General features: G+C 39.5%; 4 protein-coding genes across 9 annotated transcripts; 2 read left to right on the top strand and 2 right to left on the bottom strand.

Moving 5' to 3' along the window:
* Window positions 1-25,054: 25,054 nt before the first annotated feature.
* On the bottom strand, window positions 25,055-28,071 carry LOC120736622 (somatostatin receptor type 2). The gene has a single exon (XM_040036870.1). The coding sequence runs from the start codon at window positions 27,311-27,313 to the stop codon at window positions 26,300-26,302; it is 1,014 nt and encodes a 337-aa protein (XP_039892804.1). The 5' UTR covers window positions 27,314-28,071; the 3' UTR covers window positions 25,055-26,299.
* Window positions 28,072-39,897: 11,826 nt separating this feature from the next.
* Window positions 39,898-197,678, top strand: LOC120736450 (zinc transporter ZIP11-like). 3 transcript variants are annotated; one of them, XM_040036534.1, is made up of 10 exons: window positions 39,898-39,947; window positions 42,726-42,843; window positions 44,485-44,523; window positions 71,393-71,551; window positions 135,842-135,983; window positions 176,025-176,192; window positions 194,519-194,588; window positions 196,654-196,752; window positions 196,836-196,994; window positions 197,100-197,678. In XM_040036534.1, the coding sequence occupies exons 2-10, from the start codon at window positions 42,736-42,738 to the stop codon at window positions 197,176-197,178; spliced, it is 1,023 nt and encodes a 340-aa protein (XP_039892468.1). In that variant the 5' UTR covers window positions 39,898-39,947; window positions 42,726-42,735; the 3' UTR covers window positions 197,179-197,678. The 3 variants fall into 3 exon arrangements, with proteins under 3 accessions (XP_039892468.1, XP_039892467.1, XP_039892469.1); XM_040036533.1 differs by lacking the exon at window positions 39,898-39,947 and having other exon boundaries at window positions 41,382-42,843; XM_040036535.1 differs by lacking the exon at window positions 39,898-39,947 and having other exon boundaries at window positions 41,386-42,843; window positions 135,842-135,962.
* A 4,722-nt stretch (window positions 197,679-202,400) lies between these two features.
* On the bottom strand, window positions 202,401-209,698 carry LOC120736564 (ankyrin repeat and SOCS box protein 12-like). 3 transcript variants are annotated; one of them, XM_040036790.1, is made up of 8 exons: window positions 209,614-209,653; window positions 209,254-209,289; window positions 207,978-208,748; window positions 206,049-207,348; window positions 205,168-205,282; window positions 204,169-204,442; window positions 203,901-204,023; window positions 202,401-203,774 (listed from the first exon to the last, which is right to left on the bottom strand). In XM_040036790.1, the coding sequence occupies exons 3-4, from the start codon at window positions 208,738-208,740 to the stop codon at window positions 207,197-207,199; spliced, it is 915 nt and encodes a 304-aa protein (XP_039892724.1). In that variant the 5' UTR covers window positions 208,741-208,748; window positions 209,254-209,289; window positions 209,614-209,653; the 3' UTR covers window positions 202,401-203,774; window positions 203,901-204,023; window positions 204,169-204,442; window positions 205,168-205,282; window positions 206,049-207,196. The 3 variants fall into 3 exon arrangements, with proteins under 3 accessions (XP_039892724.1, XP_039892722.1, XP_039892723.1); XM_040036788.1 differs by lacking the exon at window positions 209,254-209,289 and having other exon boundaries at window positions 209,614-209,698; XM_040036789.1 differs by lacking the exon at window positions 209,614-209,653 and having other exon boundaries at window positions 209,254-209,602.
* On the top strand, window positions 206,666-244,388 carry pkd1b (polycystic kidney disease 1b). Of its 2 annotated transcripts, none has more exons than XM_040036787.1 (42): window positions 206,666-206,774; window positions 214,169-214,349; window positions 214,530-214,723; window positions 215,503-215,621; window positions 215,773-215,920; window positions 216,441-216,706; window positions 216,804-217,565; window positions 218,626-218,757; window positions 218,901-219,076; window positions 219,202-219,338; window positions 220,080-223,747; window positions 223,823-223,975; window positions 224,114-224,254; window positions 224,426-224,705; window positions 224,913-225,015; window positions 225,141-225,269; window positions 225,390-225,540; window positions 226,055-226,192; window positions 227,022-227,166; window positions 227,245-227,931; window positions 230,485-230,638; window positions 230,734-230,989; window positions 231,091-231,286; window positions 231,418-231,585; window positions 233,057-233,197; window positions 233,361-233,571; window positions 233,671-233,794; window positions 235,312-235,455; window positions 235,545-235,866; window positions 236,042-236,153; window positions 236,241-236,398; window positions 236,857-237,059; window positions 237,484-237,681; window positions 237,767-237,921; window positions 239,861-240,061; window positions 240,496-240,670; window positions 240,784-240,966; window positions 241,060-241,164; window positions 241,252-241,386; window positions 241,466-241,668; window positions 242,663-242,774; window positions 242,875-244,388. In XM_040036787.1, exons 2-42 carry the CDS (start codon window positions 214,237-214,239, stop codon window positions 243,751-243,753), a joined length of 12,177 nt encoding a protein of 4,058 aa, XP_039892721.1. In that variant the 5' UTR covers window positions 206,666-206,774; window positions 214,169-214,236; the 3' UTR covers window positions 243,754-244,388. The 2 variants fall into 2 exon arrangements, with proteins under 2 accessions (XP_039892721.1, XP_039892720.1); XM_040036786.1 differs by lacking the exon at window positions 206,666-206,774 and adding an exon at window positions 211,475-212,259.
* The last annotated feature ends 19,049 nt before the right edge of the window (window positions 244,389-263,437 follow it).

Genomic DNA, 263,437 nt, shown 5'->3' with positions numbered 1-263,437 from the left:
TCACATGACAGCAATTCAACACATTTAGATGTGTAGACATGGTCAAAGTGACCTGCTGAAGTTCAAAGTGAGCATCAGAATGGGGAAGGAAGGCAATTTAAGTGACTTTGAAGTGGGCCAGCTGGGCTGGTGCAAGCTCTTCACAAACTAACAATGTACTGGGATTTTTTTTACACAAATATCTCTCAGGTTTACAGAGAATGGTGTGAGAAAGAGAAAATATCTAGCGAGTGGTAGTTTTCTTGGTGAACATACGTCACTGTTATCACAGGTTGTAGGAAAAAAATGCCCAGGCGACATTGAGCTGATAGGAAGGTAAAGGCAAGTCAAATAAACACTTGTTACAACCAACAAGAACAAACTCAGTCTGCAGTTGACATGACTCATTAGAGCTGGACTACAGAAGATTGGAAAAAACGTTCCCTGGTTTGATGAGTCCAATCAAACCAATCCAGTACTAAGAAGGTCATAAGGAATCGAGTGAGGGTATGTCCATATCTTAGCTATAAGCTAAGCTAGCAAATGAGTGCACATCCATAGCTTAGGTAAACCTTCTTTGGTTAAAAATTCACATTTTGTTTGATCTATCTTGTCAACAGTTTTACAGATATGGATGACCCCTGCGGAAAATGCTTTTCTGGGGTTTTAGGGGATATTTTTCCACTTTTGTTTTTGTTTGTTTTGTTTTCTGCTAAGGTTAGCTAACAAGCTCCTAGATGTGGCCTTACTGAAGAAACAGATAAGCGTGATTGTGGGGGGTTTTCTCTCTCTTAAACTTGTGACATTATAATCTCAGAATATCTCAGAATATTATTTATTTTCTCCCTAAATCCAGACTTTATTCCAAGGATTCCTTTTCTTTATAAGAATATTTCCACATTCTGTCGTAAGCAACACTTTTAGAGCTATTGGTAGCTTTTTTCCTCTTCTTCTTTTTTCTTCTCCTTCTGTTGAGTGAGTGAATACTGTTATATTTTTGTGTACAGCATATAAATAGAAGAGTAGAAACAGTTGACATTTTGGTGGCAGACAGTGAGATCCTAACGGGAATATAACTTTCTCTGCATCTTTGTCAACAGCGAATGGTGCCAGGCACAAGAGTGACGAGCTGGAGTCATTCCCTCTACAGCTTGAATCAAGAGGGTGGTTCTGAGACACAGCATCACTCAGAGCAACGCAATTATTTCCATTTCTGAGCTCTGTGTTACGACACTTTATTTAACGCTGTGCAAATTAATCTAGCTATTGTTACCGATTTCCACTGCACGGCAAAAGCTAATTAGTCTGTTTGCTGTGTGTGTGATCTGCAAAGCAATGCTTCTTAAAAAAAGAAGAAGAAGTTTGTTTTTAAAATTGATTGTCAGCTGCTCAATAACGCCGCCCCGAGAGGATCCTGCTGTCAGAAAATGATCAAAAGGAGTGAAAATAGTCGAAGCTGAAACTTTATTGAATGCTGTGCTGTTTGTTGAGCCATGATCTTATCTGCTAACGTCACTCACACACAAACACACGTATGGCCTTGAACGTTCATTGGTTAGCCCCTCTCTGCTCGGCCTCAAGCCCCCCGTCTAACACACATTTGAGTCAACACGAAGCTTCGTTTGAAGTCCACTCATGATAAGGCCTAGAGATCAAATGCTGAGATCAGCTGACTTGCACAGACAGGAGAATCCACTTCTGTTCACAAAGCAGTTGCAGACAGTTTGGACTAAAATCTGTGTTTTTTCATTAGAGTCCAGGATCGTCTACTTTTGGGCTGTGAGAGAATCTGAACAGATTCCAGGGCAGACACTGATGGAGGACTGCAGCTGCTGTTGTTGTGTTGCTGATGCTTTGTTTTTGCTGTTCGTACAAGGTGTTGCTGGATACACTGACGCAGCTAAATAAAAGTATCAAAACCATATACACCTCTTTTTTTCCTTCTGCAGCCCAGCAGCTCACGCCTGTCACCCTGCCATAAGATATTCTTTCACCTTCATCCCAGGCTCGTCGAGCACACGAACACGTGTTCAAAGTGAACGAGCGACATATACGTCTTGACGCCCTCGTGAAACTCAGCCAGAGAGAACGCGAGCATTCCCTGTGACACATTTTATCTGCTGTTCATCACCTTGACTCCTGGTGACATCTCAGGGCTCTGGCGCGTAATAGCACGTCGTTCATTTGACGTCACTGGTGCCAAGAGCAAGTGCCAAGGTGCTGAACATCGACCGGATCACGCGGCAGGGGCAAACAAAAAAACATGCTGGTTTCAAAGAGTTTTGATGATTCTGTGAAAATGTTTCTGCATGAATGAGTGAGTTTCTTTTCATCTATCATAACAGCAAAAAAACAAACAAAAAAAAGATACAGAAAAAAGACTGCTTTAATTTGGCATTCATGCTAAAACCACTCCAGACCTTTTTTTTGCCCCACATGAATCTTTAAACGTTATCAATATTTTGGTGCTTTAGCACTCTGCAGAGCAGATTGTCAGTGTCACCTGAGGTCAGGGGAAGTTTTTGCATCATTTCCTTTTTTTAATATGTCTTTGTGGTTTTGTTTTTTGACATATTTTCTTTTTTTTTAAAATAGAACATTTATAAGACAGGATGATGCTATTTATCTTTTTCAACAACCCATCCATGGCTCCTCTTGAGATAGTCCCGAGAGGCCTGTTCAAGAGATTCTAAAGCTGATTTCTCAGTGCAGACATTTTATTGTCTGAGGAGTTGGAAGTTGGATGTTCAGACTTAAGATCCTATTCATTATTAAATGGAAGGCTGAGAGCAAGGCCTTGTATAGATGTGTTTTTCAGAAGTTTCCCAGGCCAGACAAAAGTGGAGAGAAATGGAGAGATGCAAGGCCCTTACATGCTACAGTGTGCTTTTTTCTGAATTGCAGGACCCCTCCCCCTGCCTTCAGTTCCCTGGAAATAAGCATGGTGGAGGACCATGGTGGTCCGCCCCAGTATCAGTTTGAGCTGCTGGCTCTACCCCAATATTGCCTGAAGCCAGAGCTTTCAAAGCAAAGGCAGTTGAGAAGCTGTCCAACCATCTGCAGCCATTCCTGAGCCATATGAGGGCCTGAAGGGTTTGGTGGTGCTTTTACAGCTGTTAAATGTAAAATACGATAACCATTGTGCCCAAATTAAAAAAAAGTATGTTAAAGACTAGCAAAATTTAAATAAAATACTATGAAAATGGTTTCATAAACACACAATCAAGGCTCCATGTCTATCTCTTATTATGCATTAACATGGGGGGAAAAGTAAGAGGTGTGGATGAAAGGAACAAAACCCCCCAGCAAACAACAAAGCAGCCAGATACGTTAAAAAGACAAACACAGCTCAAAAGGACGAGCTGGTGTGGAGGTGGGTTGCAAAGTGGCCTGCAGATTTCAGCAGTGGCTTTGGCATCTTAAACTGGGTTTTGGTATTTAAAAAAAGTACTGCGCATTTACAAAGTGAGTGTAATGGCAAGATTGTGTTTAAGAGATGGAAGTTCAGCGAGTAAGTAAGTAAGTAAGTAAGTAAGTAAGTAAAATTTTATTTATATAGCACCTTTCAAGATAAAAATCACAAAGTGCTTCACAGAAGCTAAAACCTAAAAATAACAATCAACCAAAAGCAAGGATACAGGCTTTTCCAGCGGAACATTGCCCAAAGCATCACACTGCCTCCGCCAGCTTGCTGTCTTCCCATATTGCATCATGGTGCCAGGCGTACCCCAGGTAACCAAATAACACCCACCCACCCATCAAGGTGATGTAAAAGAAAAATGATTAATCAAACCTTCTTAAATTACTTTGTAGTCCAGCTCTGATGCTGGCACATTGACCAGTCCGCAACTATGCAGCCCTGTACACAACAAACTGTGATCCACGGCACATTTTAACACCTTTCAATCAGAACTAGAATGAACTTTTTCATCAATTTGAGCTACAGTATCTCATCTGTTGTATCGGACAACAGGCCAGCCTTTGCTCATCACATGCATCAGTGAGCCTTGGCTCCTGAGATGCTCTGATTGAGTGGTCTAGAAATCACAATTTGGTCTTTGTTAAACTCACTCATCCTCACATTTGCCCATTTTTCCTTTGAACGCACCAACTTTGAAAGTAAATATTCACTTGCTTCCTAATACACCCATCCACTAACACGTGCTACGATGAAGATATAATCATTGTTATTCACTTAACTGGTCAGTGGTCAGAATGTTATCCCTGATTGGTGTGACTTAAATCTGGAACAGCATTTTTTACTAAAAAAAATCCAGTAGAGAAAATGTTGGTGGTACTGTAAACACCATGAGTCACAGAGCACAGAAATAAACTGTCCATCAGGCATTTCTGGTTCATTTTATCCCTTGAAGTCATGTAAATTGCCTTTATACAAGAATGCTACACAATACAATTTCAAAATTCTATTGCACGGCTTACAGTCCTACATTGGAAGCTTGTTTCCATTATAATGACTGTTTGCCAGACTGCCACTGTAGGCCTACATTTAACGTACACATGTATGACCTACAGTGTGTTTACATGCTTTTCTGATTACAAGCTGCGCCCTGTCCTGTGAGTAAATTACCTGCAGCTAAATATCATCACTTAGCCAATCTGCCAAGAGCTTGCTGTGCAGCTCTTGGCAGATTGGCTATGTCATACTGAAATGAACAGACTTCACTTGTGTTTACAAAACTGTGCTTTTTTGACAATCACCTGCAGAAATATCCACACCTATCAGCGCTATTTGGCGATTGCGCTCATCATTATTTTGCACCCATTTAGTAAATCTGGCCGTAAAGTGTTAAAAGGTATCAGCTGAATGATTAGCTCATGTGGATCAGTGGTGCAAATGGCTGTTGGGTACAGCATGTGGAGCCATCAAATTATGACTTTTTAGAAAGAATCTAAACATAACACGTTTCATCTCAGTGCCGTTATATCGTTTAAAAGTTTGGGGTTTAAAAGAAGCTATCCAGGATTTCAAAATGTCTCTTTTGCTCTTTGTATTTCTGATTTCTCACTAAACATTCCCTTTTATTTCTGTTTTTGTTTAAAGTTCTAAAGCACTTTGCAATCACTGGATTTGCTTCAGAAATAGCGTTTCCTTTTGTTGTTATCAGCCCTGAAAATTGGCTGTTGTACAGGTGAGTGCACACACAGATGAAATTTTAAATGCTTATCTTCCAGGTAAATGCCATGTGTCAGGTCAACGCTATCATGTGCCGATTTTTTTTTCTTTTTTGAGGTGCACTGAGCCACTCTTTTGTGTGAGTGTACTTCTAACAATGGCACACTGTGTCTGTTACCTGATGAAGAAGTGTGGGCAGAGTGGGGCTGGAAATTTAATAGTGAATGTCATGACACTGTCTGCCCTTTTATAGCTGAAGGTTTGAGTGCAGGTTCGGCTATTGTTCAGGTCCTACTATTTTTGGAGCTCGGACAATGCGATGGCTGAATAATGGGGTAGAATAAAACAGTTGAGAGACTCACGCAAGCAGATCGAAAAAATACAGATGACTGATGCGAGAGAGTTTGCACAGTGATGTTTACATGGCTCCCGCTTCTTTTTGTGATTAGAAGAATGTATTCCGTATCATGCTGTGTGAGTATACCCGAGGAGGAAGAAAAAAAAAAGGCTACAAATGTGAGTTTTCAGCATGCGGTGCGTAATTGGCAGTCACTCTGCTATCTCCTTTACTGGAGTGTGCTGATTCTACCTCTGTGTGCAGAATAGCGAAAGCCTTGATCAAGATCAGTGACCAGGGTTTGTGGCGTAACGGAGAAGCTGAAGCCATTGTGATGGAGTGTAGGGTTTGAATTTGGTGGCAAGTTTTTAGGAGATAAAGGAGCTTAAAAAAGACTGGCTAAAAATGGACACTATAGCACTTCCACCACCTGAAAGTGAAACACTGAAATCCACCTGCACATCCTTGCAAAATAAATATTGCTAGACGTTAATGGCTAACACTTTTATAGTGTTCAATAAAAAAAGCTCCAAAAAATGGCAAGACCAAACTTACTCCAATAATGGAAATGATTGTGTTTGAAATAGTTTCTTTAAAGACGGGGACCTGGTCCATGACCGCTCGCAGTCATTTGCAGTCTTTGGCTGTCATTGACATGCACAAAAATTACATTAAACAGCCAAACTATGAGTTTGGCCACAAATCATGACATAATTGCTTCAAGGTGGCAGTTTAAATGACAAACACAACCTTGCTTTGCGAGTTTGCTCTACATTGTGCAGCTTTTGGCAGAGTCCCCTGTTCCAAACAGACTCAGGTACTCTGGATTACCTTACATGAAGAATGTTTTAACTGGCAAGGTGAAGAAATTCTTTAAAGCTGAGAAACAATTTAAATTTTGTTGTTGTTTTTTTTTCCACATTCTGATTCCAAGGTTGGCAACAGCATTTTATCCCTCCTGTTGTGTGCACCCCACCCCCTTACTTTAGTGTTCCCGCCCACAACTGACCAGTCAGTTTTAACAGCTATTAACATGAAATAACATAAGAAACATTTTTCACAACCAAATTCAGTTCAGTGGGCCATTCAGGGGGTCAGAGGCCAAAGGGGCTGGGGGGGTTGGATTCCCATTAATTTTTCACTTCACTTTTGACCTGGAACACCACAGATATAACAAAGTTGATTAAAGCACTCAAAATTCACTTTTATATGTTCAAGTGTATAGTGTGGATGCCATTAGGCCTTGAGGCAATCAGATGTAAAACAAAAATTTTATGAGTTTTTAAATTTGTAAATCGGTCAGATTTGACCCGAACACCACAGGAAGGTTTTATAGAAGCTTAAGTCGAGATTGGAAAGACTAAAATTAGCCGGTGTTGTCAAGACAACATGTGGTGAACGCACTTAATACAATTTGCGTGTCACTGGTTTGTTATGGTTTATGCAAAGCATCATTCTTCTGCATGTGTTCAATCTAATTAGAAATCCACTTAGCAAAACCACATAGGAAAGCAGTTGAATGTGGCCAATAGGAATAAACAACTGAGCGTTATCTGCATAAAAATTAATGTTTAGTTTATGTAATGATGGTGGCATGTTGTCAGGATCCTGGGTCTGCTGACCCAGCGTTTTTAGTTCTTTGTGATTCTTGTATTTTGTACTCGTGTGATTTATTCTGTGGTTTCTAGTTTTGATCCCTTGCCCTTCATGTTTCTCTGTGCCCCCTCTGTTCTGTGTAAGTCTGTGTTTCTTGGTCAGTGTCTTTGCATGTTTTGAGTTTCTTGTGTTTTCTGTCTCTCTGTATTGTGAATTATGTTCTCATGGTTGGTCTTTTGTTACTCCCTCGAGTCTAGTTTCTTGTGTTCCATGCTTAGTATTTCCCTCTGTGTATTTTGGTTCTTAGAGTCCTCTGCTTTATGGTTTGTCTCTGTGTTTCTTAGTTGCTCTGTCTCCCCTAGTCAAGTCTGCGTCTGTGCGACTTCCTGTTTTACTTTGAAGGTCTGTGTCTCATGTGAGTGTATCCTACTTTGCTTCCTTGTCTCATCAGTTCTGATTTCTCCCAGCTGTGCCCTCCTTCTGTGTCTCATTCCCCTCGTTACTTCCCAGTGTATTTAAACCCTGTGTTTCTCTGAGTCAGTGTCGTGTTGTCCCTCATGCTGTGTGGGTTGCCCTTTGTGTTAGTTTGTTATTTCCCCAGTTTAGTTTAGTTTGTGTTGTATACTCATTTTCCCGTGCCAGCAATTAAAGCTGTGGTTTTGAGGTCATCCCTTGTGTCTGAGTCCTGCATTTTGGGTCCAACTCCTGCCTGCCACACAGCGCTTCATGACACATGTAGTGAGACAGCAGTAAAGTTCACATGATGAGTGTGACAACTTGACAATAAAAGTCCTTTTCTGTGCAGATATCAGGGTTAAATCTATGAGATACAGCAGAGATCAGACCCACTGTGGGAGTCAGACTCATGTTAAGTGTACACAGCCAGGAGGAACGCTCCCAGAACTTGAATTAAACTTTAAACACTCTTGTGCTCAGTGTCTCTATAAGCAATATTTTAGAGATGCTGTGCAGAAACATTTCTCAAAATGTGAGTCATCCCTCGATACCAACTATATCGTATGCTTCTGTGGTTTTGCAGTGGCCAGCCTCTGACCTGAGTGTGTCAGTGGACACGTTTCCAGGGCCGGCACGATGCACTCATGTGAAGTGCCACTTAAATCCCTTTTATAAAGGAGCTGATGTTTTCTGCACCTGAGAGTCCCTATAGTTTTCAGTTAATTTTCACACCACTGTTATAAGTACAAATTGGGTTTTGGAATTATTTGGAACACAACAAACACAGAAACCAAAGAAACACAAATCGCTAAACCTCAGCTGAAGCAGACTGACCTGGATTATGATCAACAACAGCCAAGCATCAAGCTCAGTTTATGTTTCCTGCCCCTCTCCCACATTCAACACACGTATCGCTGTATTATATTAAGTATCATATTACAACTTACTAAATGCAAAAGTTCATTTTACTATTATGTGAAAAACTTCAAAAGGATCTGTCAGTTTGATGACATGTTTGCTGGAAGGAGTAAATCAACTAGAAAATGTGATTTGATGGAGCATGTGGGCAGAGGCAGGACAACAGCTGATCCTGAAAGATACCACCATCACCTCAGGGAAATGGTGGTATTCCTGTCCTGAGCTGAAGCTCGAGAGGAAAACATTTGCTGCAAAGAGCGGGATTGTTTCATGGCAGGCTCAGAAAATGTGGAGCTAAAACTACAGCTGATCAATCAATGGTTCGGAGAAGAACTAGCATCCTGGAGATAGTGTTTGAGTTATGGCTGTTCGGCTCTACATAATGCAAGTTAAAGCTCTTTTGTTACAGCCATGAATCACTACTGTCCTCTCTCCTTTATAGTTGTTTTGATTGTTCGGAAGGTAGAACCATTCATGCATCGGTAGGAAAAAAGTCCAATACTTGTTTTTTTTAGGGGGGGTTAAAGATGGCTGCAGCAGATTCATGGATAGACCCTGTTAAATGGTCTGGGCCTAGATTATTCTGCAGGTCACAAATACAAAAAAGTAGTAGTAGAGATTCAGCTTACTGTTTACGTTCACTGCTGTCATCTTGGACTGTTAACTTTGGTTTGGAGGGGGTGCCCAGACTATCAGAAATCCTAGCTGGAAATTGTAATTAAGGGGACATTCCAGATAAAAATTCCAACTGGGAACTCAGAAGCTTGCATCTTAACCTGGAACACATTATAATTATAGCATCTGTTTTAAAAGGCTGTCAAACTGTCACATGTGAACAGTCTGTTGCATGACTCTTTATGTCATGTAACGGCTGTGTGGCAGATGGAGTGTGGAGCCAGATGGAGGACTCGGGAGGCAGGAATGAAGTTAGAAACTCAGCTTTGTTGCCGGTAACTCAGCAGCAGCAGCAGATCAATCTAGAAACACAGAAACAGGAAGCAGGGAGACGCATGAACATGAGGAAGGATGTGACAACTAATCACAAATCTAATCACATAAGATAACACAGGGGAAGTAGACCTAAATACAAGACCCGGTGAATAACGATCACCAAAATAAAACAGGAAGAGAGGCATGACTGAAAGGCGAGACAAGATTAACTTGGCACAACTGAACTTGGAAAGAAGAAAGACAAAGGGACAAATGCAGAGACAAGAGTAGAGGAACTGAACAGAATACATAGTCTAAGGAGCTTGGAAAGAAAAGCGTCTTGACTTCTTTGAGTTGCTTGAAGACGTTTCACCTCTCATTCGAGAAGCTTCTTCAGTTCCAGGGTCAAATGGTGGAGAGTCTCAAATTTAAGTCCTAGGGGACTTTCTCCCAATAGGGTCATGAACCCCCTGTTGATCCTCTACCTAATCACACGAGCCAAGGTGTGAAAATGGGTGTAGGTCACAATCAGCCAAGGGTTCGAGTGATCCCGCTGTGAAACCTATAGCCCCACCCTATCATGTGATTTCCTGAGGTCAAATGGCCCAGGATGTGAGTGGGCATTAAGGCGTCTGAGAAGGGATCTCAAAACTGGATTAAAGATTGCAGACAGTTGGTGTGGTAAGCCACCGCCTCTGTTCAAAGATGGCCGTTCACAGTGGACATAGATGGCTTGGTGATGAGAACCTTCACAGACAACAGAATACATAATCAAGATACAGAGACCCAATTTAAACACAACCTAATAAGTTAGATTTGAAGGCAAAATAGAAACAGAGACTGGTGTGAGGTATAATAAATACCATCAATGAAAACAGAAACATTATAGTTGATGATTCATAAATGAAGCCCAAATACACAGACATTTAAAACCCTCGGTCTAAGACCTAAGTCCCTGCTAGTTCTGGGCTACCTGTCGCTGGAGATTTTTATAAAAACATTAGCAATACCCAGAAAGTTGATTTTGTTCATCTGGACGTTGTGTTTTCAATGGAGAATTTTCACCCATCCAAGTGATTTCTTTAACTGGCTGCAGGTTCTTTACAGTGTGCGCTGTTGTAACTCACTCATCTTATTCATAAATTGTATAAAACCAGGGCAGTGGGCCGGTAAAGGTTCTTTTCATCTGCACTCAACTCACTGATAGGTGCAGTCTTTTTGTAGTATTGCAGGTATCAGTCTCTTGTTTCATTTTTATTTTGTTTCTGGCTAACTGAAGCTCCAAAGTTGGCGTTGTAATGATTTACACAATTCTCACTGGCGCTTGTGGCGACTAAACCCACTTAGTGCGAGGCAGGTATTCCTTGTAGAGTAGTAATGAAAGCACCGACGATTCTCCCTATGACAGCATTCACCTCAAAATGATTTCTGAAGTTGTAAAATTGTTTTTTTTTTCTTCCCTGATTCCATCTCAGCTGGGGAGTCGTTCAGTTTGGCATTGGTGCATGCACTGAAAATAATTTCACCTTTGTGGATTTAGGGAGTAATTACTGAACAGTTTTAATGCATTTTACATCTTTTCATCTTGAAGATGTGAAAGTGTAATGACTTGAGTGTCTTAATGGATTTAAATGGATGTTTGTCATTTTATGTTTTTTAACCCAGTGTTATTTATTTATCTGCAAGTTAATGCACACAGAAGAAAACAAAGTATAGCCAGCATGTAGAATTAAGCATCGACTTTGGAACAGCTGGGACTCCGTTGGATGTTCTAAGGTTTGTATGGGGCCAGCATTTGCACTATGTAGCTCGGGGCTATATTCACAGAAGTGATCATTAAAATCTTAAAATCAATTCTGAAACATACCGGGAGCCATTGGAGAGAAGCTAGTATTGGGGCTATGTGATGCTCTATGTTGAAACCAGCGAGAAGCCCAGCTGCTACATTCTGAGCTAAAGACGTTAGAGTCATTTTCCATTTATGCCCAAAAGCTGGAAGCCAGATCTCAAGAAAATAAAAGCATAAATGATTTTTTCTAGGTTAGGGTGAGACAGCATTGATTTAACCCTGCAGATGTGATTTATTTAAAGGAAAGAAGAATGGAAAACATTTTCTGTGTGTGTCCTGCAAAAATTAGAGCCAAATCAAACTCCTATATTTTCAGCAACAGGCTTTAAAGTAAGAGACAAGAGACTCATAATAATCTAAAGAACTGTGATGCATTTTAAGTGCTTGGAAGAAGTGCAAAGAAAAAGGCTCGGTCTGATAGATACGGTGATAGTTATTTTAGCAGGTATTTCATCTATGAGTATATTGTACAGTCTGACTAACGTTGGGATGAAGGACCTGCGATAGTGCAGTAACAGTCAGGGCTCCCACTGTCTCATGCAGGGGGTCCATAATGGACATCAGCCTTTTTTCACCCACGTCCTCTATAGAGCCCAGAGGAATGCACCAGACAAAGCTGGCTCTCTTCACCAGACTATTAAGAAATTTCCTGTCCCTCTCCATGCTGCCACCTCCACTGCAGACAATGGCATAAAAGATTGCAGAAGCCATCACAGTGTCATAAAAGCTCCCCAGTAATGTCCCGAACACCCCAAAAGACCTCAGCCTGCCCAGCAGATGGAGCCGACTTTAGCCCAAAGATGTCATTGGTTACCATGGGGCGTTTCTGTGCCGTATAAACTTCTGAAAATGGACTAAAGTCTCTTGAAGATGCACATGAGAGTTCACAGTGAAACTAGGAAAAATGGAAGTCTGAAATCAACCTGGAATCATTTTCAGTGGGCTTTTTTTTTTCTTTAACAGACTGAACTAAAGCACATTTGAATCTTTTAGGATATTAGCCGAGAGTGGAAAGGCTTCTCAGGTATCTTTTCACATCTGATAGATGAACTTGATTTCTCAGCTGTCTTAAGTCATAAATCTCATGAGTAAGACACAAGTTTTGATTAAAATGTGTGAGCAGGAGGGGTCATAGATCCCTTATACACATGTCACAGATTGTAATATTTGGTAATAAATGGAGTTTAGTTTAAAAGTTACATTTAGTTGAAAGACTCTCAATAAAATATTTGTTCACGCAAGAGATTTTCTTTAAGGTGAAGAATGTGAACCCCAAACACAAAACTATACAAACTGAATATCAAAAACAGCTACTGTCCATATACCAGTTATCCAATATTAAAAATTAAGTGAAATTAAGCTGATGACATTTGTGCCGGTCAGGCAATATTCCTTTATGACTGCAGATGACCTTTTTCAGTGGAGTCCATGCCGTGGTATGTGTCATTCTCAGGATGACGCCAGCAGCGTGACAGTGACTTTGATTCGCCCCCCATGCCCCAGAGAGCTTTTCAATGGGAGAGAAGAGCAAATATCTGCTTGAAGCGAGTGACATTATCAAGGCCAACATGAGATGTTAACAGTATGTCTTTATGTTCAATTCTCAGAGAAGTTTGACAATGCAGTGGAATTAGGGTCAAGGTCAGCACTGCTTGTAATATATAACAATGTTATAATAAAGAACGACGAGACACACGAAGATTTAGAATCACATAAAAAATTCATCGAAAAAATTCAAGTATTCTGAGAACTATGTTTCGCCTAAATTAAACTTATCTCTGTTTAAAAGCTGAGCTTGGACATTCATCAGCAGATGCTTTAGAAAAATATTTCAAAGGAAAATACATTTTAGCCGGATAAAGAGAGCCCAGGGAGGACAATAGAAAAATACACTGAAAATAGATATAAATTTATTGGGCTGGCGTAGGATTTTAAGGAAAGTAAAAAAGGTAAGTTGGAGCAAGTTTTGGAAATGAGGTATAAAATAGGTGAAACCTCATAATGGAAAGAAACAGCTGAGGTTCAACGTACCCTGTTTGACCCAGAAGTCCACCAGACACTGCTGACCTCAAAAGACAAGGAAATCATTGACAGCCTATTGATCACATGAATGGTACCCGCAGAGAGAGCAGAAAGGCCAGGCTTTGTTCAGTTTGAAATACTACCTCTGAGTGCACAGTTACAGATACAAAGAAAAGTAAGAGCAAATGATTTCGACAAAACAATTTTCTGCATCTTCAAAAAAATTCCCCTGCGGGAACAACTTAACCTTCGGTGGTGGTGGAGTCCTGTCATGTAACAATTGACAAACAACCCTCCAAATAGTCTGGCTGAGAGCTATTTTTCTTTGGTGAACATACGAGTCTTTGTCCTGCTATGCTGCATTTATGTCGCTGCAATTTCAAGTTAATGAAGCTGCCAAGCTGGACTGAGTTAACAGAGAGGGGCAGGTAGGAGTTTTGGTCTCTGTCAAATCCAACTAAAGATTAAAAGATCTTGTTATTTATTTATTTTTTAAATAAAATTGAGAATCAAACCTTAAAACCATTAAATTGGATGTTATAAGTAAGCATTAAGAAAATAGGTGGGTAACCATGAACTGTAAATAAAAGATGGACATTGGCAACATGCGTACCATTTTGAAGCCTTGAGTTTGGCATAAAGCAGAATTCCGTTGTAGGCATTATTTCAGTGTTTGGCACTGAGCATGCCTGACATTTACGGGTATTTTTGCTGATGTAATTATCATTACAGCAACCTGTAAGCTAGCAACGCCAAGCTTAGCAGTTATCATGACTGAGCTACCTTCTTTTTCATTTTGATCTCAAATGACAAGCTGTATGACGTGGATGTGCAGATCCTGATTACTGGCTGTTGTTACCTTGGATTTTGGAGCTCAGAGTGACCATATATGAAGAAGATGGTGGTGTAAAATAGCTAATGTAAGCTATCTCTCTTAGCAAGGTTCATTTATTATATGGGCGCATTGCACAGATACCTAACAAATAGTGTTTAGACGTGAAAAAAAAAATAACACCAGTGTTTTCCATAACATAAAATTACAAGAAAGGAGTTTAAAAAAAATCTTCCATGATTGTTATCAGAAGAGAAATTAAATTGAGAAACTGAAAGTGTTTTTCTAGTACCTTATAAACATGTAGTAACTCTAACATGAAAGCCTTTAGGGACTCATTGGCTTCTGAAACCAGCCTCAAGTGGCCATTTTTAGAACTGAGGAGGTTTTTGGCATTTTCACACTGACTTCACCTTGAGTTTTGTTAACTTGTAGTTGAATTAATTGGAATTATTACTCTGGTTGCCTATCAATCCTGTTTATCGGTTTTTGCGTATGCGCTACAATCAGCTGATTTTAGTTGCCGAAGCAGGGCATTTTACAGTGTGGATATGGGCATTACTTTTAATTTTATTGCATAAAAGGACAAGAGCACAATAGTAAAATGCAAACTGCATCCAGGACAGAAACAATTGTATTATGCTGCTAAGACAACTTCACCTCTTTGCAAGCACCTGCACAGACAGCAAGCTAATGCTAAGCTAGCCAAAGCCCAGAGTTACGCTAAATCTGAGTGAATGTTGAACCCAGCCCAGGACTGTGGCCAAGAGAGCCTTCATTTGTGAGCAGTGTTGAAGCCATCTGCTGCTGAACTTTATCAGGTAACAAACACATAAGCAGTCAGGCTGCAGCCTTCGTTTCTACAGAAGAATCACTGCTGCAGTGACTTTGAAGTGTCTTTGCGCTGGTTTTCATCTTTGACTTGTGCTTTTGGCTTTGTGTTCATACATAAATACTAAGAGAAAGATCATATGTGTGTCTTCATCAGGATAGGGATTTGTGTTGGCGTGTGAGATTGTAGCCTCGGGTTTATATTGTTATATTGTAATGGTAATTATGAGACAGTGTGTGTCAGGTCATTTTACACAGTACGGTGAAAACAATGTTATGAGGCGTATAATGAATTCTTTTCTCCCTGGAGTAATTAAGTAACATACTGCATTACTTTTAATAAATTAGCTTTTTGTAATTTGAATAAAATATTACTTTTTTGAGTAATGACCCAACACTGATTACAACAAAGAGGAAATACATCCTACATGCGCACAAATTTGACCACACAACATGCAGTTAATTTGCACAAATGTACTGTCTTTGATATGCTGCTTAATGATGGTGGTAACTGTCAAAGCAGAGAGTGTGAGACCCCAATGAGAATCGATAAGGGAATTGATAAGAAATTCAATCGATGAGTAATATTGCTAATGGAATCTGAATCGCTAAATTCTTAATGTATCCTGTCACATTTTTTTGCAACATTAATCTTTAAACCATCTCAAAAATGTCCCTCTGTCTGTATATTTTTATTCAGATCATGAACTTTCAGCAAGACAATCTGATTAAATAGCAACCTTTACTACTGGGAGCTTTAAAGCCAACACTTGCTTTTAGGATATAAAACACTTGTCTCGATGAGAAGGGTTCCCTGTGACAAATACAAGATGAGAGTTCTTATCAGTGATGCTTTCGCTTTCTCATAAGAATGAAGTAATAGGTGAAAAACTATATACTCAGTCAGACAATTAGCACTAGGACTTTCTTGGATGAATACCAGTAATTCTTGGCTGTCTGACAGATTTTCTCTCAGGTACACATAAGCAATAAAGATGTCAAGTGACATTATGTAATCATGAATATATTGCCTCCAATGAGCCCTCAATAACACTTGCGCAAAGCACTCTCTGAGCCAAATCACTATAAACACCTCTGCAGTTATGTAATGTCTAGTACTACAGCATAAAGTAAAACAACTCCCTGAACTGTTAGTGAAACTCTTGTCCCTAACTTTGATTTCTGGCAATTTATCACAAATAAAACCTGTCATCAGGTATCTTTTAAATATACTATTGTATTTTTATGTAATTGCAGACAGTGGTTTATTTTAAAGGTTGGGTAAAGACAGACAAATGTTTGTTTAATTTCTTCCAGTTGTTGGCTGGTAAAGAGCAAACCATTTAACCTGAAAACATTTAACAATAGTATCATTCACCAACAGTCAACATGCAGTCATTGTAAAAAGAAGGTAAACCTTCTGCCTGGTCGTTAGCAGGTCTTAAAATGAAATGTCGGTACTTATTTAGCAAAATGTTCAGGTGTGTGTTAATTAGGGATGGGTACCGGTGTCCGGTGCCATCATAACCAGACCGAAAAGCAGCGCACATTTCGGTGCTTTTTTGTTTTTCCTGAGCTGTGATACACTTCTAGCCAATCATTTTACGTTCCCGAGGATAGTAGGTGGGTCCAGGTACGTACGTTCTTTTAGAGCAGAGCTACAGATTAAAAATGCCCAAGGCGAAGAAAGTCAAAAGTCTGGCTGTACTTCACAGCAAAATATGCAAACTCAGCGGCCTGCAACAAGTGCTTTAAGCTGATACTGTGATACTGTCAAAGGAGGTAACACCTCGAATCCGATGAAACACCTGGCGACGCATAGCGGGGTTTTTAAAAGCCGAGAAATGCGCCGTATTTGATAGCTTGCTGCGAGACCTCACACCGAGCACATCTACTGCGGGTGGGTTGCCTGTTATCGGACCCGGAGTTAGCAACATCCCCCAAAAACCGGAGGAGTACAGTCCTGGCCCCTAGCCCTGCCAGTGTAGCAGAAATGATGACGGATGATGATGCAGCAGCAGCCGTTCTTCTCTGCGTGAGTAGCTTAATGTTGTTCGTGTGTAATTTACGTTGAGTAGGCTAACCACGTTATTACATTAATGCATGTAAGGTGAACTAGCAAACATCATCATAGCTACATGCGGCTGTCTTCTTGTTTGATGGCAGATACTCCCTTCACCCTGGCCAAAAAGGCTAAAATGACCAAAGAAAAAGAGGGAAACAGCTAAACATGAGAGGTTTTTGGACAAAGTTTGTGTTTTTTCCATTGTTTAAGCACTACTTCCAGCCAAGAGTGATACCATATATGCCCCATAGCTGCAGAAAAGGCTAACATTGTTATCTTTTTACAAAAAAACAGCTGAACATGAGAGGTTTTTGGACTAATTTTGTGTTCTCCATTCTTTAAGCACCGGTTTGAGCACCGTTTGAGCACCGTTTAAGCACCGGCACCGTTTCAAAAGTACCGGTTTGGCACCGGTATCGGATAAAACCTAAACGATACCCATCCCTAGTGTTAATACAATGCCAATCAGGAAAGACATCAGCAATGCCCACAGAGAAGCCATTATTGCTGCTTAGAGTTATGAAATCTTTTCCAAGCAATCTGAGGTCCATCATTATGCAGCAAGAAAGATCATTCACAAGTACACATTCAAGGGAGTTCCCAGTCTTCCCAGAAGTGGATGTCTAAGGTCAGAATGTGCAATCCTCAGAGAAAGTGCAAAAAAAACCAAGATCAACATTTCAGCTACAGGCCTCAGTTTGCATCTTAAATGTTAAAGTTACTACAGTGCACTTAGAAAAAGACTGAACAAGTATGGCTTGCTTGCAGATGTTGCCAGGATAGAGATTCTTGCCTCTAAAAGCAACATGGCAACACAGCTTCAGTTCATAAAATTGTATCTGTATCTGGTCTTATGAGATCTCTGACTGTAATGCACAGTGCCACATTTGGCAAAAACCAAACACGGCACATCAGCACAAACACCTCATTCAGTCAGTGATGATTCGGGCTTGTTTTGCAGCCACGAGAAGTGGGCACATTGTAATCATTGAGTCGACCACGAACTGATCTGTATTCTGAAATACTCTAGAATCAAATGTAAGTTCATCTATCCGACACGCCGAAATTGGGTAATGCAATAGGAGAATGATTCGAAGCACACCAGCAAACCAATCACCTTGAAAAGAATCAAGGTGTTGCAATGGCCCAGTCAAAGTCCAGACCTTGGTGGGACCTCAAGTGGTAAATGGACTGGTTCTGATACAGCATTTTCTAGTCAACTTGAGCACTCAAAGCACTTTACACAGAATGTGTCATTCACCGAATCACTTTTTTTTACAACAATTTTGCACTTTGATCAACACCTCACGATCAACTTGAGGTAAAGTGGACGACCCAGGGATCAAACCATCAACCTTCTGACAAAAACATGTCCTAGTCTACCTCCACAGCCACAGCCATCCCACATCAGCTAAAGAGTTAATGCACACAAACTTCAATGAACTGAAGCATAAAGTAGAGTGAACGAAATGCTTTATATTATGCCCAGATAGATAAAAAAATTTCAGCTGGATACATTATTTCTAATAATGATTACAGAAGGTAGAGTAAACGAGGCTAACCACAGCTGCTTTTTATTTTACCTTTATCAATATTTCACTTGATTTAAGAAAATAAAATATCTTATTAGTTGTGTTGCATCAACCGCCTAGAACATCATAGTGGTGCCTTAGCTTACTGGGAAGAGATAGTAACTTACTATATTTATCATATCTGGACATCCTTATACCTTATCACTGTGGGAGTCAGAGCATGATGGGATCCCCAGCACCTAAAAACAGCTCATTGATAAGGCTCATTTCTTCCTATGCACTGCCCTTTGCATGAGCCTGGGAGTCCTTCCAGTGGGAATGCAAATTATGTTGTTTCCCTCCTGACAAGCACAGGAGCCTAATTGAGATGGATGGTTCTAGATACAGAATAGCGTGGAAAACATGTTTTTTAGATTACTGAGATAGAAAACAAAAACATTCATGGAGGGGATGGAGAGCGGAGTACGTGCTTTCACGTAGATGCCACACACATTGTAAAATAAAAAACAGAGCCTCATTATTCTTTGAGTCTTTGTGCTGCTTTTGGGGGAAAAAAGCCGATTAGTTATTTTGCGAGCGTTTTACGCCAGAATATATAAAAATAATTTTAAGCCCAGGCTTTTACCTACTTTATACAGTCTCGTAGAAACGTGTTAAATCATTTGCTTGGTCGACGGTAAAATTCACTATGGAAATGTCTACAGTGGACTTGTTTTTGCTTTAAGAGATGAAAAACAAAAGTCAGGAGTAAATTGCAGCGAGCCTTTTTCTTTCAGTTACTACAACCCGTACACTCAAGCAAAATGTCTGTATTGTTTGCAGCCTTGCCTATACATGACAGGGCACTAATATATGCGTATTCTTTTAGGTGTACACACAGCACTGAATCTCTGTGACCTTGGACTGCTGCGAGCTTGAATGCATCTCTTGAGACAAGCCTCATTCATTGAAATCCATTCATTTGAATTATTATTCATATACAACTCAAGTTGAGGGACAAAACTGGCCTAGAGAGGAGATATGTGTGTGGCGAGTCCTGCTTATGGGTCTCTCTAGAGACGCGCTTCATTTTCAAGGTATATTCAACAACATTTTTTATGTATAAAAAAATAATCTCGGATCCTTTATATGATCTACGCTCATTCTGCCATGACCTTACACACGTGAAAAAATAACACTTTTCTTTTTGTCAGAATTAAAGGAGGCGCCTGTTCAGTATTCCCATTTAAACTTTAAATGTGAGGATCTTATCCTTTTTTCTTGTTGTTTTTTTTATCACAGTCGCACATATTTTCCCATGTAGGTCTTCACCTTTAACACTCACAAGCTTAACATTCATCCAAGACCGTGCAATGTTCTCAATCTGGTTCAAATGCATTAAAAATGTTAACTGAGAAACTAGAGACATCAGGATAATTTACGCATTTGTAAAAAGTGTTTTTGTAGCAGGAAATTGTTAAAGCACTTTTTACGTAAATCCCATTTTTGTGCTTTCCAAGAACACGGGAAAGTCATCATAATTCTGGGCAATATCTGTTCTCTGTCTGTTCCATGAAGTACTCAAACCCTGGATCAGCAGTGTCTTGTTAACATGCAAATTCTGGACAATTGTCAGTCCTGTTGCACAATCTGAATGGAATAAGAAAAAAAAAGCTAGAGGAGATTTAAAGAGATAAATCCATTGTTGAGAAATGAGATGAGGGATCAACAGGAAACGGGGGAGGTGGCCGAGGATAAAGAATAACGAGGAGGCGGCAATCAAGACAAAGACATAGGAAAGTGATGAGTAAATGCCTGACAGAAATGTAAATTGCCTGATGGAACCTCTCATCGTGTCATGGAAAAATGCACACACACACACACACACACACACACACACACACACACACACACATATATATATATTTAGTATCTCTCAGGGGTCCCATCAATATTCTTTATTGAGAAACCGCTCTGGCAGTTTGCATCTGGTCTTAATTACACTTACAGGGTGATGGCTGGATCAGGCAGAGTGAAGAGAGCCAGTGAAAATAACTGCGGTCTGCCACTGTCTTAATCAGGACCAACACGCACATGCCGAACATGCACAAACACACACCAAACACCGCAGACCTATTAATTAGCGTGACCTTTGGTTGTGGTGAACGATGCATTGTAAATCTTGTTTCCTTCAGCACATTCAGTTTGAATGATAGGCCGATTGAACATTTCATTACATTTTGTCTGACCAATAAAAGCGTCCGGTCCTTTGGTTTGGGTCCATTGTTTTTGTTCTTCTTGCTTTTCACCATGAATGGTAAATATGAAAGTTTCAGGTTTAGTCTTGCAGAAAAACAGGAGTCTGTCTTTGTCCATAATTTGAAGCTCCCTGATTAACACTTTAATTCTGGCTTGTTTTCTGTGTCAGCTGCCATTGTATAGGCTGCTGTGGGCCAGGCTGTTACTGGCTGTGAGCAATTGCTTGGTTTCATATTCAAGATTTACCATGTTAATTAGTCATATTTTAGAGTTCCAACATAACGGATGGATGTGTTGGTTTCCCCATATACATCTTCTGTTATAGTCCAGATTCCCCTCTGTTCTTTAGCAGGCTGTTTACACTGAGTCTGCATTATTCATGGCCAACTGCTCCAACTGGCTGGAAGAATGCCTCCGGGTTCACTGCCAGCCAATCAGACTACTACCTGGTAAATTTCCTTATGTCGTATCTTTACTTGGTGTAAGGGCAGCACCTGGAGATGTCAGCTTGTATATATGAACCAGACTCTGACTTGACTGGGAAGGCTACCTTCTGTTGCACTCCTGAGACTGAAGCAGGATGTTTGAGAACCGGAGGGTCATGAGTGCAGTCAAATAGTCACGTTTGGGCAGGGATGCTCCAAAGTAAGTGAACTGACCCAGAAGGATCTCTATGGCAACCAGTATAAGAGCTGTTTGAATTCTGTAAATACCAAGGAAAGGTGCATCAAGTGCTTCCTTTATCATCTTTACCTTTACGATTGGATACAGGCAAACAATGTGCTCCAGTAATTCATAGCAAAACACTATCCAATTATCATTTTAAACAATTAACATAACAGAAGCTGTTCCCATATAAAATATTGATAATTGCTAAAAAAGTGTTTTTAGACGGCGTCATGGTTCTGGGTCTAGGACCCAGGTTTCACATTTTGAGTCTTACAGTGAACACCAGTGAGTACTGGTTATTATTGTGTGTTCCAAGGTAAGGCAGTGATTTTGAAATTTAACATAATCTTAATAAACAAACAAATAAATTGTTATTAACAACAACAATAATAATGTTAATAATAATTCTCAAAATCCATGTCACAAAGTGCTTCCTTTTTTTCACCATCTGCAGCAATTCAGTTATTTTCTCTGCAATTTGGAGCCATGACAGCTTTCACAATAACAGGTTGACCAGAGGGAGAGATTTCTGGCACAGCTGAACTGTGTACTATAAGAATATAAAAAATGAGAATAAAATAAAAAGATAGCATATCATGCTGTGTTGTTAGAGAGGAAACCATTTTCAGGTTGCTTTTTTTGTCTTTCTTAACCAACGTTTGGCGAAGTCACAAAAAGATGAAGCTTTGCCTAAAAGTTGCTTTGCTACTGCAGCAAAACATACTGTATATTGTGTATATATATATATATATATAAGGCTGGGATTATATTCCCATTACAGGTGCAAAGAGATAGCTGCAGAGACCGTGGGCACAGTTATTCACATCATAGTACTTTGTTATCTGCTCGTAGGAAGCAGGTTAAATGGAAACCTCTGGAAAATTGTGGGTGAGCTTAAGTCTTCCTGGTCAGCACAAACTGGAGGATACACAGATACCCACATGGAGCCTTGCCTATACTGCGGGATGATGAAATGTACTCACTGACGTAGAAAACTTAATGCTGGCATAAGGAGGTTTTTGTAACATTTTTAGGAAACAATCACAAAATGACCCAGTGGAAAAGGAAGCAGACATTAAGAAGATCAGGAAAAAGAACGAGGGAAATAAAAACCCAAGAGCCACATGGAGAAGAGTGGAACAAAGATGGTGACATAGGCGGTGCAGAAACAGGAAATTCATTCAGAGACACAAAGGAAAAGAAACAATGTTTGTGTGATTAGAAGCTTTTGTGAAATTATTTGAGTAATATCAAAGCTTGCTGTGTTTTTACTTCGGTTTTGGCAAGTTAAAATATATTATTAGTTTCTTAGCGCTAAATTAGCCTGAGTGTTCATACAGTTTATGGAAGCAGCTTGTTAACCAAACTTGCCAGCTCCAGTTGATGACTTAGCATTCCACCTTCTAGAGTAATGCAGAAAAGCTATAATGCTCTTTTATATGACCATTATTTTAATTATTATTATTCCATAAGTAGTGTTTTTTTAACTGCCTTATTGTCATCTTATGTATAAAAGTTTATATTTTGATTTATTAAGAGACAGGATTGATTTCCTATCAAAAAAGTTCATCTTACATTAGATGAAGTACCTGCATCTAGTGGTTACTCGAAAGAACTGTAACTCAGTCTACATGGTCAGCTGTGTGACTGTTTGTGTTACAGAAATGTGTAGTGCAAACTTTTCCCCTTCATGAACTCCACCACCCCAACCCACTCCTGCCTCGGTGTTCAGTGACTCATATGACCGATCCCTCAGTGACCTCCTCAGGGCCAACCTGCAGCTACTTTCCCATCCAGCAAACCTAAAGGATACAATCCACAAGAGACAGACGTCTCATTTATTTAGAACTTTATTTATATTTAATAATGTTGACAGACAAAATTGACAGGAGAAAAATGTTCTTTATTTATTGACCTATTTATTGACTATGCTAGAAATCATGTTAGCACATTTGAATATTTTATTTAAACAACAAAACATCCATTTCAGAACAAAAAAGCCATCAGCTGTTTATAGTATTGCATTAAAACATTCTCTCTCTCTCTCTCTCTCTCTCTCTATATATATATATATATATATATATATATATATATATATATATATATATATATATATATACACACACATTTACTTTAGCCATGCCACCAAACTAATTAAGGACTTTTTTATGCCTTTAGGCCAACTCTGACACACCACTGCTGGTCAAGTCTTTCTTTGCCTTCAGCATTTCAAACATTTTGGCAGAGGTTCATTAGTTCTTAAAACTAAGCCGGCAGATACAAGTGGGTCTCAACAAGCAGGCCTGACATTTACAGGATGCCCTTCGAGGGACGGTTTCGGAGCAGACGGTCAAGTCAAGACGCTCCGTTTGCTTCACCTTAGAGGAGATGGATGAGGCAGAGATGGTGTTTTCGGAAGTGTTTGGAAAAAGATTAATGCTGCTTTTAAAATCAAACCTCGGCGGAGTTTGAAAAATGGTTACATTAACTGGTAAGATGATCGTTACAGAAAAATGTAACAAAACTTGGTGGTGATTATTTTCTTGGCACATAAATATAGTTAAGATACAGAGACTGAAATAAGCTTAGAATCAAGAAAGTTTCAGGCTAATTTTTTTTATTCATATAATTTATTCATTTATATAACATCAGAAACAGAATGTGTGATTTTCGTGTGGTGTAACTGACATATTAATCTCATTCATACATACTGTGTTTTTGTTAACTCATAAAATGCATTTCACTAAGTATTCTTGGGATTGCCCAGCGGGAGTGCTTATGGAAAGATGTAGGGAGACAGTTAGCAGCTGGACGGCTTGAAATCTCCTCAGCCTTTCGTGAGCTGATTTGAATCTTTCTGCGGTGTGTTGGTGGCCGCTCTAATCAAACCGCTCTGATGACACAGCCGAGCTGGATTCCTGCACTCGAGTGCCGGGGTAACACGTGTAAGCAATGTCTCAGTGTGTCACAGCTGGTGGAGGTTAATGTTAAGAATAGCTGTCAAAAAAATGAACGTTTAAAGACGCATGAAGTTTAAAAGCGGTCAAAGTGAAAGAGAGGTAAAGGGAGGGTGTGTGTGGTTAATCAAAGAATTACTGAGTGAAAGAAGCAATCAGGAAATATCACTGGTGTTCAAAGAAAATCCCCTGTTTTCATGTGTATGCATTTGCAGGATTGATTGGGATTGATAGATTATGCTGGTTTAAAAAATCCTGTTTTTGGATTACATCATAATTCAGACTGAGATGAAGAAACTCTGGAGGTTCCAGGTTTCCACCCAGGAGCGGGGTAAAGCATACATTTCCAGAATGACAAAACACAGAACAAACATTGGAAGTTTTCATATACCACACAGGCGTAATGTTGACTTTATGTAGTGATTTATGCATCTTTCACCTAGTTAAGGGTGTCTTTTTGTATGTCACCATCAAACAGAATAACATAGGTGCTTGCACACAAAAATGCAAGTGCGTGCTCGTGGCCAGCCGAGTAGAAATACATTCATCCGATGCCTTCCTGCATGCACAGCCACTGGGACATAATCCAGCTGTGGGAGATGTGGAGATGCTATTTGCTGAGTGTGTACGTGCGTGTATGAGTTGGTGCTGTCAAAAGCATGTGACCCGTGTTATTCTGTTTACACTCCACCTGTCCACACTTCATCCCTGTTGTGCTACATTTTATTAGCTCTGCTGAAAAGCGCTATAGCAGGATGTGCATTAGAGCATTTCGTCTGAATTTTCTGAGCTCTCGGCTGACAAATTATACAACAGGGCTGAGTCAGACGGACACGTGATATTTAAACCAAGAGAGTGGTATGGAAATCATCTACTCACATTTAGTGACAGTGTCTGGTGTTTTCTGTTTTATCTTTATGCTTTTTAAGAAGTGTTTAAGCCTGCATTTTATATAGTGATGAATAGAATTAACCCTTTAAAGTCGCAGCTCAATGCACAGTCAGAAAGGCATCAAATCCACACACCCAAGGCTACAAGCTTGAGCATAAAATGTACATTTCAAGTGGAGAAGATTGAACAAAAAAATAAAAAAGGGAAATTTGCCAAGCTAGGCCATGTTTGTGAAAAGTGTAACCCGGTGTATTTTTTGTAGCTACAATTTACATAAATGCGTCAGATGTAGGCAATCATAAAGCTCTTGTTTTCCAACAAAGTGATGCTATTATAAAGATACACTCTCTGCACGTGTCTGTGATTGCTCCAGTTCAAACTTGGCTGTCCAGAATGGGCACAATGGGTTGTTACAGCACATCCAAAAACATCAGAGTGCCTGAAAAAATTTGTCACAGAAAACCAAAGACGAGAAAAAACAGCGAAACTTGTCCAGTTGTCCTTGTGACGACTAACTTTTGAGTTTTGGGCCATCAGCTTAATGGAATGTTGGAAGAATTTTAACAGTTTGGATGACTTTAAAGCTGTTTCAGGGTTACAGTTGTTACAGTTAGAGATTAGTTCAGCCCAGGGTAGCTGCATTAATGTCAATGAATGCCCACACAAAGACAAACGATTAACATATCTGTGTGTGTATGTATGCCTATCCCCCCTACACACAGAGTGGAGCAGTCAGCAGTCCGTCTAGTGCAAACACTGGTAGCAGAGAACAACTTTTAGTCAAAATATGAGAATCGCTCATCCAAATGATCTGAAAGTCAGCACTTCACTTACTTCACTTACTCGAGTTGTCAGCAGAAAGCCAGCCAAGTTTAACTCGGATTAGGCAAACAATTGTGGAAATAAACAAAGAATATAGTGGCTGCACATACAGTGATTTCCTAAGTCATTGTAGGTACCTGCAATGCATTATTGGAGTAACTAAAAAGAAAGAAGTCCAAAAGTACCGTGCAGTGCATCATAATAGGAAGGGAATTAAAATGCAGCCAGTATTCGTTTGGCTTTATGGGGTACTGGTGCCATCACACACAACTGTGTCATTTAGGTTCTGCTGGTCAGTGATGCACTGCATGCTGGAAGAAGACTTGGTGATGGGGCAGAGTAGGGTGCGGAAGTGCCTCCTGAAGGTGTCAGAGAGGCAGGCGTAGAGGATGGGGTTCGCGCAGCTCCACGAGTAGGAAAGCAGGACCACAAACTCGAAAGCCCTGTAGAAGGTCACGGCGTAGCTGTTTTGGTATGGAGAACAGAAGTTGAAGGTGTAAAACGGCAGCCAGCACAAACCAAACACAACCACCACCGCGACCACCATTTTGGTGACCTGTTGCTCCAGCTGCTGGCTCTCCAGGGTCACCGCTGAGGTTCGGAGTTTCTGACCCCACAAGGCGAGCAGCATTGCCACGTAGAAACCTGTCATAACTGTAAATGGTAAAGCGAAACCCAAAATAAAGGTGTAAGAGAGGACGCCAAGCCACCGGGCGTCGGAGCCGAGATCCGGCGTACAAAAGCCATGATCGGTCGAGAAGTGAAGCGCCATCGGGAGGATGGTGAGGAGGGAGAACAGCCAGAGGAGGGATGAAACAATCTGGGCACAGCGCGGGGTCCTCCAATGGGCAAAGCGAAGCGGCTCCACCAGTGCCATGTAGCGGTCGATGCTCATCACCGTCAGGCAGAAGACGCTGGTGAACTGATTGATGCCGTCCAGCACCATGACAGCTTTGCACGCCACATCTCCAAAAATCCAGCGGTTCATGAAATTCTGACTCGCTATAAAGGGAAGACCAACCATGAATAGTCCATCGGCCAGCGCAAGGTTGAAAATGTACACTGTGGTTGAAGAGGACAGCTTGTCAAACTTTAAAATGGCGACGATAACGAGCGTGTTTCCAGCTAGCCCCATGACCCAAACCACCAGGTAGAGAAAGGCCATCGTGATGCCAAAACCATCTAGATTTCCCTCCCAGTAAAATTCCCAATCCACTAAGGACTGATTGTAGTCATATAAAAATGAGGCATTCATTGTGACTCCAAAGGCTGATCAGAAAAGGAACACAAGGGCACAAAAGTGACACTTCGAACAGTCACTGCGGAGGGTGGATGAAAATCTCAGCTTCTGTTTAAATTCCTCTGCACGCAGTTCAACAGTCACCTCTTGACTCTCTGCTGTGGAGGTTCTCAGAGGGCGATGAGTAAACAACTCAACCGAAAGAGAAAAAAAAAATCAAACTTTCAGACTTGAGAAGTGCCAGGCTTCAGAAACTCATCAACTCCCCTCTTCCAGTTAGTCGTTACTTCCTTTTATCCTCTGGCACAAATAACTGCAAAAGTTTATTCCTTTGTGGTGGAGACGGCACGCGGCTCCCTCACATCACACACACACTAGCATGAAACAGTGATGTGCAGCAGTGTGGAAACAAGCAGGACAGCAGCTCACACACTTGCCTGACCACTCTTTCTCCCTGGGAGCCCTTTTATATCTCTTCCACCCCTCACTGTGCTGGGAGTGTGCCACCTCCCCCCCTTCCTCCCCTGGTTCATCACTCTCCAAAGATTGTGATAAACTCCAGCTTGGCTCTGCCTCCCCCGGTTCCTCTGCTGTAATGCTATTTCCAAGGTAAACCCATGCTCCCATCTGCTACAATACTTTTGTTTTAATAACTTTTTTTTCTGTCTTCACTCCCTCTTCATTTCTATTTACCTCACCAACCCCTCCCCCCTCCCACCATCTATTTTATCCACCTCTCTTTTCTGCCTGCACAGTTCAGCGGGGGGGTCACACGAGTAAAACCTAAACAAGCAAAGATAATAACAACCAGCTCGTTGCCTGCGGCCATCCACCTCTGCAACCCAGACCGAGTAAATCTGCCGACAGGAAACAGAAATCAGGGCTTTTGTTTTTTGACATTTGACACGGGATGCTGCAACTTCTTTTTTCCCCTTTCTTTATCCTATTTCTATGCTCCTCCAACCCTTTTTCAAACTACGTAGAAGTGGGAAAAAGGTGACAATGAAAAAAAAGTAAGAAAAGGTGGTGAAGAGAAAGAGGTAGGAGGACAAGGCAGAGGTCGGCAGATGAGTACTGACCTTTGTTCTGTTGCGGTTCAGCCACGCATAGCTGAAATAACCCTTTGAAATTCCTCCAGCACGTTGCACCACCTACCATCAACACCAGAACCGGATTTCAATCAAAACTAGACAAGGACACTTATCAGCTCATCTAACAGCTCATTCGTCAGATTTCCCCTGAGATTTCTCCGAGACGTACCGCCTGTCTGTCGTTTAAACTGGTTCCAATTAACTGCAGAAAAAATGCTTTTGTTGTTTGAACTCATGATTAGGTTCTGGCTTAATGTCTCCCCAGAGACTGGCACTTCACAGAACAAAGCCTCCCTCTACGCCCCGACCAAAGCCTTCTGCCTTCTTAAAAAAACACCCCTTGTTTCAACGGTGCTAAATTTGGAGACGTTTGACAGGGTCGTATTTCACAAGCTGCGTTTCACTGACATGTTTAAGCGGACATGTTGACATCCGTGTCCACGTGCGACAGCGCTGTCTACAGCAAAAGGATAAGTCACGAGGAAACAGATGAATGTCAGCCCTCGCACGGGTAAACTCGAGGTTAAAGGCCACTTCACCATTTATCAGAAAAGCTTCGAAAACTCTGTTTCGTTTTATTTTCCTCCTAAATCTTTCTTTTTCCCATCTTACACAACTGTCATGCACTTACTGTAACACATGTTACTTCCACTCTCATGTCTCACATGAATCTTCCTTCTAGGACTTACCTTTTACTGTGATATTTCAAAAAAGGAACCCTTTTCCCAGTCTTGTTTGAAAATGTGTGTCATTAGCCCCATAGTGAAACTATTACTCACCCCCCACTATGACAGTGGCTCCTCACTGTGTCTTTGAGTGTAGCGTGGACCTGTAAACACTTTTGCCCTCCAACCAGGTTGAACAAAGCGCCCTGTTCTGCAACACGTTCTCATCAGAACGCATAACACACCGACCAATGTCACAAAATCGTCAGTGCGTTACGCATTCGGCAGCATGAGAGCCGGTTGGAATGAATCTCTAAATGTGTTTTATGTACAGATCTTGAATCGCTTTGGAAAACACTACGTGATAGGGTTAAGGTCAGGGTTGAGGTTGGAGTGGACGACTGGAGCCTCTGCTCTGGGAGTGTGTTATCACCGTGAACGCCTATCTTTTGGATTCAATTGAGAAGCCAGAGGGTTTTATAAGGACATGGAAGAGTACCCTTTGCGTTATTATTGCGCCTAGGGTCGTGACAAATCATCGGTGCGTTACGCGTTGGGAATGATAATGCTCTGTCTTCTGGACTTTCTTCATAGTTTTGCAGAGTATTTATCACTCCAGATGCCTGATGCATAAACTCTGTGCAGAGTCACAGCTGTGTGTGTAAGCACAAACGCACACAGACACACACACATTCTTTTCATCAAATTGATAAAAGCCTTGCATACTCATGCTCTTCATTTAAAAATCTCAGCCGCTGTAGAAAGGCACGCACTGGCAAAGACGTGATTTTTTTTTTTTTACATCCATCTTTAGCAGCAAATTAGTCTGGATCTCAGAGCAGTAAAAGACTACTGAAGCACAATTTTTTTTTTAAAATGAAAGTGAGGAAAAGAAAAAAATGTTAAATTTAGTCATCTCAGTTTAGGATGAGAGCAGAAGAAAAACTGCTGAATGGAGACAGAAAATCATTGTAGGATTACTAATGAGAAGCAAAGACAAAGCACCATCCATATGTGTGACTAATCAGACAGATTTACAAAATGAAGTGGAGGATTATAATTATTTATTAAGCAGTTTGTAGATTCTAATTTTTACCTTTTAATATAGGTGAGTAATAGCAAAAAAAGTGTTCACATAATCATAATAGGAGGAACAATGCGGTTTTCGTCCTGGTCGCGGAACACTGGACCAGCTCTTTATCCTCTCCAGGATACTTGAGGGTGCATGGGAGTTTGCCCAACCAGTCTACATGTGTTTTGTGGACCTGGAGAAGGCATTCGACCGTGTCCCTCGGGGTGTCCTGTGGGAGGTGTTGCGGGAGTATGGGGTGTCTGGCCCATTGCTACGGGCCATTCAATCCCTATACAACCGTTGCAAGAGCTTGGTTCGCATTGCCGGCGATAAGTCGGACTTGTTCCTGGTGGGTGATGGGCTCCGCCAGGGCTGCCCTTTGTCTCCGGTTCTGTTCATAATTTTTATGGACAGGATTTCTAGGCGCAGCCAAGTGGCGGAGGGCTTTCGCTTTGGTGGCCTCAGAATCTCATCTCTGATTTTTGCGGATGATGTGGTTCTGTTGGCTTCATCGGGTGAGGGCCTCCAGCTCGCACTGGAGCGGTTCGCAGCCGAGTGTGACGCAGCGGGAATGAGGATCAGCACCTCCAAATCTGAGGCCATGGTTCTCAGCCGGAAAAGGGTGGAGTGCCCACTCCGGGTCGGGGATGAGTTCCTGCCCCAAGCGGAGGAGTTCAAGTATCTCGGGGTCTTGTTCGCGAGTGATGGGAGAAGGGAGCCGGAGATCGACAGACGGATTGGGGCTGCGGCTGCAGTAATGCGGACGCTGCACCGGTCAGTCGTGGTGAAGAGGGAGCTGAGTGTAAAAGCGAAGCTCTCAATTTACCGGTCGATCTACGTCCCTACCCTCACCTATGGCCACGAGCTGTGGGTAGTGACCGAAAGAACGAGATCGCGGATACAAGCGGCGGAAATGAGCTTCCTCCGAAGGGTGGCTGGCCTCTCCCTTAGAGATAGGGTGAGAAGTTCGGCCATCCGGGAGGGGCTCAGAGTAGAGCAGCTGCTGCTCCACATCGAAAGGAGCCAGCTGAGGTGGTTCGGGCATCTGGCAAGGATGCCCCCTGGGCGCCTCCTGGGCGAGGTGTTCCAGGCATGTCCCACCGGGAGGAGGCCCCGGGGCAGACCCAGGACACGCTGGAGAGATTATATCTCTCGGCTGGCCTGGGAACGCCTTGGTATTCCCCCGGACAAGCTGGAGGAGGTGGCTGGGGAGAGGGAGGTCTGGACCTCTTTGCTTAGGCTGCTACCCCCGCGACCCGACCTCGGATAAGCGGATGAAGATGGATGGATGGATGGATAATCATAATAGGCCACAAGTGATTTAGCAAGAGTCTTATTTAGTAATTGAATAGTTATGATACTCACCCCAAATTTACTCCCATTGAGGGACGTCACCTTAAACAATACTTCTAATGCCTTTCAATACTAAACTTAAGATTATTTTTTTTAGTACCATAGGAATCATAAGCAGTGTATGTGCAGAGGTTGCAGTTCTGAACTTGATGACAACAGCATATCTCCTTACATGCTGAAGAAGAAGCATTTCTACAAGAACAGGAAAAACTACAAATGGCACACAAAACTACATGTGGAAGATAGCAGCTAGTTCAGTCACTCATTGATTAGAATGGCAGAAAGTGTTGAATAAATACTTTACGTTGTTATCCTGAAATGCACATTCACATTTTTGAGACATTTTTCTGGCGTTGCTGATGTGAAACTAAAGTCAGAATTCTGAGATTAAAGTCAGAATTCTAACGCAAATATTTTGACAGTGATATACTGATGATTAGCACATATTATCAGGATATAATGAGAAGTCTGTGAAGGTTCTGAGTCATCCAGGCCATCGTAGTCAAAGGAGCTTGCAAAGAAAAAAGCATCTGGACTTCTGAAGAAGAAGCTTCTCGGATGAGAGGTGAAACTTCTTCAAGCAACTTGAAGAAGTCCAGACGCTTTTCTTTGCAAGCTCCTTTGATATAATGAGAAGATAACTTTAGATTTTCAGAAATTTAATAATGAAGGAAACTGTTACACAAATCTAACTGTATGAAAGTTACCAAACTCATTCATATTTATCACATGAATCAGGACTATCTGTAGTGATCAGTCAGGCTAAAGAAGTCACTTGGATGAGTGATGAAATGCTTTTCCCAAGTCCAAATGAAAAGAATCAGCTTTCTGGGATCCATCGGGCAGTTTGCCAAAGTAAAAGGTGAAGGCTGAGTAGTCACGGGACTACCAGCAGCTGCAGGAGTTAGCACGTGTGAATAGTGAATATGTTGCGCTAATCTGGCAGACATCAAAACATTTTATGCAATCTATGAACAGCCTGACCTGCTGTTAGCACAAAAATACATCCTCTGTGGGCTTTGTATATCTTCAGCAAATCTGATGGTAGCTCTCAGTCAAATTGGTGGCATCCATACTCTGAGTATCGTGGCTCTTTGCTCAAAATTCCATGTGGGTTCATTTTCTGTGCGCAAGCAACAGGCGGACAAATGTTCCACGGAGCCGTGCTGCTAGAGTTACTAAAAAAGACTCAAATAAAGCACAGAGACCATCTGCAGCGTGCATGCAAAATCTAATTATTCCAGTAAACTATGAGTCAGACAGTGTTACTGCATTTTTTACATTGTTATTTCATAAGACAATAAGTAAAAACTCTTACAGATGGAATAGCATGCTGCACCAAATACTTTCAGCATGCTTGGAAAAGAGAGGAAGCCAACAGAAAAATCTGGAAACTCCACATGATTTATTTTCTTGTTTATTGTTTGTGAGTACCAGGATATGTTCATCCTGCTTTTGTTTCCCAGAAACAATGACTAAACATCTAGCATCATTGACGAGTTATGTAAATCTGTAGCTTTTGTAATTGCAACATAGAAATTTAAAATATTTGAGGGAATATTAGTCAGGGGCTTTATCTTGTCTAGGGCAGCATTTTGAGAGTTCTTTCCTAAAACGTGGTGATTTGAACTATTCCCGTTCCTGTTTCCACACGCAAAACTACCCTAGAAATACCTGGCATGCTGTCTCTGTGGCATGTTACCAATATGGAGTGTTTTGAAGTCATTTTAGCATAAAAACTGAAGAGATCAAACACCTCAGAAGGAAAACTGAGTATTTGATGTCAGTTCTTGAGAATCGAAGAACGAGGGCTGCTTTCTTTGACAGCCATCTTGCACAACAGATGTTTGATCATCCTGAAAGAACCGAAATTAGTGGACAAGGAGTAACAAGGCCTTTAAAAAGATAACAACCCATCCCTGAGACACAGGACATCATGCATTTGGTTGATGAAGAGCTCATGGCCTCGACTTTCCACTACAAACCTATTTGCAAATTAAATTATGATGTTTTCCCACATATATAGCTTTTGTAACTGGGTCTTTATTTTGTTTCTAATAGTAATGGATTATTTTTGCATTAACTAAATCATTCCACAATGCAACCACATGACAGTTAATAAGTAACAGCAGAACCCTAGACATGCACACACAGTACTAAATGTAATGTAACGTACTGAAGTGAACTTTATCAGCTGATGATTTCCAACATTGCAAAGTTACTGAGTTTTATCAACTACCAGCACTGAAAGAAAAAAATGCATCCCTCAAATAACAGGCTAATAAAACAAGATGGTTAAAGCTTTAAATGCCTGAACCCCCGCTGGGGTTGTTAAATACTGGAAAACAAAAAAAACACATAGGGTCCTCTTAACTGTCAACTTATGTGGTATGGTGGGTATGAAACATAAAAGAGCAAGACTGATGACTGATCCGTTAATAATTCACATCACAGTGAGAAGCGTTATATGGTCAGGGATTTGGCGTTCACGGAAGATTTTAAGAAATTCTGTACTAAAAAGCACAAAAACCCCAATCAAAGGTCAGCTTACCTGGGAATTCCCAGAGGTGAGAGTGGCAACTTAAAGGAAAAGCAACATCAACATAATCAGTTTCTTTTCAGAAAAGCAAAGATCCCAACATTAATTAAGGCAGAGGTAGCAAACGTGAAGCCGGGTGACCAGCATTGGCTCAACAAAGACTGCAATCACATCACAATGGACGGCATTGAAAAATGTGAGGGATGGCAAAAAGTATACGACTTTTAAATGTTTTTTCAGAAATCTTACACCTTTGTCCTACTGATTAAGATCTCCCCAAAGACATTCAAAGTACAATAATAAAGTAATAGAGAAACAATTAAATGACAGAAAAGCTCCTGTTTTTCACTATCTGCTTAGAAATGTCTGTTTTTTTCACATTAATCATAATAATAAATAAAACAAATGAATAAATAAAAAATATTTAAAAATAAAATAAGTGATTTTGTATGATATAAAAAATAACTTTCCGCTGAATACTTACAGGACAATTTGTGCGACTTTTATTTTGTAATTTTCCACATCTATTACTTACAATTTAAGCCCCAAGAGTCATGCTGGCAGATTTCTTTCAGTAACACCATTCCTTTATCATGCAGAAAAACTGAGGATACTGTTGAAATTGCACTTCTTTTTCTTACATTTAGATATCTCTGGGATTAAATGTGCAGTTAAACTACTCTGCTATGACAGAAATGGGAGTTTGGTCTGTCCCATTTAAAATGATGTGAAATTAGTTTGAAATTCATGAATTAAGACATTTGGAGCCTTCAGAAGTGACAGCACAGTACACAGTTAAAGAAAGTGTTTATTACCAGTAAACATCCTGCATCTGCAAACATTATTTTGCATATGATAGATTTTAACATTCCATTTGGTTGGGTTGTTTTTAAGTTGATTCATTAAAAATTGTATCCACTTTTTGTTCTGTTTACTGATGTTTTGTAGGTAGAAAGTTCATTTTTGACCCTTTTTTACAAAATATCGCTAAATACAGAATACATGAAGCCTTTAAATTAGACCACAAACTCACCGGGAAAATGTTTACCGAGGCGAGAACTTAAGCGAGAAGTTGATTTGTTGTCTCGTGACTTTCACTTGAGCCTCTTGCAGCTAGCTTGTTACACATCTCTGACCTTTTGAGAAAGTATCAATCGTGGTCAAGCCATGACTGATGAAGATTAGAATTGTGCCATTAAGATGGACAAAAAGACCTTAGTGTGCACCTGTGCATTCAGGTGCCAAACTTCAATTCCTGAGTCCTATTCAAACCCAGGCTACAGGGTTGACATTTGAACTCTATCCAGGAAATGTTAAATAAAACCTCGGACCAAAAAATAGATGTTCCTCAAGACTTACATCCAAGGTCATATATGAAGTTTTGTTACTGATATTGTCATCTCTTTAACTTAACTATATACGTGTATTTATACACACAAGCCTGCTTAATTCACTTTCTGAACATCTTTATCTTTTTTTTATACTAAAAAGACTAAATTGACGGCACGTCAACAAGAAAACCAACTAGACATAACTACTTGATTCTTCCACTTTATATTTGGGTGAATGCGACAGACTGCATATCAGTTTGACATAAATACCATGATCTCACCAGCAGGTTTGCTTTGACCTTGGCATTTTGGATAAAAAAATCTATTTTTCTGAAGCCTGACATGACAAGACACGCAGTGGATTTGACTAAGAAGCTGACAACAACATGCATTTTATCAATCATATGATTGTAATTCCTTCCTATAAATAGGACCGTGAGTTATGAGATGAACATAATGCTTGACTGAAACTTGTCATGGAGACATCAAACTCACTTTGAAAATGGTTCCTGTGGTTATAAATCACACAAGTTCTTTTCAAACTGTCCAACTTGCATTTGTGTAGCAACTTGTTATGCAAGTTTCACTTTTCAAGGGAGCATTAATCTAATTTTAGGGCATTTCTGAGTAAGATTAGACTCAGTTTTGAATTGCACCATTGGACTAAGACACACAAAAAGTCTTCAGTGGGCAGCAGTATATTGGCATGCCATCTTTGATTCCCTGACCAGTAATCAAACCCAAGCTGATGCACTGAGTGAGCTGCATTATAGCCATTAGCCCATCAGGGACCCACTACATCAGTGCTTTGAGTACCCTAAATTACTGACTTTTCAAAAGCACTGAATCACTTGAGGAAATGTTAAACAAAATTTGTGACCATCAAATAACTGGTTTTCAGGGTTAACAACAAGAACAATTTTAACAGATAGTTTTATCCTTGATATGTCTTTAACTTATAGTTGTTAACCTTTTGAAGAAAACATTGAATGTTGTGGAGCTGTCCAACTCACAGAAACACATGAATCCACTGTCTTACACATACTCAAGATATGAGGACTGAGGAATATTAGTCTCAGCATTAATTTCTGCCCACTCATGAGTGGGTATCAGTATAGTGCCAAGCATCAGTCTCTGACTGGGAATTGAGCCTGGGCAGCAGCAATGAGAGCACCAAATCCTATATTCAGTACAGCATCAGGGACCAACTAAATAAGTGTTTTGAATATCAGAAATTGCTGATGTTTTGAATGTACTCAATCGCTGGCTGATTCCTGGGTTCTGATGATGGTTCTGAATCCCCACTTTAGCACTTTTGCTGCAGCTTTCTCCTCATTCTTAAATTGGAAAAATGCACATGGACCCAGTAGCAGTAGACAGCCATGCCCTAAAGTATACCCTGCTTTATTATTCACTTTGCTTGAAGTAAGGCCATGGTTTAATAAATGGGCATAATTCTTTGTTCAATAAGGCTTGAAACTAAAGACTGAGCCCACAAATGCACTGGGAAACAAATCAAGTAAGAAGTTGATTCATTTCCCCAAAGACTTTTGTAATCCTATAATCTTTGGTCTTTTTGCAGCCATCCAAGCCAAAATGTCAGTGTTCTGCCAGATAAAAAGGTGCATGGAATGAAAATCAATTTAATTAACTGAAACCTCATTTGTGAAAAAGCTTTAAGAAAGAAAGAAATGATCAAAGAACTGAAGAAGGCTCCAACACTAGAAGTTAGCATGCTGCTGTCTAACTACTGCCTGTGTTCTGAATCCCCAGAAACTAAACATGTTGCACCTCTTTGACTTTACAAATGACACTTTTTGCTAAATTATTGAATCGGCCAATCACAAGGCAGAAATTTGGCTTGTTTAAGCATGTAGTCATGGATCAAGATGATTGAAGTGACTTTGAATGTGACATGGTTGTTGGTGCCAGACAGGCTAGTCTGAGTATTTGAGAAAATGACAGTGTCCACCAGTGTTGGTCAAGTTACTTGAAAAAAGTAATCAGTAACTAATTACTGATTACTTCCCCAAAAAAGTAATCCTGTTACTTTACTGATTACTTATTTTCAAAAGTAATTAATTACTTAGTTACTTAGTTACTTTTAAAAAACGTGATTTACAACCTGAATAGGTGATAAAGCGATAGATCTTTCAGCCCAATTCTACTTTTTCTACATAATCCATCATACAAAATGTAATCAAATGGAAAAGTCTCTTTTTAAAACTTGTTTTATTAGTTTTAATCTTTTAACTTTATGCATCAAGCAAAAATTAAATTATATGCAACATTCTCTGACTGGAAGAAATTTGTTTAACATTTAAACCTATTTTCTGCACATTCCAGCACATAAAATAAAATATTTTTTTGTGTTTACACTCAGTCTTTCAAATAAATGCAAGTGAAACACAGCAGAAAATAAATAAAATCAAAGACTCAGCGGTCCTGTTGCTCTATTTTCACCTGTATAGCAGGTGGAGGTTTGCCCTGGTGCAGGTGAGCCGCAGAGCTCAGTAGAAGAATCCGTGAGTTTGTCTGTGAATTTCACATTCCAGCGGCAGCGCACTCGGTGCTTGCTCGGAAGTTAAGGGTTTTTTTCACTGTAAAAAGAAGTTTTCTTCCCACGCAATGAACAGCGGACACTAATGTTTTTGTCACTTTTTACAGAATCAAACTCAAAGTAAGGTCAGTACTTCCACGCTTTAAACGCTGCACGCTCATACTCTCTCCCGCACTCGATATATTATCTTTTGTTGATCTGCACACAGCTGTTGTCACGAACGTCGCACTTGCTTACGTCATTGTCATGAGACACTCTGGCAAAAAAATCACGGTTTTAGTAACACAGTAACGCAGCGTGCTTACGGGAAAGTAACAGTAATCTAATTACCTTTTTTGCAATAGTAATCCCTTACTTTACTCGTTACTTGAAAAAAGTAAATGGATTACAGTAACGCATCACTTGTAACGCGTTACTGTAATATCTGGTGTCCACACAGCAATCTATAGAGTTTACATGGAATCTTCTGAAAAAGAGAAATTATCCAGTGAGTGGGAATTCTCTGAAGGAAAATGTCTTGTTGATGCCATAGGTCAGTGGACAATGGTCTTTGGTATCACGCCTTCCAATAAGCATTGAGCTATTAGGAACGCAAGTATACAGAACAGCATCTCACACAACAAACTAAACTTAGGCTACATCAGCAGAAGACCACACCTGGTTCCCTGAGTTTTTCCAGCAAGATGGTGCACCACCACATTATGGGTGCCAGGTCCGAGCATTCCTAGATGAACAGTTTCCTGGAAAGTGGATTGGTCGTCGTGGGCCAGTTGAATGGCCCCCAAGGTCTCCCGATCTGACCCCCTTAGACTTTTATCTTTGGGGTCATCTGAAGGCAATTGTCTGTGGTGTGAAGATACGAGATGTGCAGCACCTGAAACTACAGATACTGGATGCCTGTGCTGGCATTTCTCCTGCGGTGTTGCTATCAGTGTGTGAAGAGTGGAAGAAGAGGGTTGCATTGACAATCCAACATAATGGGCAGCACACTGAACACATTTTCTAAGTGGTCAGAAACTTGTAAATAACTCATGAAAGAATAAAGTTACCGTATGTTGAAACCAAGCACACCATTGTTTTCTTGTGACATTACCAATAAGTTTGATGTGTCACATGGCCCTCTTCCTATTGAAAAAACAAAAGTTGTATCCAAGATGGCCGACTTCTAAATGGCCACCATGGTCACCACCCATCTTGAGGAGTTTGCCCCCTCACATATACTAATGTGCCACAAACAGGACTTTAATATCACCAACCATTCCCATGTTATTACAGTGTATCCATATAAATGGCCCACCATGTACTATCGAGGTATTTTATGGCACATTCGGGGCTTTTTAGCACAAACCTAAATGCCACAGCCTACCTATTATTGCCATCTTTGAATGGTTGCTTCCAGCTGCATAATGTCGCAAAGCTCAAATCGTCTCTGTGTTTTCTTGAACACATACGAAAGTGAGTTCATTGCACTAAAAAAACCCTCCAATAGAGAGCGTCTTCATGATGTGGTGGAATGAGTTCTCAGCAAAATCTCAGAGGAATCCAACTTCAGTGTATGCCAGGCACACACAAGGCAGTTCTGAAAACAAAAGGGGGCCAAAAGAGCGAGTGTCTATCCCACCAGTGTGAGAAAACTCCTTGCCTATATGACCTACAAAAAAGCGGATAGTTTGAATCAGTCAATTACAAACAAAAAACAATGCACAGATTACATTTGGAAGGTTAAATTTAAAATATTCTCCTGAAATATTTATATTCGTATTTTCAGCACTTAAGTCAGTGGTTTATAAATAAAGTTGGCTTAAATTTTAAATAAATTAATAAATAAATACGTAATACTACTACTAATAATAACAAAAAAAAAATCATAATAAAAAAATAATAATAATATTGATGATAATGAACGCTGTCTTCGATTACGACTGTTAAAGTTGATGGCCAATAGCCTGCGAGCAGAGGCGGGGCTAATAGAGTCATAGACACGTGTACTAGGAAGTAGGAAGTAAATACAGAGCACTCGGAGTGCTGCTGGAAAGAAGTGAGTAAACCTGAAAGACTTATAAAGAAATTAGCGATACAATAGATTTAGGATAAAATTGAACTGTGCCGAATTCATTACTTTCGCTTCACAATACCAGAAACAGCGTGTTTTGGAACTATGACACTGATATTTTTAAAAACAAAGCGAATATTTTAAGTGAGCCGGCTTGTTTTCATTTACCTCTGTTTTCTGTAATCTGCACTTTGTGCTCCTCCCGTGTATTGGTATTTAAAACTCGATGTGCCAGAAGGTCTCCACGAAGACCGGTTATATCGCAGAACAGAGCAAAGGCAAAGGAAAAGACGAGAAAATGAAAAAAAAATAGTTAACAGCTGTTGACAAGAGTCAGCTGTCATTTAAAGCTGATTGTATACGCACACGAAAGGAATACGTTTAACTTTACGCTCCAAAATGAGTCCACGCGTACGAGGCGAATATTTTTCCTATGTGCTCCTCTCTTGTTCCTTGTAACACTACCAGGGTTTTACTGCTGCAGTCTCACATAGTCTGACAGTATTGTTGGCACACCTGCCAGTTACAGAGATCTGGGCACAAATGTTTAGGAGCTCTAGCCGACATGTTTTCATGATCAGGCTTTTTTTCTTTCTTTCATTCTTTCTTCAATAGTTAGACATGACAAAAAGCAACGTGTATAACACAGAGAATAGTTTTTATAGACAGCATCATACCTTTCTGGGGAAAATTTTTAAAGTAGCCATCCCAATCATTCTTTTCATTAACTCATGGGTGTCAAAAATAAGGTCCAGGGGCCAGAATCAGCCCACCAAAGACTCCAATCTACCCACTGGATGGGTTTGGAAAATATAATGGAGGGCATATGTGTTTGACTTTTAGCTGTACAGCTTTTTCTAATGATAAAGCCCTCCTCCATGACCAGTCACACTACACCAACGTAAACAACTAATAGGTAAACAATTGAATAACAGAAAGTTCCTGTTTTTTCACGATCTACTATAGGAATTTACGATTTCTGTAGTGGGTTCACCTTAAAAAGGAGCAAAGCAAAATAAAACAAAACACAAAAAGACATTCAATTACAAAAAATAAAGTTTTATAATCACAGGACAGTCTGTGCAGTGAAGTAAGAACTTTTTATCTAATTCAAATATTCATTAAAAGTTCAAAGTCAAAGTAAACTTTATTGTCATCTCTGCTATATACAGTACAGTATATAGAGAGACGAGATGACGAGGCTCCAGGTCCATTCAATGCAAAAAACCCCAACAATAAATATAGGAAGAGTAAGAAATAAATATACACTTTAAGACTGAGGTAAGGGGAGTAAATATACACTTTAAGCTAAAAAGGATCAATAACAATCTAACTTTACAATTTGAAATTGAGATTTAAAATGACCTTGAAGACCTTAAAGTGACCTCAATTTAAGCTCAAAGCAACATTTTTTTTATTGTTAAAATGACATATAATATTAAAATATCTCAGGTATTAAACGTTTGATTAAATGTGTGCTTAAACCTATTTGCAAGAGTTTAAATTGTGTGGTCCACTTACATCTAAAGTGGGCTATATGTGGCCCACGATGTAAAACGTGTCTTATATAAAATGGAAAATGAAGAACAATTTAAAAAAAATTAAGCTTTTTTTAAAAGGATAATGTGTATTATATAATTTAATTGTGTGTCCTTTCACATACACATGCACACACGGCTCCACCTGTGTGCACCCAAATTATCTTGCTTGTCATTTTGCTGAATGTTGTCTTAACAACTTTAAAGTGAACTGCAGTGTCTTCATCTTGAATTGCTTGAACAAAAAAAGAAGAAGAAAAAAAGAACAAAATAGGCAGTTTCCATAAAGGTTGCATATGCCTGTTTTTTTTTTTTTCTTTTTTTTAACCCTCTGTTGTTTGATATTTCCCCTTCTACTTGTTTCATTCATTTTGGAAGTAGTGCAAATACAGCAGTTAGCTGTAGACTAATTTCTTTAGCAGTGGAGGTGAGAAAGGAGCAGGTAAAAAAAAAAAACAGGAGGACTGCATTCTACAAATTATATTATTTTGTTATGATAAATATATATATACATGTCTTGATGATCTGAAAGTTTAAGAGATCTCTTTTTCATCTGTGCCTTGGATGGGTCCCCAAATGTGGTGGGCCCTGACTGCACATTGGATAATGTGGTTTAAATTGTATTGGAAGGTAGAGACAGAGCAAAGTGCCTTGAGAAGATAAAACTAAATTGAATTGAATAAGTTGAATTGACCACAAGGGGCTGAACTTTTCAGGCAGATATTGGGCTTACCAAAAGTTAACAGGCTTATTATCAGACAGAGCTTATAGGCACTCATATTTGAATAAAAGTTTTACTAACAACTACTACTAACGGATTTCACTGGAATTTAAAAAGTGAATATTGTATATTAACATGAAAATCATTTGGTGTGTTGATGATTGAACCCCTAGGACGGCAGTGATAATAATCATAGTGCAGCAATAGAAAAAAAATCCAGGATGTTAAAATGCAAAGCAAACAGGATTTGAAACATCTTTTTGTTCCAATGTGTGCTGAAAAAACAAGGTGTGAGGCGTGAGTCATTCACACTAGGGCTGTGCATTAGCATGTGTGTTGACTTAAGAGGAGTCTTGTAGCCTTGTAGGATTACCTGAAAGCAACATTTTTTTGTTTTACTCTAGTTTTCAAAGTCTTTCTGCAGTCTTTCTGTCGCCTATCTTTTTGAATATAACGTCGATGTGCCACGGGCTAACTTTTAGTGTGGCCGTGTTGTTTGTTTAGGTCTGTCACTATGCTAGAAGGCTACAGCCCTGTGACCCAGGCCCTGCTGGGGACTCTGTTCACATGGGGTCTGACTGCTGCCGGAGCTGCTCTGGTGTTCATCTTCTCCAGCCGACAGGTAATGAGTGTCACTCTGAGCTCCAGGAATCGCTCTTCTAAAGAAATACTAGCAAATTATTTGGTGAGCTAGAGTTTTCCACCCATGAACTTAGTGTGACCTGGTCAATTTACAGCTGCCTACATTTGGTGACAAATTTTAGAATTTATAATTTTTATATATTTTTTTTAATCTGAAAGAACGGTGCTATCTCAAATGAATCTACTACTTTTCTCTTATTTTGAAAGTTTGGTTGCTGCATTCATTAGAATTCAAATTTAACATGATAAACTAGCTGGTAGAAATAACCTTAAAAGTGACTTTTTATTTTTATACTTTCAGTACATTTCAAAGCCTGCACTTCAAATTTTTCTTTAACAAAAGGTTCCATACTTCTGTAGTTCTTAAGTTATGGACATGTGAAGTTTTGCTACTAGTCAGGCTTAACGTTTGCAGTGTTTCTAATGGGCAGCAATCACCTCAGCTAAATATGAGTCACTGCTGTCTCATCTATGCTTGTGCTGTTGGTGTCTTTTATAACATTTTCACTAAATTATCTTATTCAGTGTTGATTAGCGCTAATCAGCAGATATGTGTGTCTGTGGTTGGCGTCCATGCTGGATTTTAACTCAGCACGCCACTCTCCCATCCACGTGTAGTCATTTATGGTGGAAAATTCAATAATGTTAAGAGTTTAAAATGAATGCATTGCAGCTAGGTCAATTTTTAATTTATTAGCGGCAGATATTCGCTGTTTGCCGAGCTATCAGTGCCAGCATTTATAGTGGTCGTCAAATGAAATAAAAAAAAATTAAGACTAGATGGAGGAAGCAGTCTTAACCCATTAAATGAGTATCGATGTTGAATAGTTTGTCCATCAGAGAGAGGAAAAGCCACTCTGCTACTTCCCTGTTGACAGCACACATATTTGGAATCGCACAATTTCAAAAAACCAGCTGATCTAAGTAAAGTCAGGCAGAGCACAAGTGAGTAAATAAATAACCACAGGTAACACATTTTAGGAGAATCTGTTTATGTTTTGTATGTCAAAAAAAAAAATGTTGGTGGATATATTCCAAGATCACATTTTTAAATCACCAAATATCTGCATGTGTATTGGTCTTAAAAACCCGGTATCAGTCTTTTCTAACACACAGTCTCATACATGTGTGTTCTGCTTGGATATCAGCTGCATTCAATTACAGCACAGCTGGACTTTTTGTGACAAAATTATTTGTAGGTGTGGAACGGATACACACAGTTGAATAATTTATTTATGTGTTGGTGTGTTCACCATCACCCGACACCTAACCACATATAGAATTTAAGTCTATGTGGACACACAGTGAGAAAATCCAGAACACTTTAGCAGCTAGTGATGTCAATATTTGTTTCTGCAACCTTTAAGTGATATGATAAACCGTAAATTTATTCAGCTAAATCGCAGAGAAATGAATCAGAAAGCATGAAAACACTGTGCGAAACCTGCACACTGTTTGATGTATTTTTACCATTTCTGACTCCGGTAACACATGCCCGTTTTGCCGAGTTAAGTCGATGGTGAGGAATGCACTGAACTGCTGGCTCTTCCACTGTCAGAGTTACTACGATATCGATTTCCCTGCCTCACTCACAATCTCTCTTCTTGTCTGCCCTTTTCAGAAGCGCATCTTGGATGGAAGTTTAGGCTTTGCAGCTGGGGTGAGTAAGGTTTCATTTGAGCTGAACCACATACTCACACATACATTGCTATGAGGTGATTGGCTTTTAAACGTTCCACTGCAGCAAGGCAAGTTTCCTCCTCATAGAGGGAAACTCTGACACATCCAGCTGCCATGTTGTTTCATTAAAAATCTGAGAGAAGTGTTCCCCTGCAGGTATCACCCTACAACTGAAAATGCATCCCCTTAACAGCACTGTGTCACTCATTCAATAGCTCATGTCAACCAGGTGCGTCCGCCTCTCTGGCAGCCACACCACAGACCACGCCCTGCCACATACCCCCATCGCCCGACTGAGGCCGGGGAGCCATCTGGCTGAGCCTACTCCCATCTGCACCGACACAATGTACTTTTTAAATAAAAATATTAGCTCCTTTTGAATTTGATGCCATCACCACATCTTAAAAAATTGGATAGTCCCATTTTTGCTAATGTGTAGCTTCCCCACTTCTTTAACTACACTCCCTAAATGTCTGGGAACTGTGGAGACGAGTTTATGGTATTTATGGTATTGTTTATGCCATAAACTGTTATTTTTAGACCAGTGATTTTCAGTCAGTTATATAATGTCATATTAGTATGCTTTATTTAGTAACTATATTGTTCAACTGCAACTTCTGTCTAATCACTTATGTTTTGATTAGTAACTGGCTACAGTGAATAATTTTATACATTTATTTTGCAATTTAATTAAATGGCTCTATTACGCGCACCTAGTCATATTACACAGTTGTTATATATTGATGAGTGGAACTTTAAATAAATTAGAACCTCACTGCTTGTTTCCACAAATTCCTTCTTGCACAAAAAGTAATGATTATAAGCTGTTACTAATGGTGTCTGTGTAGACACACCACCGATGCTTTGAAAATCACTGCAGCTCCAGCTTGTTCTTTTTAACGCTGTGCACCGATGAACTTTTTAATTAAGTGCTCCAGCTTGAAAGTGTGAGGTAAAGTGCAGGATCAGATGGATGTGAGCCAAAAGAGCTGTAGTACTGGCTGCAAAAGATCTTTTATTCTTTTTTAAAATCTAACAAAACCAAAGTTAACCAAAACTAGTAACAACGTTTCTATTTTTCTTTGATTTACATGAATGCTGTGTTTCATCTCATAGTGTTTGGTCTCTTCTTTTCTTTTAAATATCTTTGTTTGAATTGTAGTCCGTCTGCTCCTCCTCTGCAAAAGTTACCTCATTACTCCACATTAAAAATTAAAAGCACATATACCATTTCAGTAGACAGGGAGCCTTCTTTTTTTTTTTTTTAGGCTTTTATTGTGAAACACGCAGGAAGATGTCATGGAAAACACAAACTGTATATAAGATTTACATTCGAATTCAGATTCATCTGCCATGACAACTGGTTACTATTTGGTGTCCTTTATTTTGCCACCATAGAGAGAGAGAGCAGCCATCCTGCATGTAAAGAGTGGAAAAAAGGGAAGCGTTAATTTTCAGGGAGAGCAGTGAGATGTGAGGAATATGTAGTGGACAAACAGGCATGAGACAGATGGATGTGAGGCTGGGAGACAGATGACTTTATGATCTATTCATAAAGTCATTCTAACATTTGAGCTTGTGCGCAGTAATAGTTGACTAATGCATGCAAACTAGCCACTGCGGTTACGTAACGAACAACAACTCATCTGTCATCAGTGTGGTCTGATACTATTTCACCCCAAACAAGGTGAAATGATAAATTTGAGTCAAGCATTGCAAATCGCCGACACATACTTGTGGAATCTCTGTTTCTTTCTCTTTTTGAATAAGACTGGGACCTTAATTGCAATCCCTCCAACTGGTTCAGAGCTTGTTGTTAATTACGAGCTCAGATGAGTGAGCTGATAAGATGAATGCCAAATGATGAGAGATTGTCCACGCTTCTTTGAGAAAGATAGATCCAATCTCGGCCCCCACCTCCTTTATCTTCATTTTGGTCTTAACAGCTTTTCAATTACTTCGCGGGCTTAGCTGTTGCTCTTATACATTCTAATGAAATGGCTCATAAGGAGAAAAGAACCGAGGGCTGCTTCAAACATTTGCTGAACTTCTTTGCAATTATGGGAGCTGAAATCTTTTTAAAATATGTTTTTCACAGCGTAACTTTTGGCTTATTGGTGAGATAGTGTTACAATCTATCCAGTCCCCTTATTTTTCTTTGCATAATTCACATTTTTTAATAATATAGTTTTGATAAGAAACACAATTTTATTTTGGATGTGCCACACTTAGCTTAGATTTGAGGCACTGTAGCTATCTGTTTGGTTCAAATGAATACATTAGACTTTGCAGTCAACAACTTACACAAGAAATATAAAAGTTTTTATCCCTGTTTGTATTATAAGATGAACGGATGGAGCAAGAAAGTATTTTTTTTTCACATCTTCGGATTTTGCCAAGTGTGAGGTTTAGAGCTGCATTTGGCTTTTATCAGAACAAATTAAACTCTTCAGCCATTTAGAAAAGCAAACTGAGTGGAGATGGAAGGCAGGATGGGACTCTTCTCTTATGATTTTCAAAGATGACAAGGCTTGGATTGCTTTTTGGCTGTGCAGAGAGTGAAGTAAGGTCAATCCATTTTAAAGTAGGGAAGCAGATACAGTGGGAGGGAATGTTACACAGCATTATGTGATGGCAGTTCAGTGGAAATGAATTGTTATCTGTCTTTAAAAGTTTTCACTGACCTTTTATCAACTTAAATGGCTTGTGCAAGCTTCTACTTTGGTATTAAACATGCTACCATGGATGCTAGTAAGGCTGACTCTTGCTAGATGCTAGAGTCTTCTTGAGTTCATGTTGTGTCTTTAGCACCCTGACGGTTTCCCTCTCTGTCTTGTTTCAATGTCAGTTCCTTTGCCCTCCTGTGTTTTCTTTTCTCTGTAGTATTTTCTTTTCTTGTCTCAGTGTTTAGCATTTGTCTTTTGGTTACTTCCTGTTTTACTTTGAAATGTACATTTCTCTCTTGTGTTAGTTTTACTTTCCTTGATTATGTTCATCCATCAAACCTCGAGACATTCGTTGATATGCTCCAATGATCCAGTGTTTATCCCAGCAAACATTTTGATGCTGAACACTGTTGTCTTTTCTTGACATCTGTTGGTGAGATGATGCTGGAGTTTCAGCCGTATTTGCTGGGATGCACTTGTGCCCCTTTAGATTTAGTATTTTTTTTTTTACACTTGTCATTTTTGCCAGGAACCCATAAATGCTCCAATTGTATTATTCCGACCTGCAGTTGGGTTATCTCTATACTGCAGTGTGACTATATTGAAAATACTGGCCAATATGGGAAAAACTAAACTCATCCTTTTATTTCACATTAGCTGCTGTTGTATTGGGTTCTGGAAAAACAGTGCATCTAACTAGAAGAAGTGTTTTTGCAGAGCCTTTTTTCCACTGCTGGAGACACAAACATTATTAACGGTGCAGTGTAGCACTTCACGTTTTTGTAAAATGTAACCCCGTTTTCTATTAACTGAAATGAATATTGGCCTGGAACTGAAAATTGATTCTGATTTGACCCTCGTGATTCAAAAAGCTTTGCGTCTCTTTAAAAAAAAAATCTATTTAAAAGCTAAGCACATTTTTCTTGTCATCTTTCAAAAAGCACCTAGGAAAAATATAATTTTGTTACTGCTGTCAGATGTTAAAATCCCTCTTTTATAATAAATTACTAAAACAGTTTGACATCCAGATGAATGTGCTGACGTTAAACTCAGAACATTTTAATTTGCAGTGAAAGTTTTATACCCAAAAAACTCAGTTCTTTCTGTCCTTTGATGAAGAGGCCCTAATAAAACAAATTCTATGACAGTTACACATCTTGAGGTGACTCGTGAACCCTCCATAAGCTGAGAGAGTGGAATGTATATAATTAATTGTAAATTGCTAATACTGATGCTGAATGACATGGTTAAGAATTGATGAGATGAAAGCAGCTAGTCATCACCACTGCAGTTACTCCACTCTCTAATAACACATAATCTCTGTGATATTTTTTCTTCCAATATCACAACACAAAAACACATTGTGTACTCATTTTTAAATAGAAAATACATTGCCCTGCAGAAAAGCCATGTTGAGTTGTGTGCGTCTGTCTGTGTGTGAGGCTCAGTGGGTGTTTGAAGAGCATGTGTCATGCTTTTTGTGTCTCATGATTCAGATGCCACCCTGTTTCCATGCCTAACATCTGCTGTCCTAACATGCACGCACACACACTTTGTGACAGTAGACTATCACGTCATGCTGTCTCAAAACAGCATCTTTCAGCTCTCATTGTTGGTGTAAAATCATGCAACCCTTTCCACTCAACGTCCGCCCCACAAACACATACAAATATACGTGCACAAACCCAAATCGAGTACTGTGCAAAATGCAACTTAAAGCATTATGCTTTTGTTTATAAGTACATCGCTAAAACCCTACATTTGTTTGAAACATATAAACTATAATGTGGGGGGGAGGCAATCTTGTTTTGATGTTAAAGCCAGCAACCCATCTATCTCTCCATTTTCTGCCACTTATCAAGGTCTGGGTCATGGGGAGAGCAGTCTTATGCAGATACTCCCAGGCCTCCCTTTCCCGAGCCCACTTCCTCGAGCTCTTCCAGGGCGGCACTGAGGCATTCCCAAGCCAGCTGAGAGGCATAATCTCTCCAGCGTGTCATGGGTCGGCCCTGGGCCCTCCTGCTTGTAGGACATGTCTGAACCAACTTACTGAGCGGGTGCCCTGGAGGCATCCCGATCAGATGCCCAAACCATTTGAACCGGCTTTTCAACGTGGGGCAGTCGTGGCGCTGTTCTTAGCCCCTGCTGAACTGAGTATGTCACCCTCGCTGTAAGTTGTAGGCCAGACACCTTATGGAGGAATGTTATTTCTGTTGCTTGTATCCACAGTCATTCTTTTGGTCACTACACCGAGCTTCTGGCTGGGAGCAAAGATTGATCTGTAAATCGACAGCTTCACGTCAAGGCTCAGCACTCTCTTTACCGCAACAGACTGGTACAGCATCTAGATCACTACTGACACAGCACCAGTTTGTTTAGGCATATGCCTCTCACCTTTGGATTCCTGCAATCTCCTGGATTGGGATTGGATATTGCCACTATCTTGTTTTTCAAAATTGGGACCAAGGAAAAGACCTGAACTTTGTCTTTGTGACTATAGTTTATTAAAAAGGCAAGATGTTTAGGAGCCAAGCTATGGAACATCTTGATTGCACCTGATTGTACCTTTAATCATTAGTTATTTTTAATCTCTGGCCCTTTGCTACACTGTATCTTTTGTCCTGTTTCCCTCCCTTCATCCCCAACCATTTGGGACCGATGGCTGTCCCTCCCCGAGCCTTGTTCTGCCGGAGGTTTCATCCTGTTAAAAAGTTTCCCTTTCAGAGTTTTTCCTTCCCACAATTGCTTGCTCATAGGGGGTCATGTTGGGGTTGGGTTTTTTTCTTTGTTATTGTAGGGTCTTTACCTATACCAGTATAAAGTGCCTTGAGGCGACTGCTGTTGTGATTTATTGCTATATAAATACCACTGAATTAAATTGCTGTCTGTTGGAGTTGCGCATACTGCCCTCCAGATGAAGACTCTTTGTGGGAGAACCTTGCTTATTTCAGCGAGACACTATCAAACCTCATTCTGAAACAACTGTAACATGGTAAATTGTTTAAGTTGAAACTGGCTGGTTTGTTAAGACATATCAGAAAAAAATGAACAAAATATACAGTTCCCCGTTGAACAGCTGAAGCAGGAATTTGAACTGAGTACCCCATTCGATGTTAACTGGTCTTTGCTTTTACCAAATGCTCACACAGTCTTGGTAAAAGAAGAGATGATGCAACACAGTGGTAAACCAATACCTTGTCCTGACCTCTCTGAAAAGTGTTCACAATGGGTGATGGCTGGATGGCTTGACATGTTTTCTTTGTATTATTTTCAATTAAAAATAGACTTTAAATGGTTGTTGCAAATCATTGCATCACATTTATGAGTGTTTAACACAACTGTCTTACGTTTTGGGAAGCTGGGTGGTACAAACTTTTTTCTTTTAACAAGTCCCTCTTATTTTGGTTATGGCATATGCAAAATGTTAGAAAATGCAGATACATTACATTAATGGCCTGCAATTTACACTGAGTCATCAGTTTCTCTAAGTTAATAACCGGAACAATTTAAATAATCATTTTCCTATTCAATGCCTCGCTGATATAACAGAACAGTAGGCCAGTCTAATTAGTTCATCATGGTCGAGTTTGTTCATATATTATTAATATTCATTGGATGGTGTGTAAAAAGGTCACAGCAACTATTCCAGTGGAACAAATTGCTGCCAGTGAACAAAATCTGAGTGGTATTACATTTCCCTCAAAAAGTAAAAGCTAGTGGCAACTCATCATACACTGGATAAACAACAATTGTGTAAGACAGGATTCTTTAGGTGTTTAATGTCCCAGTGACTGGAAGATAAAAGCAGCGCATTGCCTTTTATAGAGCTACAGAATGAAACAGCCCAGAAACATACCCACGGAAAAGTAATCTCCATTTTTAGGAAAAACAAGAGAAATGAGTTCCATTACTCGTGGTTCCTGTTTATTAAGTGTTTCAGAGAGTAAAATGGGCTTAAACAGGTCCCAAATGCCTTTGAAGATTGTCAAGCTGTTTCCCCTTGAATTTAGCCCAGCATTACTCTTCTTCACAAAAGCCCTGAAAAAGAGAATTTGTAATGACACCGAGTATACAGCAATTAAAACAGCAGAGTGTCATATAGCTTGTCTGTTGGTATTTGATATTATTATTTTTCATGTTGTAGCTATAAGGCCTGTTTGCACATGAGGCACAGGATTTTCCCAGATTTTTACAACATATCAACAGCAGTTTAAAAGAGTTGTATGTGATACAAACAAATATACATCAGGATAAAATGAATGTATCCAGTGTAAAACAGACAGTTATGTCAGTACATAGTATGTCTCTATGTGGAAAGTGGGGTGCACCAGTGGGACTTGCACTTAATTGATATATTATATTAGGTGAGGTCCATGGGATGTGTACATGTACATGATCACACTGGAGAAAAAAAGTTTATGCAAAAAAGCTGTGACCTTGTTACCTTTGATGTGGTTGCTTCAAAGATGTAGACCAGTCTCTGACCACTTGCAGTGAGTTATTGTCTTTGGTGCATGAAAATGGCAATAAAATGACAGTATGATGGAAGCAGTCTATCAACTAAATATCAAATATCAAAACTGGCAATTATATGCCATCTCTGTGATAATACAGTAATTAATTGTGATAAATTGGTGAAAATCACAAATCCATTGCCGTCAACATACAAAGAAATTAACATTAGCTACTTATAGACGTAGCCTAGTCAGTATCACATAGATTTGAAAATGAAATTCTTCAGCAAATAGCAACATAGTCACTGCAGGTCTGCAATTTAACTGGAAAGTGACACAAGCACTCAGCAACCCTGTTTTTATCTAAAAATATAAGCAGAATACAACCAGTTAGCAAAACAGTAGAGTCCCCTGTTGCAAAGAGATGTGTCACAGACAAGTTGCGCGCATTTGTGCAGACTGACTCTTTCTGTGCTTGTAAGTTAGCAGATCTTTGCTACTCTCTAAATGCAGTCAGTGCACATCAGGCCAAGATGCTTCGGACACAGGTGCAGGCTCTAGTTTCAAGCCCCCTGTTCAGTTTTATTGAAGCATCAAAGATGTTGCACCATATTCAAGAAGGAACAAAGGTGTGCAGCTCATTCTAATCCTTTGAGACTGAATGCTCAATAATTTGGTCAAAAAAAGAAAAAAAAAGAAAAGAAAAGCATGTTTTCATGACATTTGTTTAATTTTATGGCTGAATTGGTGAATGGAGCTACTCAGCTGTCATGTAGATTGTTTAGCTGGCAACTTAAGTGTGGAATTTCTTATCATATAACATTAATCTGCTACATAAACGACAATATAACAGTCAGAGTAAGTCAACTGCGAAACCAGGAACATCAGAAGATGTAGCTCAGAATTCCTAAGACACACTGATGTAGCTTTATCCTTTGTTTATGACCAGTTGATTTGCTGATAATATGTTACATCCACTTGGTTAATAAAATTCATTTTATATGAAAACTCGGCTGAGAACATCCAGTCTTTTTTGAGAGAGTTTGTAATAAGTTTTGAATAGAACTCATTTAATAGATAATGCGCATTTCCAACATGCATCACCTTACTTTCTGTGCATTATAGTACTTTGCATACATTTTTTGTCATGCATTGTCATATCAGTGTAACTATATTGTATATCAGCTGAAAAAGATCTTTGTTGGTTACTTTGACAGTTTGCACAGTTACTTGTGACTTCCAATGAAAACATTGGTGACTTTAGTCTGTCTGAGGAATTTGAATGTGGTACCTCATCCAAAGAAACTTTCTCCCTCTTCCTGCTGTCAGCAGTCACAGTCAGACTCCACCTGACTGCCCACACATTTGGATGACGCTGAGATATTTATTGATGTAATTCATGTGTGAAACACCGTTTGTTTTTTTGTTATCTACAAAGCCTCCTGATGGAGAGGGATTTGTTGCTAAAGAACATTTTATGTAATTACACCAAGTGGGGTTTCTTTGCGTGTTATGATACCCAGAAACCCCACAGTGCTTCTGAAAAGTCCTGGAGTGAAATTGTGTGTTTGCTGCGTGGAGGTTGAACATGGGCTTGAAGTCACTTTAGGAGAGGTTTGGGCATTTGTCCATATGAGGATTAGTTGTGTTGCCATGCCGCCGCCAGATTTATGTTGTGTGTGATGTGAATTAGCACTGACATGCTGAGAGGTAGACGGCACCTCCCAGGATGCTCAACAAGCGTGGCATGTGGTTTTTGTGTTGTCTGTTACGTAGACATGGACACACACGGGTGACAGATTTAGGAAGTACATTTTTAAATGTTTGAATGTGTTGCTGATAGCAAACATGATATATAGATAGAGAATATATCTGATAACCGATAACTGATTTCTAAATTTAGTGAAGGACTGAAGCACCTTAAAAGTTCTTACCTAACTATGAAGGTTCTGGTATTTCCTCTGGGTGCACGTATAGAAACTAAAAAGATTATACTCTTTCAGGATGTCCTTCCAGCTTTTTACTGCAAGAGACTCTCTCTCTCTGTCACTGCATCAAAATAATTAAATTCACTAATGTTGGTCCCTCACATGGAGTGACTATACGGCTGTTATTTAAATGAGGCGTTAAAGTAATGAAAAAGAAGAAATATGAGAAGGCGAAAAGGGGGTTGTTAAAGTGGGTTTAAAGACCGATGTAAGATCAGGCTTACAAGGTTACTGAGTGCAAATCTGCTGTTTTAACATCCTTCAGGGCAGTGTGGTCATGGGGTCAGTAGGATTAGTTATGTGGCTAGAGACTGGTCTAGGGTTGCATCATGATATTTATAAATCCCTACGGGTTGATTTTCAGTAATGTCAAAAACATGTGGCGCTGTTAACCTGACAGAGAAAAGCTTTACGTATGGAGCTCGACAGTGACCGCCCACTTTTTTAATGGCTCCGATTCTGGAAGTGAATTTCCTATTTATTTCCACTGACATTTCAGAAAATCTTTGTATAAACAGTTTGAAGCCTTGAACCAAGCCCACTAGCTATGAGGTGAGTCATGACTACAAAAAGATTTGATTTGGAATTAAAAAATAAATAAAGGAAAGTGAAAAAAAGACAAATGTACAAGACTTTGTACTTACTTTTAATAGTAAAGGAACTACTTGGACCTGGCTGATAAAAGCAATGAAGATAATTTTTGTGTAGGATGAACAGGCGGTAGCAGCACACGTGATAATGTCAGCAGGCACAGGCCAGGGCTCTTTTGAAAAGAAGGGCCAAAGAAATTTGGTTGAGGCAGAGCCACATGTACACATCATCATTATAGATTCAAAAAGTTTTAAGTGAACTCTCATAAAACTATGTAGGGTGTAGAGCAGGGCCATGTTAACAATCGAATTTTTGGCATATATACATCAAGGTCAACATAGTTAAGTATCGGTAAAAAATTGATAGAAAGAATTCCTACTTAAATTCTATGGTTCTTACAAGTGTCGAGTGTGTTGTCAAAATATTGAAAGTACTGTATAAACATGTAAAATATGTCACAATGACCTTTGACCTGTCCTTCAAATTTAATAGATTAGAATCATTTAAAAGCATAACAATTTGAAAATATGTAAAATGCTCATGAGTATAAATTGTTTTTAATATAAATTGTTTTGAAAAACAAAACAAGTTTGTGATCAAAACTTTTTTCACTTGGTATTTACTAACGATTTAAATGAATTTACTAAATGTCGAAATTACTGTTACACATGTACAATAGCCGCATAAATAAAAATAAAAAGTAACAAAATCCTGCACTTTACACTAGTTTTTACTGCACTGCAAACTACAAAAGCACATTTGGGAAAAAACCCCAAAGAAAACATAATGAATATATAGAAAATACAGTACTATTCCCTTAAAATCAAATACCGTCCAGAGATGTTTCATATCTAATTCATTTATTGGAGCTTACTGACAAATTTAGTGGTTTATTATAAATACCTTTGCTATTTATTTAAAATACAGTTGTATTATGCTATAATAATAATGTAATATGAACGTCTCACAGAAAAATAATTATATTTGAGCCAAAATTCACCTTTTATCTTCACTTAAGAGTAAAAAAATGACCTTTAAGCTTGAGAGACATAGTGATTTGATGTATATCTGATACAAATTTATGTTGATATTGACTGATGAAAAGAATCCCATTAAGATTTTTCAGTATATAATGCCCTAACTCTGTGCATATGCAACAGTGAACAACTTCCATACATACTTGAGGTTTCTGCAAGAGCACATTCTATCATTTCAGAACGTTGTGTTACGTTGCGATACTTTGGATGGGTATATTAGCATTATGGATCATGTTCAGAATTTCTATGGAGAATATGAATTGTGTTTTTACTGCTGTTGAGCTCCCAGTGACAGAACATGTCATCCAATATGGCAACAGGTTCAGAAATTATGACACAGATGAATTTACCAAAGTGAACAAAACGTGTGAGCTATTATAATAATAATAATGGATTGAATTTATATAGCGCTTTTCAAGGCAGCCAAAGTGCTTTACAATGCCACTATTCATTCACTCTCGCATTCACACACTGGTGGAGGCAAGCTACAGTTGTAGGCGCAGAAGTGAGGCTGCCATATCGCGCCATCGGCCCCTCTGGCCAACACCAGTAGGCAGGCGGTAGGTGAAGTGTCTTGCCCAAGGACACAACGACCAGGACAGAGAGCCCAGCGATCGAACCAGCGACCTTCCGGTTACAGATAAGCTTCCCAACCCCCTGAGCCACGGTCGCCCCCACTATTCAGTACAAGAAAGTGAAAAAGATGTCAAAACAATATTGTTCAGGGTAAAATGCAAACCTGCTGCTTCCAGCTGAAAATTTATAAAATAATTTTCTTGGCAGAAAAAAAAATGGCAAAGTTAGAGCTTTCCAAACTGTTTTAGTTACAGACAAACAGTGCAGCACAGTTGGCCAGGAGAAGAAATGAAGTAAAACATTATTTTTAGACATATTTTTTTGCAGCTTATTTCCAAGTCATTTAAACGGGAACAAAATGTTAGATTCATTTTCAAAATCAGGAGAAATTCAGCTCATGTTTTTGGACAAAATAAAGATTTCTGTAAATTTATGAGCCATTTAAAAAAAGATGAATTCATGATGATATCTTTTTGGATATATGGCACCCTTTAATGGATTACTTACCTGATGATCTGAGGGAAATTATACTAAGAGGGGCAGCCCCACTCCGATGGGAGGTTGGGTTTGTCAGGACAAATGTGTAAATGCACGGTAGACCCAATTATTTACTATCTACCACACTGTATTAGTTTGATGTCTCAGACTGCTTTTTGTGTTGTTTTTTTGTTTTGGGTTTTTTGTTTGTTTGTTTGGTTTTATTGTTGTTGTTCTTTTGTGTATCAAAAAATCCAAATAAAGAGATATTTAAAAAAAAGATTAATTCTGTGTTAGACTACCCTTTAAATGTGTGGCATCCGGTATCATAACATGGCACACAGACATCTACTTGTGAAGGTTAATGTCTACAGCGGACATCAATGCTCTGGTTCAGTGGTTATAATCCAGTTTGTATAGATACAGTCGACACGGAAACATGTTTTCATTTTTTGAGATGAAAATACTGCATTTTACTCCCACTTTCCACTTTGCTAAAATAATGTAGTCAAAGCAGTATAGTGCTTCCTCAACCTTTTTAACTCTGTTATCTTTCTAGAGTTTCATATTTATTCTTTATTTATGCTACTTTAGGTATATTTGAGGATATTTACTAAACAAGATATTTGCACCTTGCTTTGCCACTGTGCAGTAGTGTCTGTAGGCTGATGGGGGAATAAATGACTTGAATCCATTGTAAAATGATTTTCTATAAATCTATCAAAACTCTAAAAGGGTCGGCAAACTTCCCAAACACACTCTGTACATTCTGCATTTACTGATACGTTCTGAAATGGTTTCTTCAAGCGTTGTCACGGATGGGGATAAGTGGCAGGCTTTTCAAATACAGCGTGAATGGCACTTTCTGATTTCTCCCCCGACTCTCAATAGGAACTTGTAATGTTTAATCTTACCTCAAAAGCCAGATTGCTGCCAGGTTTTGTTGAACAGTGGGAAACTTTGGTATGTTTGTCAGATTGTTTAATGTGTTTGTTTCTTCAGTTTCTGTACTTTTTGCTCTTTTTTTGAGAAACTTTGTTGTCTGCTTGGTTTGATTGGTTTTATGAAAAATTTGCTTTCATGTTCTCTTCCAGGAATCAGCTGACATTAGCCGCTATAGTTATGATGCACTTGGTCAAAGCTGAATGCATGGAACCTTTTACTTTCTTTTTCACCACTTATATTATGTTTCTATCTGTATAGATATGATTGAAAGCCAAATTTCTTTATGGAAATGTTTTAAATGTAGTGGATACTGATTGTTGTTGCATATACGTAAGAGGAGTTTTGCTCCAACATTTGTCTTTTCCAAATGTTGGAGCAGGAATTAAGACTCAACAAATCAGGCAACATTTTTCCAACTTGGTGAGCCCATACGACCTGTTGCTTCAGTTTCCCATTCTTTGCTGACGTGAGTGACACTCAGTGTGTGATCTTCTGTTATTAACCGTGTACAGTAAACAAGCAGGATAAAGTACAATTTGTTTGCTTTTTAGACTTTGCATGTCTGGAAAGTTGTTTTTTTTAACAAGAAATTTACATTGAAAGGAACACTTTATTTGGACTGGTGTAATCAGTTCCCAAGATCAAGGCCATATGTTATGGAATATTATACAGTAGATGGCCCTGTAATGTCTGAATATCCAGCACATTGCATATAAAGCTGTGTAACGATGGTGTTGTCTGTCACATGAAATTCTAACGGCAGCCACAATAAATATGAGCGATCGTGGCTCAAGAGTTGGGAGTTTGCCTTGTAATAGGAAGGTTGCCGGTTCGAGCCCCGGCTTGGACAGTCTCGGTCGTTGTGTCCTTGGGCAAGACACTTCACCCGTTGCCTACTGGTGGTGGTCAGAGGGCCCGGTGGCGCCAGTGTTCGGCAGCCTCGCCTCTGTCATTGTGCCCCAGGGTGGCTGTGGCTACATGTTGCTTGCCATCTCCAGTGTGTGAATGTGTGTGTGAATGGGTGGATGACTGGATGTGTAAAGCGCTTTGGGGTCCTTAGGGACTAGTAAAGCGCTATACAAACACAGGCCATTTACCATTTAAAGTTTAAAGCTGTATATGTGTGATTTGTTTGTGTTTATTATCTCTCCCCCAGACTGCACTTGGTATTTCCAATAGTTTGGAGCCAAACTGGCAAAGCAGACTCCTTTCATGGTCACGTTGTTGGGGGAATGCACCAAGTGTGATGAGAGAAGGGAAGATTTGGGAGATGGGTTTATTTTAAGGATCATTTTAGGAATCACTACAGTTGTCTTTTGGATAAGAGGTAAAGCACTGCAATATGTTCATTTTGTATGCAATTGTTTATTTCCTGCAGTTGGATGAGTTACTGTTTATATGGGGTTCAGCTCCTCTCATTGAGTGAGGCAGTTTTGTTGAAAAGGCGACAAAGCTGGACTGCTGGGGCAAAGTGGGGATGGTTGAGTTAACACTGCAATTATTTTTCATTTTTGTTTATTTATTTATTTTTTGTTGCTTCAGTTTTTTCTCTATTTTAATCAGTGCACTGAAAATATACTGTACTAATCCACAAAAGCCTGGACTCTTGAACAGTTTAAAAGTCTGTCATTTCAGACTTTCACACAAATAAATAGTGATTGGATGATTTGTGAAAATAATGGAAGTTTACAGGTGAAACTTGCCTCTTATGACAGAATGTTAAAAACATTGTTATAAAATTGTGTAACAGGCTTATTTGGTTCATTCAGTTATTTGCACATGGCCTGGATCAAAACCATTAAACTACGAATATACAAATCATAGAAGTCCTTGGGGTGAAACAGAAAGGTAACACCACACATTAGAGTTTTTGTAATTTCCATGTTTTGATTTCCTTGGAATAATAGCCTGAAACTGATGACTTTCTATGCCTCTAACGCTTCTCTCTTTGTGCATCTCATTACAAAATGCAGCACATTTTACATCCTAGTGATATCTGTTTCCCTTCTCCCCTCACATATTTTGCACTTCTGAGAAGGAACACCCTAAAATACAGGGTGGGCCATTTAAATGGATACACCGTAATAACATGGGAATGGTTGGTGATATTAAAGTCCTGTTTGTGGCACATTAGTATATGTGAGGGGGCAAACTCTTCAAGATGGGTGGTGACCATGGTGGCCATTTAGAAGTCGGCCATCTTGGATACAACTTGCATTGAAATCTGCTGCAATGACCCAGTTACTGCATTCACCAGCTATCAACACAATTTCGATCCGCTCCTCATGTGTTAACCTCTTCGACATGTCAATGGCTGTGAACAAAGAGGAACTTGTAAATAACTCATGAAAGAATAAAGTTATGTTGAAACCAAGCACACCGTTGTTTTTCTTGTGACATTACCAATAAGTTTGATGTGTCACATGGCCCTCTTCCTATTGAAAAAACAAAAGTTGTATCCAAGATGGCCGACTTCTAAATGGCCACCATGGTCACCACCCATCTTGAGGAGTTTGCCCCCTCACATATACTAATGTGCCACAAACAGGACTTTAATATCACCAACCATTCCCATGTTATTACGGTGTATCCATATAAATGGCCCACCCCGTACATCCTCTAATCTCTCCATGTAGCCCTGTGCATGGCCTCTACTGTGTTCATAAAACAAAGCACCACAGTAGGAAGGGGAGCAAGGTTAAATGCTCATTTGATCAGTAGAGCAACTGGATGCTGATCTCGAGGGACGCACATGCACACACATTAATTTCTATAAATGCAGACCTGTTAAAGGCATTACACTAAATCAAGTAAGACTTTGAATTCTCTTTCATCTGTCAGATTGATACAGCTTATTTTTTCAAAAATGGGATCACCATTTCTCCATAGTGCAACTCATTTGATTGCAGACGAACCTTTTGAACTAATCAATACAGCACTGATTGTCTGTAGAAAGCACTCAGAGTGAATTGATTATATGGTGACATTGGGATTGACTTCTGCAGAATATGCATGGAAGTGCTTTTTAGCCATGCGCATGGTGAGGCTTAAAAGGAAGGCTAATGCTGGCCAATCACTTGGTCAATCAGTTTGTTCCAGAGAGCGGAGTGAAATGTCTCTGATAATTTCTACTGACTTCCCTGACGTTTTCGTTTTGCTTTTAATGTCTCCAAAAGGGTTTGACAGTTTCTGATAAATTTGGCATAGGAGTTGATTCCTAGAGGAAAAATCCTTTTGACTTTGGTGATCCCTTGACTTTTTCATCTAGCCCTACAAACATGCCAAACATTTACATATCCTTTTAAATATCAGATGGACTGCTGTGAAAACTAGGCTGCGTCAAAGTATAGCCTCAAAAAACAGCAAGCGTGGCTCAGTGCCCGTCAGTGCTGTTATCTTCTCTTTCATCTTCTTATTTTATTCCTCACTGACCTGGATTTCAATGCAACATTTAAATGTTTCATGTTTAGAACGTTTTATAACAGCTTTCCTGCTACTCCATGAAAACAGGAAAAAGGGGACCCATTGAATGCCTCTCAAGCTATACTATGAAATAGTAGAGTGAAATTGCCCCATTAATATCTTCTCATTTGTTTGTGGTAGTTTCATATGATTAAGCCTAGACACTGCAGTGGTTATTGCATCTGCCCAGATTCTTTTTTTCAAAACATACCAAACAAACAGAACGAGGGTAAAAAATAATTCACAAACCACAGTGGTGCTATATATACAGCAGTTGTTTTGTTTGCTCTCAATTTCGACAGCCCTATTAAAGATTAATATCAGTCTGTACATGCTCCAGATAGCTTTTCTTTACATTCTTTAATTCTCACTCGCTTTTGCAACTTTGTACTTTTGTGTTGCTCGAAGCAACAACTCCACCTCATTGTCAGTCCATTTCAAGACGGTCCTTTTCCTCGACATTTTGCCCCGACGTTTCCGGAAAGTAAATAAACAGCAGACAGAAATCACGCAGGTCGAATTGTCTTACGTTTCACGTGTGCGCAATACAGGAACGTAAGCGTTTTCTGTCTTTTCAGTGTGGATGAACAACTGTTCAGAAATGATTGAAAACAATAGTGTGGATGCAGAGGGCCCAGGGCCTTCTTATTGTGAGGTGACACCACCGTGCTGCCCATAACAGTGTACGGTTTATAGGATAATGCTAACGAGATCAGAACTTGTGTTTACAAGATTGTATTTGTAATATCTAATTAAGAATGCAATATTATTTGTCTCTCACTTTAAGACAAAGATGCAGTCTAATATAATGATGCGAATGGTTGAATGCTGTTCTAACGTGCCAGAACTAAAACCCCTTTCACTTGAGTATCATTCAGCCAGGTGTGGCATTTAACATTTTATGTCTTTTACCCACATCTCTGAAAATCTCTCGACACATCGGTGGCTCCCCCTGCCCCACTTACTAAGATGAACAAAACACTTTGGAAGGTTGTGAGTCAAGAAGTTTGGGAAAATGACTCACTGCTGTAACGGTTCAGATTTGTGAGTGATGCAATGACTGATGGTCAGCCTAGGGCTGATTTTTTTTTGTCAGAGATTTGTTTCATAGCAATGAGTTTCCAGCAGGATCTCATGGACAGCAGCCATAGTGCCTAATTGCAGTTCAACAAGAGGAAATAGGAAGCTGCAGAACAGTCTGATGTGGATGATCAGGCATGAGTTTGACATTTTATGCTTTATAAAATTCCAGTTCAAACACGCACGATTTCATAAAAATTGGATGAATAGTTTAGGGAGATTGGTCTCCTGAAAATGAGCATCTACCTCTTTTTTTCTGGGATTTTGGCCAGTATTAAGGTGTTGAAGTGGATTTTAACTCATTTGGTCTGTGACCTAGTAACAAATCAGGAAAACTAGAGGCAGCCAACATTTTTTTTAAATATCATTTCCAGTTTCAGTGACCCAACATTAACCAAATCTAGCTTAATTAGTGTCAGAAGCATTTTAGAAAAGCACATTCCTTTGGCTAAACCAGTACGGTGGAATGTTCCCATGACGACTGAGGGAGACCTAAAAATAATAAGCTGAGGACTCTTGAGGACAGTGCATTTAATGATGGTTGAAGTGCAGTATGAGGAAGATAAGGTGAGAGATGATGGCAAATCAACAGTTAGGCGTGGGTACCAAGGAACAAGGTCTATTATGATTTGAAGAGAGAAAATGAAGTGGGACAAAGTGGATGGCTTTGAACATTAATAGCTGTTGGATAGACGAAAGCAGGATGGATGTGGGATGGGTGGATTTTGCCTTGAAAGGGAGTACAGGCTATTAGAATGGAATGATGACATTAGGAACATACACATAATGAGAGGAAAATCTAAGGAGAACACCCTTGAGGCTCAATTTACTATAATCCTTATCCGTAAAGCTACAGGGCTGTAGATGGTAAAGGGGTATAGACAGTAAGATGAAAACATGCACAATTTAATCTAAATGGAGGGTCTCAGATGCCAAGTACTTAACAGTGCCAGTCAATGCTCATCTTATGTGTTTTATGCCTGTCTCCATGATAATAATCAGATCTGTTTGCCACTGGCTTTGGTTAAATGAGCCTCTAAACCTTACTGGCCAAAACAATTTTTTTATTTTAGAAACTGGGATTCAGAGGAATACATCACTGGATTTATGTTTTGCCAGATTGTGGGATGACAAGTGGAAAGTACTTACTTTGATGATGTGAATGAGCTCCATTTCCAGTTTCCATTGCACTTTTCAGTTTCACTACTGCTTGGAGATTATTCCATAAATTTTCCATGCAGACTATGGTCGACTTTTGAAATCTGCTAGTAACCAAAGCAACTGCATGGAAGTTTTCTGAGCAGGATATAGCTCTTTCCAGAGGTATACAGTGTATACAGTGCGACTGCTAGCAACCTCGAGAAAACACTGGCCAACCAGTCAAGGAATACACATTTTTCCCAAGCAAACTGAGCTATCAGCATCAACCTCAAGTAACCAGTCACCAAAAATGTGTAGGGGAATACACCTTTTTTTTTTTTTCAAGTGGCAGGTGGTTGTCATATTAACCAAGTGGTCTCTAGGTATGTGTGACTAGAGGCTTAGATAGACTTACCAATAACGTTACATTTTTTCAGTCCATGCTACAGAGCGACTCTCACAGTACTTGTCAGGACATTGTATCCCAAATCATTCTGATATTCATTGTTACTTTCTAAAATTTATGTTCACTGCGAACATGACTCAGCCCATCTCAGCAGGGTAAACTGTAATCACTGATTGCAGAATTGATTATGGTGCATCCACATAATTGCTTTCATATTATAAAGAGAGTCAAGCCCCTATTGTGTCTATAAAATAGACCTTAATGATGAGAGCACAGATTAAGCTACTTTGTGTTGTCTCCTTTTTTGTTTGTCATTGGTTAAATGGAAGAAAAAGTTATTAATGCTCTCCTTTGAAAGGTATTATAGCCCTTCAACACTTTAAAAAAGATTAACTCTTATGACAACTAAGACTTCAGGATAAACATTAACCTAAGATCAAAGCTTTTTAAATTCTCTTTTTCATGGATGCCTGGACATTGTGCTTCGTTGCTTCTATGCATGGAAGAATGGCTACATTGATCATTTTACTGGATTTACAATCATTTGCACTGCTGTTATTTCTTAATGGTTCCATGCTCAGTTCAAAAGTCTCCATCTGTTATGGTATGGGAGGGCATTACTGCTTATAGATTTGGCAGATTACACATCTGGAAAGTCACCAACAATAATGAAAGGTATGTATAAGTGTTATAGCAACATAAGCTGCCATCCAGACATCCTTTTCAGGGAAGACCTTGCATATTTCAACAAGACAGGGTCAAACACCATACCACTGCTAATTAAAAGAGTTTGGGCAAGATTCTGACCTCCTCGCAGTGTGAATGTATGTGGATATTAGACAGAAAGTACTTATGCGTAGAAAAAAGTGTTTGCATGAATTTGTGTGAGGCATGTTGTATAAAGAAATTTGAGTGGTTAAGCAGAATATAAAATACCTATATAAGAATCAGTCCATTTACCAAACAAAGATCAAAAAATGAAAAACATAACAAGGAGAACTGAGGCCTGTTGAGTAGCTGAATCCTATCAGACAAGAATAGGAAACATTGTTCTCCTGAAAGTCCAGCAACTGGTCTCCGCAGTTCCCAGAGATTTCTAGACTGTTGTTAAAAGAAAGGCGGATGCTACACTTTTTTTTTAGATGTGTTGCTGTCATCAAATTCAAAATGATCTTTTTCTTTTAATGGTACATTTTATCAGTTTAAACATTTGATATGCTTTTTTGACATATTGTCAAAATTGCACCTGGAGATAAAGACATTAGGGTCCAGAACAAGCAGACTACGAGTCACCAAAACCATTATGAAACATTCTCTGGAGACCATGAATGTCAGTCCAAATACTTCTGGAAAGTGATTGCTGTGTGTTACATAGATGTGTTGTGTAACATTATTAAGGCCTGAGGGAGTGAAGGTGAAAGTGGGCTTAACATACAGTTCACTCAGTTTCTTTAAAACAAGGTAAAAAGAGAAACCAAGAGAAAGTAAAGATAACATCATCTTGATTTTTAAGTAATAGTAAATGGACTGGTTCTTACATAGCACTTTTCCACACTGTCTGAGGATTTGAAGCTCTGTATACAACTTACCCATTCAGACTCATTCATACGTGCACTTTTTTACAGCCAACCTTCCGATTAGTAGAGAACTTATAACTTGCTCTACCTCCTGAGCTACGGCCAGAGCGTTGTAGTCTTTTCACAATTCTCCCTTGAACAAAGTGGTCTTGAGCAATAGTTCTCCAGGCTTTCTTAAGGTCCTTTTTCTTTGTACATTGGCTGCCATTTTCAGAGGATTGTTTCTTTTTGTTTGTTTATTAAGCCACTTAACTCTGACCTATGAGTCATGAGTCATAAAAAGGCACCAAACTCAAGGATGAACCAGTGTTACACAGAACTGGAAACGTAGCAAAGAAAAAACACAGTTTGTCTCCATTTATCAAAGATAAAACAGTTTGACAAGCATAACACATTGTTTTTGCTCCAACAAGATGATTCCAAGAAGTGCTATTAGCCAAAAACTTATCATATCCCAGCATGGTGTTCAGTGTGTCATTTGAACAAAATTAAGGAACTCGATAAGTGGAGGTCCAAAGAAGAAGTGCCAGGCCTAAAAACTAGTAGATATATATATGTGAAAGTAGCATCAATGGAAGAGTAGCTGTTAAGAAGGGACTGGAACCAGGAAAGAAGGCTGAGGTATGCAAAAATGCACAAGAGCATTTTTGGCATAAAACATTGCATGCAAACATGGCATAGAACATTATCAGCCATTGATTGGTCACCTCAGAGCATGAACCTCAACATTATTTAAGCAGTGTGGGATCATCTTGACTGAGTAGACATTCAAAGGCTGCTAACACCCCAAGAAGAGGTTTGAAACGACCTTCAGTAAGCCTGGAGAGCTATTCCTTAAGACTACTTAAAAAAATTTTGAAAAATATTTTTCCAGTGTGTTAGAATTGTACAAATCTTGTTTTACCTTGTGTACACAATTTACTTTGTCCCTTTCTGGCATATTTGTCACACTTTCAGATCATCAAATAGATTTTAATATTAGAGACAGATAACTCGAGTAGATACAAAAAGCCATTTTTAAATGATGATTTAAAATGCTATCTGAACTTGTGAAAAATTATTGTGTCTCTTTATTAGCTCATGAATTAACTAAGTACAGTTTAAAAAAATCAGTTTCACTACTGACAGCCAGGCCTGATTGCTGTCAGACTTATTGATTGAAGAAATCACCTAAACAGTTAAAGACATCATACAGCAGGATGGCAGTAGATAAAAAACTTCACCCCATCTAAAAGTAGTTACTAATCGATAAGCTCCTGCATGATTTGGACTATGTGATGCTGAAAAGTAATGATCCTGACATTAAACCCCAAACCACTGAGATCTTAGTACTTAATGAAGTACTTGTGATACCATTGGCCTTTAGGCTAGAGTTGCTGTAGTGCACTCTACACATAAATAGCATAATAACAACGGATCCCATAACCTTCTGCTGTAAACAAAAGAAGGAACAATGATCTTTGTAACTAAACTTTGTAAACTAAAAGCAGTATTGAATCTTTTTTTTAGCAACTGAATATGAAAGTTGCATGAACAATAGTATGAACACCATTATGCACGATTTCACAATCAGTGTGTTCTTTTTAAGTGGCTATGTTGAGAAGCTCGTGAAGTGATTTTTAATATGACAATCAAAGATGTTTTTAGAGCATCAGTTAGATACATTACAGCAAACTCAGTTAATGATTACATTGATTATATTCTTTGTTAATTATTTTACCCCTTTCATTAATCAGTACTATTTGTTTGAGAAGTAGAATTTATAAATGTAGCTTGAAATAAAACTCTGTATCAACAGAGTAAAAACTTTCATGTCTCTGTGCTAAAAATAGCTATAAGCTATAACTATTATCCACTTAGCTCATCACTCAAAAGAATGTAAGGATATGACAAGTAGTCTAAATGTGAAAAAATAAATGAATGCGAGTTAAATGGATAAATGTGAATTTATAAATGTGTGTGTGTGTTTTTAATTCAAGTTCTTTGCCACTAAGGTGTAGCTGACTGTAGTTTGTACTTTAAGTGTGGAAATAATTTATAATAGTTAGTAATTCTCTTTATAACACCAGTCATCTTATGCACAAGTTTGTAAATAGGTTGATTGTACATGTCCGTAGTTTGATTGGTTGCCTTTTTCTTCATTTTGTCAAAACTATTCTCAAGTCACTTCCACCTATTTAATATATTATATAGTGGTTGTTAGAGCCCAATCACAATAGGATTTTTAAGACTGATGCTGATATCTGCTGATAGTTCTTTCTTTCAGAACTTATATGTAAAGATAGTCCCCTAACGTTTGTTATGAGTACTTAGTTTTTACTTACGCTGTCTAACTCAGATCAGCTAGTTGTGTTTTTGTGTGTTTCAAACACATGTTCTGGAAATTTGTAGAGGGCCTTCTGGTGGACAAACTACACAACATCAACATGGTTGAAGAGTTTTTCCATGTTTTCTTTACTTTTTACATTTTAATTTTTCGCCCATTATAAATGCAGATACTAATACATTTCCAAACAGCTAATATTGGACTATTTGTTAGGCTTCAGTTGATGTAAGATAAATAGTGGTGAACAGAGTTTGAAATGTAATTGGTTGACCGTGCTTGAATTCTCATTCACATAACAAATGCAAAGATTGTGCACCTGAGGCTTGATATCTGTGTGCAGCAAAAGCGTTTCCACTCACTGCACTTTGACTTTGGATTGCTGCTGTAATATTTAGAAAGCTCACTGGGCTTAATTTAATTGGCACAAAACTATATAATGTTCTCCAGATTGCAAAATTGCATTCTTTTTACTCGGGGAATGGAAATTGAATGTGATGAGACCTAGTGTTGAAGATGAAAAAAGAAAAATGTCTGGTGTGATTATGGCTTATGCTGCTGGTGCAACTAGGCGTGAGGTCAAGTTGTCAAAATGAGCCAAGCCTCTAAGAAGTTTCCAAGTTAACAGAGGAGCAAACGAAAAGGTCCTACTTTTTGAGTTATCACTAGAACCAGTTGCTTTTGCTTAGCAACCAGATTGCTTAAAACTACCAGTTATAATTGGAAAGCAATTGAAGTGGAACAGCAGAGAAAGGGAGCTTCTTTTGTAATCAGCAATCAGGCTGCTGCTGGTATAATCATACACATTTAAAACCAGTGCCCCCATTAAGTTCAGTGCCGTGGCCCCTGTAATCAGTTTCACTGGCAAAACCCTTCTTCTCATTAAGTTTTTCCAGTTAGAAGAAGAGGAAAAAACTTCAGTCATACATGTGAGTGTATCAAATTGGTCATTCTTCTTCAACCAAGAAGTCAGCCAATCATTTGCATTATATAGGGTAACTAAAAGAAAATTCTAACATTACAATAAAAAGTTGCTGAAATGTTGCTGCCTTTTAACATTTTGAGGTCTAAGTCATCACTGGTGTTAAATCCTGATTCTAACCCTTCCCTTAGGGCTGGGATTAGTATGGAGGTCTTTGATAAACATCATCAGGATCCAACATGGCTAAAAACATGGTGTGAGTTTGGAAATGATCAGTTAGATCATGTAAAGAAGGCCTGATTGCATTAATGAATGCTGTAGATCTGCTCTTCTTCTTTTTTAAGGGTTTCTTTGGTTGTTTTTGTAATGAGTGTATTGTACTGTATTACCACTGAAATAACTTTCATTTCATTAAATGCCATATTGTTCAACTGGATTTTTAGTTTGGTTCAATTTCTCACTAGGTTTCTTTCTGGCTTCTTTTTAAACCGTAGACATAATTTTTTACTGTCATGGGTACAAAGAAATGCAATTTATATTCTTTTAAATTGAGCTTTCTTTTTATATCCTCATAACTTTGTTCCCTCTCCATGGTGCTGCTGACTGGGGATTCAGTTTGAAAGCTGCTGCACTCAGAATAAATGGCATTTCTGTCATGAAAGCTTTAAAAGTAAGTGCAGATAGTTTTTGACTGCCAATCTGAAAGTGGCAAGAAATCACATTTAGGCAAATGGATAAAATAACGTGTTTGAGTGTGTCAGACAGGTTATAGTGTAGATGGAAAATAGAATGGGATCTTTTTGATGAGTAAGAAATGATCATTTGTCACTTTCAGTCACTTGATTGCTGCAAAGCTCGGATAGTTCAACACAAATAAGACAAAACCTTTTATCTCCCAGGATTCTAGTCAACTTTGGCATTGTTATACAAACCTGACAATGCTTGATAAGCACCTCTACATAACTTCAACAGGGGTCTCCAAGACAAAAAAAAGTGCTTCGGCAACTTTTCAGTGATGCACAATAGAAGCTGAATATGTGTTGTGTTCACACACATTAAGCTTGAAAAGCTGCACTGCTGTGTGCTGCTCTCTCTGTCTGGACTTTGACAGCTTATACAAACAGACTAAGGTACTGAATACTGGACAATTACACACAGTGACAATGGCAGCACACATATCCACACATGCACCAATAAAACTTGGGGAACTTCAAAAGAATTCAATTGCAGTTTTAAGTGCTGTTAACATTGATGTTCACTGTTAATTATTATGCACCATTTGTTACTGAAGATCTTCAGACTGGAGTGTTGTGTCTTGATGTTATGAATGATCAGAGAAATGCTTCAAATAGGCAATTCAGGTGACCTGAAAGAATTTGAAAAGATCAGTGTCGCTGCCAACAGAGTTTCATCTGCCATGCTGCGACCGAAAAGAAAAGAAGCAATAAAATGAAACCAACTAAAAAATCTCCATAAGATTAATCTGATATCAATAAATGATAGCCTCTATAGGTCACACTGTTTTGGATTTTATAAAACAGCTCTTGGGATTGAAGATTTTTAATGGAAAAACTTTGATTGATAGTTTTGTTTTATAACTTTCTATCTGCCAAGTTTAAATTTATGTCTTGATTGGCTTACACGGACAGCTTTACAGTACTGTGCAAAAGTCTTGTCATCCATTATTTCTTTAAAATGGAAAATTGGTGCATTGATTTATTAAAAACATACAAACATGATACAGGTTGTGGGAAACGAGCATTTGTACAATTCTGGTGAGTTGAAAGTCAATATTTGGCATCATCATCTTTATTTAGCATAGCCTGAACTGTCTTGGGCAAGCTTTCTTTTAATTTCTTTATGCAGTATTCAGGAATAGCTCTCCAGACTTCTTGAAGGATGTTGGCTGCCTTTTGTGCCATTCTCTGTCAAGATGATCTTACACTGCTTCAATAATGCTGAGGTTGTGGCTCTGGGGGCATCGCTCTATGCCTGAAAGTGTTCCATTATGTGTGTTTTTCTAAAAAAAAATGTTATCTAGGTATGGTTTTATCAGGTGGTGTATTGGCGTTGTATGAGTGATGAAAATCTGAGAGTACTCTTCTGTGTTGATATGCCGATCAATTTTAACACTGTCTGAAATGCAGCTCCAAACTCTGATAGAACTTCACTGTGTTTTACAGATAGCTGTAGACACTCACTGTTGTACCCATTACATATTGACAATGATTTGAACCAAAAATGTCAAATTTAGAGTCATCACTCCATAACACCTGTTGCCACCGATTTTTCACCCCAGTCATCATGTTTGGCATGCCTCAGTCTTTTCTCCCCATTTCTCTTTCTTAAGAATGCTTCTTGGAAGTCACCCTTCCACTCACAGCATTTCTGATAAGGCTTCAGTGAACAGTAGATGGATCAACTGCGTTTCCTTTTGGACATTTGTTGCTTAAATATGCAGAGTTTTTGATAAGTAGTTCTTTTTGCCTGTCATCCTATGTTTAACATATTGTAACAATTTAACAGTTGGTTATTTGCTAAATCGTCAGTTACAAATATACACAACACTAGTTCATCCCTTGAGTTGAGTGCAAGGATTTACTGTTGCAAGGACTGGACTGAAAATGAGTGAAAAAGCAGCCAAAATCCAAAGAACTTTGAAAGCACTTCTGAACACCTGAAGAACTATCACTTAAGACCACTAAAAAAAAAAAGCTTACAATAACGTTTGGCTCCTGTGAAAAACCTTAAGAAAAAAGTCCAGACCTCAACATTAGTGAAGCAGTGTAGGATCATCTTGACAGAGAATGGGACCAAAGACAGTCAGCATCCAACAGAGCTTTGAAAGTCCTTCAAGAAGCCTGGAGAACTATTCCTGAAGACTACTTCAGGAAATGAGAAGAAAACTTGCCTCGGAGTGTTCAGGCTGTGTTGAAGGATTGAATTGCCCTATATAATTTATTTCCATGAATTTCCATGTTTTATATGTTTATCATTTCATCATTTCCATTTTCCTAACAAAATATAAAGAATTGAGGGGTGACTCATGACTTTACAGCACTATAGGGCATCCTCCATCCTTTTCCTTTTCCCTCTAACCTGACAGCATTTTTGGACTGAAACCAAAAGTACACAAAAATCCAAGCTTCATATTCTTCTTCTTTTTTTAATTTTCCCCTTTGCCCTCTTTTTCTGTGTATTTCAGGTAATGCTGGCTGCTTCCTATTGGTCACTGCTGGCCCCAGCCATCGACATGGCGGAGGATTCTGGGAAGTACGGCTCATATGCTTTCGTGCCTGTGGCTGTAGGATTTACACTGGGGGCCGCGTTTGTTTACTTCGCTGACCTTGCCATGCCCTTCCTGGTAGGAACTCTGACACATACAGTATTCTATGTTTCCTGGAGAGCACAAAAAATACTCTTGTGGTGATGTGAATGTAGCAGGTGCTGATCAATTCTTAATGTCTGCTTATATGTATTCACGGTCACATTTCAAAGACTTATCACCACGCACGGGAGCAAGCTATTGATAATTCATGAGGGAAAGAAGAAGAAATGGAGGACATACTGTGGTGTGAATGTGAAGAATTGAGTTCCATGCGGAAATAAACAGAAATACCCACTTAACCTAGATAGGGTATATCTGAATTTGAAACCTTGAGGACTAGGTCAGTGAGGTTAATACAGATGAAATTTCTACAAGGGGCATAGAGTAGCATGGCAGTTTTCTTATAATTAAAGTATTGAAATTTAGTACATGCACACAGATATTCTATGATACAATAGCAGAGAACAGAGCTTTCTACTCACGAAAAAGTTGAATCTTGGCACAGATTTGCCACCCATATTCCTTTGAGAGGTCTGCAGAAATGCCTAATGTTACCTGAGGCAACACATACTTGTTAAAAGGACCAAGATTGTGTTTTGTTCCACTTTGCCTGCACTGGTCTTTTGTGTGGTTTAGATAATAGCATAATTGCTGCTGAGAGCAACTGCTGGTTGAAGAATAGAAAACATGACAGAGAAAATGAGTTTGGGCCAAAGCTAGTAGAATGCATCTCGGAGGATTAATCAATATAAAGTTCTTTGTTGCCTGCTTGGGAACTTTTGTAGATGATAGCTTTTGAAATACTTCACTGTTTGCATATTGATACACTTTTTTTTTGTGCCAAAGGCCAGCACACCTGTAAGCCTGATAGACCCAAGAAAAGGGCTTGTGTAACGTAACCATGAAAAACAAATCAAAGCAATATCATGGAACTGGTTCCATTAATGGAGACATTACCCTGACATTTATTACAGTTTCTTTCAGACTATGTTATTTGCATGCTTTTTTCCATAGACAATCAAATTATAAGCTTATTTTTTCTCTTTTTTTCTACTTCTTTCAATGGTATATAAATGACTGACACCTCAGTCAAAACAAACTTTAAGCGAACTTTTTAGCTAACTTTTAGGCTTAATAAAACTCTAAATGGGTAAATATAGAAATGGGTGATTTTAAAATGGGAGCTTAAATCATTTTTGGAGCTAGCATCAAGTTGTCATTAAAGGAATTGGATTTTTTGGAGCTTTCAATACTGGGAGTGCACTGAGCATAGATAGAGGAGGTAGATAAAGAAGAGATGCACACCAATCAGCCACAACATTAAACCACTGACCTGTGAAGTGAATGATATTGATCATCTCGTTAAAAGCCAGTGTTCTGCTTGACAGCTTCGGGTTCTGGCATTCAAGTGATTATCGCTTTGACATGTACAGCCCACCTAAACATTGGCAAGCACTATCCCGCGTTGGATCGACTCCCCCGGATGGCAGTGGCCCCACCCGCGGCAGATCCCATCATGCTTAAAACTGCTGGAGAACAACTCGAGAAACATGGCAAAGGTGTTGACCCAGCCTAATAACTGCCCAGATTGCAGCTTGAATGAGTGTCAGCAAGACATTTGGAAACAGACTTGATCCACTTGGCTATTGTCTTTATGCTTTAGTCTTCTTTTAGTCTTCGTCCCAAGAAGAATAGATTCACAGAATAAGTTAGATTCACACGAGTGCGACGTTTAGGACAGGAAAAGGTGTTCAAATAACTTCAGTCCAACAGATTTATAATGATGGAAAGCTTAATTCTGTAGCTGGTTTGTCATTTATTACTTTGTCAACTCAGCCTGTTTCTCATCTTTCTTTAAAAGAAACAGAGAGAATATGAATATGTGTAAAACATTGACAGAGATCTGCAAACCTCTACAAATTACAACAAAGATGATCTGTACAGCTGGACTTTTATTAACGATCCTTTAACCCTTTCCAAAAACGCCCATGTCTTGTTAATGCAGATTTTTGCAATCTCTAATGATACAAAAAACAGGTCTGAGCCTTCAGACATGCGCCAGCACAGGAATGTGGAGTGACAGTAGTGGAGTGGGGAGATGTGGGATGCAGCCACAACAGTCAGAGCAGCAGAGAACAGCTGTTGCCTTAAGCTCCTGCAGTCACACCAGGACAGAAGCAATCACTTGAATTACATATGAAGGAGTGCATAACGTCGCTGTCATGCACACTCATATAAGATGACACGCACTCGCATAAACACAGCGTACACGCATATCCCCGTGAGGATGACGAACAGTGAAAGCGAGGGTGATGAAAAGCATGCGTTCAAAGATTTGGTTGTGCGTCTTTGATCAAATCTACGATGCACATTTGAAAATGTAGAAAACACACAAGGGTTGTATTTTTAGGGTTTGATATTAAGACCATCAGTTAAGTTCAGATTTCATAACCTTCATTCAGTTATCAGCAGAGTTGTGTCATTGTGCAGGATAAAGCTTGACTGTTGTTGTGTGGCGTATTTGAACCTCATAATCCGATATTAAAACCTGGCAACTTGATGTGAGGGAAAGGTAATGAAGTTAGGGACCGTCTCAATACTAAGAAATCAGGGAAGAGTAATAGGCTGTATATAAATGATAGACATAGCCTCTGGGTTGGAAAATGGAAGCCACTGTGGAAGCACCTTAAAAGGCTTCAAACCTTCATTCTGTCAAACGGTGGATTGTATAAACGTCTACTGCAAAACAACCCAAAGCTCCCTTGATCTATGGCATCAGTATGTTTTCCTGATGGGTTTTTGTCTTAAGAGATAGCATACCTTGTGAATGAAAGGCCAATACTATTCTTCGCTTTCAAAGGGAGATCCACCCTCCAGTTTATGCAAAACCGCTCAGGCTTCACGAGAGGATTGTGGCCAATTGGTGATGTCAGCCATCTTTCAGATACAGCCTGCAGAATAAATGAGGGACATTAGAGAACAGTTTTTCTAATTTTCTTGTTTGTGCAAAAAAAGAAAAAATGCAAATGGTCACGGCAGGACAGTAGTATAACAGGGTAGTATAAAAAGGGTTTTTACTTTGAAAATTGAGCAGTTAAATGGCAGATATGACTGGACTTCCTGTTCTCCTCACCTGCTGTGTGCAGACTGACACATTGTCCCATTACTGCTACTGCAACTCCTTTTATTTTAGGATCATTTAACGGTGGTGAACGCTCCCATCCTAAATCAAATGAGATAAATGTTTCTCCTCCTGGAGGAAAAAAAATCATTTCTGTAAGACCAGGACAAAAAGCAATCTACTGCTTGGGAGAAGAGAAAAAAAAGAAACACCTAATGTTATAATTTACTGCCTGTCTTTCACTCCATCACTTCACCTCTTCGCATTTCAGCAGGGGCTAATTGGGCTGCTGACCTTCCTTTCCGTAAGCCACCCATGCAGCAGTTTAATACCTGTACTCCACTGGTAGTCTTAGTAATAGGGCAGGAGATAGCAAGTACAGCAATGGGCAAACAAAAACATTTCTCAGAGCTTCAGCAGGGACATGTTTGTGAAAAGAGTTCAGAGCTGTAAAGACTTTTTAATCTATTGTATTCTCGACACACCATAACACACAGAGTACATTGTAAACTGTAGATAGCTATCAACTAGACAACTCTTTTATGCGCTTGGAAACAACATGAAATACATCCTGGTGTTCTCCCAAGAACACTTTCATAATCTGGTCCTATTTCCTGCTGTAAGACTTATGATACATATATGTGTTCTGAGGTGGGCTCATCAAACTCTTGACAACTTTACAAACCTGCTTGTGGAAATGCAAATCCCAGAGATTTGTTAAAGCTTAAGCTTAATTTAACACTTCCTAATTACCATGTAAGACGACCTGCTGTGCTCGATTTGTGGGCGAGTTTTCTCTACAAACGTGGTCCCTAATTTCACATCATTAAATCCAGGAAATTAGCAGGTGGATACACAGCGTCCCTACCAGTGTTAGTATGAGCGTCAAGGGACCCAAAATAGATAGAAAATGGTTAGTCATAGAACTATAAATACAAAAAAAAAACCTTTTGCTAAAGCAAAGTGCTAGATAATTAGGTGGTGGGCATTCAAAAATCAGACACGGTGAGTGTTATTTCACATTTGAGTGGAATGGAAGACGGTGTTGAACAGCAGCTGTGATGCTGCCTGTTCTTTTTTAACTTCAGGTTTTTTTGTCAAATCTGGTCTATCGGAAAACAGATTAAATAAAAAACCTGAGTGTTGAAACCTTCAGTAAGATCTGGGGGATCATGAATGCAGTGGTTGAGTGGTTGTTTTGGATTAACTTGTCCTCTTAGATGGTGGGGCACTGATAACAAATGGAAAGTTCTTCAGCGTGATCACCCGTGATCACCGTTTGATGAAACGTCTTGATGCTGATGGGACTTGTTTTCCAGAATCCCATTCACAGGGCATGAAGGGTCAACGAGTGGTTTGATGAGTATGAAAATGATGTAACCCATATGCCCTGGCCTTTACACTCATTAGATTAGATAGTGGACAGTTGACAGCAACTTTCCCTTTCAATAAATGAGGGAATATTTTTTGGAAGAATGTTTTCATTGAATCCTTTTTTAAAACTATAATTTGAAACTATTGAGATTAATAGTCTCTTTTGTGAGTGTCCTTCACCCAGATGGGAAGCAGTATGTAGTGTCATATTAGATGTCATTAACCCTCATAAGACTGGCAATCTGCCCAGGATGTACCCTGGCTTGTACCCTATTGTAGCTGAGATAGGCTCCAACCCTACGTAACCCTGAGAAGAATAAGTGAAAGAGGATGGATGATGGAGAAGAAACTGTAGCTGCCAGAGAAAAGAGCATGCAGGTTCAAACCTAGAATAGTGCAAGTGAGCGTTCATGCTGCTTCTTTGCCTTGCTAATTGTGTTTGATAGTCTTAAGTGATGAGGCATTGAGTTGGCAGCATGTGGTGGTCCAGTACCCTAAAACATGTTTTTGAGTCTGTCAAACTGAATATTGTGAACAGTATTGGTGTAAACTGCCCCGCATGCCTGGACTGTTATGTCTTTAGCAAGTAAAGGTTTGGAGTTTCAGTCTGCAAGTGTTTAAAGCAATGTTTTTTAGCAGTTTCTAGTAGTTAGCTCGACCATCTGTCTTGCTGTTCCTGTTGTTCAATCTTACTGTAAAATGGACAGACTGCAGGATCTTTGAATGTCTTGGCAGTCATTTGTCTTCTGTTGATCTCAGCATACATAGAACCACAAGTGGACTTTTATTACATATCCTTTTTTACTTTTGACAAAATGTAGAAATCAATCAGATTTTCAGTCATTTAAAAGCGACGCAAAGAGCCCCCAAAGATCAATGACTCAGCATGACTCCTCTGATATGCTGTGTAGTCAATGGCTTCAAAAGATGACTAAGAGAGAGGCAAAGATACTGCCTTGTATCAAATTTATATTTTAGTGTCATTTATACTATGTGATAGCCAAACGTTTCCTACATCCAGTGTGTGAAATGATATTTGTGACAGGTAAATTACCGCCAGAGTCTTAAGTGTTTTCCAGCTCACTGATTTGCTTCTCTGTCTAGATTTCATAAGTGTTCTTTCCAGCCGCAGCAGACAAGTGAAGAGCTCCATAAAAGCCAGTATATCCAAGAACCCATAGTAAGTCCGTGTTGTATGTATCACCTGTTTGTGGTGCTCAGTAAGAGAGTAGGTCTGTTAATGTAGGTTTGCAATTCACACACAAAATAGTTTGTGATTTAGATATGTCTGTGAAGGTTTCACCTCTCATCCGAGAGAGGTGAAACGTCTTCAAGCAACTTAAAGAAGTCCAGACGCTTTTCTTTGCAAGCTCCTTTGACTACGATGACCTGGATGACTGAGAACCTTCACAGACTTTTTGACTTTTGTTTTCTTAAACAGTTACATTTGTCATTTTATTCTTCATGGGCATTTTTATTTCTTATTCTCCAGTCTTGTAGTTTCTCCTCAGCTCCCTGAAGCTCTCCTTCATTTTCATTTTATCACATATTCGCACTGCTAGTTCAGCCCCCCTCCAACGACTGGCACCATGGTGACAGTAGTGGAAATGTTGGGCAATAGTAATAGCTTGCAGGAAATCAACTAGGAACCTGTGGGGGGCTATCCGTGTTTGGACAGCTGCTGCTGGCCTGACTTTTACTGGCTCTTCAACAAACACGGAAGCTGAATAAGAAGAACAACTGGGAAAGGGTAAGATGGACACAGAGGGGGGGGGTTTGGGCTGACAGGGAGAGAACGATGACGGTGGTAAGGTACGAGATGGGAACAGGGTGACGATGACACAGAAAAGGAGTGATGTTGGCAGACAGCAGGAAGGACCTCACAGAGCCTTTCAGCTTGGTGATAAAACCAAATGACCAAGACAGCGTGAATCTGTTCCAGTAAGACATTTTTCTTCGCATGCATCTTTGCTTTACACCTCTTCAACTAAAGGAATATGAAGGGCATGAATAATAACTGAGTTTCTTAGAAGAAATTGTTTTCAGAAGCATGTAATGCAGGTTCAGTGTTTATTCATAAACCCTCTGTGGGTGGATTGTTTTTGTTCCATCAAAAAAGCACGAGCTGGAATAATGAAAGCCATAAACCTCCACACCTGCCAAGTAATTGCTGAGTAATTAGTATTAGATTAAAAGAGATGGTGTTATTGTTGCACATGTCCTGAAGACAACACATCTGCTTTCATTATTTATTGATTTATTTGACATTAAATTTCTTTCTCAGCCCGGACAATCACTGCTACAAGAACAATGCACCAGGTTAAGTGTGTCTGAGCAATGAGTGCAAACCAAAGAGCAACCGGGTCCGCCAGCTTCCTCCCACAGAAAAAAAAATCAGTTTTCTTTTTTTTTTTTTTTTTTTTTTTTTTTGCCTGTCCCGTTTGGCTCTTTTGCCATCAGAATTGTTGTCTAAGGAAAAAAGATGCCCAACGGATTTACTTTACAAATTGACCATCCCAGCCTTGCAAATGGTCCATTTGATTCACCTTTTATTGTTTATTTTATTTTCACTAGAATACGGGACAGACTTGACTGGGGAAAGAGGGGAGAAGAAAGAGGGAAAGGAACAGCTGAGAAGAGGACGGGGAGAAGGGCAAAAACCAAAAACCAACAGATGAGCAAAAAGAAAAAAAAAAAGAAAAAAATGCATTATCATTCACCTGGGTCACCTGCTGAGAAGAAAAAAGAAAACAGCAGAGAGAAAAAGATTATAGAAAAACAACATCACAATATATATGGGAAATGACGTAAATACTAAATATTAAACATTATTGTGCAGCACATAGATCAACAGAACACAGTGTGCTTTGAGGTAGAGCCAAAAAGGGTTGTTTGGGGTGTGATCACCCGTGTTTACACCTGTGAGCATGACGCGCTTGTTTTTTTAAAAGTCCCTTCATGTAATGATCTGCTAGGGAGTGTGGGGGGCCACAGCCCCGTCCTCGGGCATGAAGCAGGTATGGAGGAGATCAAACTCCAGACATGCCAGAGGCCCCCAGAAACAAGAGACCAAGAAGACCACAGAGGGGCAGCCGCGCCACTGTCCCAGAAAGAGCTGAGGAGAGTCCCGATGAGGGGTCACTCAGCAGCCGCGGAGCAGAAGCCAGGGGGAGTCAGTGACGCGCCCGTGAGTCTCCGACCGGCAGCCGCCGTGCCTGAGTGACCGAGCCCCAGGCCGAGAGGCCGGGGCGCACCCACTCCGAAGTGGCCCGAGCGAGCCCCAGGCTCCAGGCCCCGATAACGGCCGCCAAGAGTGAGCCGGTGTGTACCTGGACGCCCATCCCGGACACAAAGACACCAATCACTCGATGTCTGAGGAGTCCGCACTGGCAGGGGATTGGTGGTAGGGGGAGTAGGCTCCATACCTGGAGGGCCTAGATGTCCCCAGAGAGGTGGCGCCTGACACCCAACTGACATAAGACCAGAATACAGGCACACACAGACACACATCCATTCCCACCCTCTGCTCTCATATACACTTACTCCACACTCAACACGTGGAGACAGACATAAAGAGACGCTGTAAACACGATCACACTCCCCAAGCGTACTCTAAGCCCCGGGTCTATACCTTGCCCCTGGAGGGGGGAACTGCACCCAGACCCAGGTGGTGTTACCCTTTCCACTGCGGTGGGGGGAGGCAGACCGACACTCCGCAGCAGGGAGGCCCCCCTCCAGACCGCAGTCGGCGGCCAACTCTCCCCTAGGCCCCCGCTCAGCAGGTCGGAGAACGGGTTGAGGGGTGCTCCACAATCAGTTTTCAGTTAACTGGTGTTTCTAAACTGGATTTACTTGAATGTGAATGATGCAGGGAGGATGAAATAAATGTATGTGAAATGGTGAAGGTGACTTGTAGTCTAGGAATAAGTCTATCCTATTCCATGTTTTGATTAGGGATTATATACAGCTTTCATTATTCCATCCTTCCAACCATCCCTTGTGAAATAAGAATGCGGAATTGTTTTCTATTCTTTGTAGTAGCAATGACGCAAAATAATGAATACGGCAATGTATCATCCCATTATCCCTTTAGATACCTTATCAATACTCTGGTGGTACTGTTCTTGGTTGTGGTGCCAATTATGAAATACATGAGGACAACTGGAAGTTTATTAATTTGTTGTGAAGAACAAACTCACAAAGGGAAAATGACAGAAAGCTAATCACAGGGCTAATTAGGTGAACTGGCACATTATTAAATTTGAAAAACAATGATATTATGTAACCACGGTGATAAAGCACTACATTACTGTGCAAATATTTATATATTTTTCTAGGAAGCTGGGAAATGTGTGCATCAATTTACTGAAACATGTGCAAACGTACATGGGAATGCAGTATCTAAGGCACAAACAGTTCTGTCGAGCTTGAAAGTCTATATTTGGTCACTATGATCCCACAATGCTTCAGTAATGTTGAGGTCCGGGCTCTGGGGAGGCCAGTCCTTGACCAATAGTGTTCTCCTGTGTGTTTTTCTATCCAGATATGGTTTTACTGCATTGTCTGTGTGTTTAGGATCATTGTCATGTTGATGCCAATCAGACTCTTTCCAGATGGTATTGCATGGTGGATCAGATCCCTGAGATCCCCAACAGCACCGGCTGACACACTGCACACCATGCAGAGATAGGCCAGGTTTTTTTGTGTTTGTAATAACTGTTAGTGAATCACATTCTTGTTGCAAAAATATGATTTTATGCCAGGAAAACTGTGTTGTCTTTTGTATTTTTCACAAATTCATCTGAAGAAATGGGAACAATGATATGTTGTTGTGACAGTCTGCTAGTAACACAAAACTGTCTAATGATACAATTTAAAATTGGTTCTTTGCTAAATTGTCTGTGTAGACACAACACTGGTTCACCCCTTGAGTTAGGTGCCTTTTTATGCTTTAATGATTCATAGTGAGTCAGTGTTAATGGACTTAAGAAACAAACAATCAAAAGCCATTCCTCTACAAATGATCAGGTCCAATAACAGTTGCAAGAAAGCCTAGCTCCTTGAAGGAAACATGTAAAGAAATGAGGTGTGGTTCAAGACTCTTTCACTTTATTGCCTCTGTTTTTTTATTTGAGTCACTCCAATATCATGACGTGTTTATGATTGTCTTGTGGTGGACTGAGTATCACTATCATGGTAATCGTACTGTGATAATATAACAGTGTTTTACTCTGTGGCCACATTATTTTGATCCAAAGGGTTCATCTCAGTAACATCACCTTACCTTGCACTATTTTTCATGGAAGTCTTACTTTGCTGTGTCGTGTCTAAAATTCTTCCACTTTTTCCTCGACTCTGTGTATGAGCCTTGCTCTTCTGCCCTCAGTCTGAAACCAATGTATAGAAACTGACCTGACCTTATGTCAGTAAGAACCTATGATTACAAATCACCTGTTTTTGCTTTCTTCTGAGTTTTATTAGTAGTTGGATAAACACAGAAATGGAAGTCTTGAATTCAGTTCTACTAAAACTCTTGTCAGTTTTTGTCCATCTTTTGTCCTTTGGTTGAAGACTAAGAGAGAAGAAATGTTATGGGAGCAAGTAATTGCAGGATTACATGGTTTTAGAAAGCAGTGGCACTTGACCTTGAAAGAATTGATGGAGTTTAAGGCAGGATCAAGAGAGCAAGAGTAATAAGAAAAGGAGCAGAGCGTCCCTGTTCCATTTTCACTCATTGGTTTTCAAACTCTCGCATGTGCTTCTCTAACAATACACGTGAAGAGACTCTGATGTGACTACTTTCTTACCTCCTTGTTCTAACCTGAGCTATCCATCACCATAACAACATATAGCCCTCAGGAATAAAGGAAGTGTTGGCCAGAGGTGGGAACATTACACCACACTGGACAGTATATCACCAGAACTCGGTTTGTGTCCACAGCGTGCAGGGGGCACTTAGCCAAGAGGGGAGGATTAACAATGACCAAAGCACAGCAAACACATTTACTGGACTGGGATTTTTAGTCATGGTAACTCAACGTGAAAGTCCCAAATAATAAATCTCTTTAACAGTAAAATAACACCTCACTTTGCACAATAGTTTTAAAACTCTAGCCTTCAACTTGAGTGACTGGGTGAGAGAGTGACATGGATGCACACGAAATACCAACCGATTCAAGCAAATTTCTTCAGTCGGTCACAAGAGTTGTTTGTAGAAAACTGAACCCATGAAACGAACTTTATTGTGGTCGTCAGTCTGCTGACTTTATTATAGGATTCAGTCCATTAAGATGGACTGTATCTGCACATTTCAATTAAGGAGCCATTAAATAAAAGCATGCTTTTTGCAAATATGAGCCATCCCCTATTCAAATTAGGACGGTTCATTTAAGAAGCATTATCTTCTTTTGGCCTCTCTAATATCACCTACTTGCTTTTCTTCCTCCCACTCAGATGGAGCTGTCAGCAGAACTGATGACTCGTGACCAAGGGCCTTAATAAGTAGAGTGTGTTAGTAATACAACCATTTATTGCTGTTAACAGGCCTGAAGGTTTACAGCGTATTCTGTGCTGTTGGTCCTGGTGGAGTTAAGAGTGATAATGCCAGGTTAGTACATGTTTTTGGTAGGTCACAAACACAGTAAAAATAAACTGCTGCCACAGTACCACACGGTCTAACAGCAGAAATGTCAGTAAAAACGAACAGTAAGAGGAAATCAATGAATAAAACACCCAGCTGAGCACAGATTGATTAAGGAAAGAACTGCCACTCCTCCATTATCTATTACACCAACCCTCTCACACATTTAGTTCCTGTGAAAAAACTAATCATCAGAATTGTCTCTGAAAATGGGAATAACAAGAGCCTTGATATTCCATCGGTGAACATGCCAGGAAAATACCTTCAGCTTGGCCCTAATAACAAGGTCAGAATCACACAGAGCAGAGATCGTCACGCTTCAGTTCACCTAATTGTTACCGATTTAGATTTAGCAGCGTCTTCTTTTTTCCAAGAAGGTAGAGCAGAAAAAATAAAAACGTGTCAGTGTGGAGTATTCCTCTCTGTGAATCGATAGAAAGCAGTAGCACCTAGTCACGGTCAGCTTACCGTGTAGAGTGAAAAAGAAAGACATTATGTGCCCTCTGAGTGTGTCTTTAATTGGTCAAATACAGCCCAAATCACAGCACTAATGTGTGGTGATTTTGTCAGATAGCGTGTGGTTAACAAATCAGAAACGGGTTGAAGGACTCCCCGGCTGTTGCTGTGATACTAACTGAGGCTTTCTAGCTGAAAGAAGCTCTGAATGACCCAAAACATCGAAACATTTACATCCCGGAGGCTTCACACAGCTGTTTCTACTGACAAGACAAATTCAGCTCATACAAACAACAATAAATCAAGTTCATGTTTATTCCTTTCCTCGTATATATATTTATTCTGTGTTTGTATACTCTCTGGATGGGCCATCACTGACCTGGCACATTACGGGCTTGCTCTGATTCTGTTTACACGTATGACCTCACAAACACTATCCCTGCAAAAGAGGATGTCTATAATAATACGGCCATCTGGAGAAGTTCGAACGGAGCTCTTAGCTCCTTTAACTTTTCCTTGTTTTTTAAACCACCCACGTTTGCTGTCAAACACTCTGTCGTAGAAGGTCCCCGTCCTGTTCTCGTTCAGGCGTCTTGCATCTTTATTAACCATCCGCACAGAAGAGCTTAGCTGGCTGTAGTACATTGTTTTGCATGCATAATGAAATGTAGCTGAAATCTGCCTTCTGCTTGTTCACACTGTACTGCATAATGAAGTAAACATGGCTGTTTGGAGAAATTCTCTCCCTGCTTTTTTTTTCTTTTCTTTAAATCCTCTTTAGCTGATTTGTTGAGCTTTGATTAGCAGGGATCGTCTTAACATACCACAGGGAATAATGTGGTTAAGCTGACTTGTGATTTTCTTCTTCTCAGCTGTGGTTATTGACCAGTTTGTCATCGGTCTTTGAGCTCAAATCTCATTTGAGCTGGGTATTAGGATTCTAACATAATTAAATACTGGAGGGAATAATTTGTCAAACAGCCGGCTACTTAGATTGAATATACAAGAATGTATTTGCAGATAATCATTTTTCGTGTTCTAGAAAAAATTAAAAAAGGAAAATTCTAACAGAAAAAAAGCAAAGGAGATGTTTTTTATGCAATTTTGAAAAATGGAGAGAAGCAAAGATGATGCATGACGAGATAAACTGCACTTATAATTTTTCAAAAACAAGCAATTAGAATGTCATTTTGTGCTCTATTAAACTGTTGACTTCTCTTGAATGTTTTCCTTTATTTTCTGTCATTTATCATGATTAGGGATGGGTATTGATAAGATTTTCACGATTCAGATTCCATTTTCGATTCTGTTTAACGATTCGATTCTTTATCGATTCTTTTTAAAAAAGGAGAACATTAAGGTCGATTAGCTTAGAACTTTGTTTTATATCTTCTCTTTGAACAAGATAGAAATTTAGGAGTAATATGGCCTTACAAACCCAACAGTGAGATCTTAAGAGATCCACAGCCTACGGCTCTTCAATGGGGTGTCACAGGGTCCCCAGGAAAAAACTGGTAAATGTAAAATAATAAAATAAATATTCTTCTGTAGCAATAACTAGGGATGGGTATCGTTCAGGTTTTATCCGATACTGGTGCCAAACCGGTACAAACGGTGCCGGTGCTTAAACGGTGCTTAAACCGGTGCTTAAAGAATGGAGAACACAAAATTGGTCCAAAAACCTCTCATGTTCAGCTGTTTTTTTGTAAAAAGATAACAATGTTAGCCTTTTCTGCAGCTATAGGGGATTTATGGCATCACTCTTGGCTGGAAGCAGTGCTTAAACAATAGAAAAAAACACAAACTTTATCCAAAAACCGCTCATGTTTAGCTGTTTTCCACTTTTTCTTTGGTCATTTTAGCCTTTTTGGCCAGGTTGAAGGGAGTATCTGCCATCAAACAAGAAGACAGCCGCATGTAGCTATGATGATGTTTGCTAGTTCACCTTACGTGCATTAATGTAATAACGTGGTTAGCCTACTCAACGTAAATTACACACGAACAACATTAAGCTACTCACGCAGAGAAGAACGGCTGCTGCTGCCATCATCATCCGTCATCATTTCTGCTACACTGGCAGGGCTAGGGGACAGGACTCTCCTCTTCCTGTTTTTGGGGATGTTGCTAACTCCAGGTCTGATAACAGGCACCACACCCGCAGTAGATGCGCTCGGTGTGAGGTCTCACAGCAAGCTATAAAATACGGCGCATTTCTCGGCTTTTTAAAAAAACGCTATGCGTCGCCAGGTGTTTCATCGGATTTGAGGTGTTACCTCCTTTGACAGTATCACAGTATCACCTTAAAGCACTTGTTGCTGCTGAGTTTGCATCTTTTGCTGTGAAGTACAGCCAGGCTTTTGACCGCTTTGCCTTGGTCATTTTTAATCTGTAGCTCTGCTCTAAAAGAACGTACGTACCTGGCCCCGCCTACTATCCACGGAAACGTAAAATGATTGGCTAGAATCTAAAGTGTATCACAGCTCAGGAAAAAAAAGCACCAAAATAAAGCACCGAAATGTGCGCTGCTTTTCGGTCTGGTTACTACCGTTTATGTCAGAACCGATGCCATCATGGCACCGGATACCGGTACCCATCCCTAGCAATAACAAAGTATAACATAAATTATTCTGTAGCAATTACACAAGAATATCCAGTAATGATATTCTGGTAACTGCCTACAATTAAACACATTCACTTACCGAAAATCGGGGGCATCTGTTGTGGCAAATGGGTGCAAGCCTTTGACCACAAACTTAGTCACAGCTCGGTGACATTCGTCTATCCTGGCCTGAAAGGAGACGCTACCGGTAGACTGCAGCAAGAACTGCCAGCATCTGAGCCAGCCAAACTCTGTCTGTCTCTCTCATCGTGGTCACCTAAATGCACAGTAATGGCAGGTTTTGTAATAAGGCAGATCGCGCTAACATAATATGCACTGTTAGTTGATTATTTACCTGCCGCATTAATGGGAGAGGACGTGCAAACGTTACCGCTGCTGCTGGGTTGAGATTCACGAGTCCGGAGCGGAATTAAAAACACGACATTCATTTAAGGTCATCGCGTGTTTTGTGAGCAAATGCTTTTGCATATTCGTAGTCTTTCCTCCCTTAAATGAAATATCTACTTTGCAAGTATTGCAAGTTGCCCTGTTGTCATCCGCTCTTATAAAGTTTAATCAAACTTCTGAGCCGCTTAGGTACCGTGTTTCCTGCCAGGTAAATGACGCTCCACAACGTGGTGACGTCATTTGGGGCGACTGGAATCGATAAGGGAATCGTTTGCAAAAATGGCAAACAATTCCAAGGAATTGAAACAGTGGGAACCGGTTCTCAACAAGAACCGGTTTTCGATACCCATCCCTAATCATGATGGATGTTAAAAGTTTCCAATAATGTGTTCAGCATGTTACATTAGAATAATATGCTGCCATGATGCAGTCTCACCAAACCCATATTAATTTTGTTGCTGAGTAATTTTTTTTATCATTCTTTTCATCAACTAAATAAACAACTGTTGTTATTTTGTATGTGAGAGGCCCGTTACTCGTGTAAAAACTGTGTTGTTCGAAATCTGTGAATATTCGCCCCCAGCAGCCAACGCAATGGGCAGGAGTAAAAGTCCAACAATAAGCATTCAGAGTTAGAAATGAGCATTACAGGTCCACTTTAAAGGTACAGATCAGCAATATACTCTGAAAATCTTGAGGATGATGATTTCGCTGGATTTGCTTTTGCTGTGTTTATTCTTAATTGCCCCTCATCTACAACTGTGACAGATATATTATTTGTGGTTTTCAGTTCAGTACACCTACAGAGCAGCTGAACTCCCCTAACAGCCTACACTTGTAACACGACTTTCATCTAAAACGTTCTCTTAACTGATGATTTGAATTGCTCTATCTTTCTCTTTCCTCTGCTGAAGAGGCGGTTTGAGAGATATTTTCTGGTGGTAAAGTAGATAAATGACCATCTCAATAGCTAAAAAAACCAACAAAAATTCAAGTTGGCCAAACTTTCGAGGCCTCTCTCACGCACGCCTGGAACCAGTTAGCAACCATCTGGCAGCCACTGGTTACAATAGAAAAATGCATATTCCCCAACTTACTGGCTCATACTGGGCAAAAGAAATCGTGAGGATGATGCTATGTAAAGCCTAATGAGCCTCCTTGCAATTGCTTTGATTGCAAGAAGATTGCTACAGTTGCTCTCCAAGAGGTGGAGAAACTTTGACAAGTGCAGTACAAACTGAAAAATAATGTTACCACTTTTTCCGTGCGAGCAGTGGTTGCCAGAAGGTAACTACCCAATCTCTAACCTCCATGTGACTGAGGCCTAACATGGTGTGAAATCTTCGGTTCCTACCCAAGTAGCTTTGCTGCCTCATCTTACTCTAACAGCAATTGAAGTAGTATTAAACTAAGAATCAAAGTTGTTGATCCTTGTGATTGTTAGGTCTTTTTTTGGACTGATTTTCCCTTAAAATATTATCGAGATGGTCGTTTAGTAATTTGGGAAGCTACCTTTTAGCAGAGATCCTAAGCACAACATACAAACCATTCATGCAGCTGGTGTTGCATAGGGGTGTACCTTCCAATTCTTTGCAATAAAAGACCTGTTAGCCAGTTGCTGCTATTATTATTCTTTCATCCAACAAAACACTGGAGAAGATTTAATTTGAAATGGCTGCAGACACTGTTGGTTTTATATAAATCTTGAAAATGACCTGTTAGAATGAAAGGAGCCCCTTTTATACAAAATTGCTAAAAATAAAGGTATATTGCTTTCTGTAATAAAAGCTCCTGTCACCATAAGCTGTAGAGGCAATATCTTAACTGAGGATATTCAAAGCAAGTCTGACAACCCTGTGACCAGATTTCACTGCCTGGATTTTTAACATATCTGTTCTCTTTCATCCAGACTGCAATAACCTCCTCCTGTCTCCCATTAGACTGTCAAATGGCTGACACTGGGAGTCATCCACTGTGTTAGATAGGGATGCTAAGAGACACTGCATCTAACTGAATGGCTGTGCCTGGGTTACCATTAAACCAAACTGAGCTTTGATAATGTGGCACATGCCGTTTGATGAGCTCTGTTCTTCACACCTTGTAGCATTATGAGGGTATGCATATTTTACTAGTTTGACCCTGGTGGGAATAAATTCAGAATCTGTGCCGCATTAGTGCCGTCGTCTACACAGCACTGAACAATTTCCAGTACCTGCATCCTTGTGTGTGTTTATATGTATGTCTGGGGATTGGATCATTTAAACAGTTGGTGCTTCTGGAAACCAGAAAATGTAATACGAGTAAGGGTGCAAACCAGAACAAGATAAAACAAATCGATGCACATTTTCTTGGCTTGTTCCTGGTTTTGGCTGATGTTGTTCTAATAGGAAATAAAGTGGGTTCAGGTTAGTACAGATTTAAATGAGCTTAACTTTTCCCCCCCAGACTGAGGACCTCAACAGATCGTCCCAGATATGAGATGTGAGCCGATTGCGGCGTCCACCCAGAAAGTGACAAGCAGCAATGCGGCCACCATAGAATATCAGTGACCTTCATTAACTTCAAGTGATGATGGGCAAAATAGCTGCTAGCGATGCGAAGTATATGGGTCCTGAGTTGACCCTTTCCCAACTCCAAGTTGAGCATCCGAATCACCTTTTATGGTCGTCCTCAGTACTTCTTTCATGTCGTCCACTGGCAGGAAAAGTTTCAAATAAATAGAGAGGAGCTAAAACATAGTGGAACAACTCCTGGGCTGCACCAAGGCACACTATATGATAATAGCTGTTATGATAGCTATTATTAATACCAGACATTATACATTAAGAGGTCAAGAATAAAACCATGCAACTAGAAGCTAGCATAATTAGGACATTTTAAACATGTTTGGTAAACGTAGCTAACTAGCAAACAACTAGGGATAGGACATTTTAAGCAAAATTATCATTATTATGTTCACTAAAAACTCCAAGTATTCTGTCTACTTTGCACTCTCAGATATGATATACGATACAGTGCATCATTACAGTAGACCTGTGACATGTTAGCTTTACCTGGAGAAGTTTGCATTGGACCTTTTTGACTGCTCTACTTCTCTTTGGCTTTGCATGTTTCTCCTGTTTGTGCAATAGTATCTAATGTCGCTATCACAAATGATCCAGCCACTGGTTCTAATTAACATGCTCACCTTCATGGTGGTTAGCATATAGCTTCTACTTGATTTTCACTGCCACTACCTCAAGTTAGAGGTGGATTACATTTTACCGCCTGCTGGCATAACGATTGAAAATATCAGAATCTGAATATCGAAAAAGGTGACCATCTCTAAATCTCTTGGACTTTAAGTAATACAAGGAGTTTGATGTCTCCTGTGTCGTCATGCTCACTCACAATTGTATGTCGTGATCTTTCACTTATTAATTAATTATAAGATATATGTTGCTAGAGTGGTATGATCAAAGTACATGCACAATAAAAAGATAGTCTGTTCTATTTTATTCTATTCTAAAGAAAAATGTATATTCATCTCATTTAGTTCGTGATGATTATATCAAATAGAGACTGCTGCTTAGTAAGTACTCTGAATCCCAGGCTGGAAACGTTATTTATAAATACGTTGCCCTTTTAATTTGATTTATTTTATGCTTTTGTGGACTATTGCATCTGTTACGTTGGTTTCTGCCAACATAATGAGCTAACCTTATTGTGTCTTGCCTGCTTAGATACTTTTATATTTAGCGTATTTAATTAATTAATTTAGTTTTAGATAAGATCATCAGATCTGCCCAAGAACCATGAAGATGGAATTATGTGCCTCAAGGCTACATGTAGGAAGACATGAATGAACATTAATTAGGGTTTTACATCTACATTGCTGTTGCCTTGTTGATGATCCATTGTTAGAATTGACTCACTTGCAAACAGCTGCAACCCACTGTTGATCTGGAAGGTTTACAAAGACTGAGGGTGATTTTATGGTTTTTTTTCCCAGTTAACCCTATCTCCTATCTATCTATGACCGCTGGGATAGATTCCAACCCAGCTGCAACCCTGAATGAGGGACACATGAATGGATGGATGGATGGATTCTCTATTTGTAACAAAGGTGTTTTTGTACCTTATTTTATGTCTTGGTTTCATCAGAGTAAAAAAAAGACTGCAACATCCTTGAAACTAGGAAAAATTGTTGATTGCTGGGTGATTACATTACAAATTGTTGTGGCGAACATCTGGTTGCCCAGAGGTTGCAGCACCATCCAACCTCTGCTTTCAGTCTGATTGAAAATGATCAGACATTGAAGGTTGAGTGCACAGCTCGCCTGATGGGAGGCAACCTGTCCCAAAAAATCACGGTCTAACTTGGACCATAAATTAGAGCATGCAAGTCACACTCAGACTGATTGCCAAATGTTTGTTGGGGTCATTTTTCCATTAAATTGCTGTCCTGGAGCAACTATGTCAGTGTTTGTGGAGATATTTGAAATCTCTTTAAATCTCTGTTTGAAATCTAAGAAGTTCTGGCTGAACTCAGAATCTAAGTAGATGATAATAATTTCTGATGAATGGGAAATTCGGTATTTGTAAATAAAAATGGATGGCAACAGACACTTTTTGATTATTTATCATAGTTAACGATTATATTATCACAAACAGAATGTATGAAATTGTTAGCTTGAACCCCACTGAACTGCAAACTGCACTTAAAATGGTAAATGTAAATGGCCTGTATTTGTATAGCGCTTTTACTAGTCCCCACTAGGGACCCCAAAGCGCTTTACACACCCAGTCATCCACCCATTCACACACACATTCACACGCTGGTGGAGGCAAGCTACAGTTGTAGCCACAGCTGCCCTGAGGCAGACTGACAGAAGCGAGGCTGCCATATTGCGCCATCGGCCCTTCTGGCCAACACCAGTAGGCGGTAGGTGAAGTGTCTTGCCCAAGGACACAACGACCGAGACTGTCCAAGCCGGGGCTCGAACCGGCAACCTTCCGATTACAAGGCGAACTCACTCCCAACTCTTGAGCCACGTTAAAATGCGCTTTTAAGGCAGGAACTTGACTGAAAGTGGTCAGAGACTTGGTCCAAAGCTGGATCTGCCATTTCATTGGCATTGAGGTGACAAGTTCGTTGCACGTGGTCGTTTAAATTGCAAAGAATAAAAGCAGCCTGCAAGTGTGTGCTTTAATGAGTGGATGTAGCGTGTAGTGTATAATCTTTAATATGAGCATCCACCAGTGTTACAGTATAGATCTGACAGAGAATAGCATCATAAATCACCCTGAACATCTTCAATTTAGAATCCGAAAACTTTTACATTAGGACACGAGTCTTTGTGTGCCATTCATTTTTCAACAACAACAAACTTCTTCTTTTTATTAACGTTTCTGTCTCCTGAAAATTAAAATGACTTTTTTTGAAATTTCTAGGTTTTTTTTTTTTTTCACCAGTGCGCGCTAATGCAAAGGGCTCACACACGTACACATTTGTGTAATTCTATTAAGCACATTAATTCATTTGGACACCTTATAACCAAGAAGAATTGAGTGCACCTGTCACAAACCTGTTACCCCCCCCCCCCCCACGCCCCCCAGTATTCAAATTAATCACAGTGTGTTCAAAGCTTTTAAACACGCAGCAGATGTACACACACGCATGCACAGCAACACACAACACAGAAAATTCTATCAGTGTTCATTTATTACCGTTTTATTTATTTATTTTCATTCTTTTGTCAGTCATGGATTTGTTGAGCTTTTTTAGTTGGCCATACATGCTTTCATCTTTTTCTCTGTGCACACGGTTTTATTAAGCACGTTTCTCTCTGGCTCTTGCCCTTTAACTCACTCTTCCACCTGCCTTTTTGAAGTAAAGCCAGCATAATTGCACATCGTATGAACACCGTTGCTCCCTTCTTCCTCGTAATACATCACTGACGTCCCGGCTTCCAGCTCTTTGCATAGTGGGGTCACAGCGGTCATTTTAATGAGTTTGCAATGTCTCACTCTGCTCCGTCTCGTTTGTTTGTTATCTCCTCTGTGTTTTCGAGATTTATGGTTGCACGTGAATAAGTGATGTCTCCCTTATCTGAGGCGTATGGCTGGGCTGTGATGCCCCTATGTGTGTGCCTTTTGTTTAATGGATTCTGGTAAAACACTGATATGCTATCTTGTGACGGTTTAGAATAAAAGGGAGACACAGAGATGCTAAATGGTCCTCAGAGGCATTTTATTAGCCCAGAAATCACAGGAAGTTTGAACAAATATTAAAACAGTGGCGTGTGGACACTGATTTCCGCTGACTGTAGTTTTCATTTGCAAGTAGAAAGAATGTGTTGTTTTGTGCCTCCGCGTTCTCCAAGGACAGTGTGTTTTGCTCCTGAGTTCAAAATGTAGAAATCAATCAGATTTTCAGTCATTTAAAAGCGACGCAAAGAGCCCCCAAGGATCAATGACTCAGCATGACTCCTCTGATATGCTGTGTAGTCAATGGCTTCAAAAGATGACTAAGAGAGAGGCAAAGAAACTGCCTTGTATCAAATTTATATTTTAGTGTCATTTATACTATGTGATAGCCAAACGTTTCCTACATCCAGTGTGTGAAATGATATTTGTGACAGGTAAATTACCGCCAGACCCTTAAGTGTTTTCCAGCTCACTGATTTGCTTCTCTGTCTAGATTTCATAAGTGTTCTTTCCAGCCGCAGCAGACAAGTGAAGAGCTCCATAAAAGCCAGTATATCCAAGAACCCATAGTAAGTCCGTGTTGTATGTATCACCTGTTTGTGGTGCTCAGTAAGAGAGTAGGTCTGTTAATGTAGGTTTGCAATTCACACACAAAATAGTTTGTGATTTAGATATGTCTGTGAAGGTTCTCAGGCATCCAGGTCATCGTAGTCTAAGGAGCTTGGAAAGAAAAGCGTCTGGACTTCTTTAAGTTGCTTGAAGACGTTTCGCCTCTCATCCGAGAAGCTTCTTCAGTTCTAAGGTCAAATGGTGGAGAGTCCCAGATTTAAGCTCTGTGGGAGTAACCCACCGAGAGGGACAAAGGACCCCCTAATGATCCTCTACCTAATCACACGAGCCAAGGTGTGAAAACGGGTGTAGGTCACAATCAGCCAAGGTTTCGGGTGAGCTCATTGTGAAACCTGGCCCCACCCTATCATGTGATTTCCTGAGGTCAGATGGCCCAGGTTGTGAGTGGGCGTTAAGGCGTCTGGGAAGGGAACTCAAAACTGGATTATAGATGGCAGACGGTTAGTGTCGTAAACCACCGCCTCTCACAGATTTAGACATTTTAGAAATGAACCACTTTACCACCTAAATTAATAAACCTGATTAATTCTTGTCAGTCAGTGCTGTTGCAGTGCTGATATCAAACTCTGCCAAAGTTTCGTTTGTGTGCGCGCGCTCGAATCTGCTTTACAAAGAATTTGGGTGCACTTAGTATCATCATAAACCTACAACAACTACTGTCTGGTGAGCGTGATTGGTATGGGTAAGGATTTCCCCTTCCAAAAAATGTATTCACCTTCCTTAAAATTGAAAGCATAACACAGCAGTGGATACTTTTAAATTTTTCAAATTAACAACCAAAAGCTAATGTTTATTGTCAACATTTCATAATTCAGTGGTAATTTTTGGCTAGGCTAAAGCTAAAAGGCTGTTCCATGTTTAAAAGGAAATGTGGAAGAGACAGAGTAACGAGCTATATAACGCCTTGATTTTCAGCTCGTTTGAAACGTTGTTCTTGTGTTGATCATCAGAATTGCTTGGCTTATTACTACAGTTGAAGTGACAATGACCACATCATTTTTTGCACCTCAGCTGATGGTGTATTGCCACCCCAACAAGGTGGGCGGGGATGGGTGGTTGTCATTGACACCCAAATTTGTGAATTCGAATAAGAGTCGTTTCGTTCGCGACCGACACATCACTTGTATAGATGCAGTTTTATTTCCATTTCCAGGCTGTCCATCCACAGAGCTGGAAATGATCCAAATAGGTTAATTTTAACCAAATTTCTGTCCAGAACCTGTAGCTCTTTGACAGTATGAAAAATTCTCAGTCATTTTTATTGCAAGTAAATTACATTCTGAAGCCATTCAGTTCGATTGAACGACTCAGAGTCTGTGTTTGAAAAGAGGTAATTGGCTCTTTAGTTTTAATGCTTTGCTGTAAATGTCTGTTTTGCAAAGCTAGGCACAGATAAGATTAAAAACCCACGAGTTATTCTACAGTCACGCATCGACTACCTGCCTAGTTGTGGTAGGCCATCCATTATATATATGTGTGTGTGTGTGTGTGTCCTGCTGTTAGTCCCTTTTGCTGTGTTATTGATCAGGATGGCCCAGTGTACGTCTTACGCTTCCTCTGTAATGTTTCTATTCTGGGCCTTTTCTTTTCCCACATTTTCTCACCTTCTCTTTTTCTTGGCCTTTTCCTCTTGTTTTGTAAATATTACAAGATTTCACCATAATCTACAACAGTTTATTTATTGATTTTGATTTAAGCCATAACTCAATCTAGATTAACCACTTAAGTAAGTAGGGATTGAAGTGATGAAAGATGTGGCAGAGGTTTACAGCACGCCAGTATGTAAAATTCACTAACTACATGTGCGGCATGATAATAGTATGAACCTGCTGTCCAGGTTGTTTGAATTATTATGCATTTTTAAACAACATGTGTTCATGTAATCCCAGCTAATCTTAATAATTTATTTAGTTTAGTCTAATTTATTCTGTATCACCACCAGTGTTGATCAAATTACTTGAAAATAGTAATTAGTTACTAAGTACTGATTACTTCTCTTACTACTTCTGACTTATTTTCAAAAGTAATTAGTTACTTTAATACTTATTTACTTTTTAAAAACATGATATACAACCTGAATAATTAATAAAGACCTTTCAGTCCAATCAAATGAAAAAGTCTCTTTTTAAAACTTGTTTTATTAGTTTTAATCTTTTAACTTTATGGACACTGCATCAAGCAAAAATTAAATTATGCGTGCTAGGTGCTTGCTCAGATTTTGAAGTTTAATTTTTTGCTGTAGAAAGAAGTTTTCTTCCCACACAGAGTGTACAGCGGGCGCTAATGTTTTTGTCACTTTTTATGGAATCAAACTTAAAGTAATGTCAGTAATGTAATGTACGCTGCATGGGTGGCAACAGATGTGTGTTGCTGCCTATGTCATTGTCATGAGACGCTCTCACAAACTAAATCATGACGGTTTAGTAACGCAGTAACGCAGCATGCTTATGGGAAAGTAACAGGTAGCGAGTAAGTACTCGTTACCTGAAAAAGTAATCTGATTACACGTTACTGCCCATTTCTGATCACCACACTAAGTGGAAGAACCTGCACATTCAGAAATATTATCGTCGCTTGGAGTTGAACACACAATCATTTTAGTTTTATACAAAAACCAGTTTGTCTTCTATAGTCTTGAACTGTCAGTTATCACTTTTGCACCATCCTGAGGGCATGTGTTGAAAAATATAAGATATTTTGAGGGGCAGTGCTTATGGATATTCGCTAAATAGTTTTGTTATAATGAGATGATCTGTGTTGGTTCCATTTTAATTATAGTTAAGATGCCGGGGTCATGTTTTATTATTGTAATTTTCGATAAGTGACACTATAATGCCATAAGTGAACCGTGTTGCTTATGTCACTTGTACATGCCTTACTTTACATATAATGTATATGCAATACAATGTAATGTAAGGTAATTAATGCTACACGTAAATATCACTGCTGGATCTCACTTAAAGTAATACAAGAAAACACTTTGAACTGCTAAAATAGATCAAACAAAAATGTGACTTTAGTTGCAATTTTGTGACATGGAAAAAATTCATACAACAACTATACAGTTAGAACTGCATAACAGTTGTCATATGCGTTAACAAAAACTAGCTTCCAGTTTATGGAGCAGTAAAATTGTGTTAGCGTGGTAAAAATGGGATCATCTCCATTCAAACATGGTGAAATTTTGAAAGATGTAAGTAATTATTGTAGAAACAATACTTCGGAGTTTTAGCACTGCACTCCTATTGTGTTATCAGCCAGAAGAACAAGAAGTAAATTCCATGCATTCCTCTAACTTGTCAAAACCTAGTGATTACATTACATGCATTGCACTGTGAGTCACGCTGTGTGTTACACTGGAAGATTTAAGTTGATGGCTTCATGCTGAGATGATAAGCAGGCAGGAGTCTTGTACGCACTCTTCCTTGAAACTCTATAGCTCCAGATTGTTTCCATTTCATTTCCAAATGTTTAGTCTTCAGACCCAGCTGACACTGACACGAGCGACACCGCATCGCTTACTCTCACTTACCGTAGACTTACAGTTCCCCCTAATGTGTTTAGAAAAATCATTCAAATCCTGCTGAAACCTGAAGCTTTAAATCTTTTTTGAATCTGCAGCCTAAAGGCTTAAATGACTTCACAAGCACAGAAGAAAACAAACAAACAAGCTTGATTTGATACTGATTAAAGTCATTTACAACTGTTTTCATATCTGCCTGTAGCTAATGTAGCAGAGGACTTTAGATTCAACTAGTGTTATTAGAAGTGTGAAGAAGTGTTTCATTAAAGTATTCAAATAATTTGATTCCCTACTATTTTGAAGTAAGCTGTTCCACAGTTGGGGACATCTAGTAAAAAGTATATGAGTACTATACCTGACTTGAGAGGAATATTAGTTTTTCTGAATCAATGGCAATAAGAATCAATGATGCTTATGTTTTTGATACCAATTTTTACATGTTGAACCTTTTAAGGAAGTTGATTTCCAGGGGGATCTTTTATTTGTGTGTCCACCTCCCTATTTGTGTGAGCAGGTGTGTATTTGAGGATACAACCATCTGTTGGTGGTCTAGTGTTAGGAACAAGAATGCACACTGCCTTTTATTCAGTTTGCACTCCTTCTGCATGTAATTAACATCTGATTTTCTGCTGGAGCAGCTTATTATGCAATCGCCAGCAGGAACTGTCTGTGCTACAGGCTCAATACTAAGTCTTAAAATTGCAAATTTGTGATTTGCGAAAATTAGAGTTGCCAGCCTGTTCTGCAGAACAGACATTTCCCTGTTCATGACACCAAGAATAATTGGAAAAATGATGTTTTTCTAGTTGAAATATCTTAAATGTCAACACCACAGTCTTGGGACTCATCACCCACGAAAACATCAATTTCAAAGCTGTGGTAAGATCAGTGTCATAACCCAAAGCATATTTTCTGAAACCAAACCAGTGAGTCTTGATTGCTCAACCTTACGGTGGCCCTGAGAGGTCAAATGGACTGCTACTTATGAAAACACCAGCAAATAGAAAAACACTACAAGACCACACAAAACACAACGGTAATAGAAAAAAGAACACAATGGAAAAAGAAAAAACAACATTACAAAAGTTGAATAAAACAACAGAAACAGAAAACAAAGCTGCAGAAAAAAATCATGAAAAAAAAAACATGAAAGAAAACAGAAGTGAAACAAAAACGTGACGGAACAGCCGTGGAAGTGAGAAGCTAATAGGTAACAGCTACTAGCAAACATGTATGTACGGTATTATATGAATCGTGATTAAATCATGTGCATCTTTTCATCATCTTTCACTTTTTCTTTCACATATGTTGGTGTTTTCTTAAGTTGCAGTCCGTTTGACCTCTCAGGGTCACCGAGCTAAGTGTTGGGGAAAAAAGTAAAGTATTCACCAAGTGAAACAAAATGTAAGTCTAAAGTGAAATGACAGTATGAAAAGAAATGAAACATAAAAACACTGGTGCTGTTTCAAACAATTCAAACAAAACCATTGAAACCATTGTGACCTGTTGCTCTATCACAACCTCCTGTGGTTAAAACATTTCACTTTTTCAATTTAAATGTGCCCAAGAATAATGAATAAAACATATGTCCATGAATATGACTCATTAAAGCTAAATTATGTGACTATTTTGTGCTAACTAGTGTAAAACTGTGTTGGCTCAGTAGACCATTTAGTCACATCTTGGATGCAAAGACAACTTTATTAAATTACAGTATCGATTCTCGTTTCATTTTAGGCTAAAAATTTGGGTTGTGTTTTTTTTCTTTTGATGAAATACTGTTTTAAAGATGCCTTTTGTCTAAAATGTGGTATTTTAATCCTCAAGAAAACACCTTCTGTAATGAATCTTAATGGTGTTAAAAAAAACTTTAACATTAAATGGATCCCAAAGTTCAGGCAGGACTGCTCGAAACACTTGGTTTTAGTTTTTTTCAACTCTCTACGTTGTTCAAACCTTTTTTTTAATCGGGTAAGAGAATTAGCTTAGACTTTTTAAGACTTCCACATGATTAGTGTGACACCCCCCCCCCCCCCCCCCCCCCAAAAAAAAAAAAAAAAAAAAAATTCAAATTATCATTTAATGGTTTTTTTATTAGCTTTCAAGCTTCCTCTTAGCTTTATCACTAAAAATTTGCTTCAAAGTGATTTATTTTATAAGGCTGACTTTAGTCATGTAATCATGTAATCAGTTATTATTATCATTCAGTTCATTTTCATAAATACGATTATAATGTTCTTTGTCCATATGATTAATTTAATATGTTGGCTGATTTTAAGCTTTGACTTAAAGTTATTTTTCATAGATGAAATAATCATTAACTGCAACCTGTAATTGTCAAATTCAGGAACGGAGTGTGACTCAAGTCCATGTCGTGTTTGACACATTAGATGTAACTAAAGGTGTGAGGTTTTTCTCTTTTCTGCTGCATAGGTGCACTTCCGGGCTCAGCCTTTGTCTGCTAGCTTTGCTGAAAAAAAGACTTTCTCTTTCTTTTCCACTAAAGTGCACATCCTTTTTTTCCCAAAGAGAAAAATGTCATGAAAATTCTACTCTGCTTTATCGTGTGTTTTTTAACTATAGTAATTTGCTAGGTCCTTCAGGGAACGCGTAAGAACATATTGACAGGAGCTAGGTAAATTGCTGTATGTGGGCCTCGTTAACTCTCAAAAGTAGAAGAAAATAATGAAAAAGTAGAGCACTATGACTAGTGATATTTGTCCTATCGCTGTCCGGGTGAGAGGGTGCGTCAGGTGATGCATTAATAATGGTCCTTTCCCTCACATCAAGACCACCTCTGAGTGTTCCCACGTCATTGGACAGCTTCTCTTTACTCCTGCTGTGAACGAGAGCGAGAGAGAGGATCTCTGGAGAGGGGGAAAAGGGTGACTGGTACAAAGTAGTTATCTGTATGCAGTCGATTTACGAAAAAGTAAGTTATCGCACAAAATTCTGTAAAAAAAAAAAAAAATATATATATATATATATATATATCCACACCCCTCACTTACATCATAAAACTGTACCCTGAAAATGACCACATTCCCTTTAATCACTGCCTCTGCTTATTAATGTGATAATACTGTGTGGGGTCAGAATAAAATAGAAAGTTTAAGATGTGTTGTGTAAAGATGTCCTGTTTAAAGACTACAATAGGCTGGCACTTGTAGTTTGGACTTTGCCCACATCTGCATGATTTCTGTAAGCTCTGTGTAAATCTGCCACTGTATGTGGAGTTAATGTGACATTTTAGCCGTTTTAGCCTGAAATAATTGCTAAAGACACAAAGCTCGATGCCTGTTAGCCATCACATCCAGTTGTGGCTAAGTGTAGCTGCTGCTGATAGCAGCTGAGTAATGTTACATTTATTAGACCTAACACATTTCATTATCCTCATGCCATATGCTCACTTTTAAAAGCTAAAAGGTTAAACACAAAGGCTGTCAGATTTTGACTTTAAGTTTGCCATGAAGAAGCCAAAAATAACCATATTTGGAAGAAAGCAAGGAGTGCTTAATTATTGTCAGGTTATCAGCTTACGCTAGCAACTTTGGTTAGCAAGAAGCATCTGTACACAGACTTCTTAGATAGTCTCTGTGTACATTTAACCACACAGTAGGCCAAGAAATACATATAAAATATGGTTGAAATGTCCAGTTCTGTGGCTTGAATTAGCTGGATTAGCTAAGCTTAGCATCAACCAGTTACTCTTAACAGTCATACCGTTAACATTCAGAGTTTAAACAGGTGAGTTTTATATACAAGGGGCAGAAAGACTATTGCTATCATTTCTAAAGAATGCTTTAAATATGATTTTTTTTCTGCTTTATGGTTAAATATTTTAATGTAGGAGTGTAGGGATCAAATTTAGACTGAAGCATTTTTCATTTTTGTTGTATTTTTAGCTTGTTAGGTTGCTGCTTGTTTAGAACTCAGATAAAAAGCAGGGAACACTTTAGCATCAGTTAAAACTTTTAATACCCTCAGATTAACTTCTGATTACTTTGGTGTACTACATTTAAATGAGCAGATGCTAACTATCAAGAGCCTTCCTCAACCTTGCAACATAAGCAACCTTCATCGATTATACAGGATGTGGATGATTTGCACTCAGTAGGTGACGGTGGTGATGGCTTCAGTGGATGCATCTGTGCTGCCGTTTGTGCGCGTTTGCGTGCGTAATGATGCAGTAGTGTTTTCCCAAGGCTAGATCCTGACAGGCTTTGCAGGTTGCAAAGGCCTAGCGGAGTCCCATGATTCATGCAGCTAACAGCAGTTCTCCACCTCATTTATTCACCAAATGGACACAGAACTCATGCTCCGTGCTGAATATCACATGGCAAAAGGCACGCAAGCCAGCCTGTGTGCCCGTCTGTGGGTCTGTGTGCAGGTGTGGGTGTGTTTTTCCTACAGTGCTGTCCAGCTTACCTATGAATAATCATTCCCCTTTGAAATGTCACCTTCCAAACCCACTGGCCCCAAGTGGATCACACTGTGGTGATGGTGTGTGTGTGTGTGTGTGTGTTTAGAGAGCGAGGAAGCAGGAGAACAATATCTGTACCAGTAGAAACTGTAATAAGGTGCTCTAAGCAGAAAACACTTGAGATATACAAATGAGACAGACTCTTAAGTGTGTGTGTGATAACAAGGTGATAGCATTAGTCAAAATCTCAGTATTCTCAGTCACGTTGCTGAGGGAATCCTATCACCATGGAAACCTCATTTAAAATCCATAGTCTTTCTCTGGTGTTTGACTGCTTGTGCAGAATTCATCCAAGTAATAATGATAATAATAAACCAAATAACCCCCCAAAAACAATGCAAACAATACATTGTACTGTCCCATTAAGTCAGATTGCTGATGCAATATTATTTTCAGACAGTTTTCAATTGGTCAGCCGTGAGCAGCGATCACAATAGATGTGTTTGTTGCTTGTGCAAACAATATGAACAGAGCATACTGAGCTGAACAAAAACTATTTTATTTGTGATGCTTCAGTTGTATTGCTCTGCTGCTGTGACCGTCTGATGCTAATAGTCTTACACAGCTTTGCAAATCCATTTCTAAGCTCAGCCTGTTCTTTTTTCCATTGCAGTAATTTTATTGAAAGTGAAATTGGTTGCAAAGAGGGTGCTACACCAGCAACCATTCTGGTAGCAGATTGTCATGGTCTACAGTAGTTTACATGGTGGATGCAAACATTCCTGCAAACACTGGCAAACTAACCAGTGAGCCATAGTGAAACTTTGAAAAGTACAATGCCACCCAGAAAAAGAGACACTTCACCTTTAAAGATTTTCTTGGGAGACATTCTTGAGGTGTATTTTTTTAAAAGTAAGAAGTTACAAAACATCTGCACCCATTTCAACTGTCCTCTAATCCCTTATGGAAGCTACTTTAAGGCTACATGACCTGCAAGGGCTCTGGGCCCATGTGTTTGGGGCCTGACGTGAAATGCAAAATTGCTAATGTTTTATTAAGAATATTTAATTTAAATTTCCGTTAATGAGAAGTCAAAAAATACATTGTGTGAATTCTTAGTCCTACATTCTTAGTCCTGTTGTTCTTTAAAGCATTAGTCCATATTCAGAGAGAGTAGACTTTTGAAATATTGTAAAATCTAAATGTTGTAAATGATTTGGTGTATTTCTCAGGGTAACTGTAAAAAAGAAAAAAGAACAAAAAACACTATTAACTTGCACTGGATTCATTTTGGATATGTCCCCTTCTTTCCACACAATGCCTCTCTAAGTTCCGCATCACAAAGTCTCACTGCATAGTTAAATCCATTCAATTTTGGAAAAGCTGGGCGCCAGCAGGACAGCTCTGACTCACGGTTAACCCTGATTACATACAAGGATGAATGATTTCATGTAATTGGCAAACATTTATGAATGAATACCTTATCTTTACCATTTCGACTTAAAAAACACCCCACTTACACTAAACCTTTAAGTCACCTTTCATATGTCTTAAAGCACATAAATGACAATTTGACACATATTACTTTGCACACAGTTAGCCATTTACACAAGTAGGCTCTTTTCAGTTCCCTTCGGTGCAGAAAGGACTCTCCACTCTCCTCCACTTCTTTTTCACTCCCATCGTCAAATGCAAACACCTCCCTTAAAGTCAGGATATGCCATTATGCAACCTTTTACTGCAATTGTAGGGAGCACTGACCCCTTTCAGTAATATACATTTTTATGCAAGTGTGTTTTTTTTCTTCCATGAGTATGGAATTAATCTTATGTCCCTTTATGTATGTTAAGGAGCTAAATGCAGCAATAAAAAGTGTTAGAACTATGGAAGAGCGATTACATTTTTAGATTAAAACGTGTGTGGGAGGGAGTTAGTTAGTGTAACTTCAGTGTTCAGCAGGAGCACCTGTGACTAGAATTTCATTTAACAGTTAAGGTGTAAAATGAATATTTCTATGAATACTGTGCAAAATGAACAATTTACAGATTTATTTCTGTCATTCTCTTTTGTACGGTATTTATGTAAAGTGCGGTTTTACTAGTTTTATCAGCTCTCTTGCTTCCAGTTGAGAGCATTTGAGCACTTCAGCAGTTGGAAAGTGTGTCTGGATGTGACAGTTATTTTCCGGTTATTTATCGCTGCTGGCAGTTCAGTACGCTGCTTATGCAAAAATGTTTCCTTCCGCATCGTCAGGAGATTAGGGTACAGTGACGTCTGGACAGGATTGTTTTTCCCCCACGGTTGGGTGTAGCTTCTTAGCTTAAGATGTGCCACAAATATCAGAATTGAGCAGCCAGTGGATGTTTTTACATGTAAGTAGTTGGCAGGTAGCGTGACTCAACAGTCCTGTAAGCCAGTTTGTACGCTTTTGAGACTACTTCACAGCAGGACAGGGAATCCCTGTGGGAGATAGCCTTCCTCTTGGGCCAAGGAGTGTGCCTTTTAAGCTACACAATCGCATACTCACACACACCCACACAGATGCTCGCAGAGGATGCTCTCAGCAGCGCTTTGATGGTAAGGCAATTGTTAGATCAAAGCTGTCCTCCAGGCTTCCTGGCTCAGGGAATACTTGCCCAGTGCCCTTCTGCGGAACTTGTTATCTTTGATCAGACGAAATGGCCGGCAGGTTGCTTGAGGGGATTTGTCAAGTTACCATTGAGACTCAGTGTAGGGACGCTACGTTTTACGAGACGGCTGCTAATCCTGATAAGCTCACGGTGTACTGTGAAGGTATGAATTCAGACACGGACACATCCACAAACACAGGAGCTTTCTAAGTGTTTTACACTTCTCTCCAATTGTTTTCTTCCATTCCTCTGCTGCCAGGTTTTTTTTTTTTTAAACAGAGCTTATGAATCACCAACAAGGGTGCATAATTCCGTACCACAAATTTTCAATTTAGCATTTGCTAACCGTCCAGATTCAGGTTACAAAGACCCTAATTTGATTGCCGCTAAACAAAGCTTGGCGCCAAGCTGTTTGAGACTTTGTGGCAGCCAGAGGAGCACAGGAAAACTGTCCCCCGCTTTTGAACTTGAGACAGTACTGAAAATAAATATAACCACTGTGGGAAAATTACATTAAAAATCATGTTTCTTTTGGGTTAGAAATTTTGATGAGATCAAATTTGCTGTGATGCAGAAATAATTGTTTAGGAGACACAGATGGGTAGTATAATACATTTATTATGGAAAGGCAAATAGACGAACACACATATTACAGCAAGCATGATCATCCAGTTCTGAAAACCCCCATCCTACGCCTGCCCCCCTGATACGGAAGTACAGGGTGGGCCATTTATATGGATACAACGTAATAACATGGGAATGGTTGGTGATATTAAAGTCCTGTTTGTGGCACATTAGTATATGTGAGGGGGCAAACTCCTCAAGATCGGTGGTGACCATGGTGGCCATTTAGAAGTCGGCCATCTTGGATACAACTTTTGTTTGTTCAATAGGAAGATGGCCATGTGACACATCAAACTTATTAGTAATGTCACAAGAAAACAATGGTGTGCTTGGTTTCAACATAACTTTATTATTTCATGAGTTATTTACAAGTTTCTGACCACTTATAAAATGTGTTCAATGTGCTGCCCATTGTGTTGGATTGTCAATGCAACCCTCTTCTCCCACTCTTCACACACTGATAGCAACACCGCAGGAGAAATGCCAGCACAGGCATCCAGTATCCGTAGTTTCAGGTGCTGCACATCTCGTATCTTCACACCATAGACAATTGCCTTCAGATGACCCCAAAGATAAAAGTCTAAGGGGGTCAGATCGGGAGACTTTGGGGGCCATTCAACTGGCCCACGACGACCAATCCACTTTCCAGGAAACTGTTCATCTAGGAATGCTCGGTCCTGGCACCCATAATGTGGTGGTGCACCATCTTGCTGGAAAAACTCAGGGAACGCGCCAGCTTCAGTGCATAAAGAGGGAAACACATCATCATGTAGCAATTTCAAATATCCAGTGGCCTTGAGGTTTCTATTGATGAAGAATGGACCCACTACCGTTGTACCCCATATACCACACCAAACCATCACTTTTGTTGTTCCAACAGTCTTGGAGGGATCCATCCAATGTGGGTTAGTGTCAGACCAATAGCGGTGGTTTTGTTTGTTAACTTCACCATTCACATAAAAGTTTGCCTCATCACTGAACAAAATCTTCTGCGTGAACTGAGGGTCCTGTTCCAATTTTTGTTTTGCCCATTCTGCAAATTCTGTGCGCCGATCTGGGTCATCCTCGTTGAGATGCTGCAGTAGCTGGAGTTTGTAAGGGTGCCATTTGTGAGTAGCGAATATCCGCCGAAGGGATGTTCGACTAATGCCAGTGTCCAGTGACATGCGGCGAGTGCTACGCTGTGGGCTCTTGCTGAATGAAGCTAGGACAGCCACTGATGTTTCTTCATTAGTGACAGTTTTCTTGCGTCCACATTTTGGCAAATCCAACACTGAACCAGTTTCACGAAACTTAGCAAGCAGTTTGCTAACTGTAGCATGGGAGATGGGTGGTCTCGTAGGGTGTCTTGCATTGAAATCTGCTGCAATGACCCGGTTACTGCATTCACCAGATATCAACACAATTTCGATCCGCTCCTCACGTGTTAACCTCTTCGACATGTCAATGGCTGTGAACAAAGAGAAACTTGTAAATAACTCATGAAAGAATAAAGTTACGTTGAAACCAAGCACACCATTGTTTTTCTTGTGACATTATCAATAAGTTTGATGTGTCACATGGCCCTCTTCCTATTGAAAAAACAAAAGTTGTATCCAAGATGGCCGACTGCTAAATGGCCACCATGGTCACCACCCATCTTGAGGAGTTTGCCCCCTCACATATACTAATGTGCCACAAACAGGACTTTAATATCACCAACCATTCCCATGTTATTACGTTGTATCCATATAAATGGCCCACCCTGTAGAGTCTCTGTACTGGTACACGCAGCTACTGTCCTCGAGCCTCATTCCAGAGCTAAAATATGTCAAAGACAGGTCATTGTGCTCCAAAATGCTACATCAGTCTTGACCTTTTCAGGCCTGACAAAAACAGCATAACCTCACCAAATACAAAAGTTAACTCCTAAAATCTTTGAGAGCACTGTTACTTTGTATTTTCTGAAAACAATCTTTAAAATAGGAACATTTCTCATTCTTTATGTTTTTAACTCCTGCAACAGTGAGCTGATATAGTCATGTCCATAGTCATGTAAACTACAGCCAGCTGAGACAAAAAGCTGATGTTATGTGTTTTACAGTAGCATGCATCTTCTATAATTGCTACGATATTCAATATTGCACTTGATAATCTAAACAGACCCTAAATACATCTAACACCACACTGTTTTACCTGTTTTTTTCCAACTAATATAACCACTTGTCTGAGAGATTCCATGTTTCAGATAAAATTTCTTCTGCTGCTGGCAGTGAGTAAATATTCTGTCAGTAGATAAAGTAAAACACATTCATCACATTTTTAGCAATTAAAGAAGGGCAGAGGGATAGGAGACCCTGTCATAGTAGGGATTCCAGATACTGTGGTGCGGTCCTTCCTGGACCGGCTCTGGTCGATCATGTGGTTGCATTGGTCATCTAGGAAGCAAAGTTTGGAAGCTGGATCAACGCTTAGGCTCTTTTTTTGTCCTTTGATCGGTCTCTGTTTACGTTTAGCAGCACGGCAGCTACATTAGTATCCTATTATTGTTGTTGTTTTGGGCTCCAGTCTCATACAGGTCTAGAGACTGGTCTGCAACTGACTGGCAACCCCCAGGTAACCAGCGGTTTCTAAAGAAAATGGACAATTCAGAAAGTTAGTTGATGTACTGTCAAATTAAAAGCTGTGCCTTTGGAAATGTGTTCTGGTGGAAAGGCATGACTTTTACTTTGAAGTTAAACTGTCTTTGCAATCCGCTAGCGACCAATTTTTGGGGCAGCACACAGATTTCACCTGTGAATTGTGGTTGCTAGGGGATTGCTTAACAGTCTCTAGGTCTGTGTTACTAAGGCCTTAGGTGAACGCTTCTGATGTAAAGTGGTTGCTACATGTAACTCCTATTGAAGTACCAGGTTCCAGCATTTCCCATTGGCCTTTTATAAAATGGTCTTTTGAGTCTCTAGCTGTCAGTGGTTTTCATTTTGTGAGCAAACCTCCTAGTTTTTTGGTCTTTCATCTTAAATCATAGTTCTTTTGATTGATGGCATATATTCATGACAGGAATTTAATTCCTATTTGTTGATGTTGATTATAATCTAAGAATATGATATGATAATGAACAAGTTTCGGGGACAAGTAAAAAACACAACAAAAAACCAAATCTTTGATCACAACGTCCATCCTACAGCTCTCTTCGAAGTTACAAAATGAGTGTGGGCAAGGCTGAGCATGATGTTTATTACTGTATTGTTTCTATTACTTCTGAGATACTGATGCTGGTGAAAAGGCCAGGTGGGACTACAGATGTTATTGGTCCACCTGCGCTTCCTGTAATGCGCTAGTGCAACAGAGGTTTCATCTTCCATTAATTTTTTTCTGCAGTACACTTTGTTTTGTTCTTGCTGCCTTTTATAATCTAGTTTACATTTTCAATCATAATCCTCTCGTTCTATTCTGGTCTTAACACAAAATAAGGTTTTAAGACAACAACTAAACAAATAAGCACCCAAATGATGCAATGAGGAAACAACCTATGCAACTACTAAGAGAATGTTTTGTTAGTGCCATCCTTTAAAAATGAGGATTTATGTAATTGTAAATGATACTGAGGATGAATACTTTTCACGTATTAAAAAAATGTTGCAGTTTACATATGCACAAAAAACTCCTGTTTTAACACATTGTTTTACACATTTACACATTGTTTCTCATTGCCCAGAGTCTTAAAAGGTTCTGGTCGTAAACCATACTGCTAAATAAAGATCATTTCATACTTTCAGCATCTCCCTTCAGTACATCATCTGCTCACCCTGTTTTCTACCAACACTCTGCATGTCCTAAATGTCCTAAATCCATGAACCCTCTCTGTGATTTCCCTCTTTTGTTCCAGCCTGGCAGCTTTATATTCAACATCTTTGTCCAGTATATCGACAATCCCTCATCTGCATCAAAGCATCTCAACCTTGCGTTTGTAACTTTGTCTCCAAACTGCTCAGCCTGAGCTTTCCTTCTGACATAATAATTTCTAATCCTGTCCATATTGGTCACTTTCAATGAAAATCTTAGCAACTTCACCTCTGTTGGCTCCGCCTATCTTCTTGTCAGCACCACGTCTTCAAATCATACAACATAGTTTCGCTGCCATCTTGTAAATCTTACCTTTCACTCGTAATATTTTCCGTCAGTCACAAATCACCCCTGACACTCATCTCCACCCACTCCACCCTGCCTGCCACCTCTCCTGTGCACTGTACATTGCTTTGGTTTTTAAACACATTGACCTTCACTAACACTACTGCTTGCATCATCATTGTTACACTTGGACCTCTGTCATTCACACCCTTTGATAAACAAAGGGTAAATGAAGGTGTTACAGATAATGTTTATGGATTTACTATTTAATAATAGTGTTTTTTTATATAGTGTTACCAAAATGATTTATTAAAAGCAGTGTAAAAGAAACTAATGGAATCAAAATGTCTGTCTCTCTAATTGAGTTAGAGGGCACTAGAAGAAGCCAAACCTACCTGGCACTATGTAAATTCGTTGTACCACTTTTGGAAGCAAGACCTGCAGTCAAAAACTAGCATTCAGTCTTTTACATGTCGTAGCCCACTCTTCTTTTTAGACTTTTCAGCCTTTTTAGAGCAAGAACGGCCTGTTTATGGTCTTTGATAGCAACAAATATTTGTGGAAGAACTTCACCTACTTCCAAGGTGCATGGAGAAGACAAAGATCTGATGATGGGAAGACTCCAGCGACACTTAAAGTAATAGGGAACAACTTTATTAAGTGACCAACGCATTTCAGCTTGTGGCCTTCATCAGGATCATTGCCAAAAAATTAAAACAGTTTGTTTTTAAACAAAAAAACAGCACACAGAAAAAAAATCCAAGTGGACCAATCACATCTTCACAAATAAACCAGCTGGCCAATTGACATTTAACGAGGTGGTATTGTCTAGTTGGTTAATTGGTTACGATTAACCATTTACGGTCTTTCCAAAGCATCTCAATCAGATTGTAGTCTAGACTTTGTCTAGACCACTCCACAATACCTTTCAGGTCCAAACTAATAAAAGTCCAAACTACTAAAACTCAGGGATGTACTTGCTGACGTGTTTTAGATCATTGACCTGCTGCATAACCCAAGTCTGCTTGAGCATCAGGGCATGAACTGATGGTTCGATATTCTCCTTCCAAAATTTTCTGATAGATGGCAGAATTCATGATTCCATCAATACGGTGCTGTTAATTTCACGCCAAGTGTAACAGGACAGAAACCTTCCAGAAAGTTCAGCTTTTGTCTCAGTCCACTGAATATTTTCTTGGGGATCACTGAGATGTTTTTGGCAAATGTAAGATGAGCCAAAATTTTCTTGATGCGCTCTTAGAGTAATTTTGGTAGGCTGGGCACTCCTGGGAAGGTTCACCAGTGTTGCACGTTTTCTCCATTTGTTGATATTATGGTTCGCCGAAGTCCAAAAGCCTTGGAAATAACTTTAACTTTGTTTTGTCATCTCTTCATGAATTCCTTTAAATATGTTACCTTTTGGGATTTTTTTTAGCCCACGTCACTTTGTCGGTCCGGTTCTATTTAAGTGATCAACAGGTCCGGCAGTAACTGGCACTCTGGCTAGTGAAATTAAACTCAGTCTTCCTAAAAATACGTGGTTTCAGTTCATTCATGATTTAACAATTGGGAGTTACTTTTCCACACAGGGCCAGGTAGCTTTTTCCTTAATAACATTAATGTTAAAATAATATTAAATAACATTTAATAGTACTAAAATGTGTCCGATGATATGAAACATGGTAAGTGTTAAAAATATGGAAAAAAGAAAGGAATCACAAAGAAGGCAGCATACTACTTTTTCACTGCACAGTAACAGTGAAATCTGTAGTGCCGTCACTCTGCCGGGTGGGTGACGTGGACGCACGTTTGTGAATGTGATCATTTTAGAATGAGGCGACGTAGATTTTTGAAATTTATACCATAGATGTATCTACTAAAAATATTAGTTAATTAGTTTTAGATCCTTGGTTTTCTACTTACTTTTTGTTAATTCAGTTCATCCCTGTGTTCCCCCCTCTATCTCATTTCCTATTCAATTGTTAACTGGTGGTGTCTTGTTTGGGGTTTTAGTTCCTATTTATTCATAGACCTAATTAAGCTGCCTCAATCTCTACCTCCCTAATCAGCCCTCTGTGTTTAAATAGTCTTGCCTTATTTTTTGTGTTTCACCTACCGTTTTCCTTTTGCAAGTTGTCAGTACTCGTAATCCCCCTGTTGGTGTTGTTGTTGTTTTTTTACGTTTCTGTACTTTTTTATTAAATACTTTTTTGTTGAGACTTCTGAACTTTATTGTCAGGTTTACAATAAGGCTCAGTTTTTCTTTTACTGCAAGTACTGGTTTGCATTGATGTCCACCTTTAAGCTAAATCTTGACAAAATCGTTTGTAATAAACTCTGGTTAATTTCTGTGCTCCACCTCAGTTGTGATATAACAGCTACCTTTAAGACCCCACACAGTCCTCATCAATTCCTAACAGAAAAGCTTCCCCGCTATTTGAAAAACATATTGATTCCCCTTCAGCTCCTTCTCATCGATTTGAATTGCCACACTGGTTCTGTTCCTACGCTTACACTGTACTATTTTGGTTAACATATTAATCACTACCCTATCGATTCTGCTTGTTTTTGACCCACCCTGTTCTTGGCAGATTGTGATTGTTTTTAGTGAAAAAAATGTTTTTTGTGTGTTACTGTTTAAAAATTAGCACGTTAACAAATCTTATTCAGTTGTCAATGTGTAAATCCATGGTTGCACTAAGACAGTAAATTTCACCTCTGAGCATTTTTAGCCTACTCAGATGACGTTGGTTAGCTGTCATATTTTTGAAGTCATGTTCTTTTGTTAAAACATTCCTTCTAATTGACAGAAAAAAAACCGTGATATTGATGATGACAGGATAGGAAATGAGGACAGGGCTTTGACAGAATGGGATCAACTTAGAAAAGAGATATCTGGCAGAGTCAAGATCTCTCGTGGTTTTGTCTCCTCCCCTGGCTAAATAAACATCCATTATACCAAGCGTATTACCACAGAGGAACAAACAGCTGCTTCTCTACTGTGTTTTTCAGGCATTAATTAGAAAGATTAAAACAGAAAACCGCAAGCTTTTCTTTCACAATGAGCCATCACGACCCCAAATGCATTATTACATTTGGTTTGTGTTTGTTTATTTTGCAGAATTTGCACCTTTTAATGCAGCAAAACTAAAACGATGAGTGTTGATTCTTAATGGAGATTACTTGCCGCTCTTTTCGGGTGTTTTCTTTGTATGCAATTAGTTCCTTCTATTATCATTGAACTGGATGCTACATTTTCAGAGCCATGGGCTTCAATTGTCGGCGGGATTCGTGTGCATAGGAAATAAATTACGCCTAATGTACTAGGTGTGATGGTTTAGTATGAATAAGAGGATGGAAGAAATGTGAACAAAGGAGAAAGCTAATGGGATTCTAGAAGAATAAGGTGGGTTATGTGCACATTAGAGGAGCATTGTTGCAGATAGATGAAGGAACTTTGTGTTTCTTCAGCCTCCTCCTCAGTGATGCGAGAAGTCTCTTTCCTGAAGAGTATTTGGAGAGCGCTCAAGGATGTTTTTCTTCATCTGTGCCTTCAAATCAAAGGACCTAAAAGCAGCAGACATGCATCAGGATAATAGGCTGGAGCGAAAATAGAAACCAGTAAAAGGTTTTTAATGCCGTTGGTAAGGTGTTAGACTAAAATACATGAGACGCCTGCCACATATAAATCATCTGAAAAAGCTTTTTCTCATATTTAAGAAAAGGTTTCTCAAAAACATCTTTGTCACTCACAGTAAATGTCACATTGGAGTTTCCTATTATAATTAAATACGTTTCTGCCCACATAATATGATGTGGCACTTATATATTTTTAGTAGCAGGCTTGAAACTAGTTTCATCACAGATTACTGCTGTGCAGTTGCTGTGGCAGTTAACACCTTCAAAGTTTTTACTTTGACTCAGTTTTGACCCCAACTGTATATTATAAAGTTACAGTACTGTGCCAAAAGTCTCAACCCACCCGTCAGCTCTTTATATTTTGCCAGAAAAATGAGACATATGTGCAACTAATTCTTCTAACGTGTAAACATAAACGGAAATACAGAAAATAAGGCAAAAACTTGCAAGTTAATATTTGCTATGACGGTGTTCCTCTGTGTGTTTTTCTGTCTAAGTATGCTTTACTGTATTGGCAGTGTGTTTATAGTGTTCACTCAATCAAACCTGTTCCTAGTTGTTGTTTAATGTGGCATATGTCAACCTTTTCTTTTGGTTTCCCTTCCATATGAATCAATTCTTGACAGCCATCCTTCCACTTAGACCATTTCTGATCAGTCTTTTGCAAACAGTACATTGATCAGATGAAGGGCCAGATCTGTCAAGTCTTTGTTGGGCCTGCCATTTCTTTTTTTGTCCTCCACTTATCCAGTTTCATCAGAGGGAACACTTAAAGCAGGGGTGGGGGAACTCCAGGTCTCAAGGGCCGGTGTCCTATGGGTTTTAGATGTGTCCTTGATCCAACACAGCTGATTTAAATGGCTTCAAGTTCTCCAGAGGCCTGGTAATGAACTAATCATTTAATTCAGGTGTGTTGACCCAGGGTCAAACTGTCAAACTTTGTAATCTTTGGCATTATTCATAAGAAATTATGTGTTTTTTTTTGTGTCTAAAGGTACAATTTAAAAGTTGTTCCTCACTAAGTAGTTTTTTATGTGTAGACACAACATTGGTTCCTTCTTTGAGTTTCATGCTTGAATGAAAAAGTAGCCAAATTGTACAAAGGAAAAACTTCACCTTCACCTTCAGAAAGTTTGGAGAACTATTGATTAAGATCACTTTAAAATTGCATGAAAGCCTGACTCCTTGGAAGCAGATTACAATGAAACAAGGGGTGACTCAGTGATTTTGCTCAGTACTGTATGTGGGGTCATTTTTGACCAATACTGTATATGTGTTTTCATTGGGGTTTTCCACTCTAATTTCAATGTCTATTTTATTTATATAGCAAATTTTATTTCATCTAAATTCAGCATGCTTATCCAAAGATGGGCTGGTATTAATTTTGTACTTTTCTGGTCTTCCTCTGCTCCCAGAGTACTTTTTATGTGGCAAGCTAAGTTCACACACAGATTCATGTGGCACATTTATTCCATACCTTTGAGCACTTTTTAACCACTCACAGTCTCACACCCGATATATCTTGCCCCATATCTTGCCCAAAGATACATTGACCTGCAGACTGAGATAGCCAGGGACCAAACCACTGACCTTCCAATTAATGGACAATCCGCTCTTCTTTCTGACCCAAAGCTGCCCTGAGTATCGAGATTTATTACTGCAGCTGCCTTGAGGCAGATATTTAATACTCAAAGTGACAATAAAAGCAGCTCAGCTGATTGGATATGAGTCAGATAAACTCGTTTTATTATAAAAATGACTTGTATAATCTTTCCTGGAATAAGAAATGGTGTGTACGCCGCTGTGTGAAAACAAATAGAGCCATTCGATCTGTTAAAAAGTATCCCTGCATAAAATATAGTGTGGTTAGTCTATTACAGTCACTAAAATAGCTTTCTCATTATTACAGAGCACATATCAAAAATTATGACAGAAAACATCCTGAAAAAACAGACACGGAAAAAGTGCAGGGATTAGATAAAACGCAGCAGACCTTGAGATGCAAGTGTTTTAAAGTCACCCGGAAAGCTATGTGTGCGTTTCTTAACGTCTGATCATTTTGTCACTTGAGCGAGTTGATTCTGGTCTTCTCTTTATGTGCTGTGGCTTTGCTCTCGGTGAGACACAGCCAGCATATTGGAATCATGCATAAACATGTTGAATTGCTGTGTTTCATTATCATTCAGTCTTGCTGTTTTCTTCTTAAATTTGTTTTCTCCGAGCCCACTATGCATTCCTGTTCGCTCGAATGTAAGTGACAGAATTCCTGCCCTGAGTGTTTTCCATCAGAAGAGCAAATCAGTTATTGGCTTATGTTGGTTCAGCCCTTGCAAGTTGCCTAAAGCACGGCTGCCCATGATTTATTGACTTCTATACCAATTATAAAGGCCCTAAAAGGGTTTTCTCTATTTCTTTGTGCTTGGGTTTTGCATGTGTTGTTCACTTTTTGTTCATATTTAAAAACTGACATATAATGATGGCTAAGGAAGAGCCTCAGGTAAAAATTTTTGCAGTTGATAATCTTTCGCAAGTTCCCAGCTTGAAATAGAAAACAAAAACAGAAGAGTCCTGCCTAAAAGAAGGTTGGCCACAGGCTGGATCAGAGGTTAAATGAGGTCAGCACCAGACCAACGTCCACCCTGACCAGCTCTCCAGTGTTGGATGTGTACCTGAGGACTGCTGGTTTCCATCTCTCTCTGCTCCACACTGTTAAGCTCAGTGCCTGCTTGATTGTTTCCATAGCCAGAGGCAGGGAGGTAAAGGTGAACAATCTGACATATAGTAAACAGATTGTAGAATAGACTGTGAATTTTATTGACTGCACTGACAGTGATTGGTGTTTTCTCAAAGTACAAACCCCAAGTTGTACTCCTCTGCGTATCCTTTGTTTTTCCTTTTCCCCATTTATATATATATATATATATATATATATATATATATATATATACGTGTGTGTGTGTGTGTGTGTGTATATACGTATATACATATATATATACGTATATATACATATGTGTGTGTATATATATATATATATATATATATATATATATATATATGTATATGTGTATTAACTTAAATTTAAATGATAAAAACAGGTATAGTTTAATCAACTAAGCAGTCGGTGTACGTGTAAAAGGTGAGGCACATGATCCTGAGCCAAATGCCTCCATCACGTTTGAGAACATAACCAGCAGTAGCAGTAAATACAGTAGTAAACTTCATCCACTAAATGGAAAAATGCGTAGGATTCCCTGGACGCACATTTTCTTGTTTGTGTCTGTCTGGAAATCATATGCACATATACACAAGATGTTGAACACTGAGTGGGCTTGGATATTGGACCCTCGGGGATTTGTTGTCATATACTGTACAAACAGACTTTCATTAAACTCATTAATTATTTCAGCCAGCATTCCACTAATTACCCCTGCGAGCCCTGTTCCTGGTGTGTGTTTGCCTCATTTAATTTGTGCGTGTTTGTTAAAAGAATTTCCTCCCTTTCAGTTCAGCGCTTTATGTTTTCTCGCGCTTCATCTTCAAACCAGTCGGCAGGGTTAGTATTTCAGTAAGAAGAAAGGTTTTAAGTGTCAGATCAAAGAGATGAAGTGCTTGACAGAAGAGCAGTTTAAACATAACGTCTCCGCCTTCTAACTTTGTTTTTCCTTTTCATCGCTTTTCTGAGCACGACTACTAGCATTATTTTTCCTGACACGTATTTCCTTGAATTTTTCACAAATCCATTTTTTCTTGTTATAGACCTATAATTTTTCTGTGTGATATGTCTGACATGAAATATTCAACCAATTGAACATGCACAGCATACTTGGCTGCAGTGAAATCTGGCTCTGAGTGTACTTGTGGCTGTTATACATAGACACTACCAGACACCTTATTGCATACACTTGCTCAACTGCCATTTATCTCAAATATCTAATCAGCTGGTTACATGACATCAACTCAATGCATTTAGGCATGTAGACATGGGCTTTACAACCTGCTGAAGTTCAATCCTAGCATTGAAATTTTGAAGAAAGGCGTTTAAGTGACTTTGAATGTGGCACTGGTGATTTACTGCCAACACTAGGGTTTATAGAGAATGATCCGAAATAGAAAAAATATCCAGTTAGCAGCAGTTTTCTGAAGAAAGATGTTTTGCTGATGACTGGTCAAACTCTTTCAATCTGGTAGAAACACAACATTAACTCAAATAACCAACTGATACAAGTGAGTCTCTGAGCACACATATCAACATGGGTCCCAATCCTGAAAAAGAGGCTACAACTTGCCCGGGCTCATCAAAATTGGTCAATAGAAGATTAAAAAAATGTTGTTTGGTCTGCTGAGTCTCGATTGTTGCTGTGATATTCAGAAACTAAAGTCAAAATTTCCATTAAACGTGAAAGCACAGATCCATAACACCTTGTATCAATGGTTAAGTCTGCTAGAGGTGGTTTTATGGTGTGGGTTATATTTTCTTGTCACACTTATTACCAACTAAGTATGACTTAAACTCTCTCAAGACCACATGTGTACCCATCAAAATGTATGGAGAAGGATATTAAAAATTAACATTGAGAGATTGCTTATTTAGTAAAATCTGTATATTATAGATTTCTTGGCTGTCATTGTAACCAAAGTGACACAGGCTTAAGAACACTAATATGAAACTCTGTTGATAAATCTTTCAGAAACATAAAACTGGCATTCTGTAAACTCAGCAGAGGTGAAAAAAAATCAATAAAACATTACTGAAACTTTATTACAAAGACAGATGATTTTCAGCCTTCAGGATCAAAATACCATAACCAGTAATAGGCGGATGTTTTCCTGGAAGAAATATGCTGGATTTCATCTTCTTCTCTTTTTTTTCTTCTTCCTATCCAAAGGCCCTGCAGACAAAGTGGTTTTCAATGAGAAAAGTAAACTTTATAATTGCTGCAGGTCCTTACAGCCATCAAAGTCGCCATCAAACGGCCCTTTAAATGAAAGTGATGGATTGAAATGTCACTTGAACATAAGTGAGTTTACTTTGGTGCATGGCCTGATTTGAGGACTGAATGATCTGAAGCCCAGACATGACTGCCTCTGCAGATTGCTGCCACCATATTCCACACATTAGGATGTCAATCATGTAAACAGCTGCACCTTTTTCTCCCACACCTGTCAAATAATGACATTGATTCACAATGTGAATGAATAGTGGCATTGTAAAGCGCTTTGGGTGCCTTGAAAAGCGCTATATAAATCCAATCCATCATCATCATCATCATCAATACTCTTGAATCAAAAAAGTTCATGGAATATAGAGGTATGCAGAATATACTTTGTTGTAAGATATTTCCTACTGATAATGTAATTTTTAAATAGCATTGTAGAGAACAACCAAAATGAAAATGCTGATTTATAATCTTCTCATCAAGATTTCGCCAATAGAAGACATTTTTTTCCTGAAGTGCCAGGCAGTTCCTTTGATATATCTAACAACTGTTACTTAAAGGTTTAAAAGAATAGTTCACTGACATCATACACACAGCCTGAAGGTTTAAATGTATTTTCTTTCTATTTTTATAATCATGTCTCTAGGCCTCTTTACAGGATGTCAGTTTGACTTCATAATCATCGTTATCACCATCCCCACTCAGATGTCAACAGGATCCACACCTAATTACACACAAATATGTACCTGCATGTGTGTGGTGGTTTATGTGGTGTGGTGGTGATGATGATGTCAATACTTTAGTTTCCACCACTCTAATAGCCCGTTAATTAAGAGCTAGGTGCCAGACCCCCAGACTTCATTTTATCTGACAGGATGTTGGCCCACTTGCACATATTCACACAGTTTTACACACACACAGTGTCTTGTAATCAGTGGTTGTAGGGTTTGCGTATTGCTTTATGACTATGGTACATTTTTAAAAGGTGTTGCTATAGTGTGTTTGTGTGTGCACGCATGAGCGGCTTCTGAAAGTACAATAAGCTTATATGAAGTGTCCAACACTTTCTGCCATCCCCCAGAAAACTGTTCATCTGTGCGAGCTGCAGTCCCAAGGTTTATTTGCGCTTTAAAGTACAGTGGTCTCTGGTGGCTGTATTCATAGCTTTAGGACTCATAAAACGCCTAGAGACCAGTTGGCAACCAGCTGACAACCATCTGGCAACCACTAGTTGCCCTAAGTCCAGTTGCCTTCTGTTCGAGCCCTCCAGAAAACCTCTTTGTCTCCTGTAGTTTGCATGAAATATATAAACTTGTTTAATCTCCTTTATTTTATTTAACACTTTTTTTTTCTATTGAACTCTGTTTATTGTTTTGTGTAGTTTGTTTTGCCTTTTTGAGCTTATTTTATTTAGCTGTATTTACTTTAAATAAGAGTTTGTTATTGATGTTGCTGCCGTGACATTTTCCAGCTTTTGGGATCCACAAACTGTATCGTAAATTAACCAACCTTATTTTCTTTTATCACATCTCATCATATGTTAGCTCAACTAAGCTTGGCTTGCATTTAATCTTATTCCAGTGTTTTTAATTGTAATATGACACATTGCATTTCACACAAAAGTTTTAGTTATAAAACAAAAGTTTTTAATGATTTTGCGTGTGGAGTGGGCAGCACAGTGAGAATGGTTTAATGCTACATTAGACACTCGTCAAGCAGCTACTTTGCCAGAAATGCGTCAGAAGGGCAGCTGTTAACTTGATACAGTTGTTAATCACAGTAATAAAACGAAATATCCAATGACGTTTTTCAGCACTGGAATGGCACTCTTCCCCTACAAATAACACCATGCAGTTATTGAATGACAGTATTTTGAATCACTATTGCATAAAAGTACTGACCATAAATTGCATCTCAAATTTGATGTGAGTAAATGTAATACCCTGAGAATAAATTTAACCAAAGTCTGATCATTAAATCTTCCTTTGTGGACTTGACAATGAGTTCAAAACTTAATTTTAAGCCCATTGTGTAGTTTGGCATTTTCATTTCGCTCTTTCATAACACAGTTAGTGTGATTTGCTCAATGTGTGCAGTAATAAAGCTATTTCTAAAATAAGCTTCAGTATTAGGTGACTATTCACTGAAGTAGTTGTCTTCAGGATACACCCTGCACAGGTCCATGGTCTACATGTGTATATGAACTCAGAGCTAAAAGTAAGAAAGAACCAAGAGCCAACAATGCTTCTTGGCTCTTGGCAGTAAATCCAATATTGTTACAAAACCTGTTTATTTCCCATTAAATGTGCCAGGTGTGTAAGGAAAATTCATTTGTGGGTTGAGCAGCAGAGCTAAGTGTACAAATATATTGCCAAGAAGCATTGTTACAACAAAGCAAAAATTGACCAAACACACTTTTTTTTTTTTTTTTGCAAAGTTTATATGCTTACGGTGTTGTATGCTTAAATAAGCTCACATCGTAGACTGATCTAAATATTTATGAGAGAGGATGTCTTTATTATTGTTTGTTTCAGACATGAGCTGTATTACCAAAACCCTAAATCATCCAAAGCTTTTCTAGTCCAAGGCCCCAGTCACACAGGCCAAGAGACCAGTAGGCAACCACCAGTAGCTAGGGAAAATTTGCTTTCCACGGCCGGTTGTAAGTGAATGCTGGAGGTTGCTGAAATCAATTGGTAAGCTCCAGTCATGCAGGCCAGGACTGGTCAGTGATTCCTGGATGACTATGGAAAAATGGTTGCAGGAGGTTGCTTGCTGTAGTAAGTGAAATTGGTTACAAAGATGTGATGCTTCACTAAAACCGTCCTTTTAGTTGCTTGGCTATTAACAGATTAACACAGTCACCCGAGGCTTGGATGTCAGCTTTTCTGCAAACACTCGCCAACTACAAGTAGTTGTGAATCTCTGAAGAGTGTGATGCAAACCAAAAAAAAGACGATTCGCCTTCAGCGTTTACTTTGAATGTAAAGATTCTTTGTTGGCAGTTTGAATTGCACTTCCATGCAGACTTTGCAAACAATGTCAATCTGCTAAAGTGGAGGTTACCAACTGGCCTCTGGGTCTGTGTTTAACTTGTTAACATTACAAAACTTTTAAAAAGATTCCTCTCTGACTATTTCTGTTTTAGCAAAAGAAAAACGAAGAAAGAAAATATTTGTCTTTATTTAACGTGAGGTTACAAAACCACATTGTATAATTTATCTGCCATTTCTAATGTAAAGAAATAATAAGTCTTACCTCACCTGAACCTGACAAAACGCACTGTGACACTTTCAACACTGAGTGACTAAGACGTTTTCAGTACTCTGAAAAGAAAAGAAAGAAAGAATGACGACGAGCGCCTGTACGCCGTCAGATTTCCCAAGGTGAGAAAATGACGTGTGCACGTGGGTGTGAACACCGCCGATGTACAGCACAAGTGAAATGGATTATGATCAACAGTAGATTTGACTTTCTGCTCTGTCTACTTTCTCAGCGTTCCACCGCTCTATCAAGAGAGACACACTGAGCTATTCAAGCACCGAGCTGCCGGAGAAGGTCATTTATCCTCCTTGTCCAGGGACTAACTGACTCTGTCTTTGTGTTAATGATATTGTAAGCCTCACTGAGTGGGCTCGCTTATCAGTTTTGAACTTTACTGAATAATTTTTCTCTCTAACACTAAATGGACTGATGTATTATGGGCTACGGATATCTTTTAGAGTTAAATTTGTTGCAGTGTGTTGAAACAAAAATGCGTGTTTTGTATACTCCTGCTAGTTTGATGCATTTACATATTAATGCGCTAAGTGCTGCCCAAGGTATTATGGAATGTTCTGGAAAACGGCGTACTGTCTCATTGTATCCTTCCCTTGATTATTTCTAAATGCCACTCGTTCAGCCAGCCTAGAAACGGCCATTCAATGGCTGCGTCTCTGAGGCCAGCATCATTGGCTGAAATGTCTATCAGTGAAGAGGGTGACAGAGTGACTGGTAATTTGGGAAAACAAAGCATTTATTTAGATGCAAATTTGTTAAAAAGGCAAATGAAAGAGGAGAATGCATTACAGCTCCCCAGTATCAATTCATGTGTGATATGGGCTGTATTTAATTTAATAGCTTTGTGAACGAAGAGGTTTTTTGTGGTGATTACTGTGTTGGAGCTCCACTAATCACATTTCTGGTGACCTCACTGTCAGATGAAAGGTAAAAATGTGAATTTGTGATACTTTCTTTGGACACTATCAAACATTTTGTGGGCTGTTTGTCTGTCACAGCAAATAAAATCACATGTTTTGAATAGGAAACATTTTTCAAAAGGAGGAATGATCCAGGTCCAAGTTTTGAAATATCTTGCTATACTTTGGGGGAAATTTTATGTGTAACTTTGTACCCTGTGTGTTTATATGTGGGAGGTTTATCACTGAATACCGAGCATTATGTGTCTCAGTATATACCTAGTTGCAGCTGGTTTCAGGGCTGCTCCTGTTTGTTGCTCTGCACCTGTAAAGCATTGGATTGAAAGTAAGCATCATTACACAGAAGCCAGGAAAGTATTTCTAGTTGCCAGATTACATATTGATTGTGTTTACAGGTCATAACTAAATAAGTCCAAGCATAATCAGTGCTGCTCAATTAAACCTGTCCTGAATGATAGAAGTCTCAGCAAAATATCCTCTTAATGTATATTTGCATGGAGTACCTGTTGTTAGGTGGGGTTAGTTAGATCTTTATTATTTTGAAACTACTTTTGCTATCATTTTCTTTTCTTTAGTTATCTTACAAAAAACCTTTGCATTACCTCTAATCTGTCAAGGACCACTCAGCTGTATCATTATGTACTGAAATATAGGAGTAGTGTAGCAGAGCTGCACTGAAATAACTACTTCTGCTTGTGTGTGTGTGTGTGTGTGTGTGTGTGTGTGTGTAGTTAATCTGACAAAACAAAGGTGCATTTATAGCTTGGGCTTGTACATTTCATGATACTATGGGAAAAATATTAAATTTGGTCAGGCTTATGCTTTTATACTTTAGGGGAAATATATAGATACACGCACGATTCCACTGTTTAAACTTATTGCAACATTTGTTACCTGCTGTTTGAGCTTCATAATAATTGACCTCTTTTACTTCAGTGAAAATGTGAAACTGTTTAAAAACAACCTTAGCTTAACCTTTGTCTTTTAAGTCTCATAGCAGTCTGTTAATGTATGTTCTCCTCTCAAGCTTGTCTAATTTGAAAATCACAGTGCCTGTTTAAGGAATAACTCAGCTGTTATGAAAGCACTCATACATTATATGACTAATTCAATAAAACTTAACTTCTTAAGGCTTCGCTTGAAGGAGTCTTTTATGATTTGGACTTTGAGCAGAAGTGAAACCTGACCTCTTATGGTCTGGATCTAAAGCAGATCATTAAACATTTGTTTGTAGTGTGCTAGGTTTCATTCAGATTACAGTGGATTGTAAAATACTGATGCTTTACCGAGGGTATTTCACTGAGAACAAAATCTGACACTAATTTTCTGTGTGTATAAATCCATAATTCAGTTTGATTATTCAATTTTGACAAGATCCCCGAACCATGACCCTTATGTAGACACTTATGTACATATAGTTCTGTGTGAAAGTCTTGAGACTTCTTTAAGTTACTTGAAGACGTTTCACCTCTCATCCAAGAAGCTTCTTCAGTTCTAAGAGAAACTGGTGCAGAGTTCCAGATTTTAAGCCCTATGGGAGTGTCCAGCTATTAATCCTCCACAACAGCCAAGGTGTGAAAACAGGTTGTGGGTCACAATCAGCCAAGTTTTCGGGTGAACCCATTGTGAGACCTAGCCCCATCCTATTTGCTGAGGTCAGACGGCCCAGGATGTGAGTGGACGTTAAGGCGTTTGGGAAGGGATCTCAAAACTGGATTATAGATGGCAGACAATTGGTGTCATAAGCCCCACCCTCTGTTCAAAGATGGTCATTCACAGTGGACATAGGTGGTTTCTTTCACTCCTCTTTCAAACCATCTGTCTTCTCTGTCCAAAATGTGAACATTGGCATCCTCGAAAGAGTGACCTTTGTCCCTTAGATGCAGATTATTCCTCGAGTCAAGCTTTCTCCAGGCTTCTTGAAGTAGATTTCAAAGCTCTTCTTTGGATATTGGATGTCTGTCTCTGTCAAGAAGATCACACACTATTTGAGGTTGAACTCCAAGCTCTGGGCAGTGCTCCCTTGTGTTTGTGTTTTTTGTTTTTTTGTAAATCAAGGTATGCTTTTAGTGCATTGGGAGTGTGTTTGGGGTCACTGTCATGCTTAAAAATCTTGATGGTATTACATGGTAGATCAAGATCTCATCATACTTTATTATAATTTTCCAATGATGCAGAGCCTTGACCATGTTTTACGGATGGGTGTAAACACTCACTATTGTATCTCTCTTCTGACCTCTTCTGTATACACTGGAGATGATTTTAACCAAAAAACTCAAATTTGAGTTAGTTAATACCTGCTGCTACTGATTTTCAGTCTATTCCTTGTGTAATTCGGCGTGCCTCAGCCTTTTTTTTCCTGCTTCTGTTCCTTAAGAAAGGCTTCTTGACGGCCACTCTTCCACTGAGACTCCACTGGATGAACAGAAGGGTCAGATGTATCTCTCAGGTCCTGTGTCAGGGTTTTGCTTTGTTCCTGTTTCTTAAAGACATCACTTTCAGTTGTTCATCTGCTGGAAAATGTTTTTACACCCTCTACTTTTTCCTATGCCCTCCACTTGTCCTTTCTTTCTTTTTTTTTTAAGGACACACAGCATGCCTGTCAAACTGTATTATCTTTGGCATTTTTGTAGATTTATCTAAAAAAAAATCAACAAAAAACCCAGAATGTTTTTATGATAGGCTGCTAGTAACAAAGTGCCAAAAGACGCGACTTAAAATTTGTTCTTTGCAAAGTTGTCTTTTATGTGTAGACACAACACTGTTTCATACCTTGAGGTGCCTTTTATGTGCCTTAATGATTGAATGATTGACGGTCAGTGTTAAGTTGTTTAACAAGTAAACAAACAAAAACAAAACAATCTTTTGAAAATGGTCAGGTACACGTACTGGACTGAGAATGTGTAAAAAAAGAGCCACTTTCAAAAGAAAATCTTGGAAGACCTTCAGAAGACTGGAGAACTATTTCTTAAGACCACTTTAAAAATAATCTAAATATACAAAAATAAGAAGTGGCTCAAGACTAATGCACATTACTGCATCTATCTTTGTTTATTACAAGTAAAATAAAATAAAAAAAAACAAGTATAGATTTTCCAGGATTTTAGAAAATATAGAAATGAATAGAAGGAGGAATATAGACAATATTTGCATATGAACCAAATAATTAAACAAATAAATCATTTAAAAATGGAACAATGGGGCGATCGTGGCTCAAGAGTTGGGAGTTCGTCTTGTAATTGGAAGGTTGCCGGTTGGAGCCCCGGCTACGACAGTCTTGGTCGTTGTGTCCTTGGGCAAGACACTTCACCCGTTGCCTACTGGTGGTGGTCAGAGGGCCCGGTGGCGCCAGTGTCCAGCAGCCTCGCCTCTGTCAGTGCGCCCCAGGGTGGCTGTGGCTACAATGTAGCTGCCATCACCAGTGTGTGAATTTGTGTGTGAATGGGTGGATGACTGGATGTAGTGTAAAGCGCTTTGGGGTCCTTAGGGACGAAGTAAAGCGCTATACAAATACAGGCCATTTACCACACGTGTGGAAGCCCTTTTGTCACACTGGGTGTATTAATATTCACTAAGGAATTATAGTAGGAATTTCTCCCTCTAGTTTCTCAAGAAACGGGAGCTGCTACTATCCAAAGTGACAGGATAAACAAAGTGAGGCTATTCCTGTTAAAAGGGAGTTTTTCTGTCCCACTGTGGCCAAAGTGCTTGCTCATAGGGGGTTGTTTCATTGTTGGGGTGTTCTCTGTATTATTTGAGGGACTTTACCTTACTATATTACATGCCTTGAGGCAGCTGCTGTTGCGATTTGGCGCTTTTTAGATTGAATTGAATTGATTGATGGCACTGAGTATTATTCACAGAGAGTTGGGGAACGGGTGCAATTACAGCCTTGTAAAATGGCGACAAATATAATTTAAAACCCACCTCCTCAGTTCAGTGATTGTCATTCCCTTTTCCCATAATGGTTTCCTTGACTTCTTGCTCATACCAGCATCATTCCCTATCCAGGGTGTGTTGTGAGGAACGGCCAGAGGAGAGAGCGGGGAAGTGAAGAAAGCATAACTCGAGTTAAAGATATTCTGTTCTGTTACTGTAAGCAGCCAACAAATCTTAATCCTTCTAAAGTAACCCAAACCTCTGCCCAGTTATCCTTGTGTGTGGAATGAGGCTCAGGAGACTTCTTCTACTGCTATGATTGAAATTTCCGTGGCAGAAAATAGTTTTCTTTGACAACTCCTTGAGTGAGCACCAGCTAGGTTTAGTTCTGCTTGAAAAAACTGGGTCTCCATGATCAAACACACCGAGCCCAGTGTGAAGTGGAGATAGCATGAGTGTATACTGTATTTTAGGCCACATTCATCAAGCGGGTTGTGGTGTGAGTGGGCTCCTGTGTGTAAATATGTGACAGGTTGCTGGTGTGTTTTTGATGGAAACAGGGCAGTGGCTGCTTTGACTGCCTCCCTCATCAAACTGTGTGACAAGTCCTCTGAGACAACTCTCTTGCTTCAGCTTTCACACAGAATGAATCACAAAAACATCAGATAGCTGGGGGACTTTCATATAGCCATATAGATTTTTACAGTACATGAGGATCAGCAGGCTCTTCTCAGCTCAGTGAGGAGTGGGTAGATTGACTGAGACAAGCTGGCAAGTGTTACAGTAAATTATGTTAAATGTCCAGTTATAGCCATACATTTTAATCAGTCCCCTGTCTTTTCATTTCATAATGTTTTACCTTCAAAAACCTGGATATTTGTGTCAGACAGCCCAAAGTCTGCACCTATAGCTTTGGCTTGAATCTAATCTTAAGTGAGATTAAAAAAAACTACTACTGCTGCTGCTCGTCACTCCTCCCAGGATATGGGCCATTCTTTAGAGTTGGGTCCAAGTGTAGCCCAACTTTTTTGCTTCTGCCTCGAGGTCTCATCGCCAGGTGTTTCATGGGCGGCCTCTCTTTTGCTTTTTTGCCTTGTGGGTTCCACCTGAGAGCCTGCCTGGTGATGTTGGTTGGCAGTTTGCGTAGAGCGTGCCCTACCCAGCACCATCCTCTCTTCCTGATTTCTTTCTCTACCAAGAGTTGACAGGTTCTTTCTCATAGTTCGATGTTACTGATGGTGTCTGGCCAGCAAATGTGGAGAATCCCTCTGAGACAGCTGTTGAGGAATGTCTGGATTTTTCTACATTCATTTTCAGCCCACGAACCTCCACATCTACCAGTGGAAGCGTGTCCGAAATTGTGATGTGGTTACAGAAAAGGTCTCTGGTTGTTTGCAGTGAGCTGAGAATTATTGCTAACAGCAAAGACCATTAATAAAATAATTGACTGCTTGGATCCAGCCATCAATAATGGAACCATTTCATTATTTTTTATAAAATTCATCTTGACTAAACATTCATAATTAAAGAGAAAGCTCATTTTAAAATTTTAGAGTAAACACTGTGAAAGTACAGTGTGGTGTGAAAGTAAACTAAGCAAGTTATGGGAGCAAAAGAACGATAGTCAACTTTTAGCTATTTCCATTGGCACTGGGGAGGTAAACGAAGCAAGATCAGGGAAATGAAATGATTTGAATATCGATAAAAACGTTTAAATATCACGGTGATGCTTAAAAAATACGTGAACATTTTAGGTTAGTTGTTATTTTAATCTTTTACAACTAGTAAATAAAGAGAGAGTGAAAATAGTAAGAGAAGAAGATAAAAACAGTTAACTGTTTACTGAAACATATTCCAATTATAGTTATATAATGGACAGACTCTCAGCTTTCATTTGAGGGTAGCAACATTCAAACTGAAGGAGTCTCAGCTCTGCTACCCTCAAAGGGACCAAAGCTAATTGGAAAGTTGACTCAAAGGCTATTTCGTGGGCAGGTGTAGACAATTCTTCTTCTTATCCCAGCTGAGCATGCATTTCATTTTTCACAAGGCTCACAAACAGCCACTGAAAGCTGCTGCAGTAAAGGCCTTGCAGAGCATTGAAAAGGAGGAAACCGACAATCTGCCGATGTCCATGAGTTTCAGCCTTCAAGAGACTCCAGGCTGTTACTGCCAGCAAAGGGTTTTCCAACAAGTATTAGATGAATGAACATTTTATTTTCAGTCATTTCATTTGTCCAGTAACTTTTGAGCCCCTGAAATGAAGCGATTGTGTTAAAAACGCTTTCCTTACATTTGTATGCAATCTTTTTGATCACTGAATTAAAGCTGAAAGTCTGCACTTCATTTAAAATTCATTGTGGTAATGCACAGCCCCAAAATTGGGAAAACAAGTTGTCTCTGTCCAAATATTTATCGACCTAACTGTATACTCCACCAGAATAAGAATCAAAACACTTGGAAAATGTTCAGCTTTGAAAGCACAGTTTACTTTCCCCTGTCTGCATTTGCTGCTTGTCCTTGAATCCACTTAAACATCAGTCACACCACAGAAAACACAAGCCAGAAGGTCACTCACAAAGTGCTTCCTCTGCCAAAATGCTCTGTATTGAAAGTTGCCCAGAACTAAGATTTTAATGGTTTCTTTCTTTCCCCACGCTCCACATCTCAAGGAAATTCACTTCTGTAGTTTTTACCTAATCTTGCTAACGGACACTCATTTAATCAGTCGTTGGCTCAAGTTGCCTAAATTTGTTTTTCACGCTTGATGAAAGATCTAAGAGGAAAGCAAGAAAATGGATTTCTTTCTTTCTTTCTGTTTTTCTTTAGTTTAGCTAAGTTCAATTGTCTGTTGAAGCGATTGGTCAGAAAGTAATCTCATATAAGTCTGGAGAATCTGGAGCTTGATTTAAGTCTCTGCAGGTTTGTTTTAATTGGAAACTGAAATATGTGGAAAGCAATTACATCCCGGAAATTGAAAATAATCTCAAAATGTAAACACAAGCAGCAGTGTAATAAGCCATTTATTCTTTGAAGATGCTAAACCAAAGATACATTTCCCTTTTTCTTCTATTCCTGTACTGCTTCATAGTCCCTCCTCCATTCCTTGCATGTATTATATTTTTCTACAAATTGTGGTTGCAGTAATAACCACAAATAGTAATGCAGCTCTGTGTCGTGCCTGTGGTGTCATCAAATATGCTCACACAGTAGAGACAGAGGAATAAGAAGAGATAGAGGGGGGGTGACTTTCTGCCATCAGCAGAGCCAGACTGCTGCTGCTACTGGAAGTGTTTTGATAGTGAACCCACATCTGCTGATGAGATTGTATCATGGGTTGTCACCAAAGGCCACTGTGGGTTAATAGCATCCTCAGAGATGGTGAGTGAGTTCCTCTGTGGTGTGACACACACTTTGAACCGATTCCACACGTTTGCACTCATTCCAGCACAAAGTCCGAGGTCACAGTTACCTTACAAAGACCCCCGTGAATGTGAAAAAACACAGAAAGAACAATCACCTAATTGGAATATAAGCTTAAATTATTATGTTATTATTGGACTATAATTTTTAATGTTATGTTTTATTCTGACAATATTTAATTGACTTTTTTAGGTTATACAATATGTGCTAATGTCCCTAATGCATATTACCAATTATTTTCCAAGCATATTGTAGGATTCATATTGATTGCTTGTTATTTCACAAAAATCTATGGATGGACTGATGGGTACACACGAACAGCAGCTGTTTGTGCCCGGCTGTTAGGCTGCAGTCAGTGTTTTCAGCCAAACAGTGACACTACATCCCCGAATGTCATGCCCCAACTCACTCATTAGTTTATTTTTTCATTTTGTTTTCCTGACCAAACTTCCTGCCTCCCCCACCGCAGGCTGTATCTTTATTTTATTGCTGCTGGGATACATAATAACCAGAGAGCAAGAATGAAAAAGACAGATTGAATTTAATTTGTAGCTCAGAGGTAAGTTTCCATAACACAGTGTTTGGTTTCTACATTGATTTCCCACACCTGTTTAAGAAAATAAAATAATTAATTAGCAAGCACAAAAGTTGTTATTTGCACAGTACCTGTGATTAAATTTTCCAGTTCTTGCAGATGCTGAATAATGAACAAGAAAACAAACAAAATAATAAAATAATTGGTGCATAAAATTTTTTGACTTCAAATTCTGTAAGTTTAAAGTTTATTTTGCTTTATGCTTTATGATAATGGTGAAAAATCTTTTGTTCTGTTGAGTGGTGTAGGTGAGGACATGGGCAAATATTTGCATAAACCATGTGTAAAAACATGTCGCACAAAACTGTGATTCATCAGTATTTTCTTACCTGATTTGTTACAATACTGCAGTTTCAAACCCAGGAAAACACTTATATGTAATACCAATAATACTAATCATACTCAATACGAATGTTATTTAAATTAAAAAACAGTAAGAGGTGCCTTTTTGGAAATAAAGATCAGAAAAATGTAAACAGTAACATCGATCACAGCACTGTTTTAAGTTGCCTGAAGTAATGCAATAAACATAGTAGCATAACTGTAAATAAGGTATATATGTGACTGATATTTAAATATAATAGGCTGCATGAGTTGGTGCTGTGAATCTGGTGCTTCTATTTTAAAAGTAGGACTTTAAGAGAAACGTGACACTCTTTAGACAAAAAGAACTTATTAACACTACTATTGTTACAGACAAGCAGGAATTAACATTATGGTTTTATTATTAGCCATAGTTACTAGATGCTAATTTAACGATAACTTAGCGGATGGCTAATGTGGCTCTCAAATGTGTGTGGGCTATATTTATGGTTCAGTGTTTAAATACTTCAGTGTTGTTGAAGCAGCCGCTTTAAAAAATTCAATCCAAAGTACTACTTCAGCTACTAATGTAGGTACTGGCTCTATATGTATTTATTTATTTTGACAACCCTGCATTTTAAACACATTTTAGAAGTGCCTTCGACACAGCTTCACAAACAAGTGATGAAGGCCCGGCTGTCTTAGAAACTAATAGCAAGCTAAAATTGCCCAGAATCAAAATGAAATGAACATCAGTGGAACAATAAATACATGTAATGAACGCACACTATTAACTGAAAAGGAGCACACTTTAATTCTTTTAAAAACATATGGTTATTGGCATTATTCTTTCGTATTATTTATTAAAAATGGTTTCCATTGCTGCACTTAGAGTCTAATTTCTTGGCACTGAGATTCTCATCTCAGGCTGACAGATCGGCTGCTCCTTGTCCTCCACCTGTTCTCAGCTTTTTCTTGTGGCCTCTTAGTGTTTATTTTCACATCACCTTCAGTGTCAAGCCTTTTCTCTTTGTACCTGTGGCACAGTGAGTGTCTCAGTGGAAACTACATTCAGCAACTCCATTATTTCAGCCATGCTGTAGTTTTTCTTTTTTTCTTTCCTAAAAAACATCATCAATCTCGAAGAAACATTCAGGAAATTCAGACACAGTGGGTTTCATGTTTTTAATCAGACTTTGTCTTTCTTTTTTTTCCTGTAGCCGTGCAGGCGACTCTCCACCACCATGGATGCATTTTCCATGCCACCTCAAGGCAAATCTAAAAAGAGTCTGTGACAAATTGCTTAAACACAAAAAATGGTGGTAAATTACTGTCATTTAGCTTGCCTGGTTATTTTTTGTGATGCGCAAGAACTTTGTGATGCGCATATTAGCGAGTGAGGCCAGTTGTATCACGAAATCCTGTGTTTTAAAGGAATTGGACTTGAAATAAACCATCTAGTGCTACAATCACACTAGGAAAGCAGTGGTTGGAGACCACAGACAATCAAAACCGCTTTGAAAATGTGCAGTGAACTTGCAGTCTTGTTGCCTTTGAGATGGTTGCTTTGAAGGCGAGGACCAGGTCTGTGCACGCTCGCAATCAGCTGCTGTCTTCAAAGTGACTTTGGTGCGTCAAGACAGTGATGTAAATGGCAATAAGATGGAGTCTATTGCCATCTATTGCAAATCGTTTGCTTTCTACATTAAACAGAAATTCACTCTTACATTAAGTTCAGCAAGAACATCAGACATTTGAAAAAAAAAGTTCAAAAATCGCTCCACAAATGATGTCGTTGCTGCTTGAGGCAATTTAACTGGGAAATAGGTGCATGGCAATCTTGCGTTTATGTAAGAATGTAACCAGAATATAACCAACTGGCAACCAGCTAAGTTGAGTGCCCTTTGGCAAAGAGACACAGACTGGCTTAATATTTTCTCATTTTGTCTTTATTTTAAAATTAGACAACTCTTTGCTAATCTGTCTGACTGCAGTCAGTCTGATCCAGGAGACAACTGTTTGGAGACAGGTTGTCTCCCACTGGGTGACATGAAGGTGATGCATGCTCAAAACTGTGGGAAACCAGTGTCTAAACCTTAAGGGGCATTTTTGTTTTCCATCTACAATTAGCAGAAAAGGCATTAGTGCATGTTATTATTTTATTTTACATTGTACTTGCTACGTTACATAATTTCTATAATTTACAGTGATAAAAACAACATTTTTTCCTAGAAAAAGGGGCTCAATCAATGCAAAATTGATGCCGTGGATTACATCATGTGATCCACTTTGCTTTAACTCCATAATTTCATTCTCATCTAGTTCTTGCTTATCTTCTACTTATATTTTTGTGCCACCCATCTGGAGAATCAGCAGTGCTGGAGCAGTTTTTGGATGCAAACCCGGGTTCTGGTTGTATGAATATAACATGAAGCCTTCAACAGGAAGTGAATACTTTTTGTAAGCAGCGCATGCTGGTTTTGATGTGCTTTCTTCTGGGATTGAAGAGGATTCATATATGGATTTATTCTACCAGTGGAGCTTACTTTAACACTCGTCGGTGACAGGAGCTTTGTAGTCAGACTCTCTGTAGCTTTATAGGGAACGATTGACACACACATACTGGAATGTTCCGAATTTGAAAATATTATTAAGACTGATTGAAAATTCCCACATTAAACTTTCAAATTTATCTTAAAAATATTTGTATGACATTTTACTGGTGGTTCAAGTACTAACATGTAGAGAACATAAGCGATGTACTTCATGGTGTCTATATAAGTTATCTGTGGTAGTCAGCACGGGTCATTTTTCTGTTCACTTTTGCTTGAAAACAGGGAAGGAGTAGCTGTTTTTTTGGACATTACTCATCTAATGGTTGGCTAATGAATATATGGACTCTGTTTTCAGCAAAGTGGCCATTTTTTAAAACTACTTAATTAAGCCTCCATCTGTCTGTGGTGCTCATTCAGTGTAATGTTATTTTTGGCTTTGGATAGTGCCTGACATGGAACCCGGTTTATTTATTTTGTACTTTTACTAAGTTGGCTGTTAAAGTTTCATCCTTTTATGTTGAGTTAAGTTTCTTTTATGTTGCTTTTCTTCTGAAAGAGATTCAGACACACTTTTGAATCATTTTTTCTTCAAAAAAGCCAGCAAAGATCACAAAAAGCTTATTTATGATTATTTATCCTTCGGAAGAATGTAGCCCTGAATGATTGTTAATTAAGTGTCTTATGCCTGTCTTATTCCTAAGTATGGCATAAGACTAACTGTGAGGGTAATGAAACTGATTAAGATGACTGATGACTGTCATTTTGCCGTTATGCTACTCTGGCTGTGTAAAACATCTCTGCATCATCATTATTCCGCTTTCCCATAAAGTTGTGTCGGTTCATGTGGACACGAGTGTTTTCAGTGGGAAAAACATTTCATAACTCATCCAAGTGGCTTCTTCAGTCTCCGCTAACTGAAGGTTTTCCCAAAAGGCTAGCGCTATTAAACTGAAGTTATCAGCAGTAATGGGGACACTTGAAAGTTGATGTATACCATAAACTAACACATAGGGATCAGTATTTAGGGTGTGATTCACATCCTCCACTGCAGCATAAATTTAGATGTCATCAGGATGCTGCAACTCCACTCTTGCATGTGCTGCTTTGGTTCTTGAATAAGTTGTGAAGAAGAGCAAAGATATAACACACAAAGAGCTCAAGTGAAAACAAGTGTTAAAGCTGGTATTCCCCAAGGCTCAGGGCCCCTCGGACAGAGTCATGTATATAGTGTATTCTTTTACCTGTGTGTTTCCTTTGCATTAGTTAACACGCTCACTTGGAAAGCTAAATGTTGCTGGTTCAATTCTAGTTGGAGATGCAAATTTTGAAAGGCTTCTGCAGTAAAACTCTGAGCTACTGACCCCTTGTGACAAAGGAATAGACGGAATTAACTGCTTCTCCCTCTGGCTAAATGGCACAGCACAAAAGAGCTGCCTCATCACGCCGGGACACTGTTCTCTATTTACAGCTACAGTCCAGTGGCCACTCTTCAACAATGAGTATATGCACATACTTAGCAGGAAGGATGATTTGAGCAGAGAGTGAAGGGAAGCCATTTGGGTAAAATGGAAACGGCCATCTCTGAACTGAACAGGGACCCTGAGGGTACATCTTTCACCATCTTTACAGTGCGTGATTGCAGCCATTCCCCAGACTCTATGAATAGTACATGAATAGTACTCATGGCCATTGCTTAATGGTTGAGACAATTTGCATATCAACAATCATCAATGATCTTGTGTCTCATTATTGTACAATAATGCTGGTTTTGATCATTATGCAACTGTAGAGTTTTTAAAGCGGGGAAACCTGCAGTCAGCTGAGACTGAAGAACTCGAGAACATTTGGATGAGCGCTGAAACAGTTCTCCCACCAAAAACTTTGCATCTAAGTGAGCTGAATTAAAAGAAATCGAGTGAAAATCTAACGTTCTGTACTGCATGTAGACAAACAAGACTACTGGTTTCATGTGCTATGCTCTCAGCACTGCTGCTATTTATTTGGTAGCACAATGGAGCTGAACACATTTACTCTGACAGTGAAAGCAGAGGTGTTTGGGTTAATTGCAGTCAGCCGTCTCCCCTCTGACAGATGAGTCTGTCTGAACGTGAAATGTATTCAGCTGTAAAGCGCTCGTCTGTTATTAATTTTAACTTGTGCATTGTGGAAAGCATAATATGGATATAGAACTTCTGATCTCCTCGGTATACAAATTTTAGCACTGAAATAAAATCCAGTTACTTGTCAATGACACCTGTCTCCTCCTAACCCTCCCCTACTGCTTTCACTGACACTGCAGCACTGAAGACTGGAAATGTCTGAAATAAGTTAATTGGCTAGATAATGACATGGGTTGGACTATTCATCACTCACAGATGCATAAGGACTGGACTGTAACGGAGATAAAGGATTAACTTCGTTCTCTTGCACAAACTGCTGATAACGACTAGCTTAGTGTATTCTAACTTGTGCTACTTACAGGTTTACTATTAATAACTTTTTCAAGAGTTGTGGTCATTTTGAAAAATTGTCTATCACGTAGACTATATTATGTGAACAGTGTAGACTAAGGCCTCAGTCACATTGGTCTAGAGACCAGTGGGTGACTGCCTGGGAACCACCGGCCGCTAAGGAAAAATGTGCGTTCCCTGAACAGTTAGTGAGCGCGTGCAGGAGATTGCTTGTTGTTAATGGAAGATTTTCAACATGCAGCTACTTTTACACAATTACTTTACAGTTTTCTGAGATAAAAACAGAAAGAAACAAGGAAAGGAAAGGAAGCAGGAATAAAACACAAACACCAAATCCTTATGAAGATATTCATGAAGTGTCTCTGCCTGCTTTGTGTGAGTTTTGTTGTGGGGTTTTGTTATTTTTAAGTGCCCCTACTTTTACCCCGGAATGATAGTTTTCTAAAAATATTATTTTTAATAAGCTGTGTTCCCACATTTCCAACATAACTTAGTATTTATGGAGTTTATCAGCCCCTTTAGTGTTTCTCTCTGTTAAATTCGGTGCTTGTTTTACTCTGTTAGTTGTCTCCTGTGTTTTGTGCTGTTTGAGTTCCTCCTGCGGCTGATTGTCTTGTCTAAACCTGTGTGTAGTTTGCCTTAGCTGTCTCCATTTCCCTAATCACCTTGCGTGTATAAATAGTCCTGTCTTTTCCTCAGTTGTTGTTGCAGTGTCTGTTATCCTGCCCACTGTGATTTTCCTCCACGTTCTCCTGAGGTCTGTTAGATATTGTGCTGCATGGCATGGATTGTGTTTGGAGCTTTTATGGATTAGCCTAAATAAACAGCTCGTCTTTTGTTAATTTGGTCTGCCTCCTCCGTCCTGCACTTGGGTCTTAACTTCTCTATTCAACAAATCGTAAGCCAGATTTGTTTTAAAAACATGCAAGCTACAAAGTTCATCACTGCTGTTATTTTGTTGAATAAGTTATTTCATACTAAGCCCTTTACTTTGCACTTGAAGCATTTCTATTTCTATCCCTATTCCCTTCAGGGTCTATGTAATCTTAAGTTGAACTATTTATTCACTTGTCTCCAACCAAAGCTGAGATGTATGCTAATTTTGAGCTTCAACGGTGGTTTAATTGGAATTGCTTCCCTTTACAACAACAGTGTGACGTTTCCTATATCATTTTCAGACACAGCATTCACTGGACTTTAATCAGAGTAGAAAAACATGTCAGCTCTTTGTCAACAATGTGAAGCGATGCACTAGACAGAGTGCTAACAAGCATTTTAAGTGACAATGCCCTAAAAGATGGTCCTGCGATTTTATATACAATTCAGTTTTAATTAGGTAGTGCAAATATGTTTAGAAAACATGCATCTCTAATACTTCACTGAAATCAGAAATACTAATGAAAATGTTATGGTGATGCTAAGAAAGTTCATCTACAGCTCACTGAACACTGAGTCACTTTATATGCACTGCATTTCTGCACAATTCATTCTGTTGATTTGTCAACTTTGCAAAACATTCTAAACTCAAATGTATACAGACATTCACAGCTCTAGGCTAATCAATAACCAAAGCTAAAACCTCTTTCTGTCATCTTCAGGGTGTTGGTACGGACCCCCACAGTGCCTTGGCTCTGCCCTCTGACTCCAAGTGGCACAAAGAAAAAGCAGAGGATCCCCCGTTCCAGTTCCTGGACTCTGATGATATGACCATCAGCATAGGTAGAGCTGGACATCTCTCAGGCAAGCCTCCCTTCATATACCCACATCAGCTGTTTTTTGGGCTGCAGTCTTTGTAGCTGCAACCTTTGCAGTCTATTTTTTTCAAATGCATGATTTGGTTGCAGTTGCAAAAGAGGTTCAGGCATTAGAAAGCAAAATCGAGGAAAAACGACTGCATTTGGTTGGCTGTCTGAAACCTGACCTGGCGCTTCTATGATGGCTCTCTTTTTGCTGTCCTGTTTTTTCTGTTTCTCTTTTTCTACCTGCCTTATCTCACCACCTGTAATCCTCACTGGGTGCTCTTGTGACTGAATGGTGTTTTCATCTTGACAGCTCTTGGGAAATTATCCTTGGCTGCAACACTGAACCTTCCTTTAAGCAATCATCTTTCCGAATGCTATTCCCTTATAACGTAATGTCCTACATACTAATTGTAAATTGTCACACTTGTCTGAATCGGTTTATAATGGGTAGGTTGTTCTGTAATTAACATAAATTATAATTTCCAACGTGCAAGACAGAGACAAGTCTAATTTTGTACTGTTTTGCAGAAAACATGAGTAAGAAACATTTTCTAACATATCAGAGTAATATTATAGCAACTGAGCAGTGACACCCCACATACAACTGCCTAACGAAGGTAGAAAATTAATGAGCAAATAAATGCAGCAAAAACATAACATAAAATACTAAACATAAATGCTGGCTCACTTGGAGGGAAATAGACTGTCTGATATGGTTTAGTCAGACTTTTTTGCTGTTAGGTTACAGCAAACACCTGGTCATCCAGAGGTGAACGTGCAACAGCCTCAACCTCTGGTGAATCGCTTTCAATTTAAAGATGATTGCACAGGTTGCCTGGTGGAGGCACCAGGTTGTGGCTGGATTCTCAATGTAGGTGGTTAATGTGAGCGTCTGTGTATTTAGATATTAGTCTGTGTATTTCGGTATTTAGCTAAATACACAATATATTTAGATATACTGGCTTTGTATAACATTTGTTACATGTACTTACCTATAAGTTCTTACTAGGATAATACAACACTAGTGCTTGTTTATGCTGTGCCGACTGTGCTCAGAGCAGCTGGTTTGTTGCGTTTGTGGCGCGCTAAACATGCGTCTTGCCTTCAGGGAAACTCCATTGGTACTATTTTTGGTAATGGTAATAGTTTAGATAAGTTCGCTTTTCATTCACATGTTATGTTCTGTTTATTCCTGCACTGAAAAGCTGTTAACTGTCGCTCTGCGTTCTTATGAATTCCAAGCACAGCAGGGGCTCTGCTGAATCATACACATTGTTGATTTCGAACCAGACTACCAGAGCAAATGGTGAAAATGAAATCGAGTCATGCTGCTAATTATAAGCCTTATGTAGTTATTTTTCTTTGGTGTCACAGTGAACCCAATTAAGAAATAAATCTTCACCAGCACTAATTGTCAAGACCGTAACTCATGAAAAGTAATGGTCAGGTGCAGCAAGGAAGAAAACAAGGACTTTTAAAAAATCTTAATTATACCCAAAGTGTTGATGCTGCATTTCATTGACTTTTTAAGAGGTATTGAGTGCACAACCTCCTGTCATTTATCATAGATCACCTACAAAGGTTTTGGGTTTTTTTTAAATCATGAATTACTTGTACCCTTAAAAAAAATATTGTTTGTTTTCAGCATACAGTCAAACCAAAATAGAGACAGCCTGAAAAGCAGGGTCTCTCTGCTTGAGTTATTTAGTCAGATTTTGATTGACAGCTTTTTTGCCAGCTCAAACAACCCAAATCAAATGGGAAAAAACAGAGTTTGATTGAACTGGACCAAAACGTCTAGATATCCTGAGTATGAGTATAGGAAACAGAAAAATACCTTCCTTCCATGCAATATAAGGTGACCCAAAGGGCCTGACTCATTAATATGTAAAGTTTTTATTTATTTATAAGATTAAAAAAGAAATTCTGAAATAGGCAAAGTTACATTAACATAAGAATTCAACAACTTGTCAGATAAAGATAAAAATACGTATCTAATGAGGGATGTCTGGCAGATAATGCCAATTTTAAATTACCCAGGATAGGATGATTATTTAAAGCTGGGTTCTTCTTCTTCCAGCCCCTCTCTGACACTCATCTAATAAGGGTTGAATCTGAAAAAGAAAACACAAATCTGGGATTTTCTTAGGGTAGCACAAACTTAGCACCTCATTTTAATTGCATGCCAGCAAATCTAGCGGATTAATTAACAAGACAACAAAAATGGCAGTGCCCAAAGGCGTTGATTAAACACAAAACATTATTTCAAACTCTGAGACAGTTTTAATGGAATATTAAGTTGTGGCAGTAACCTGTGCTTGCTTTAGTGCTATAGTCTTGTAAAATACAAAGCAACATACGCTTTTTTTAGAGCACATATTTTGACTTGTGACTGCACCAGAACTATAGGTACTAAAATAAAACAAGTGCCACCTCAGTGAGTCACCATTAGCATTGGCTGGTCTTTGAAAATTGAACAGTGCAGCCTGTATTCTTATTAATTACCACACTGTCTTCCCTGCTGACATAAAACTTTGGGAAGTTTGTTCTTGCTACCAGGAACAGTTTGACTTCAACCTGGATGTTGCTGAGCGATTGCAAAGTGCTTGGAAGATGGAGTTATATTTTGAATTCCTTCGTGTTTGCGTATGCTCCTGTGAGTCACTTTCTGACTCACTCACTCCTCTTTATTTCCGTCATTGTCACAGTGACCTCCGTGTTATTCAGTTGGTTTCTTTAAACATAAAAAGGCATTTCTATACAGTGTAAAACATGTTTCATTTTCACTGTTGTAAGGACAGCACCTAAATGGCTGCTAAACGTGTTAAGAGACAAAAAGTGACAAAAGTGATAAAACACTCAAAACTGACAGTGAATCCCTGCTTTAGTTGCCAAGTCCACCAAATGAGTAAATATATATTTCAAGCTACCTTCGGTGTGGCTTATGGATCAGTTAGTTTCCCTCATGGCTTGCCTGAGGGCACTGAAGTCAGTCAGCCAATACAGTAAACAGAAAGGAGCATAAGACCATCCCCCATCAAAAGTGCTCTAAGTCACTGCAGGCCCGACGTGCTATTCAGGATGCAACATAGCTAGTCTGCAGTAGAGAATTACAATTTCTTCGTATTTTGCTTCCAGGGACACAGACTTGTGTTAGTGAGCAGCAGGCTTTCTGAAAGTTTTCTTTTGACAGTGACTGCACTTTTTCCCACAGATTTTCCATGAATTGTTGAACATTTCCAAAGGATTTTTTAAACACTGACCTATGAATTATTCAAGCATTGAAAACAGGCATCTTACTCAATCAGGTTTAAATTATATCTTTCGGAGTTTGTTACTGCCATTCTATTTGCAAATAAATAAATATATTCTGAAATTGAATCTACAAAAATACCAATTATAACACAGTTTGACAGGCATAAAATTGTTCTTTTACACCAACAAGGTATTCTTAAAGAGCTATCTGCTAAAAATTGGCATATCTCAGCATGGCGTCCACTGTGTACTTAAAATATTACAAAATAAAAAATGTTATGCCTAAAAAACTACAGAGGGTGAACTGTATATGAAAAGAAGAGAAAATCTAGCAAAGACCTGAGAGATGCATCAGGCCCTTCTGTTGATCCATCTGCTGTCTACTGAAACATCATCAGATATGGTCTCATTCAGTGGAAGGATGGCTGTCAAGAAGCTATTTTTAAGGAAGAATGACTGGGAGGAAAGGTAGAAGTATGTTACATTACACAAGAACTAGACTGTGTCAGTGTCAACATGTTTGATGGAGGGATCAGGGCTGCAGCTAAAGATTTTGGTTGTCGACTAAACTGCCAATTTTTCATAGTAGTCGATTAGTCTACGATTATTTCAATAACTCTTATGGTTGCTTCCTATGGGCAAACCTCCTGTTATAGGCTCCAGTAGCTCATTTGCTCAAGTCTGTGAATATCATCCTGTTGTCTCACCCCACAACAAATTAAATTCATTAAAACTAGGAGACAGTGTAGCTATTCCTGTTTAACGGTTAACTATCACATTTCACAAATGGTGCTCGCTTAGTAAGCATCATCCTGAGAAGTTTCCGACAGGTAAGCCAACATAGACATTACTGTACAAACATTACCAAAAACAAGGTATCAACACGGCGCACTAACTTAACTCTCTAAAACTGACCCACGCTGAGGTGACGTCACAGCTCCAGGGTGCCAGAGTTTTACATTTTTATCATGGAAGGAAATCTCTGCTTTTGCACAGCCTGCATTTAACTTTGTTTGTTTTCTTTGAAATGCTTTCACATTTTTTTAAATTTCCGTTCCCATTTTCTTCCGTCCTCCTGTTTTGCTGTTCGTGCTACGTTCTTCTTTGTTAGTACTGAGTGCAGTCTCAGCAGATGATACAGATAACAGAAAAGTACCGTTACATTTTTATCCACCGTACAATACCACCTGGAAAACATCTGTCATATTGATCCCAAATACACTGCCAAAAAAGAATTCCTGGAAAAACACACAATGGGACACTGTCAGTCATGGATTGACGTCCCCAAAACCATAACAAAGATGCTTCAAAGGTCATGATGAAAAAGACAAAAAAAAAAAAAAACCTGCCAGCATCCAAAGAAAAGCTTTGAAGTGAAGTCTGTAGAATTATTTCTGAAATAAATTACATAAAGCTTGCCTAAGAGAGTTCAGGCTGTGTTGAAGAATAGCAGTCATCCTGCCAAATGGTGATTTTCAAGTTCTTTAGTATGTTCTTGCCTTGAACACTATGCTCTGGGTGTTTCAATAATAAGCTGTACTTATTTCCCATTTTTCTAGCAAAATATAAAGAAACTGCAGGATTGCCCAGTACTAGTGTTTCACAACAGATCCAAAGAGTAACTATGTTTTATTTTAGATTAATATCAGAATCCCTGTCTTCCTGCACAGTACAACAGCTGCAGAGGTGAAGATGATTGTAGCCTCTGGGCTCCTGGTGTCATTATAGGTTCAAATCTAAAGGCTTCTTTTGCATTCAAGACCGCTGAGTCTTCTTTAACTTCACCTTAATGGGGTTAGGAGCGGAGGAAGGTGTAAATGCTGTAGATATCAGCAAATGCTTCTGCAAGCAAGCTGTACAAAAGATGATTGACAGCTTTTTTCTTTTATACTTTAGACACCGCTCAAGGTTAGATGTCTAGAGTAATAGTGCGTTCAACTCCAAAAAACTTTCAAAGACATTTAGGGTGCCCGGTTTTAAAGATTTTCGAAAGGTTCCAGTTCATGTCTATTGAAAGATTGACCTTGTCAGGCTTTGCTTTTATTTATGATTCTTTTACAGACAAAAGCTATTGATAAATGTCTCTTTAGGTTCATGTGTAGAAACTCATGTTTAAGCTATAATCAATATTTTATTTTAGCATTACATGCATCCTCTCAATCAATGCTTCCTTTATCTTTCAGTGTCCTTTGGTGATCTGATGATTGGTGTTTGGGCTCTTTTTTTTTGGGGACCTCTGTTTTTTAATTTCTTGACTAATTTATGGATATTTCCTCTTGGTTTGGGCTTTATCTTTATTTGAAATCTTACCTTTTGACTTTTTGGAAGCAGTTGTTGTTGTCCTTTTAGTCATCACAGAAGATGAACAAACCAAAAGCTCATTCCAGTCCTTTAGATGTGTGGTATATGAATGTGGAAGGTGTGCATTACATTTTTTTCTTTATTCTAATCTCCCAAACAGGTTGATAGCTGCTTGGAAGTTTAATTATGCTTCATTTCCATTGCTGAGATGGGCATCTGCTCAGAGATGGGAATTAATCTTCTATTTTTAGAGAAGAACTTCCTCCACAGAACAATTAAGCACAACACCAGACATTTAAATTTGCATTTCAACAACATGCTAATTATTCCTAAAGAGTAGCATAGCCACATGATTCATGAATTTGAAGTATTGTCTTTGCAAGAAGTGACTTCTGGTATTTATTTTCTGTATGACTTCATAAGTTTTTTACATCATTCTTTTCAGGATTGGTTGAGTTGATTGAGTTATGTTTTCATTCATACACAGCTCCCTAAAATACCACCACATTACTTCAGTGAGGCTGATGTCTGGATTCAGCCATGTTTTATAGATTTGCTGCTGTTCTTGGGGATCACCGTCTTCTTGCCATGACCCAGTTTCAGCAGCCTTTAGCTGCTGGACAGATGTCCCCACATTTGAGTCCACAATATTTTTATCAACAGAGGAGTTCGTCATCAACCCAATGACTGTGAGGTGCTCTGGACCGGTGGCTGCAAAACTAGCTCAAATCAGCCACACCACTATTGCTGGTGCTTGGTTTGTGCTAATATGGTGCTGTGCATTATGGTCAATCATTTCTCATATGTCCAGAGGACATTGTTCCAGAAGTCGTGTGGTTTGCTCAAATGCAGCTTTTAAATTTTAGCCATGCTGCAGTAATCTTTTTAGAGAGTCTATCTTCTGGAAACCCTTCCATACAAGCTACACTTCTCAGTCTTGTTCTAATGGTGCTGTTACAAACTTTAACATTTAGGCCTGTTGACCTCGAAGTGAATTTGCTGGGACATCCACTTCTGAGAAGATTGTGGCATTGTATTACCACACATCTGAATACTCCAGACCAGAGGTGGTCCTGTAGTCATACCTGCTGATGAGTTAATCAAATAGCAGCATCTGTCTGCTACCTTTTTAATTCCCACGGACGCAGCAAGGATTTACTGCAAATGGTCTGCAAGGTGAAAACTTTCTTTTTCACATAACTGTGGGCATCTGCCAATATCAGTCTATTGGTAGTTTTGTCAACAAAGATCTTATTTATAGCTGATAATAGCTCATTTTTAAAAAAAACAAACAAACTCTGTTGTGCCACATGAATTTTGCATTGGTTCATCGCGTGACAAAGGGCTGAATGAATCAAGACCTTCCGTGAATTCAACCTTGTCAAAATTCAAAGACCATACCTGATGTTTGCAGTCTCCCCTTGGAGATTATCTTCTCATGCAACTTTCTTAGGAATCCTGTTCTGCCAAGGAGAGCAAAGATCAATTTCTGTTTCAAACTGAGCGAGCCTTCATGTCAGAGCACATCACTGGGGATGAGAGCTGGGTTTCCAGCTACAACATAGTGGGTAAACAGGAGTTCAGTCCACAATTTTTAACCCCAGAGAAGTGCAGCCAGGAGCATGCTCACCATTTTCTCCAGAATCACAGGTTTGTGCAACATAATTTCATTGCCCAGTACAGTGCAGTTACACTGTAACAATGTCAGGCATATGAAGGAGAACGTTCAATCAAAACAGCCTGGCTTTGCTGTCAAAAGTTGTGGTCATAAAAATCAAAACAACATCGTTGCTCACCACCAACTATTTTGCCAGACACTGAACATTGTGAACATTCGTACACATGCACAAAACCAAAAAATATAGAATGCGTAAAATTATTTTAGGCATTGCTATCATTCCACAATATCAGTATGCAAACAGACTACAGAGAACTGCTGCAGAAATCCCAGAGATGAGATAAAGGGTAAACAGTAAACCTGCGGTATAAATAATGACTGGATTAATTAAGGAAGTAGATGCAAATGTGCAGAGACACGGAGAATATCAACTGATTAATGGTTGGGAGTGGCTGACGTGACAGAAGATTTAGTGAATGGAATAAAACAAGGCAAAGAAGAATGAATGAACTTGTAAAGCATAGCAGAATGTGGCACATTTTGTTGTTGGTGTAATTTGATCCAGTATTGTAAATCACTTGGATTAGAATCGTTGACCATCTCTCTGAGGTTTTTAAATTATGTTTGAGATATCATTGTTTAATGTGTGCAGTGGTTTACAAGTGTGTATAATAAAGAAAGGGAATATGTGGTATGACTAGTAGTGTAATGTGAGTGCAAAAGAGCTAGTAGTGCTGGAGATGCTGAGTCAGTCAACTTTTTAATAGTTCCACTTATGAGTTGATGTTGAGTTTGTCTAAATATTTAGTTCTTGAGCCAAGACAACTTAAAGAGAGAAAGTTTGGCCATTTGGAGTAATAGCAGCTTTGCATTATTCAATATTTCAGGGTGTTTACACCTGCAGTGTTTAGTCTATTTGGTTTAAACTGCAGCTTGCACTCAGGTGTGGATCTAAACAACCACACCAAGACCCTTTGGAGGAGATGGTCTCAGTCTGGTTCTGCATACATCAGAGCACTTTGTTTATGGTCTAAACATGATCCGACCCAGCTACCAGGTGTATGCAGCTTGTTTGAGATAAATGCCTTCCGATATGCAGGCTTTGCATTCTGGGATGCAGCAGAGGGTACCATAGGTGTGCAGAGTACACAAACTACTGGTAGAAGTTAGGTATCTATCTCTAGCCACTTCCTCCAGCTAATCCCAGGGAACGCAGAGGCATTCCCAGGCCAGCCAAGAAACATAATCTGTCCAGTCTACCCTTGATCTACCTCAGGGATTCCTTTCTGTAGGACGTGCTGTCAGCTCGCCCAGTAGACATTCAAATTCAGATGCTGAAACCACCTCAATGGCCTCCTTTTGATGTGGAGGACGAGCGGCTCTTGAATGGATGAACTCTTCATTGCATCTCTTAGGGAGAGGCCAGCCACCCTTCAGAGAAAGCTCATTTCTGCCTTGTATCTAGGCTCTTGTTCTTTGGGTCACTATTCCAAGCTCGTAGGGTAGGGTAGGGATGTAGATCGGCTGATAAATCAGCAGCTCTGCTTTTATGCTAAGCTTTTTCTTCACAACGATAGACCAGCACAGTATTCACATCAACTTATCATCAACTAAATGAACCAGCCTCTCAGTTCATCTTGTGTCTGAAACAAGACTTTCTTGTTTCAGACACAAGAAAGTCTTGTGTCTGAAACACAAGACTTTGTGTTCTTCTCTTAATTTGAGGCTACCCTCCCTTTATGCCAGCTTTGTTCTTATAGGCTGCCCAATTGCAAGGTGTTTTGGGCTTCTAGAGCTTTCCGGCCAAGGCCCCATCCCTGACATGGCCATATTAAAAATTTCCACTTTTACTTACATAACAGAGAGCTTTAACTTTTTTCCCCAAGGAGTAAAACCTCCATCCATGCTGGATACAACATTTATCATCTTGAAAAATATGAAGAGATTGATGACATTTATTGTGTAATTAGTGTTCAATAAAAGTGCAGTGCAGAAGCAAGACATTGGCTTGCTTACTAATTCTTTTGATAAACAGTAGGGAATGATGGTGTCCTTACTTTAGTATACTTCCGTGTTGTCTAAAATGTAGTTGACACAGTTGATACATTTGATACATCACACAAAAATCTGTGACAATAGCACAGGAAAGAAACTGATGGCAGCTGGATTCATTGAGCTATTTGAAATATTCATACCAATCCCACACCTGTGGCCATGAATACCTAATCGTTGGTACAATTTGGATTGATCATGTTTTGTTTCTTGGTTAAAACAGAATGAGCCAATCTTTCGCTCTACTAGCTTTAGTACAGTGTTTTTCAACCTTTTTTGAGTCGCGGCACATTTTATACACCACCAACCAAACTTGCTCCAAAATGACACATTGTAGCCTAATACAGTACATTTAATGGCAAGTTAGTCTCTCAGTTTGTTTATACTCACTCAGTGTGAAACCTGGGCCTGTCTAGATGAACACAAAGATGATATTCTGGCAGGAATTGAAGAAAGGCATACAGGCGTTTAAGCTTGCTTGGGACCATGGCACTGTTTGAGAGCTTTTCTCCACACACCAAAGGCAAGGCAAGTTTATTTGTATAGCACAATTCAACAACAAGGTGATTCAAAGTGCTTTACAGAGACATTAGAAACAAAAACAAATAAAAAGCATGATTTAAAATTGATTAAAACAAGCAAAAAAAACAAACTAACTAATTAACAAACAAACAAACAAAACAGTATATAAAATCAAAACAGATAAAATCAGAACAGTAGATAAAATCAGTAGTTAAAATGTAAGTTTTGACATTTAAGCTTAAGTGCAGATTTGGTGCTTTATTCAAATGCAACTGAGAACAGGTGAGTCTTCAACCTGGATTTAAATAAACTGAGTGTTTCAGCTGATCTGTGGCTTTCTGGGAGTTTGTTCCAGATATAAGGAGCATAAAAGCTGAAACATAACGGAGTCGGTGCAGTCCGATCTCCAGTGAAAGTAAATCCAAACGAAAGATAACTTTCACTGTATTGCCTCGAGCTCACCGTTTTTGCTGTCTTTTGACTACCACTGGTACTAGGCTCTTCTGGATTAGAATTTTGTCCAGGGCACAGTTCGTAGTCCGCAGTTTTTCCTTTGTTGTACGTCTTGCAGCTGCCATGTAAAGCGCGCATCACTAACTGTGTCTTAACTTAACAAGGTGATATTGTGCTACCCACTGCCACCCACTGACATAAAAGAGTAATTACTCTACCAGTCACTGCATTGAAAGCACAGATGCCCAACAATGATTTTATTACTTGTAGTAATTATTAAACTGTATTTTTGGACCAATTAATTAAAATTAAATGGTTGGGAAACACTGCTTTAGTAGATGCATTTCTCCAACTGCACAAGTCCTGAAACATGTTTAATAGATCAGTTCTCTGCCTCCTGCTCCTCTCCAGGCATTTGAAGTGGCAAAAAGCCCTTGGTAAGCATGTTTCGATTCAAAGATGCATGTATTCACAAATACACATTCATGCTCAATGCATAGCATCCTAAATAATTCAGTTGAGATTGGGAGGAATCAAAGTGTGCCTCTATTTTGTTAGTGCTTCAGTTTAAATTTTTAGATTTACTTTGAAATGACAAATGGGATTACGTGTGAATTCTTCAGAACACAGTATGCTGCAGGTTCCAGAATGGTATAGTTGTAGTTGTCAGGAATTGGTGTCTTTCCGTTAAAAAAAACGTGTTTCATTAAATACAGACCTTAGGTTATGTTATTTGTAGCTTTTGCCCAATCTCTTATAATGAGGGGGCAGTGATGCCATAGTTGTGATCAAAGGGAAATCTTAATGCATACTGCAGCCACATCATATACCTGTACATTACATTAAGTCACTGCTTAAGATGCAGTACCCTTTACTGAATTCTCATGAATAAAAAAAGAAAATCCTGTCTGACCTTGTGTCTCTAATTGTTATAATAAGGTTTTTTTTTAAAGAACTTATCAGTCAGCCATAATGAAATGCTCAACAAAGCAGATTTTAAGATAAGAGAGAGTTAAAAACACATTTCTAAACATTTATAATTGAAAACAGACCAAAATAAATCTATAAATAAGTGATTTATCTTTCATCAGAAGAAACTTCAGAGAAGTTTCAATGTTTGACTTTAATTCATTGCATAATAAGTGTCTCTGACAGAAAAAGATCAATAATCTGTTATTTGTTTTTAGTGTTGGACACTAATATCAGAGTTGACATCAATCTGATTGTATTTGTACCTAACTAGTTCTAAAGAAATAAAAGGTACTTAAGATGCAGTTGAATATAATTGCATGACAGTTGGAGTCTCTCAGACAGTATGTAGATATGGGCCATTTCTTGTTCTGATGGCTCAAGGATATAACCATTATATTTGTGGCACTTTGGCAAAATGCAGTACTGTTATGAGTCTAAAATGGTCCATGCGGTAAATGGTGCATATGGACCAAATATGACAAAAAGCATGAATGGCATTTTTAGCAAAGCTTGGGCAAAGTCAATAACAGTTAAGTTGAGAATAAACTTAAAGGGTTTGGATTTACATCCAACATATGTAGGCCAGTCTTCTTAAACTTTACCCAAGCAACTTTTAGCAAAGATTAGGTAAACCGACTGCTAGTTATTTTGCGTTTGAACCTTAAGTGGCAAACAAATGACTTAGCAATTATGGCCCAAGCATTGTTGAGCAGCCCTGGACCCTTTTTTTCATTCAGTACAGATGTTAAAGACTAAACTAACTGTGCTAGATCTGTGTTTGAAAGGCCCAAAGTGTGCCAAGAAAATATCCCCAAATGATTACACCACTGCCTGAATCACTGATATGAGGTGAGACACACTTTCAAGTTGTTTACTCTACCGCCTGAATGTTGCAGAAGAAATTGAGATATTGTCCAATTTTGGAATTGCAGCCTTAGTTTCCTATTCTTAGCTGACATAGGTGATACCTGGTGTGGTCATCTGGTGTTGGAACCTATCAGGATTGGATGATCTGTGCATTCATTGGATGATTTTCTGCATCCCATGGTTCTTGAGTTACTGTTGCCTTCAGCTCAAAACAGTCTGGACATCCTGTTCTCTCACCTCCAGCATCACTGAGGCATTTTCACCTAGAGAACTGTTGGATCTTTCCCTTTAATCCCCAGAGATGGTGGTGCTCCATCTCATCCTAGAAAGTCAACAGTTTCTGAAATTAATTTAAATCACATTTCTTCCATATTCAGATGCTTGGTTTGAACTTCAGCAGATTGTCTTAACTGTACCTATTTCTCTAAAGGCACTGAATTACTGCCAAGAGAACAGGTGTACCTAATAAAGTGAGTGCACATTATATTCTGTTACACCAATTGCATCTTAGCCAGTGTTTAGTAATCCAGTTTTCAATACTGTGGAACTATTTTCTGTTATAATGTATCTAAATGTATGAAATTCCGTAGATTATCCTGTAGGTGTGACAAAACATTATTGAAATGCTTGTTATGGTGAGTTGGTTGATACCATAGCAGACTGAGGTTGCTCAGAGAAATGTACATTCAATTTACTGGCTGATAAATATGGACAACATCCACCCACCAGCTGGTTATGTCTCTGTAAGTCCACTCAAACAATGGCACAAATTACTTTTAGAGCCCACTCACATAGAACTTCAATCTACAAGACACCACTGGTGCACAATAATAACTAAAACTTACATGTCAGCAAAAAACATATGCCCCAGAAGGGTACATTTCTTTTCCCGAGAGCTGGTATGGAAGTACTCTAAAAATTTCAGGTGCTCTAAATTCAAACAAACAACCTTGTGGGCAAAAGCTGCTCCTCTAATCTCATTGCTGCCGCTGAATTTCCTGCTGCTGTGTTTTGGCCCAGTTCATTTCTTTTGATGAGGGACACTAACCCTTCTTCGTCTTCTATTAAGCCTCAGAGGAAGGAATCAGGCAGGTTTTGGGAAGGTGATAGAGAAATGGATGTTCCCTGTAGAGGAAGACCAAAGGGGTAAACAGACAAATCTCAGACACTGAACTTAATGTAGTGTTTCACCACATGCGCACCTCTCTTCCTGTATTATTTACTCTCATCTTCCCTGCTCAGTGTTTCACACAGAGAGTTAAAAACCAAGAGCTTGCCCTGAACTTGTTTTCCTCCTCGTACTCCTGTTCTGCTGGACTGCGTCAATCCTGAGAAGTTTGGAGGGAACGCAAACTGCAGCAGTTAATTAGTTGAAGACATCTCTGTTAAATCTCCATGTCTTTATAGTTCCTCCATCTCAGCAGGGTTCTTAGCAACCACTGAATCAGCATGCTGTCCAACATGAAAAAACATGTGCGTCCACAACGGGGTTTTTTCTCTCACCAACTGGCTGATTGAGCAAATCTTTCCCCTTTTTCAAACTATTCTCTGTTGTTTCTCTCTGAAGCAGCACAAATAAAGACAAATCTTCCTTCAGTTTCAACTTGTAATTAGTCTTTTTGGGCGATCGTGGCTCAAGAGTTGGGAGTTCGCCTTGTAATCGGAAGGTTGCCGGTTCGAGCCCCGGCTTGGACAGTCTTGATCGTTGTGTCCTTGGGCAAGACACTTCACCCGTTGCCCTATACTGGTGGTGGTCAGAGGGCCCGGTGGCGCCAGTGTCCGGCAGCCTCGCCTCTGTCAGTGCGCCCCAGGGTGGCTGTGGCTACAATGTAGCTTGCCATCACCAGTGTGTGAATGGGTGGATGACTGGTTGTGTAAAGCGCTTTGGGGTCCTTAGGGACTAGTAAAGCGCTATACAAATACAGGCCATTTACCAAAAGGAGCATTGTTCGTAATAACCCTTGAGGTAAGATAAGAAACACATTCACACAGGTGCCTTCATAAAAATAACAAAAACCTTTCCAGCACATTTACCTGCATTCATCTTATGTACACGGCTTTTCTGTCTGCAGCCCTCTCTATGCTTTTAAATATTTCTCCATTTTTATTACCTAAAAGTCTTATAAATATCATTTTTATACAGCTTACTGGTACATTATGACACCATGTTTGTTTGTAGTCCTTCCTCACTTGTTTTGATTGGCAATTACCGGAACAGGAAAGCAAATAAATAGCAGACATTTCGTTAACATTTTAGGAAACTCGCACTGTATTGGATCTGCAGCATATTGCCAATTAGTACCATTAAAATAATAAGTTGCAGGCAGTAATGATGGGGGAAAAGATTATAGAAAGGTGAAGGTGAATTAATTGCAAGGGCACTCCATGCGCCTGCACATGAAGAGTAGTTTTAATCAATGTAAGTAGTACAAAGCCTGTTAAATAACTGTGCTGCATCAGGAGAAGCTCTGTCAAGTCTATGAAAATCACCTTACTAACATTAGTGCTTGAATATTAAATTTTAAATTACCTTCTATTAAAACACTTGTTATGCAACACTAAGTACAGCCTCACAGAGCTGCTAGCATGACTTTAAACTTGTGTAGTAATTTTCAATAGAGGCAGTGAAATAATCGTGTGCACATAAACTTGTATTCTTGCAGGAATTTTGGGAAGAACCTAAAATCATGAACTCCAGGTACCTGGAAGTGTACTGAACATAAAATCCTTTTGTGGAACTGATAATACATCATATCAGCTATCATTGAGCCTTTTTTACCTTCTTTGACGAAGCGCTGGCCTAGGCACAGGTTGAAGCAGACTGAAGTGATCTGGAACATTATTCTAACACCTTAGTTTATTAGTTAATGAATCAGACGGCAGGTTTGTGAAAAATACTGTCAAACAAGCACATTTTGCTGCAGCCTGGGGTAATTTCAAATGCAATGTTTCAAATGGCTCAACAAACAAACACTCAAACTGGTCCAGAGGCTGTCTAAGGGCTAGCTAAAACAAATGTGGGTGTATTTCACTGTGAGAAAAACAATAATGTGTGATAACTTCAGTCAGAGATGGAAATATGATGTGAGAAAAGGACGGCAGGAAAGGTAAGGAGGAAGTGACCTTTGATGACTTTTGGTTATTTAAAGCTGACATCTTCCTTTTCTTCTTGGACTGATGCCTGTAAGAGTCACAGTGGATCATCTACCTCATCGCAGCCTGTCCTCTTATTTTGACATCCATCCTCTGCATGTCTTCCTTCACTACTGTAAATCATCCAATAACCCTCCTCTGTGAACTCTTCTCTTTCTCCCTGGCACTTCCATTAATTAACATTTTTTGTCTAATATATCCACTATCCCTCCTGTGCAAATGTCCAAACCATCTCAGTATTGTCTCTCTGTGTTCATCCTGGTCTCTGCAATTTAAAATCTCAACATCATCAACTACCTTCTGTCTTTTTTCAGTACTACCATCTCCAAACCATGCATTATTAGTACATTAGCTTGTGGCTCCCTCCATGTATGGGTTCTGCATCTGCATATGTTATAGCAATGACTGGAAACTGTGTGCTTAATAGGTAGCCAATAGTATGCTGATCATGTCATGGTTTTCCGTTACTGACTGTCTATTTCTCTGCGTACTTGTTGGCCTTGTCTGCTCTGTGCCTTCTGAAAATGTTTGAAAACACAGCTACAATATAGGATTAGTGCTGGAAACAGAAAGAGAGGCAGATGGACAATCAGTCTAGCAGGAATATACTATAGATGAAATCTTGAGGCGCTGTTGGAAAATAACTCTAGATTAAATCTGGTTTGATGTTTACTATAGTCTCTGGGTACCACAAGCAACAAATAGAGAGAATGTGTTGTGTACTGTTGTGCTTGATTTCCTCTTCAGTTCTTAGTATTTTTATTATAATCTGCCTCATTTAAAGCCTCTGTCTTAATTATGTTTATATGGTGGGCTCCTTGTGCCAGGAGCCAAGGTTTCCCCCTTACGCTGTTGTGGTTATTGATGATTTAAAGTTCAAGGAATAAATACTGATTTTAGGTGGGACTGATAGTAAACTGATATAAATAAATAAATAATAAATGCAAGTAAAAGTGTAATAAAATAAGTTCAGTCACCAAAGTGAAGCACAAACTGTTACAGTCCGTTTGTCTCGCAAGGCTAAATTTATTTTAACTAAAGTAATTAAAACACTATAAATGTAGCCAAGAGATTCAGTTCCACTGGCACACCTGTCAATAGAAGCAGGTACACCCCAACTTTAAGCCTTGTCACTATCCAAAATGTACCCACTGGATAATGAACGAGGGTACTACCAATGCACAATAGTATCACTTTTTGTATCTGGCTGTAAACATGCTGTTAAAATGGACATTTTTAACATAGTTGTCTACATGGGTGGTTTCCCTTTTGGATCTACCATCAAGAGGCCACTGTTTTTATTTTGTCAGCTTTTGGCCTTGGTTTCAGCTTTTTTTAGCTCCTGAGTTTGCTGCTTGATCCTGATATCAACCCAAGCAAGTACACTTACATAGTAATCCTAAGCAGAGTCGGACCATAACTGAATCCCCAATGGGATAATGAGACGTGATTCAAAATGCATTTAACTTGACCGCAGCTGAAACACAACACAAAGCACTTGCTCTGCTGTAAGGCTGAAACTCAACCATTAGTCTTGACACACTAAATTGGAGAAATTGACATCTGTTTGTCCTGATGTTATACCACCTGTTTAGGTTCTAAACTCCATAAGTAATGAAACAAATGCTTAAAAAAATGACTAGTTCAGCATTTAAAGGTAGTGTGATTTGGTAGTCAGGTGAAAATTCTGAATTATGTGTAATTGTGCTAAAGGACTTTGAAGTGATGGTAGATTAGAAAGGATAGAGTTCTCTATTCAAAGTGGCAATTATTTGGAAATCTCATTAATCTCAGACATAACCTCCCCACTTCAAAACGGTGACCATGTAAATGTCATCCTCGGGAGACCATTTACAAAATTCCATGGCAACCCATCAAATGAATGTAATAGTCTCAACCTAACAGGCTTTCCTTTTCCACCTTATGAAAAGGAAAAATTCAGACTTGGCTTCATCTGTCCCCAGTGAAATACAGTGCCTAACAAGTTTATGAGAGCACCTCTCAGAAGAACAAGACAACATATATATTTTATCGATTTGTTAACCTAAAAACCTAAAACTGACATTGTTATTTATGGAGCAAATGACAAATTTATATATGCAAATTTGAGCCGGCACACTGGACTTCTCTGTGAAGTCAGAAATAATATTAAACCACTAAAGCTGTTTTTTCTGTTCAGGAAGTAAATAACTGTCATTTTTCAAATTATAGTTCTGTACTGAAATAATTTTGATTAAACAGCGTGTGCATGCTGGTGGTTTACAGAAACATTAAACATAATTTTGGTATTACCAATACTGTTAGTCAGTGTAGCCCTGGCACAAACCTGACGTTGGACTTTGGTCTAATAAATTTGCTGAGCGCTGTAGTTGTATAAGGTTCGTGCTTCAGTACAGCTTTGTTTTCTGCTCATTTGTCTCTTTATCGTTTATATTGCTCTACTGAAAGATGTGTTTTGTCCTTACAGTTTAACAAAAACAATTAGGCTGTTAAAGAGCTAAGAAATGGGTATATGTTAGATGGATTGCTGAAGTATCTCTGAGGAGAAGAAGCCTAATTGAATCAATAGCCTCCGCTGTGAGCTGATGCAGTGTCACACACTGTCTCCGTATTTCTTCCTCTCACTGCTTACGTAATTAGTTGTAATGAGAGAAGACAGTTTTTCTCAGTGGAGGTGTTGATGGCTTTTTCGTGATATAGTTAATTTTATGTTCCTGCGTGTGCTGGGTGTGTGCGCACACTCTCACATGATAGCCAAACAGGGTCAAACAGTTGCCTGGCAACAATGGGCAGTGAACACATGAAAGTCTGGCTCTTTAGTTCCTGCGTTCTCACAGTTTCTCTCGTTCTCCGTCATTCACCGTTATTCTTTCGTGCTCTCACAGGCTGTCACTCCATTTCTGTCCTGTTATTGTTCCCTTACGTCCTCTTACTGTGCCTGTCTCTCACATACTGCTGTCTGTCATCCCAATCCTCTCTGCCCCACTTCTTTTTGAAATCAGTGGATGTGACAACACTTACATAAAGCACAGCGTTCATAAAATGAAGCAGCTAAAATATTGTGCATTTTGTGTCAGGAGCAGCTTTTTCTTATGCAGTAGCATCCACTGAGAGTATGGCATATAAGTGGATGTGTGAATGGGTTTTGAAAAATGTTGCACTGTTTTGACTAGTCATTAGTAGTATATTGCATGATTGCCAACAGTTTGTTATCAGTGATATGCACCTTTGCATTACAGTACATCAAGTACTTCAGCCCGACCATCCATATCTTTCAGATTCAATTTGTCTGACCACAGTTTTCCACTTTGGCTCAGACCTTTTTGAATGAGCTGTGGCACAGAAAACATGGCAGAGCTTTTGGATTGTGTTCACAAATCCATGCTAGAGCTTTAACCTGGATTTGTGGGTGGCACAGTAGTTTGTGTGTGACGGTGATTTCTGGAAATGATCCTGAGCCAGTGCAGTGATTTCCATGAGAGAATCCTGCCTGTTTTTGATTCAGTGCCACCTGAGGGCCTAGAGATTTTCATTTTCAACTTTGTCCCTTGTGAGCAGTGATTCTCTGAATCTAATGATGCCATATACAGTAGATGATGATATTTTCAAAGTTCTCCCAGTTTCATGTTGATGAATGTTATTCTGAAATTATTCCACAATTTGTAGCTACAGTTTTTTGCAGATTGCTGAACCTCTGCCCATGTCTGAGATACTTTATTTTTGTACTCAGCAATGTTACTGACCTGTTGCTAGTAACCTAATTGGGTCCGAAGTGTTCTTCCAGCTGTGTCTTTGTAGTACCAATTACTTTTTCATGCTTTTGTTGCCTTGTCCTAACTTTTTTGAGTTGCATTACTGCCATCAAATCTATCATGAAATAATAACATATCGAAACATTTGATATGATCTCTATTTTCTATTGTTGATAAAATTTGGGATTTTGAGATTTGCACATCTTGAGATTTGTTTTCTGTTTCCTCTTACCCTTTGCACAGCTTCCTAACTTTTTTGGAATTGGGTGTTTTAAATAAGAGTAATCTGTAAAGTCACAGTAAAGTTTTATCTTCATGACACATGTCTTTTTATCCCGTCTTATGTACTTTTCTTTAAACACAGTAGAGCCACAAGGAAAACTGAAAAACCAGATCAAAGATCCTTTATCTGCTGGACACTCTGGTCAAAAAGACAATTATTTGGAACACTTGCTACATGCTTGTCAGTGTGATGCAGTGTTGTTATTTTAGAGATGGTTTGTTACAAGCCTGCGCCTTTACTTTCTTGAAGCCTCTTGTGTGACTTTGACAGTGACACTCTGTAAATGCCACTGAAAGAGGCGACCACATAATTACCAAAATGATATGGAGCATGAAGGATGCTTTTAATCACATTCGAACTACTGGCTTTATAGCTCTTAACCAACTTTGTGAGTTGACATTGCTAATTACACAACATAACCAGTGTCAAGGGTTAAAAGACACTGATGCATACTTTGAAATGCACGTTGAATTTAGTCAATCACAAAGACATTACCTGTTGAGCTCCACTGACGACTAATGGCACCTGTGAAGCCACAGAAACACTGTCAAGCTTGACTGCTCACAGAGCAAAATAGTTTCAAAGTTCAGTAATCCTTTAATATCCCAATTAAATACGTCTTTTGCATGTAAAGTGTTATGTGTATGCTCCTGTGCTTCTATTTTTTGGACATTTTTGGATAGCATATGTATATTTGTGCCCATTATTCTCTCAAGTGAGAACACAGTGTCCTGCCAAATGATTACAGAGTGATCTTCACACGTCTGTTGGTGTCAGCGTCAGTTTATTTACCTTTTTGCTCTTATTTTCTCCAGTTGCTGTCATGAGTTTTAGGGTATTTCATACTATCCATGTTGTATTGTGCCCTTTATTATTTATTTAAGTCTTCATCTATCGACACAAATACAAAATCCCTCCTACTGATAAAAACAAAATAAAGAAAATATACACTGTCATGGTAAAAAGAGCGCACACTTTACTTCAAATCTGAGGTTTTACACTTAAGGAAATAAGAAAAATGATCTAGTTCTTACCATGTTTAAATTAGCTAACAAGTTCATTAAATATATTAGATATTTACTGGACAGATGTTTAACTTTCTTTACATGACACATGACATAATACACTGTCTCATTATTTATTGAACAATTATTAAACTAATTATTTACCGAAGTCAAAGTCAAGAAGCAGAGTGTGTCAAAAACTAAGTACACCGCATGAGCTTGTAGAACCACCATAAGTTTCTCAAAGCTAGTGGAGATATCATGGCTCACTCTTCTTTACAAGGTTGCTTCAGGTCATTAAGGTCGGCGGGCATTCAGTTATGCATAGCAGACCTGGACCTTGGGTGCGTCACTGCGATGCGTTACACAGAGGAGCTCGTTTGCAACTCATTGACTACTACTAAGTGGTCAGGTCGTCACCCTTCTGCCACCATGCTTGGTGCTGATATGCTGTGTTTTTGCTAAGTGTTGCATTATGGCCAAATAACCTTTAATGGCTAAGACTAGGATAGGTCATGTTTTGCCCATTTTGTAGACTCTTTACGGACATCAAGTGACATTGGTGTATATTGGTGCACATGTGTATTGAGAATGGGTGTATACTTGCCTTCTGAAAGTGTTGTTTGTATTCTATCATTTTTCCTTTTTCTGTTCCTTGTTAACCACAACTACTCCTGGCTCGTTGGCCAGCCTCTGCTCATCTCACTCCCATCTATAGAAACTAAACACAAATAATTAAAGTCCACTCCGGAAACTAACTAATAGTATAACATATATACTAATAACGAAATACAAAAGCTTGAGATACTTGTTTAAAAAGAAAAAAGCAAAAAAGCATATGTAAGCTTTGTGCAGCTAACAAAAAGTAAGCAAACAATGTTGGCCTTAACAAATAAAGCCAAGTGCATGAGCCAGCACACACGATGCCAGCCACTGGAGCTGGAACACCTGCATGGACTGCAGCTGCTATCAGCTACAACTGTGTTTGCCAAGTGAGTGTGTACATCATCTAATTGGCCCTCTGTGGAGAAGCATACAAGCAATAATGTCCTCCCTGTGGAGGTGTTCCCCATTTTTTGTGTGTGTTTTGTTTTTTGTTATTATTATTATTATTGTTTTGCTCATGGTGTGCTTTTCCGTCATGGGGCGTTGAATCAGATGACTGCTGACAGCTATCAAGTTTAATTGATTAATTCTGATTTAGTCATGCCCATATGGAGCTGTGACATTAGGAAAGGAGTTCACTGAATTAATCGCAAATTTAGACTGAGGCCTTTCAAAATTGAATATTTAGATCTATAATATAATGGGAATAGAACTGATTTAAACAAATTGAAAAGTAACAGCTGGGCCACAACTATATACAAATGGCTGATTACAAGTTTAAGACAGGAATTACAAAGAGCAGCAATTTATAAGTTCCTGAAGTACCAGCATATTTACTCTGGATACCAAGATGGAGAAAATGAAAAGAACAATAAAGGTTTAAGGAACAATAAATGTACACAAAGTGAAGGAACAGGCCTGCTTTGTCCAGCAGACATTCCCTTCAGTGAATGCATATCGGAGTGTTTTCTGTTCATAGTATGTGTGCATGTGTTCATCGTCTTCTTTCCACTGCCTCCTTTAGGGGTTGCCACAGCAAAAAATTGAAATAAATTGAAAGGCTCAAGTCAGGCTTAGTAACACAAAAATAATTAATAATTCAATTTTACTACAGCAAAAGAGACAAGAAAAAAAAGGGAAAAATAAAAATTGGATAAATAATGTGGTGATAAAATAAATACTATCAAAATAATTTTCTATTTAAATGAATGAATAAATAAATAAACTGTCCAAATGAAAATATAGCCTCATAATCTGTGAGTGAATTTAAACGTTGCTTCAGCAGTAAACCTTTTTTCACTGGCAGAACCAGAAGTTACTCTTTATATTTGAGACAAATTAACAACAACAAACAGTCACAACAGTCCTTTTTTTTTGGCAAGCTGCAACTCCCCTTGTATGTTCACCTCTTAATGAGACACTTGAGTCTGCCTCTGAGACACGATCAGATCCACTCTGGGTGGAATTGGGGAAAGGCTTACTCTCAGAGTAGCTTCCAGTGCTGCTCTGAGTCTGTTTCGGGCTTTGGTCTTGGATGTGGCCACAATGGAAAATCCTGATTCACACAGATATGAAGTTGTGAATGGAAGAAGGCCGTGGCTTGTGTTGGTAGCTCTCCACAAAACAGCGTGTCTACATGCAAACTGCTGTCCCAGCAATAACGAACAAAAACCAGCAGCAATGCACCATTCGCAACACCAGCGGACTTGTCTAGTTGCAAAAGAGAAAAATTGACTACTTTTTATTCTTTCCAGAAGCTGATGCTGTCTGTCGAGGCCGTGTCTGTGATACGGTCTCACAGTGTCGTTTGAGAGTGGGATGGTCAGTAGCTTTGCAGCAGCCTCTTCGATCATCTCACGGCACATATCTACAGCGGCAGGCAAAATCAACTCCTGTGCTAAAGTGAAAGGCTTTGTGCCACAAGTCTTGGTATGACGTAGCTAGCTTTTAAAGCACGTTTTGAGTTACCAGTCAGTGGCACAGGAGACCGTTTCTGCATCAGCAAAGTGTTTTGTTTTCTCTTGAAATATTCCACCGGCTTTCTTGCAAGCGTGGGATGTTTGGTTTTGAGATTCCGTTGTAGTTTCAAAGGCTTCAGTGCTTTGCTGGGTAGCATGAGTCCACACTCCACACATTGGGCTCTCAGGTCCGCCTTGTTTCCTCCGTTCACAAACCCATATTTCAGGAAGTCAGGGTTGTACTTCCGCAACAATTTTGCCTTTTGGGAGGAGGGGTTATTACTTCCATCTTCATTTTTGTGTTTTAAGAACTTCTCCATATCTTTTGCTAACTGCAAACTTCAGGCAGCGTGTCTTCTTCTGCTTGCTTATTGAGGCTGATTAAACAACTCCCACCAAGTGGTGGGAAGCTGTATTGTAACTGAGATTTTCATGGATAACAGTAGTCCCTGGTGTCTTCAATTAATAATGCCCCGCTGCCCTCACAGCCCACAGGTGTAGAACTAAAAGTTTATTGTGGCCCCCATGGTTAAAAATCACTGTCCTATACTACCTCCAATTCTCAATACTTCCTCATTCAACCACTAGGTCTCCTCTGTCCAGAGGGTTCACCAGATATCTTCTTCACAGGTTCCCTCTCCTCCACAGCTGTACCTAGTCCTCCGGTAACTCTTTCCTGCCACCAAGAGCCTGTCTCAACTCCTGTCTCAACTCCACCCTGCAAAACATTCTTTCTTCTCCATGCTTAAATAATGAGTCCACTGGTTTATTGTGATTTAATTACTTTAGTGAAAAGACATTTTCTGTCTACAGAGCCTCATAAGACCATTCTGAGATGTCTCGAGTAGTTTGTTGCACATACGATATTTTTTACATTGTTACACTGTGACCTTTACTGGATTCTATTATTAGTTGCTTGTGTTCCTGATCTTTAAATCAAATCCTACATTTGCAGTCTTCATAGCAGCATCAACACCTGATGCACCTTCTCTTATTTCCATTATTTATGTTGCTTTAACTTCAGTATCCTCTTCTCCACTCTATGCGTCCTTATCACTCTCACTCATACTTCTTCCCAGTTCTGTCTCTTTCTTTGCCTCAGTTTTGGATTCACCGTCAAGTAAACCCACCTTTCTATCTCACCTGTCTTCACTCCACCAATGCGGTATACATATTCTCTGAATTTCTTCAATGTCTGTTTAAAATCGATTTGACCTGACCCTTTCTGGTCATCCTTGACTGACAAAATCTGACAATGCATGACTCATGTTAGGCAAAGGAACATTAGCTTCTCTCTGGCTGATAATATCTGCAATCAGTGTCATCCACTGCCAGTTTAACCATAACAGATTTCTCCTCCTTTGACATGTCATTTTTTAGGTTAGTCTCGTGTCTGGATACTGGTACAGTTTTCTTGTAGTAAAACTATTTAGAGCACCATTTTTTTTTTCAAACAGAGAGGTGAGAAGACCTGATGTGAAATAACCTTTAAACATGACTTCTTTGCCCCAGAGCTCTCAGTAGCCAGCAGTGGAGCACTCTGATTATACTGGGCAGCTCCCAGGAAGCTGGTAGTTGCTGGCAGGTAAATGCTCAGGACAGCAGGTGAAAAAGAGCAAGTGTGCGGGACATCACAATTTTGGGGGGAGGATTGGAGTTACAGCTAGGTTATATCAGATTTACCCATGCTAATTTAAAAGAATTATTAAATAATACCATATAACACGTCCTCATTTGCAAATAAAATCGAGGCCTACTTGATAACAAATAAATAGAAATACAGCAATTAGCTGCCTCTTCAGAGAGTTTCCATTTCACATATTATCTTGTTAAGTAGTTAGCAATGCCTTTGCTTGACAGAGCAGCACACCAGCTTGTTCTTTACCTGCTACACTCCAATGCAGAAAACACAAGACCTTTTATCACCAACAGCAAGATTGTGTAGTCTATCTGAACCCGGAATGAAAAACTTTGTGGAGAACCACAACAGCAACTGGTCAAGCAGAAGAAGCTGATCAGCTGTGACTGACTTTTGACAATAAGAGTGAGAAGAATGAGTGAGCAAATGCACTTGGGCAGATGCATAAATGAAGTCTATGTGTGCAAACACTTCCTCTGCTATTCTAACACGGGGACCCAGACCTCTGCAGAACTTAGAGACGCTTTACACAAACCTGGCCGGGAGACACAGTCACAGATTAGCATAGTCTTCATGTTAAAAAGTAATGTTACATTACAAGTTTTTTCAGGTTCTCCATCCAGCTTGTTAAAGAATTCTAAATTAGCATTAGCATTACTTTTTTTTGTTGTTCTTCTCTTGATCTAACAGGGCATGACTGTTTCCCTCTATTCCATTTCAGCTTAAAAATCCATTTATTACACATTTTGGTAACATGACTATGGGCACCATGTGTGCTCCACTGAGTGTATAAAATATATCTGTGTACAGGTCAAGATTCTGATATTAGGTCTTTCATTTTAGGTGGACCCATGCTGATCTTTTGTTGATTGTTCTTTGGGGGGAAAAGCCAATTATCCCAAAGTTAAAAATACTTTTAAAAACTGGTCTTGTTTAAGGACTGCTTGTGGCCAAAAGAACCTTTTCAAAATGAAAGCTAAACTAACATATTCGTTTTCTTACAGACAAAAACTTCCACTCAAAATGCATTGTTGCTCCCTTTAGCATTTTAGAGCTAATGTTCCAATCGATCTGACTTTAAGACCATGTAGCAAAATGGTTACATTTTCCGTGAATTCCAGTGTCTGATTAAGGTTCTGTGTTAAACGTGGCCTGACCTGTGACTTTATGGTCACTGTCTTATCTCATCTAGGAAAAGGCTGCTGTGTTCAGTCAAATCTGTACACAGGCCTGTTAATATACTTAATGTGATTATCACAAGATTTTTGACACTATTAAACTTATTTATTGCTGAGTGGAACTGCAAAGTGGGTGATCACTACAATTAACACCTTTAAAATTTGAAATTGTCTTTTGACATCCCAAGAAAAAGAGCATAAAGTAGACATCATTGTTTCTAAAACAGTTTTGTTTGTTTTTTTTAAACTGGGTGTTTTTCATTAACATTTAATGTTTTAGTGAACAGTGGAATAAAATGATAGAAAGATACAATTTTCCAGAAACATTCAAGAGAGAGACCGACTAAACAGACCACATGTGTTACACTGTTATTTTATTCTGATTTGGTTAGTGGATGAAATGTAATAAATCACTCACTATTACACTGCTCATTGTGTCTTAGCAGCATGACGTTGCAACGGCTGCTGAGGCAACTGTTGCTAATGACTACTCAAGGTGATGAAAGATGACAGGTGGGAATCGAGGCTGCATGATAGATGTGTGTAAGGTCTGGTGTGTTAACTAGGCATGTGTAAGAGAGCACGTACATGGTGCATGATGGCATATACTGTATCGTGTAAATATATATTTGATTTTGTTTATGATTTTATTTATTTTATCAAAGATACATTTTAAAAAAATTAATATAGAAATATAAACATTACAATAATATGTGAATTGTGATTAATCTTGACTAAATTGAGCTATTATTTACAGTCTGGCTTTATAACATCAATTCTAGTATTTCTAAGATACATACTTGATGATGTGTATTTTGTATCTGTAGCTTGTAAAATGTTATAAAATACTAGGTTAAATCACAAAGCATCACAAGGAAAGACTAACTAAAAACCAAAGCACACTGCGCGGTCATATGGTAACGACTTGTCAGTCTCAAGCTTTTATAATGGATTGAGTTAGGACCCACATACTGAACTGGACATGCAGGTTTTACAGAGTCTAAAACTGTAGCCAACAGAAATCCACAACATGGGGAGAGAACATAAAAGCTAAAAAAGTCACTAAAGTGAGATGGGACTATTTATACACAGAGAGGGTAATCAGGATAATGGATAAAAGTAGGGTGATGACACACAGCTGAACATTAAGTAGTAGCTAAACACAGAACCAAAAACATGTACTGAACATGAAGCATGAGCCTAGAATAATAAACCAAAACACCATGACGACTCGAGAATTTAACTCAATTAGTAAAGTTCATATGATAAACTACAACTCAAATAAGGAAAAAGCCCAGTTTACAAATAACTCTCAACTCTGCTGAATCCGGAGTATCCTGCACTGGTATCCAAAGTTCAGCCAGTAATTACTCTGTGGATGTGCGTTTCTGAGCCATGTCCATGTCAGTCAATCATCCCTGTCAGGGCTGTCATTTTAAAAGAGTTTCTAATCTTCTGAACGAGACTTTGCCAACTTTTCAGATCAATACTCAAAACTTCTTTTTACCAGTTCCATTTAGATGAGCTCTGACAATCACATTGTTCTCGCTCTGAAAGTTTATCCAACAACAGGAAACTGTCAAAGACGTCATTGTCATTTATTATTGTTCAGATGAATGAACTGCAACTGAGCTGAGCCAAAGAAAGAGAGAAGAACCACACATTTGAATTCTAAAGTCCTGTGTTCAGATCATGAATGAGGCAGGAGGGCAGGCTACTGTGTTTCAATTCAAAAATAGTTTACAGTTTGTGAAGACTTTCTTTTATTTTTCTTTGTTTTCACAAAAAAGGAGCCTTTCCCTCTCTTGGGGACAAGAGAGGGAAAGCAGTTACTGTACTAATTAGACCATGGAAATATGATGTGCAAGTTAATGTCCTTTTACCAAGGTGTCTGCAGCTGATACTATTTTATGCACGCATTTAAAGACAAAAATCCTACAAGATTAAGAACTAATGGCCTAAACGTGTGTACTGAGTCCTTGACAACAGCGTTCATTTTTCATCGTGTCTTGTCAGGTCTTTGTTTTGCATACATTATTAACGATAACCAAGGCAGAGGCAATGAAACCCACGTGTTTAGCTCACAGATACTAATTTAGTTTTTTGTAGTTACTGAATCTGGCATTGAAAATGTGATACCTAATATTATGTGGTGCACGGTAAATGATGCATGTACGATATTACTTTGTCTTGCTTTTATTCACATTCACCTGTTGTTAAGAAAATCAGAGCCACCCAGAGCAAGCGCAGAGCTGTGTAGGTGAACCGTGACACAGAAGAAGATGAGGACTGGATAGAGGAGAAGCATGGCGATTACTGATGAGCACTGAAGTGAAGAAAGAATGATTTAGGGTCAGCAAGCCAGTCCCAAAGAGAGGGATGAAGATGTTTGCAAGTTTTAAAGCAGGGGTTATAATATTGCAGTCCGTGGTAACATTTTATGCTTCCCTGAAGCCAAACTAGGAAAAAACGCACATATGGGAGCACAGAACAATATTAAAGGAACATTACTCTTAAAATTTAATCTCTCTGTTTCTAACACCTATAAATGGAGCATAGCGTTAGTTTAGTCACAAACGAATCCTTAACATTGTGTTATATTTTTTGATTTGTTTGTTTTTAAGCAGTGAGCCCACTATTAAAAAAATCATAAATTTCATTTAGTTTTTTACCTATTAGTTGTTTACTTTGGTGTAATATGAATTGCCATGGCGGAATTTTTTAGCAATAGGGACACTGTGAAACTTAACCTTGTAAAGGACAGGTTAAAGTTTAAAACGTATGCCCTCCTTCATACAGTGGCTTGCAAAAGTATTCGCCCCCCTTGAGCTTTCCCACATTTTGTCACATTACAGCCACAAACACGAATCAGCTTTATTGGAATTCCACGTGAAAGACCAACACAAAGTGGTGTACACGTGAGAAGTGGAACGAAACATTTTTTACAAATAAATAACTGCAAAGTGGGGTGTGTGTAATTATTCAGCCCCCTTTGGTCTGAGTGCAGTCAGTTGCCCATAGACATTGCCTGATGAGTGCTAATGACTAAATAGAGTGCACCTGTGTGTGATCTAATGTCAGTACAAAAACAGCTGCTCTGTGACGGCCTCAGAGGTTGTCTAAGACAATATTGGGAGCAACAACACCATGAAGTCCAAAGAACACACCAGACAGGTCAGGGATAAAGTTATTGAGAAATTTAAAGCAGGCTTAGGCTACAAAAAGATTTCCCAAGCCTTGAACATCCCACGGAGCACTGTTCAAGCGATCATTCAGAAATGGAAGGAGTATGGCACAACTGTAAACCTACAAAGACAAGGCCGTCCACCTAAACTCACAGGCCGAACAAGCAGAGCGCTGATCAGAAATGCAGCCAAGAGGCCCATGGTGACTCTGGACGAGCTGCAGAGATCTACAGCTCAGGTGGGGGAATCTGTCCATAGGACAACTATTAGTGATGAACTGCACAAAGTTGGCCTTTATAGAAGAGTGGCAAGAAGAAAGCCATTGTTAACAGAAAACCAGAAGAAGTCCCGTTTGCAGTTTGCCACAAGCCATGTGGGGGACACAGCAAACATGTGGAAGAAGGTGCTCTGGTCAGATGAGACCAAAATGGAACTTTTTGGCCAAAATGCAAAACACTGTGTGGCAGAAAACTAACACTGCACATCACTCTGAACACACCATCCCCACTGTCAAATATGGTGGTGGCAGCATCATGCTCTGGGGCTGCTTCTCTTCAGCAGGGAAGCTGGTCAGAGTTGATGGGAAGATGGATGGAGCCAAATACAGGGCAATCTTGGAAGAAAACCTCTTGGATTCTGCAAAAGACTTGAGACTGGGGCGGAGGTTCACCTTCCAGCAGGACAACGACCCTAAACATAAAGCCAGGGCAACAATGGGATGGTTTAAAACAAAACATATCCATGTGTTAGAACGGCCCAGTCAAAGTCCAGATCTAAATCCAATCGAGAATCTGTGGCAAGATCTGAAAACTGCTGTTCACAAACGCTGTCCATCTAATCTGACTGAGCTGGAGCTGTTTTGCAAAGAAGAATGGGCAAGAATATCAGTCTCTAGATGTGTAAAGCTGGTAGAGACAGACCCTAAAAGACTGGCAGCTGTAATTGCAGCAAAAGGTGGTTCTACAAAGTATTAACTCAGGGGGCTGAATAATTAAAAGCTATCAATCTGTCAATCCTTTCCGTGTCCGGGCCGGGTGAGGTTTCCCGTGTTGAGTCAAATTAAGCCGCAGGCTCCACTCCACATAACTTTCAGTTATTTATTTGTAAAAAAAATGTTTGGAATCATGTATCAAGCCACTGTATTTACCAAATCTATCCACTGTGCCAGATTGGAGTCTTTATTTGCTTTAATTTGCCCCAAGTTGCTGCAATTCTGCAAGCTACTTTGTCACCCTCCTGCACCCCAACTCCACCTGTCATGCTGCTCCTGATTTAATCTTCTCTGTGTTGTAACTGGTTCTGTAGTGTGATGCGCAGCTGCTGCTCTTCCAGTTTCTGGCTTGTATGTATGCGCGTGGACATAGTCTGGCTTCACACTATTCAGCTTAAGCCCTTTGTTTGGAGGAGTCTTACTATTTGGTTCTGTGTGTTTTGCCCAACCTAAGAACCACAAGGACAACATAGCTATTTGTAGATACTGCATAGAGGACGACGCAAATCTGAATCAGAATCTGATTGCCACGTTGCAGGGTGAAGAGACCGAGTCACAGCAGTGTGTGTGTGTGTGTGTGTGTGTGTGTGTGTGTGTGTGTGTGTGTGTGTGTGTGTGTGTGAGTGAGAGAGAGAGAGAGTGTTGTCAGAGTTTGCTTTACCGGTGAGACCTGTTAGCTTGTATTAGCTGACTTGGTGCAAAACTCAACACATATTTTATTGAAGATGCTGATTTTACAAAAGCAAAAGGCCAAGAAGCTTAACAGTCTATATATGAAAAATGCATGAAAGACCAACAACAGAAAGCATAAATAGACAGGGGACTATAAAGCAGTGAGAGTAGCACAGGGGGCTGGGAAATGACTCAAGGGACGTAGACTATCTGACAAAGACTGAGGAAAAAAATAACAAAATAAACCAAATTTTAAAAAAAATACATGGCACAGAAAGATCCACATCTCAGATAATTCTTAACACAAAACAACTCATCTGTGACGTTTCACTAAGGGAAATGAAGCGTGCTTTCCACACAACTAGCTAACCTGACCTGACCTCTATGTTTCTGGCCGGTTTGTCCTCCTGCTGTTTCTTTGTCTTTCTTTTACTCAGTGATATCTATACAGCATTTTTTCACACCTGCCTAAAACCTTTGCACAGCACTGTATATGTAAAACACACACACACACACACACACACACACACACACACACACACACACACACACACACACACACACACACACACACTTTACTCATTATGTTACAGGGAAAATAAAGAGTGGTACCTGTTAACATTTTCTTTCACGTTGGCTTCTTGTCTATGAATCACCAGTTGTTTCTACAAGCTTTAGCCTGGGAAGTAAATGGATTTCATTGTCATATGCAACTTACACAGAACATTATAGAAACAGCTAAATCTCTTACAGCCCTTTAAACATTATTGTTTGTGGCTTTTGATACATTTTTACAAGTTTAAATTTAACTGCAAAAGAAATCCACAGAAGCAGACCAAAGGATAAGTAGAAAAGTTAATTAATCTCAAAGAGGCCTGTGTGCCTTCTGTGGACATAACCTCCATAAAAACTGGAGGAAAACACATTTCAAAGCAGCACTATCATCAAAATACCAAACCAGCAAATGTAACCAAATAGTGAAGAAAGTGTCAAGAGACTGGTCATTAAAAAAGGCCTTCAGATGGAGCCAAGGACAAACTTTATAAACAAGAAATCCAAATAAAAAGCACTTCAATCATCAGCACAACGTCAGATGTATAAAATGTGTGCAGTGCATTTGTTAACCTCCTCAAGTGACCTTCTCCATAAGAGCTTAAGCACCAGTGGACTAAAATAATACACATCTCCACCTATGTTTGCACTTAGAGACAAACACCACATTACTTGAACCACTGCAAAGTGGTCGCCTGAATGTGTATGTCATGTGTTACCGTTGACCTGAAATGAAAATCAGACTCTTTCTCCTGTGGTTGAAACATTGCTTAATTCAGGATGTTTCTCAAAGGGTTTACAGTTTGTTCCCTGGAGGGAGAGCTTCATTGTGGACGCGCTCTATAAAATACACTATGAAGCAGGATTTACGGTCTTTGTGAGAAAACTGTGAGGTCAAGTTAAACCCACAAAGCTGTTTCTCTTGCTCCACCAGAGTAGGTTACCTTCAAGATTGTAGATGAACACATTTGAAATCACCCCATACTGTCCAATAAGTGTTGTGGAAAATAGAGTCATCATTCTTGGAAGACCCTAGAAGAGAGTCTATATCAAACTCATTTTATATCGCACTTTGATCTTAAGTGGGCCGGACCAGGGAAACGCCCAGTTCCATCAGTGTAAAGAAGTTTAACTACACAATTAAAAAATGCAAGAAAACATGCAATGTCAATGGCACATTTCTTTTTCTACATGATAAAGAAATGCTGCTGTAGTAATTGTAACAATCTGAGCTTAAATCATATGAAATAAATGTGTTTGCTACAATGTGCTACAAATGTACAAAGGTAGTGCATGGTCCAGAAAGTTTTGTAGTTATAAAACAGAAACATTTTGTTAATTTACAGATAATGCCATTTAAAAAATAAACATTTGAAGCCAGTGTAAAATTTAAAAAAAAAAAAGCATTTCTGTAGTTGATAGTTGAAAATTAGGAACTCTCATTTCATTGTTTATCTTTTCTGTCTATATCTCTACTTCTTTATAATGTCTGTAATGTATTTAACAGTAGCCAAAAGCTATAAAACCAATGAAAATAGAGTTCAAAATCTATGTGCTGATTCACATTTTTCAAAACTGCCCAATGTGTCAGATTGGAGTGTGTTCCAATCTGTTTTGCAAGCAATTTTAAATCCCTTTCATTGTTCTGGAAGCACAATGAAAGCATGGAAGCATATAATATAATATAATCCTAAAACAGGGCCTTGTACTCGCTGACCATATATAAGATTTACAAGATTACTAACAGATTTTAATTAGCATATGCTTTTATATTTGTTACTTGCTCTTATACCACAAAACTTTGCTGGTGTTGCTTCTTAATGAACAAGGCAATTGTAATTTCATCCACACTACATATACTTCTAATTAAAGTTAGATCTTCTTGTATCTTAATGAAGGGGCAGCAGTGCTGATGCATCTTCCGGCATCATTTGTATAAGTAAAAGCACAGCAATGCTTCCCTTTTACACACAGTGACACGCAGCAGCAAGGCATTATCACAGTGGTTGTACTGTAGTCATGTTTATGTGACCACCTTTCATGACGGTTGATTTTATGTGAAGATGAATAAGACGATATCCTGGATATGTTGTAAGAGGTGTTACAGGCCAGTGACTTCAAAAAACAATGAGCAATATTTAAATTAGTATGGAGGGTTTCCTCTAGATACTTGCAATGCACATCATTGCTTCTCTTGTGACAGTTTATCAAGCAAGCAAGTAAATGAACTATATAGTTTTTCTCAGTGTTAGCAGATACATCCCGAAAAGGCCAAAAGTGTTATTCGGTAGTTCAAATGTGTGGCGTGTCCAAGTGAGAAGTAAAGAACAGCCGATGGCTAAAGCAAACCATTATGGACTGATGTTCAGACAGCACGAGAGGCTGCTCACTGCTGTAATGAAGACCTCTCAGGCCCTGTGTTAACCTGCCCAATTGTGTTGTCAGTTTTCTTTTGTGCCTCTTACAATGTGTCATTATTCTGATTGGCTGTCATTGCGTTTCTTTTAATTTGATTCTCTGTGTCGCGCTCGAAGATTATTTCCACTGATCACTGTACCATTTTCAGGTTATTTCAGAGTAAAATTGTTATAAGATGTGAGACGCTGCACTATACAAAAAAAGGTTCCAATCAGGTGTGTCAGCTGCTTTTCACAAAAATGAATCATAAATAGAGAGAGAGAGAGAGAAAGAAAGTGAGCGTTCATTCAGCTTTTTATTTCCAGCAGCAAGATCAAAACCCCCGAGGAAAAACTAAGACCTTCAATGTGAGGTGCCGGTGCTTTGTTCACTTCTGAAAATTGAGGCTTCTTTTGAAATGCCACAGATTTGACAAACAGTTGCTGTCAAATTGTGTATCTTATCGATCTGATACGCTCCTCTCCCTCACCTCTCCAAACAGCTGTTTTTGTTTTCTCATCTCAGTCATCCTCTCTCCCGTCTCCCCTCCTGTCCTCGAATGATGAGAACAGCAGATGTGTTTTGGAATGACTTGACTACAGTGACATGTTGTGCTGTGCTAAGTTGTGCCTCAGAAATACTTCAAATACTGGGTGTGACCAAAATCTTTGAAAGCCACTTAGCTAACCCAGCTTGCTCCTCGAAGACCCACACTCTTCATTAGCTTGGCATGGAGCAGCAGATGAGGCAGTGGCACCGTCACGTCCTGACTCATCTGCTGCTACAGCAACAGGAGGCAACTCTTCCTACCTCCAGATGAAAACTGTGACAAACCGTGTAGTCTCTCTTTTTTTCTCAGTCTCAGGATTCTGTCACACAACATGTGCCCAAGCCAAGTAGTCTCAGATCTGCTGCCTGAATGACAAACAGGAGACCCAAAACTTAACATTCCTGGAATATTGTATTACTTTCTGGGACTCCACGGGAGAGCAGGAGATTTTTTCCTTTCTAGCCATAGCTGTTTATATAAATGTCAGTATTTGCAGATGTATAGCATCGATAAGTACTATCTAATTTTTATTATTGTGTTGTTTTATGATGCTGTTGTTGTCACCACACGGGGTAGCAGGCATGTGGGCAGACAGTTTGGACACCCAACTTTTGTGAACATGAGAACAAGGTGACGTGGAATTTTCAAACGGATACCGTAACATCTGTGGTATCATAGGTGTGCATCTACCAAAAATCTTGGATGAGTTTGAATCTTGCTCAAGTTTTCTGAAAATCTTGTGAATGTGGTAACTCGAGAAGTAAGTCACTGAGGATTTTCACATTTATACGATGGAGTACATACATTTGCAGCACTAGGAGGCTGATGGACAGCACTGGTGGCTAATCAGCCAATTTTTAGAACATTTCCTGCTTCACTATCTCCAACTTGGCAAAAACCTTTATGGTACAGTTTGAACATATAGAATCAGTGCTGTGAAATTTTAGCTGTGTATTGTGTATCCAGCCCTTCCACTTATCAGAATCAGAATCAGAATCAGAAAGGGGTTTATTGCCAAATGTTGAGCAGGTTTACAACATTAGGAAATTGCTGCGGTGCTTCAGTGCAAACATAGTGTCATAAAGATATAAAAATAAGAATAAGAATTAAAAGTGCTACGTAGAAAGATATGTGCATGAGATATACATGAGATATATACATGAGAATAAGAATTAAGAGTGCTACGTAGAAAGATATATACATTAGTGCAGGTGGTGATCAGTGCCAAACATGGAATGATGCAGTGACACAGCGTAGGGTCATGTGATAGTGGCGGGGACAGTCATATGGTTATTGTTCATGTGTCCAACAGCAGAGGGGAAGAAACTGTTCTTATGGCGAGAGGTTCTGGTGTGAATGGACCGGAGCCTCCTGCCTGAGGGGAGCAGGTCAAACAGACTGTGTCCAGGGTGAGAAGGGTCAGCTGAGATCCGAGCTGCACGCCGCAATGTCCTGGAGGTGTACAGGTCCTGCAGGGATGGGAGTCTGCAGCCAATCACCTTCTCAGCAGAGCGCACAACACGCTGCAGTCTCTGTTTGTCCCTGATAGTGGCTCCAGCGTACCACACGGTGATGGAGGAGGTGAGGATGGACTCGATGATTGCGGTGTAGAACTGCATCATCGTCCGTGTTGGCAGGTTGAATTTCTTCAGCTGCCTCAGGAAGTACATCCTCTGCTGGGCTTTCTTGATGACGGAGGTGATGGTGGGCTCCCACTTCAGGTCCTGGGTGATGGTGGTACCCAGGAAGCGGAATGAGTCCACAGAGGTGATGGGGGTGTCAGTCAGGATGATGGGGGGGAGTGGGGCTGTGTGCTTCCTGAAGTCCACAATAATCTCCACTGTCTTCTGGGCATTCAGCACCAGGTTGTTGTGGCTGCACCAGGACACCAGACGTTCAACCTCCCTCCTGTAGGCAGACTCATCCCCGTCCGAGATGAGCCCAATAACGGTGGTGTCATCTGCAAACTTGATTAGCTTGACAGACTGGTGGGTGGAGGTGCAGCAGTTGGTGTACAGGGAGAAGAGCAGAGGAGAAAGAACACAGCCCTGAGGGGAGCCGGTGCTGATGGTCCGGGAGTCCGAGACATTCTTTCCCAGCCTCACATGCTGCTTCCTGTCCGTCAGGAAGTCAGTGATCCACCGGCAGATGGGATCAGGCACATTCATCTGGGAAAGCTTGTCTCGGAGATGGTCTGGAAGGATGGTGTTGAAGGCAGAGCTGAAGTCCACAAACAGGATCCTGGCGTAGGTTCCTGGGGAGTCCAGATGCTGCAGGATGAAGTGTAGGGCCATGTTGATGGCGTCGTCTACAGACCTGTTGGCTCTATATGCAAACTGTAGGGGATCCAGGAGGGGGGCCGTGAGGGTCTTGAGATGGGAGAGAACTAGGCGCTCAAATGACTTCATGACCACAGATGTCAGAGCCACGGGTCTGTAGTCATTTAGTCCAGTGATCCTAGGTTTCTTGGGGACAGGGATTATGGTAGAGGACTTGAAGCAGGCAGGCACATGACATGCCTGCAGTGAGGAGTTGAAAATGCCAGAAAACACTGGGGCCAGCTCGTTTGCACAGTGTCTGAGGGTGGCAGGAGACACGCCGTCTGGGCCGGGAGCTTTCCGAGCATTCAGGTTATTAAACTGCTTCCTCACATCTGCTTCATGAATATGAAGAGTTGTGGTGGGAGGAGGTGGTGTGAAATCCTCTTTTGTGTGGGGTGAGGAGGGGGGTGTTGTAGGTGAACGGTTTGAAGGTGGTGATGGCTCTATGGAGGGGGGAGAGATGGGGGAATTAGTGTCCAAAGTGTCTCTATCCTGATAAGGATAAATGGAAGAGGATGGATGGATATCAGTATGGTATATGGAGATTTTATAGCAGCCATTATTATGTTCAAAGTTTCCTACCATAAATGTTTTTGTAAATCGGAGATGTTCATGAAGAAGGCTTGATGGATTTAAGGCGGAATGACAAATTTGCTTCACAGTTCAAATCAGGCGTGAAAGTTTCTTTAGCATCATCATGCAAAAATGGCGCCCTCTGTCTATTTGTTAGCTGTGCAAGCAACAAGTCTAAAAACTGTGATGATTTATAGACTTTCACAACATCTGTAATGATGACTGAACATTCGTTTACTATGGCTATAATCAGGTCAGATTTTCAGTGCTGTATTTGCTTTCTTTATGAATCCTTTTGTGGCTGCAATAGTATTCAATGTTTTGGCCTTCAGGAAACAACTGCCTCTTCTGCTACAGGCTTTTGTGTACAATCTTGAAAAAGTGAAATGTTCACAAAATAAACTGCATTTCGTGGTTGGTTGGTGTTTTTTTTGTTTGTTTTTTTTACTAGGACGGCAGGCATTTCTGTGGAGCAGCGAGTCTTTTTATTTTCACTTCATTCAAGTCCAACAATGGCAGGTCAACGTGTGTGTCCTTGTGGAGAACAGTCCTTTCTAAGGGAATACTGATGAAAAGTATATCTGCATACTCTCAGTCACCAGGCACCTTTATGCCCTTAGTTAGCAAGTAACCTTGAGAGATATTTATCCACGATGTATTCTTCCACCTGCCTCATTCTTTTTTCTTTTCTTTTGTTTTTTTAACTCTGTCTCAAACTGTAAATAGCTAAATTTTAAAAGGGTACAATCTGACAGGATCCCTATTGAATGTACAAAGGGTCATTTCATGGTTTCTTCTTTGGTAGACCAAATGAGCTAAAAGACTGATACAAAGAGTGACTATATTGGTCAGAACAGGTTCTGGTTAAATATTTTATTAAAGACAGTGAGCCCTATCAGTATCAAGGCCATGAATGGCAATAACAGAGGGCTGATGAAAGCAGCTACTAGCAAATTTAGGGGTTGTAGATGCGATTGAGAGAAGCAGCTTCTGGCCAACAAACCAGACATAGTTGTGGTTAACAAGGAGCAGAAAAAGAAAAAAGACTTGAGTAGAAACTTTCAGAGTATACACCCTGTCTCAATATACATATATGTATTGAATCATAACATTTAGAGTAGAAGAGAAGATTATCTTTATTAAGACAATTATCTTGTGGCACTTGTGCATATTTGGGTATTTGTGTTCAGCTAAAAAATGTTTTTTTTTTAATCATGAAAATTTCCAGTAGTCAAATAGTTTGGGAAGTTAAATTGGTGAGAAATACACAGCGAATTTTCCTTCTGCTTGGCTGAGGTTGTTACAGAGAGTGCACTGCAAGCTAAAGTCCAGATTGTTTGACCTTTACTCACCAATAATTGCAATTTACAGCCCCCTACATAGTAAGAACAAGACACTTGGAACACATTAATAGAGGTCAATTGCTTGTGTTCAGCAATGTAGGTGAAAAAAAAGAGACCAATGCAGGGATGGGGAGGGCGGGCGAGTCTTCGACTAAACGCTGCAAACTGAATTATCCACTCGAGGGCATCTCTCATGGCATTTCACGAGAAGAGCAGGGAGAGGTTTTGGTAATTTAAACCATTCCTAGTGCATCTACAGCGCCTCTGCTTCTAGACAGTCTCCTTTGATTGGAAACCTATAAAATATTAAAAGCATTGCACCATTTAGTCAGCTAATCATCATTATGTTCATGCTGTACCCAACATTTTTCAGTTGTTTGATGGTGTCTGTCCATTTTGGGCTTATTTTGGTTTTTTTATAACAACATAATGTAATTTGCTCCGTCTGCGTAACCTTCATCAGGAGTTTTGTGCAAATTAAATTGTCTTGGGCCATTAACTTTGGTTTATGACACTGACAGATGTTGTATTGCTGGTAATTGGACTGATATGCGACAAATCCTGAGCATTTTTCTTTTAATGAAAGTTTTACTTTTCATCTGTCAGCCAGTAAATACAAATTTGGTGACTGACGTGCTAATCAGGCTTGAAGCAGCCAGCCGAGGCAGATGATCTTCTCTGTAATAAACCCATTTGTCATTTAAGTTGTCCTTTGATCTTGTGGGTAATTGCTTCCTATGTGTCGCGCATCACCGCAAGTTTTCGTTGAATAACAGAAAACTAAGTGCATATTCACGTGAGTCACAATTATAAGGATTCTGTGTTTGAAACGTCAACATTCAGACTCACATAAGCGCTGATTGGCATTTCAAAGACCTTAATTAGCCTGATTAATGTAGTTCTGAGTGTCTTTATAGGATGCACCTCTTGACACCTTTGTTCTATTGCAATCAAGGATCAACTCTACAGCAGATTTGTTGTAAATCCACGCAACCATCTGAGTGTTATATAAACAAGGCTTCAACATGTGGCTGAAATCATGAAAAAGCTGTGAATGCTGACTCCCAATCCTCCTCTACCAACCCTACCTATTCTTTATGATCGTAGTCAAAGATAGGGTTAAAATCTGCTGCCATATGCCATAATTAGGAGTATCATTTAAGCCATATCAGGAAGGATGAGGGCTGCGGTCGACCCTGCCACTATGAAATGGATGAATAATGAAAAATAAGAGGGAACAATGAAGAAGCCGAATGTTAATGAGGAAACCCTCCCTTCCTACTTTCACACGTCCTCACGCCTCGCTGATTGCTGGACAAGGTTTCCTCAGAGTTTTTTGTTTCAGGAAAAGTCACAAGAATAGCCACAGTCAAAGAGAAGGGTGTCTGGCGCTGTGGGGCAATCCACCAAGCAATTAAAGCCAGCCTGCGGTCAAAAAGTACTTAAACAAGTCTCCCAGCCATGTTTGGAAGCAACACTTGTAGGCAGGTTGAAAGGTTGTAATCCCAGTGTGCATGTTGGTGTTTCTTAAAAAAGGGATTCTTGGAGTTCCTCTGAGTTTTTTATTTATTTAAGTGCTAAACTTTTAATAATTGCAATTCCACCAAATTCTATTGGGTTCAGCTCTGGCTCGGGAGGTGCACCAATCTGGAGGTTGGTAGTTAGACCCTCGGCTGAAAACCAATCAGTCCATCTGTTTCTGGTAATTAAAGGGCTTTGCAGTAAACACATAGAATTCAAATGAATCCTGTGTTAATGGGTGGATGTGGCCTGCAGTGTGAAAGTACTTTGAGTGGTGAAAAAAGAAGTGCTGTCTAATGTTTGTTATCCTCTGTTAAACAGATAAAATTGAGAATGGAGACGTCTACCAGAGAAGGAAAGGACTTCCTTCGAGCAGCTCGGGTGGACATGAAACAGGAAGTAAACAACAGGAAGTGGCTGAACAGAGAGGCAGCAGCTGGCGGCGAATTCTTCTCCTCATCCTAGCCATCACTATCCACAACATCCCGGGTGAGTACAAACCACAGGACATGAAGTTTTGCTGAATTCAAACAATACGGCTTCTTTTTTAATGATCAAGAGTGTTTTTCTTTGTTGTGGGGCAAAAACACATTTTAGCTATAACCTTCCATCAATGTAAACAGACTGAATGCCTGCACTCACTGATAAATGCTCTTCGCCTTTATTGTGGTTTATATCTGCAAAACGGTTGTTATTTTTTTTCCTCCACAACAAAGACGACAACTATGTATTGGTAATTTCTTTTCTAGGGGCGTTAAATTGAATTCAAATAAGCAGTCTTCTTCTTTATCAGTTTGTGCCAGCACTATGTCTGTTTTTCTCTTTTTGCTACAACTGTGCATCCAATACATTGTTTAAGATCTGGAACTTAATTGAATACCCAGAATACATCTTTGCTTTTCATTGAGTGACTGTTACAGTCATTTTTGTGGCTCTGGTTTGAGTTCCTGAATGAATATGTGCCTGCAGGAATATCTATGTGAACAACATCAGCTGTGACCTGGAAGCAAAGCTTTCTGTAACAGGCAGCGCAGCACCTAGAAGCTTCTGCTCAGGTTTTCTTGTTGACTCTAAGTGATGAAAAAATATTTTATTATGATGATGAAATGTTTTCCCAAATCATGAGCAATAGTTGCACCACAGAACTTTTACAGGGCTGACTAAGCACCCGCTAATGATGCTAATGATAAACGACAGTTAAGGGCAGTAATAAATTTGGGTTCATGTTGCTCTTGACCTTGCTGTCAACACAGCTTGAAAACTTTGTCTAAAATTCATTTGGCAGTTTGATTTAACTTGGACTTTTCAGTATGGCAACGATATTATTTGGTTGTTTCAACAGTCCACCAGTTTAGTACAGACTGAAATAAATAAATAGTTATTGGATATGGATATTTTGGCGTGCTTTCAGAAGACTTCACTTGTAATGCCACCGGGATGGTTGAAAAACAATGCTGTTTAATTTGAAACATCTTGATCGTCGCATTCATGCCAACTTTGAATTTTAGGCGACATGATACAAAGATACTAATGTATCATGGTATTAGCCTGCTAGTAGTAGCATATGGCAGCATATAGTCCAGCTTCACTGGTTGTTGTATTAGTGGCACCATTGAGCCTTTTTTTAAGTGTAGCCAGTGACTGAAAAGTTCTTCAGTTGTTTGGGTCATGACTAAATAATTACTATATTAATTATGCTAATCTAAGTGGTAAACTTTATCAGCACAATTAATCATTGTCCAATACTGTGATCATCCACAGTGGATTAACGTAATCACATGACATTTTCAGCTAATGCAGTAATATAATGAATTACTGGAATAAATGCAGTCATTATATACAATCATGTTGTTACCTGCACTATAAAGTTTTTTCATTTATCTGTCCGATGATTGGACAGAAAGAAAAAAAACAAAAAGCAAACATCAAATGTGCCTTTTTCTTCTGACACTAGAAAATGTAAACTTTGAAAAGTAATTGTACTGTGCTGCTAACATCTTTTTTTTTACATGCAGCTCCGTGTTAAATACAAAGCTAGCAAAGAATCCAGGGTGATGTTAAAGCTGAGTGTATGCTAACCAGAACCTGATCTTCAACAGGCAATGCTGAAGATCATTGAATAACTTGTTAGTACTTTATGTTACTGTACTGAGTAACAATGACAAGCAGTCAGGCCTGTAACACCGCAGCCTCCATTTCTACCTGTAAATGTTTCTAGAATGGCTCCGGTAACTTTGAAGTGTTTTGTTCTCAAATTTGCTTTATGGTTTTGTGTTCATGCATAACAGAAAGATGTTGTGTTCCCTCTTTAGTATAGGGATTTGTGTTGGTGTGTGTGTGACTGTAACCTCGTAAGTGGTAGCATTGTGACAGTGCATTTCAGTTCACGTAACGGAGTAACATGACAGTAGTATAGAATCAGAATCAGAATCAGAATCAGAAAGGGGTTTATTGCCAAATGTTGAGCAGGTTTACAACATTAGGAAATTGCTGCGGTGCTTCAGTGCAAACATGGTGTCATAAATAACACTTAAATAGATATGGAAAAAATAAAAGTAGGGATAAGAATTAAAAGTGCTACGTGGAAAGATATGTGCATGAGATATACATGAGATATATACATGAGAGTAAGAATTAAGAGTGCTACGTTGAAAGATATATACATGAGTGCAGGTGGTGATCAGTGCCAAACATGGAATGATACAGTGAACACAGCGTAGGGTCATGTGTTAGTGGTGGGGATAGTCATATGGTTATTGTTCATGTGTCCAACAGCAGAGGGGAAGAAACTGTTCTTATGGCGAGAGGTTCTGGTGCGAATGGACCGGAGCCTCCTGCCTGAGGGGAGCAGGTCAAACAGACTGTGACCAGGGTGAGAAGGGTCAGCTGAGATCCGAGCTGCACGCCGCAATGTCCTGGAGGTGTACAGGTCCTGCAAAGATGGGAGTCTGCAGCCAATCACCTTCTCAGCAGAGCGCACAACACGCTGCAGTCTCTGTTTGTCCCTGATAGTGGCTCCAGCGTACCACACGGTGATGGAGGAGGTGAGGATGGACTCGATGATTGCGGTGTAGAACTGCATCATCGTCCGTGTTGGCAGGTTGAATTTCTTCAGCTGCCTCAGGAAGTACATCCTCTGCTGGGCTTTCTTGATGACGGAGGTGATGGTGGGCTCCCACTTCAGGTCCTGGGTGATGGTGGTACCCAGGAAGCGGAATGAGTCCACAGAGGTGATGGGGGTGTCAGTCAGGATGATGGGGGGGAGTGGGGCTGTGTGCTTCCTGAAGTCCACAATAATCTCCACTGTCTTCTGGGCATTCAGCACCAGGTTGTTGTGGCTGCACCAGGACACCAGACGTTCAACCTCCCTCCTGTAGGCAGACTCGTCCCCGTCCGAGATGAGTCCAATAACGGTGGTGTCATCTGCAAACTTGATTAGCTTGACAGACTGGTGGGTGGAGGTGCAGCAGTTGGTGTACAGGGAGAAGAGCAGAGGAGAAAGAACACAGCCCTGAGGGGAGCCGGTGCTGATGGTCCGGGAGTCCGAGACATTCTTTCCCAGCCTCACATGCTGCTTCCTGTCCGTCAGGAAGTCAGTGATCCACCGGCAGATGGGATCAGGCACATTCATCTGGGAAAGCTTGTCTCGGAGATGGTCTGGAAGGATGGTGTTGAAGGCAGAGCTGAAGTCCACAAACAGGATCCTGGCGTAGGTTCCTGGGGAGTCCAGATGCTGCAGGATGAAGTGTAGGGCCATGTTGATGGCGTCATCTACAGACCTGTTGGCTCTATATGCAAACTGCAGGGGGTCCAGGAGGGGGGCCGTGAGGGTCCTGAGATGGGAGAGAACTAGGCGCTCAAAGGACTTCATGACCACAGATGTCAGAGCCACGGGTCTGTAGTCATTTAGTCCAGTGATCCTAGGTTTCTTGGGGACAGGGATTATGGTGGAGGACTTGAAGCAGGCAGGCACATGACATGCCTGCAGTGAGGAGTTGAAAATGCCACAAAACACTGGGGCCAGCTCGTTTGCACAGTGTCTGAGGGTGGCAGGAGACACACCGTCTGGGCCGGGAGCTTTCCGAGCATTCAGGTTCTTAAACTGCTTCCTCACATCTGCTTCATGAATATGAAGAGTTGTGGTGGGAGGAGGTGGTGTGAAATCCTCTTTTGTGTGGGGTGAGGAGGGGGGTGTTGTAGGTGAACGGTTTGAAGGTGGTGATGGCTCTATGGAGGGGGGAGAGGTAGGGGAATTAGTGTCCAAAATGTCTCTATTGTTGGGGCCGTTGGAGGTGTGAAGGCTGCCTGATGGCTCGTCAAAACGACAGTAGAAGTCGTTAAGGGTGTTGGCCAAGAGCAAGTCATCAGTGGAGTGGGGGGTTTTAGGCTTGTAGTTTGTGATATTCCTAAAACCTTTCCACACAGAGGCCGAGTCATTCTCTGAGATCTGCTGCTGCATCTTCTCAGAGTGCTGATGTTTAGCAATGTCCACTTCTTTAGTGAACCTGTACTTGGCCTCTCTGTAGCAGTCCCTGTCTCCGCTTCTGAACGCCTTTCTCTTTTCCAGCCACAGCTTTTTGAGTTTAGGAGTAAACCAGGGTTTGTCATTGTTATAACTCACCCTGGTGCGTGATGGCACAATGCTGTCCTCGCAGAAGTGGATATAGGAGGTGACAGTGTCCGTAAACTCGTCCAAGCTGTTAGAAGCAGCCTTCATTGTGTCCCAGTCTGTAGACTCCAAACACGTGCGAAGCTCCTCCACAGCCTCGTTGCTCCACAGTTTTTTGGTCCTCACGACAGGTTTGGAGAGCTTCAGCCTCTGTCTGTACGCGGGGATTAGGTGGATCATGACGTGGTCAGAAAGTCCGAGTGAAGCGCGGGGCACCGCGCGATAGGCCCCGCTGATTGTGCTGTAACAGTGGTCCAATGTCCTCTCCTCTCTGGTCGGGCATTTAATATACTGCTTGTATTTTGGAAGCTCATGGCTCAGATTGGCTTTGTTAAAGTCCCCAAGAGCAATGATGAGAGAGTCCGGGAATGTCCGCTCCGTGTGGAGAATCTGCTCCGCGAGTGCGCACTGAGCTGCCTGCGCATCTGCGTCTGGCGGGATGTAAACAGCGGCCAGGATGAATGAAGCAAACTCCCGCGGAGAATAAAACGGTTTGCAGTGGATTAAAAAGATGTTCCAGAGAGGAAGAGCAGTGCTGAGCAATCACTGTCACATCTGTGCACCAGCCACTATTGATGTAGAAGCAGAGACCTCCACCTTTGGACTTACCGGAGAGAGCGGCCTGCCGGTCCGCGCGCAGCAGATGGAAGCCCTCCAGTTTGAGCGCGCAGTCTGGGATGTTCTCACTGAGCCACGACTCCGTAAAACATAAGACACAGGAGGAGGCAAAGTCTCTGTTCATGCTTCTCATCAGGGCCAGTTCGTCAATCTTATTCCAGAGTGAGCGTACATTAGAAAGGAAGATCCCAGGAAGAGCGGTTCGCAGTCTGGTTCACGTCTCCTCAAACGCACGAGTGCGCCGGCTCGCTTCCCTCTCTTTCGGCGTCTCGCTTTCCTGGTCAGAGTCAGCAGTAAATCTGCCGCAGATGCGACAAATATTGGAAGTAAATCCACAGGCGTTGTAGTCCTGTAGTTAAGGAGCTCTTCTCTGGTGTACGAATATCCAGAGGAGTGCCCAGACACAGAAGAAATGCACAAAAACAAAACAAAAGTAACGCACTGAAGCACCAGGGCGACCATCCGCGGCGCCATCTTGGTTCATAGGGAGTAGTGTAATGAAATATTTTCACCAGTGGGTAATTAAGTAACAAACTACATTACTTTTTACAAAAGCAAGAATAATGTGCAGTACACTGATGTATTCATTTTTGTATTGTTTTTTCTTTTTTGTAACGACCTCGCCATCGATTGTTAGGAACCGTGCTAAATATTTAAAGTTTATACTTTACATTAGATCAAGAAGAAAAAAAATCGCTAGTCCACGTCCACTGAGCCAACAATCCCTATTTACAGACATGATTTAACAGTCCACTCACGTGTTGCACTCTGAACATGTGTAAGTAAACTTTGGAAGAGGCACCCGGTCCATTTGTGTCAATATAACACTTATTCATTTATCTATCGGCATCTAAACTGAATAATAAACAGTTCGTGTAGGATGCACTGCTGTACAATTTATTGGCCCCTTTGTTGTTATATTAACTTACCCAAAAAACTAAAATGTCAATGAATGAAAAGGAAAGAAAATCATGGCTCTTGTGATCGATAATATCACTTCAATACACTTGTGTTGCTACTCTAGCTCGTATTGATACATTACTGTCACTGCCTAAGAATTGATTAATGCGTTCACTGGCAAAACACTTAATTGTGTTTGTCCTAAAGGTGGAATCACTGTTCCCCCCCTTCCAGCTCTTTGTATTGAAGTAGAGACCATTGTTTGCGAGGTAGCAGAAGAAACTCCACAGACATAAGACGATGAAGTGAATGCACTACTCAGCAGCCTTGTCAGACCAAACTCAGGGTTGTCTGTTTGTGGTGTGAACTGTGCATCAATACAAATAAAAAATAAGAATAGGTCCTACATCATACACTCATTTAAACAACAACCATATGATGATCAATATAAAGTGTGCATGTCTGTCTGTGTCAGAGAGCAGGAGAGGATGCCAGCAAGCTGTAAATGTTACACGAGGTGTAGCAGTAAACCATGTATGTATAGTCACTCTGAATTTACAATTCACCCACCTGCTGCTGAGCTCCACAGAATACCAACAATGCAGCTTTTTTTTAAAGCTCATTACACAAAAGCCTGTTTCCCAGCTCAGGCTGTTTTGTAGTGCGTCAGCCGGAACGCTCACTGAATGTACATATTGATTTTCTTTCTCGCTTCAAATAAGTTGTTGGAATATTAATGATGAAAAAATAAATCAGTCAAATAGACAGGTTTGCTCTGCAAGAGGCCTCGCACTATTAAACACTACTCAGAGGTCAACAAGTCACAATTTTGTCAAGTCCAATAAGCTAATTAAGTTAATAACCTGTCAGTCATACATCAGAGAGAAACGGCGGTAAATGTCTGGCTTTTGTCCCCCTCCACCCATCAGCCACTATGTAAAAACTTAAGTCAAGATAAGGTTCATACTTAAAAAGAAAAGAATGGTAAAGTAATTAACAGCAGGGTCGGTAACTGAATTAACTAAGTAATAGTTAATTCAGTTATTAATTAACTGCTGTTTGTTTATAATCTGCTTGTGAATTTTGTGTCGTTACATGCTCACAGGGACTTATTCTTTCCTCTTGTTAGAAGGAAAACTGTGACCGGTGTGGACCTTTAAAGTCCCCAGTTAATTTTAAATTTGCAGCATAAAAAAAGAATACAGCTTGTAAAACAAAAAAGCTCATGCACGCAAAAGTGATTTTTATTTACACTACCGGTCCCTGAGAAAAGCCTTTTTGTATAATTCTGATTTTTTTTTGAGGGGGAGCAGTTTGGGGGAACAACTTGAATTGCATTAAATAACTGGAAAAATTGGGGCATTTTAACATTTTGACCGGTGGTGTAAATCTCCAACTGTATTTCACATGTTTATATTTCAGTATAAGTTTGTCTGTTTTAAAGCAAAAAAAAAAAAAAGAAAAAGGAAAAAATCATTAGAGAAAACATTTTTTCTTATTTTGAGAGATCCAGTTGCTGGTTAGTAATGCTAACACTACCACTAATATTAAATTTCAGAAAGACCTTTATCCACATAGATTGAAATAGTAATGTGTATGTGTTAGTCCCCGTGGGCACTGTGTAGGGACGGTACCTTGCTCAGGGCTACCTCAGCCGTTCAGTGGATTCAAACCCCTGACCTTCCGATCATGGGGCCACCACTCTACCTACGGAGCTATCCCTGCCCTTTATTTATTTTTTTATTTTTTCATTTTTAAATAATGTATCTCTCTCAATATACGTATAGATATATGGTCATGTGACATGTGCCACTGATTTCAGGTTTACTGCTTCTTCGGGAGTTGACAATATAGAGGCAAATGTTAGATTAGGTTCTTCTTTCAAACTACTTTCCAAATATAACATTTAAAATGATAATTATAACGGCAGTACAAAGTACAAAAACAGTTTCCATGTTTGCTGATATTGGTTGAGACATCATAGCAAATAAACTCACTAAGTAGGCTACCATAATTGCAACTTTCTGGATGGATGAGACACAAAAAAGAGCATGTGAGGAATATGCAAGTTGATTTTACTTTCTAACTTGTTGAGTGAGTATCTCCATGTTATCTATAAGTAATGCAGACACATGAAAAATTGACTTCAGTGGTTTTACTATTATGTATTAAACTGCTGTCAGATTGCGGCTTCATTTTTAAAGTGACACAATATTAATTGTTTAGCGAACAGACATGAATTTGAACATTAGAACATTTGCAGTCTGAAAGTGTATTTGAGAAAAACTCAGATCGGTTTAGATATTTGTCAGTGGTTTCATGTCTTGAATGAACGCTTATTTCTTTTAAATGTAGGGCAGCAATAGTAAATCAAATAATTTATATTCTCTCTTTTATCTATATTTAAAGTGAAAGTAAAAATGCACTGAGTGTCAATCAGTGCTACATGCTTTTTTAAAATCAACTTTGGGGAATCATACAGCAGAGCTGACAGGTTTATTAAAATACATTTCTTTCATCACAGTTAAAACATTAATGTCTTGGAAGTCCTCAACAGAATTATAAATAAACTATAATTCAAAAGTCCATGCATATTTGCCCTTTGATGAGATATCCACTCTAACTATTAAATGTTAAAATTGCTTACCTTGGATTTGAAAGGATTTGAAAATGAGAGTTTTATATAAAAACACAGCAGAAATTCTCTAATAATGTTACTTCACCTCTTTACTGTGGTTATAACAGCCTGTTACCAAAGGTCTCAGGTGACTTCCTCCTTGTGCTCGTCCTGTGTTTGAGAGTTCTTATATATGAAAATGTGGAAACATAGAATAGAATTGTGAGCTGAACACTGAGATGTGGGCAAGCAATGATTTGCTCAAATTAAAGTGTGTAATTAATAAGAATGAGCTCACTTGCTTGGATGATTTTCTGCTTCAGGCTTGATTGATTTCTATTTGTCTATTTGTAACAATAATGTCACCAGTTGAACTCTGTGTGAAATGATTGTTTCTTAAATGGTTCATAAGACACAAAATTAGGAACCACAGTGTGCTGTGGAGTATTTACTGCACTGGAAAAATTATGTGACGGTCCACAAGAAGGTTGCTGGTTTGAGTCCAGCGATAGATACAAACACTTTGTTACAACAAAGAAGCCAAAAGTACCTTTTTTATTAATAACATCAAAGAAAAAGCACATAAAACAAGCAATATGTACTTTGCTCCTTTTAAGATTTTTTTATTCTTATTATTATTTTTAATAAACTAGCAGTGTTTATCCTGTTTAAAAGGCCCACTGGTGTTATGGGTAATTTTGCAGTCCTAAATTGCAATAAGAGGGACCTGTTTGCTTCTTTGAAGTGCTTCTTCACCAACTAATCATGCAATTTAACATCGACTACAAACACTGAAGGCTTTGCGCTATAATAACCTCATCATTTGATTCAGGCTGATGAAAGAAAACTATTTTACATAAAACTCTAATACTGAGCAGTAATTTGTCACATTTTATGTGGAAAAAAAAATCTGCTTTTCACTGAGTGCCTTTCTCAACGGTGCAAAAAGTGTACTTATTTTTCATGTTGATGCCCGTCTTTACCTGTAGGAAGGGAGGCTATCAGTATGCAGCGTGAACCTTTCCTTGAATAACACAAACAGCAGCTGCAAAATGGAGTGTACTGATCTTCAAAGAGGCTCTGAAGACGCAGCAGAGGCTGAGTCGGAGACGTATGGCCACCTTTTCTTGCCACCATTAGCGTTCCTCCCTGTTAGTGTGATGGATGGAGCTCACTGATTGCTAGTACTAGCAGCTGGGTTAGGAAAAAAGTCAACCAGGAAAAGAAAATTGGATTAAGTGCTAACGGTGGTTAGCACTCTTGCATCACAGGAAGAAGGTCCTGAGTTCAATTCCACCACCTTGCCGGGGTCTTTCTGGGTGGAGTTTGCATGTTCTCACTGTGTTTGTGTGGGTTCTCTCCAGGTACTCCAGCTTCCTCCCACAGTCCGATGACATGCAGTTAGTGGGGATACGTTAAATGGAAACTCTAAATTGCCCATAGGTGTGAATGTGAGTGGTTGTCTATGTCTTTGCCCTGCGACAGACTGGCGACCTGTCCAGGGTGTACCCTGCCTCTCGCTCTAAGACAGCGGGAGAAGTGGAAGAGAATGGATAGATGATTACATTCCCTATAAGGTTAACTCTTATGTTGCTTTTAGTACATTTTTACTAATGGAGATAAAGAGCCTCAACAGCCATAAGCTGTCCCTGTAATCAATAATAATCACAGCATGCAAATTTCCAAAATTAAAAAATATATATATCAAAACATAGGTCTGGGATTTTCTCTGTCTGCCCAGTAATTATCCATTAATTATCCATAATTACAGTAAATATCCAGTATTTATCCAGGATTTGTTGGCATTCTTCTAAAGACATAAATTATGGATGTATGTACATTGTATTACTTTTTTCTCTATAATCTAGATCCAGACTAACTGATTGGCTAACATAAAATCGGTTCAAAATTTTTTGAAGGATTCATTTATCATTTAAAAAAGAAATAAAGAATAAAACAAGCCACTTTTAAGCATCTCTTGGTATAGTAAGCTTCTGTGGCATAAGGATTTGCTGCTTGTGTGCATCATGGGTAATTGTAAACAGATTAGTTGTTGATTATGTCAGATAAGATGCTTTGTTGGCCTGTACTGTAATTTCTCACATGATAGATTCAGTATTTCCATCAGCACAGCAGTCATTTCACACATAAATGGGCTGCTATGAGTAACTGTTTTTCCAGTCACTTCCACATTTTGTTAACTTTAGTAACTCGCCAAAAGAAAAGGGAAAGACTGCACCGTTTGTGCTGGTTTAAGGTTTTTATATTTTAAAATGTTCAATTAAGTTTGAGTGACACTTAATATTAAAAGAACAGCCAAGCAAAAGGAAATTAAAGAAAGGTTACTCAGAGCTCTCATGTTAGACTGATTCAATGAGTGCTATGTTAATGTGCATGCTCCCTAAATTAGCAAAGCAACAGTTGAGGCAGTTTTGAGTTTATATGCTGATTCAGTGAAAAACAAAAAGAAGCTAATCAGAAGAGAGTAGCTGATGACTAATGTTTGTTCAAACATAGTCTTTCTAAACCTGTTTGAGGTAAATACAGACCCTCAGGCACTATGTGAGAATTTGTTATGCACAATCGTTTAGAGTTCAGTGCATTTTACAACAGAACTTTCATCAAGGCCGCTGTTTGTCTAGTTTCTTCCAGGCCTTTGGAGTCACTTTAAATACAAAAGTTGCCACCAATTGTTTGTCTTTTGATGCTAAGTATTACAAGGTACTAAATCATGGTTTTCATCAAGCAGTTTGCATTTTGTGATGCAGCAGGATATAGCAAATTTGAAATGTCGCTTTGTTGTTCGTGTAAAGGCGAGGATTGAAAGAAAAAAAAAGACGTAGCTTGACTTTGATGTCATTGGAATAAACTTCTCACCGGGAAATAATTTTAAAAAAAAAATAGCACAGTGGGAAAAGTAGTGTGTCCGTGGGTGAGGAGTGGAGATTAAATGAAGGTGCAATGAAAGGAAGCGGCTGCTGTGACAATGGCCTGTCAGCAGCAGTATTGTCACAGTCGCTTAAAAGAGCATAAAACATTAGGCAGGAATTGGATAGAGCTGGTTGCTGAGCCAATGCAGACACACACAAACATACACAACTGCATGCAGAAACAGATTCACAAGAAGTTGCAGACAATTCACCTAGATCTAGCTAACTCTTAGAAGAGAAAAGACACAAAATAAAACCCTATAGCTCAGAACTGAAGAAGCTTCTCGGATGAGAGGTGAAACGTCTTCAAGCAACTTAAGAAGTCCAGACGCTTTTCTTTGCAAGCTCCTTTGACTACGATGACCTGGATGACTGAGAACCTTCACAGACACTATAGCTCAGCGGTCCCCAACCCCTGGGCCACGGACCAGTACCGGTCCATGAGTCGTTTGGTACCGGGCCGCGATACTTGAGACTCGGGTGTGAAATTTATGGTTTTCAGGGTTTTTTTTATTATATATTTTCATGTACTTTATATTTGTTTTTTTGTGTGTCTTACTTTGAAAGAAATATTTACACATTACCATAGTGACCAGAGAGCATTAAGGGGCAGAGAGGAGGATGTTACTGTCAATGTTGTTGGCGCATTTCAGGAGGACGCTGCTAATAAAGTTACACAATTACACAGTGAATTTGGGTTTATTATTATATTTACAAAATACCACAGTTTTTTTCTTGGTCCTTTATTTTATTTTGTTGTATTTATTTCCGGTCTATGAAAATATTGTCTGACATTAAACCGGTCCGTGGCTCGAAAAAGGTTGGGGACCGCTGCTCTAGCTACCCTAGCTACATTAACAATCTCATCCAGTTTTTAAAGTTCTCTACTGAAGTTTGTTTAAGCTGTTAAAGTTTTTCATATTATGTTACATATTATGTTAATATACAGCACCTTATTTTATGTATAATATGTCTTATGTATACATAACTACAATGTTTTAAATAGTTTAGCATATGAACGATTAGCCCCATAAGCTAAAATCTAAGGCTTCAGATCACTTTCTCACAGTAAACATGTGTCCAACCAGCTTGGTCTTAAAACCTTCTGTTTAGAAAGGACAGCCAATCAGGTTTAACCTCCTAAGACCCGAACTCTTTCATGGCATGCATTTTAAATTTCTCTTTGCAATTTGTGCTGACTGGGACCTGATGAATGTAAAAACAAAGAATTATCTTTTTATCTGATTTTGCTCTACAAGAGCCTGATATCCACATATGAAGACATTCGTTTTAAATTTCGACAAAACAGTGGCAGTATAATGTCCTCGTAAGTGGGATATCAGGTCCTTGTAGAGCAAAATTTAGCATTGTGGTCTAGGCAACCCAAAATGTGATGTCCATATATGTGGACACCAGGTCCTAGGAGGTTAAAGTCACTAATTTTAGCTATCAGAGGACACAAATAACTGATCCTAAAGTATAACCCCATGTCCAAAACATCTATTTAATCAATTTCTTGAATTAAAAGTGAATAATTAAACTGCACTTTGTATTGCAAAATGGGTAGCAAGTCACTGTAGTCAGGTCTACCATGAGATCAACAGGAAAGAGAAAAGAATAAGCAGTAGAGAAGCAGATGTGGGTAAGACTGTTCCAGTGAACCGGACCGCACACAATGACTAAATCACCTAGAAAATGATCTTTAGAGCCATTAGAACCAAATATAGGAGCCACATTTGACATTTTTAAAGAAAGGAACAGAATGAGTCAACATTGGACTCGCACCTATCTGTCCACTCACAAAGAAGCTAACTGTGTGGCACAAATGTATCATAGCTGCACATAATGGCTTTCCACACACATCTGTGTAAATGCAGTGGGTGAGAGGGAATGAGACTCTGGGATGTTTATTTCCAACTTCCAGCATGAAGAGAAAGGATATATCAGCAGAGGGCCAAGAAACCAAGATATTTAAGGTCAGCGTAATGATTTATTGGTCAGTATTTAACAAAAAGCCTCAGAAATGATCATGCTTGAATGTGGTGAGTACTTTCGACATATAGAAAACAAACACATAAAAATGTAAAATATCATGTTACGTTTGACCTCTGACCTCTCCTTAGAGGTCCATAGATTGATCTGAAGGTCAACCTGATAATGCCACACAAAGCTATTTGACGCTATGTTTCTTACTGCCATCGTTTGTATTGACAACATTGAGGCATTTAGGGAATGATATATAAGGATTCTAAACATCACATTACTTTTGACCTCTGACCTCTTCTTCAAAGTCAAATAAGGTCAGACTTTCATGAAAAAAGTCTTATCTTTAAAGCCATGGTTAAAACTCTTCTGCCTTTGTATTGGCAATAAATAGCAGTTTATTGATTTTATTTGACCCAATTTTTACATTTCACGTCCACCTTTCTATAAAGTTAAACCCAGAACGTGTCTCTAAAGGAAGTGCTGTCATGAGAAAGAGAATGAGCTGCCTACATAGTGAGAAATATACTGTAGTATAATGTTATGTAATAAGCTCAAGTTATACATATCCAGTTATTTAATACCCCGATTATTCATTACCTACTCCTACATAGTGTTTGTGTAATCATAGTAAACATATGTAAGCATACCCTTATCTAAATTTCACTGCACTAGAAAACCTCTTCAATTATATTCTAAAAGAACAAAGCAAAAAACAAAAATAATATATTCGAAATATAATATTATTTCTTGAAAATGTAAATACATTTTAATTTTTTTTTCTATTCTTTTTTTAAATGTAATTCGTTTTTTCTGTCACCAATTAACTTCAAAAAATGATTGAAGTAAAGCAGACACGTTGGGGTTTTTTAAAATGAGAGTTGGCATCTTTAAAGGAAGGAGGCAGGAAACCGAAAGGCTGAACCAAGGGCCAGTAAGAGATAAATAGGAATCATATTAAACTGTGGATCACTCAAAGCCACTCTAACAGAGTCCAGTGATAAAATTATGGAGGTGGAAACGAGCATAGTAATGGTTTGGTTTTTAACAAAAGCTCTGTGGCACAGTAAGAACATATTGTGACTTTATGGCCTTTGTCCAGGTTCCTTGTTTAACTGTGTTTTTCAGCAGTATGATTGTAACACCATAGAGTGAGAAATTGTCTGTATGAACAGTTTGACTGCTCGTTCTCATAGTTTCTCTATTTAAAACTCTGTTCTCTGAATTTAAACTGAGGGGAGGAACGCCGTGTTTCCAGAAAATATTCCCTCCTTTAGTGTTCGATGGCAGTGTTGGAGAGTGTGAGCTGACACAGAATGGTGACTGTAAAGGCCATAGCATATGATTCACAATTTCCATGGTGATCGAGGTTGGTGACCTATTGTTTTCTGTGCACGGCAAAAGATTTCAACGAAGAATAAATAAAAAACTCAATAAAATAAAACGGTGCAGTTTATTCCTACTCAGCCTTTCTTGATTCAGACTTGATTTGTGGAGGACGTCAGGAAGGTACAAGAATTTTTTTTTTCCCTCCACAGTATTTTAACAATCCACAAGGTATGCATTTAAATGCCACGAGATGCAAGCAAAGACAGTAAAACATAGGGCTCAGGGATAAAACCCGACAGGTGTGTGAGTGTTTACCACTCCCCTGCTAGCTCTGGACTGTACTTTGGAAGAAAAGCTTCCAGCCCAGTGGACTCTTCAGCTGTGAAGCAGGACGAGAGGTCAGCAGCTGTTGTCAGAAAACTAATTCTTCATTCAAAAGAGCAGACAAAAGTCTGGCAAATAATCAGTGTCAATGCTGAAACTCATCCTGATTATTTAGGTGTTATCCAAGTAGCTGATGTAATTTCCTTAGTATTTAAAGCAGCTCATTTTGAAAACTTCTAGTGTGCCTCTAGCCTTGCACAAGCAGCTCCAAACAGTGAAACTCTCACAGCTTATGTTTTATTCAAACACAGTTGAAGGTTTTTCAGTGCCAGGTTTTTTACTGGCCCTTCAGCATTTCAGACTGTTTCCGAGGATTAAGTGAAGCAGACCCACAGCGTACCCAAAGGGTGGGTTTTTTCCCCATAGTGCCACTACACTGTGTCTGCCTGTAATGAGGCAGCGGGAGGTTGATAAGAGCTAGTCTGTGTCGTTATGAGAGGTAATAACAGGTGTTAGATTGTGATGAAGTGGTACCTCAGCTGGAGAAGTCTGTTTTGCAGGGACACCTGGTTCCTAGAAAAACATCCTGTTACTTTTTTTGGCCTCTGTGTTAGCTTTCCCCTCTTTAGTTTATCTTCTTGTTGCTTCATTTATCTCTCTTATTCACATTCTACTTGTTTTTGTATACAAGAGGTGAAATACTTTTAGAAGAAAAAGTGTTTTAAACCCTTTGAAATTACCAACGGAAGATCAGAAAACTTTGTTCTTTCAAGATTGTTTCTACAACAGGACAAATTACTAGAAGTACCCTGTGTTGTGTCTTGAGCACCAGTTCTCCAGGCTTTTGAGAGTTTTTCTCACTCATTTTCAGTCCTGGTTTTTAAGCCTCTTAACACTGACCTATGAATCAGCTGAACATAAAAAAAACGTACCTAACTCGAATGACAGACAACTCGCAAACACAGTCTGACAAACATCAAACAGTATTTTGGCAGCAAAGAGGTGATCCCCAAAGAGCTGAAAATGTGTTATGTTTCATGGTATGCAGTGTGTCCTTAAAAATATCTTTAACAACTTGACAAATAGAGAACATAATAAAATGTGGCTGAGTTGATGATTATCGGTAGAACAGTATCTGACGTCAGAGGAAATCAATTCAGCTGACAGGACCTGAGTGATACACCTGGCTCTTCAGTTGATCACCATCACTCATTATCATCATCAGAAATGGTCTCAATGACTGAGCGTCTGTCGTCTTTAAGACGCACTTAAAGAATGGAAATCGGGTTGAATCTGGGGTTTGACAGATGACACGAGAACTGGAGTGAAAATCAGTGGCAACAGGTTTTATGGAGTCAAATGTCAATTCTTGGTTTAAATGGTGGTCAATATTTAAGGAGGACGTCGAGAGAGACATGCAGTGAGTGCCTACAGTTGTCTGTAAAACGGAGCGGAGGCTCGGTCAGGATCTCGGGTTTTTAGCCAGGCGGGAGGGGGGGGGGGTTAGGTTAAAATTGAAGGAAATATTTTTTTCAACCATGCAATACTAGCTGGAAAGCATCTGACGGCTTCATTTTTCAGCATGATGATGATGATGATGTCAAAAACTCTGCCAGTGCTGTAAAAGCATACGAGAAATGACATAATGGAACACGATCAGTCTGGATTGGCCGCACCTCAACTTTGTTAAGCAGTGTGGGATCATCCTGAAAGCGAACAGAACAAAAGGCAGCCAACATCCAAAGAAGAGTTTTAATGTCCCTAAAAAGCTGAGCATACCAAATATTGACTTTCACCTCCTAAATATTGTACAAATTCTGTCTTATATTCTGTATTTCCATGTGTTTGTTTCAGTACATCGCTGCACGCGCTTCCCATTTTCCTAACAAAATATACAGAAATGAGAAGTGGCTCAAGAGTTTTGCACACACAAAAAATTAAATATAAATGTTACCGTGGACTGTAAAAGAAAAGCTTATTTATTAGAACATGAGGTAATTTAGGCCTGCTGGAGCTCAGTCATACTTCAATTCAATTCAGTTTTATTTATACAGCACCAAATCACAGCAACAGTCACCTCAAGGTCCTTTATATTGTAAAGTAGACCCTTCAATAACCCATACAGAGAAAAACCCAACAATCATATGACCCCCTATGAGCAAACACTTTGGTGACAGTGAGAAGGAAAAACTCCCTTTTAACAGGAAGAAACCTCCGGCAGAACCAGGCTCAGGGAGGGGCTCTAAATTAATATATCAAATGTAAAGAAATGAATAGAAGTTGGCAAAAGAGCAGAAACCATGATGTTATCTTTTATTTTAATCACACCCTCTGTGACCCTCTCAAAGTACAGTTTAGGCTGAACTCTGTTAAAAAGCATTAATTTGGTTACTAACAAGCTAGTATTAAGAAGGTAATGCGCTGTGTCTGTAGATAAAAGGTTGGATTAACAAACACAGCAAAAATGAGTAAAGAAAAACATTTGTTAATGGTGCTTTAAATGTTTCTGTGATTTAATCAGTGTGCCACACGTGATTCTAAGTGCTGTGCAAACCTCCTCCAGGCACAGTTTTACCCTTGATTCTTGTTCCTGCCTTGTTTCTATAAATCCTCGCTGTGCATAAAGAAAATAAATAAATAAAGAGACTATGAATCAGCAGGTTGTAGCTTTGTAACAACATAGCTGTTAATGGCATGACAGGATGTGTTTGCTTGTCAGTGTTTGAAGCAGGCCACACACACACAAACACTCATTATAGATACCCTGTGACCTTTTCACTTTCAGTTTGAATAGTGTGTACTTTAAATATATGTGGCAGGCATGACAAATGAGACAAATGGGACATCAGAGGAGAGGGCTGCTGCTCAGAGTGTGCAGAGAGGCAGACAGACTGGCCGTACACACTGGTCCCAACTTTAAAGAAGCCCTCACAGCACAGATAAAGAGGCTTTCCCCTTCTACAGCCTCACTGTCTGTAGCATCTAAAGCAGACAATTCACAGCAACTTATAGGGAAAAACAAACAAAACAAAAAAAACACAAGACCTAATTTCTTATATTTACACTCAGTCACAGATCAGCAGTTCAGCAATCATATTTCAATCTACAGTCTCCATCCCACAAGGGTCTGCATATCCACGTATAGCAGGTTTCATAATAGAAATCTGTTTGTAAACAGCAAGACCAACCTTCAGACTGGGAACCTCCACAGGCGTTTTGCTGTTAATAGATTGGTTTCCTGTTTGAAAAGACAGCACCTAGTATTTTTCTTTCACAGTACACAGACTTTCTGTCCATGCTGATTTTCTTCACGTACTTTTGTTATCATCTACAGTTTGCCAACATCTTCTTCTTTCATCCATCCTCTTAAACTGTTCTTATTCCTGTGTAACAGAGAAGCCCAGGGACATACACTAACAAAGATCAACTGTTTGTGTCTCTGCAGAGGGCTTGGCAGTAGGTGTTGGTTTTGGAGCTGTAGGAAAGACAACATCTGCTACCTTTGAGAGTGCCAGGTAAGACTGATGTAAAACCCGAGAAACAAATACAACACACGGCCTTTCTGAAGTTGTGAAAAATGGATTCTTGCTTCATTGATTGGTCTGTTAATTTGGCTGTTGAGCATTTTATCCGTCATTGCAGCTGGAGACAGTTATGGTTGAGGTTATCTGTTCACAAGCTCTCTGACTGGTTATTATTACTACATTAAAAACTTCAGATAGTTGAGTTTAATACTGAAGCTGATGGTTGGCTTTTCTTATGCTCATTTTTAGCTCCATATTGTTTTTATGAGCTTTGCACAATTCACAGTTCAAAAGAAGGGGGGAGAAACCCATAGTCTATAATTTGTTCTCAGTTTTAGGTCATTTCCCTTTACAGCGAGCTTTCTTTTGATTGGCCGCTCCTCGTAAACTCAAGATTTTAACAGCAAGCGAGGGGACTTCAGTGCTGTGTGTCTGAAATAATCACAATCAGGGTATCCTCTCATCTTGATATCACACAAAGCTGAGATGAGCGTTTAAAGAACTAACCTTAGTATTTGAAATGTTGGCTATGGCTAATGTGAGTATCCAACAATGTAATAGTATATAAATGATTGGAAATAAGTTTCCCTTTGAAGATGGGTTTGATTACTTTAGTGTGTTTCCATGCAATCCCATAACTGTTCTCTATTGTGTGCTGCTGACACCTAGTGGTTATATTCTGGTACTGGCGATACAGTTGGAGATCCCAGCAAACTTTTTCTAAGCCAGCAGCCTCGTCTCTTGAAGCAGCTGCATGTTTATCTGTGGATCTGAAAAGGCATTACGATTGAAAACAATCAGGTCTTTAACAAATAGAAACAAGGTAACACTTTGATCTGCTAACAGTGTGATTGCAGTTTCAGTTACACACACTACCAAAAGCAGTTATAAACCAGAGTTAAACTACACGTGTAGATACTGATTAAACACAGGCTGCAGCACTTATTAAAAAATATTGTTAAACCCAGGACCCACTGCACCAGTGTAGGGTCTGACAGTGAGTCCAAGGATTTCATCCCAATACGTAATAGCAGTCAGGGTGGCTTTGCCTAACCTGTGGACTTCTGGGTCCCGCTCCATGGACCTGCCTCCCCACACCATCACTGACCCATGGCAAACAAACCAAACTGGTCCCCGCTGCTTATCCAGACCCTTTCTGAAGCTTGGGAGCAAGCTCAGGGTGAACCTCCTCTGATCTGTCCGGTTGACCTTCCAATTCTGGTATTCAATGGCAAATGCCAATCGGGCTACGTGGCACTGGGCAATAAGCACAGGGCCCAGTAGAGGACGCTGGGCCCTCAGCCCACCTTCATGAAGTCTTTTTCTGATTTTTTTTTTTTGGTCAGAGACATTGACACCAGTGTCCTGTTGGAGCTCTGGCAGAGCTCATCATTTTCCTCCTTGCCAAAGGAGTAGATATCAGTCCTGTTTATTGAGTTGAGGACCTGGGGCCCTATCCAGCTCTCCTGGAGTAACAGCCCATCTCCTCCTTGACACTGTGCTGGGAGACACATCAAAGCTAGCCAAATGAACAGTTTACTCTGGTTTGGCTTCAATGTCTGACGACTGATTATTACAAAAGTTTCAAATTTGGGAAATCTGTGTGATAAATTACACAGTAACTGGAAACTCCTTTTATCCCTACACCGAAACCTTCCACACCATTCAAGTTGTTATTGTGTGCATCCACCCTACATGCAGTTACATTTCTTGGGAGGTGTATGTCAAGTTACGTAGAAGGTTGCGGTGTAGGGTTAAAATGGGGTTCCAGTTATGGCGCAAGTTACAACGTAGATCTGATGCAGATGTAAGCATAAAGGTTGCACACAAATTACCCACAAAATTCCTAAGATTTACAAAAATAAAAAAGGTTTCATGCAATACCAATGAGTTTACACTCAAAGCAGCAAAGTAAATACTCAATGTTGTCCTTTCAGCCTGAAGACTTTCACTCTTGTCTTCCCACTTCATCATGGCACCATTGGTGGCCAGCTTAATATTTCATAATATTTCTTGTAAAGAAAAGTTGGGTGACTGATTGTTTGTGTTCCATCAGAAATTTGGCCATTGGTATCGGAATCCAGAATTTCCCTGAAGGGCTGGCAGTGAGCCTGCCCCTCCGCGGGTCAGGGGTCTCAACATGGACAGCCTTCTGGTAGGGCAAACGCAGGTTTCTACTCACTGTGTCAATCTTCGAACAATGTGCAGCTGCCTTCATTGTTGGTGTTCTTCCTTCAGGTATGGTCAGCTTAGCGGTATGGTGGAGCCTATTGCCGGGCTGCTCGGCGCTGTAGCTGTTGTTCTGGCAGAACCTCTATTGCCGTACGCGTTGGCATTTGCTGCCGGGGCGATGGTCTATGTGGTGGTGGATGACATCATACCTGAGGCGCAAGTCAGGTAAGAGTGAAAGGAGGAGTTATTTTGGGGGTGGGGGGGTCAAAGCTAGATTACTTGTGCAAGAGGTCTAATCTATTTTCCTTTGCTTCAACTTGGCATCACCAGTGGAAACGGAAAGCTGGCATCCTGGACCTCCATCCTAGGCTTTGTAGTGATGATGTCACTAGATGTGGGTCTAGGCTGAGATCACCGTGAGGACCGGCGATCCCTCACAGGACATGATGTCGTCATCATGATGCAACTTGTATTTTAAGTAAAAGGGGGACCAAAATTAGTGTTTGATTCTCAAACACTGTTTATGCATTTAGTTTTAATTGTTGATCATAAAATTGATCAGGTTTGGAAGGATGATCATACTTGAACTTAACTTTTGTCATTCACATTTTAACAGTGATTTCCTGAGAGCAGCTGACATGTTTTTCATGTCTGATATTTCATTAAGGAATTAATTTCTGAATATTTAAATGAATATTCATATTCCAGGGCTGGAGAATGTTTTGTTGGGACTTTGTAGCTTTTAAGTTTAGAAACAATATTATAAGTACAGATAATTTCTGTTCTGTTAAGTTAAAATGAATGTGTTGGGTTTTGTTTCGTCCATTTCCCTAATGATCACGATACTTGAACTCTGGTGTTTGGCTTGCTGTTGTATGGGAGTGAAAATAAATAATTACAACATTTCTACATCAGTCGTCTTGTCATCATTAAGAAACCAGACAGTATGATTATGGTGTGTTGAATTATGGCATTTCAAATATGACACTTTGCAGCTACATGTTCAACCTAAATATTTCAAACATGCAATCTAATGTCCCGGGATTATGATGCTTTTATTTTGAGATGTGGTGTTGTCGGTATTGATTTGATTTGAACAGTAGTCTATTTTCAGACCTTTTGATTTTACCGTGTCATAAGATCTTGTATTTGTTCATCGTCGACTAATCTTTTGTAATCTATGAAAGTACCTCTCACAATAGTGTACAGCAAAATGGCCATAAAAAATGTAACCTATATACAGTGGTGTGAAAAAGTGTTTGCCCTCCTCCTCTTGTTTCATCCGAACCACATTAGAGAAAGATAAACAAATAATGCAGTTTCTAAATTATAAATCCAAACCTGCTCGGATTACCCCCGGAAACGTGATTACCCCCTTAACCTAATAACTGGTTGGCCCACTCTTAGCAGAAACAGCTGCAATCGAGCATTTGTGATAACTGGCAATGAGGCTTTTACAGAACTAGGGGAAGAATTTTGGCCCACTCACCTTTGCAGAATCATTTTATTTCAGCCACATTGGATGGTTTTCAAGCATAAACCAGCTTTTTAAGGTAATGCCACAGCATCTCAATCAGAATCCGGTCAGGATTTTGACTAAGCCAATGTCGTCCTTTGTTTTTTTTCTTAAGCCATTCAGAGATGGACTTGCTGGTGTGTTTTTTGATCTTCGTCCTGCTCCCGAACCCAAGTGTGCTTCAGTTTGAGGTTACAAACAGAAGGTCGAACATTCTTCTTCAGGAGTTTTTGGTAGACAGCAGAATTCATGGTTCTATTTACCACAAAGTCTTCTAGATCGCGAAACAGCAAAACAGCAAAACAGCCCCAAACCATCACACTACCACCACCATATTTTACTGCTGGTATGATGCGTAATGAGACACACACCCTCCAGAAACTTCAGCTTTTGTCTAGTCAGTCCACAGAGTAATTTCCCAAAAGTCTTGGGCATCATCAAGATGTTTTCACAAAGGGCTCCATAGGCTTGGATTTTTTTCCCTTTAATAATAAACACCTTTGTTTAGAAACTCCATGTTGTGTTTACGTGTGTTATCCAATATTTAAATCTGAAACATTTAAGTATGACAAAAATACCAAAAAAATAGGAAATCGGGAAGGGGGAAAACCCTGTAAATTCACCACAGTGCAAGTCAACCTGTTTATCCTGCTATACATTTGCATAGTGACTGAAACCAGCAACACTGACTAACAATGGGCCGTGAGAACAGTTTCATGATCAATAATATGCAAATTGTCATTGTCATACAGATATTTGTATCCAAATGTAGAGACTAAAAGTAAAAAGTAAATACGTAAAGCACAGATACCTCAAAATTCTACTTAAGTGCAGTAACAAATTTGTACTTACTTCCCACCTGCGGTCAAGGCACGTCTGCTGGCAGCCCTGTGAGACCAGAGACTGCAGTTTGTTCCAGACCTGTTTGGCCGTATCTTCCTGCAATCCTTGACTGCAAATCTGTAAAACATTGTGTAGCGACAGGGTGCGGAAACCCTTACTCTTATACTGTCCCTTTATATCTCTTCAATTTCAATTAATTGTCAGATTATTTTTCTTTTGAAACTGAACTTTCAGACAATAAATAAATAAATAAAAATATTTTAAATATTTCAGTATGTTTCATCAAAAAAAAAAAAAAATTCTTACATCCAGTATTTTGTGTAATTTATTCCTTAAAAATGTATTGTGTTATTTACAGTGGCTTGCAAAAGTATTCGGCCCCCTTGAACTTTTCCACATTTTGTCACATCACAGCCACAAACATGAATCAATTTTATTGGAATTCCACGTGAAAGACCAACACAAAGTGGTGCACACGTGAGAAGTGGAACGAAAATCATACATGATTCCAAACATTTTTTACAAATAACTGAAAAGTGGGGTGTGCGTAATTATTCAGTCCCCCGAGTCAATACCTTGTAGAACCACCTTTTGCTGCAATTCCAGCTGCAAGTCTTTTAGGGTCTGTCTCTACCAGCTTTGCACATCTAGAGACTGAAATCTTTGCCCACTCTTTGCAAAACAGCTCCAGCTCAGTCAGATTAGATGGACAGCGTTTGTGAACAGCAGTTTTCAGGTCTTGCCACAGATTCTCGATTGGATTTAGATCTGGACTTTGACTGGGCCATTCTAACACATGGATGTGTTTTGTTTTAAACCATCCCATTGTTGCCCTGGCTTCATGTTTAGGGTCGTTGTCCTGCTGGAAGGTGAACCTCCGCCCCAGTCTCAAGTCTTTTGCAGAATCCAAGAGGTTTTCTTCCAAGATTGCCCTGTATTTGGCTCCATCCATCTTCCCATCAACTCTGACCAGCTTCCCTGTCCCTGCTGAAGAATAGACTAGAATAGAATAGAATAGCCTTTATTGTGTTTGTACAGAGTACAACGAAATTGGAGTGCCACTCCCTTGGTGCAAGTATCAATAATAAATATAAATGTAAAATATAAAAAGTACAAAAAAAACAAAAAAAACAATCGTAAGTACTCAAACAATAGTATGTACAATATACTAAATAAAAGAGAAGCACCCCCAGAACATGATGCTGCCACCACCATGTTTGACAGTGGGGATGGTGTGTTCAGACTGATGTGCAGTGTTAGTTTTCCGCCACACATAGCGTTTTGCATTTTGGCCAAAAGGTTCCATTTTGGTCTCATCTGACCAGAGCACCTTCTTCCACATGTTTGCTGTCCCCCCCACATGGCTTGTGGCAAACTGCAAACAGGACTTCTTCTGGTTTTCTGTTAACAATGGCTTTCTTCTTGCCACTCTTGCATAAAGGCCAACTTTGTGCAGTGCACGACTAATAGTTGTCCTATGGACAGATTCCCCCACCTGAGCTGTAGATCTCTGCAGCTCGTCCAGAGTCACCGTGGGCCTCTTGGCTGCATTTCTGATCAGCGCTCTCCTTGTTCGGCCTGTGAGTTTAGGTGGACGGCCTTGTCTTTGTAGGTTTACAGTTGTGCCATACTCCTTCCATTTCTGAATGATCGCTTGAACAGTGCTCCTGTGGGATGTTCAAGGCTTGGGAAATCTTTTTGTAGCCTAAGCCTGCTTTAAATTTCTCAATAACTTTATCCCTGACCTGTCTGGTGTGTTCTTTGGACTTCATGGTGTTGTTGCTCCCAATATTCTCTTAAACAACCTCTGAGGCCGTCACAGAGCAGCTGTATTTGTACTGACATTAGATTACACACAGGTGCACTCTATTTAGTCATTAGCACTCATCAGGCAATGTCTATGGGCAACTGACTGCACTCAGACCAAAGGGGGCTGAATAATTACGCACACCCCACTTTGCAGTTATTTATTTGTAAAAAATGTTTGGAATCATGTATGATTTTTGTTCCACTTCTCACGTGTGCACCACTTTGTGGTCTTTCACGTGGAATTCCAATAAAACTGATTCGTGTTTGTGGCTGTAATGTGACAAAATGTGGGAAAGTTCAAGGGGGCCAAATACTTTTGCAAGCCACTGTATTTGGGATTTTTGGGGACGGGGGGGATATCACTCTGATGATGTAGAGGTTTTAAAAACTCACAAAACCCCAACACTCAAACATGATAAAATTCTTCCCCTAATCTACTAATAATGCAAGCACATTTTGTTACTCGTAATCTGAAAAAACCAAGACAGTATGAGCACATTTTGGACATGTGTCTCTCTCTGGAAACAGCATTTCAAACCAGTGTTGGTCAGAGAGACCCACAAACATATAGTGACAGTCATTGACTACAAAAGATTTTCATCCATCTGTTAAAGACGGCCCTTAGGTTTAAACTTACGTTAGTTTTTCAATTTAATTTTGAGTCTGATATATATGTATTAAAAACGTCTCTGTAAATCTATTTCAAGAAAAGAACAATGAAATTATCTTCAAGATAAATGTGGTGCTGTGCTCTACTTTATACTGTCCCTTCATGCTACCGAGAGACAGAACAGGTGCTGTCAGCCTGCAGCAAACTTAAGCAGTCTTTCAAATTTAAAGATTGACCTAAACAAGCAGTTCTTCTGTGTACAGACAGCTCTTACTGGGAGTGTTTTTTTATTCAGTTGCTCTGTTGCTGTGGTGATGGGTAGAAGCAGGCTAGATGGTTAGAAACTAAAACTTTTATTGACATTGACACGTTTTGGGTTTTTTTAATTAAAGAATTTTGTTGTAATTTTAATGTGAAAATATTGGCTGGGTCTTACAGACAGAAAGTTTGAAGAGCAGATGGGTGTTGCTGACTAGATTGATGACTAAATCTTAAGTTGATTTGACTAAAATACAAAGTGTAAAAGTCTGTCGTGTTTTTACCGGTGAAAGTTGCTTCATGCGGTTTACAAAGTGTCTTATTTTCCTTCACATAAAATGTGAAATGTGTCCATCTGTCTGCTCTCATCTTCCTCCTAACCATTGACATTTTGCAACAGGAAGTGTCTCTTCCTTCCAACCCGTTTGTGGTGTGCAGATCAAATTGTGTGCGTCAAACATTACTGGACAGGGATAACTTGTCCCCCCTCTCTACGTAAATTCATTAGTTCTGGTTGGAGCTCATCTCTCTGTTTTTATCTCTTTTTTATTTGTCGAAGAAAGTGCCGAGACATTTCATTATAGTTTTTTTTTTTAATTTATTGTTGTGTTTTCATCAGCAAAATCATGAATAATTTTTTTAGTGAATGATATTAACACTGATGAGGAACCACCATTGTGCTGTAACTCAGTCTAGCTTATTTAGCCGGCAGCATGCTCCTTCTGCGGACCCATTTAAGGAAGTAACATGATGATGAAGAGAAACAATGTATGATTTTGTTGTTGCAGAGTCATTCACACACTAGGAAAAGCAGCCATAAACCACACATAAACTACAGTACTTGTAAAATCTATCTTTCAAGTTTACATTTTGGTGATTCTAAAAGCATCAAATTCAGTATCCACTCTCTAATAATTATGGGCATTAACTCTGTGACTATGACTCTAATGTAGCATCAATGCAAGGGTAAAAAATGTAGATCATAAACGGGGTTGTTATACTTTCTGGAATAGGTCTGTGGGCCACTTTTTAATTTCAGGAATTCATCTAAGGAAAGCTTAGGAATGTAATTATAGACACATTTCCCTTCCATGCAGAGCTTAAATCATGAGTTTTACAAATATAGATGGGCTTTTGAATAAAACCAATTTACAAGATATTAAACATGTTATTCAAGTCCTGAGAAAGTAACAAATATAGGTGCGATGGCACAAAGGTTTAAAACCAAACTCTACCCATATTCCTTCCAATTGTATATGGCTTATCCATTTACTTTAAACAAAATCCAAATTACAAAGTGCTTCACATGAGCAACTAAAAAACAAACAAACAAACACTAAACCAAACACACAAACACAAAGCCATCAGAGAGCAGTATATTGCAGTAAAAATGAAAGAGATTTAGGACATAAGAATTGGGAAGACCAACTGACTGGCGACTGATTTTCTTGGTCGGATTGGTTTCACTGGCCAAGATAAAAATATATTTTCCTCCACTGGATTCCCAGGCCAGTAGATCAGACTGGACCCTTACATAACTGTACTGGCCACAAAAAAATTACTTGTTTCAAATATTTTAGTTTATTACTTGTGGCTCGATGCTTGACGATCAAAATCAGGTTTTGATAACAAAGTCAGCATTTTGCCTCACAAGAGCTGGAATATTTGCTTGCAGTTTTGAAAAATAATCCCTCGTCCAGGTAATCTGAGGTTTAGAAAACAGAATCTCTATTATCTTATTGGCATTTTGAGAATCATCATGATTTCTCATCAAGGTCTTGAATTTCTCCATCAGACGGTTCATGTCCTGCTGATAAATCCCTGCCGCACGCACGGCTCTGGATCCATCAGGTTCTCCTGCACTTTCTAGACGAGCCTGATGGATCAGCATCTGTGTGTGGAAGGCAGCTCCATTCACCCACTGCTTCAGAAACTGAGTGTCCATATGTTCATCTATCAGCATGGAGTTCTTAGAAAAGAAATTGGAGTACACAGCATCATAGGGTTAATTACGAACATTTCTATACATGAATACTTCTGTAAAATCACCTATTCAGGGATGATTTGTTACAAATGAAAGCTGGCAGCTTTGTACCTTTAGCCGCGTGAGCTGGGCACTAAGAGCAATCTCAATTTGACGGGTGTCAGAGAGTTGAAGTTGTGGGTTTCTCAGGTTGATCTGCATACGCTTCAAATACTCGTGCATCAGATCTCGCACCTGCACAGTTAAGGAGAGGAATGTTAAGGCAAATTTTGTATGTTGATCAGCAGGACTTTTTTTACAAGGAAAAAAGTGAATTAGTAAGCTACATTACGCATCCAAATGAACACCACTTTTAAGTGCTAACTTCTTAAGTTCTTACCTCCTTGGCCTTCTCCTGTGCGAACACCCTCTCTAACATTTCAGCTGTGCCCATGGTTTCTTTATTTAGGCTTTTGGCGACCACGTCTAAGGCCAAGGAAATGATGAGAGCTCCCAGTCCGACAGCATGAGGCACCTTGTTGAGCCCATCTAGAACATTCCCCACCTCGCTTAAAATAGATGCGACCTGATTGAGTTCTCCACTGTACAAGACGTGGTCTCTGTAATTGTTCAGCTCTTCAGCTGAGTTGAGCCCAGAGAATCTCTGCAGGGAACTGAGAGGATATTTGTTTCCCATTAGTTTAGCACTCTACAAGGAACTTAGCTCATGCTGTTATTATATTTTAATTAACTATTGATTAACTTTTACTGCCCATTTTATTTCAGTTTTTGAAAGGTTCAGTTTGCTCCTATGATCACTAACTTTGCAAATGTTTAATGCTAAACACAAAGCTCTTGGTATTAACAACAAAAGAGTGTTAAAAGAATGCTCTACATGAAAACTCAACTGATTAACAAAATGAGTGAATTTACATTGAAATCATGTATGTCTCTGCTTTGTATTTTGTTTGATGTAGAGATCTTATAGATATATCATCATGTAGCATGGAACGTCATCATATATAATGGAACTTTATCGTCTAGAATGTAACCTCATAAACTAGTATGGAATGGCACAACGTAGCATGTCAGGTAGGATGGGATGTCATTGTGTCTAATAGGATGTCATAATGCAGATGGGAATGTCATCGTTAGCATGAAATGTCAGTTTAGAATGGAACGTCATCATGTCATTATTTAAAACTGAATGAAGAATGGGATGTCATCATGCAGAACGGAATGTCCTATTTAAGAATGGAATACCGTCTTGAATGGAGTGTTATCCTGTTGATGGAACTTCATCTTGCTGAACAGAATGTCATCATTAAAACTGGAACGTAATCATGTCGAATGGAACGCTAAAGGACACTCGTTGTCTTTTGGTTGTGGAATTGCTCACCTGTCAATTTTAAGTTCATCCAGCTGTAAAACATTGCTAAGCATATCAGCAATACCTTCAAAGGCCATCTCCTCCTGCTCTGGAGATAGTGTTTGACCCATTTCCTGTTTAGTTGCTGCCATGAGAGTAACAAAGAAAAAAAGCTTTAATTTTTTTTTTACATTATCTGAGACAGAATCTTTAACAATTTTTGAAATTATAAACATGTTTTTTAAACTTATTTAAATGGACTTTGCCCCTTGTTTTTTCAATGGTTTAACAAGAAGATTTCTGTTTTTCTTTCTTTTGGCACAGCAACCTGCAGGTTTAGCACTGACTCATCGTGCCAGAGACTGAACACGAATCCTTTCACTTTTCCCACATCTACATATATATATATCTCTAGATGGTTGTGGCCACATCTTTTTCACATATTGATTTACACAGACGATAAATCCTAACTTCAATGCTCATCTGACTTTAGTCAGGCTCCATTGAATATCACCTAATCTGAATTTCCTTGTGCTGATTATGATTGTGTAGGATTTGAGAAGCAATTTCCCCAAGTATAAAATCTTTTAACATATTCTACAAAAAATGTCATCATCTGAACATTTTGGGGAATTCTTTGACTGTCTCTTTGACTCTTTCTGATTTTGAGAAACAGCTCATGCAAAAGCCTAAATAAAAGTGCTTAAAGATTTTTTGCTAGTGATCTGCTCTTTGGGACACAGCAAGTACAAATCACATCCTTCTTGCACCCTTCCTAAAAATATATCAGACATAAATATTCTTGTTTTTGTTTTTTTGGATGGGTGGTGCTCTTAAAAGATATTTTTGCAGAATATCCCAGGCTAAGAAGCAACAGGATTACAAACTGAAGCTGTTAGGTATCAACTCACCTAAAGATTAGAAGTTAGCAGCAGCAGCAGTGTTGGAGGTTATTTCCTTCAATTTTTGAGGTTCAGCTTTAAATGGTTGAACGGAAAAGGTAAAAGGTCACAAAGCACCAATGAAGACCTATGTCAACATACTGAATAGATGAGAGACAGGACGAAATAACCACTGACAAAATAATATTCTTACATGGTGTTGTCACAAGAAAATGTTAGAAATCCAACTTTCTTGCCTTTCTTTTGATATATATTTGTAAGATAATAATTAGTTTGTTTAATTTTGGAGACTAATGTCTCTCATTTTAGTAAACTTCATATAATTTTTCTTCTTGTGTCCATTTTTATTCATATGTCAGTTCCTCCCCTCTCATGTAGTATTTGTTTTCAGACCAGATGAATGGAGTAGTCTGACTCCCTTAAATTTTTTTTGTCCTGGTTTTTGGCAGTTATTTCATTTATATAATATCATCACAAAGAATTGTGATAATGTGCAAAGCAACAGGACTTTGCCTGTCTAAGGTCACTGTTCTTTTGGAAATATTTGAGGATCAAAGTCTTTGTTGACAGCTCAGTGGGACAGAGGCACAAACGAGGTGTTTCTATTTAGTACCACTTACTTTTACAGCCTAATCCCAACTTTTTTGAGTGTCACGAAGCATAACAACTTTTTCTTTGGAACTGGGCTTGAACACATTTACCAACATCAGCCTCTCTGTGATGGATCTCTGAGAGGTGAGACTGCACGATCCTGAGGTAGATACCAGATCCTCCATCAGGTCTCGACACTCCATAACTCACGAATCGAGTGTAAAGTAAAATTTGCGTGTGAATTAGAAAAAAATTGCTCTGACTATAATCATTAAGGAGAAGAACATGACTGCACTGGGAACTCCAGTGCAAACAGCCTTCGTAACAGTTCATTTGAGATTGGGCACACCTTGGACAGGTAAAGTGTAAGAACTACAATTCCACAACAATAATCCACCTTTATTCTTTTAGCTGAAGAATCAGTCTTAAGAGCAAGAACAATGCATACTCACACAGAAGCCATTTTAAAAAGAGGACAAAGGGGCTCAAATCCTGCAAATAAAAGCTTAAGCTAAAATAACAAACAAAACAAAACACAGGTCATAAAATAACTTAACCGTCACTATCTACAGAACAGTGACTGGTGCTGCTTTGTGTTGCAAGAAGTTGATGAGACTTGTGGGCATTTCCAGCTGGTCGATGCAGTTGATCTTGTTGATCTTTCTGAGGTGTCTCCGCACAGCAAGTCGGCACTGTGAGGTCAAAGCTTTTGGATTTCCTGGAGACAAAACAGAACAAAGTTATACCCACAATATATCATGAATGATAATAATATTATTTATATTTAATGAAGTTTACAGTAACTATTATTATTAAACAAGACATCCAACATATATTTAACAATCTCCCAACTGGTCGTGGCAGATGGCTGCCACTCCCTGAGCCTGGGTCTGGCAGAAGACTCTTCCTGTTAAATGGGAGTTTTCCTTCCCACTGTCACCAAGTGCTTACTCAACGGTGGTTGTTTGATTGTAGGGTCTCTAACTTACAATGTAAAACACATTGAGGTGACTGCTGTTGTGATTTGACACTATATAAATAAAACTGAGTGGAACATATAACTGCTGCTGTATACATATTGTAAGTACATTATTTAAGAATTTTAGCTTTTACTATGGGAAAAAAAAAAATCACACCTACAAAGTGTGTTAATGTTAAATACAAATGCTAGTCAAACATATAGTATGTAAAGCAACAGTGAGGAGAGATGCCTGGAGGATAAATGTTAGAAGTCATATTATAAATGTATTTATTTCATAGATAAAACTTTAGCACTCCTTCAGTTACATCGTCATCAGTAGTGTTAAAGATCTGAAGTGAAAAAGCGCTGAAGAATCTGTCCGACACCTCTTTCTCGCAGCAGCAGCTCCACAGCCTCGTTCTGCTTCGTCGACTTCTCGATGATCAGCGTGGGGAGGTAGACGTTTGCACCGAAGTCGATCAGAAGCTGGATGTACTCCACGCCACAGCCGTGCCTAAGGCACATCTCCAGCACAGTTTTGGGCTGCTTGTCAGAGCTCAGCAGCTTGGCATCAGTGCAGTTGTAGTCTGGGTCTGCCCCGTAGAGGAGCAGCAGTTTGAAGCACTCCATGTGTCCATAAACAGCAGCCAAATAAAGCGGCCCACTGGAGACTCTGGCACTCGAGGTCCACAGTAAGACTTTGGCGCGGGAGTTCACCTCGGCGCCGTGTTTTAGTAGCTGCTTTAGAATCTCTGCGTCGCCTTCCCTTGCAGCAGTGAGGACCGGCGAGCAGTTGTTGGACGAGCTTCCGTTGGGGTTGGCGCCAGCTTTGAGGAGAGTTAAGACACAGTCAAGGTATTTCCCTCGAACGGCTGCGAACAGAGGCGTCTGGGCCTTGACGTCCACGCAGTCTATGATGGCACCGTGAGCTAGAAGGACCTGCAGACAGCTGAGGTGGCCTTTAGACACTGCAGCATGCAGGGGTGTGCCTGCAATGCCCCAGCCACCTCTGCAGTTGATGACTTTCTTGTAGATTTCTTGGCAGAGCATCTCATCAAGGAGTCTGTCATTGTTTTGTAACACAGCCTGCCTCAGCTGGGAAATTTCACAACTCCTTTTCTCTTCTTCAGCGGTCCTTAGCTTGAGCATAGAACCTGCTGCAAATGCAAAGACAGAGAATAAATAAAACACACCGAATATACAAACGTATGGTCCTCATACAAACACCGCAGTGCATTTCTGTTTGTCAACGTCATCTGTTCTCAAAACAGATTTGGTGTCCTTAGGGCACCAAATCAGCAACCAGTGTTTTGTATTAAAGAGAACAACAACAACAACAACAACAACAACAACAAAACATAGAATCCAAAGTTCAGGTGAAATATAAATAAGGCTTCAGATCTGACTCGGATAAAAGTGGCAAGATAAAGTTATTATTCTATTTCCGGAAAAAAAAATAGTATATATAGGCGTTAAAGTTTAAGCTGGTCATTAAGACTTTTTCCACCAAACTTCATTCAAAATCTTTACAATTTTATATTCGCAAAACTAATCGTCCGAACGATGCATCCAATTAATCAATCTATGCTTGTTTATGATAAATAAAACCTTCTGGAAACCTTCGGCATAAAAAGGCATAAAGGCTTTTATAATTAAACCAACCGTTTATTAGAAGTACTGCGATTTTCCCCCGTGAGGCTGTAATGTAGGAAGAAATGGGACAGATTTAGTTTAACTTTCTTACACTGTGTACATGCCGACTCATGCCTCCAATATTAAGGAAGTTATCCATCGCATCTCTACACGACATACAACATACACACACGTATAGTGTTTCTTATCAGGACTAATTCGCGGACGATAAATAGCTTCGCTAATATTCACCCTAAAACCACATTGAAAAAACCCAACTAGATATTAAATTCCAAATATCCCGTTAGTACGCAAACATCTCCATCCTTTAACAGTGCTTATTTCAAAGAAACGAAGCTAAACCCTTATGTTTTCTTCGTTTAACATTACCTAAGATATGTCACCATCAACAGCCTCCTTCTTTGCTTCCTGTTTTCTGCTCTTCCTCGGTGGTGTGTTTGTGTGACGTACCGCTGCTGCCCCCTAGTGACTTTTATTTGCAATGGCAAACTGAAGCTTAAAATAAATATAGATAGCATAATAGATATTTAACAGATGCAATAGCAAAATATATAAATAGTCTATTAAATTGTAAAAAACAAAAAAACAAAAACAAAACAACAACAGTATTATTAACTGACTTGAATCAAATCTGATTTTTTGCAAATCTGATTTTTAATGCAGATAATTATTTTGGGGAACCCTTATGAGCTGCAGTCCACAGTTTCAGGAACTTTAATTTGATTTTGAGTTGTAGTTTTATTAGTGCTGTAACTGTTTCAGTTCACAGTTACCTATAGGTCAGTCTGATGTAACTGGTAAAGCATAGGCACTTTTTTAATGGACCATTTTCAATCATAAGATGAAATTTTATTCACTTCATTGCTGAGTTAATATAAGGAAAATTTGTTAAAAATACATAAAGTCATGGTGAAAACTGACATTGTGAATTGAAATGGAATAAAATCCCATATTTGCCATGCTTCCTGGCTCTTGGACCCATGGTTTTCAGTTTGCTGTTAGTTCATTATTCCTTTTGGGTTTTGATGAGTGACTAATGTACATGTCAATAATGTTGTTTTGTAAGGCCTTACGCTTATGAGTAAGCTCATCTGATTCCTGGTATTGTTATTTGTGCCTGTAGTTTTTCTGTTAGTTATAAATGACTTTAGGTTTGTCAGTTCCCTTAACAGTTCCCTTTCTGTTCCTTCACTCTCGTCTTTGTGTCGGTCTTTTTATTTTTCTCCTTCCCTGTTTAGTTGTGTTAAGTTAATCTTATTCTCCATTGGGTTGTGTCTCTCTTCCTGTTATGTTTTGGTAAGTGTTGTTCTCTGTGGCTTGCATTACTTCCCCATCTCCTTTGGTTAATTGTCTGCAACTGTGTTTCCACCTCCCTCATTAACCTCATCAAATGATTCAGTGTTTTTCTCTCTCAAAAAAAAGTTTTTTGCTAGTTTCACTCTTCATGAAAGGTTACATCACCCAGGGGTCACCACAGCAGATGGATCCACATTTGATTTGGCACAACATTCCTTTCCCTTTTTTTAGGCTGGGCATGCATTCTACTGGTTTTGAACCAGGAGTATTTTCCATATAAGATGACACCACACAGCCCCAGTCTTGCTTGGATGCAACATTATTAATATCTAGCGCTAATGAATTTAGATCACATATTCTTAACATAACTAAACATAACATAATAAAACAAAATATAACAACCCATTGGAAGTTAATACAAATAGAAGTGGGAAACACTCGTACATTTACCACAATAAAATAAGACTAAAAACTAAAAAGAACACGAACATGTCAGGCTGACCAACATGCTGTAGAACATTAGCAAAATTTTAATCTTAAAGTTTTGTATGGGTAAAGTTTTTCTTAAATTGACTTAAGAGTTATTTTTTTTCTGCTTTGTGGTAAAAAACCATTTGAATCCATAAATACGGAACTATTATATACTTCACAGAAACCAGTGACTTTGGTCCCTTTACAGAATTTTAAGTTCTTGGGAAAGAAAGAAAGAAAAAAAGGAAAAGAAAAATACAGAAACTTCCAAGTTAATGCAACGTTATCGCCACCCTCTACATCAGGGTTGGGAGAACTCCAGGCTTGAAGGGCTGGTGTCCTGCAGGTTTTAGATCTCCTCCTGGGTAAACACACCTGAATCAAACAATTAGTTCATTACCAGGCCTCTGGAGAACTTCAAGACATGTCGAGGAGGTCATTTAACCATTTAAATAAGCTGTGTTTAATCAAGGACACATCTAAAACCTGCAGGACACTGGCCCTCGAGGCCTGGAGTTCCCCACCCCTGCTCTACATGATTTGTTCACTCTCCAGGCAACCCAGATGGCATCCTGCCTTTCAAATCTAGTCTTTGCGTGTGCGTCACAGAGCCTTTGTTGGGTAAGTGGTGAGGTCTTGCTGAGACAACAGTGTGTGGACACACTGCAGGAGAGTGACCTTTCTAGCTCTAACAGAAAAAAAATCTTGTGGCCACACTGTGCTGTGAAGCTAAAACAACTACTGCAGTGACTCTTTGGGCTGTGAGGCTCGTTTCTGTCAGGACCCTTAGTTGCATCCAGCCTGAGGGAGTCTGCTTCTTTCCTTTGAGTGCCAGGAGGTTTTACAACATGGTAATGAGCAGCTCAGGCCTCCTCTGTCCACTCTGCTTCTATGGCTGTTGCTGAGAGACAAAGTAAAAGTCACCCAGGCGCTCACGGAGAACAGAGAAGAGGCCTTTAAAACAACAGTACCACCATAACTCATAGTGTCTCTGCAGGAGGAGGAAAGGAGGGCCCAGTGGAGATGTGTGTGTGTGCAGAAGGCACAGAAGTGGATGGAAAGGAAGATAAGACACTAAATTTAAGATGAGGAGAATCTTCAAATCTAGTGTAATACAAGGAGAGAATTAATTTCTACAATGCTCTGTTTCCATGTGTGATTTGCTCGGCAAGATGAGAGCCACGCTTGTGCCGCAGAAACACTCTCTATCCTGGATTATTTGCATGGTTTTGATCACAACTGCTGGAGGTGAGAATCTTAAGTTTGTACCAGGTTACTAAATGGAAAAGAAAAGCTGTGTTCTGGAAAAACTGCAGTATCAGCTTCAACATTTCAAAATAATTTCAAAATTCAGAAAACGTCTGGTTACATTTGAAGACAAGATCACAGAATACGACAGTATTGTTGTAGCACTCTTCATCCACTTTACATGTGTTGTCAGTATACAGCAAGGATTGTGCATTATGGTTTTTATTGTATATGTTGCTGTTTGTTTACTGTTAAAGAGAACGTGACTCCTATTTTCACCTTGTGTGTGCGGCAGAAACGTAGTCCTGGAAATGCGTACTTACTTAGCGAGGACTTTGCCAGCTTGGTGGCTGTTTGTGGACAAATTTTGTCAGCACATTAACAAACTGCAAGAAAGTCCAGAAAGCTTTAATAAAGCTTAATAACGTTGGTGTTTATTAAAGTGAGTTAAACCGAGTTAAAGACAAAGTGCAATATACTTAAATGTAATAGAAAATAACTTAAACATATATTTTTGAAGAAGACAGATGACATTGTGTTTAGTTTTGTACCAGCCAATCAAAAAGTGTTCTTTAAACTAACCTTTTTTTTTCAAAATATGAAATATTTTCGTAGATGCTTTAAAGCTATGGTTTTTGGTTTTTCAAAATAAAACTTCCTTCTTCATCAAATGATAGTGCTCCATTATTTAGGAGTTTATGAGCATGTGTTAAAATGCCAGACTTTCAAAATTAAATCCTGCTATCACAATGTAACTATTACCTGCCACCTCCTGTAAGTCTAAAAAAAATCATTATTATTAAACACCAACTTAGCAGCTAAAGTCAGAAATTAACAACAGTTTCACTGATGTATTTCAAGAAATTCTTGTTGATAATGATACATTTTTAATCACTGAAGGGTTGAACAATATTATATTATATTTACCAGCTTTTACCAACTATTTAACTTTTTTCACAAAATCTCGACATTGTAGCAGTTTGAATATTTGATTCCTGGTTTAATCCCAAGAGGATCTACTTAATATGTGAGGCTTCCTTCTGTGCGACTGCACTCAAAAAAGAAAAAAATGCCCAAAATGTAATGTTCACTTTAAATATGAAATTACATGCATTTCTTCCCCATATAATTTGTTACATAAGAAATGCAAGTATTTCAAATATTACATTTAATGGAAGCTGATCAAATGAAATTTGTTTGAAAGGTATCCATTGAATTTATACCAACCATATATTTGGTAATTTCATCAATAAATAAACTGTTGATTTTATATATTTCAGCTGCATTTGATTTAAAATTAATGCTTCATGGTAATAAGGCCTATAAAATAATAATTTTTGAGTGCAAAGAAGATCCTGTACCTGAGTGCAATTATGAGGTAAAAATTACTTTTTATTTGATTTTGTAAGTCAATTGCAACAGTTCAGAGGGAAATCTTAAATCTTTATGGTTTGCATGCTAATTTGAGTTCAGATTAAGAATTATGATGTGCATCAGCCCAGTAAAAAGGATAGAAGAGACTAAAAAGAGTAAAGGAGTAAAAAGAGACTAATGGGGTGATCGTGGCTCAAGAGTTGGCAGTTCGTCTTGTAATCGGAACTTCTAACTTTTAAAGAGGAATGTTTGTCCCACTAAATTGACTGTATTTCATACAGAACATTACACATGGAGCATGTAGCACTTCTCTCCTAAAACCAGTGCTGTAGCTCAAATTTCCTGATAAAAGCAGCAGGTGCTTTGAAGTCTCACAAACACAATGTCAAGGTTAAACCTAAAAGCTGAAATGTGATTCTGTCAAATGTGTCTTTGTTCAGCTGGATTTAAAGCTAATCACTGATGTGATTCACATGAGTTATGTAAGAAAGCACTCCTTGCATGTGGTTCACTAAGTTTTGCTGTTGCTTTCCAGAGAACATTCCCTGCCCGCAAGGCAGTCAGGTTCACCTGACCAGCCTACGATGCTATTGGCTGTCAGAGATGGCAGTGTCATGGTTTGAAGCACGGGCTTCATGCAGAACGACCCTGGGAGGGGACTTAGCAGCTGCTGACAGCCTAGAACTTCAAAGTTTCTTTCTTCATGCCTTTCCAGTGTGAGTCTGACGAACAATATACACAATCATTCATATCATATTCTCCTGAGAACTTTCTGTTTTTTTGTGATTTGTGTGTCTACTGCAGAGGACAAATGATGACCCTGGTTCTCAGGAGGATATGCTTCTTCAGCCTGTTTTTAATCTTTAACACAGAACGTGTAACATTTTGTATTTTAGGAAAACCACTGTGTGGGTATGGCTGCAGGACTCTGACCAGGAAGGGGTTGTTCAGCCACAAAGTCCAATATGGCGGGACAAAGATGATGATAGTCCAGGGGAGTGCACTCAGATGGCACTGGGAACACTGGGAAAGTGGAGGAAGGCCCAGTGTGCAGGACAATACCATTTCATCTGTGAAATGGAAGTAAATGGTGAGATTTTTGTTTCATTAAAGGACACCAGAAACACCCATGAATGTGAAAGCAGGAAGAAGAACTGAATGCAGGCAGTATGGTAGGTTTTCAGGTAGCAGGCAAGCTGGCAAACAAACAAAAGCAGAGGGCAAGCAAAGCTCAAGCTCTGGAAACAGAAAAACACAGCTCGACTGAACATGCTGATAATTTGGCAAAGCCAAATATATACACCGACCAAGCATGCATTATGACCACTGACAGGTGAAGTGAATAACACTGATTATTCTCGTCATCATGACATTGTTAGTGGGTGGGATATATTAGGGACTAATGTGTTCATCGCTTACCTGGGGAACTCCTGGCACCAGGACGCAATATGGGTTGAAGGCAAGCTGACAAAGGCAGTGTGAAGCTTTGGGTAATGTTCTGTTGGAAATCCTTGTGGATCCATGTGGATGTTATTTTGACACGGAACACCTACCTAAGCATTATTGCCAGCCATGCACACCATTTCATGGAAATAGTATTTCTTGACTGGTCTAAGGAGCTTGGAAAGAAAAGCAGGAATGGTTTGAGTACGACAGCAAGATTGAGGTGTTGACTCGGCCTCCAAGTTCTCCAAATCTCAGTGTAATTGTGCATCTGTGGGATACCATGGAGGCCCCCAGCTCTCAACTTACAGGACTTGAAGGATCTGTTGTTAGTTAGTGTCCATGCCTCAATGGGTCAGGTCAAATATATAAAAAATGTCATTTGAAATAGACTGAGGTGATTTTGTTTTATTCATCTTCCTGTAGCGCCTTTACCATCGATAGACAGTTACCTCATTGGATTGGCTCTCATGACCGGCATATATGCGGAAACCCACGTGCAGCTTCTTCCCAGTGTTCCAGACATCGGACGGCACACAGTAGAGGTAAAGTATTGTGCTTAATCACTGACTCCTGACTCAAGGAATCATAGGATATTATAAGATGAACGGCTGCTATGTGATTCCAAACTAGGGAAAGGAGAGGATGAAACACTCACAACTTTTGTATATAAGTAGGCTCCCATGTCTCCCACAGATGCAGCTTTTCCCAGGCTTGTGGTTCAGTCATGCAGGTCAGTTGCTATCAGTGGAACTGGTGGTCCAGCCCAGTCCTGTGTCCTCTCTGGCTCGTGTCCAGATACTTCGGCCCTACTGCAACCCTAACTACCACTTGGTACCTCCAGGTACTGAAACAGCAGTGACTAAAGCCTAATTTTTTATAGCACCTACTTGGCTCAGATCCACTCAACTCAGTTTGGGATATTTTTCAATACAATTTAGTACCACTTCAATGTTGGTGGGATAGTTATAGGAAGGCCCAGTGTGCAGTGTGTCATTTGTATGCAACACAAACACAACACAAACTGGAGGACACTGAGGTGATGTATACCTGCTGGTCACTCTATGGCCTTTTGTAAGACTTAGTATAAAAGAAGAGAGTCAGAAAAGGATGCAGGCTCTTGGGTTATTCAGTGACATCACTCTCAGTGATGGCACGCAGTCTATCGACATCACATTTTCTGCTTGACTCAGCTTGATGGGAACCCAGGCTGACTAGGTACAACTACTAACCAAGTTACCACCTGATAGAAAACGCTAAAAACCGAGTCAAGTTGAGTCGAGCTGAGTAGGTGCTAATGGGAAGGAGGTGTAGGATGTATTTGTCTGATACTGTAGGTAATAATCTGCTTTTTTATTTGTCAGGCTGCAGCTCTCTCCTTAATCCATTCAGCTGCTGCTCAGCAGTACCGCTGTGTAACACTACAGGAGGCTGCAGCACAGGGCAGCACTGGTGCCATCTACTGGAGGCATGCGTGCTCACCACCAGTCCATGCAGCACCTACGACTCTGCCATCAGAAATCGGGGCTTTGCCTTACCCCCAAGATATTCCGACTTACCACCGTTCTATCACGTGGTGGCAGACCTGCCTCTGAAAATAAACCCTACCTTCGAGCTAAACACCATAAGGGTTTGTTGATTATCTTGGAACCTTTTTGGAAAATGCACCTTTTAAAACTTATGCCACAATAATTCTTTACACATTATCATGTTCGTTTTTTCAATAGCTGTCCCTCTTAGAGCGAGCCATCGTGGTTTACCCTGATGATATTGTGGCTATACAGCACACTCTTGACCCTGGAACATTCCTACATTGCCTAAACAGTGAAGCCTCTCGAAACTCTCCCTGGAGCCAAAGTTACCTGTCCTTCAGGGGGATGGAGTGGGGAGGCTGGTTGGAAGGAGTTACTTTACTGCCCCAAGGAAGCAAGTGGGTGGATGGAGTTGTGTGTAATCTAAGGATGCTTTATGTGGACACGCTTCACAGAGCTACGGAGCATGAAGACATCTTTGACTATACTCCGACAGAGACAGCCACTGTCAGTGGTATTAGGCCACTTACTACAGGCCCTAATCCCAGTCTTAGGTCTAAATTCCAACTTGAGGTCATTCACCCACTCCCAGATGATAAGAACCAGATTCATGTCCAAATCAATGTCCCAACTGTCATTATTCTCAAGGCCCTGTTTGGAGAAAAAGCCAGCAGCTCATGGTCAGCCCCGGTGCTCCAGACTGGAGTTCTGTTTCTTCCATCCTGTCCTGAAAATATGTTTCAGTCTTCACTTGGCTGTAGGAAGCAATCCCAGGATGCCTGGTTTTCATCTGCGACTCTGGTCTTATCATCACCTGGAATTCAAATTCTGAACATCAGTGTGATGGATGTGCAAAGTTTTCAGAGTTTGAGCGTGAAGGTTTGTGGCTACGAGCCTGTGACGGGGCTTAGTGTTGAGCCACATGGATGCCTGAGGATGCTTGTAGATACATCGCAGGTGAGACCACCAAAAAGGAAACAGTGACAAAGATGCTAAGTTTTGTTTTAACAATATATTTTAACGAAATAGCTTGTGTGAGTCTCAAAATAGCAGTTTATGTTAATTGTTATGCCAGTTTGAATGCAACCAAAATAAATTAATAACAACTAGATGAATTGTTATCCAAGTTCTGGAGGACACACATGGTCCCCAGATGATAATTCATAATCATCCATCCAGCCATCATTTTAACCGTCTATCCAAATAAGGGTTGCATGTGTGTGTGATGGCCAACACAGGAAAAAGCTAATATACTACATAACTCCAGCCACTGGCAATTTTAGATTTTTTTTTTTTTTCTTACTACAGAGAAATCAAATTGCCAACTTAAAAACTTTTCCAGAGGTTTGTTTGTTTTTTTTGTCAGATTTTTTTTGGTTTTGTTTGTTTTTTTAGCAAAAAATGTTAAATTTGCAAGTATAACTTCAAGAATTCATAGCAGGAATACCTAAAGAACCTTTACACGTAACATAAAGTTGATAAGTATAGTACGTTTCTTATCTACATTAATTTACAATTCCAGTGGATCATTGGTGTAATATTTCATCAAGTCCAAGATATGCATAGGACCAAAGATTCATATTTGAATCCATACTTCATCAGCTGCTGAAAGCTCTCTGCACTGGTCACATTGCTTTGTTCATCACCACAGTGTTTCAGGCTGACACATCACTGACTGACTTGATTCCCTTGCTTAATCTTAACCTGGGGTTTCTTGGTGTGTCTGTGAGTGTGCTTCTGTACCTGGAGTACAGTGTGTCAGTGCATCTTCTTTATACCTTGCATATCAGTTGTATTTCAGTAGCTGTATGGAAAGCTCCATCAAATATTTGTGCTTGACTGGACCACTTGTGGTTGAGCCGTCTTAAGTGCTTAAATTGGAGGCCATTGACTATTTTGTATTACATTTAGTTAGTGTTTCAGTAAGAGTTGCAATCACAGTTAAACATGGATATGAAAGTAATGTTAGTTACCTTAGTTTAATGTAATGACATTTTTTTTATGTTTTATTTTGTAGTCATTTACAGCCACAGTGGAGAGCGGCTCTTCAGTAAAATTCTCATGGGTGATTGACGACCTGAAAGAGTTTGCCTATGAAGGGGGATCTTACAGCGTAATGTTCAAGAAACCTGCTGAGTATAAGCTGCTGGTAAAAAAAAAAAAAGTGCACTATGCTCAGATATTAGTTGTTTTATATTATTTGGCAAATATAACAAATAGAAATTTCATGATTACAGTTAATAGAAAAAAGGATTGAAAAAGCAGTTTTAGTAATCAGTGAACTATCTGTAGGTGACAGCATCCAACCCCGTGAGCTCGCAGAGCCAGCAAATCCTCCTGACTGCAGATGAAATCACGCTGCTAGCTGACCCAGAGTTCCTGTCAGTCAGTGAGGTTGTGGCTGTGGATGTTACTCACCTCTACACTGTGAGGGTCAGAGTTGATATCTCCCTTCCAGTTACCTTTAGGTAAGGACTTCTGCAGCCATCTCTCCCAAGACTTTTATTGAATTTTTTATTGACAAGAAAGTCTCACACTGAAAATGCACTCATAAAGCTCTTTTTGTATGCTTTTCACGCAACTTGTCACTTAGATGGGATTTTGGGGATGGCAGTAGCAGTGTCCTCCGCACGCAGCCTGCTCCATGTCAGGCCATGAAAGCACATGTGGCAAGAAGAGAGAAGCAAATGTATATCCAGGACTCGGTAAACTACAGCTATCGGATCCCAGGTAAACACACACAGAAGACTTAAATTATTGACACTGCTGATTATTGTAATATTTTTCACTATTTTAACTTTACATCCCATGTCTTTAATGTTTTGGTTCACTGCCACTTTTAATCAGACCTTCCTATTTCTTTACAAAACAGCTGATTTTAGCAACTAACTCCACTAAACCCACTGTATTCTACCTACCAAGCATCAACACTGTTAGAAAGTCTGGAGGACATATTGGAGCATTTGGGAGTGCTGCACATTTTGGTTAAAACCAAACCAGATGCTAAATACTAATGTTCCTATATGTCTGCTTGATGTGTAATGAGGCAAATGATTGCAAACTCCTTCAGCATATTGACTTTATGTGTTCGCAGTAGAGCAGTGTTATGTTTACAATTAGTTTCTCCAACACACACTGGCCAAAAAGGTAATTAATATGAGTTTAATGGTGCTTTAAACAGCCAGTTAAGCAAACATTAAATTAACTTTTAGTTAATTTAATTTAACTTTTAAATTTTCTCTTTGCTGCCTTTTTGGCAGAGACCCCAGAATCATATGTAGATATTTTAAACCATTTGTTTCTCTTTTAATGGAGATTCATATTTTTTTTAACCACTTTAGAAAGGATAATATTTTTGAAATTTTCTTAAATCTTTAGTAGGAAGTACCACAAATGACACTGTGGTTGACTGCTATGCACTTATAGTATTCAGTACAATAAAGCAAAATTCATTTTCTGTGTTTAATCCAGAGGACTACACACTTCACGTTCAAGTCTCCAATCAATATGACAACACTGAAACATCCATGAAGATAAATGTCCGCCCTCTGTTAATCAGCCTCTTCATTTCCCCTTCCACTTTGGTGCCTGTTGTCAACCAGACTTTCGATCTGGAAGCTTCCACCGAACCCTCCACTTTTGTTGTCTTCTACACATGGGACTTTGGAGATGGTTCTAAAGCTGTCCAAAGCATCCACGCTAGAACTGGCCGTAGGTTTGGATCTGCAGGAGTATACAACATCACAGTACTGGCTAATAACACAGTTTCATCCATTAGTGCCTGGCATTTGGTGGTAGTTATGGAGAAAATCTCTGGATTAACTGTCTCCAGCAGCAGATCAAGTGAAGTTGGCTCTGCTACAGATTTCAAAGCTGAGGTTTCTACTGGTACTGACCTCCTCTGGGATTTTGACTTTGGTGATGGGTCCCAGCAGGAGAATCTTACAGATGGTTCCATCTCACACATCTATAAGTTTCCAGGGAACTATACAGTAAAAGTGACTGTCTATAATTCTGTCAGCAAAGCTTTTCAGTCTACCATTGTTGAGGTCTATGCTTTGACTATTAGAGGTGTTCTCCCGACAGAATGCATCATGAGTGGAAAAGACACGCAGTTTACAGCTCTGGTGAATGGAAACGTATCCAGTCTGACTTTCCATTGGCTGTTTAAAGACTCAAATGTAACTGTAGTGATAGGACAGTCCACAGCCATGCATATATTTCCAAGCCATGGTATTTTTCATGTTAACCTGACTGTGTTTAGTTCTTTCACACGTACCTCATTTAATACGAATGTCTGTGTTCAAAGTCCGATAACAAATGTTGTGATGCAACGCTCAAAGAATGTGGTGGCAGTTGGCGAACAAATATGCTTTGGTGTGTTAGTGTCCCCTGAACAGATGATGGGTTACCAGTTCAAATGGTTTAGTAACTCCTATGATCTTGCTGCTGTAACTGAAAACTCTGAGAGGTGTTTTGTCTTTGGAGATGAAGGTGTTGAAGAGGTGTCAGTAACAGCAAGTAACAAAGTCAGCAGCAAAACCGCCAAAGTTAACATTACCATTCAAAAACCAGTGAGCGGACTTTCTATTAGGCACAATAGCCAAAGTGATGCACTGATTGTCAATACAGTAGCATCATTTTGGATTGGCAGTTGTGCTGGCACCAATGTGTCAGTGCTGTGGAACTTTGGAGATGGGTCACCAGCAGAGCAGAAACATAACGTCTCACATGTCTTTACTTTGTTGGGTCAGTTCACAGTCACTGCAATAGCATTTAACGCTGTTAGCCGGGACTCTACAACCCTCACAGTGAATGTATTACTCCCTGTTTCAGACCTTTCACTTCACACCAGCCAACCTTATTCTGTGGTAGGAGAGGAAACTGTCATCACAGCAGTTAGCAGTGCTGGAATTAGCAGTGCCAGCTACTTTTGGACAGTAGAAGGCATATCTTTAACCAGTCAGGGAACTCATGAGTTTAGATTTGCTTTCCCGAGACCAGGAGTGTATCGAGTAAGCGCTATAGCACAGAATCTATTGAGTAAAAGAGAGGCAGATATTTTAATTGAGGCATTTGAAAGAATAGAGGGACTTCAGATTGAATGTCAAAGCCTGATAAATGAGAAATATATACCAACTCATGAGGAAGTGTTGTTTACTACTTCAGTCACCAAAGGCTCCAACATTACTTTCCATTGGCTTGCCAGACAGAGTGAAACAACCCAACAAATTGCAGGTGAAGGAGAATTTTTTCATTTGTTACCTGGAACACCTGGTAATCTTTCAGTTCAGCTTAGAGCCTCCAATGTGTTGGGTGAGGTTACCAAGAGTGTTTCTTTAGTAGTAGTTGAACGTGTAAAAAATGCAGTCATAACAGTACAGTCAAACTTTGTGGCATGGAAGAAAGTAGTGAATATCTCTGTTTTTGTGGATACTGGATCGGACTTACAATATCTTTGGCATGTGAATGCTAACCTTTTACCCCTTCAGACACAGGAACCTTTTCTGCTTTACACTTTTCCAAGTCTGGGTTCTTATCTTGTCACAGTTGTAGTTTGGAACGCTGTTAGCCAGAGTAACAACACTAAACCGTTTTTGGTTCAGGAAGAAGTCCAAGATGTAGACTTTCAAATTGACAACAAGACACATCCATTTTATATCAATGCAAGTGCTACTCTTTCCTTTTATGGGTTTATTCACAAGGGTAATGATCTGCATTGGGACTGGAAAGCTAGAACTGCCAAACAGAACATTTTTACCTCAACCAGTCAAACATTTATCTACAGATTTCCACATGCAGGCACCTACCAGGTGTATCTGAATGTTTCCAATGGCATAAGTTGGCAGATGGTTTCACACGATGTCATAGTCCAGGATGCAGTCAAAGGTCTTGTGCTGGGCAATAGCAAGTCCTCCTTCTGTAGTAACGAACAAGTAACATTTATTCCAACAATCTCCAAAGGAAGCAATGTAAGCTTTCTTATAACTTTCCAAAACAAACACTGGACTCTAAGTCATGATATTTTTGAGGGCCAATACACCACATCAAGTCTTCCAGTCGGGAGACACATAGTTACAGTTCAAGCTTTCAACCAGGTCAGTAGTGCAGAGGCGTCCTCTAGCATTCTAATCACTGAGCAAGTTCAAGGTTTGCAACTTGTAAACTGTTGTTCTACTACTCTAGAAGCTCAGAAAGGAACCCTATTCAAAGCAGAGGTTCAAAGTGGATTTCGAGTCAACTACACCTGGATGTTTCACTTGGACAGGTCAAGGCCCACTTGGCTCATGGGAAAAGAAGTCATCTTTACTCCCTTGGATAATGGTTCATTGTTTGTTAGTGTGTCAGCCAGCAATGGACAATGCTCTCAGACAGTAAACCTGACTGCTACAGTCGAGTGGCCTGTTAGGAAAGTAACGCTTGCCTGTCATTCAAAGAAAATATTTGTTGAACATCCTGTCCGATTTTCTGCAACGGTGGGCAAAGGAAGCAATATTAAATATGTGTGGGACTTTGGAGAGTCCAAGGAATTATTAGTGACAGAGTCAAGTGCTGTTAACCACACTTATTATAACACCGGCAAATACAAAGTTATGGTCACAGTTTTCAACAGTGTCAGCAATGTGTCCTCACAGCTACACATAGAGGTGGAGGATCTTCAATGTTCCAGCCCACAGGCATCCCTGGTCCAAAGCCAGTGTACTATATTTAGGTCTAGAACAAGTTTCTTTGAAGCAAGTGTGAATATTAATTGCTCTTCTTACAAGACTCTCTATCTGTGGGAGGTATTCACCGAGTCAGACTGTGCCTATGGCAACACTGATATTTCCGGAAACAAAGTCATTCTCCAAAATCTGGAGGATGCAACACCCTTTCTCTCAATCCCAAAGCATGTGCTTAATGTAGGGAGCTACTGCCTGGTATTCACACTTTCATTCCAGGAAACTCCCATCCTCCTCAAACTGAAGACTAACATCACAGTGGTCCACTCACCATTAGTAGCTCTCATCAAGGGAGGCTCCCACAGATGGTGGTCCAGCTTAAACAACCTTGTCCTTGATGGGTCTGACTCTTATGACCCTGATATTGAGCCAGGAGTAGAAGATGCCCTTCAGTATCACTGGAGCTGCATGACAGTGGTAGGCAGCTTTGGATGTTTAAGATTTCTATTGTATTGCATTCATTCTGTGTCTAACTATAACAACAATTTGCAGAACTCCAAAGAGTCCTCTTTTGTAAAGCAGCCCATCGGGTGGACCAGCAGTAGGATGACTATACAAAGCAATCATCTACACCCTGGCACAATCTACATTTTCACCCTTACTGTGCACAAGGAAGGAAGGAAACCTTCCTCTGTTAACCAAACGGTATGGAGTTATGTTGAATATTGCTCGCAATCAGATGATTTTGGAGATATAAGCAGGCATGGATGAACTTGTCACTGAGGGAAGAAGCTACTGGGCTGAATGACCATCAAACCTTGTCTTATGTCTTATTTCTTTCAGGTAACTGTCAGTGACGCTCACTTGCTTCCTGTGACTATAGAATGTGTATCCTGTTCTGTTCGCTCATCTGCTAACCACATCAGTTACAACGCCCCCGTTATCCTTTCTGGACGTTGTGGACAATGTGATGACCAGGCACAGGTAACTATTGTCAAATTAAATGCAAAATAAATATTGTGTGAGGTTGTATTTAATTATTTCTTTAGTAGATAAATTAAAGTAATGACTGGCTGATTATTTTTAAATTGGGAAATATATAAATATGCTTATATATTTTGTTATTACTGTGATTCATGAACGTGTCTTCTACAGTACAAATGGAGAGCTCATGACCAAAGTGGTCTGTCCCTTGTCCTTGATGAGGTCACCACTAAAGGGAAATATTCTCGCAGCTTGGTGGTGCGATCAGGCATCCTTCAGCCAGGACAGAGTTATTACTTTGCCCTAGATGTAGCCCAGCCTCACAGTGGGGAACGGGGCAGTGCCGTCTTGATGATACAAACAAACAATCCACCACATGGCGGCCTGTGTGATCTGAGTCCAGAGTCAGACATACAACTACTGGAGACAAAGGTCACCTACAACTGTTCAGGTATCACTAAGTTATAAAACGACAGGGCTACACAATCTAATTTGCATTGATGTTTTCATCTGACAGGTCAAAAGTGTAAATGTTTGTTTTTTTCACACTTTTCAACCCAGCTGACAAATTTAATGAAACAAGTTAAAATCACACAGCTGGACTTTAATGTACGTTGTTGTTTATGGCTGTGTCTAACATCTGCTCTCTCTGGGATAGGATGGCAAGATGATGAAAGCAGAGTCTCTCAGTTGATCTATACCTTCCAGGTGGCATTATGTCAGCTCATTAGCACTGTGTGCCCTGTGCTCACACTCTATAGGTAAATGGCCTCAGCTTGCAGTTATTAATAGACATCCAAGTACATGCAGGCTTAGTTATTCCTTTAAAATGAAGTCTTTCATAACACAAAGTTATAGTTTGGATTGTCTGAATTTTTCTCCCAAGGGGGACACAGTCAACGTTCAGCACGCTGGTCCCAGTGGGAAGTCCTGGACAAAGAGAAACCGTGTCAGTTATCAGAGTCATTCTGCTTGTAGAGAACCATTCTGGGGCAAAGTCTGTGGCTTTGAACAGGTGAGAAGTCGTGTTAGTTAAAATTTAAGAGAATTCTTTATGAATAATACACCTCAGGCCCAGTGTCTGTAAAGTTTAATGCACTGAAGTGATGTGGCCCTGCATTTCTGCATTCCCAAGAACACTGACAGTGGAAAATCCTGCAGTCAATGAAGCTGCCAGTCAGTGGCTCAGAAACAAGAGCCAGACTGAACTGTGGGCTTTGGTCCAACATGGTAACCCTCAAGAAATCATCCCGTATTGCATTGCCCTCACCAGCAAGCTCAATCAGGTAGTGTATCAATGTAAAATGTTCATATTCCAGTGCATGTGTCATGGTCTGTGGATTTTGGTATTAGAGATTTTTTCTTGAGCTTTTTTTTTTTTTGGAGTTTTAGTTTAGATTATAAGATTAAAATTCTATTAGTCCCCTCAGTGTTTCCTTCTGTGTTTTCCCTCTGTCAAGTTAATTCATGTTTCAGTGATCATTCATTTCCTTTTCTTCTTTGGCAATCATGTGACTCTGGTGCTTTGAGCTCTCCTGGGTGAATGGTCTTTACACCGTGTCTTGATGCCTTCTTGTACCCAACATCCCGATTGCCCTGCCACTCATTATGTATTTCGATGTTCTTGAAAATTAAATCTCTGTATTCCTGTGTCCTATTGGTTCCCTTTTGGAAAACGATTTTACTTGGATTACCTCTTATTGATTTCCTTTTCTGGCCTGTAGCTACTAGTTTTGTAATAAAGCTTGACTATTATTTGTTACTTTGAATCCTGAGTCTGCACTTCAATCCTTTCACCAGATGGACTTTGAGTGGACTGCCGAGGAACTCATGGATAGGAGGGAGATCCGAGGAAATGTAACAGAAGCTCTCGCCTCTCTCCCTGTGTCCACTTTACTAGATGTTGATCAGATCAGTGCGACACTGTCGCAGTCTGTGGTAAGGAACCCACAGACAATGCCCAGACAAAAACTGTGAGCTTGAGGGGAAGAAGCAACAGTTTGACATTTTGCAAAAATTTACTTGGCTTTCTGGTAGAGAATTGAAGGAAAAGGTCAGCACCACTCCCCCACTGCAAGCTTAATTTAGCTCACAGACGTGAAATGGAGCAACTTTGGGCTTCGGTATCTTGCTGTGGGGGGTTCATGACAAAAGTAGTAATACTACAATGCAAAAAAAAAAAAAATTACGTACCTACTTATTATGCAGAAATTCAGCCTTTTACATTATATTACTGGATCATAATTATAGATTTAGTAACAAGAGCATGACTTTTACGTTTTATGTACTATGTGAAGTGTAAATATCAACACTGATTCCTCAGAGGCCTCCGATGGAAGACAAAACACTGCTCAGTAGACCATTTAACACTTTATTACTTCTAGAAGGGAGATGTGTCCTGCATGACATGTTGCCGTGGATCTCAAAATGGTGGTGTGCCCCTGACAGTTTTATTACAGAAGCTCTCTCATTCTAGTCTAAACAACAGCGTCTCAGTAACTTTCCACTAGAGATGGTCCCCTCTTATCTACATTTTCCCAGGCAAGCGTGAGTGAGAGTCTGCAGCTTTCTACTCTCCAATGGTCTAATGCCATTATTTTTCAGGGCTGTGTCCACTTAATACTACACTATATACACTTATTATAACACTTATTATTAAAAAGCATAGCATTATTAAGGCACTGCAAATTATTTAATCCCAACAGAAGCATAGTCGTCTTCTTTTTCTTTTTGCTTGCATTGACATTGCATGTTTTCTTTATTCCAGGCTGTTCCCAGTGAGTTGGTACGTGAAACCTCTCAGAAGAAAGTTTTGGAAACTGTGGGGAAGATGATCCATGTAATAGAGAAAGAGACGGATCCTGCCGTTTTGTCAGCCGCAGATACAGGAAGAAACATCCTTAATGTTATAGGTGCTGGCCAACCACCATCTCCTGCATGAAATAGTCATGTACTGACATGAAATTTACCATATTTTTATGTGTTTCCAGGTAGTACTCTGGCAGCCGCGTCTGAATCATCCAGTGGTTTTTATCCAGTCTACTCGGGAACTCTGCAGGGAGCATCAGTAATCTCCCTGTCAGCACTGAGTCATGCTGGAGCTCTAATGCGCACACTGATGCGTTCATATGTTTCTGGCGAGGTGCCTTTTTTGCTGTCCACCAACTATATCACCTCAGTGGGTTTCCAAGGAGACCCTTCTGATCTCCTCTGCCAGTCAAACCAGATAACGAGGCAGTCATCATTTCCTGACAAATCTAAGGCTTCTCATCATTGTCAGTTTACTATGCCCTCCTCCCTGATAGCTCATCTGGAGAATACAGAGTCTGAGGTGGTGCAGGTGTTGTTTGGTTTGGATAAACTACTGGATGACAACGCTTTACTGGAAGGAGCCAATCCTCCAATTTCCACCACTCTTGTGGCCATGGAGCTCAGCACTCCTCAGGGTCAACCCATACCCATTGTGGGTTTGGACCCTGAACAAGCCATTCAGGTCGCCCTGCCAAATAAGTACTCCTTGGATCATGGAAATGAGAGAGTAGGTGAAGATGGGAATGGGACATGTCTTACTGTAACACTACCGACTAAAGGACAGCTGAACTTCACAGTAAAAGTTCCAGATAGCCTGGATGAAAATGCAGGTTTATATATCGCCTTCAAGTTCACCTTGGCGCCAGGTACAGTTTCTTTATTTTTTTCTTATTCTGGGTCTGTCCTGCTCCAGATTTGTTTCTTGTTTCTGTTTTCATGAGTGTAGACGTTTTAGCTAAATACCCATTACAAATATAAACACAAAAGCTACTATTTCTTAGTTTAAAGCCTCTTATTAAGTCAATACACAGTTCCTAAACTCTATGGGGTCCTTTAGCATATCACAGCTCATTGCTTTTATAGCCTGATACTTAATGGAGCTCTGTGGGGTTTTCTTGCGAACACAATTACAAAAGTTCATATTGAGTTTAGAACATTGTGTGTTTTTTAGGTCTGATTTTAAAGACATTAACCTCTTCTTTTCATAAAATATTCGCAAGGCTGGTATAACTGTTTAACATCCTGGGCTGTTGTTTATAAATAAATACATTTACCAGGTAAAGAAGAGTGAGCTGGGGAGCTATCAGCTAATGCTTGCGCTAACTAGCTATCTTGATTACCAGGATGCATTTGTGTTTTTACACCAGGAAAAATAGGTGTAAATAAGTGCTCTAGTCTGAAGCCTTGAGATGAGCAATGTCATCATCACTATTCTTGTGTTTTGAAACCAGATGTGCCGAACTAGTAGCCAGGATCTCAGTGCAAAAATCCATACACTTATTGGCTAACTATCAGGTCTGGCCTGGATCTGGTATCAAGCCGGCACTGCTGGTTAATATCTATTTAGTTCTTAAATAGATCCAGCACAGGATCTATTTAAGAACTAGATCCTTAGGGGTTAGGGTTAGGGGGGGCCAGCACAGGACCACCAGTGTGTCTGAAACTGGCCTTGTGCTGGCCCATGTGTGGGCCACCTCTGGCAAACCAGATCTGAGCCACCAAAGGGCCGTCATGCTTTGCGGTATGTGGGCCATGTGTAAGCACATTGTGTGGGACAGATCCGGGCCATACCAATTTTGCTATGTGGGTGAGAGTGTTTAACTCTAGCCAGGATAGTCATTCTTTCTGGTACTATGACCTAAATTTATAAAATGGATTAAATATTTTATTCATATAACCCAAAATGAATACAACGCCAAGGGAATTTTCTTATGTACTTCAAAAGGACCAAACAGCCTTTTGCAGCCTCCTGGTGGCTGCTAAATAATATACAGGTTTAGAGCTTTTCAGACCCAAAGCTACTGTGCTATAAAAATATATATTTGCCCCCTTTCTTACACAATATTTTTTACACATTACACATTTTATCAAACCTGTACATTTCATATAAGAAGCCAAATCATAATATTAGACAAAGATTTAAATTATGTCTTTACTTTAGTAAATAGCGATATCATTTATTAAGAGAAAGAAGTTATCCAAACCTGGTTCTGGTTATAATTGCACTCTAAAACTAATTATACTTGGCAGCAAGTGCAATCAAGTATTTGAAATAACTGGCAGTGAGTCTTTTACATTGATGTGGAGCAATTTTGACCCACTCTTCCTTGCAGAATTGTTTTAATTCAGCAAGATTTGTGACTTTTTGCGTGGATTTTTAGACATTCAGAAGTCGACTTGCTGGTGTGTTTTTATCATCCTACTGCATACACAAGTAAATTTAAGATTCAGGATATGAACTGGTGGCTGGACTTTCTCCTTCAGGATTTTCTGGAAGAGAGGACAATCCGTCAGTACCACCACCATGTTTGACTGTTGGTATGAAGGTCTTTTATGAAATGAAAACAGATGCAACAGGAATCAAACCTTCCAAAAAGTTCAACTGTATTTTCCCCAAAAGTCTTGGGGATCATCAGGATGTTTTCCATGGTTTTTGACATGGACCTCTCCCGTGCCATCTTTGCCCATCTCTTTCTTATTATTAAATCTTGAACTCTGACCTTAACGGAGACCTGCAGCTGCTAGATGTTGTTCTGGGTTCTTTTGTGACTCCTGGATGAGTCAGTGATGTGCTCTAGAACTAATTTTAGTAGATCGGCCACTCCTGAGAACATTCACCACTATTCAAAGTTTCTTCCATTTCTGAATAATGTCTCACATCATCCCACTTTTTCAAATAGGGCAAGGTAGATTTACAAAGTTTTTAAAAAAAACAGCTATTTTGTATCTTTACAGGTTATCTTTGTCTAATGCTAAAATTTGTTGGAAACATTGAAGTGTGACAAATATGCAAAACAAAAAAAGAAAGAATAGCACGGTACGTCTGTTGTGCATGACTATAGGTTTTAGTCAGTTTATTACAGTCCATAGTGACTACCTCAGGGGGCAAACATCACAGTCAGGGAATAGCTTTTTATCTTTTTAGATAAATAAAATAATACTGTTTAAAAATAATCAGTGTGTTGCTGTTGCTTATGTCAGTCCAGAACAATGCAATGACTACTATACTTACAAAGTATGAATGCATTTTCATTAATAAATGTACTAATAACATGAGTGTACACATTTCAGGATAGGAGGTATCTTTCAGGACCAACCATGTAGTGCCTCTTGTACATAATTATTTATTAAACCTGCAATATATGTTTGTGCTATTATTAATACAATTACTGCTTTTAAACTACATTATCCACCACTAGGAGCAACTCCACTGCCTGTAGGACATGTCAAGATTGAAGCGAGCTCTGCAGTGCCGAGGACTAATGCATCCCAGGATTCCCTGATGAGAGAGTGGGCTCTTACACTCTCTCATCTGGCCAGCTCCTCGGAAGAAACCATTTTTCTGTCTCCCCTGTGAGTCACGGCTCTCTTCTGCAACTCACTGCTCTAATTGCTCATTTTGATGAATAAAGATGACCTTCACATGAATTAATTTTCCTTTACAACAGTCTGAATGGGACAGATACGCCTCTTTCTGTCAACCTGAGTTCATCTCTGGTCAACGGCGGTCCAGTCAATGTGTCGGTGTGCGTGTTCAGCTCTCTGTGCCAGTACTACAATGTGAAGGAGAGGCGTTGGAGCCGGGAAGGTCTTCAACCACTGGAGGGCAGCACACTCCACACAGCGCTATGTCTCACCCAGCACCTCACCATGTTTGGGGCCAGTTTGTTTGTTCATCCAGGGGCTGTTGTTTTGCTACCACCTGTACGTGAGAACACAGAGGATTACAGCAGATGTAGATATTTTAAAATAAAATAAATGCATGATTTTTGCTCTTTTCCTTCTCCCCCTATTCAAATCTGCAGTCAGGAGAACCTGTGAGGAACATGGTGGTAGGGATTATCTGTGCTGCCCTGGTTTTGATTCACCTGCTGGTGGGGCTCATTGCCCACAAACTGGACCACTTAGACAGCCTGAGACTGAGTCAGGTACCACTGTGTGGGCGACCCGGGCTGTACCACTACAGAGTGCTGGTAAAGACTGGCTGGAGGCCCGGGGCAGGTCAGCCAAAGACAAGACATTAAAGAGACAGAAAATGAAAAGCCAAACATTACATGTAATGGCTGAATTGTCCTGTTTGAATGCTTTAAAATTAAATGGAAAGTGATTGTTTCTGTGGTGCTACCCTTCAGGAACTACGGCACACGTTGGCATTAGTTTGTATGGTCTGAAAAAGAGCGGCTCGCACCATCTGCAGAGGGATGGAGCTTTCCAGCGTGGCAGCCTGGACCAGTTTCATGTGGAGACAGATGACAACATGGGAGAAGTCTGGAAAATTCGCATCTGGCATGATAACACAGGTACATTATGTGGTCACAATTACTGGACCAGGCCTCTTCAGTTATTTCCAGTTCTGTTCCCTCAGGTGTACAAAATCAAGCACCAGGCAATCTAGTCTACCTTTAATGATTTTCAAAATAGCAAACAAATCAAATGTAAGAATGATATTTCTTTTGTTTTGTGTTTTATTTTGTTGTGTTTTACACACAGTCACTTTGAACACGTGATCACATTTTCCTTTAACACCCCTCTGTTAGCATTTGGGAACTCAGGAGAGAAGTTGCTTAACAGTTTACGGCCTCTTTTCTCCTGTTTTTAGTCATAATGTCCAAGTTTTTTACTGGGTGACAGGTGTGAGTTACAGGTGTGAAAGCTGAGCACCCAACTCTTGCTCCAGAACTATACATTCTCAGCATGGTTTGGCATTGCCTTTAATTTCCGGATGACAACATATGGTGCCCCAAAATGGTGTATATATATATAATTCATGAATAATGGTGCCTTCAAAGATGTTAGAGTTACTCATTAATGCCATGTACACCAATGCACCCTCATGCCACCACAGATGCTGAGTTTTTAATTGCGCACTCATAAAGAAATAAATAAGGAATTGTCCCCTTCTTTAATAGTCAGTGTACACGATTAGCAAAAAGAAAATAAATATTTTATTGGACAGTTTTCCATCTGAGCTTGGGAGCAAAAAAAAAATCCCTTTTTAATTGGAAGAACTTTATAATACAGCCTACAAATTTAAATTCTATTGTAATTTTCATCAAATTGAGCCTTAAATTTGAGCTACAACTCTGCAGTCGTGGGCTGGTTAGTTCACTTTATAATATTGCTCACACAGCTTAATTTATTGTGTAATTATGGTTTAGGATGCAGCACTTAGTCCACTCAGCATTACAACCTGCGTCCTTAAAATTATTGTGTGGTTAAAATGTAATGCAAGAGAAAAAAGGAACTACTAACATATTTATTTACTGTATGATTTGTGTCTGCTTTATTAAAATATTCAAAGGTTTCCTTTACAAATGCTTACAGTACTTTATTTCTTCTTACCAGTAAGACCTCAAATTGTTACTCCCTCATTCTTGTATACTTCCTGGTAAATATTTTAAGCTAATTAAAATGACAACTTAATTTTGGATAAATTGTATCAGAAATACACAGTAAACTTTGGGGAAATTACACCCTATGTCATGTTTTATTAAGTGCTACCTTTTCTTTGCATGGTAGAGTCCATACTTGCCTCTGTGGACAGACACAAAACACCATGTTCAATAAAGTGCTCCTGTATTTAAAGTGTAAGTATAGGGATTAACTAGAAACAGTTTTTCTAGTGAATGAAATGTGTGATTAATTAGTAACAGTAAGTGTTTAAGACGTGTGTGTGTGTGTGTGTGTGTGTGTGTGTGTGTGTGTGTGTGTGTGTGTGTGTGTGTGTGTGTGTGTGTGTGTGTGTGTGTGTTCACATGCATGTAAATACAGGTTTGGACCCATCATGGTATGTGCAACATGTGGTGGTGTGGGACACTCAGACAGACCACATGTTCTTCTTCCTGCTAGACGATTGGCTCTCTGTTGACAATGAGACGAACAGCACAGTGGAGAAGGAAGTACTTGCCTCTTGTAAGGTTACAGATGTTACTCTGAACTCAACTGTTTAAATGGAAAAGCACTAAGGCCATTTCTTAAGCAGACCTATCAAAGTTCCACTTTGTGTGCTTTCTCTTCCTGTAAACTGAAATATTTTTCTTTCATTGTCTTTGAACCGTTCCATTTGTCCCAAAAGGTCCAGAGGAGCTCACTCTATTTAAAAGGGTGTTCACCTCCCAGCTGATATTTGGCATGGTCGACCGCCACCTGTGGCTATCCCTGTTGGAACGCCCCCCTCACAGCTGTTTCACGAGGGGACAGAGAGTTACTTGCGGTGCCCTTATGCTGCATCTCTACCTGGCACTGGGGGCTCTGTGGTATGGAGCTGTTGGCACTGTGGGGCACAGGTGAAGTGACTGAGAGTACTCAATACTCGAAGATCTAATAATTCCAGATATAAGCCAGTAGATTATTGATCAAATCGATATGTGTTCTTTATACTCAAGTGGACCCATTTCAGCCCATCTGCTCGCCAACGTGGAGACGGTTGCTGTGGGGATGACTGTTGCTGTGCTGGTGTTTCCTCTCCAGTGTTTCCTCTGCTTCCTGTTTAGAAAAGCTCACAGTCGGGTAATTAAAAACAGTATCAACTTTTTATTTATTTATTTTTTTTACTAGTGAACCTATTTAAAGTAACTTGAAGATCGTGGGGGCAATCGTGGCTCAAGAGTTGGGAGTTTGCCTTGTAATCGGAAGGTTGCCGGTTCGAGCCCCGGCTTGGACAGTCTCGGTCGTTGTGTCCTTGGGCAAGACACTTCACCCGTTGCCTACTGGTGGCGCCAGTGTCCGGCAGCCTCGCCTCTGTCAGTGCGCCCCAGGGTGGCTGTGGCTACAATGTAGCTTGCCATCACCAGTGTGTGAATGTGTGTGTGAATGGGTGGATGACTGGATATGTAAAGCGCTTTGGGGTCCTTAGGGACTAGTAAAGCGCTATATAAATACAGGCCATTTACCATCAATGCATTAATTTCAAAACATTAGACAGAATACTTGTGCCATCAGAGAGTTGTTGATTAGAGGTTGTGTCAGCTGTGCGTCCATGCTTTGTTTGTTAAACACTCTCACGCACATAGCAAAATCGGTATGGCCCGGATCTGGCCCACACAATGTGCTTACACATGGCCCACATACCGCAAAGAATGATGGCCCTTTGGTGGCCCAGATCTGGTTTGCCAGATATGGCCCACACATGGGCCAGCACAAGGCCAGTTGTAGACACACTGCTGGCCTTGTGCTGGCCTATAACAGTTTCAGCTCTGGCCCCAGATGTCAGCCTAATGTGTACCTTAATCAAGCCATGTAATACCAATATGTGCTGGAACATGATAGTGCAAAAGTAACATGACAAAACTCTGTTCAGACAGTGAATGGACTGATTCTTATATAGTGCTTTTCTACTTTCCCGGATTACTCAAAGTGCTCTATACAACATCCCACATTCACACACTTTCTCTAAGCTGAGTTCTTACTAACTACATTCATACACATTCACACTTATAACATGCAGACAGGGATCGAACCACTAACCTTCCGATCAATAGGTGGTCTGCTCTACCACCTGAGCTACAGTCACCCACTGGCAAAGATGAGTAAACCCTCACTAGATTTTGGATAAAGTGTAAACTCACAAACCTGTCAAACCTGCATTTGAAACGTTGGCTACCATACCAGTATAGTATTGCAACATGGCATTTGGGTCTTCTAACTAAAATAAGAAAATAGGAACATAAATAGTGCTATCCTTGCCAGACCTGGTCCACATCTGGTTGACATACATCCTGCCATGACACCAGTCAGTCAGAAGTGCCAGCTTGATACCGGATCCCAGCCAGAGCTGTTTTCTATGGGCCTGGGCCACATAAACCAAACCATAATTGTGCCAGATATGGCATGCCATCACATAGACAGTGCCATCTATGCCAGGCCTGGCCCATATCTGGATGACATACGTCTTATCATGCCAGAAGTCCGCCAGCAGTGCCGGCTTGATACCAGATCCGGGCCAGACCTGCTTGCTATCTGGGCACTTGTGTGAGAGTACACTCAGAAATGTTAACGCTGCAGGTGTATGTTTACATGTGACTCAGGTAACCGTGGACATGTCAGTCCCTCCCTCTCCTGTTTGTCACTCTGTGGAGATGGACGTATTCCTTGGCCAATCGGAGTTCTCCTGCCCTACTTTTCTGTCTTTGCCAGATTCCTCTGGCCGAGTCACTGACAGTCCTTCATCCGTAAGGACACGCACATACACAGTATACTTGTTATTTTACTCCTGTCTTTTTCTTAGAATAACTCCAGTTGTTATTCTATCTTTCTCCAGTTGCCGGAGAGTAAGGCCTTAGACTCCAGCATTCTGGACTTCTGGGCTGCCTCTGGTTTGGCGCCCAAGAAGTACGAAGCACATCAAGAAGATGGCATCGTAGCGTGGCCATCATGTGACAGCCTACTCAGTCTACCAGTGGGTTCAAGCCCCTCCAAGCCAGCCTTAGCCCCTGACCCCTGCAAGGCTTCATCTGCTCGTCAGCTAAAGCGGAAAAAGGCCTTGATGCAGCTTCACTTGACGCCGCACAAATCCCCAGATATGAACTCCAATCGAGTCCAAGTTCACAGCCACAATCTGACAACACTTCTTACTCTTTCCGGTAAGAAACTGTTAAAGCGTAATTAATTTCTGCTATTGACGTGAAAGGTCTCCAGCACTTTGCTTCTTGCTGTTTCTTGCCGACTTTCTTTAAAGTAAAATGATTCCAAATCTGTTCTGGGAACAACAAGTTTTCTGAATAACGTCTGATTCTGTATTCTTGTGTTTGGTACCAGAGGAGGATTTACTCATGTCTATTGAAGCAGCAGACGACACAGCAGATGCTAAAAACAGCAACTCAGACAGTGGGCGGGATTCTCAGAGAACAACATCCTCAGTCTCAACCATGTAAGGAAAATAAAGATTTATTTTTATGACGTTCTTTATTGACAGGTAACATTCTGTATCACTTCAACTTTCTTTTTTTTTTTTTAGGCGGAGCACCTCCTGCAGCAGCTGGTCAGAGCACAGTGAGGATAACTCCCAGTATGGCACTGGACTCTATGAGTGTCCATCTGTAGACTCGATGGCAAGCACCTTCCTGCCAAGCACTTCTCCTGACTCCACATGTTCCTTCTACACGACACGCCTAGGTACCATAAAAGGTTTTTTCTTGTTAATTGTACCCACAAATGTATTGTCAGATGTACTCCAGTACTCCTTCAATGAGTGGATACTGTTTCAATAAAGTGTTTTGGGATGGCTTAAGAATGGGAAACAGATCTGTGTGGGCACCTAATTCCTAATGCAACAGCCCAGTAATGGAGCAGGTCCATAGGGCAGATCCATATCTGCAATCAGTCGCCCATACTACATATACAAATACAATTCACAATTATCATTTTAGCTAACTATATATAAGTTTAAGGCCTTCTCTATCACAAAGCACTGTACTGGGGAGAAGCTGAATATAAGAAACTGAGATAGTCAGCACTATTTCCATGAGTCCCTTTACAGTTAACCCTGGTTTGGAATCTTTTTGTTAGACTATGAGACAAAAAACATCCTATCTAGAATTTTTTATTCACATTTGGAGATTTTATTTGAACAGGTGTTGCTCGGAGTCAGCCAGGCAGGCTACTTCCTCGCTGGGCGCTGCGTGTCATTTATCCTCTGCTCGCTTTGCTGCTTGGAGCGTGTCTGGCTGTGATGGGACTCTATGGAAGCTGCTTCTCCAGGACAGTAGTACTCATGTGGCTGGTATCAGCTCTTTCTGCCTTTCTCACCTCTGCTCTGCTGCTGGAACCTCTCAAGGTGAGTCAAGCGTGTGGTCCAGTTTGTTCACCTCTCAGGGTTTTGGCAGATTATAACTACTTTGACTTGCATGACTTGCATTTGTATAATGTTGAGTTGACGAGGCAGTTTTTATCTTTCACGCACTCCTGCAGTCACACACTAATCTACCAATGCTGAAGCTGGATCATGTGCACTCACAAAAAGTTCAGACATTCCAACAGTCATTTCAGTCTAATCAGACTTGTCCTTTGATTATCTCTTTGATTATGAATAAAGGTGATGTACTGTTAGCAAACAGGAAAAAGCTCTGTTTTAGCACTCATTGTTAACACATAAGGGTGGATGTTCAGACTTTCTACCCTCTCTCAGATGTCCTGACAGGAAGTTGGGGCAAGAGCTTCAATCTCTCTCCATCCAACCTCTCTTGACACCTGTTTTTCAGGTGTGTGTGCTGGCCTTGATCTACACAGTCCTGTGGAGACCTGTGGATCCAGAGGTGGAGGAGCAGCTGGCTCAGGAGGCCACTGTGGTGAGGCCGTTTGGAGAGCAGAGCGGGAAGGTCCGACCGCCATGCGGCTACGGCCTGCTGCAGGCGAAAGAGGAGGCTCGCAAAGTCCGAGCACTGCAGTCAAATATGAGGGTGAGGAGAAAATATTTAAGATTTATTTCTGTCTGGGAATTTTTCTTCCCAGACGTCACACTTTTTTTCTTTTTTTTTTTTGCAGCAGTGTGTGTGGCAGCTGTTATTTCTGTTGCTGGTGCTGATGGTGAACTACCAGGATGCAACTGAGCAGAGACAGGCCAGGCTTCTGCACTCCACCATCAAACGACGTCTTCACGCGTCACCCTTGGGGTTTCCCAACCTCACCTCACTCAAAAAGTAAGGGTGACACCAAACGCCACACACACACTGTAGCCACACAGTGTAAAATGTGGGGACAAATCTCGAGTTCTTTAAATTCAAAAGGTCAGAAAACATTTAGATGTTTAATGATTGCTGAGCTAATCGACAGAGGGGCAGATTTACTTAAGAGGGCAAAATAGCATGTGAGAGCAATCCCCAAATAGCGCTAATAAATGTGGTCAGTTTTACAGGTGAAATACAAAATTGGTGCTGTTTTTCTAAACAGTTCATTTGAATAACAAGCAAAACAAAAGAAGACGTTTCTTTTTCAGCGTCAATTATTGGCACAATCAGCAGTAAATTGTGCATTTCACACATTAGAAAATCTGTTTGCACGCTTTATTTAAATCCCCTGTTATTTGTGGGTTAAGAAAAGAAATCTCTGTTTTTCCACCATTTATATGCACTTTTGTAACTGCACTTTTTTATGCAAGTTTGCACTAGAGTAACGTGTTTGCAATTCTGGTCCCAACTCACTGAAAGAACTGTGTCAGATTTATGCTGTTTATATCAGACATGATAAGAGCTGATTGTTGTGAACTTTGACCTTCTGGGTCCCCCCAAAATAAGTAATTACATTTTTTTCTTGGTATCTATACATGACATAGCAAACAACAAGTATGTGCATTTGTGTTTTCTTTAGCTATCCTAACCGTGGAGCAGCTTTTTCATTTTTCAGTGGAAACAGAACAACGTCGTTTCAACAGTGATTGCTGAGAAAATCACTCGTAATGAAATTAAATGATTTTGTTTTTTTTATGTGTGTAAATTGTCGCCAAATCTGAATTTTTTTTTAATGCAATTTGTTTTTTAAATAGTGACATATTTTAAAAAAGACAAGATTTAAAATGGCATAGGATTACTGTCGTATAAAACAACCAAAATTAAGCACTTAACTCCAAGTCCTTGTTACAACCATTAAAAAAAATAACAATTGGAATAGGTATTGAAATGGTTTTAAAAAGGCCAATCATAAAAGTCTGCATTGTGCAGTTGTTTTTACTCATTTTAAGTACATTTAAAAAGAACAAAGAAAAAAAAAGGATCATATACAAAATAACATTTCCATTACTATTGTTTCAGTTCATTTAATTTTTTTTTTAATTCCAGGTTTTTTCCAGTTATCTAAAATGATTTTTCAAGTCTTGCTTTAGTTTTAATTTAGTTTTAGTCACAATTTTGATGTACGTGCACAATGACAATAAAGGGCTTTTCTATTCTATTCTATTAGTGTCACGGCTGCGCTGGCAGCCCGTGGGGATGAGGGAAAGGAGGACCCAAATGCAGGACTCTGGTGTGTTTTTATTTACAGTGCAGAAAATAAAGACAACCAATAAATCCCTGTGTGTTCCTGACTCCCGTTCCGTGTCTCCCTTTCGTGTCTCTGCTCCCTGTGTACCATCCACCGGCTGCTTCCTCATTCCCGCAAATCCTCCTGGTAAACGCACACAAAGGCAGCCTTCAGAAAACTCTAGAATCGCGGCAGACTAGCACTTACTGGCTTGCTGGGAAACTAACAGCTAGTCACGCATAACAATCCTGCGTTGTGGCGCTCTCAGCCACACTGCTATGTAGCTCCCCGACGACGTTAGGTCAGCTCCAGGTGTGTGTGATGATCCAGTTGGCAGGGCCACACCCACCATGCCTAAAGATGCCCGACACAGCCGCATCCCTACACATGCACACCTACATACGCCTATATATAGAAAGAAAGGACAGCAGCACAATACAAGGACACGGTACCCAATATATTATGTAAGTCCATAATTGCTCACTTTAAATTTACTGCCTGGTAATTTTGCCGGGGACTACTTTCAGTTATGTGTCAATACACGTTTGGTGGACTGCATGAAACAGTGTTTGCGTTGCCTCCGGAGTGCAACTGTTCAGCTTATTCTACTCTTTCTTCTTGCAGCTGGTTTGACACAGAGCTGTGGATCAATCACACCTTGGTGCCACATCTCCACCAAAACCCCTCACTGCGACTCGTGGGCTTACCGCAGCTGAAGTACACACATGCGCTCGGTAGCCAGGCGGTTCACCTTCAGTCAAACAACAGTGGAACGATACCCGAGCTCCTCACTGCCCTTCGCATGGCAGGAAGAAGCAGGAAGCAGTAAGTGGAATTGTTAGAGCAACATGAGTGCTTCTCTCAGACATGCTGAGTGTGTTCATTAATACTGTTGAATTGACTCTTTTGCAAATAATGAGGCGTGTGAGCCCATTAGAAGTTGCCAAAAAGCAAAACAATGGAACGTTGTTTTTCTTCTGAAATCAAATGGAGCATTAACACGCAAACGACCAAAAACTGTGGTGCACATTTTGTCTGTGGTGTCCAATCGCCGTCTAATGTCGTTATTTATCTGTTTGTTTATGGCCCACAGATTCTTGCATAACATTTACCCTCCATCGTAATGATAAACTCAAAGCTTTTATTTACGCATGAGTCACGCTTATCGAGTTGCATTCATTTACATATTCAGTCGACAAAAAAAGGACAAAAATAAAAAGGTGAGTTTTTATTTGATGATTTCTTTTCCTTCGCTCCAGGTTTGAAGCTCTTTCTATAGAGTTCACTCAGTACCACAGAGAGTCTGCTTTATTTCTGTGCGTGTGCATAAAACTTGAGCAGACTCGGACACAAGCCATCACATCCTGTCTCTCTATCCATCCACTCCTCATCCCTTTATCCGTGTCAGGACTGGACCTGCAGACGGCACTTCCGGTAACAAATCCTGCAGTCTTTCAAATGAAAATCTTTCACCATAATCTGGTATTCAGAGCTTAATAGTTAATAGAAAGTTCTTATTCACCCAATCCAATGACTTTATACCGCAGATTCTTCTGCTCATCTCTGCTCTCCTGACTGTACTTGGGGAGCTGTGGTCTGTGGCCACTGAGCGCACACAGTATCTGCATCAAAGCCATCACTGGTTCCAGCTGCTCCTTGCCTTCTTGTTGCTGACAACAGCTATCCTGCAGCTCCGCTTCCTGTCTTGTGCGTCGTCATGTGTTTCCCAGGTAAAGAATAACATTTTAAAAATCCTCAATATTCACTAATGCTACACCAAGCAAAACAAAATTAGTATTCAATAACCTTTATGTGCTATTTAGCTGCGGTCCCAACCAGACAACTTCATCAACTTCCACAGTGCTGCCCTTCTGTCACAAAGGTCCTCTCAGTGTGCAGCCATCCTGCTCACTCTGCTTGTTCTAAAGGTGAAGTATTGTCTAACACATGTCCACAGATATTTCACTTTGATTAAAGAAACAAAACAAAAAAACCCAACTCATTCCTATTTCCAGCTGCTGGGAACCTTACGGTTTGTGCAGAGGTGGGCTGCGATAGGCAGAGTGTTGCACAGAGCCTGGAGGGAGCTGCTGGCTCTGGCTGTCCTACTACTGCTGCTGATGCTGCTCTGCACTCACCTTGGGAATGTGGTATGAGCAGAAAAACATCAGCTTAAGCAAAGATATTTAAAAAGGCATCGTGAAAGATATTTGATATGGTTTGTTTCAGCTTTTTTCACAATCAGTAGAAGGTTTCCTGTCAGTACAAGACACCAGTGTCTCAGTCTTGTCCTTTCTTCATGGTCGGATCGTCCTGCAAAAAATCTGCCAGGTCCACCCCATCCTGGGCCCTCTCTATGGGCTGCTTCTCATGGGAGGAGGTGTTTGGGTTTTGGCTAGACTCTGTGGAGCTGTTCTTATCCATACTTTCAGGTACACAACATTACCTTTCTTTTGATGCTATAGCTATGTTTGCTTTAACCAAAGTTAGGTTTTGTTCTTTTTTTCAAAGACAACAGAGTTTTGGAGACTGTTGAAGTTGTTAGCCCCTTGAGAAACTGAGTTTTAAAGACAGAAATAGCCCTTCAAGCCCTGCATAGGCCTTAAACAAGTTTATATTCTTGCCATACTGACATTTGATGTTTGGCAATTTGTAGCTGTGAAAGTCTTCTAGGTGTCTGGTTACCTAGAAATTCCATCTTAAGATAGAAAGATAATGTCATGGTTCTCGGTCCTTTTGACCCAGCATTTTGAGTTTTGTGTTCTAGTAATATTTTGTATTACGGGTTATGTTCAGCTCATTTGATTGTAATGTAAAAATGTAAATGGGAAAAAAAAAAGAAAGGAAGATGATCTGTAAATCTTTTAAACATCCCAAAGTCAGCAATACCCATGACATCAGAGATGCAGGCTTTTGAGTGCTGATAGCAAGCCAAACTTTCTTTTTCGATTACGTTATAGATGTCCTGATATCTTTGTTTGAAAATTCTTGGCAGACCTCATAATTCATGGCTTTGTATATGATGTTATGTTATCTTGGCCTAAACTCAGCAAAAGCGCTACCAAACCATGATGGTACCAACCCCGTGTTTCACAAATGGATAAAGTTCTTTGGCGATGGCAAAAATAAAACCTCTTTCATTGCAAAGAAGTTGCACTTTGTAACCCTGCACAGTATTACACACCTTACTGTTGAAGTGATCTTTGAATTTCTATTACTTTTGTGATAATAGAGTAATGTTTTCAGTAAGAATTTCTGTATTTCCACAAAAATATAAGTGGTTCACAAAATTTTGAGTGCCACATTGTATCATAGGAAGTTTTGTTAAATGGCATGTTGTTTTGAATGTTTTGCTGAAATTTGCTGAAGATGGAGCCACAGAGGGATCTTAAGTTTTAATAAACCATCTTCTTTCGTCTTCTAAAGGGCAGAGCAGGCTGAGTTGTTTCATCCAACCATTAAACCTCAGGACTATCAAATGGTGGAGTTCTTCATCAAAAGGCTCAAGCTATGGATGGGACTCACTAAGGCTAAACAGGTGAATAGACTGCTAAATGTGAAGCATTCCATCAGGAAGGCTGAATAAATAAAAGTTGTAGCTGTTGTTGCTGATTCTGCACATTTGTTCCCCTTTCTAGTTCAGACACAGGGTGAAGTTCAAAGGCATGGGCATCCCTCCTTCCAGGTTTTCACAGGAATCTTGTCTCTCCACCCTGTCTTCAACCGTTTCTTATTCCCGCTCCCCTTCTTTGTCCTCCGCATTCTCGTCCCCACGTCCTCTATCCTCGGCTCTCTCCAATAGGTCTAAGGACTCGTCAGTGTCTGAGCTTGGTTTTGACGTCCAGCAGTACCTAGACAGTCTGCTGCCCCGTGTTACTGCTCTGTTATCTCGTTTTGATCGGGTCAATCAGATAAGTGAGGACATTTACAACCTAGAAATTAAACTGGATGAGGTTCAGACCAGGAGAAGGAAGACATGGATGAATTATGAGAAGAAAAGTGAAAGAATCTTTGGAGAGTTAGGAATACCAACAGGCGCAGATGAAGGAAGGATAACCGGAGAAGTTACTCACAGGAAGACCAGTCTCCATCATCCCAAGCTACCAGTCTCCCTTCCATCTACACTCCAGTCCTCTGTCCCTTCAGTGTACATGTTTCCCAATACATATATCTCCTATTCCGAGTTTGAGTCAGTAGCAGTTCAACCTCAGCCAGCTAGTGTTGTGCACTCTTGCCAAGTTGCCGACCCTACACCTGGAATCAGTGTATTGTATTCAAAAGCTCCTCAGTTTGAAAAGTTCCCCAGAAGAAGAGCGTGGCATTCTGGGAGCTCTCATTCAGCTGATGCTGCTCAGAGGACATTCCAATTGTTGGAAGTTTCTCCATGTGGAAACGGAGAAGAAAATTCTGCTTTTAATCCCAGACCCAAAAGTGAAGAAGGCTTAAGAAGATCTATCGGGGATGGGATTCCAGTAAAGAGGAAAGCTTGGATCTCTGAAGGACCAGAGACTGAGTGAGAAAACAGAATCATTTGAAAAAAATGACCGAAATGAAGACACACGTTTTCGCTGTTGTCCATTTTATGAACATTTTACTATACTTTACAACATTCTATAACTCTAAGTGGTAAAGACACTGTGCTGTAGATATTTTGCTCTGCAGATGAATAAAGGCATGACCATTTGATTCAGACATTGCAATATGTTTGAAATCCACTCCAGGAACAAGCAAAAGTCCCTCAGATAGCAATATTAAATTATAAACCAAGAACTTTGATTGGCAAGAAGCAGGAGCAGCAGCAGGTCAGCTTATACATAAAAAATTCCAAATAGCAAAGAGCAGGAAACTAGAAAACATCCCTAATTAACAGAATGTTACAGTTTAATTTGACTTTATGCTCCACATCTTTGAACAGAGAAAGTGTTCCCTCATAACATTATGTGTGTACTTCTGTGTGTTTGCTTTAAGTGTTAACATAGCCTAGGACTATTTTACATGCACATGTTATATTGTTACCTAACCGAAGGAATAGAGATAATTTAAGGAACAACACATTCTGACATGTAAGTGCTGGAGTGACAAACCCAGTCAGTGGAACCAATGCTGGATAAATGGGGATAGTTCCATTAGGAAGAGCATCTGGCATAAAATCTTAGTCAAAACAAACTTTCAAATTCTGGTTCATAAAGAATAAAATTTCCATACCAGATTAATTGGGGCCAGGTTAACAATGACTGCCTCCGGTACTGTTGGCCAAGAGTGTGCTGGTGGAAACTGTGCTACTGCTGGCAGAAGACAAAGGAAGAAGAAAGGGGGGGAGGCATGTTAGGAGGGAGCAAGAGAGAAGGAAAGGCAGGAGTTTTTATGTAAGAGTAGGGACTTTAAGTCTAAAAGAGAGAGAGAGCTGACTTCTACCATGGTGTAGATATGAACAGAAATCGAGGACGGGTGATCTTGAAAGAAGAGTATGTGAATAGTGGGTATTAGGCATTTAACATCATTTATATTCTGCTAAAGTTTCGTTGTTAATATAAATGCAAATATAATATAAATAAGCCTACAGTTTAACAACCCCTTTATAAAAAACTTACATATAACAGAATAACTTATTGTTAACCTCACTGACCTATTACAGTGTTCATAGAGCTCCACTGTATCTCTCCTCCAATCTGCATATCGTACAATAAACCTGTAGCCTAAGACAAATGAACAACACCGAGTAACACAACTAAAGTTATGAAACAGCAACTACTTTGTCCCAGCACATAAGCAACAGTCACCTGTGTGTGTGAGGAATAAAAGAGGAAATGTCTCATTCTTTTACAAATGAAGTCATTAGTTATAAATCACAGCCTTACTTATTTGTGTACAGGATACTCTCTCAAGTCATCTGGTTTGACCAGTTTTCTAGCCCACGGTGAACAATGTTTGTTGACTTATGACTCAGCTAAATTTGTGCTAATTATATATCTTGTGTTTTAGCATTCATAGTTTCCCTATTGACAAAGGTTTTTTACTCAATTTGAAGATTTAATAATGGGCCCTTTGACCCTGTTCACAGTCAGGTCTGCTGTTCTAGTTTTCATTTTGTCCCACCTTCGCATTTGTTACAGTAGTCTTCATCTTTTGATTAAACTGTCCTATTGGTGAACCCAGTGCATGCCATGCTATGAGGCTATCTGAAAGACTTGTTTATGCTTGGTTAAGAAGTTAGATGAAAATTAGTGAGATGCAGTATGGCTTCATGCCAAGAAAGAGTACTACAGTGCAAACATGATGTTTTCTATGAGAGCAAACATCATATGCTTTATCTGCTTTATCTACCAATAAAAAAAGATGGCACACACCAATTTGTTAAACTGCAAAAAAAACCCTCTAATTTTCTGCTTCTAACTTCAGATAAAACTGAGATAACACCTATTGTAATTTGACATAAAAAACTGGTTATTAAGCCAGATAGCTACTCTGGAAGACATTATCTTGGCCTCCAGTCACACTGTGAGGAATCTCACAGCCATTTCAGTCAGGCTTGTTTCCTCGGTGAATATTAAACAAACGCGTTTAAATGCTTTCTTGCATTTGTGTAGTATCGCTAAGGTTAGAAACACCCTGTCTCAAAGTAAGGCTAAAAAACTAGTTTGTGCATTCATTACTGTGGAATGCTGTCCAAGCATGTGGGATATTCACTCTTCCAGCTTCTGCCTGCATCCACAAGGTAAATGTTTCTTTCCTAATTAAATGTGTATTTTTTAACTTCTCCTCATGTTCCTTAAAGCTGGAGTTCTTCTGCTACATCTCCCTCCTAGTCTCAGTACCATGACTGCCTCACTGGCTTCAGTGTTGGAGGTCACAGCCTGGAGAACCTGGGTGGTGATGTCATCAGACAATATTATTCCATCTTTAACAGAGACCAGACTGTGGTGGGTCTTACCAAATCACTCTGAAATCACCCTGTCCTTCAAGAACCTGTACATGTTTGTGTTACCATTAATCTGTAGCCTACAACACAATGAACAGCACATAACAACACAGCTGAAGCTACGACGCAGCAAATACTTTGGTCACATGTGTCAATGGGGAAACTATAAATGCTAAAAAGAAGACATTTACAAAGCATAATTTCAGCTGAGTCATAAAATCAACAAACTTTGTTCACCGTTTACGTTAGACTCGTCAAACCTGATGGCTTAAGAGTATAACAGAGAACAATATTTGTATACTGTCAGGATTAAGGATGTGATTCCACTTAATCATTTGCAAAGAGTGAAATTAACTGTGTCTTAAAATATGTACAAATAGCAATGTGCCAAAAAATACATTTGTTTGGAAATGTTTCTATGTACAGCACCACTGAAGCCTACAACAGAATGATCAACATTGAGCAACACAACTGAAGCTATGAAACAACAATTACTTTTCCCACATGCGTCAGTGACAAAACTAGAAGTTAAAAACATGACACCTATGTAGCTGAACAGTCAACAAACATTGTTCACTGTATGCTAGACTGCTCGTGAAACCAGGTGGCTTAAGAGAAGTAGAATATAGCAGATAAATAGGGGTGATCCTGAAGCCAGTTTGACTTTCTAAAAACAACATCAGTTCACTCAAAAACTTGGATCCACCACCCAAGGATGCTAATACCCCAAACCACACATTCTAAAACACAGCATTTGCGTAGTACGAGTTCAGCTGAGTCATAAAGTCAGCAAACTTTGTTCCCTGTAGGCCAAACTATTCATCAAACCTGATGGCTTAAGAGAATAACAGAGAACGATCTTGATGTACTGATTACAGATGTCATTTATTATCTGTTCACTTTGTCAAGAATGAGAAAATTCCCTCTTTTACAACATCAAAGATTTGCAAGCGTAGGAATTTATCAAAGAGAACATAACTTTATACACACACACACACACACACACACACACACACACACACACACACAGAAATATATATGTAACATATAACAGCTCAGGTTAAGCAGTTTGGAGACAAAGTTAGAGGTAAAGCTGAGATGCAGACAAATTATAGTGGATATATGGATGAGATGGGGGCAGACGGTGACCTTAAAGCGAGCGGTTGAAAGTAGAAGACATTTGTTGGGATTTTTGTTTGTATGTTCTTTTTTTCATCTGCGTGACTTATTTTATCTCACCTGAAAGGGATTTCATGTTCCAAACCCCTTTTCCTGTTTTTCCCATGAAACTCAAATGAAGTCCATGCGCGTTCACAAGACAGTTTAACCTGAGTACACTCAACCTATGGTGTGGATATGGAAGCGTTGAGCCAATGAAGATGAATTAGTTGTACCACTTTATACTCTTGTATTCTAGGATTGACTCTAGTATTGGCTTTCACTAAAAGCTAGGAAGGCGTTCATCTTGGATGATTTCATACTGAAAACCAAAGTCAGGCTTGCATCTGTAATTACAGTGAAAAGGGGATTACATTTACTGGTATTTATGTAGTACTTTTATACTAAATTCTAGAACTTAAAGTGCTTTCTTTACTGCAAGGCTCATTCACAAACATTCATACAGGTGTTTTGTTTTTTTCTACGCCTAAGCACGTTTAACCTAATACTCACACACTCTGACTCCAGGGGAAACACGTGAAACGATTCAGGGATCAGTTTAGTGCCCAGGGATACTTTAGCATTAAGTTAGTGATCACTGATCTGATTGGTAGATGGCCCACTCCCTACCTACTGAGCTACAGCCGCCCTGGAGGATGCACTGCTCTTACACATGTGCAGGAACAATGCTGAACAAACATCTGCTTGCATTTATGCTTATTGTATGTATTTAAAAACTGAATTCAGCTTTTTCATCACTCTCTTTGTGTATGTGGCCTTTATTTATTTGTGCATTTATTTTTACATCAGCCAAGAAAACAAAACTGGGACCACCTCTGAGCATTACAAACTCACAAACACACTCCATGTCCCTCATTTGGGATGTAATAATGTGGTTATCCTAGGGAGGCTGCCGATAATAAAGTGAAAAATATTAAGTGACATTAAAGTATTTTAATGCTTTGGAGACTTACATATATAAAATCTATTAAGAGTAAAATCCAGTTTGGATAGTTTTTAATTGTTAATAAACTCTGAAGAGGGGAATTCCAGAAAAATATGAGGACCTCTGTTTTCATCCACATCGGTCTGAGAGGTAAAGGTGTGGCAAAATAACGACAATAGCACTAAAAGTTAGTTTAAGGGGATCACTTTTTTACACTTGCTGCAACAGTGAGTTTTATGTTAAGAAACTGATGATATACTGTCCATTTTTATTCTCTGTCTCTTAAGCAGTAAGTGGTTCTTTGTTGTTTGGCTAGTGGCACTGAAACAGGAAAATCCAGCTGTCAGCTGTAATGTTTGGTTTGATAAAGCAGTTTGTAAATGAAGGCTATGTGGAGGAGACCCTGTGTGAGTCAGATGACAGGCGGTACACCAGACCAACAAGCTCAGGTCAGAGACTCTGCATGGCGCAGTCGGCTGGTGCAATCAGCACCGCGTCAAGCAACAAAATAATCATTTTTTACCCAAGCACATCAAAACAGTGTCTACATGCACATCACACCACGAACATAAACAATTTTCTTAGTGAAGCACGATCAGGAATCCCATCAGTATGTCCGCAGGGAAAACAGGTCGATGTCTGTGATGGGCCAAAAAGGGGACAAGACGACTCCAAGGGCGAGATGACGCACTTTTTAGAGCCTTTTCTTTTTCTATACTGAAACAAGAAGGCGGTAAACATGTTCTGAAACTTGAAGTGCTTATTTCTTAGAACCAGCAACATCTACGTCAGCTTTTTGGAGCAGGGCTCCATGGTGTGAATTAGGATTTATAGTTCTCTCATGAATGTCACCAAAACTTAACCTCCTCCATTCTCCACACTCTTACAGAACGTAGCCCACAAATTTCAGCTGAAAATCAGAAGCACTGGCTGGCTTTACACTGCGACTCAGAGTCAAGTTGGCCCCACCTTCAAATCCAACAAAAGTGGTGTCACACGTTTGTGCTGTAAAAATCGTTGTTTGTGCTGCTATCATTTAAAAGATATTAATATAAGTTTCTCATCAGAGGTCAACCAGCTCCCCCCACATTAACGGAAACAAACAAAACTGGTGTCAATCAACTGTGCTATGTTTGTGCTGCTTCAACTTCCCTCTGATCAAGAGTATTTTGTACTCGAGAAGTTGCTGCCACGCAGAGTGAAAGAATATTTCATTATGATTTCTAGTTTTCTCTTCATAACCTTTTGTTTGAGAGGGAAATCCATGTTTGTGTCTTTTTGTGTCTCCCTCTCATGCAGACGAGGGGTTTTCGCACCTCTCCCTCTTCTCACTGATTGTGGTTGCCATAGCAACATAGCTTTTTGGCTATGCCACCCTTTCTTTTTCAGGCTAAAACTCATCAAGGCCGATTCTGTGAGTGTTTAAGAGGGTCAGTGTGCCCTCTGTTTATCAGGACCATTCAAACACAGCTATTATTCATCACAAAAAACACGCTCACATCTTCAAGCCAATACTTCATTATATGACTGTCATTCAAAGTTTTGAGGGCTTACAGGTTTTAAAGGAAGTGGATTAGATATTCAAAATAAAAGCTCCTAAAAACCAAAGCTACTTATCACTGGCCTTTTATCATGCTCCATTTTATGGACTTCAGAACAATGATGATGACCTTTAACAAAAGGATTGGCTATCGCTTTCACAGAGACTTGATGAGACTTGGTGCACACATACATATGTAGACTTTGTTTCACTTTTTAAATAAATGTAGTAAATAAAAGCGCTATATATTATGAGATTTATTTATTTTTTAATTATTTTATTGGATTACATAAAAATATCATTCTACCTGTATGAAAATATATGCCACTCATGCTTTAGAGTCTACAGATAGGTCCTTCCACAAAGTTGTACATTTAAAATATAACAATAAACTAACTAGTGGTACATGTTATTTCTCTGGTGGTTAAGGAGCCTGATCTGGTGCGCAAGATTGAGACATTTCTAATAGACACACAATGTAGGTGAACTGTTTCAAGTATCTTCTACAAAGAGGAGACTCTGGTTAAGACCCAGGAGCTGCTGGAGAGATTATAATTCTTGGCTGGCTTGGAGTTGAAGAGGTAGCCAGAGTAGGGAAAGTCTGTGCTTCTCTGCTCAAACTGCTGCCCCCGTTATCAGAATTCAGATTATGGATGGATGGTTTTTATATTTAGGATTTGGTAGTTAAGTAATAGAACTGAGGTACAGCATTTTGCCATAAACTGTGTTTTCTTTTTGACCCTGGTAGGAGCAGCACATACAGACAGACAGTATGGCAGACCTCTCAGTATCACGTATGGCACTGGCAGCATAACTGGCTTCTTGGGATATGACACTGTGACGGTGAGAATTTTAAAACAAGCAAAAACAACCCCAAAACATCAGTCTGTTTAACAGTAAATGTAAAGTTGAAAAAACGCCATGATAATCCCTACAAAATGAAAACTATGTTAGCCTGAAAGTATTGCTCCAAAATATTTTTATAAACCAGGGAAAAGAACTTTCACTTGTTTAATAGTAATTGTAAAGGTATTACAGCGCTTTCACAGTACAAACTGCGATTGCCTCAAAAAGTATTTATGAATGTGAAATCTGAAAATATAAAACACAAATGAAGGGGTTTTTCACATGTGATTCTTTAAATAACATTTGGAGTGGTTTTGGTTTTAAATGGAGATCAATAGAATGGTATGAAAAAGAACTTTTCAAAAAACCATCACCATTGGTTTTCAAACTGTACTGGCTTCATCTTTGGTTGGCAGGTTGCTGGTCTGACTGTGACAAATCAGATCTTTGGGTTGAGCCAAACTGAGGCCCCTTTCACGCAGTACATGCAGGCTGATGGTATCCTTGGTCTGGCCTACCCAAGTCTGTCTGCCTCTGGTGCGACACCTGTGTTTGATAACATGAATGCAGGCTTGATCGACCAGAACCTCTTCTCCCTGTATCTGAGCTCATAAGTATTATGCGGCGTTCTACCTGACTCTGGAAATTATCTATAGATGCCTCATATATTAATTTGTACTCAATTCCTAGTTTCCCTGTTGTTTGAACTGTTGGTTTTCTTTGCAGTAACACCCAGCAAGGCAGTGCGGTGACCTTTGGTGGTGTTGATACCAATCACTACTCTGGTTCCATCACCTGGATTCCTCTCTCCAATGAACTGTGCTGACAGACAGCTGCGGACCTGCTCTCAGTGTTGTCGTTCGCGCTCACAACATCTCTGTTTTATGCACGCTCAACTCTCTGTACATCGTTATAAATGTGCCACAAAACCAACCAATCACAGAGTTGGATGCAAAAATTCTGATTGGCTGTTTTGGTCTCCAATCAGCTCGCTAGCTACTGCATTTCAGAAACAGGGTCCAGAATGTAAATCCAGTGGAGGGGTTTGGTTTAAACTAGATTAAAACCAACAATAGTCTTAAAAAATGTTATATTTTAAAATAAAATAACTAAACATGCTAACCAAAAATAGATTTAGCTGCATTCTGGACCCTAGCACTATTCATATATTTATAAAGATTTACAAACAATAATTATATGATGCTTAAAGCAGGTTTATTAATTAATATCCAATTTATTTCCAATTTGCATCGAATTTATCAGTGTGAACATGGTGGTGTGAGTCTGACTGAAGGACTAATGTGATGGTAAGGTGTCTGCTGCTCCGCTTTGAATATTAGTAAGAACTTGACATAGAGATTACTAAATGGATGTTAAGAAAAATTGTGCCCAAGTTCAAGACCATATTCATTGTTGTTTGTTGTTGTTGTTATTTTTGTGGGGGCTTTCTAATTGTTTTTCACAAGAATTGTTAGTTCCCATAGAGTTTTTTTGGGGGGGGAGTGAAAATTAAAAAACAAACAAACAGCCAAAGCAGGTTAATTAATTTTTGGAGTGTAATTTGCTGTTAGTTGCCTTTTCCAACCCCTATTTGTGTGTTTTTCACTTTTATCTGGGGTAAAAGAAACTGTGCTTGAGATTGATTTTTGTGGTCTTTCTCTTTTCCAGCTTGAAGGCTGCTGAAAGACCACAAAGTTTTTCCCCCTGTGCTACTCATGTCAGTGCAGGGGGAACTCGCAGAGAGGCCAGGGTCTAAAAGGGATCCTGGAGAACCTCTGAGGGTGTTATGTGCTGGTTTGCATCCAAGGCCAACATCTGTTTAACTAGGCTGACAAATAAATGTTGAACATTTTCAGTAGTTGTTCGAGGTTATCAATACACTTACGTTTTATATATCGAGTATTCTGGGATTGTAATCTTGTCTCGTATTAAAATTGTTTTTCACTCTTAAATGTCCAGTGCTGTTCGTTGTAGTTGTCTTCTATGAAATAGTCATCAGTGCACAAGCTGGAGTCCAGAACATAATCTGGTGGCTGACCCTGATGTCTATGATAAATTTCAAAACATCATAATCCATATCCCCAGGGCAGAGTGGCACCTCTATAGAAAGCTCCACAGCTACCAGCCCCAGAGACCACATGTCAATTGCTTCATCATATGGAATACCAAGCATAACCTCAGGTGCACCGTAACCAGCCATCCCCACACAGTCACCAACTGAGTGGTATAATTACATAAGAATAATCATAATAATTTTCATATACTTCTTCTATAAGTTTTTTATGATGCATTGAAATGCATGAAACCTACAGTTTATATATAGAACTTGAGGTTTTAGTCATTAAAATCATATGGACGTATTAAATTAGATACATACAGTTAAATAAACAATAAACTATGAGCTATGTAGTAAAAGCAAGTTCTTTTACTACATAGCTCTTTTACAACAAATGCATAAAAAACCCATTATTAATTATAAAAGCCAATAACAGTAGATAAAGTAGATAGATTCTTAACAGTTTGCTGCCACCTGCTGGTCATTTTTTAATTTCGCTCTCAGTTACAAGTCAGGCCCAGTGGGGTAAAGGCAAGCAGACAAACAATGTGGAAAGTGTGTTGCTGTACAAACAGTAGTAGCCAACTTTTTCACACTTGTAGCTTTTGTAGTAGTGCAGTAGTTCATTTCATCCAGTACAGTGCAGCACGTGTTTAAGGTATCACATTTATTGCATCTGTTATTAGGCATTTACTGAGTGTTTAGGTTGTACAAACCAAAATCAAAGTCAAAATCTTTGGTAAATAGCAAACTTTAGTCTAACACTGGGCATCTTTTTTTCTTCAGTGGTGTGATGTACAAATTCGCATTATTTATTTATTCAATCAAGTTAGATTTGACTGATTTTCAAATATGAAAAGCAAATCTGACCCAACAGACCACTGCATTTGGCAACAAGTGTGCTTGTGGCTCAATATGTGCACTGTTATATATGATATACACAGCTACATGCTGTTCTGGGTCAGTTGGCTCTCTGAAATTATTTGTATAGCTTCTCTGGTACCAAACTGCCCCACTGAAATCTTAAAATGTCACACACATGAAACCATGGATGAAACCATAAAATTCTCCCTGCTGCTTCTATTTTTGAGAATTGGTTGAATCCAAAACTGCTTTCTTCTTTTATTTACTTAACAGATAATAGTCACGTATAAAATATGTATATAAATAAAATAAATCTTAGCCTACAACACAGTAATCAATATTAAGGTAACACCGCCAAAGTTATGAAACAACAACTACGTGGGATACGTGCTAAAAACATGACCTACAAATACCAAAAGTTAAGGTCATAAGGTCAGTGAACATTGTCCACCCTGGGCTAGACTAAAGGTCCTGTCACAGAACAATTCGTGTGTACTGAAATGAGTAAGGATGTATTTTGTTTTACGCATCAGTTCACGGTGTCATTTGTAAAATATTGATACCCACCATAGGTAGAACACGGTAGATATCTGAGGATGAAACTGCAACCAGTTTGATTTTTTAAACAGTTACTTCGCACCACACATTTTTACCATTCTGCATAAATCCAGGGGCTCTTATTTTATCATTACTGTTTTTTTACATGCTGGGAGGGAGCTTTCTTATTCAATTTTAGGGTTGAAGAATGGCCTCCCCATTAGTGGGATTGACCCTGTTCACAGTCAAGTTTGCTCTGCCAGTTTACATTTTGTCTCACCATCTCATTTGTTACACCTGCCTTCTCTTAGGAATAATCTGTCTAAATGGTTAAACCCATTCTGCCAAATACTTTCTTCCTGTTAAAAGGGACTTTTTCATTCCCACTGTTGCAAAGATCTTGCGGTCCACCTGTAATACCTTAGCAATCCCACAGGGCACGTCTGCCCACAGAATTGTGTTTCGATTTGGCACTATGTAAATGAAATTAAACTCAGTAGAATTGAATTGTATGTCGCTTGGCTGGTTCAGATAAATTCAATAAATGAGCCTTAAATTCTTCCAAAATGTTGGACTTTTCTAAAGTCGCACACAGGAGACCAGTGAAACATGATCAACCTTAAGTAACACACCTGGAATTGTGGAACAGCAACTACTTTGGCAACATTTGTCAATGGGATATGTGTGGAAATGTGATATATAAGTAGCACAAGTTAATGAGAGTCATAAGGTCACCAAACCTTGTCCACCGTAGGCTAGACTACTGGTCAAACCAGATGGCAGCATTTTCCAAGTATAAATTTCATAACTCACAAGGAGTTATCTGTATTTGTCTCGTACTCTGTGTACATATAAATCATTAGGCAGTTCAATGAACATTTCAGATCAAACAATGACAGCAGGAGGAAAGGTGCCAGAGTTAAAATAGGGTTCCATCAAGAAGTATACTGCTATGACTATTTCACATCCAAGCTGCTTGAAGGAAACTTTCCACATACTGAACTATGCGCAAGTAAATGTCCATGCCCTGAGACTCTGAGGGTTGCAGGGGTCTATCTGTTCCTGGAGCAGCTGCATCTGGCCCTGTGTTAGTGAGCTGGGGTAGTTGCAGTTCAGCATACAGATCAGGAACAAAGCCAATGTTGAATTGGATCTAGTAAGTTGCATCCCTTGGAAAAACTGATTCATAAAAGGTTACAGAGTGTTGAAAACTTTTCTTGTAACTGTCAAACTACATTATTACTAATATTCCAGTACAACTGGGTTTAACTTAACTTGCAGAAAAGTGGCAAAAACACAGTGGCTGTTTAGGTTTAAGCTAATTTTGAAGCTATCAAAGTCATCTGTGTTTGTATAGTTAGCTAAGGTAGCACGGTGCTCCAGTTACTGTCAAATTTTATATGTCAATATGAATTAAAAGAATCAACCTTTACATAACTTAAAGTCAGGATATTTTCTTTTGCTTTCTTGCATCACTCCCTTTTTCCTTTAGTATATTGTCTGCTGCTACAACACTGGCCAAATATGTGATGTAACTTTCCATATCCATAGACAGCAGCTGACTCCTGCCTGCTTAAGTGTCTCAGGTAAGTGTTTCCTTCCTAATTTAATTGTTATTTTTTAAATTCTCTATACATTGCCTAAATCACCCTCCTCGTCTCACAACAATGGTTGTATCACTGGCTGAGTGCTACCGCTAGCATTTCATCACTGCACACAAACTCTAGATAGTCACTGACAAGCACTGCTGAAGTATCTGATGGAAACAGAGGATCGCATTGATGAGGTTGTGTGTACTGTAAAATCCAAAATATATAAATATAGCATTGTATCTTTAACATACAAGTAGTAAAGTAGTCAGTAGAATAGCTGCATATAATTTAAAGTGACCCATTAAGTCAAAAGCGTAAAGAGAAAATAGATAGAGGTGCTATAAAAAGTATCCATCCATTATTATTCAATTCAGGGTCATGAAGCTAAAAAATTAAAAAACAAAAACAAAAAACATTTAAAGCAAATAAGAGCAGTAAGGTTGAAGAAATATTTTGCTGTAAAGGCCTTCAGACTCAGCTGTGTGGTTGTTCATGCTGACCATGTAATTTTGTGCTGAATTTGCATTTTTATTTATTCGGATCAAGATAGATTTGACTGATTTTCAAATATAAAAAGGAGATCTGACCAACCAGACCACTGCATTTGGCAACAAGTGAGCCAAAATGTACACTGGTATATATGATATACACAGCTAGATGCTGTTCTGGGTCAGTTGGCTCTCTGAAATGATTTGTATACCTCCTCTGGTGTCAAACTGCCCCACTGAAATCTTAAAATGTAAAGCAGTCATACATATGAAACAGTGGATGAAGCCATAAATTTCTCCCCGCTGCTTCTTTTCTTGGGAATTGGTTGAACCCAAAACCGCTTTCTTCTTTAATTTAGTTAATAGCTAATAGTTAGAAAATGCAGTCAACAAAAATTTGTAGATAAATAAAATAAATCTTAGCCTACAACACAGTAATCAATATTAAGGTAACACTGCCAAAGTTATGAAACAACAACTGACATCAACCTTTAGTTTAACACAAGCACAAGCATAATCAGTGGCAGCCAGCACTGGGACACTGCATAGAAGATGCTTGGCTGAATTAAATGAATCCCAACACTCAGAAGTCCACACAAAAGGGTTGTCAGGGCTTGAAAATCAGTCAAAAGCACAACCACATTCACAAAGTCCTTGCAGAAATAGTATCCAGACATGCCTAGAAACTAGCAGAGTTAACATCATGTGTTGGGCACAGAAAAGTCCAGAATGGCCTGAACCTTGGCCAGCAAGGCACACACATGCCCATGCCCTCATTGTTTCCCTAAATAGGTGACAACACCCTTGCCAAACTCACATTTAACATGCACTTTCACATCTATCAAAAAATTCCTGCAAAATCTGTGTAATCTCACCATGCTGAAGAATAAGTCACAGTGTCACAGTTAAGTACATTGATCAGGCATAATGTTTTGATGACCTGCTTAATATTTTCTTTGTCCTTCTTTTGCTACCAAAACAGCCCTGACCTGACCAGTGGTCATATTGTTATGCCTAGGCACTAGACAGTGCAGTATTGATTAGCCTTTGGATAGTGACTCTTAAAGGCTTTACAGTATACTGTAGTAGGTGATCAGGCATCACAAAGAAAGATATTTCAGATGTATAATGGGAAATGAGGCACCTGCCTGTATCCTTTCAGGAGGTCCAGTTTTGTTTGGCCAACCCTACTATATCCAGTTATCCATGTGAGAGTGGAAAGGAGTCAGGTTTAGTAATGGCGCTACAGATGAGACTTCAAATCTCTTGATTGGCTGGCTTATCTAAATAAGACAAATGTGTCATGGTCCTGGGCCGTGTTGGCCCAGTATTCTTAGTTCTCTTGTATTTTTGTATTCAGTTCCCTGTTTAGGTTCTGTTTCCTGAGTTGCCCTGTTATGTTGTTCCCTGTGTGCTTTCCCTTTGTGACTCTCATCCCCTGTGTGCCCCTCTATGTATTCATGAGCCCTTGTCCCCTTTCGTGTTTTATTCCATGTTTTCCCCAGCCTGTTATGTCTGTGTTCTCCCCGTGCTCTCTCCTCCTGTCTGAACCTCTGTGTACTTCCTGTTTGACTCTGCCCGTCTCCCGTCAGTTATGTTCACCCGCCCTGTCTCATTATGGTTATCTGTGTCAGCTGTGTTCCCCGTGTGTTCCCACTTTCCTCGTTAACCCTCTGTGTATTTCTGTCTGCGTCTCCCTCTGTTCGGCGTCGCGTTCTCCCTCATGTTGTGTGTTATTCTCCCCGTGGTTCCTGGTACATCTCATGTTTAGTTTTGCCAGTTTAGTTCAGTACTGTTTTGTGTTTCACCTTTAAGCCAGCATTAAAACTGTGATCTTTAAGTTTATCCCCGTGTCTGTGAGTCTGCATCTTGGGTCCTTCTCCTGCCTGCCACACAACGAATCATGACAAAATGAGCCTTGGGTTCTTCCAGAATTTGGGAATTTTTTAAAGTGTGAAGGGGAAATCAGTGCAACACATTTAAAATTAGGTAACACACCTGAAATTGTGAAACAGGCCAATGTGTCAATGAGATACGTGTGAATGCCAAAAAATACAAAAAGCACAAACTAATGAGAGTCATAAGGTCAGCAAACCTCGTCCACCGTAGGGTAGACTCCTGGTCAAACCACATGTCTTAAGACTGTAGCAGCATTCTCCAGGTATAAATTTCACAACAGCCCACAAGGAGTTAACTCTATTTGTCATGTATTTTTTTTTAAATATAAGTCATTAGGCAGTTTAATATATTCTATGTGTTCCTGGAGCAGCTCCATTTGGTCCTCTGTTAGTGAACTGGGGTAGTTCCAGTTTGACGTGGAAAGCAGGAATAAAGCCACTGACCTCCCGGTGAATTTGGGACATTTCAATCTTCTGGACATTAATTTACAAAAGACAGCATATAATAACCTAATATAACATTTTAATATATCTGGGTCCACCAGGTGTGCTATCTCAATTCAGTTCAATTCAGTTCATTTCAGTTTAGTTCAGTTCAATACTTTATTGTCCAACTAAGGGAAAATAGTTTAACAGCAACAGCAACAACAAGAATAAACAAAACAATAATAAAAAGCCACAAGACAGTTATTTTCCATTGCTGTAGGGATAAAAGAAACCTGGAGTCTTTTGGTCTTCCTCACAGGTACTCCAAAACGACAGCCAGCGGGCAACAAGTCAAACTCACTGTGAAGTGAATGGTTAAAACAATTTACAATAAAATGAGCCTTCTTCAGCACATGCTTGTTATAAATGACCAAAAGCCCGTCTTGCCAACGCCCTGACATTTTGCTGGCAGTTTTTACCAAAAGTCCCAATCGATTCTTGTTCTTCAAAGTCATGTTACAAAACCAAGCAGCGAGACAGAAAGAAATAACAGATTCAATAAACCTTCTGTAAAACAAGGACAACATTTCAGATGAGACATTAAAAGATCTCATTTGCCTTAAAAAGAACAGTTATTGCTGAACTTTTTGAGTAGTGGCAATGTTCAAAACACAGTTTGTGGTCAAGAACAACCCCTAAATACTTGTAGCTCTCCACAACCTCAATATCAGCAGCTTTAATGATAGTAGGTGATGAGCTTTAAGAAGACTTCCTAAATTCAATAATCTTGTCTTTTATTTTTGACACATTTAATGAAAGAAAGGACTCATCACACCAAGCCACAAAGTCTTCTACAACCTGCCCATGGCCTGTCTCGTCCACCACAAGAAGACTAACGATCACTGTGTCACCAGGAAACATCAGGATGTGTCTGCTAGTGAAATTACTGCGACACTCATTGATATAGAGAATGAACAGAAGGGGTGAGAGCCACAGTAGAAGAGGAGAGCACATGAGAAACTACACCTTCACGAATTGTGACCTATTAGTCAAAACATCTAGCATAGGGGTGGCCAACTCCAGGCCTCGAAGGCTGGAGTCCTGCAGGTTTTAGATGTGTCCTTGATCTAACACAGATGGCTAAATGACCTCCTCAACATGTCTTGAAGTTCTCCAGAGGCCTGGTAATGAACTCATCATTCGATTCAGGTGTGTTGACACAGGGTGATATCTAAAACCTGCAGGACACCGGCCCTCGAGGCCTGGAGTTGCCCACCCCTGGTCTAACACCCAACTTATAAAGACTAGGATCAAGCTTGAAGTGATCCAAAAGCCTACCAGCAAGTATCTGTCCAACTTAGCAAATCTGATTTACTATCAGAATTTGTTCTGTTCTTTTCTGTGTCCTGGTTAACTTGCAGACAAGGAGCAAGAACATATAATGACAGCCATAAAAGCACATGGCGATGTTGAGATATAAGAAGTCATGCTCCTCCAGTGAATGGAAAACATAGAAAAAAACACACATCCAGAGTTCATGCCAGAGCCTCAATCCTGTGATTTTTTTTTTTTTTTTTTTTTTACATCTACCCATTTTTGGTGCTCTTTTTTATGCGTATTGAAATGTGAGGCAGTGTTTGACCATGAATATTTCAAAAACCATTAAACATAAAAGCCCGGACAAAATGAAAAATATCTGTAAATAGTGTACAATGAATAGAACAAAACTGTGGAATTTCCAAATATACTCTAATTATAACTGAGAAAATAATTTAGTTTAATATGTCATTAATATGTTGTATTTTTAATTTTCAAGACCTACTTTACCTATAAGTTTGAGACCTACTTACCCGAAGAACTCTACCAAAGACTTTTTTAGACTTAACTTACAAAACAGCTAATAAAAAAGAAAAAATCGATCATTTCATGTGAGTTATCTTGCAAGGCTGAGCTGTATCTGTAGCCTAATATACAATGATTAACATTAAGCAAAACAGCTGAAGTTATGAAACAGCAATGGGATGGCATAGGATATTTGTGAATGCTAACAAACATGATCTACAAGCAGCACAAGTTAAGGGCAGTCACAAGGTCACCAAATTGTGTCCACTGTAGGCTTGACTACTGGTCAGACCAGATGATTCAAGACTGTAGCAGAGGACAATCTGTGTGTCCCCAAATCAAGAAGGATGTGAATTATTACTAAGGAGTTCATGTTGTCGTTTGCAAAAGAATAAAATTAATTTCCTATTTTAAAACATCAGATTTACACATTAGGAATGTATTTTTGAGTCAGATATGCACCATAAGTAGAAAACAGCACATATGTGGAGGGTGAGACTAACCATTTTATGTATCAATGTGCTGTGATGTATGGTTTGGAAACAGTGACGCTAACAAAAAAGACAGCAGGCAAAACTGGCAGAATTATAGATGTTAAGTTTTATTGGCACTGACCGTGAGAGAAAGTATTAGAGGTTAGTACAACAGAGGGACAGCTCGGGTTGAGCAGTTTGGAGGCAAAGTTAGAGAGGCAAAGCTGAGGTGGTTTGATGCAGAGCAGCGAAAGTGGATATATTGGATGTTGGATATGTTGAACATGTAGTTTGCAGGCAGGAGGAACAAAAGGAGACCACAGAGAAGATTCGTGCATGTAGTGAAAGAGGACATGCGGATGGTTAGTGTGACAGAATAGGATGATATGGATAGTGTTTAAACAGAGGCCAATGGCGACCCCTAAAGGGAGCAGCCAAAAGAACAATAAGATTGTTATTTTTTCTTTACTTTTTATTTTCCTTCATGGATGAAATGACCATCATTTTTATTTTATCTCACCTGAAAGGGATTTAATGTTCCAGCCCTTTACCCCTTTGCCCCATTAAACTCAAATGCAGTGGATGGTGTTCACAAGATAGTTTAACATGAGCACACTGTTTAGTATAGCACAGTTTTCCACCAGGCTGTATTTATATATAGCAGTGGATCTCAAACTGTGACAAGTTGCACATCAACATGTATTGCATTTTTAGTCAATGGACTCTTGTATTCAAGGATTGACTCTAGTATTCAATACACTGCAGGGAAGCAATTTTCTAAACTCTGGTTTTCTTTAAACGGCTGTGTAGAAATGTGGGAAGGCTTTAGTCATGGGTCGCATTGCTTTCATGGGTCGCATCTTTTGCTGCTTATGCTATATTCAACAGGAAGATTCTCACAAAGTCACGAGCTATGGAGATGAATGTGGAATGTGATGGAAACTTTAACAGATAGGAAGAAATGCAACGGTATTTATGTAACAGAGTAACTGCAAGTGGATGAAATTGTTGTAAAGGAAACAGTCAATTCTTAGACTTCCTGCCTTTATTGATATTACTATTTCAATTTAACACACAGGAGAGTGATGTCATATGTCATGAAGTGACATAATATGTGAGTCTATCAAAAAAAAGTAGTTCAAAAACACTCTATGGATACATACTTCATACTCAAATCCAAAGCCAGAACTGGATCTCATAACTGGGATACAGAAGGAGAATACAGTGGCTTGCAAAAGTATTCGGCCCCCTTGAACTTTTCCACATTTTGTCACATTACAGCCACAAACATGAATCAACTTTATTGGAATTCCACGTGAAAGACCAACACAAAGTGGTGTACACGTGAGAAGTGGAACGAAAATCATACATGATTCCAAACATTTTTTACAAATAAATAACTGCAAAGTGGGATGTGCGTAATTATTCAGCCCCCTTTGGTCTGAGTGCAGTTAGTTGCCCATAGACATTGCCTGATGAGTGCTAATGACTAAATAGAGTGCACTTGTGTGTAATCTAATGTCAGTACAAATACAGCTGCTCTGTGACGGCCTCAGAGGTTGTTTAAGAGAATATTGGGAGCAACAACACCATGAAGTCCAAAGAACACACCAGACAGGTCAGGGATAAAGTTATTGAGAAATTTAAAGCAGGCTTAGGCTACAAAAAAGATTTCCCAAGCCTTGAACATCCCACAGAGCACCGTTCAAGCGATCATTCAGAAATGGAAGGAGTATGGCACAACTGTAAACCTACCAAGACAAGGCCGTCCACCTAAACTCACAGGCCGAACAAGGAGAGCGCTGATCAGAAATGCAGCCAAGAGGCCCACGGTGACTCTGGACGAGCTGCAGAGATCTACAGCTCAGGTGGGGGAATCTGTCCATAGGACAACTATTAGTGATGAACTGCACAAAGTTGGCCTTTATGCAAGAGTGGCAAGAAGAAAACCATTGTTAACAGAAAACCAGAAGAAGTCCCGTTTGCAGTTTGCCACAAGCCATGTGGGGGACACAGCAAACATGTGGAAGAAGGTGCTCTGGTCAGATGAGACCAAAATGGAACTTTTTGCCCAAAATGCAAAACACTGTGTGTGGCAGGAAAACTAACACTGCACATCACTCTGAACACACCATCCCCACTGTCAAATATGGTGGTGGCAGCATCATGCTCTGGGGCCGCTTCTCTTCAGCAGGGACAGGGAAGCTGGTCAGAGTTGATGGGAAGATGGATGGAGCCAAATACAGGGCAATCTTGGAAGAAAACCTCTTGGAGTCTGCAAAAGACTTGAGACTGGGGCGGAGGTTCACCTTCCAGCAGGACAACGGCCCTAAACATAAAGCCAGGGCAACAATGTGATGGTTTAAAACAAAACATATCCATGTGTTAGAATGGCCCAGTCAAAGTCCAGATCTAAATCCTGTGGCAAGATCTGAAAACTGCTGTTCACAAACGCTGTCCATCTAATCTGACTGAGCTGGAGCTGTTTTGCAAAGAAGAATGGGCAAAGATTTCAGTCTCTAGATGTGCAAAGCTGGTAGAGACAGACCCTAAAAGACTGGCAGCTGTAATTGCAGCAAAAGGTGGTTCTACAAAGTATTAACTCAGGGGGCTGAA

Source organism: Simochromis diagramma, unplaced genomic scaffold, assembly GCF_900408965.1.
Source record: "Simochromis diagramma unplaced genomic scaffold, fSimDia1.1 OVJJ01000371.1, whole genome shotgun sequence".
Taxonomy (NCBI): Eukaryota; Metazoa; Chordata; class Actinopteri; order Cichliformes; family Cichlidae; genus Simochromis; species Simochromis diagramma.
This window is presented reverse-complemented; position numbering and strand designations above follow the sequence as displayed.

Coding starts and splice junctions, on each gene's coding strand:
- LOC120736622 (XM_040036870.1), bottom strand. CDS start 27,313: ATGAATGCCTCATTTTTATATGACTACAATCAGTCCTTAGTGGATTGG.
- LOC120736450 (XM_040036534.1), top strand. CDS start 42,736: ATGCTAGAAGGCTACAGCCCTGTGACCCAGGCCCTGCTGGGGACTCTG. Junction 42,844..44,484: donor TCATCTTCTCCAGCCGACAG/GTAATGAGTGTC, acceptor TGCCCTTTTCAG/AAGCGCATCTTGGATGGAAG. Junction 44,524..71,392: donor GTTTAGGCTTTGCAGCTGGG/GTGAGTAAGGTT, acceptor TGTGTATTTCAG/GTAATGCTGGCTGCTTCCTA.
- LOC120736564 (XM_040036788.1), bottom strand. CDS start 208,740: ATGCTCAAGCTAAGGACCGCTGAAGAAGAGAAAAGGAGTTGTGAAATT. Junction 207,349..207,977: donor GCTGCTGCTGCGAGAAAGAG/GTGTCGGACAGA, acceptor TTTTGTCTCCAG/GAAATCCAAAAGCTTTGACC.
- pkd1b (XM_040036786.1), top strand. CDS start 212,163: ATGTGTGATTTGCTCGGCAAGATGAGAGCCACGCTTGTGCCGCAGAAA. Junction 212,260..214,168: donor TTTGATCACAACTGCTGGAG/GTGAGAATCTTA, acceptor GTTGCTTTCCAG/AGAACATTCCCTGCCCGCAA. Junction 237,682..237,766: donor CACTGCAGTCAAATATGAGG/GTGAGGAGAAAA, acceptor TTTTTTTTGCAG/CAGTGTGTGTGGCAGCTGTT.